The sequence below is a fragment of the Bacillus rossius genome, chromosome 12, assembly GCF_032445375.1.
Source record: "Bacillus rossius redtenbacheri isolate Brsri chromosome 12, Brsri_v3, whole genome shotgun sequence".
Taxonomy (NCBI): Eukaryota; Metazoa; Arthropoda; class Insecta; order Phasmatodea; family Bacillidae; genus Bacillus; species Bacillus rossius.
In genome coordinates, this window is record NC_086339.1 from 24,841,448 (window position 1) to 25,129,805 (window position 288,358).

At 39.8% G+C, this 288,358-nt stretch overlaps 4 protein-coding genes and 1 non-coding gene across 11 annotated transcripts; 3 read left to right on the plus strand and 2 right to left on the minus strand.

Annotated features, from left to right (window-relative positions):
- Positions 1–50,980: 50,980 nt before the first annotated feature.
- Positions 50,981–58,653, minus strand: LOC134537735 (uncharacterized). 4 transcript variants are annotated; one of them, XM_063378490.1, is made up of 6 exons: positions 58,018–58,634; positions 57,346–57,488; positions 54,919–55,173; positions 54,775–54,840; positions 54,569–54,699; positions 51,024–51,759 (listed from the first exon to the last, which is right to left on the minus strand). In XM_063378490.1, exons 1-6 carry the CDS (start codon positions 58,239–58,241, stop codon positions 51,646–51,648), a joined length of 933 nt encoding a protein of 310 aa, XP_063234560.1. In that variant the 5' UTR covers positions 58,242–58,634; the 3' UTR covers positions 51,024–51,645. The 4 variants fall into 4 exon arrangements, with proteins under 4 accessions (XP_063234558.1, XP_063234557.1, XP_063234556.1 ...); XM_063378488.1 differs by having other exon boundaries at positions 50,981–51,759; positions 54,569–54,840; positions 58,018–58,651; XM_063378487.1 differs by having other exon boundaries at positions 50,981–51,759; positions 54,775–55,173; positions 58,018–58,651.
- A 2,439-nt stretch (positions 58,654–61,092) lies between these two features.
- LOC134537189 (uncharacterized) lies at positions 61,093–75,012 on the plus strand. Its single transcript, XM_063377452.1, has 5 exons — positions 61,093–61,397; positions 62,395–62,497; positions 64,246–64,413; positions 72,868–72,958; positions 74,855–75,012. Exons 1-5 carry the CDS (start codon positions 61,356–61,358, stop codon positions 74,904–74,906), a joined length of 456 nt encoding a protein of 151 aa, XP_063233522.1. The 5' UTR covers positions 61,093–61,355; the 3' UTR covers positions 74,907–75,012.
- Trnad-guc (transfer RNA aspartic acid (anticodon GUC)) lies at positions 74,197–74,268 on the plus strand. Its single transcript has one exon. It is a non-coding gene; the product is annotated as a tRNA-Asp (tRNA).
- A 1,543-nt stretch (positions 75,013–76,555) lies between the features above and the next one.
- Positions 76,556–180,682, plus strand: LOC134537732 (meteorin-like protein). Its single transcript, XM_063378481.1, has 4 exons — positions 76,556–76,904; positions 167,871–168,253; positions 173,017–173,073; positions 175,460–180,682. Exons 1-4 carry the CDS (start codon positions 76,780–76,782, stop codon positions 175,828–175,830), a joined length of 936 nt encoding a protein of 311 aa, XP_063234551.1. The 5' UTR covers positions 76,556–76,779; the 3' UTR covers positions 175,831–180,682.
- A 91,327-nt stretch (positions 180,683–272,009) lies between these two features.
- On the minus strand, positions 272,010–278,877 carry LOC134537733 (uncharacterized). Of its 4 annotated transcripts, none has more exons than XM_063378482.1 (4): positions 276,335–276,876; positions 275,494–275,892; positions 274,357–274,671; positions 272,010–273,173 (listed from the first exon to the last, which is right to left on the minus strand). In XM_063378482.1, exons 1-4 carry the CDS (start codon positions 276,346–276,348, stop codon positions 273,002–273,004), a joined length of 900 nt encoding a protein of 299 aa, XP_063234552.1. In that variant the 5' UTR covers positions 276,349–276,876; the 3' UTR covers positions 272,010–273,001. The 4 variants fall into 4 exon arrangements, with proteins under 4 accessions (XP_063234552.1, XP_063234555.1, XP_063234554.1 ...); XM_063378485.1 differs by lacking the exon at positions 276,335–276,876 and adding an exon at positions 278,700–278,877 and having other exon boundaries at positions 272,012–273,173; XM_063378484.1 differs by lacking the exon at positions 276,335–276,876 and adding an exon at positions 277,089–277,836 and having other exon boundaries at positions 272,013–273,173.
- Between the last annotated feature and the right edge of the window lie 9,481 nt (positions 278,878–288,358).

Consider the following 288,358-nt stretch of genomic DNA (forward strand, 5'->3'; position numbering starts at 1 on the left):
GTTGCACTTTGTGGTGTCGCCTGTACTCAAAGTGTTATCATTTTTTTTTTGCAAACTGGAAATTATGTAGGCTCAATTTTATGAAAATAATTTCTTTATGTTCTGGTTAGAAGACCTTATTGTTATTAAGGTTGTCTAAATATATATCTAATTATATCTCAATGTAAATTTGTGAAGATTATTATTAACCTAAAGTTAAGTGCCTGAAGATATACAAAAAAATATAAAAATATATATGGACGATAAATATTTTGAAACTGATACTGAATTAACTTAAACTTATTAAAATTACTTTACCTGTATTATTTATCATTTTGGAACTGAACCTGTGTTTGTATAATTTATCCTACAAAGTTCGACATATTGTGTCAATATCTATGACCTTCAGAAAGGTCACCTTTGTCTCGCACTTCTTCTTTTGTGGTCAGCCATCATGTAAAAGTTACATCTATAGGTAATATTTTTTTTTTGATACACTTGATTACATGGTAAATTCGGTACTTCGTACCACCATTTAGGTAGATTTTCTTACTTGATTCTCCCGGAATCATTTTAAGTATTTTTTTTTGTCCGATGTCTTATATATTTTTTATTTTTTGCAATTTCTTTTAGCTGTCCTTGTGTGGCGTGAGACATCCGGGCCCATGCTTGATTAAGTCCACTAAGTACCGGGACGAGAGTGAGTCTTTCTCCTTCGCTTACAGCCTCAGGTTGCTGCCTGTAATTTCAGAAAAGTCACTACTATAATTTTCTTTCATCTTGAAGCATGTTTGCGCATAAACTTTCATTGTGGGACTTCCACATATCACTTTCACACATCGAAATTCTAACCTACCCAATGAAAGTACCTTTTTATATTATCAACCTAAAAAATAAATTTTTGTTATCATTTGTATAAAATTATGTAATTTATTGTAATTGCCACTATGGTACTACAAGTTCATGTTTTAAACTTTTTTAGTTTATGTCTTTGCGGGGCCTCCAAGCTTCTCTATATATGTTGTGTGTAAATGTTGGTAACTCAAAATACTCAATTATGATATCAAGTTAATGTGAAGAAAGTACTGTCAAGTATGTGCATAATATATTTAAAAATAAAGATGGCACTACACTGAAGTATGTATTCTTTCATATAAACTTAAAATCAGTTCCTTTCATTATTTAATTGATCCTTTTTTTTATTTTGTACATTGGTTGTAAGAGCCAAGTGATGAGCCAGTCGGCGCATATTCTCTACTTTGATTCTCTCTCTACACCTACACTACAAGCTCTTGCATGGACGCTTCTCTGTTGTATCCTTTACGGGGCTAACCTAGCCAAGTGAGATATATATGGTAGAATATTTTCTACTAAATTAGGACCACTTACACATTGCGAACAACCATGTAACAGACGCTATCAGTAAGACTGTGACGAAGTAAAATAAGTATTAAGATAATCACACGATGGTATGTAAATAATGTTAACGTCCTCTACCACACTACGCTGAAAGTACTAAGTGTGTGTGAGGGTGGGGGAAACTTACAAAGCTCATACTTGTAACACTCAGGTCCGAGGGCTAACTCGAAAGCTTGGTTGTAAGTGCGCTGAAATACACGCAACTTGTCGATGTCAGCATGCTGGGAGTGCGTCGTATTTTGCCAAAAATTGTTTTGCTTAGAAAATTGTTAGCCCAGGAAACAAAGGTTTCAACCTGTGAAAAATTTGTCCAAAACTGAAATTTTGCACAGTGGTAGAGTAAACTATGCTTAACAACATACCGAAAGTTTACCGCTGTAGACCTTGTGCGTATCACCGAAAACGTGCAGTTAAGTCATAAATGATAGTTTTTTGCAGCGATCTACAAAAATGCATTTCTAAAATGCAATTTCTATAGTAGACTATCAATATGGAAATAAAAAAAAATATTGAAACGTTATTCTAAAATACAAAAGCGAATAAATTATTAAAGTTTTAACATATGATCATTTATGGACAATGCAAATCGATGAAGTTATAAAATAAGATTTTTTTTTTTCAAATTTACGGAAATAAAAATACAAATTACATAAATATGAATGGCCCGACGTGAAAATCATTGAAACAAATGTTTAAAATGCTATATTTGTTAACATTCTATAGTAATCGATTGGTTCGCTAGCGATCGGAGGGTCGCAGTGTGTACTGCGCTGGGCGCCATGATACATTCGTTTGTGTTCGGTCGTTCAAATCTCAGCAAACAAAGATCCGACTAAATAGGTCAAAAATCACTAGTAAATTTTTTTTGATTATATATTGTAAGCAGATGGTAAAGCGTTTTTGATTTTTATCACATTACACCAGAATAAAAATATAGTTAGAAATAACATACATCCATGAGAACTATTTGTGTTTTGTTTTCAAATTGATCACGTAGCCTGGGTAAATCACAAATCGACTGCCTACGTTACGGAAGTGATAGTATGAGTCAGTAACTTTCAGAATTATACCTTTTTGTTGATTAGTATGTGTATTAATTTAAGTAGTTAGTTTTTAAATCATGATTTTAATCTTAAATATGGCAATATTTTCATCATAATTCACATACTGAAAACTTATTTTCATATGATATGTTCTCATATGAATGTTTCTGTTCCATTAACAAAAACAAATATGGTGTATGAAACGACTAAACCATTCATCCACCCCGTCGCTTACTGTGAAACTCGTTCCTTCTCCTGGTCTCCAGGGGGTTGTTCTGCCAGTCGACAACCCTCTCCCCAGTCACAAAAGTTTCGCTGGTCTATTTTTTTTTAATGACCCATTCCTTCAACCCTCCCAACCCTTCAACCCTCCCTTCACATCTTCCAAGAACTTGCCTTATGGGGAAATCATATGCTCCCTTAATTAACCCCTCTCGACAGCTTTTTTTTCCCCAGCGTTTAGATTTTTTTTTTTTTTTAACCCTTGCGGCGAGACGAAGGGGTGGTCCAGATATTTAAAGTGTGAGACTTTGTTTTTATTCTCTCTCCTTTACGTCTTTAACCCTCGCATAACTCACGGAGCCGGCGTCTTTGTTTTCTTATCTTTCAACACCGCGCTGTGATTATCCTCGTTCTGTGTGTCTGCTAGCGCGGTCGCTGTTCTACCTTCGCCCCTGGTTCCTCACGCACACTCGGGATTAATTCCGTTGGCTTGGCCAATCAGAGCTTTTAGTGTCGCAATTAAAGAAAATGATGCCTGCCACAGTTATAGTCATTACGCAGCCGGTTCAGCTTCATCGACGATTCCTTTTTCCCCACACGCCAGACACGACACCCCCCCCCCCCCCCCCCCCCACGTGAAAGAGCTTTTGTTCAAGTCTCACCGTCAAATAACGTATGAATACCGCATTTGCAATGTGTTCAGATAACATTGACTCTGGATAAATTCGCTCATTCTGCTGCGTTATTTTAGTAGCACGAAATTTGTTTGTGCTTTTATTTTGTGTAGCTGTACACCATAAAAGGGGAACCGAAAAAGAACAGGATAATGACGGTGCCAGGGTTGATCTCATCTCCTCTTGTCTCTCTCTATCTCCCCCACCCCCACCCCCGCGACGGTAGTGTATAAAAAGGGGCTCCGGCGCCAAGGTTACGTGTGTGGTGCCGTGGTGCCGTCCGCCAACTTGGATTGTGACGTCACGGCAGCCATTTTTGGTGTAAAACTTCCTCAAAATTCTTTTAAAAGACTCAAAATTCCTCAAATTGCATACACATTTCCCAATTTCGAGGGGAAAATTTCCGTTTTAGGGAATATTTCCCGTTTTATTCCCCAAACATTAAAAAATTCGAATTTCGATATGCCTCAAGCTATATGTATTTGCCTTAGTAAAAACACTAATTCCTAAAAGCTGCTTAAGACTCCTAAAAGCAGGTTGCCCTAAGCCGTCGAACAGTAAAATTGAAATTACTTAATTTTTGACCAAAAAATTCCCAAAAATATAAAAAACGTTCACTCCAAATGTTTAGTTACTCAATCCATCTCTACCCTAGGGTCGATTCCCGGCAAGAGTAATCATGTAACTTCTTATTTAAAATAACATATAATTCTTGATTACAAATTAAATAAAATTTTAATAAATCATCTTGCTTATGTCACACCCGCCATCTTAGAGTCTAGAACCTTCCATCATTTTAAATAGTGACGTCGCGTCCATAATTATAAAAATCCGTAATTTTTATGCTAGAAAATCGGGAAACATTTTACAATTCATACAAATAGCCTATATAAGAAATTTTAATAATAATGGATCCTTCCTCCACGGAAGCGATCGGCACCACGACACCACACCCTGAACCCTGCCTCCTGAGTTTTTATATACTACTTGCGACCCGACATCTTAAATGAGTTACTATTTTAACTAGATTAAAATCGTTTGATATTTTTAATGGCTTTTTTTTGACAATCATTGACACATAGAAATTTACAGCTATGCCTCACTCTGTATTTGAACCCGAAACCCTCGCATCGAAATAGCAGCGTGCGTACGACTCCGGCACGGAAGTCGGCAGTTTTGCTTATGCCGTTTACAGCGATACTTTGACCTGAACTGATACGGAAACTCGTCAAAAATATGCTTCCCCTCCTCCCCGCCCCGCAAAAGGAATGGTATGCGTTAATTCAGCCCGCCTTGAATGTTGAAAAATAATGTGTAGGTAAACATAATAGAATATTTACGTAAACATTCTACTGGTCTGAAGTCAAACCAAATGGCCGAGTTTCCATTTTGTTGGATTTTTTTTGGGTGGGGGGGGGGGGGGGGACGAAGGACGAGGCAATTCTTAGTTGTGACTCTGCCTGTTTCCTTATTATTATGCCATACAAGTGCATTCCACTTGTTCAATAAACACGAAAAAGAACATGTGTAACGTAAATGTTCTAGGAGGAAAAAAATTATTTGAGTGCAACAAATACCATGAAAGTGAAATAACATTCGATTCCTAAATAGTTTTTGAATCTCAAAGCCGTGCTCTGTACAGCTGACGTAAGTCCGAGCGGTTGTTTGCAACGTAATCGGCGCTGGGAACAATTTGGTACAATCATTAAGGATTTAGAACACGGATTCCCAAAGATCAATCTGCCTCCTGGGAACAGCTGCCTTGTTTTAAGTGGGCGCAACACGTAAAATATTTAGACAGTTTGGTGCTCAAAAAGTTTCGGAATCCCTACAAAGTTTAAATGTAGGCACGCCATATATTTAAGTGGGTGGTTCTTTTATAAAAAGTCGTGCGAAGTGCTAGCCATGTTAATTATGGCCGACCGTCAGTCATTAGCGGGGAGGCAGGATAGAGGTTGTCGGTTGTGCATCACACCCCTGCCGCCTAATGGCTTCCACACAGCAGCCCTGCCGCCTAATGGCTTCCACATAGCAGCCCTGCAGAGTGGCGCTGCAAGCGGACACCCCTGCACTGAGGCTCGCATGCGACAAGGACCTAACCCCGCATGAATGAGCCCAGAGTGTTCCCTGTGTTATGCAGGTTTCACCTTTGCCCTACTTAACTAGTTACAGTCTAGAGTTTAAGATATGGGGAGTTAGCAACGGCGTCAATTGCTACCACGGCTGGCCAATACCCGAACGAAGCATGATACTCTATCTGCACGCCTGAAACCCAGCATGATTGGGCGTTTATGTTTCGACCTGAAACACACTTGGAGTGTTCACTAACCAACAGCCCTCCCAAACAAATACACTTAGTTTTAGTTAGGTAAAAAAAAAAAATAACAAACATGACCTACAGAGTATCGACATATTACGGTATTTTGCTATTTTCTGCAGTTAATACAGCAAAATTGCTTTCAAACTGTAATTAATATTTCTACATTAGATTCAGAAACAGAACCAGATGAAGTAATATTATTTATTAGTTGTGGTTAGTGTTGGTGTTTGCGAAGTTAACCCGTATTAAAGCTAGTCCTATATACACACATCTTGAACTTTCGTAAGATAAATGATTGCTTATCATATGGCTTTCGCTTAAGGAATATTGTATTTAAAACCTCAAAAAGGAAAGAGAATTTTTTAATAACTTAAAAGTTTATTCTCGCGTGTTCGCACACATTGAGAAAAAGCTATTGTGAAGACTAAAACTTAAGTACGGTTTCTGCGGATTATATTTTCAAGTGAAAAGTATAGTTGGATAAAATACGATTTTTTTTAAGTAAATTAAAAAATATCTATGTTTTAAAACTACAAGAAATAAAATTTTAAGTCATAAAAAACACGTCGGATCCCAACTTTCGAGTTCTTTTTTCCATTGTAAACATGGTAAACATGCGTGTGATAAGAAAAGTGATGCTGTAAACTTAACAAGTTTTTGAATGTTTCGTTAGCAAACCAAGATGAGTCTTCTGAGTTCATGTTGGAAGTAAGAAATCTCAAAACCCATTATTTTTGAAAATGGCAATACATTTACGAATTCTCCTGAATAACCAGTAATTTAAGTTAAAATTAAAGTAAATATTATTATTAGTATATTATAGTTTTCACAGTGTATTTGAAATAAACCATTTGGTGTCACCACTTCCACGTCACTTACTGTTAAAGTATAGGTATTTTTAATTAATTTTACGTTCGTTTGCACGAAATTATGATAACGATATATATTACACAGAAATATAGTTTAATATTTCATCAGCTAATTTAATTAAATTTCAGTGTAAAGATAATATTCTGTGACTCTTGGGAAATCAGCACGAAAAGCGTAGTTTATTCATGCGATAGTAATTTAAAAAATTAACTTTGTGACGCGTACCATGGGGATTTGCGTCTAAGTCTTGTTGTCATATTATATGTGAGAAGGCGCCTATTCTTCCAGCAGAATACTAACAGCTATTTACACCATAGTTAAAATTATAGTGTTGCCTCCAGTGCAAGTCATTGTTTGTTCGCTGGAAGAGTCACCTCAGAGACATCGCGACTTGGGCCTGTCTTCTCCGGCTGCGCCGACAGTTTTGGTGGAAATAGGTAGACTGGTATGTCACGCCTCGGATGAAAACCAACCCACAAATCTCACTGCGTTCTTGACCCCAGCAGTTTGCAGCTGCGTGTAAGCTTTCCCCCCCTTTTTATAATTTATTTCTCTGACACTTTTATTTTTCACCCTTTTTGGCAGAGACTGCAATTTGTTTCCCTTCTTCATTCCCCTGGTCACGTGTCCACACCGGAAGGATTTTCGAACCATCGATCTTGCCACGCCAAAAAAAAAAAATGCTGTTTCCCTGCTATCCACTTCCTGTCGCTTTACAGCGAGGGGCGTATCTGCGTCAGTGAGGCGGGATGATAAGTGCGACGCTCGCTGGTGCTTCTGGCGCGGTGTCTCTTATGAGTTGTCGCGCAGTCTAGCGCGGTGTCTCTTCTGAGCTGTCACACAGTCTTCTCGTCGTACATAGCACAACTATATTTGAGCATTGGCCATAACATGATATGACGGAGAAATGAAGATAAACGTGTAATACAAGTCCTTTAAGAATTTCAAGAATCTGTACCGGATATTTCATGCCCTGTATTCATGCGTTTTAGCCAATTTCAAACTCCTTTTAAATACAGTTACAAATATAGGAAAATAGAACAAGTTATCCGCCGTTGAGGTATTGTAAAATGCGTGTTTTTTTTTTTATTTCTGAAGCTGTGCGCACCGTGTGTGCGCCCGGGCACGGGTGACGCAGAGTTGAAACAATGTTCCCGAGGTGCTGGGTTCGAGGCATGGTCCCGGTCATCCTTGTTTCTGTCTCGCGCGGGCCCGTCAAGATCGCCGCAGAACAAGTCCTGCTGCGTGTCGCGACATCCCAGGACGAGGGTTGCTTGTGCGTGACCGCGTCTGAGGACCTCGTTGACAGAGAGACGCTAAGCCTCTGTAATAAATTAAAGAGAGCGAGTCTTTCCGGTACTCGCCAGTGATGCGTAAACATACAACCTCGGTGACGAGAAAAATAATGTGTTCTCACGTTGAAAATAAAATTATAATACGAAGGGGAAAAAAAAATCAGACATGAAATTTAACGTATAATGCCGAGCGTGATAAATATATACGCAAATTAAGTTTTCAACTACATTAATTTCTTGATGTGAATCACTACATAGTTTCCGCATTCGCCGTTTGAATTCGCTGCTGGAGAAGCTGCGTTGAATGTCGAATCATTCCTTTTTCCAGACCGAAATTTTAAACTGTATAATGAAATGGCTCCGATAAAAGCGTAAAAAGACTTCAAAAAATTCTAAACCCCGGCTTTGAATCTGATTTTCAATAAGGAATTTTATTAAAATACTGCCTATCTTGGTGAAATTCGTTAAACAGTTAATACCATAACGCTTCCCTATTTGACTGTATGAACTTTGGTTTGCGCATTCCGCCATAGATAGCAGCACCGTCTGCTACACATTTCCGTTTTATTATTTCTGTCGCATTCACAAGATTACTTTAATCAAACACCGTATACCAAGGGCTAAGATGTTACAATTCAAAAATATTGTTAAAGACAGTCACGCTGAAGTGGGTTTTGAAAATTTCAACTTCCAGCATGCACTTGCCTTTTTTTCCCAACTTGAATACTGTTATAAATTGTGTGAGGGAGGGGAAGGGGGAGCGGCCGTTACTGGTTTTGCGCGACAGCCACCATTGGCTGTTAGAGAAATGATACACTGCGTGCAAATATAGATAAGTATATTATTTTTGAAATGCTTACTCATGTTAAGTTTAAGTTAATGTGCCTAAAATCTAACTCCATTAGTTAAAAAAATTAGTGTCTGAAAAAAGTAAGAGAGTGAGAGTTAAGTGTATAGAAAATAAATTATAAAAGTTAAGTTAACTCGATCCTCAGGAATATTGATGTTTAACCACGCCAAATTGGTTTATCAAACCGATATTTCACCATTCATTTCAACATGCAATTTCAGGGCAGAAAAATATTCACTGTTAAAGTTAAAAGCACAAAGGAAGAAGTGATCTTGTTCAGAAAGAACACCATTTGTAAAATTAAAATGTGAAACATAAAACTAAATACTTTACTTATGTTAACAATAAGATTATGTTCCTTCGAAAATCGTGTTAGTTTACCAGAGTCACGATTTTACAATCGCAAGCGAGTCACCTCAGTGAGGGGCTTTTTAATTCCATGTGTGTGTGTGTATGTGTGTGTGTGTGTGGGAGGGGGGGGGGGATCTGTCCCTCATGGGGTCCAAGCCTATGTTCCCTACCACATATTAAATGTACACTTCGCAATTCGCGAACATCTTATATACATACTTATATGTGTCTATGTATTTATAAGACAGCATGTTTAGCGCGTGAGCACCATGTTATCTTTGAAAGATTTGTGCAATGGGAGTGCATGACTTGATGTAGGCTTTTGGACATACGCCATTGCTTAGCAATGGGGTATGTTCAAAAGCCTACATCAAGTCGAGCACCATGTATCGGCATGCGCGAACGGTTTACTCAACGTAAGCCAAGAAAGCAGTCCATTTAGTCCTTTTTCTCCTCTTTTATGGCAGATATTGCTACATATTACTTGTTTCTAAGTTATGACCGTTCTAAGTTGCGTCTTTATTATTTATTAAAGTCTAAGCTATGCCAGTTTTATGTTACGATTTTATACGTTACTATGTTTCTAAGTTGCGTGGTTGTTCGGCGTTGTGTGTTTCTAAGTTATGTGTAGTTATCTAATTTAAGATCGTTCTAAATTATGACAGTTCTAAGTTAAGTGGATTTTTTCCCCCAGAAATCTAAGGTATGACTGCTCTACATTGTGTGTTTAAGTAAATGTGTGGGTCCCCTGTCTTCTTGCCGATGACCCTGGCAGAGCAATTTTCAGCTTACACGGTTGCTACCTCCTCCAGTGGTGGCTTGCTGACACCGGGGCAACAAAAACACTTGTAACGAACGCCGCCAACACCGTTACGCGCATCTGCTTAACTTGACAGGATGGGAGGATCTCCCTAGCGCGGGGACGATGATTCATCGTCTGACCGCACCAGAGCCGGAGTGTCTCGGGATGTCCAATTAGCAATTACAAATACGCCCTACCTATTGGTCTCGATACTGTTAGCAACATATAAGACTGGGTTCGAAATTTGAAATACAAGCGAGTACATAGTAGATCATTAGAAACACCTGTGAAAAATCGGTTCGCAATTGAAATCTTACTGTTAAATTTGGCCAATTAAATTCCGCCATGTATGCGTCATTTTAAGGGTAGTGTTAGTAAATATCTATAATAACTCCCAAATCATTATCCCGTGACATCTGACCAACAGTTTGTGAACACAGTTTTTAAACATTGAAATTAAATTCGGCTATGTAAAATTTCTAGTTAAGAATTCTAACCACCTACCTTTTTTTATGTGTAACATTTTAGCTATCGGTATTTAGTAGGAGTAATTTCGTAAATGCGACGGAAGCCAAGGAACGGAAATGTAAAACCACGGTGCTGCCATCTGTGGCGGATGATGAGAACCAAAGCTCACAAAGCCAAAGGGAAACTTTATAGTATTAACTGTTTAATGAATTTTAACAAGATTGGTAGTATATTAATAAAATGCCTTGTCGAAAATCAGTTACAAAACGGGGTTGAGTATTTTTTCAAGTATTCCCCCCCCCCCCCTTTTACTGTGGCCGTTTAATTATATAGTTTAAAATTTCGATATGCTAATCAAATGGTTCAAAAGTCGATGTAGCTACTCCGGCAACGAATTCTAGCAGCGGGTGCGGTAATTACGAGTTATTCGCGTAAAAAAAAATTATTTGAAACACAATTTGCGTGTATATTTATCATGCTCGGCATATTTTAAATAATTCTACGTTAAATTTTATGTCCGAGTTTCATATTATAAGTCTATTTGAAACGTCATGAAATACATGAACTTGGTCGTTACCAAGGTTAGATGTAACATATCTCTGGCCAGTACCGAGAGACTAGCTCACATTTATTTTTTTGTATTTACATGTATTGCCAGTGCCTTTTTATCATAGTCATTACATTGATTTATTTTTAAATCAGGCATTACCTGAGCATTGTCATATCTCGAATATTTCTTGCCGCAATATTATTGGTAAACATAAACAGTTCTCTAGCCTCGTAAATATCGATAGCACTGATCTCATTGGCTGTCGAGCCATGCGTCCGTAACAGAAATAAAATATACTGTAACTGCTATTTTTGTTTTGTTTTAACTGTGAAACCGACCTTAATTTTTGGTCGTTACATTCCCGAAGTATAACATGGCCTAGAGACTAGTATTCCGGATTTGATGTATGGAACTGTAATCGCCTGGTGAGTCAGTAATAGGTACTAATGGCGTAATTAAGGCGCCGCGTCTCACTCCGTTTCATCGGAACGATAAAATCGCGTGACAGGCGAGAAGAAAAGGGCACTTTCCAGCCTCAGCTTTTAATTTCATCCCTACATTTTATTTTTCTGCCCGCGTTCGATGTAGTTAGTTTGTAATCGTTCTCGCGGCAAGAATGTGCCAGAAGAGACGCGACGGGGGGGCGTACCTGAAAAATTTACGGTGAAGGATCGAAAGAGAGGGAAAAAAAAAAAACCTTTCCATGGAGTCCGTCGCAGCTGCTCGCCACAGACACATGCGTTGGCCAACGAGGGCTGCTGATCTGGGAATTACGCCCAGCGGCAGAGAAGAATCACCGGCCCCGAGTAGCCAGCCCACGTGTTTTTATTGGGAGCTGTGGCTTGCAGTAGGCAGTTTGAAAAGGTTGAAAAAGTGGTTGGGGGGGGGGGGGGGGGGGTGGGTGAGAGGGAGATAATTTCGCCGTGGTCCACCCGACAACTACCGCGCACCCGGGTATCTTGTTTTATTTGAAAGTGAAACTTCTTTGCCGCCGGTAGAGCGTGAGTTAAGACGATGACTCGTAGAGCGTAGCGAAAAAATGCTAAGTACGTGAGTGGGGCGCTTGATGGCGGAGAGAGGGAGAGTCGGACAACTATAAAAACCCTTTGCTGATTTTTCTTAGCTATGTTTGATACCTGTGTATACCTCCAGCGTGTACTTTATTTATTTATTTATTTTTGATGTGTGATTTAGTGAATGGGACGGAAGGTCGAATGAACGGGAAAGTGTAAACACGGTGCCGAAGTTGTCAAGATGGCTGACCCACGTGTAGCAATGTAAACCAGAGTATAGTCACTTTAGTAAATTTTAGGGGACATACCAAACGCAGTGGTGTGCCAAATGAAACTTTGTGATAGTGACACTACCCTGTAATATATTCGGTAAACTAAAATAGTCTTTATAAGAATAATCTAAATTATTAAAATACCTAAGAAAGATGGTATTACAATGACTGTGATACATATTCTTCTCCTTAAGTTCCTAATTGGCTTAATAACACAGCAACTTTTATATCATTTTAATAATATAATAATATAACACATTACTGGTTAATCAGCTCAATCAGATTAAAGTTTGTTTGTAGTAAGTATTTACAGACTGATTTCAGTCGTATAAGGAAAAACAACTTTACAAACCTATAGAGATACTTAGTGTTACCCTATTTATTTAAAATATTTTCTGGTTAATACTTTAGTAATGCCATAGAAGTATAACTTCTAACATGTGCGGAATCTTAAATATTGACTCTTTAATAGATTTTTAACAATATTTACAGTATTTTAATAATATTCCTTGTCTGAAATCAGATCCGAAGTTTTGAAGAAAAAAAATGCTTGAATGAAACCTCAATTAAATTTTAAAATTATGCTCCAATTTTCATTATCAATACTCAGTATTATCTCCTATAAAACGTATTTCATGAACTCAAAAATAACCATGTGTTGTACAAAGTTACAATATTATTTTCTTTTAATTGTGACAAAACTATTTCTTGGCATCTGGTTTCCAAAGGAATCTTTTATGAAAGTACGGGAATTTTTTTTTTTTTTTTTTTCCTGCGCGCTCTACGCCCTTGCCCCCTCTGCGGCGTGCAGCGCTATGTTCCTCTCGTGACGCGCGTTGGGCAAGCGCTGCTGCGCAGTTGTTAACCTCGGTCCTTGTTGTTGTTGTTGTTGTTGTTGTTGTTATTGTGCGCGAACCGGAGATCACGGCGTCTGGCGGTGGTCGTGGCCCGCGGTCCCATAAGGAAGCAAGTGGAAGACAGCAACTGTGTGCCCCCTCATGCCCACGCCTTCCGCCAACACAGCGAGCACGGGCGCTCGTTCATGCCTAAAGTGCGGGCAAGTACCAACACTTGCGTTGGCGAGGCGCCGCACAGTGGTGAGATTTGCCCGAAAACGTAGTCCAAAAATACAAAAAACCAATGTTATGGCATGCAAACTTCATTACAGGGGTTTTCGAGGTCGCTGATTACGAATTTAATGTTTAAATCAATAAGTTAATGGCCGTTCGTCTTATGGAGGCTAAAATAACAAAAAAAAAATACATACATACAATTTGTAGTCTATAATATGCGTATTAAATGTTTGCAATTTTATTGAAAATTGCTCATTTAGAAGTTACTTAATAAAAGATAACAGCCGTGAGAAGCGCGGCGCTCCGGGCTGGCGCGCAAGTATTCTCGTCTTCTATGTAGTTTCACACCAGGAGGGTTGTCGGCGCCGGGTACTCGGCCCTTGTGACCGCCATGGCGATGGTAACCAGGGCCGCAACTAGAGTCTCTGGCACCCGGGGCATGAATGGATTCATGCGCCCCCCCCCCCTCCCCCTCTTTTTTTGCGCATACCACACCAATAAAGCGGGGGGTCCGGGGGCCCTCCCACGGAAAAATGGTGCTATTTAAGCATTTTCCATACCTACATGTAACAGTTTCTGTGCTACTGTAACTTCCATGCATGAACCCACTATGTCCATAAAGTAGTCCGTATAATCACTAGACTTGTTCATTAGGTAAATATGTTGAGACGTTATATTGTAAATCAGATTAGACATTCCTGGCATGCAAGTTAAAAAACTTTTTACCAGTTACCAGTTGTAGTAGGAACTACAATGCAAGCGATTTCGGCGCCCCCACAGCTAAGCGCCCGGGGCGTATTCCCCGCTTGCTCCCCCCTAGTTGCGGCCCTGATGGTGACAGCCCTGTCAGTCGGCCAGAATGGGTTGCCGGGGTGGAGTGGGGGGTGTTGCTTCGTTAAGCAATTGATCTCAGCCTCTCGTCGTGCACAGGGAAACTTTGTGAGACTAAAGTGAAGATGTAATGCAAGTGCCTTGAGTGCTTTCAAGAATCTTCACCACCTGTGTATGCCTATAAATTATTAAAAAATAAAAACACGTGTTTCAGTTTTTTTCACTCTTCTAACAAAAAAATACAATTTAAAAACGGTTTCACGGAAACAGTAATTTAATTATTCAACCCCCTTCAACATATTCTTAAATACTTCTCGGATCTCTGGAGCAGATTTTAAATTTCGCTGTTATTTTTCTGAAGCTCTGCTACACCGTATGTGTGCCCTGGTAGGCACTTTTTTTTTGCAACTACCGATAGGCTACATGGGTGGGGTGTTATCAGTTAGTTAAAGTACTTTTTTTTTCGTTTTATAAAATGAAAGCTATATCTATGTTAGCAAATATTTCAAATTCAATCCACAGATATAATTTACACATGGAAATATTTTATGTTCCTCTCTGTATACTCCCTGGTAAATAATTTCAAAAACATATGCTGCTCTGGTGTCTTTGCCTGTCTTTTATCTTCCAAATAAACTAATTATATTGCGAATAAAGATTTTTTACCTTAAATAAATTATTTACAGTGACTAATTTACTGATATAAACTGAGAAAAGAAAATAATGGTTTGGTTTCGAATTTCGATACCCACAATACCAAAACCCATTTAATCCTATGGTTTAGAATGTTATGTATAAAGATTATTCTTATTCTGTTATTGTATAGCGTGTCTCATCCTTGGATTTCATCGTGCACTTAAATGGGCTTTTACACTCTCTTTCCAAACCAAGATATCTGCTATTTTCGCTATCCTTGTTTCGGTGTGATCAGTTATCAGTCATCACCATAGAGCACAAACGTTCTATACATAACTTTGTAATAATAATGTTAATAATATTTCTGTTGTCAAATTGTATTTTTTAAAGTAAAATTTTGAACGTAATTTTGGAAGTACATTTTCCTGTTGAGCACAATCTGATAAATATTTTTTATTATTATTTCTAAGGAGAAGTAATTGAAAGACACCATCTTGATTTCAGTTTTTTCGTCAAAAATTTTGTTCATATAATTTAAAAATTTAATTTTGGCTCTGTTTTACCATAGTAGACAATTATAGCAATGCGTTGTTATTAATACTGACCAACTGCTACAATTTTGAAATAATACTTGGAGTTTAGTTGAATTTTTTATCTTTAAATGTCTACAACTGGAATAATATTGACAACCGAGACTATTTTATGGGGTTAGAAATATTTAAAAAAATTAGTAAAATTAGAAAAATATCAATACTTTTTAAAATTGAAAATGTTGTACCAAATTAGATTTTTAATGTTAACAAGCGGGTAGCATCAACCTGGCAACAGTGGCCAACATTTATACTGCACTGCAATCTAAGCGTGAGACAAACCACAATGAAGTTTGTTAGCTGCAACCGTACAAACCTATTACATAAGTGTTATATTGTCAGTTCTCTGTGCACTTGCCTCAGTGCAACTGATTCTGGTTTAGCGTGTAGTGTTGTCAGCTCGATACACCACCCACCAGACCGAAGCAAATCGGTCTCAGAGTATACCATGAAAAAGTACCGTTCAAATCACCGCAGCCTAGCGTCAGTATGGACTCTCACGCAGTTGCTATGTCTCACGCCGAAAAAATAAAGTGCCTCCACTTACATCCATACAATACAAGCTAACGAATGGAATAAAGGTATTCTTAAAACTACAATGGATGCAACATCAGAAGGATATACTTAACTTTGAGTTCATTTCCTGTGCTCTCTTGTACGCTGGAAAGCACAATGCCGTAGAAAACAATTTCGGCAAAGGTCTCAATACGAAGTTAAGGCGTATTTAGCACAGAGTTGCGAAATCTAAACAATTGGTTTGTGCGAAGGTTTTGCGCATCTCACTGAGATCTTCAGTATGGTCGTTAACTAGACGAGGTACTTCATTACAGACAGAATTGTTACGTCTCACAAAATATAATGGAACAATTCTTCTGTATTTCTTACTCAGTATTTCACACTAAATACGTTCGTTTCACGGATGTCGTTCATAAAAGAAAACTATAGCTTCTCCCACGTTTTAGTTCTTGGTTTATTTAAATCCTTAAAAATTTCAAAGAAATCCCGTTTTACCGTAAGCAAGAGACGTGTTATTACGTTAACTTGTTGTTCTGGGGTCTTATGGATATGTCAGCTCATAGACAGGTTTTTTATGAAAAGTCAGAATTTTACGTAGATCGATTATTTCCTCCCAAAGCATATATTAAAGTATTAAATTGTTGTTTATTTATTTTGCTAAAGTCTGCCTTGGTATAAGATTTTACTGCATATTTGAACTTTTATTGCGGTCCAATTGTTTTTGTACACTAAATCAATTTCAACGTAATTGTTGACGTATAATTTCAGATCTGAAAGTAACCAGAAAGTAACTTAAAACATGTTTAGAATTTAACGCGAGAACTGTACTGATGGTACTTTCACCCGATCACATTCTGCCTCAAATCACGTATTTCTTTAATTCAATCCCTTGAACAGTACCTGACGTTAATGAAACGTCATAACCGCGGCCATATTGTCGTCCATTGGACTGAATGCTCTGAATCCTTCAAAGATTTTCGTTTCGGAAATATTCTAAATTTTCTTGAAATGTTATTTTAGTAACGCATTCCAAAAAAAAAAATATCTATGTTAATAAATGTATTAAAAGTTTTGCTGTCAGATTTAATAGATATTTTTAAATCGCAACGTAATTTTTTTTTCCTATAAAGACAAATATGCGTCCGTACAAAGAGATTTAAATAAGAGAAGCCGACGCCAACCTACGTCCAAGCAGAAGCCCGAGGTAAGTTATTGCCTCTCCCGCCCGGTTGTCGACCTCGGCACGTGATGAAATTAATAACGGCATGCGTCAAAGCTCCCCTGGAAAGGCAGGCGTCCCGAATCCAGACGCGCGGGACCAGCTACCGTCCGTTTTAATGAACGTGTAAAAACCTTCCGACCAATTAGCCCGAGATAGTTCCGCTTCATCACTCACTCGCACGCCCGTTAATGATTACTGTAGAGGGTAACAGCGAGTCCTATTCACGACTGAACATGTCGTGTTGGTAATTAAACCTAATGATGAGAGGTGTTCAAAGGGAGGTGCGATCATTTGAAACTCCGTTGCGAGTCTCCATATGAACATTTTTTAGCCCTGACTTGATGTAAGCTTTTGGACATACGCCATTGCTAAGCTCATGTATGTCTGTAGAAGAAAACTACAAAAAAAAACCAAAAGACAAAAACAAAAACACAAACACAAAAACACATTTCGCTATAGGCTAAAATACAAATAGTTATACCTCAATGCTGCCTCTGCTATTGGCTCACAACTCACCTGGATGACGCTGGGCCAATGAGAAACACCCAACCAAAGCTTTATCGAATCACAGGCTGCTACGTTGGGAAGTCTCACAAGACAGCAGCCAATGAGTGGGTGACATTTGACCAAGTGTACGCAGAACTATGGAGTTCATCCTGGAGGTCATTGAATCCGCGAATTTTTCCGGTCCCTAAGTATCATCAAATTCCAGTTGACAGGTCCCACAAGTCGGTGGTCAATGGGCAGGAGACATTTGGCTCGAGTATGCGGGTAGATTGTTGAAGTATATCCTAGAGGTCGATTAAACCGCGGATGTTTCTAGTCCCTACTCATGGACTAACACCTCCGTGTTTCTTCTACCTTTGGGAACATCGTCCACCACGAACAGCGACGGGGGAGTTGGAAAAGGGAAAAAAAGGTGTGGGGGGGGGGGGGGGGGGTTTGCAGCGAGTGTCCGGAGACTAGAACGCACAATGGGCCGGCCTCTGGAGGAGCCATAACAAACAAGGGTGAAGGGAGGGGGGAGGCCGACAGTGTGGCTGCGGGCAGCGCTCAAGCCTACCTGCTGGCAAGGCAGACGTGCGATGTACCTGCGGCGGGAAGCGTCCACAGCCAGCGCGGCAGGACACGGCAGGACACGGCAGGACACGGCAGGACCAGCTTCCTCGGCGGGCCGTTGTCCAGTTAAAAGCCCGTCTACAATCTACAATGTCCTACACTGTGTCCTACCTTTGAATATATATACTGTATAGAAGTCGCGAGTGGATAGGATTTACTCTACGTTTTTCAGAAGCGAATGATGAGCAGCTTGGGAACTTCACCGCTGCAGTGCGCTGCCGTAACGCCCTGTATAGTCTTAGTTGTTATTTACACGTTAGAGCGCAGCGCTGTCGCCTGCTGTCATACCCCGCACCCCTCATCCATCATTCACTGCAGCTCAACGTCGTTCAACGGGATGGGGAAGGGGTGTTTGAAGAGTTGGACACTTGTCCGCTAGGGACCACCACAAGTCGATGCCCTAGAAAAGGTGGCGATTGCGGCGGTGAATTAACCAACTACCTCAAAACCGTATTAGAAATTTTAACCTGGGCTGGCGACTTCTATACAGTATATATATATTCAAAGGTCCTACGGACGCTGATCACTGATTGACCCGCGGGACACTCTGGCTTCATGCGTCGTGTGGTCCCTGGTCGGAACACATTGGTCAACTTGAACTCTTTGTCACAATCTGTGTCCTTTGGTAGCACAGAAGATTTAACACTCGTGATATTTGCAGTTTCCGGTTCCCGTTTAAAAAAGGTAAACAGAAAATAACGGACATTTATTAGCATTTACTTTTGACTCACAGTATATAAATAAATATTATTGAACTCCCACAACTTTCACAAGACAGCTAAATATTCAAAATTTAGTTGCTTACACATTTACAAAGCATAAAAATAGTAAACTAATAATAGAAAAAAAATATTTTGGCATTCTATATTTACTGCGCTCTGGTGACTTCTTTAGAAATCAGTGTATTCGGACATCGGAAATTGTAATTGTAGACTGTGCAGTTTTCCGTGCGACAATGTGAGGTCATTCACATTAGGGTCAGGGCCGGCGCGTCCATATAGGCTTTGAATATATATATATACTGTATAGAAGTCGCGAGTGGATAGGATTTACTCTACGTTTTTCATAAGCATATAATGAGCAGCTTGGGAACTTCACCGCTGCAGTGCTCTGCCGTAACGCCCTGTATCGTCTTAGTTGTTATTTATACGTTAGAGCGCAGCACTGTCGCCCGCTGTCATTCCCCGCACCCCTCATCCATCATTCACTGCAGCTCAACGTCGTTCAACAGGAGGGGGAAGGGGTGCTTGAAGAGTACGACACTTGTCCGCTAGGGACCACCACAAGTCGATGCCCTAGAGATGGTGGCGATTGCGGCGGTGAATTAACCAACTACCTCAAAACCGTATTAGAATTTTTAACCTGGGCTGGCGACTTCTATACAGTATATATATTCAAAGATATAGGCGAACTAGGCAACCGTTTAACGATTATTTAAACTAGATGAAAATTGATTTTTTTAACAGTTTGGAATGTTTATATTGATATAAGTAATTATTTAAGTCCACGGTGACCTGTTTATGATTTGTAATAAGTAAAAAAGTAAAAAAAAAAACACAAGCCTGCTTACATTTGATTGTTGACAAAATCTTAGGCTTACGTGATGTATTTTGAGGCAAGGAAAAATTTTTTTGGGGTGTCCGGCTGGGGGGGGGGGGGGAGATTAAGGTTTTTCGCCTAGGGCGCCAATTTACCTTGCACCGGCCCTGATTAGGGTAAGGACACGGACCACCCACAGGTTCGGCTTATTATAGGCAGGCCTTAATGCACACATCTGTACCTCAGAGACATATCATACTAGCTCACAAAGCCCTAATTTTTCATGAGAGCAGTTTAAAGAATTTTAAATAGCACTTCACTTATTTACTCAACTATTTTTAACCCAACTATCTTAATTTTTGACATATCGTAGTTATTATTGTTGCATGCCACTACAAATAACGTCAATTTGATTATGATTAAAATTAAATTTTACTCAAATGTAAACATAGTGCATTATGCCTCCGAGGTACATATATTGATTTCTTTTTTGTTTACGGGGTTCTATCCTAAATTATTATGCGTCTGTAAATTCTTTTTTTTTTTCATGTTAAAATGAGTCTGAATTTGACCGAAAACTTCTGCAGCGGGTTCATCATGAGACAATAATTTGAGAATCTGATACGAATATGGTCTGAAGTGCTGTCCAGGGTTGGTATACGTCTTTAAATTTGCAGCTGAACAACATTTTTTATTGTAAATAATAGATAAAATATTTAAGATGGAGCACTGAGCGTCTGGGTTATGCTTAATTATATGGTGTTCTACAACCACCGCAAACTTTGTGGTAGTAGAAAAATTATTTCATTCGAATAATTGGGAATAGCACCTTTATTTTCTACATATTTTTTGTGGCTAGTTACTACCTTCAATTAAAAATACAAAATTATTGATGAAACAAGTGCCTTCTCGGCCGTAGAACCGAGATAACATATAGGCCCTCCTTCATAACTGGCTAAATTGAGAAATGCATGTTCTTATGTGTGCTAAACTTAAATAATTGTTTTGAATTTCATCACTGAAATATTTGTAAAAAAAAAAGATATTTTGCACACACATAGTTTGATTAATGGCGTTATCGGTGTACTTATATAGTTCAAGATCATTTTCGCTTATCGCCAAAGTAACAAACCAGAAGCCTAGACAGAGACTGCAGAGACCTGAAATATTAGGTTTTTTTTTCTGGTGTCATGTAAGAATCCACAAAAGTATGCGTAATCAAGCAGATATAATGTAATGCTTCGGTGACATTTCTACTTCGCTCCAGGTTTCACGTGGTTTGATCAGTTGAATATTAGGTTTTTTTTATTTGATATATGTATATTATATATAAGGTCCTTCATAACGTGTAAAACGACTCGTTATCCAATGACAAGGGACATTAAAGTGGACAGAAAATTTCAGTCTTTGCTGACACCAAACAATAATACCGCATAGGGGCATGTATTATTCGTGAAATAATCTGATCGCTCACTAGATTGCAACAAGGTATGCCCGCGCTAGCGATTGTTTCCTTGTGCTTGGTGGACGTCTGTAAGGGAAGTCATTGCCCTGTTTGGCTGTGGGCCAGTCAGGACGCGTTTGCTTTCTCAATTGACGGTTATAATTAGTGTGCTCCCAGTAGACATGTACAAAAAATAAACCCAGTAAACAACGAAACACAACAAAGCTACAAAAAGTCTTAACACACAGCGGGTATGAAAATCTTTTTTGCTAAAAATGCATGGCCTTTTAAATGACTTTGGCATGATCCTTCGTCGTTAAAGATAACGAGGCCTTGGGAAGGGCATTATAAATTAAGTCTGAAAAAATATAAATTATAATTTTGACGTGACAACGTCTAATAAATCGATGAACGCCGGCTGCACGCACGAAAAAGTGTCCCGTTACACACATTGTCCCGTTACGCTCATTGTATGCTTGCGCCACATCTATCTCTCTTCCACTCGATTGGAACTACCATCGATTTGACTTTTTCAAGGCACATTAAACTTGAAACACTCCCATTCGTTTCCTACATTTCCTATCATCGTTCTATCCTTAACAGAATAACACAGATTGGAAGAAGTTAAATAGCAAACATGTATAAAAGTTATACGTTGTTAAAATAATCTCTTCGTTAAACTAATAAACATATTTGAATTAATGAGTGCAAATAAAAATAAATTTATCAATTAAAAAGTAGATTTTATTTTACTCCTTCTTTGTATCCATACAAAATAGTGATAATTCAATAAAAATGATTAAATTGTATTCATAAAAGTAAGCAATCATTTCATCAATGTTTTGTTATGACGTTGTCACGTTAAAATATCGTCCGTAAACCCTTACAGACAACCAAAATTATTTTGTAAGAGATTTTCGATTGAAATGTTAGACTCTGATCTTCAAATTATTTTTTTTGTTGCTAATTTAAATGTTAAAATCATTTACTGGGGACAATGTAATGTGAACCATTACGCGGCTGAAATGTCCCATGTTCCATTGAAGTCATCAGGTAATCGCTAGCAGGCGGGCTGACGAGATGGCACCCACGTGTCAACACTTCCCCGCTGTGTGAAATGGAACACGCGTCACAATGACGACGGGATAGTCACGAGTGACGCAGGATTCCAACATGGAGAGCACAGGTAATTGAAGACGCTAATAATACGCGGTTTTATTCATGTGTGACGTTAAGATTTATTGATGGTGCTCGCGAGGGCGTATCTGTTGTTTACTGTACGATTGCCGGGCGCACTCTTTCTCCCCCTCCCTCAATATCACTATTTTCCCCCTCTCCCGTCAGCAAAACCAGAGGAATAACGAGCTCGGATTTGACAGCTGTGTGATTTACGACCGGCCGATAAGGTTAATCCCGTCTCTCGAATCATTTTTTAAACGACAGGACTCGAAACTTTTTGAAGTGATACTGCATTACAGGTTAGGGTAAATAGAGCGATGACGTCATCACGAAGTAAGAAAAGTGAGTAGGTAACAGAAGTTGGAGGTAAGGAAAAAGGTGAGGTAAAGGAAATTGCTCGATAGCGTAAGGGAAAAAGTAGAAACAGGAAGGGGGGGGGGGGGTGATGAATTAATGAAGAGTTAAGTAGAGTCTAAAAACTGCAAGACTCTTTTCAGACTTTTCGTCACAATATTTGTTACAATTGTGAACCTCTATTGTGGTTTTTTTTTTCAGGTTTATCGTTCAAGTTAATCTTTGAATACTGAAGTTAAACTTTTTTTTCCAGTAAGGTAAGTCGAGGCGATGACACCATCAAATGGTATCAAAAAGTGGTAACAGAAATTGCAGGTAACGAAATTTTTATTTTAAACTTAAATTCTAATAATCAGTTAGATCAGCAGTTCCCAAAAGGTGTTCCGCGGAACCCTGCCTAAAAGTAATCAGACATTTCAGTCCAGGCTAGGCTCAACTTGCCTAAATGTAATCAAACATTTCAGTCCAGACTAGACTCAACTTGCCTAAATGGAATCAAACATTGGTTGACAACAAGGTCACATACTTTGGTGGGTCATATGCTTGGGTAAGAACTTATTCGTAGGGGCAGGCATTTTTCGCGAAAACATCTGAACTCCCATTAGACTGCAAGATATTACGCCCGTGCCAGCTGTTTCTTCCTTGTGATTGGCGGTCGTCTGCAGGAGAAGCCATTGCCTTATTTGACCGGGCCATTAAGGGCGCGTTTGTTTCCGCGTTGAATTGTTGTGGTTGGCGTGCTGACAGTAGAAGTGGACCTAAAGAAAACTCAACCAGTCACGGACCATAGTCAATGCTACAGCGCTTAAACTCTCAGCTAATCTAGAAATCTTTTCGCGAAAAATACCTGCCCCTACTTATTCGCCTTGTTCATAACTGACTCAGCGTCGTCAAAAGGCGTATGTTAGCAGCTCTAGAGTCCAATCATCAACGCGAATAAGATACACGTGTGCTTCAAGACTACAGTTCCATCTAATGAATCCGCTAAATAATCGTTCTTCGAATCGCAAAAATTTGCATTTATCGACATAAAAACAGTAGTAATACATCATCCACACAATTTTTTTCTGTGTAGTAGGAAATGTTTTTTTGGCACTCACACATACCAGCGGTTGAAAAAAAAAATCCATTTTATTGTCTCAGCTGGTGAAATTCCGGGCCCAGCAGAATTTCCAAGGCTAATTTTTTTTTTTGGTGATATTCCTGCCCGTATGTTACCTAACTGAGAGACGAGCATATGATGTCATTATTCACAACCACCATTTGCTGTCAAGTAAGAAAAATGCAAAGTTTGCCTTTTGTAAGTGCGTGCACCTGCAAGGTTTGATGCCGCAAAAAAAAATATATATATATATATTCCGAAACAATTTATCAGCATTTAAAACACGCAGGCATGGGGTTGTCGTCCTGTAAGGATAAATAATTGTTATTTTAGGGGCTCTTCCTTCGGGCTCGGGAGGAGGGGTTGGAATTCCTTGTGCGCGGGCGTGCCGCGAGGGGTTGTTTTCGTCCGAGCGGGGAAGGCAGATGACCCCCGGAGGGGACCGCATGGACAACCCACCCCTCTGCGGGACGCGCATTCTCGGGGGATGAAAAGGGAAAAGGGCTGTGACCTACCCGAAATCCCTTCCCCCTTCCTTTCCCCTCACCAATTCGGGGGTCGCCCTTTCCAGCCCCCCCGCGGGGCGGTGAAATATTATTGTGATCGTGCAAGGAGCAAGGACACCTGCTGGCCAGCCCCTTTGAGACTTGTTCAAAAAGGTACTTGGCGGAAAAACACCAGCCGGGCGGAGGGTGTAGTGGTTGAAGGGGTTTTTATACGCAACCCACTCCCTCCCCCCCCCCCTCAAATCACCCTCACAAGGGAGGATTCCGAAACGATCGATCGTATATCATTTCCCTCCGCATTCGTCGGACGCCATCGGTTTACTATCACCATGCTATACTATACTATACTATAATAGTGACTTGCGAGCATCTTAGAGTGCGATGCGAATTTCGCGCTTTATTGTTCGGAGACAGGCTGGGCATTTTAATGACATCAATTAGGGACGTGAAATTTTATCGATAAATAGTTTTTCGGACCAGGTGTGCGTTGGCTGGGTTTATTTCAGTTAAACATCTGTATGGACATGAAAAATTAGCTGTTTTTCAATGACCGCAAAGGGATAAACTCCACAATCCTATACATACTTGGGAATCTGTCACGTGTCTATTGGTTGCTGATTTTTGTGGGACGTCTCAGCTTGGTAGTCTCTGACCTGACACTTCTTTGGTTGAGAGTTTCTCATTGGCCTGGATTCATTCCCACAAACTGTGCACCAATAGCGAAAATTCCACAGAGGTAAAATGGTTTCAATTATAGCCTACCATGAAATGAAACCGCGAATTTTTCCGGTCTCTACGTGGCTACTGTCAGCACGTCACTCACAGTCATCCAGTGGGGAAGCAAACGAGTCCTGACTGGCCCGGCCAAACAGGGCAATCAATGGCTTCTCCTACAGATGGCCGCCAGTTACAAGGGAACATTGGCTAGCACGGACATATCATATTGCAGTCTAATGAGCGATTGTAGAGACCTGTAAAATTCGCGGATTCATTTCGCGATAGGATAGAGTCCAAATACTTTTGACATTATTTTGCTTCAGTGATTGGGCCACAGTTTATCTGAAGGACTCTGGGCCAATGAAAAATCTTTAACAGAAGAATTAGCGAATCACTATCATTCCAGTCAACAGGTGTTACGAGTCGGTAACCAATCAGCAGATGTAATTTGTACGAGTGCATAGAGGATCATGGAGTCTATCCTTTAGGGATTAGAAATCGCGAATTTTTCCGGTATCTAGCGATTAGATTATATCGCGATAAATACATGCCCCTAGACACCATCATTGGACCATGCGTGGTTTCGTCACGTTCCGAAGGACAAAACATCGATAACGAAATCTTCCAAAATTTATTAAGACCCAACCATAATATGCAATCTGTATGGGAAGTAAAATGGGGCAGCAGATACTCAACCTGATATTTTACAAATATCAAGTTTGCGTGTAAGCAAATATCGGTCGAAACTTGCCACAAAACATAACATGCAATGCGTGTATGGTGACACATGCGTAGACAGTGCCTTACATCAAGAATAATTATATTAAAATGCAATACCTAAAACATAAATTTTTTAAAAACTAACGCTTATAATGTTGCACAGAATCATCTGCCAGATTTTCTGAAATTGGAGTAGTGACATCCATTTATTTTCGTCTATGATAAAGTATTAATTGTACTTTATTGTGATTAAAAAGTGATATTGAGCTAAAATGTATTCATATTTAAGGAGCCGCAACCTTAACAATCTAAGTCTTCAAATATACAATGTTTTTTCTTCATGTTAAAAATTTTACTTGTTTCAGAATACTTTGAGCAGTCGGTTAGTATTTAAGAGGTCAAAATTCTGTCAGGTAAAGTCGAAGACGAAACATGTTTCTTAAAAAAGATACTGCCAGTGAATTTTTAAAAGTTTGTCAAGTATTTACAGAACTTTGGTGCCCACATCGGTGGCAACATAAAAAAAAGTTAGTTTGTAGTGTGTGTTCAATCATATCCAAATAGTTTGCATTGCACCCTTGTACGCACTTAGAACGGGCACGAACTTTCAAATGTCTTAAACTTATGAAAACGCAGGAAAGTTTCAAAGACCATTTGATCTTGAAGGAAGGAAATTAAATAAATATTCAATTATACATGGTTAGAGACAGGAAAAATTCGCGGATTCATTTCACGATATGCTAGAATCCAAACAATTGTACCTTTATATTGCTTCTGTGATTGGCTTACAGTTTATCTGAAGGACTTTGAGCCAATGGAATACCTTCAACCAAAAAAGTATCGAATCGCAAGCGTCCCAGTCGACAGGTGTCACGAGTCAATAGCCAATGAGCAGGTGGCATTTGCCTGAGTATGAAGGGGGTTGTGGAGTCTATCCTAGAGGTCATCGAAAGCGCGAATTTTTCCGGTCTCTATACATGGTATAATTTTATCAGCTTCAATCCAGCTGGGATCTGAAGTCAAACAGAGAGAGAGAATACAGGATGTTTCACAAAGAGAGCAACTCATACGGTTTATTTCTTGCACCATTTACGGCAAAATTAGCAATTAAAATTCGGTTTCTGTCCCCAATATTTATAGAGAAATTTTAACATTTAAAAAAATGAAAATTGCAATAATATCTCATCCCCAGGCTGTATTTGAATTTATGAAGTCGCAAGTAGTTCCTCACGTGTTTGTGCAGTCCATTGGCGTACAATATCCTTCGCACATCCCCGTACACAATAAGTGGTCCATTCTAAAGCATTAAAAAATTTACAAATTACTACTTAAATATTGGGGATATCACGCATTCCGTTCCAAGTGATGTAAGTAATCAGACCTTTGAATGGCGGTAACTTCTTGCGAATCACTTTGTACTAAATCTAAACTGTCCAGGGCAGCAGCTGGAAAGCAGGGAACAGCTGCAAACAGGCTAGGTCAGAGACCCCGCGCACCCTTTCAGACGTAAGGGTTGGATTTTGGAGCAAAATAACACGAATCCTTCACACGGCGGAGGTACCCTATCCCCCCTTCTCCTGTATTCCGGTGCTATTATGTTACGCAGGTGGCAGCCACGATATAATACAAACACCCCCACCCCCCGGCCCGTTGGACGGACGTGTGGTCTGTTTTCGCCAATTTTTTTTACTTCCTGAACAAACTGCCACGGGGAGAAGGACTTCCAGCTGTGAACAACGCTCTCTCGGCACCAGATTCTGACTATTGCTGACTGCCGGCCTGAAGGGCGACGAGTACTGTCGTCCGCCACCAGGGGCGCATTCGTCACTGGCACCGATCACTCCAATGCGGACCGCAAGGTCCCAGCGTCCGAACCCAGAATGGTTGAAACTTTCTGCCCCGTCCAATTCTTCTTCCTGGACCATCCTCATTGTCCTGTATTGAACCTGCCTGCTTAACGCTTGAAATAATTTAACTCTGCATGAATGATCCCAGGTTTTTTTCCCTGTATCCATGCAACTTAACTTGTTATAGTCTAGATCTAAGATGAGGGGAGTTCGTCATGGCATCAAAGGCTGCCATGGCTGGCCAATCCCCGAACAAAGCACACGATGCATGCGACCCTTTCTGCAATGGCTGAAACCCAGCATGATTGGGCGTAAAGGCTTCGGCCTGACGCACCTGTAGTATTCCCTAACACAGTACCCCCCCCCCCCCCCCCCCCCACCACCCGCAAACAAATACACCTGGTTTCAGTTAGGTTAGGGGGACAAAAATTACCCCTATTAAGGTGGGGTGTCACACACCATGTTAATTTGTCCATTTTCTCGCTATTGCTGTAAATCCCAATATATAGGTATGTATACACCACGACGTGGGACTCACTTATTCGCTCACTCATCTACACAAATTCTAAACTACTTCCAGATGAGCTAGAAACTCGAAATATTTACCGTAGGTAGATATAATCCCGTAACCGACGCGAAAAAATATATATAGTGTGGCAATAGCCTACGAACAATAGCCAACCTACTAATTTGTGTGTACGAATGTGAGGAGTTTCAGTCTGTTACAAAAAAAAGTGGTGAGTTTCGCAAGGCTATATGTAATCGTTTTCAGGATTTTTTTCACTTTAAGATTCGTTGTTTTGGTAATGAATTGCAATCGGCTCCCTGGCGTGTTAGCAGACGAGTACGATAGTGATATTGACAGATGCGGTGCGGGTGAGCCAATGAGGATAGAGAGGGTTAGAGGAGGTAAGTTGGTTCAGAGGAATGTGAACTGGACTTAGTAACAGCTAGCTGTCAGTTTTTATCCTAACTTAGGACTTCAAAATCATGAATAATGAGCAGGGATGAAATAAACACAAACACACGTAACGTATTTCATCGGGCTCCCAACAGAACTGGCATGTTTATAATCGATTTGGAGCGAGAGGATAGGTGTTGTTTTCAGTGTATCAAGTGTTTCCGTTTTGATGAGACGGCTCGCACGATGCGGTGAGACGATTAAGTATTCATATGCTCCTTTTTATTTTATTTTTATTTTTGGTCATCCTGGAGTGGAGACCCGATGCTGTCGTATTACCGAAACGACGAAGCGGTTGATGCAGGGGGGGAGAAGAAGCGGGTTAGGTCCCCCCTCAGGAACGTGTTTACGGCGAGGTGAAGGAGGGGGACTGGTTTAATGTCCCCGGGAGTGATTCAGAACGAGGAGGAGGAGGGGGAAGGCGGGGATTTGTTCCGCGCAACAGCGGGCCAAGTGCCGCGGGTGGGGCAGACGTGCCCCGGGGCCAGGCGCCGGCCCCGGGAGCCGCCCCCGCAGCGGCGGCGGGCGAGTTGCGGCGCCGCGGGGGTTGGTCGCGCGGCGGCGGCGGGCCCGGGGGCGGCGCGGGGACAGGGCGGCGGCGGGAGCCTCGCAGGTGCGGCGCCTGGAGATGGGCGGTTGTCGCGCGGCGCCATGAGGCGAGCGCGTCGCCCCCTGCTGAAGGCGGAGTAGCCCCGGCCGGACCGCTCCAAGGCCGCCGGCGGGCTCAGGCGCGGGGCGACATTCCCCGACGTCAAACACTTGTAGCCGCTGCTTCTGCGGTTAGTACCTACCACACACACACTCACACGAAATATACTGTCCTAAACATCTGTGAGTTCCCCAGTTAGTTTTTTATTTAGACAAAATTCATTTTTTACTTACATATTTTAGCAAAAAGTTTTATTTATATATTTTTCAGTGTGACCACCATAAAAACGTTTTCCACAAAGAAATTTCGTAGGAAAGAATGTGCAAGAATATATAGTTTAAGCGTAACAAATTTATTTCGTATATTTTAAACACATTTTTGTGTTTTGGGTGTGCAGAGATTCGCGCCTTTCTTTCCGTAGTTCGGTTTTTAAACTGTATTTTCATAAGAGTGAAAACCAGCAAAAAAAAACGCGTTTTTTTTTTTCAGAATAATTTTTAGGCATGAACCAGCCGGTAAATATTCTTGAAAGCATCCAAGGGGTCTTGCATTACAACTTTATTTTCATTTCTCCATCATTTATAATGTCATGGTTACCGCTCACATCTCATAGTCGTCTACTGTGACACCGCGCTATGGAAGCACCAGCGAGCGCCTGCACTTATCATCCCGCCTCACCAACACACACACACACACCCACGACCTAAAAGTCGTTAATGGAGCAACGATGGAATAAACGGACGGAGGAAACGCGAACAACCAGATAAAATCCAACGGCCGCCACGCGTGTGGGTAGCGTGAAGTAGTTTGCGTCCTTTTTAACGTCGAATTAAGCATGAACTCAAGCGACATTCTTTTCTAATCAACAACAAACTCAGAAATTTCACGGTGTCGGGCTGAAATTCACTGTCTTACGCAATTTTTTACCCAATGTTCTTTTCTATTTGCAGTTTTTTTTATTACGTAAACTTTCATTCGTTTGAACCGGTGGGCGTGATTAAGTAAGTGTGCTGATAGCTAGTTGTTGATTGGTTCACAGCCAAACAAGGACGTGAAGAAATTTAACCGTGGTGCAATCATTAGATATAATGTTGATCTAGAAATTTTTTTTGTGCTAATATAGTCTGTTACCAGTTCTTACTCTTAAGATTGGAATACATGTTTATATAATTTACAGTTTACGGCGTATCGCGGGCCATCTATATTGCATTACATGTTTTCTCATTGGCTGATTTAGCCAAAACGAGACATTGAGAAAACGTTGGTTGCAGATATGTACAGAGTCCATCAAATTTCTACCGATCAGCAAAATATTACAAAATTATAAATAAATGATTAAAAACTACTTTGAGTAGGCTATACATGAATTTTCGGTGTTATCGCTGCGAGAGAAAATTATGATAAGAGATTTGGAAAAAAAATGGGGGGGGGGGGGGGAATTATCTAATTAGTGACCTTATAGGTTGTTGAAATATTTTCCGGCTACACCGTATTTTTTTTTTTGTAAATGGAACAGAAATGTTCATGTAAGATTACAGATATTTGTCAATTTGTACATTTACTTGAAACAACACTGTAACCGTTTCCTGAATAGTTTCCAGTATTACCTAAGCACATAATAAGCTTGATACAACAATATTAATTCAAATAGTTGAATATTCTATTATCATTTCCACGTTAAAAATATATGATTGAATGAAATATCAAAAAATAGATATAAAATCATACGCCAATTTTCGTAATAAATACTCAATATTATCTCGAAAAGCGTATTTCATTTATGAAAACTTAACCATAGCCATTTGTTGTACACAGTTACATCTTTTTGTAGTGTTACAAACTATTTATTGACAACTGTTTTCAGTCCATGCGAAAAATGTCCTAAGTTAATTTGGTATATGAGATTGTTTATGTATATATTATGGTAGGATCTGAATCAATTGAAATAAGTATATTCCTCGCGTTGAAAGTATATATCTAAAATTATTTTGGACACACCGTCACACTTTTTTTTTCAACATATGATGTCTACCTTTGTTTTAAATCATAAGTCTTTTTGTTTCAAAGAAAACCTTAATAAAAGTCTAAAATACAGGAAAAATTATCACAATTAAAACTGTTTTACACGTGTATAGAAAAGCGTAGGCCTACTCCTACGTGCTAATGTTAGAACTAGATTAAGGATGGGTTTATACACTACGCTAGACACACAACGTCACAGCGACGCAACACGCAACCAACACATGTACATTACCAACACTACAACTTGAAATTGTAAAACAGTAGATAGTTGATACTTCATATTCATCATGAAATATGAAATAGAGACAGGAAAAATCAAGGATTCATTTCTTGATAAGCTAACTTTCAAATAATTATACATTTGTGCTGCTTCTGTCACTAGTTCACTTTTTAACCTTCAGGACTGTGGGCCAATTAGATACCCTCAATCATGGAAGCATCGAATAGCAGGCTAACCAGTCGAGACGGATCACAAGACAGCAGCCAATGAACAGGTGGCATTTGCCCGCGAATGTTTCCGGACTCTAGAAATAGTCAATAAATGTGATTGAAATGTGTCTTTTTTTCTTTCACTGTGCGAAAGTTTAGCAAGTGAAAACGTGACGTATATCTATAACTAAAAAAAAAAAGTTGTAGCTTTATACGCACGTAACATGTTTCGGAGTCACTTCACTTCAAATACGGAAGGCGTAAATGCAAGAAGTTGCAATTTGACTGATGCTTGATTTGCGATTTTGCGTAATTTGCGTATTTTACAAAACAGGCATCTTTAAACGTCGTTATTGAAGGTTTTTTTTTTTTCATCTTGCGTTCTTGCGTTTTTTTTTTCGCGTGGTTCCCTAAGACCCGGCCTCATTGAATACTTCGCATCAGCTCCAGACGAACACTGGACCTGGTTTCAAAATGCGAGCTCGTTGCTCGGCGTACCGACAGTACTAATCGCGCGGTGTAGTTTCGACTCGCTCCGAAGGTCGGCGTGTGTCCGGCGCGTCTCGGCCCATAAATGGGTCGGTCGCCGGGAGAGCGGTCGGCCGGGTCGCGCTGCTCACGTGTCGCGGACATCATCCATCTGCCCGCTCCGCCGTCCGCTTCCACAACAGACCAGTCCGTCACGGAAACTGAATGTTCAACAGAATTACTCCCCCCGGCGGCTTCCAGATCAGTTGCTAATGCGTAGGGGCATGCAGATTTCGCGAAAAGATCTGAACGCTTATTAGACTGCAACAAGGTATACCCGAAAATGTGGTTTCTTCCTTGTGATTGGCGGCCGTCTGAGAGAGAAGTCTTTGCCTTATTTGACCGAGCCACTCAGGACGCGTTTACTTCCGCACTGAATCGCTGTGATTGGTGTTGTTACAATCGATATGTAGGTACCTGGAAGAAACTCACCCAATCACGAGACACAGACGATGCTAACCAGTGTTTTGACTTTCATCTAGTCCCAAAATCTTTTCGCGAAATCAGCATGCCCCTACGTCAGGGGTGCCCACAAGGGGGGGGGGGGGGTATCGACGCAGGGTGGTTAAAAGACGAGAAAAATGTATATTATTTACTTAATCATAGCTTCTAATGTGAAAATACGTTTCTGGTGCTTTGATAATTGAAAGGGATCTTGTAAATCAAATTGGCAACCCCGCACTTTCCTCAACAAAAGCAGTTTGGCATCTGTCGGTTCAGGATGGAAATATTACCTGATATGACCAAAATTATTATTAGAAAATCAGTTTTAATTAATGCAAAATGTGATAAAATATAATACTAAAACAGTATAATATTATAAAATAATTGAGTAAATCATTGAGAAAATGGCATAAAAAATTTCGGGGGGGGGGGGGGGCATCATTAGGTTAGGGGGGGTGAGTCATAGTGTTTGGGGGTGGGTGGGCACCTCTGCCTACGTAATGCGGACGGCACAGTCAGCGACCAGTGCGTCGCGGAACTGACACTGTCGTCAGTGCCGGTAGCGATCCGCCCGGTCCACACGCCTGTCTGTGCCTGTCTGTGCCTGTCTGTGGCATCGATCCAGGGGCTCGCAAAGAGTCCCAGGCCGCGTGTTGCCGCCCCTTACCTCTTGTTTTCTTGTCTGTGTGTACGTTTTTGATGTTATTCTGGAGTCTGTGGTAGGGGGTGGCTGTGGTGGAATGCTGGTGTGTGGTTGCGTGGATGAATGTGGTGGAGTCACGGGGTCCACCAGGGCCCCGCTGAGCGCTAGCCAGACAGAATTACTCTCCGGCGAAGACGAAACGCTGGGGACTGGAAAAAAAAACTAATCGCTAAGTTCAGCGACCTCTAGGATGGAATCCACAGTCCCTTGTATCCTCTCGGGCGAAAGTTGCGTGTTCATTGGCTGCTGAAACGCGAGACTTATAAACTGGGGAGGAGACGAGTGGATACTTCTTCGGCTGTGTCATCTGGATGAACTGTGAGCCGATAGCGGAAACTGGAAAAAAAAAAAAAAAAAAAAAAAAAAAAAGGAAGTACACTTATTTGAATTTTAACTTATTCAGAAATTGATCCGCGGAATTTTTCCCGGTCTCAACGAATCACGCGTAAGGAAAAGCATGTCCAGCAACCTGCTTATACTAAGTAGTTTAATTACGATGCTCCGACGCCAGGGTCGGCAGGAGGAGCCGATAGGAGCCAACCGCCATCATGGACGACGTCATCGTCGCCATATTGTATTACGTAATCGCTACCATCTTCGTTGACCTTGATCCTTGGCATTGACACGACTACCACCTTGGATTCTAGAACATTGTATCCTAGAAAATTCGGTAAATTTTTAATTCAAGAATATTCTGTACACTACCAACTGGGATAACATCATATTAGAACAAAATAAAAATAATAAAAATTTAACAAAAAATTAATAAAATTCTTAAGAAATATTTTAATAAAAAACGCGGTTAAGTCATCAAGTTCGAAGTCCTCGGTTAGAACCTGATAAGGACAACCAAAATGGTGGTTTCAACAGGGTTTTTTTTCACCATTCTTAAATGCCAGTGCCTTCTAAGGGGATAATATTCGTAGCATCTGGTAACTATTAACTTCAGATATTCCATTAAATGATATACAATTCTTTAGCGAAGTCAAATATTTAACAACAAACGAATGAAAATTATACTGACATAAAAACCAAGATGGCGTCATTGTGTTTCTATCTTTTCACTTTTATTGATGGGAGGATGTGTAGTAACATACAGTTATATTTTAAATATATAAATCTTACACTGTTCTCTGTAGTATAGAAACTCTTATGTTTGGGAGAATGTATTTTTTTACTTAAATAATAAACCATAAATGTAGGCAAAGGTAAAGTACGCCTATTTAAGTGTCTGAGTAAAAAATATTTCATATTAGTACTAGCTTCAGTACCCGGCGTTGCTCGGGCTGAACACAGGGTGAAGAGGAAATATTTCTAAATCAGATGTAGACAGTAATTGTCTTCTTAATTAGAATGTCAAGTGTGCAAAATAATTTTTACCACTGGCAGAACCCAGCAGACGATACTCTGCCAGTATATAGTTATTTACCATTATATACCTAAAAATGGATGGTCTGTGTGTAATCTAGACTTTAAAAAGCACTATAGAAAAAAAGTGGGAAAAATGAAAGATTACTGAAATTGAAAAGATTCCATTATCTAGCTAATGCTCGGCATGCGTTCCAATGTCTCATTCAATTTTGTTTTGTAATATGTTTCAAGTAAACACACATACACAAACCATTTCTCTACATATCTAAATAAATAAATATATATCTTTATCTCTATCTACATCTATATATCTCTATTTATCTCTATCTCTACATGTATACATCTATATCTCACTATCTCTATCTCTCTCCTCTATACACCGATCTCTATACATCTCTATATATGCCTCTGTATAGCTATATATATATATATATATCTTTATCTAACTCCACTTCATTCTCTTGTCTCGCTGTATCAGCCTCTATCTCTCTGTCTCTATCTCACTCTATATCTATCACTTTGTCTTTTATATTTAATTCAATTCAATTATGTCATGCGTGTGCACTCATACTACGAAAACAGACGAACTGCCGCTATACAATATTAAATTTACACACCACCTATTGTAAAATAGTTGTACTAACTGAGAAACCTTTGCGGGAATGCACATAACAACTTACCACCTCACCAAAATTTCATTGTAATCTGATGAATGGCATACGGGACAAACGAACGAAAAATTCAAGTCAACGCCATGCATTGGCTAAGTTCAAAACTTAAATGTTATTAGCGCCGTTAGTTCGCTAGCCGCCGCAAGCTCCACTAAGCGGACGGGTCTCACCAAGGAGACAAATAGGAAGTTGCCAGACCTTAGGATATGACCGTGTGGCGGATATATGATTTTCTGTTATAGGGTAAACCGACCATATACCTTATATCGTGACAAACAACGTTGCGGGCATCACAGTGTTGGGTAGGCTTCCTACACTGAGTTCACTAAGTTACCAATACAGAGTGGGCATGTCTAGTTTCGGCGCATGGCTTGGCGCGTCCTTTGTGTTTACCAGCACACTTTTCCTGCTAGTATTCGTTCAATACACGTATCATCTCACTCAAGTTGTGCAGTACGCGCTACAAAAATGTAAATAAATGTAATTTCTTACTAATATCGCATGTTTTATAGTTTCAACGTAAAGCGAGAGCATTAATCTGTTAATTTATGGTATTAGACAATATTCTCTACTCTTATTTACTTCGTAATAAGCTTACAAAAATGAACTATTTCCTTACAATTTTCCTTCTGTTTCAGTTACAATGATGCCATTCGACATCATGTTTGTAGGATAATTTGGGCCTAATTATTTTCAAAAGGGTCACGATGACAGATGGACTGAAGGAAGGTGCCCTTCCTAATTTCTCTGTAGGGTTGTCTCCAAGTGGTTGGATCAATTCCGAGTTGTTTATGTGGTGGTTCAAATTGTTCACTAAAGGAGGTACATCAGACAAACCAGTGATTTTAATAATGGACTCACATGCAAGCCCCTTCACGCCCAAAGTTACGGAAATAGCATCACAAAATGAAATATTTCTGTAGCTTTCCCATCCCACACCAGTCATATCCTCCAGCCCCTTGATATTTCTGTTTATCAACCTCTGAAAGTTGCTTGGAATGCAGCTCTCAAGAAGTTTCAAGAAGGTAATCAATTTCGCAGACCAGGACGTTTTGACTTCCATGCTATGTTCAAACCGCATTCTTGAAAGCCTTTTTTTTTGACAACATAATTTCTGGATTTACTAAGACTGGCATCTTCCCTTTAAATCGACAATCAGTGCAGGATGAAGGACTGACAACAGCGCCCACAGGGCTCGACAAATCTCAAGGAAGCACATTAGCAAATGTCAGTGGACCTAGGTCTAATGAAGAGGATAGGCTTAGTCCAAAGTCATCAGACAGTAAACTTGCACAAAATTCACTTAACGATCTTTTAAGACTGCCAGATTTATGCCTTACGTCACCACAAAGTAAAAAGCCTGAGATAGTGCCAAAGTTTACTTCAACCCTACACCTGAACTTCAGGAAGACGAAACTTCAGCCACCATGTGTAGCATTCAGCCTGCACCTGAGCCAAGTGGGAACCAGATATGGAAGAAAGTGACAAAGAAACAGCCGAAGGAGCTTAAGAGTAAGCCTAAGCTAGCAAAACAGAGTGAAAACGTATGTGCGACGTGTAACGAGGACTATGCGCTTGGCAAGAATAAAAGTCCTTGGATTCAGTGCTGTTTCTCCTTGAAATGGTTCTACGAAAACTGCCAATCCATTGATTCAGCAAAGCCACCAACAGTTTTCATGTGTAATCTGTGTGCGAGAAGTGATTAGGCAGACAGCAACAGTGACTAAAGTCGTGGCAATGTTTTACAAATGATCAAAATACATGTGTCACGAAATAAAGTATATGTTGTCACGGAATTAAGAAAGGGTATCACAAAATTAGGTATGTGTGTATGCCATTTGTTTATTTCATATAAGTTTTTATTTACTTAAGATAAATTAATTTTTCATGTAGAAAATAATAAGGCAATAAGTAACCAATGTATCACATATAATATAAGAATTACTATGTTTAACATATTGCTAATATTGAAGTTCGATACGTTAGTATCACGAAGTTGGGTAGGTTTACCCTATAAAGGGATTTACCCCTTTTTACTGCACTGAACAATTATCATTTTGGAATTCCGTGCGTGGACAGCTACTGTAATGTTCGTAGGATAGCGGAGCGGTCAGGAGAGTTCACTTGACCCTAGTCGATATCCCGTTCACTCTACCCGTGTAACCGCCCCACTTGAGTATATATATAAAGTTTGTTCGTGGACGGAATGACGGAGTTTCTGTAAACACATGCCCCAGCGCAAACACCTCGATCATCACCTCATCAACACCTCGGCGGCCGCGCCGCAGGTGTCAATTACTGCTTCTCGGCGGCGTTACGCCCGGTGATTGCAGGGCCGGCGAGCCCGGGCGGTTAATGACCTCGATTAATCAAGGTGCGCGGAGGTGAACGACCTTCTGGCGACGGTCGCGAGTCGACAGCCGCTGCTCCTTTCGATCGGACATCGACAGGACCGGTGATTTTAACGAGGCAAAGCGGTGTAGTTAAAACACTGCATCATCGTCCGAGCTGCGTGACTGGTTGGGTTTCTTTCAGGCGGCACTCTCATTGTTAGAGACCGGAAAAATTCGCGAATTCATTTCGCGAATTCATTTCGCGATATGCTAAAATACAAATAGTTATACCTCAGTGCTGCCTCTGCTATTGGCTCGCAACTCACCTGGATGACTCTGAGTCAATGAGAAACGCCCGACCAAAGCTTTATCGAATCACAGGCTGCTTGCTACGTTGGGACGTCTCACAAGACAGCAGCCAATGAGTGGGTGGCATTTGACCGAGTGTATGTAGAACTATGGAGTTCATCCTGCAGGTCATTGAACCCGCGAATTTTTCCTGTCCCTACTCATTGTCGACGCAACAAAAGACCAGAAAAAATTCGCGACTTCAAATCGTGTGCGGATTCTGCTATTGGCTCGCGGTTTAGCTGGAGAACTACGGGCCGATGGGAAACGCCAAAAAAAAAAAATTGTAGCCCTCTCAGCAAAGAAGTTTCACTAAAAAAAAAAAACACGGCTCAACTAGAGAGGGAAGTTGTACAGCAACTGGCCAAAGGTCTGTGACGAGGAAAATCCCAGCGTTAGACTCTAGAGATTTCGGGAAGAACTCGTGAAAAACATACGAGGCGTGTTTTTAAACTAAGTGCTTTTTGAAATAAAAAATCTAGCAGACTTTTATCAACTATTTTATTTTTACATGAAAGCCTGTACCTTAATCTACTTTACTGCACAATTTCCGCTAATATTGAGACCTTTATCGTATCGTAAAACCAGATTTTGAATCCTAGCCTCATACAAGTCTGCCGCCTAACTAAACATTCATTGAGACTTGAGGAAACTCATCAGATAACGATGAAATCTTTAAACGTCTGTTCTCTTTCAACTTTTCGTTTACTCTCTGCACAAAATCTTCAGTAATGACAGAAGGTCGCCCACTTAGTTCCTCATCATGAACATTTGTGCGGTCATTTTTAAAAGCTCTAACCCATTTCCGTACAATTCCTCCGACATAATGTTTTGAAGTGAAACTTCTAATGCGACTTCCAACAAGGTTGCGTTAAACGTTTAACGCTACCATGGAGGGGGTAGCCATTAAGTTTTGCTATTGTAAGGAACTAAGTAGAGAGTATGAAAAAAATAAAGATCCTGACAGTTTGTAGTGTCGCCATATTTGTTTCAATTTTCAATACCCTTTTTGCACATTACAATTTAAATTGCAGAAAAAAATCATGTTTCATAGACACATTAATAGTGAGTGTGTGTCATTTCTCTATGTCCACGAGGTCTCGCCGCGTCAATTTTCTCCTTGGGGCGAACCCGTCCGCTTGATTAAATAAACAGCTTTTATCGTTGAATGATTTCATGATTTATTTTTTTAGTTTGATTTGCTACAATATGATTTCACTAAAAATCAATTTCTACCCCTTCCTATTTTCATTTCCACATTACGAAGTTTCACTTCTTCCGCGCGGAGGGACTCCGCGCACTATTTTTTTTTCTCCATACACTTCACGATGAACTTCAGCCGCTGTCACATCTTTAGCACTAAGGAAAACGAATCATCGCGGTGTGTAATTCACATTCGGCGGGATTCTAAATCGGCGGAGGCCTCCTAAATGCTGACAAACAGACGTAAACACGGTTGACTGTTTCCGTAATGGCGTCTGTGACTTTCTAGCAGATGGGTACATAGGCCGCATGCGAGAACGCCGACCACAGCGCTGCAGCGGCAGAATTTCAAAACGGAACTTAAAAAAAAAACACCCCTCGTAAATCTGACTGGCTTTGTTGCGTTTCGAACCAGGGTCCTTCATAATACGAGTCCGAGATTTTACCACAGCATAAAAACTCTCGGTGTGATTTGTGAATGTAATTGAAAAATAAATTATGTGTTTTTTTTTTTTTGGACCACAGTACTATCAGAAAAGATCATCGTCATTGCACTTACGTACGGAAAGATAACAACAGATGCCGATGCATAGAAGCTTGAAAAATGCACACGACACAGTAGGCTTCGCTCAAAATATTAAAATATGTAATATTTACAGAGGTCTGAAAATTACTAAACTTAAAGCAAAAGTTTGATATTTCCTACTTTCCCTTACTCTACGTAGCTATGTATAGATTCTAGAATCAGCCATGAAATGTTAGGAAAGTAAAACTCAGTTCATTGAACACAAAATACTAATAAAATGTTTAATTGGCACGCAACTATTCTTAGATGATAAAATGTTTTTATTTTAGGAAAATTTAATTTTTAGTCTAATAATTTTCACACCTCTGTGTACATGTATCTTTAAACTGTGATGTATTTTTATTCAGTTTGAACTCATGTCATTTCACGCCAAAAATATAATTTATTTATCATAGTGAGGTATGCATTTAGGTTTTAATTCAGTAAATTGGATCCATTATGGAGAGTCATCGACCCTTGTAAATAAGGAAAAAAATAAACACGATTCGTAACGATGGGTGGTTGCGTAAATACTCGGCTATCAATCGTTTACCAATCTTCTTATTTTTATGTCGTTTCAAGGGCATGCACCTACACTATGCGTGTGTTTATTTTTCTCGAGGAAGCGGCAGAAATTACACGCTAACCATCGAGAGGAAAACGGGAGAAGTTAAGGCTCAGCTATAAACTGTTAAAAATGCTCGTATTAAATTTACGAAGAACGCTTGTAACCAACTGTCCAAAAATCTTTGTAAATTTAACGTTGTCTTCGATAATTTACGGGTAAAAATTCACTTACGTTGAACGTGAACCCACAAGAACAATCTTGGCATATAAGAAAACCATTCAAAAACTGGTTAGGACTCATGCAAAAAAAAAAACACATTTATTTATTTCATGTTTGCGTTTACCCTTGTTATAGAGAAGAAAAATAACAGAATTCTGAATTTGGAATACGGCTTGGAACCAGTTATCTAGAATCACGAAGAAATCTTCGTCTATTTGTAGCGAATTCTTCGTATAAAAGTTCGTGATGTTACTATAAATTTTAACAGTGCACACGACGTGTAATATTTTCAATATGTTTTTAATTATTTCCCGATCTTTATGAATAAATATTTCTAGAATGAGATTATACAAGAGATTTTGTACGTGTTGCTGAGATGTAGAAACCAAGGAAACTAACTGCGTATTAGCTACTGCTGTACCTTTAGTTCGGAAAAATATATTATGCATGAATATTTGCTTGAATTTTCACAAATAGCTGATTTAATTTATCATATACCTAGAAAAGTAGTTATAACAACATATTTCTTCAGAAAATTATCCTTTTCCCCCCTCATTACCAACATAGATTTACAATTTAAGATAGGTTTATGGATGTTATATAATAATATATTTTAGATATTGTATAAGCAACATGATTTTTTTGCTCCTATCAGTTGGTAGAGGGCAGTATGTATCCTACTCAACTCTCAAATGTTAAGTGAACCATTAGTTGACGAAGAAAGACAAAATGCACAATGTTTTTTTTTTTTTTTTGGTTCTGTTTGTACAACATTTTTGATAAAATTTATTTGTGAGTTTCATTGTGAAAATATAACTCGTTGGGAAATTTTTACGAGTTTGCAGAAAATGTTTTGTAGTTTACTGGAGAAATTTCCCAGAATCGCTTTTCTGGAAAACTATCTTTACAATAAACTAGGTGGCAAAAATTTTTCCTCAGAACACACGATTCAATGCTCATTTGGTGAGATAAAAAAAAAATAACAGCATAAATATGTAATAACTACTAATTAGAGGATTCATTTCGTAATATGCTAAAATTGCAATAACTTTACCTCTGTTGTGCTTCTTCTATTCGTTTACTGGTAATCTAGAGGACTCTGGGCCATTTAAAGACCCTCAAACATTGAAGTATCTAACCAGTAGAGACACTTCACAAGTCGGCAGCCAATGAACAGGCGATGTTTGCCCGAGAGTGTAGCTGATCGCGGAGTCCATTCCGAAGGTCATCGAACCTACGGGATTATTTCCAGTCCCCGGCAACTTTGCAGGTGGAGACACGAGCCTTAACTTCGCAGAACGGGTCTTCATCGGGCACGTTCCTCTCAAACATCGCCCGCGAGGGTGGAGGGCATGATTACGACACCTAATGGCCTGTCGTTATTGGCCTCTCTCCCCTCCCTCCTCCCCTGCTACCCGGCGCAACCGATTAACGAGCGGCGACGCCAGTTTTGCGAGCGCAGCGGTGCACGTGTACCTCAGGCTAATTAATCTTCAACAAAGAAAACAAATGATAGTTCATGTTAGTATCTGCTGCATACAGCTATAAAACTTTAAACATTTGAATAAATAACATTTGTAAATTCAAATTTGTCTTCTTTCACTTGTTCAAGAGTGGTTTTCGTTGTTCGAAAAGCTTTAGGTTTTACTGCGCCTACTGTAGGTACAGTTCAAACTAACAAGTATCAGCTCCCACACTAGTGATCTCTCCTCCCTGATAGACGTCTTAGGGCGGTGTTACTAGACGTTCGGGTAAGGCAGCGAATCAGCACTGCCTTGTTGAGATACGACCGTAATATAACTCACGGGCATGTATTCCAGAACGTTTCTAAACCGAATCCCATTCATGAAACAATTCGACGACCGTTTTAATGAACGGTGCCTTTGCGCGAGGCTAGAACTTGTTCCAGCGCATTCTAGCGGACGTTCCGCAACCATCGATACAACTGTTACAGGAAAAAATACTAGAGATAGCATCACCATCGCACAAAATTAGAACCACCTGTCTAATTTTCTCAAGTACCTTTTAAGTTGCGATTATTTCTTGTTAAGACCTTTAACGTGTACAAAATGTATTCCAGGATAGTTTCGATACCTATAATAATATTTCTCTTGGCACATGAACACGCTTCGTAAGTCCCCAGATGATCACAAAAAATGACTATATACGGGTTAATGGTATACCAGACGCGGGTCCGCCATCTGGACGAAATCAACGGGAAAAAGTTAGCTCTGCGCATGCGCGGAATTAGGGCAACAGATAGGCAACGGATAGGACACTTAAATCCGTTCCCTAAAAAAATTGGTTGTCTGTAAAGTCGGTTTACGGACGATAGTTTAACGTGACGTCATAACAAAACATTGATGAAATGATTGCATACTTTTATGAATAAAATTGAATCATTTTTTTATTGAATTATCACTATTCGACCATCAAAACACGAAGTGGCGTATCTGTAAAATGCCAACTTTTCAGGAGAGCAAAAATAAGAAAAGCACCTATGTTTGAAGTGCTATACCGCACAATCCCAAACTAGAAAACCCTTCATTTAATTTTTTATATATATTTAAGATGTCTGACTTGGGTTACCTATAATTACTTTATTTATTACAAATTTATATTTTAAGATTTATAATAAAATATAAAAAATGTTGTAGTTACGCCACTTCGTGTTTTGTTGTTTTCATTCATTGCAGAGTTACGCCGCGAAATAAAACATTTAAATAATGAAAAATGTTCAAGTTTTATTACCTATAACAATACAAATCGTTTGTTAGTACAAACACTAAAGGTTATTAGGAAAGTATATCATATTAGCAGTAAATAACTCAATTACTCAGCATTAATTATTGGGCCTTCTTCACACAGTGTATTATTAAAAAAAATTTTTAATCGAGTAGCTTCACATAATATGTTATGGTTTTAAAAAAGTAGAGGTTTGAAAACTGCTTACATAAAAATTTTTACTATAGTGAAACTAACATGTATACATTGAAAAATCTACACTCTTAAACAAAAATTTCTAAACAACAAAAACTAGGCAAAATAATTATTATCAGAACTACAATATCCACTTAGTGATACTCAACTTTGTTGGTTTCATAAAATAAAAAATTTGTTTTAAAAAAAAGTAAAATAAAATAACCTGATGTCAATTTCAATAAAAACAGTACTGTTTAGCTTTAAAAACCATACAAAATGATAAAAAAACTTATCTTAACTAAATAATATTGATTGATAAAATATCAATAACAAAGAAGAAACACTAATAACGATATTCAAGTTTCATCTCTTCTAGACAACAATCTTTGAAAAGTTAATTAGGTAAGGACCTGTAATAGTTCTGAAACTCTGCAGCCCTTACAACGGGAGTAGGTCCTTCGCAAAGTGATATCAGATCCTTGAACTTTTCTTTTGTTATAGCCTGCGGTAGAACGTTGAGACGATCTAGGGGCATCTTCAGGTTCTTGTCAGCATCACGTTTTAAAGTAAATGACCTGTACGTTTCATCAAGATGGCTGTTCTTGAAAAAAACTGTTGTAGGATGGTCTTTCTTAAAAGCATACTCTACCATGTTAGGCCAATTTATGGGTTGTCCTTTTTCGTTATCCTCTCGAATGGTGAGAATGCGCAGTTCTTTGGAGAGTCTTTTAAAGTCCAAAAAGTCCCTTGTTTCCATTTGATGGACTATGTAAGGATGCGCCCTTCTGGCGAGTTTAATTATTGGTACCAGCTGGGAAGGAACAAACAGATCGCCTGCTTGATTTATGGCATGGCCAATCGCACTGTGAGCAGCATCACCTTCATTTTGACCATGGTAAGGTTCAAAAAATCTCAAACTAATTTCAGAAATGTTAGAGCTATTGAACAAAAAGTAAAGGAACATTGCAGGCAGAATACTATTTTTGTTCTGGCCAGAACAGCCATCAGCAAACAAAGTCACTTTTTTGCCTACGTTGTTTTTATCATGCTCCTTAAGCATGAGGAATATGCAAGAAGCAATTTCAGATGAACCTCTTTTACTTATTGACTCATTCCAAGTAAAACAATGACAGTCCTTGGTTCCCAAGTCGTATATTGTAAAGTTGTACACTGATAAGCGTCTTTTATAAAATACGGCGCTCTCGTTGGTTTTCGGCAAGAAGATTACTTGCTGAAGGTCAAATACTAAACAAACATTAGTTTTGTTTTCAATTGCTGCTGCTTTACACCTTTCCTTTATTGCTCTAACTTTTGTTTTTTCCGCAATGTGTTGGTCATACCTCTGTTTAATTCTGTCCTTTGTGTCTCCATCGCCTGTCTTGTAAGTCATACAGAGAGTACACATATCTTTTTTACGATGATGAAAACTTAAATATAAACTTCTAAAAATAAGTCTGTATAACCCGATGCTGCCCTTGTTGGCGTTGGGATCTTCACTTTGGTAAAGGTTAAACATTTTTTTAATATTCAAATCATCATGTAGAAATTCTCTGGTTGTATTAGCCCTGCAGTAATGCGCTTCTACTCTTGGAAATCTGTTGATGTGATCGGTCATTCGCTTACGAATATCTGCATCTCTAGCTGCTAGGGTTTCCTGTCTTCCTCCACGCTTTTCTGGTTCTAAAACACCTGTCTCTGCTACTTTTCCAACAGCTGTTCTTGCTGTTCGTTCACTAATACTAAGAGTATTAAGAAAAAACTTTTTGCACACTGCTTCTTTTTCATTTTTTAATGTTAAAAAATACTGTTTTGACTGTGCTCTACGACTGTCGCCAACTGTAGTTTTGCGTTTTGTTGCCCCTGACACTATGTGTCTTGCAATGAACTCTCGTTGTAATTGAAGACTACCCATAGCATAGTACGACTTGAAAATATTTTGTCTGTCTTCATCTGTAAATTTACTACAAGACTTCTTGGTTTTCTCACAGAATCTACCAATGCAACGGTCTTTAATTTCTCTTGGAGCAACTAAATTGTAAGACTTTTCTTGTGTATAGCCGTGACCAGTGTTTCTCCTTTGTTTTCTTTCTTTCTGTCTATTTATTTTGTACCGTTTTTCTAAGGGAAATTCTCGTGCAGACCCTTCTGTAACAAAATCTTCTGGCTCTCTTGGCTCTTCGATGAGCGTTTCCAATTTTTCTAAATTATCTGTATGGTTTTTGCACTCATCACTTTCCTCAAAATGTCTAAAGCATAGTAACTCAAGACATCTCACACAAGCTGCAAAAATCTCTAAGTTACAACCGTTGGAAGTACATGTAGAATGCATGGGATCTGTATTATCAATATTATTCTTTTCTGCAAACTTAGGTTGGGGTTTCTTCTTTTTCTTCTTTGGAGATTTAGCAATGAATCTTTCATCGCTGCTATCAGTTAAAACAATATGGTCACATTCATTTTTTGACCAGTGGGATTTGCAAACAAGCAATCCACAACAACATGTTTGAACACCTACTAGTTTACATTTTTTTAATTCGCACAGTTCTGTAAAATCTGGATCCGCGTCGCTGTCATCGGGTTCACTACCAAAACAATTTAAGTCTACATTAGAGGCTATATCTGTATTTCCAAATGAAGTGTTGGGGTTGTGATCAGCTTCGGTATCTCTGTTATTGCTCTTAAGGCGGGAAAGAGGCACAAATTCGGCCAATGCCTGTTCGTCTTCATCAGACATGCTATCTGAATCACTGTTTTCTAACAATATTATTGTTCCAAAATAAAATGTTTTATTGTAAAGCATTTTAACTTTGGAGCCTTTTTTAAAAGCATTGCCCTTATCAACTGGAATTAAATCAGTTAATCTCACCACGTTCCGGGTGCCGTCAGTCCACTTCACTAAAGCGTCCATCTTCTTTTAGTCCACTTCTTACTTGCATGCAAACTCCAGCGTCGATCTGTAAGATACAATAAGTAATGTATTATAAATATACAAAATTAAACTTGCAATGTATGTTGTAACGTCCACTTCAAAATAGCCTAGAGTTAATTTTACCTGCAGTAATAATTCACTAATAAACAGTTTATCAAACAATGCATTTAAAGGTGAACATAAGTGTTCTTGATGTACAAATTATATGCAGACTAATTTATTAACCCTTAACCACAGACATGAGGTCCCCGGGACCACACAGCGTTCTGACGCCCTCTGCCATCAGTAACCAGTAACCTCGTGGACACATGATCTTCAGTACCTTCCTACCATTCAGTCTTCTCTCTGCCGCCGGAGCGATAAGTGGTTATCTGACACCTGACTTCACGTCTGTGTTAGTGTCAGCATTATTTGCAGCGTGGGACCTCACGCCTGTATATACGCACAAAAGTTTCACGTCTGTGGTTAAGGGTTAGTTATGGTTGTAGGCCTAATAAGTAATATTTTAACAAAATGCTTACCTGGGCTCTACATCTAAAGCATGTGTTGTGATGGACAGACGAGCAGATAGTGGTGCAGATCAGTATATAGATAGTGCGGTATTGCGGTATCAGTCTTCCTTCCGGTGTTTTCCCTCTATTCCCATCTTTGTGCAACAAAACAATTAGGTTGCATTTTCCGACCGCCCCACATGTAGTTACGCCACTTCGTGTAAAACGAGAAATAGTCAACAATTTTTTTTTTCGGAAAACACGAACAGGCGTAAGTTAACTTAAGTCAGTACGTGTTTTGCTGAATAGTCTCCAAAACACTTACGACGAAATGAAAAAGCATTATATCTTCAAAACCATTGGGAATTAAGTTACGCCACTTCGTGACATGATAGACCACGTAAAGATATGTCTGTAGCCAGTATATCTCAACATCGGCATTTTTGCAGTTACGCCACTTCGTGTTTTGATGGTCGTATTTTGTATGGATACAAAGAAGGAGTGAAATGAAATCTACAAATTTAATTGATAAATTTACTTTTATTTGTACTCATTAATTCAAATATGTTTATTACTTTAACTATAACTTTTATACATGTTTGCTATTTAACTTCTTCCAATCTGTGTTATTCTGTTAAGGATAAGACGATGATAGGAAAAATAGGAAACGAATGTGAGTGTTTCAAGTTAAATGTGCCTCGAAAAAAGTCAAATCTATGGTTGTTCCAATCGAGTGGAAGAGAGAGATAGATGCGGCGCAAGCGTACAATGAGCGTAACCGTACACAGCGTAACGGGACACTTTTTCGTGCGTGCAGCCGGCGTTCATGGATTTATTAGACGTTGTCACGTCAATAAAGGGAATGGGCCGTGTCCTATCGTGCACTAGGGATACGGTTAGGGTACAAGTGTGGCACATTCAATAGCTAAAAACCTAGTTTTTTGTGTCTTGTAATAACCTGTCCTTGCAGCCTCGTGGTGAAGGGGGGAGGGGGACGCCGGTGGACCAGGCCGGGCGTGCAAGTGGACCTGCTCGTCCCTCAGATCACCCTCCGCGTGCCGCCGCCGTGAATCAGTTGACTCGGTCAGGTCAGGAGTCGGACCGGGCCGCTGACATCAGCCGCCGCGTATAGGCGGGAGCGTGACGTCACCACGGGCAGCTGGTCGACCCCCCCCCCCCCTGACCCCCGCCGCTCGCCCCTAGAGAGATGCAGGGCGGCCCATCTGATTGGCGATCAACCATCATTCTCTTCAGCAGAGTTTCCCCCCACCTATGTTGGACCAGCTGCGCACTAAACATATTTTTTTTTCACGCCAAATTTACGTAGCGTTATTCAAATGCAAGGGCGTATTTTTCAGAGGGAAGGGAGGCAAGGAAGAGGAATTGACCCCCACTCCCTGTTTTTTTTCTAAAGTAAAAAAAAAATTAAACAAGGTGCAAGAAGCTGTAATTGGAAAAAAAAATGCTGTTTTAAATTATTTCATAAATTATGTTCTTCCCTTTTTTTATTGCATATTATTGTATGGCATTGTATGAAATCGCGAAAAATTTGTGTTTAGCGTATCTTAACGTAGTTTATAAACCCGGCCTTAGCGCTATGCACGACCAGTTCCGAGCCTTGCTTCCTAGAGGCGACAGCGCGCTAGAAGCACCAGCGAGCCTCACCAACACACGCACGCCCACGACACGACCGGGCGTAAGTGGGGCTCTGCGCAGACGCGCTGCGCAGCGTGATCCCGAGCGCCTCGTCTCTCGCCCCGCGCACGCGCAACAAGTGGGGCTCGCAGCCGGCCCGCCGGGTTCGCGAGGAGGCCTTGAGACGCAGCTTCTTGTTATTGACGTAATCACGGCCAATTTGATCCCAATTGAACTGAAGGCCTGCCTCGGCGGCGCGGCGGGCCCGCTCCGCTAGGGGCGCTGCCGACAAGAGTCTAGCGGCGGTAACGCGACCATAGAGTTAAGGATTGTCATGAGTAGAGACCTGCAAAATTCGCGGATTCATTCGGTGATAGGCTAGAATTCAAACACATATACCTCTTAGATAATTTTGCTATTGGCTTACTGTTCATCTGGACGAATCTCAACCAGTTATGAACCCCCAACCAAAGAAGGATCGAATCACAGACAAACCAGCTGAGACGACTTACAAGTCGGCAGCCGATGAACTTGCGTTATTTTCCCGAGTGTAGAGGGGTATGTGCAGTCTATCCTGAAGGCCATCGAAACCGCGAATTTTGCAGGTCTCTAGTCGTGAGACATAACCAGAGGGGGAGCGCTGCATTTGGGGGGGGGGGGGGGGAGTTGCGCTAAACTTGCAGAATTATTTTTACTATAGATATTCACTTAAATATCGTAGTGTTAGAAAAAATAAGTGTTGGAAGGCAGCTGAACTTAATAATTGTTCCTACAAGAAAGAGTCATACATGTATATCGTTAAATATTTAAAAACTGTTAAACTTGCTATGTATTTATTAACAATTAAATGAAAAACTATTTATTTACCATATAAGTAGAATACTAAATATTTGGAATAGTGGAATTAATTAATATGTGTTGTCGATATGAGTTGTTATCGGGAAAGGTTTGGTTTGGTTCGAACCATGAGTTCTGGTCCCGGGTGGACACTATTCTAGTTACGTCCCTGGTGCTGTGACGTATTTGAAGGTATTTTTTTTACCTAGTCATCGCCATATTGACACGCCCAAAACATTGCGGGAAATGTTGTTTGACCACGTCTGATGATGGTTAGTATGGTTATGCGAAATATAAAATCTCCGTCGTTAAACACAGCCACTTCCATTAAATACAGTCATACCAAATATGGCGGCCGTTTTTTTTTTTTACAAAATGTCAGCTGGATTTGTAATTTTCGTTAAAACGCTGAAGAATTATGCATAATTTATGGAATGCAACGAACGTTGTGTTTTTTTTAAAGACGAATTACGTCAGAAATGTTTACACAATTTAATTTTGATCTAAGTTTGAGGTTGGTTGTCATTAATGATGTCACACTTCACATTGGTCATTCAGGAACTTTATATAAGTTTTGATTGTGAGCACTAAATTTTAATTTTTATTTTTACATAAGTTATCAAACACTTGAATTAGGTTTAAAAATGTGTTAGGTACTGCTGTACCCGAGCAGTGGTGCCGTGATTAACTAACGCTGGACTTGTATTCAGGAATAGAGGGGATCCATCACGGTTTATAGTACTGATAGAAAAGTCTGTTGGTAAAAATGGGAGCTCACCTTATATCGGTTGCGCTTGGTTGTGAAAAAATGTGGTTTTATCGTGGTATCTCCGGCTCCCGTAATCGTAGCGAGATAAAATATACACAAAATTTAATTTTAATTATAAGCTTTTAAATACAATAAGTTTCATCAAACTCCGTCCAGTAGTTTTGCGTGATACTCAAAGAAAAGAAAAGACAACCAGCCAAATATTCAATAATATTATAGAAATTCAATAAAACATAATTGAATAATAAACTTTTTTAATTCAAACTATTTTGGAGATTAACTGCGTGTTTTTTTTGCTTAAAAAAAATCTAAATACATTTGAGTTCTTATTGTATGTATACCTATATATGATTATAAGGAGAGCAGAAAAAAAAATTATCCAAACACCCAACGCCTCCTCGAAAAGCGAAGGAGAAATAAATGAATTGGCAACACTGTTCGCTGCCTCGACTCTGGCTGCGAGCGGGCGTGTGCGCTGTCGAACGAAGGAAAAGTGAGTACTCGCGCACAACGGGCAATTCTATTGTATAGTCCATCCACGGTAACCTCCTACTTTTCTGAAGCCCTGCTTTTCACCGGATCTACTTTAATGTCACTATGTATCCTTCCGCCGTATGTAAACAAAAACATTGCCATGTGACAAATGTCAAATGGTTTGTTTACAATCACCAGCTGTCAAAACAATGTGTGTGTGTATGTATGTATATATATATATATAAAAGTAATTTGAATATGATCTAAGTATACATGCATATGTTCATAACATTATTTATGATACCCAATGGTAAAAATATTAAAAAATAAGTTTGTTAGCTAAAGAAATAACATATAATTTAAAGTAAATTTTTAGGAGAATATATAAAAAAAAGTATTGTAAATTATACATATGGCTGTCCATCTAAGCAATCTGGAAAAGACTAAGGATTGAAGGTTTAATAAAATTAACAAATTCAGATGAAAACATTTAAAAATGAATTTTCTTCTTTTATTTAATAAACCCCTACCATTTTGCCGGTTAAGGCCACAAATAAAAATATGGTTATATACATTTTCCTGAGTATACTTATTAGACAAAATCATAATTTTATGAACAGTAAAATTGTGGTGAAGAATTGACAGTAATTTCTATACCACTTATATGCATTATTTATTTGTGGCCCTGGATGGGGACTGGCTTTTTGTTTTCCAAGTAAGTTCACTGAAAAATGAAGACACACAACAAAATAAAATGTTTCACATACACCTATACGAATCCAGAAATGAAATTTAATATTCATTTCATAATACGTGTAATATAAAGTTAATACATAAAGTTCCAGTAATCAACATACTTCATGGGAATGCATAAAAGAAAAAAAAAATGTTTCAAACCCCAATACTTACAGTTGCCCAGGTGTTTATTACATACAGACCTCAATAAGAACACCCGGGTAAATCATCAAGAGGAACTGCCAGTACTTCACTGTCTCCATCTACTTGCTGTGTCGTAACCTCAAATTCTTCGCTGTCACTGTCTTCACTTGAACTATCCTCGCCGAGGTGGATGATGAGTGGAGGAATGGTGCCGCTGTCTATGTGGACTTCTCTCTCCCAGTCTGCTTGAATTAGCTTCTCCACGTGATCCACACACCTCGCCCATCTAAAAAAATTAATGTATACAGTAAAACCTCTATATAAATGACCTGTTTATAGCAAAAACCACTCTATAACAAAATATGTTTGTTTCTGTCAAAACGGCATAGTAAACAATGCATGGCATGCTCTTTATTACATACAATTTTGAACTCACTCCACAAGAAAGTATTTTTAAACACAACAAAACTCGTTTAATGTGTTTTCCTCAACTATCAAAGCTATTATTTAATACTTGAAGTAACATGTTTTGTTTTATGTTATCTGAAAAAAAAAAATTATAGTGGTTTATTCAAGATATAATAAAGCTGTAAATATTATATATGTTATCAATAAAGGCTTAGAATGCATATGATAAAATATTTATTTCATAAGTTTTGTGTTTGTTTTTGGTTAAAATTTGTCCCAGACAAAAACAGTGAGATATAGCGAAAATTTAATTTTTTGAATAGTTTTGATGATTTACTGTATATGTATTTCACTATAATAACATAACTTTTGAAAATACTAATGTGCAAGAACTACATGTGTAAATACCTATTCAAGTTCGCTAGATGAAAATATTCAAAATTCTCTACGTTGAAATTTTATCTGAATATTTAAATCTGCCTACAGCACTGAACCCACCATAACTTTAAAGTCATTGACACAAGATTAAGCATAACAGAAAGTAATATCACAATTACTAATAAATACAAAACTATTTATGGAAATGAAACAATTGCAAATGGACTGCAATTACAAAAAAAAAAAACCTTGCAAATAAGTCACCACTGTTAGATCTAGAAACTACACAGATATGTATGAATCACATGGGAATAAAATTACAAACACAAACACAAACACGAACACAAACACATACATGCAACACATTTTCAAAACGACAACTACACAAATTCAAACCACTTATTTTTACCAATTGTTTTAAAGCTGTATTACTGGTATATGAATATACACAAAATGATAATCACACTATACACACACTAGCACACAAAGTTATCAAAAGGAATGGTAGGACCAGGCTGCTAGGCAACAATACTTACGTATTATGTAAAAATGTATGGTAAGGGTTTTGCTGAAGCTTGAGGAATGTTCTACAGGAAAATAAAACAATTTCTACTTCAAAAGGAATACCCCATTGGTCATGCAACATGAAAATACCTCTCTGGTGTGGAAGCATCAAGAGCCTCTTTCCAGATGGCTGCAACTGCATCATTGTCAAATCTCTTGGCCCGCCCCACGTTACTATTGTAATGGTGTTTACATTGAGCCCAAACTAGTTCGATTGCATTATAGTGGCAGTGATAGGGTGGGAGTCGTAGAATTTCGTGGCCATAGTTACGAGCCAACTCGTCTACCTCATATCTGAAAAGTGTGTTAGAACAAGGTGTATACGTAATTTTTTGCAACTATCTCACTTTTAAAGAAATGCTGTAAAAAAAACGAAATAATATACCGTATTCGGGGCTTGTTTTGTTTAGCTATTCTCAGCAGCTCCACTTTCAACAAATTATTTTCATGTTTTATCCCATTCTTCTCCAGCCACGCGATCAGTGCAGCCTTGGTCCAGTTCGTTGTAGGTGTTTTCTCAACCTACGTTGTGCCAACATTTAACTAAATACTCAAGTAGCTGATAAGAATTCATGACAGTAGAACCCTGTTACAATTTTACTGCTTATAAAGTTTTCCTGCCTATAATGTATTATTTTTCAAGTACAATATTTTCCCTATAAGGACAATGTATTTAATTCCTGGATATAATGTTTCACAAATTATGCGTTTCGTGCTTGTAATGTTCACTTCATAAAATTTTAGAAGACGAAAAAAATTAAAAGCCTTTGTCTATACTGTCTATGTATATGTGTATGTTAGCAGTTAACTGCCTGTTGACACCCTTGGAAAACAAATAAATTCATAAATTTTAAGCCATTCTGTGTGTTTTCAAATGTATTCACTTAAATCACATGTTCAAGTGGCAAAAGAACTGGACTTAAGCATTTCCACTGTAAACACTGTCGTGAATTATGACAATTATACAGAAATATGACAATTTTACAGCAATGAGACAATGTGTAAGTAAAGACAAAGCAGATAGAAGCTGGAAGCACCATGATGTTAAAGAAAAATTGTTTTTAGCTTGCTACAAGCAAATTGGAGCATCAAATATATCTTTATGCAGCTTGTTGAGTCCATTGGCAATAAATCCACACTAAAAAGTACTAAATTGAATTTCCTGCTTATGTTTTTTTTTCTTGTAGCCCCTTAAAAACAAATTATAACAGGGTTCTACTGTACTTATGCAAAGCAAACATGTGTTTTGGCATATTGTCGTAATGAATTTCTAAATTTAACAAAGCATGTTAGTTTAGTGACTAGAAATTTTTTTGAAAATATTATTTTAATTTATTAAGTAGGGCAACAGAGCATTCATAAAGTGGGTCCTTTTACCAAACAAGTAATTATGTCATTTTCAAATGCTGTTTGCAATAAAAAAATTTTATTTGGTATTTCAAACCCTCTACTAAATTAGTTTGCACTACAATGTAATTCAATTACATTATATATATATATATATATATATATATATATATATATATATATATATATATCTGTGTGTGTGTGTGTGTGTAATCAATTTCAGCTCAAACATTATAGTTTATAAAAATGTAGTGTAGGCATACTATTAAGATAACAATTATTGCTGGCAAAATGTATTAGTCTCGAATATTCGTACTTATACACAATAATAAACACATGTAAATTTTTCACATTATAATTTGAGCAATAAAAAGACACTGCTTTACCATTGCACATACCTGGGTGCTGTGATATGAAGCATTGTCCATTATGATGACACTGGGTTCCTCAAGATGCACCAACATGTCTTCAAACCACATCAAGAAAGTTTCCCCATTCATCTCGCCATGGTAGTCTGCAGTCTTCTGACCTGAAACAAAAAGTAATCCTGCTCCTGGCACAAAGCCAGTGCGCCCTCCAGCATTAACAACAATAAACCTTTTACCATCTCCAACAGTACGTCTCTTCGCAGATTGTAGACTCTTGTCCTGCCATGACTTTGATACAGTTCCTGAAAAATATATGAAATGGAAATGAAATACTTTGTATTGGACCACAGAACAAATTTTCAAATAAATTAATGCCTTGCCTCTCTGGAAAATCCATGTTTCATCAACAAATATGAAATTGGCACCTCTTTCTTTTTCTTCTTTATACTTTCTCAAGAAATCTATTCGCTGCAATACTATGTTTTCATTCTCTATCAAAGCTTTTCGTCCATCAACAGTTTTCCATGAAAATCCCATCTTCTTTAACAATTTATGAAGACTTGATCTTCCACCATAATAATCTATTTGTCTTTCCCTGATTTCTTTCAAAATGGTGTCGACTGTAACATTCAAACCTGTAAATTTATTGCATACATTAACAATACATGAAATAACAGAGGTACACAAAACTAAGCGAAACCACAACCCCGTAGAAGATAATTTAAGTGCACAATTTACATTTATTAAATAGTTTTAATAAACTTACATTTCAAAAATACTTTTAAATTAATGGTAAATATTTACTTGGGCGGTATTTCCGAAAACAAAAGTTAAAAATCCGAAAATACCTTTATTTTATGCTCTTCAACTTCCTCTTTTCATTAAAATCGGCGGAGATTAGAAATTCCAAATACTTTAGGAGATATCGAATTTTTAAATTTCAGCACAAAACCAGCGCATTCCTGTGGCGTGCGTGCACCATTGTTTCTTGTTTACGTACGAGTATCTATTTTTTTTATTGGATAATGATGTCACGTTTTTGTTCGTGATAGGCCAGAATTCAAATGAACTAATACGTGATTATTTAGTTCAATTATTGTTTAAAACGGTGTTTAATTACCGCCTCCAACTTAGGTGAGTTTTTAACGTTTCTAATTTTAAAGTCTTATTTGTTATTTTGATATTGTTGCCCAAGTAATAAGTAACAAAAAAATTTACGTGAGTTGTTACTGTACATCCTTTGTTACGGGTTTGTTAGGTAAGGTCAGTTACATTATAAATAATTTAAAACTAAAGAATAATTAAAATTAATTCACATTATTTTTAATATCACCTTAGTTTGAAAGTATTTATAATGTAACTGACCTGACTTAATCGACCATTTTAGTTTTAAAATATTAAATTAAAAAATTTGATATCTCCTAAAGTATTTGGAATTTCTTATCTCCGCCGCTTTTAATGAAAAGAGGAAGTTTAAGAGCATATGATAAAGGTATTTTCGGATTTTTAACATTTATTTTCGCAAATACCGCTCAACTACATATGATGAAATTTAAAAATTCGATATCTTCTAAAGTATTTGGAATTTCTTATCTCCGCCACTTTTAATGAAAAGAGGAAGTTGAAGAGCATAAAATAAAGGTATTTTCGGATTTTTAACATTTTTTTTCGGAAATACCGCCCAAGTAAATATTTACCCATTAGTATTTCAGCATTCAATTTAGCAATCAATAAGTTACAAGCTCTACACTGTGTTGTAGGTAAATGTTTTGTATCGTGTATCCCATGTGATCCCTAGATCTTTATGCATGAACCTGTACATCCTATTGATCGTGTGGTGCATGTATTTTTTCATTTATTCAGATCAAAGATCCTGAACATAATCAAATATTGTGGTATAGCAAAAATAATTATCATAAGTTTAATAAGACATATATATTTTCATTATTATTCAACTTTAAATCATAACTCATTACTACATCACAGGTTTTTATTTTTGGTTTTGTACAGGATTTTTAAACGTAATAAATTAGAAAAGCAAGCATCATCAATCACAGGATCAATATTTGCAGGATCATGCGATCAGGATCAATGTATCGAATCGGATACGCGATACTAAACTTTTACTGTTTTATAACCTTCTGTTACTTCATACACTAACACACAGTTTGTCTGGCTAAGTTGTGTTTTCATATGATACTTCATTACAATGAAGTAGGACTATTGTTTATAAAATAACAATACCCCTATATTTTCTAAAGGGTTAGGCGGGGCATGACACTATTTTGCAATAGAATATATATTGTACTGGACCCTGCCACACAGTACAATTTAGCCAATTAAGTATCCCAATTTTTTTTTAATAACCATGCTTGCTTAGACCACAACTCACTAATTTGTAACCAATTACTGCTAAAGCGCACAACTGGATATTATTGATACTGGAAATAGTCATTATTTAACCTTCTGATACATCATAAAAGTTGAGGTTATTTAATATGTATACTGTGTATAACGATATAAACATTACTTGTAGTTTTAGAATGTAACAATTTTCTTTCTATCTTTAACCTAACCTTAAAAGGACGTGTACGTATTTAATATGTTGCACAATATTCTATATATCAATACCATATCAATAAAGAAACCTAACAAACCACCCAAAAATGTTAAGTATTTTTAAAGGACAGATGATATCGGGAAAAAAACTGAACCGGTCAATCTGCATATGGATATATGAAATGAATACAATTAAGTAGGGCCTACCCCAGTGATATCGAAACTACTCTTCAGTATCAAATTTTTACCTTCAGCGTACATCCTGTAAATTGCATTCCTGATTGCATTTACTGTGAAATCGTCGACTGTGTCAAGTGACTTTCCTTCCTGTGGCCTTTTTTTCCTCTTTTTTCCTGGTGTTGAAACTTCTTCAATGTCTTTCTTGTAGTACCTAACCAAAAAAAAAAACATTTGTCATATAACACTTTTCCGGGGACCCGTTCACAATACGCAGTTAGGCAGTGTTCCAAATATGGCATTTTGTCACAAATATTTGCTTTGTGGTCACTAAATGGAAACATTACAGACTTTGTCCACGAAATTAATGAAGTGTTTTTTATTTATTTTGTGATCTCCCAAACAGATGAAAAACTAATTAAATGCAAATTATAAAATCACTCCCTTATGTTATAGTTAAACCTATCATAAAGTTTATAAACATCGTTATAAACAAACGTGTATCACACCCATAAAAATACTTGAAAGTGCCTATATTGTTATTGTTAGGACCTGAGTAGGCCTAATATGATTTTAGGTTAAGTTTTCAACAGAGACGCCACATGGCGGTGTTGTCGCACACCAAAAAATATAAATTGGAAATAAAACACAAAAAACCTCGTGAGTTAAAACACAGGCCGACAATACTTAGGACACAGTCGATATTTTTTTTACGTGCATGAAAACGAAAAAAGCCTACTTACTTGAGAACAGTTGACTTTGCGATGTTGAGAAGAAACGCGGTCGTCTGCGTAACGTCACATTTCTTCAAGTCGCCTTTCCTAATTAAAAGATATAAGTTCTGAGCGACGTTAATGATGTCCATCTGACGCTGCGACGAAGTAGCTTTCCCCATCCCGGAACCAATTACCATTACAGCAATCACAAGAACCACACAAAATATCAAAACGATAACAAATTCCATCATTACAATAGTAGATAATAAATAATATAACAAAGTTAAAATACACAATATTAACACAAAATCCTGAAACACAAACTGTACGTTATTTCACGGTCAGTAATATATTAAAACACACTGCAAAATGGCGTACAGACTGCAGACTGCTTAAAGAGCTGCTGAAAGCGGCTGAAAGAGAAAACAAACAAGTGACTATTAACATTATTAATGCGCGACCACGGTTTCGGCACGTAATATTTTTTTACCGTTAACATAACGTTTTTATTTCACCAGAGATTTAAAAAAATGTTCAAACTTAACAAATACCCAAACAAATTCTTAAATACACGCGGAAAGTCAAAAAATATATATTTTGGCTATGGAACTATTTCGTTCTAATCATTGCCAACACACCACTTCTCTCACTGTTTCATTTACACACATGCGAGATCATTAATATTAATAATATTGTACATAGATAGTTACTTTTTTTGTAAAATTTTATTTAACATCATTATACGGTAATTTAGTGTTAATGCATGTTTAATATGCATATGATGGAAAGTATTTTTGCAAACGAACCAAACATGCTGCATCCTGGTGTGTTTTTTCAAAGGTTCGTTTAAAAAAGTAGGAGGTTACCGTGGATGGACTATAGGCAGAAACGTGTTATTCTCCCGGGCGTCTCCCTTGAAACGAAGACTTGAGCTCTGAACGAAAATGACCCCCGGGTTTGCTCGCGTGAAGTCTGTATTACAGCTGACTCACGCGCGGAACGATTCACCCTCTTTATGGCGCGCTTAGGCCGGGGTCACGCCGGGGCGGCTGTCATTTTATACTCGGTGATTTCTTCCAGATCAATTGTTTGCATTGTTCACTTAGTGCATTCTTGAGAGTCCTGCTTTGTGCCACTCTAAGACAAGCAGCTAAAAAGAACGTTTCAAACAGCATTACTAACCCAACCTGCAACTTAAATTTCGACGATGGTTTTGTTAATTTATTTTAGGATGTTTTGAAACTCCATCCCAATAAATTATCCTCAGGTCAGTTTCATAAATGCTTACGATCCAATTTCCGGTAGAATCGCGTCATTATATGTGGCAATAAATCTTTGAAATTTTTTTTTTAGTATGAAATCATCAATTTTAATTGTATTGACCAGTACATTAAGTAATGTACAAGTTAAAAATAATTATTTTAATTTTCCCATTAATGTATATATTTTTAACAAAACACTAGACAAACAAAAATAAATAAAATTTAAAAACACTGGTGCGGGGCCCTGGAGCCGCCCCTGCGTATTAGAGATCTGGCAACAGCGCGCGCCATTAGCCGTGTACTGCAATCTAACGTGAGACAGTCTATAGCTCTGGAAAATATTATATGGAAAATTGCGATAAAACCGAGAAAAAAAAAACACCGAAAAATATGTCGAAACACCTATAATAACGTAATGCAAGTTAATACACCATATAGCATCGAAATAGCAAATAACTCTTGATCATAAGTAAGAATTGAATATAATTTAATTTAATGTTTTAAATTCAGTGAATTTCATTTTAAGAAAAAAAATTGTTCCAAAGTGCATGGATCAGAAAAATTAATTAAATTTGTTTTAATGTGCATCTTTTGTTGAATCACTTATAAACCACGAATGCTCGCTATATTTTTTTCTCAGTGTATCCATTTTACACCAATTTATTAGATATTATTTTATGGTAAAAATGCAGCATGTAAATTTTACCACTATTATCCAGGAGTAAGTGTTACAAAATATTTTTTTTTTTTAATTGGAAACAATAATACCGAAATATTTTGTTTTAAAAACGAAATTGGACTAAAAAAAAAAATAAACCATAAAATCTTAATAAAGATCGCAGACCTTTGCGGCCACTGTCAAAGTTGCTTGGCTTCTGGGTTGTAGCCGCGTCCAAGGCGACTATATCACCGACATTTCGGTCGACGTTGCAGTCGCCATCATCAGGGTAGAGTTACCTACTGAGGTAACCTAACACTGCCTTTAATAAAATTTGGTTTTGCATTACGAATAATTATAATTATTTTCCCCCTGAACGAGACAATTGAATTACTTTTTTCTTAACCTTCGCGGTAAGTCATTCCGTATCTTCAAATATTGCAATAGTGACAGTGTGGGAAACTGTTTTGAAATACGCGAGGCAAGTGATGCCAGCGGACCTTTGCGGTGTGGAGTGTAACTACGTTACATATTGGCATCTAACGGCGTGGAGTGTAAAATAGCCAGAAAGCAATGCTCGAAATTGTCTCGCTCTTCGCCAATGCTTAATTGCCCAGAGTTTTAAAGATTGTCCTATTACGATATCTGGCATCTCAACATGCCACGAGGGTGGAAGAGAGCTTGAAAATAGACGGAATGGTTTCTTACAATAGGCCTTCGTCGATTCCTGCTCGATTTTCTGACTTGCTTGTGTATGGCTATCTCCAATAGTTTCGTAGTTGATTATACGAAAAAAGAAAAAAAATTAACAAATAATAATGTAAAAAATAATATCTAATGCAAAACTATGAAATCTCTAAACGACGTTTTAGTTGTCATAGAGCATACATAAACACAAAAAAAAAATCATTATTTGGGTAGCAATCTATAAAACTCTTTAGTCTATGGAAAAGTCATAGAAAAATGCTAGAAGTACTGGAAGTCAGTTATGTCTCACCTCCTTGGGAAAGTATACAAATAAATTCAGCAATATCGACAGTAAAATAACGAGGGTCAATTTTTCACCAGAATTTTCGCTCTTCAGTTATATTTCCTGAAAGCTTGTCAGATGCTTTGCTTCGTTGTTCGCTAACATTGCTCTTTTTTTTTGTCTTCAGCGTAAAAAAAACTTTTTGTATTGCCGAGGTAACTGCCGGAACCTAACCACCAATAAACCGACGCTTTTTTTAAAAGTTGTATAAATTTATTTGTCTTAAATTTCAAAATTCACGGTGGATCGCAGATGTTTACCACTAACCTAGACTCCAAAGTCAAATTACTTGTGACGTCAGCGGCGCCTTTATTAACGAGTTCGAGCTGAAATTTCAGATGAGCGAAAACATTACTATGGCCCAGAACCCTCAAAATAAAACACGATCGAAAATAATCCAATAAAACAAACCAAAATGGCAGATAACGTGCGAATTCCTTCCAAAAAAGGCCGTAAGGTAAAACGACGTCTTATATAATGTTGCTTGCAAAAATATAGAATTTTTCATAAAAAAACAAATTTAGCAGAGTACTTATAGAATGTATTATTTGTGAGTTATTTTTAAGTTAAAACAATTACTAGCAATCTGACGCAGGTACCTACATACACGTTTACAAGCTACACACCTAAATTTACTTTTTTTTTTTTTTAACTAGAAACTTCGTTTCAAAACCACCTACCAATGTAGTAACTTAAAACCTGAACACGTGCATGCAGACTTAGTATTGTTTTAAGTTCAGCATGTATTTTATTTCTATTTTATAATATGTAAATTTTATTTCTATGTCGATGAGTTTTTATCATTGTATGGTAAACATCCCACATGACAGGAGAGGGCTTCGAAGTGACAAGTGAAACTTAAAGAAATAAAGCAGTAATAAAAATATTGAAATACAGCATCGGTTGTCTTAAGATTAGAAGAGACTTTATAATTTCAAATTATTATGTTTTAATAACAGGGTTAATATTTTTTCCCACTTAGTATTAAGAACACATAACATGTTCAAGGTAAAAAACAAAACAACAATAATAAAATAAAACTTTACTGTTTGTTGCTCAAACAGACAGAACAGGCAGAAGCGAATGAAACAGTTGTAAGGAAAATTCTGCATTAAATTGAGCATGGGGGAAAAACTTATTCATATATTAGTTAACTGCATTAGCATTCACATTCTGCTTGACAAACAGTAGCTAAAAAATATGATCTCTTCGAATGAAATATTTTTTTGGTGGAATATCGCTTCCTAAAATCAGTTTTGACACATTACAACATGTAGTTTCCAGGCACAAAATTTAAACTTCAATACTGATCTTAAACATGCCTTGAGTTGGTTCCCACAAATAATTCAGTCGTGTCTGCCAGCAAGTTACTGCATTTCACAGTCAGCTTTGCTTTTGCAACGTGTGCGGTGGACCTGATGCGTCATGATACGCCCTGGAACCGCTGTCCGCAGAGCTGCTACAGGACACACAGGGGGTCCGATGACTACTTGCAGTCCAGACACATCCGGGAGTTGTTCGAGCTGTTGACCGCCACTCTGGTGGTCGCTGCACCAGGTGTGTGTGTGTGTGTGTGTGTGTCTGGAACTATATTCTTACAAGCCGTGTCAATAATCTACATTGTAATAAGACTGCGCAACCGTCGAGCCTATGCTTTAAAAATATCTGGCAAAACTGGTTGCGGGTGACGTAGGGAGTTAAAAAGACTACAATAAGATTTTCTTTAATCTTCGTCTGTCCGCTTGTCCGTCTGAACACGCTAAACTAGACGAATTTTCGTGGGGGGTTCCACAGGTAACTAGAGAGTAGCTTGGGGCAACATTTTATTAAATCGGCTCACGAAAAAAAAAAAAAAAAAAGATATATATTATTTTAAAGTTTTAGAAGTCTTCTCAGCTTAGTACAGTTCCGTATGAAGGATAAAAAAAATTGAGCTTCATTAGTTGATTTTTGAAAGGCTCTCACGGAAGTTTTCGAATGTTTACCTCGGTGACACGATCACCACGGCGTGGTAACCAAAGAACCAGTATATAGCGCTATTAGTTTTTTTTTTTTTACCTCAGTGACAGAAGTATTTTTGTATGTTTACGTCAGTGATCGAATTATCATTTCTCTATGTCCACCACACGGTCATATAGTAAGGTCCGGCAACTTCCTATCCTTCTGCTTGGCGAAACCCATCCGCTTAGTGAATCTCGCGGCTGCTAGCGAACGAAAGGCGCTAATAAAAGTATAGTTTAAAACTTCATCAATGGCTGGCGTTGCCTTGAATTTGCGACTCGCTATAATTTGGTGCGTCCGTCACGTCTTACCTGGGGGTTACCTTTGTACAAACAACTGTATCACTATAAAACAGTGTTCGCAGTAAAACTGGGTTCGGACTCTTATCCGAGAATTTATGCTTTGAAACATTAAGAAAAAATATAAAAATATAAAAATATAAAAAAATATGTGCCAGCATTCGTAAGAAACAGCTCAGTACTATCCCGAAAATCGTATTTTCATATATTCGAAAAAATACCTGTGGCCATGTGTTGTACCAAAGTTACAGTATCTTCCCTGTGTTACAAACTACTTGCTGGCAACTGTGCGGAAGCTGTGCGCCTGACGGTCTCGGCGCGCGCGTATCCGCAGACGCAGGGCCGGTGCAAGGTAAATTGGCGCCCTAGGCAAAAAAAAACCTTAATGCCTCCCCGCCGGACACCCCCAAAAAAAAATTTTTCCTTGCCTCAGAAAACATCACGTAAGCCTAAGATTTTGTCAACAATCAAATGTAAGCAGGCTTGTGTTTTTTTTTTTTTACTTTTTTTACTTATTACAAATCATAAATAAACAGGTCACCGTGGACTTTAAATAATTACTTATATCAATATGAACATTCCAAACCGTTACAAAAATCCATTTTCATCTAGTTTCAATAATCGTCAAACATATGGTATGAGCTGTTATGTGTCGTGCTAGGCCGCCCCCCAGCTACTTGGCGCCCTGGGCGGTTGCCTAGTTCGCCTATATGGACGCGCCGGCCCTGTTAATAAGCAAAATAAAACAAAATAAAGTCAAATTGTTTAATATTCAACGATAATTTTCTATGGTTAAAACATTTTTTTTTTAATGTAACATTAAGAAAAATATAAAAATTAATGTGCCAGCGTTCGTAAGAAATAGCTCAGTACTATCCCCGAAAATCGTATTTCATATATTCGAAAATACCTGTAGCCATGTGTTGTACCAAAGTTACAGTATCTTCCCTGTGTCACAAACTACCTGCTGACAACTGTGCGGAAGCTGTGCGCGCGTATCCGCAGAGGATCCGGTGCAGTTCCTGGTGGGGTTGCTGCGCGAGATGATCAGGTTCCGGAAGGGCAAGAGCGCGGACGCCCCTTTGCTGCTGGCCGACCACCACCTGGCCGCCGTGTTCTCGAGCTACGACCCGGCGGGCGCCGGCTACGTCACCGCGCCGCAGTTCCACGACGGTGTGTACTTTCCCTCCACCCTTGCGAACAATGCATGGCGTACTGTCGTGTCATCTCACGGGGATTTCATTTCAGTGTGGTGCTGCTGTCTCAGGGTTATGTCCACTCAGAGCGGTGTCTCATATAAGTAGAGACCGGAAAAATTCGCGGATCCATTTCACGATATGCTATAATCCAAACAACTCTACCTTTATAACAGAGGTGCCCACAAGGCGGGGTAACGACGCAGACTGCGTTATTAAAATTTCAGGGGGGTGGGGGGGTTGATTAAAAGACGAGAAAAATGTATATATTATTTACATAATTATAGCTTCTAATGTGAAAATACGTTTCTGGTGCTTTGATAATTGAAAGGGATCTTGTAAATCAAATTGGCAACCCCGCACTTTCCTCAACAAAAGCAGTTTGGCATCTGTCGGTTCAGGATGGAAATATTACCTGATATGACCAAAATTATTATTAGAAAATGCAAAATGTGATAAAATATAATACTAAAAAAGTATATTATTATAAAATAATTGAGTAAATCATTCAGAAAATGGTATAAAAAATTTCGCGGGGGGGGGGGGGGGGGTGCGCGCTTCATTAGGTTAGGGGGGGGGGGGAGTCATAGTGTTTGGGGGGGGGGGGGGCACCTCTGTTTATATTGCTTCTCTGATTGGCTCACAGTTTATCTGAAGGACTTTGAGCCGATGAAAAAACCTTCAACCGAAAAAAGAATCGAATCGCAAGCGTCCCAGTTGACAGGTGTCACGAGTCAATAGCCAATGAGCAGGTGGCGTTTGCCTGAGTGTGTAGGGGATTGTGGAGTCTATCCTAGAGGTCATCCAAAGCGCGAATTTTTTACAGTCTCTACATATAAGCATTGTCAGCTTAAGATGGTGTCCTGTCAGGATGGTGTCATTTTTCAGAATGTTTGCCGTCACTTGAGAGTAGTTTCCCTTTTTAAACTGGTGTCTTCCTCATGGTGGTGTCATTTCAGGTGGTGTCATCCCAAGGTAGGGAAATCTCAAGGGTTTTTTTTTTTGAGAGTTGTGCCATTTCAGGGTTGCATAAAATCAGGGTGGTGACATTTTTGGATATTGTCATCTGAAGATAGTTTCATTTCAGAATGTTGAGGCTATCTCAAGGTTACGTCACTTGAGTGAGGTTGGTTTCCTCATCAACATGGTGTCATCCCAGGATCATGTCTGTAATCTCAGGCTGGTTTCATCTCACGGTGTTGTAATCTCGGGGTAGTGAAATCTCCAAGGTTTTATTTTAGGGAGTTGCCATCTCAAGTAAAATCTCAACGTTTTATTTTAGGGTTGGTGCCATTTCAGGGTTATATCAACTCAGGTTGGTGTCATAGTTGTCAACTCAAGATGGTGTCCTGGCAAGATAGTGTCATTTCGAAGTGTTGTCATCTCAGGGATATGTCATCTCAGGCTGGTTTCCTCTTAAGCTGGTGTCTTCTCAGGATTGTGGCATCTCAGGGTGGTGTCATCTTTGGAAGTATCAAACAGGCTAGCTTCCATGTCCAATTTTGTCTGGACTCTAATCTCAGTAACTGTTTTAAGACGGTAGAGTAATAGAAACTGGAATGTGGGTAGCGAACCGTTGCTCACTGTCAAAATCAGTGGATTTCTCAATGTATTTTCTCTTTTTTAATGCAAACCCCCTCCTCCCTACGACAATATTTATTGATTCCGTTGTTCGAAAGGCAGATGGTAAAATGATCAGTTCTGCAGAGGCAACTTTAGTGTATTTTACTGCTGGGATCAGTTTCACACAGGGAAAAAAATATCCGTGAAGCTTGACCAACACAAGTGGAACATCGATAGGCTAACTGGTGATGTCACTGATATCCTGTGTATCTAATTGCAGAGAGCAACAATTTAAAACATTCCAAAATGGCGGGAAGGTGAGGGTGACGGGATATCCAAGATTGTAATACACTCCTAGCCACTCAAATTACCGTCTTGGTGCTCAAACATGGAAGTACTTCACGTGTGTCAGACTAGCGACGACAAGAATTTCAAGTTCAAATAAAAAAAATTAGTGCTCAATTTGAGCTAAGTTGTGCTGATGAAAACAGAAGGTATGAATTTCGATAAATGAAAAATAAAACATAACTACTCTACATGAACGTTTCTTACATCTAGTTATAATATATTCTGTATTTTTAACTTTTCTTTTTATATAAATATATTTTTTTTATGAGGTCTACATTCGATGAGTCTTTACTGACAACAATATTTTGGACGCCACCAAGTTTACTCGCGGGGGCTGGAGGATTTCGCAGTTTGCTGAAAACAGAGTTCGCAGTAATCAACGGCATTCGCCGATTGTAACGCGATACGTGATATGCTAAGATCTGCGGATAACGGGTTAGATGAACTGCTGGAGGAAACATCGCATACTCAGGAAACATTGCGGGATTACGAAACGACACGCAGTCCGTGAAAACTTATAGGCGTGAGATAAAGAGAGAATTCCGTAATCCAATCGTCTGATTCTCAAGAGTCAGGGAACTTAACAGAAACATTGTTTTTGTTCTCATTTTTCTTTTCTGTATTTAAATATGTCTCGGCTCCTTTTCCTCGTGATCGCCAAATACGGGGTAACGGCCGTTTTTCAAACATTATTACAGCATAGTGGGTACTACTGCAATATATATATATATATATATATATATATATATTCCGTTATATATATATATATATATATATATATATATATATATATATATATATATTCCGAAGCAATAGCTGCTCGTGCCCCATTCGTCAATCGTGGAATCAACTGAGACAGTTGGCGCCTTGCAGTGATGAAGTGAGTGGTATCCTTTGAATAGCGTTTAGTTTACTTGCATAGTTCCTTGTCATATGGTTGACACATTCAAGTTTCATTACATATCTACTATAATAAATTTCGCTAAATCCTCATGTATGAACTGGAATCAACATCGCTGATAATGTACAAATAACGTACCCTAATACATATTTCTTTTCTTTGAAACCTTTCACAGAAATTTTTGTTCCAGTCCACTAAACGTTCCTTGTTATTTTTTTTTTTTAGAATTTATGTTGCTTAGATTTACTTCCTGGTTTTTCTTGGTTGCATGCATACAATTACTCGTGTATTAAATGCATTGTAAACTATTTGTTTCGGCACCAATTATACTAACCTGAAATAAAATTAAATGTAGTTAAGAAATGTTATAAATGTATACATATATTGTCAATCAAAGCTATTTCTATCGAATCAACAAAAAGGGGCGAGATCCAAGAACTTTGACATCGTAAACAAACTCAAGAAGCCTACTTTTAATAAAGATCGCAGGTTTTCGCGGCCATTGTCTGAAGTAGCTTGGCTTATGGGTTACAGCGTTGCAGCCGCGTTCAAGGCGAATATATTCGCTTTGGAGCCAAACTACTTCTTGTGATATTGTTACTTTAAATTTCTTCAAAGCCTTTGGAACTAAGGAAAAACAGATTTTTATTATGTCAATGATATGAAGTTTCAATTGCAGATCAACGGCATTAAATGACAGGGAATTCCTTAAGATAAGGGCTAATATTGGTTTTACACAGATGGAATATCTGAGATTCACTGGGTGCCGACTCGTTCCGCTGTAACCTTTTGAGCCAAATTGCTGGTCTTGAGGCCGTGTCTCAGTTCAAGATTGCACACACTGTCGCTTTCGCACACGCTGGCTCACTCGCTAACGAATTGCGACCTCCACTGACAGATCTCTGCCTTCGACACTATTGAAACGCATTATAATTGGGGGTGGGGGGGGGGGAATCAAGCTTGAAAAATGAGTAAATTTACTATGCCTTTCCTGCAGAATAAATATTAAGCTTCTGATAAAAAAAATTGTGTCTTTGAGTATCTTTTCAGTTTCATTGAAATTCATTTGTTAAATATCTTCTAAAATAGACCAGCAATGAGCCATGGAATTTTTCAAATTTTAACTGCAATTTCAACATCTAAAAAAAATATATTTTTTAAATCTTATTCTTGGTTCGACTGTTTATTTGCACAATCATTACACGAACTAAACTTAAGATTAAAATTCTTTAAGTTATCTCTTTTTACTGTAGGTTTGGTAAGAAAATAAATACATTTACAAGGAAATAAATTAGTAAACAAAATATTTAAAAAAAGCAATAATTGTATAGTACTTCTCACTTAAAAAGAAGAATCAAAAATAAATGTAGTAAAAAAATATTTACCAAATAACAACTACATATTTTTTCTCTTCAAATGAAGAAAAATAACTAATCACGTACTGTTAAATTACTTACATCGTAATATTTTCCATGCACCAATCGTCGTAATAGGAAGGTGGCTTCTCATGTCATGTAACAACATCAAATTTTTATATTCCTGCATTTCACAAGGATACATTGATTCTTTTTCTTTTTATCGCCGAGAACATTTTTTTTTCTTTCCTCTTTGGCGGCGAGTGTGCTCATTTATCACTGGGATGACTTTCAGCTATTAGGGCGCGTATCGACGTCCTGCTACAGGCTATTGGTACTTAAATGAGTCTTCTCAACTTCAGACTTGAAACAACCTTCTTAAGGTTTCTTCTTATTGTTATTCTTCTTCTTGCAGGTGCTACAATGTGAAATGAGATGCACACTCCTTTGTACGTCTGAAATTGCAATGCATATTTACATTCATGACCACAAGATTGGAAAAACTAATCGAGTGAAAAATCGTCAAGTACACTACAGTTCGAGCACATGTTTTTCTGCACTTCGTTTTGAGTTATCGTTTCTATTTTACTGATGGACGTATCTGTTTTGACAGTAATTTATATTTAGTATTTGAAAAGAGAAATATACTTGCTTAAGTTTAGCATGCAAACAATTTTAGCTACAAACGTGATAAAACACTGAAGACTGGATGGTAAATGGTTTTAAACACACACCCAACTGATACGAATAATTACTTAAACTGCTTTAAAGTTTTCAAATACAAAAAGTATTCACAATTTCAAAATACAGTATTTTTTGCACAGTAATAACTACAGCACTAAAAAAAAGTATGTCCTGGTACAAAAATGATGTGCAAATAAAAAACTGTGTTATGGATTATATGATAAATTAAAAAACCTTCCAAATGGTCAACAATTTCCTATGGGGCCTATCTGTATTAATTTTTCTAAGAGAGAATTAAAGCTTTTTCTAATAGGTAATTTCGAAAACTATGCAGCCGATTAAAACGATCTGTCACTGTTATGTATAATTACATTATTTAAAATGGACTTGGGCTATGTGTTATTTTTAAATATATGTTATATTTCTTAAAATGTAGCATTATTCCTTTGAAACCGGGTGAAAACTGTTTCTTGTCTTACGCTCACCTGTTTTAACAATTACAGATAGCCTATAGCTGGTTTGCAAAGTTAGTTCATTATTAACTGCATGATTGGAGCATTACTAATTAAGTTATTTATTAGTGATTGTAATATGTTCTATACTTCTTGCTGTGGTGGGTGCATGAGTAAGGAGGGGGGCGGGAGGAAGGATTGAAAGGGTAAATCCCCCCCCCCCCCTTCAATTTAAGAAAAAAAAATCATATTTCTGTGAAGGTGGTATGTTATGTATGGTGATGCCGGGTGAGCTGTCACAACGCTAAACAGGAAGAGACTCAAGATGAGATTGATAATGTAACAGTCCAAATCCCTAGTTGACGTAAGATTGTTTTTTTAAATATGCAGATTTTAAATTTTTTTGTATTCTATTTCAAATTCAATTTATTTTATTAGTTACTGACTTCTTGCTTTCTTTTTCTAACACATTATCTATTGCAGGTAAATGCAAAAATAAAAAAAAAATAAAAAAGATAAGAAATGGGCAATTTAAGTCTCAATGAGGAATTTTCATTTCTGTGAATTTTTTCAGAAATTTTTGGTCAAGAATTAAAGATTTCGTGTTTACGGTCAACGTGAAGGTCGTAACTTCGGCGGCTTAAGGAGGCTTGTCGATGGGGAATTTTGTTTTTAAAAAAATGGAAATTTCCACTCAATACGGGAATTTTTCCCACGAAGTAGGAAAATTTCTAGTACTTTTGAGTCATTATTGAGGAATATTTAAGGTCATCAATGTCATCCAATATGGCCGCCGTGACGTCACATCTCAACCTGGACTGGAACCTGTGCCCGGACCGTACAATGCATACTACTGAGTTGCTTGTTTTCTGGGTTGTAGCCGCGACGAAGGCGAATAAATATATCACCGACGTAAATTTTTTCCCTGATGATGGCGACTGCAGTGTTGACCGAAACGCCGGTGATATCTCGCCTTCGACGCGGCTACAACCCAGGAGCCAAGCAACACCAATGAGATCGCGAAAGCACTGCGGTCTTTGTCGATGTACACGATTTGTTGTCAACAGTCTAAATGAATACTTTTTGATGTACGTACCGTTGAAACTGGGACATTCATTATGTCGTGGGCAACCTGTTCAACTCGGGAAGCCTTCATTTCACAGACGAGAGAGCCACACCCGAAGTTCATGCTCGCTTTTTTTTCCGTTCTATCTCATTGTATAAACCGGTGTGGCATTATATTTTGCGGTCGATTAGGATAGGTCAGCTACATTATAAATACTTTAAAACATTGTGGATGGTTGGTTGTATTAGGTAAGTATAGCTACATTAAAAATACTGTAAAATCATTTTATGGCTGCTTAGCAAAAAAATTTTAATATGTAGCTATCCAGGGCTAGGAAACCGTTTACATGATTTCACAGTATCTTTAATGCAGCTATCCTAACCAAATCAACCGCCCACGATGTTTTAAAGTATTTATAATGTACAGCTAACCTAACCTTTTACAACGAACCAAAAAAAAAAACCGAAGATGCACGATCGGTAGGGCCATGCAAATTTCGCGAAAAGATCCCGAGAGTAGCTGGCAGTTAAAACACTGTAGCATCGTCTGTGTTTCGTGATTGGGTGAGTTACTTTGAAGTGCATGTCGATTGTTGCAACAACCAATCACACTAATTCAGTGTGGAAGCAAACACGTCCTATAGTTAGAGACAGGAAAAATTCGCGGATTCATTTCACGATATGCTAGAATCCAAACAACTGTACCTTTATATTGCTTCTGTGATTGGCTTACAGTTTATCTGAAGGACTTTGAGCCAATGGAAAACCTTCAACCAAAAAAGTATCGAATCGCAAGCGTCCCAGTCGACAGGTGTCACGAGTCAATAGCCAATGAGCAGGTGGCATTTGCCTGAGTATGAAGGGGGTTGCAGAGTCTATCCTAGAGGTCATCGAAAGCGCGAATTTTTCCGGTCTCTACCTATAGTGGCTCATGCAAACAAGGCAACGACTTCTCTCGCAGACGGCCGCCAATCGCAAGGAAGAAACCGCTGGTTGTGGGTATACCTTGTTGCAGTCTAGTAGGCGTTCAGATATTTTTTTTCGCGATAAATTTCCCGCCCCTAACGATCGGAGGTCTGGCTCTCTCGTCTGTGGAGAGAAGGCTTCCCGCACAACTCGCTGGTATGTATTACCTCGTTTAGGGTAAAATTTCAATCCGGATTGAACCTGGAGTGGAGTGAGGAATCTAGATTGAAATTTTACTTAAAACCCTTTGTTCTGGACTGAAGTTGGAGTGAAGTGAGATAATCCACTCCACTTGTTGAGGTGGACTGGACTGAAGAATCCGGATTGAGATTTTACTTTAAACACGGACTGGAGTGAAAAGAAAACACGCACGAGCAAGCAGCCGTCATATTGCATTGTTTGTTATTGGTCTCGTTGCATTTTAGGCATAATTTGTGAAAATGGCAACAAAAAAAAAAGAGCAGAGGAATGTGTGGACAGAGATGGAAGTAGAGTTATTGTTGGACGTAATGATTGAAAAACATATTTTAAGATTGTTGTTCTCTTCTTTGCTTTGTCATCGATTAGATCGCATACAACATTTTCAGTCCATGTTGACTCCAACTTCGATCTTGTTTACATTTCAATCTGGATTGTGATATCTTCTTCTTCTATATATATATAATGAAAATGGTCTTCGTTTGAGGCTCAATCACGCCTAAACCACTGATCGTATCGACATGAAACTACCACCATTCGATGCGAAATTTTTCCTAGATGGTTTATGGCTATTTATTTTTTGAATTCTAACTTTCCTTCATTTTTTTATTGCTGTTTTACTTTTATGAACATTTATCCCGCTAATAAAAACAAAAGACAAGCGTTTTCTCTTGATTCTTTTGTTTTCATGGATTTCAACGGAGTTTACTAAACGGATTATGTTCTTTTACATTCAGCTAAGAAGCCACAGCGAAGCGTGGCAGGGTACAGCTAGTTTACCATAAACACATTTCGTCAGTCTATGTTCGTTACACATTCACTCCGAGTTCACTCCACTCCAGGTTCAATCCGGAATGATATTTTACCCTGAATGAGGCATATGTCCCGCGTGGTCGCAGCCATGAAGACGCTGGGCGTGGCGGGCCAGGGCAGCGCGCCGGTCGCCGAGGAAGACGGTCGCGTGCAGAAGGACGAATTCATCAGGACGGCGTGAGTTCATTGGAGACGATTGCGAATCAGGACACAGACCACTCAAGTGCACCACGCAAGTTGCAGTAGAGCTGCCCCCGACGCGACGGGGGGGACGCGAAACAGCACCAGTTCGCTTGCACGACGCATTCGCTAGAGACCTGCGAAATTCGCGGATTCATTGACCTCTAGGATAGACCCCACAGTCCTTTAAATACTCGCGGAAATGACACCTGTTCATTGGCTTCTGACGCGTGAGACGTCTCAACTAGGCTGTCCGTAATTCGGCACTTTCTTGGTTTAGTGTTTCCCATTGGCTCACAGTTCCCCGGATAAAATGTGGGCCAATCGCAGAAGCGGTACGAAGGTATAGTTGTTTTGATGCTAGCCAATCGCGAAATGAATCCGCGAATTTTGCATGTCTCTACGCATTCCGTGCCCAAACAATTTTTAATGTTTTTAATTTTATGTGTAACATTTTAATCTCTCGGTAACATTCGCAAAGCGGTCAGCACCAGCAGTTGGCTGATGAATCATATTCTTTGATGGATATCCCGTGATGTTAACAAATCATTTAAATCGAAATTTCACATAGATTTTCTATTGCGGGAAAACTGCAGTGAGGAACGTAACTGAAATAAATACATTTCATTGATTTAAAATTTTGGTGGTGGAAAATGTAGCTTGACATTTAGGCCCGTTCTACAATACCACGGAAGCGGAGACGAATCTCACGGCACGGAGTATCTACAATGACACGCATGTGGACTCTGACCCGTACGAATTACCTCTTCAATGGCCAGCTCTCGTTAAGTTTTTGAAAACGTGAAAAATTGTTTCAAGTACAAGAATATCTAGTGTTCTATCGTGACTTTGTGATTCATTAATTTTATTATTATTGTAAACCCTAACTGTGGTTTGTTCTCGGATCTCGATATTTGTTTCGACGAAATTAATCTCATTGGTGGCAGTTTGTTACGTTTTCCGTGCATTGTAGAAGCAACACACGGTTAGTGAAGCGGGTCTTACGGGCCTGGATCCGTATCCGGTTTTTTTCGTTTCTGTTTACAGAAAAAAATGTTGAGGGATACTACTTACGGTAATGTATTTTAAGTGAAAAAACACGGCGGCAAGGTAACTCTAAATATTTGACTTAATGTGATTATTGACGTGCCAAAAGACTAATTTCCAATTAAACTCCATACATATTAAGAAATAATCATATTAATTCTAACTTTAAGAGACAAGTTCAATATGAGTCCTCGGTAGTATAGTGGTCAGTATCCCCGCCTGTCACGCGGGAGACCGGGGTTCGATTCCCCGCCGGGGAGAACTTTTTTTATTAATTTTAAATAAAATTATAAGTAAATTAAATGAATTAATATTTATACCATATAATTTTAACACGACTGGTTTCCTTGAAATGTGACAATACAACTTAAAGTCGACATTGTGCATTTTTTTGTCAGATATCCAGTAATCTCGTTGGCCCTTTAAAAATAGTACAAAATAAAAACAGATTCATACAAATTGCATTACTGGTGGCTCTGTTTTGACGCAATGATTTGTTAGTTATAGTGACACTACGTCTGTTTGAAAAATCGGTCAACTAGCTATAGTTTGTTTTGGTGTTCAAACGACCTATTATCACACATTTCTTAGCTTCTCTTCATACGTAAAAATTAGTCACGCGTCTGCTGTAATTGATTTGATGTTACAATAAAGTGTCTAAAATAATGTACTGGCCAAATGGGTTGAATGTGTAACATGCATGTGTGACAGCATAGGAAACAGAGAAAAGGAAATACATTTTCCTTCTCCCCCTTTGTCTTTTAACATTACTATATTAAAAATGGTGGCACACGTCACTGACTGTACGTTCCCTAATGTTGTAATTATGCTATTTCTTTTTTGCAGCAAGGATCGCTTGTTGCAGAAGTTACTGCAGTGTCTGATGCCAACTGAGTGACCGCCTTTGAATATCAACAAAGCTGCTACTTAAATTTTGCTGTTCGTGAAAAGAATGTACTTAGCATTTCAACAAATATTTAAAAATAGTATTTAACGTAAATATACGTAACAGTGTTTTTTTTGTAATATTATCTTGTAACGAAAAAAAATCAAAGGAAAGGACTGAAATGTGTGGAAATAGTATCTACTTGAACATATTAACTTGAAATAAACGAAATAATCTAAAACGATACAAATGGAAATGAAACAAATCCACATATATATCGACACACTAAAGGAACTGTGCTACGTGGAAAATCTTGCCGTCAACTACCCGTAAAAATCATATTAATGTACGGCATGGTACGACGCGCACCTTTAGGGTCAGTCGCCAGTTAGAGCTACGTTGGTCTTTACTACTTCAAAAAATAAGAACAAACAATTTTCAAATCCATTGTGAGTTTGACATTTTAACTCAACTAGAACTCGTTACGCATGCTGAACGCCGAAGGGAACATCTTCAAACGCAGACAATGGCAAATTCTAGTTCCTGTTTAATATAGACTCTGTAACATAACATGAAGTACCTAACGACTGATGTGTTATGTGTCTGTCTCAGAATTTTTCTTAATAATAATAATAATAATAGAAATTCAAAAATTTTCCCCTTCCCGTGGCATTTTATGCTTAATTTGTTTCTGGAGTATCTCTAACAATGTCTAGAGGCATGTATTTTTCGCGGAAAGATTTCGAGACTAGCCGGGAGTTAAAACATTGTAGAATCGTCTGTGTTTCGTAATTGGTAGAGACCTGAAAATTTCGCGGATTCACTTCGCGATAGGCTAGAATTCAAATATGTTTGCCTTTTTGTTGCGTGGGTGATTGGGCCACAGTTTGTCTGAATGACTCTGGGCCAATGAGAAACCTTCAACAAAAGAAGTACCCAATCACAAGCACCCCGGTGAACAGGTGTCACGAGTCAGTAGCCAATGAGCATGTATAATTTGCCCGAGAGCGTAGAGGATCGTGAAGTCTAGCCTCTAGGTCATTGAAATCGCGAGTTTTTCCGGTCTCTAGTAATTGGTCAAGTTTATTTCAGGTAAATGTCTAGTTTCATCAAACAAGTGAAAGAAATTTAGTGCGGAAGAAAAAACGACCTTACTGTCTCAATCAAATAAGGTTTTTCTTGTAGACGGGCGCCAATTACAAGAAACAAGTTCTGGCGCGGCCGTACCATAGTGCAGTCTAACGGGCGTTCAGGTTTTTTTTTTTATTCGCAAGAAATGCCTGTCCCCAACAATCACTCTGCCGGGATACGAAGTGAGAAGATTTGCCAGAGTCTCGCGTCTCGGTGCCTAGTCCCAAGTCTTTCCGTCGGAGCGAGCGTCGCGTCGGTCGGTCGGTGGTTGTTGTTGTTTGCCAAACACTTCCCCCGTTAGCCCCGCAAAGCTACGCGCGTTCGCGGTCCAGTCCGGTGGTCCCCGCTCTCTTCCGTCACGGGAAAGAGGGGAGAAAGTTAGTTGTCTGGCTCGCTCGCGCGAGAAGTGCGCCGGGTCGCCGCCCGAGCGCAGCACCGGCGCGGATCAACAGGTCTCCGAGGAGGGGGAAGCGGCGGGGTGGAAGTGGGGGGCCCGGGGTTGGCGCGTCTTTCAGTCGCTTTCGCGTGTCGCCGGGAAGCGAGGAAGGAACTCGGTCATCTGCGGGTGTAAGAGTCGTTTGTGTTTTCGGGTCCGGAGTGCTCGCGGGAGTTGGTGGGAGAGATACACGTGAGGGAGGGAGGGAGTGACGTCCCGGCAGCGGGGATGCGATGCGGTGCCGTCGGCCGCGGTCCGGCGAGGACATGACCAGCCGCCGCGAGCCGCTGCTGCCTGGAGCCAGGGACCGCTCCGAGCATGGCCGCGGGGCGGTGTGACAGCGCCCCCACGTCTACGGCCGTGCTACTGCCGCTGCTTCTCGCGCTGGCGTCGGGCGCCGCGGCGGCCAGCGTCATGGGCGACGAGTGCGACTGGTCCGGCAGGTGAGTACCGGCGGCGCCTGCTCCGACCCTTCGGCGATCGCGTCGCCTCGAGCCAGGGGCGCGACAACTAAATTTCCAAAAAAAAAAGGGGGGGCAATATACCTTTTTTTTAAATAAAGAACCATCGATCCCCCCTATTGAAGCGGGTGGTCCGGGAGGTCCTCCCCCCGGGAAAAATATTGTATTTCAAGATGGGAAAATGGCGCAATTTAAGCAGTTTTATTATCTAAAAAATGGATTACACAGCACTTTCTTTGCCCCCGTTTGCCACCCACTTCAAGATTTCAGAAGGGAGGGGGGGGGGGGGGGGTTGGCAAAATACCCTTGCCCCCCCCCCCCCTGTTGCGCCCCTGCCTCAAGCCAATCCCGTCCGTCAATAACTCCTCAAGCTTTTCAACTTTGAAGAACGTAATGAAATTATAACCTCCGAAATATGTCCTAGCTGTTGCCGGTAAACCTTTACTGTCTTAAAAATGTTTTGAAGTTTGCTTATTTGTTTACCTGATTTTATTGCGTGTTTTAACTTACGTTTGGACTCATTTGATACCATAAGTTTACTGATGCTTAAAACGTAAAAACTAAAAAAATATGTAAATAAATATCTTAAGCGGAAATAAAATTGGTTTTAATGGATCATGGATGCTAATAGTCTAATATAACTATAGAAGATAAATTTCAACCCCCGATGTAAGTATTTTTCTAGTGTTGATGAGAGTATAAAGTGGAAAAGTATTCTGACGGATGTTGATGAGTGTGGTGAATCGCTCCACGTAATGGGTGACGGGCGGATTCGTAAGGATCATCGGGAGTACCTCATTCCTTACAACGAACATCTGGAATACATCTCATGTTCGAAGTTGCTGTGATTAGCTGAAATTCACCTTACCGGCGTGTTTTCACAATTTTTTAGCTGAGAATTTTCGGGTGGTTTCCCTAAAGACAGTTTTAATGCGGTACAGCGTTTTATTTCAGTCAGGCCCACCGATGTGAACCGCATTGCTTACATTCGAGTTTTATTATTAAATACGATAAGGATTTGTCAGTATCAATTATTTTCTTTTAACGGTACTCACGTACTTACGAAAACGTAAACCACCTGCGGTCTGACGTGACGTTTGGGTGACTCGATGCAGGTCGCATGTATCGAAGCTAATAATTCTTATGACAACGCCACACAGAGCAACATTTTAGACCTTAGAGTAAACAAACTTTTAGCTGCTAGATGAACACATTGGTGATCACACATCCCAACCTCCCCTACACCTACACATTTCCTTCTAAAGGTTTCTTGGAAGAAATAAAAACTAAGATCTAAATGCTTAAATTGGTGTCCTTGTGTTTTAATCGTTTAAGCTTTTATATTTTCAGGGGTTGTATTATGTTTTTACAATTTAGGTTATTCAGCCCTTGTTTAAGTCATAATGTTTTGTATACCGTGTGCATAGATACCACCGTAACATTGTTTTTATTGTACTTAACTCCTTCCTCGTGTAAAGAAAGTATCAGATGCTATCTTCCTCGTTTCCGTTTTTACGACGGGTTGGCGGGAGTAATTAAGAAATAAAATGTTTTCTTCTGTAGTACTTAACGTTCTTTCCTTCACTTGTTCTTCCAGCGCAACGTAACAGTGATAAAATTTGCAAATAAATATTTGTTTATGTCAGAAACTTGTTTGACGCGATGGAGTCAGCTTTATAAAACAATATACCAGATACACCCCGTAGCATTTAAAATGAAAATAAAAATAAATTCTAACAGTTCGATTAAAATACGGCATGCAGTGCTGCCAACTTATAAAAAGACATTAAAACCTGAGTTAATTGTTATTTAATGCGTATCCAGTCGCATTTTGAAATAAAATATAAAATAAAGAAAGGAATAGGTTGTGTTTGTGATGTAAAGCTCTATAATTACCATAATATATTTGACTCAATATAATGCTATGTAATAAGCTTATACCTAAGTATTTCTGTTTTCAAAAAATATACGAACGTCGTAATGTAAAAAATGTGTAACTAAGACTGCATTGACGATTCTACAAGGATCCCAGCAACTGTTTTGGAATGTCAACAAATATGGCTGACATTCTTTAAGATGCACTTTCAAGATGCACTTTCAAGTATCCTACATAGTTAACAGGATGTCTACAGGTCACGAAATTCCCCGAAAGTCACGAAAAAAGATAATGAAACTGAAGTAATGGTTACGAAAGTTACGAAGAAGTCCCTAAATAAGCAAAAACGGTGCTGGAATCCACGAAACTTATTTCCAGCAGCAGTTTTTTGTTGACTCGTTTTGAATTTTGACACCCCACTTCAGTTTACTGTCATACGTTAAATATAAATAGTCGGAGATTGTCCACTTAAATCATGTGAAAACAACGGTTAAAGCTTTCTTACTATAAAATCTACGAATTTTAGAAAATTACGTATTTAATTTCATGTTTATTTTTAGCTATACATATTTATTTAAATTAATTTTGGATAGATTAAAATTATTAAAGGTTCTTAAAACGTCCTGAAATTGGTTAACCCTGGTTAAGTAGTATCCTTAAAGGAGGTATTGTGAAACAACCTACATGTCTGACGTTTCTAAGAGCATTCAACGATCTAATCTTGTTACACTACGCGTTAAAAAAAAGATTTCATCGTATCGTTACACGCAAGATACTATATTCGCCTCACGCCTGCGGACGCCGTGCATAGTCGGCGGCGGGACGTCGCCTTGGTCACGGGGTTAATGCAGTAGCTGCAGCTGCAGCTGTAGCTGTGATGAGCGTGTCACGGACACACTCGGGGGTCTACTGGTCGAAGTGGTACTGCCGTCTCCCCCGCCGGCGTCGAGTTTAGGGATCACAGCGCCGACCTTGGAAGTGCTGTCCGAGGAGCAAGGCGACCTGAACGGGTCGTTACACTACAACGCCGAAATACCATAACGCCAAAAGTCAAAATTGACCACGACGCCGACAGCTAGAAAACTGCTGTGTACCACAACGCCGAAATAACAAGAGAATGAATTTGTATGTGTTTCTTAAATGTACCTTAACGCCGAAATACTCCAATCAAACCTAACCTAACCTAGCGTAATATAACATAACCTAGCCTATCCTAGCCTAACCTAACCTAGTCTAACTTAACCTAGTATAACCTAACCTAGTCTAACCTAAACTTTGTGGCAGTCCTGCAATGACATTTTTCGGCGTTAGTGTGTTTCGGCGTTGTGGTCAATTTGGCATTTCGGCGTTGTGGTGCGTCCCCGACCTGAACGCTTCTTGCGGAAGTCTTATCCCGTGAACGAGCGCACTTCGTATTAAAGTGGATCCACATAGTGGCTGGGTGTTTTTATTTTTGTCAGTGAGGCGGGATGATAAGTCTTGACGGTGTTATCAGAATAATTTTTTAGGCATGAGAAACGTAGTACAGATTCTTGAAAGCAGCCAAGGGACTTAATTACACGTTTATCTCCAATTCTGCGTCATATAATGTTATGGTCACCGCTCTAATGTAGACGAGAAAGACTGCGCATCGGTCCATAGCCGTGCGTTCAAAGGTGAAACCGTGCCAGAGCTTATATTAAATTTTGTTCACGGCTTATTAGACTGACGTGCGCAAGCTTAGAAACCTTTTTGATTTCCCTGTTCCTGAAACCCTGGTCTTTTTTTAAATTGTAATTTCCGGATGCTTACATACAAGTTCGATACCTTACATTAGATAGCTTTAGGTGAATCTATAGTAATTGTATTAATACACGTGTATCAATCTAAAATGCCGTTAATTTTGCTACGGTTATACATTCGAAAGCACATACGCCCCCAACCAACCCCAAAAGCAAAATTCAAATGAGTCGCGGGTATAATTTGGTCTGGAAGATCAGATCTGGAAAAGCTGCAAACGTCAGAAAATTTTTGAAATTTCCAATCCTGTAGCCACCTTGACTCGGTTTTGCATACTTATTTTTAATCGCAGTTTCACGCAACGTGACGTATGTTTTCTGGCGGTTGGGGGGGGGGGGGAGGGGGGAAAAACTAGGTCCAAATAATGTTAACGTGTCCAATTTTTCCACGAGTCACGTTGCTACCGACGCCGGCAGTTGTTTTCCAACACCCTCGCTCTTCGGGAACGTTCGGGCGAGTCGCAAGGCGGCCCGACGGAGCGCAGCGGACGGAAACGTGCACACGTGCGCGCGATCTGCCCCGGGCCGCGGCGCCCCGGCGCGACGCGGCAGTTTCCCACGCCGCTGCGGCGCAGGCGGACCTTTCAGGCGGGTCCCTGTCATTACGACAAACCAGTTCCTGGATCGCGCGGTGCGTCGCCCGCCCCGATCAGTCCCCCTCGCAGGGCCACCAACCTGGTCGCTTTCGCGCCGTCCTCCACCGGACCACGGGTTCCCTGCGTGATAGGCGCCAGCAGTGCTCATACATAAGGTCTAAAGGGGGGGACGCACCACAACGCCACACAGAGAAACATTTTAGAGCCTTCGGTCGTAACATAACATTTAGCAATATGAGCTCAAGTAACTCAAGAGGGTTGTTTTGGACTTTATAGAGTAAACAAACTTTTAGCTGCTAGATGAACACATTGGTGATCACACATCCCAACCTCCCCTACACCTACACATTTCCTTCTATAGGTTTCTTGGAAGAAATAAAACTAATAACGCCGAAAACCATAACGCCGAATGCTAAATTGACTACAACGCCGACAGCTAGAAAACTGCTGTGTATCACAACGCCGAAATAACATTAACACCGAAAAATGTCATTGCAGGACTGCCACAAAGGTTAGGTTAGGCTAGGTTAAGTTAGGTTAGGTTATATTACGCTGGGTTAGGTTAGGTTTGATTGTGGTATTTCGGCGTTAAGGTACATTTAAGAAACACACACAAATTCATTCAGTTGTTATGTCGGCGTTGTGGTACACAACAGTTTTCTAGCTGTCGGCTTTGTGGTCAATTTTGACATTCGGCGTTATGGTATTTCGGCGTTGTACACAGCAGTTTTCTAGCTGTTGGCGTTGCGATCAATTTGGCATTCGGCGTTATTGTACGTCCGGCGTTGTGGTAACGACCCGTCTAAAGGCTAGGGACACAGCCAACTGAACTGTCTGGTTAGCTGAGTGAAGCAGGGGTAGCCCCAGCCTCTGGTCATAGCCGATGATCTTAACACCTTTCCCGATTGCGTATACGGCGTATTCCGTTTACTCGCCCATGGGCCCCCAGGCCGGTAGGGCTAATGCTAAGAAGGCTGGGTAAACAAACCAAAAGGGGAAGCAATCCCTTAGAAGTCTATGTCTTTAACCGGGGCGATTTCGAAAGCGCTCAGCGAGGGAAAATAGTTTATTTGAAGCACGTGATGAAATAATTTCGGACGGCGAAAAAACTGGCGACCTGCTATGAAACTGTTTAAAACTATTACGAGTCCGTGTGGTTTCTTTGGACAACTGTCGAATCTGTTCAATTTTGAATATTTTAATGATGTAGACTTTCAGTGAAATTCTACTGATTGTATACTTTTTTCTAGCTTGCTTGTTAGGTTTCTCAAATATTAAATTATGTAAATGCAGTTTGTCCACATTCTGGAAAGTCAAGGAGTTTGTAATTGGTCAGGGAAATTACGCAAAATCCTTGAAAAATCATGGAAACAACTCATGGCCAGTCCGCCATCATCCAGACAGCGGGGAATTTGTTTTTTTTACAGATGCAGTGTTAGTCCATAGTCATACACGCCATGAAAACTACATATGCTAAGTTATGTTGTTAATTTTAAATGTTGCTGTATAACTCTAGGCCAGTTTTGGGACTGGTGGAAGCTGTATTTTCGTTATTATCTCTAAATAAATTTAAAAAAATAATAAAAGTAGCCAGGAAATAAGGTAATTTTTGGCCGGATAGAAATCAGGACACCCTTTTAACTAGGACGTTTTAAAAAAAAAAATTTTTTTTACAATCTACAGCACGATATTTGTTTAAGAGAAGTTTCAGGCGTATTTCGCAAGTAGATTGGGAGTATTTTCATTCCAGCGCTTGCCAGCACTGCGGTCCCCCTCCCCCCCTTCCTGTGGCGGCGTGGCCTGGGAAGCGGCACGGGCCATCAGAGGCGCACTGTTTGCGTGCCGGACGCCAGTCTGTCGCCGTGCCGTGATCTGCGGCGCGTCTTCGGGGTCGTGATTCCCCCGCGCACTTGGGGGGGGGGGGGGGGTTGAGGGGAACCGCGATGGGCAAATGTTCCCACGAGGCAGGCCCTCGCGGAAACTCCCGACGTCCCACGGCCATTGGCGGATATCCTTAGGGAAGGTGTCGTCACCGCCTGATCGAGCACAGATATGCCTCTCTGACGGAACCTTCAGGGACACGTTACATTTTCCAGCGCGGTTGGTTGGTGACAAGCTGAATAAACGCGTACATTGGCCAGGGTTCCCGCAGAGACTCAGGGAAGTGAAAAAAGTGTAGGGAAATTGTGACAATATCCAAGTAAAAATTAGTATCTGTAATTTTTCCTCCTTCCTGGTATTTTTATTTCTCACAATTGAACACAATAAAATTGCAGGCCTATTAATTTTAAGCCCAGTAAAATATTTTAAAAGTGTTTCGCCTGATCAGAGTTCGATCAAACAAATATATAAGTTTTCTCTTTAGACTGGCAGTGGTAATTAATTATGTGCTGTATTGATGAAAATTATAAGAGTGCAAAATGCATACTGGCCATTTTAATGTCAACTTTTGCATTTTATAATTTTTTTAAAACTTTGTATTGTAGTTCATCACTGTTATCGTACCAGATAAGACCAATGAGACAGGGATGGGTTAGAAAAACGGAAAATTGGCTGAAGAGAGTGAAATATAGTAAATACCGTTTAGTAGGCACGAAAAAAAAAAATCAACACTTAATAATTATTGACTATAATTTTTTTTAAAGTCACAATATATGTGTTACGGTAGAAACAAATTTTTATTACCACACCCATATGTTATAATATTACCATTTTTTTAATATTATTTTGCATTGGGTTTTTTTTCTTGAAAAATATTAGTTTATTCCCAAATGCCATTCCAATGATCGAGTCCATGCCCACATCGCATGTAGTTGTAAGAAAGAAACATTGTCATAGCATTAAAACATTCACCATCGCTAATTTTATATTTAAAAACTGGCGCTGTTTTCTTGTTCGAGACAGGTAAGGAAGGGATAATGTATTTACTGCGCTGGAGTTATGTAGTCGTTTTGATGTTATCTTATTTTCTTTCGCCTTCGTGTCGAATGAAAAATAATTTAGATTAAATTATTCAACGTGCTTGTCAGGAAAGTAAGAAAATACATTTTGTGTATTACGTTCACTAAACAATTATCTCAAAGAAAGTCGAGCTTCCAAGCATGGAAATACACAGGACTGGAGCTTTTACGCTCAACATTACCAAACCATTTAGGTCCTGATTGGCGAATTCGAGCATAGCCACAGTTTTGACGTAATTGAGGTTTGAGCATCCCCTCAATTTAATCGTGCCTTATGCGGGAATATTGCCATGTGAGGAACCTTGTCCTATCAAGTAATTCCCAAGTGCTCAGAAGCGACAAGTATGTTGCTAGCCAAGTGATACTGCATTCGGTGCTAAGTTGTCATTTAAGCCCACCCCACAAGATGCCCATTTTCTGCTATAACTTCTGTTACACCCATGGGTATAAAAATGTGCATAAAAGTTTGTATAGCAGAAGAGAAGAAAGAATTCTAGACTTCATGCACACGATACCTAGAATGTTAACAGAAAACCAGCCAACATAATTGCCGACCAAAGCAAGCATATCGGGGAAGGATAAACATGTTGCTGTCAATTTAACCAAACACTGAAATAAAAATTATAATTTCAGCTATTTATTTTATAAATTATGTAACACGGTGCATGATTCTTTTGAATTCTATCTTCTACAATTTCACTTCCAAAAAATATAACAAAGTTGGTATAGTATTTAAAAACAGCACACAGCAATTTTGAAATTAAAGAGGTATTTTCAATTGATAGGTTGGTTTCAAAATAGTAATATAAAATTTCATGGATACAAGGTATATTGGGTTTGCTTTAATGTAGTTTATTTGTGATAAATTTATATTACATTATACAGTTCATCTAGGTTATTTTATTGTAATAGCAAAAAAAAAAAAGCTCCTGATTCACATGCTTTATAGGTGTATATTACCTGATTACTGACTTATTTTACTAGATACACAAAGAAATTGTAACTAACATTTTTTTTGTAATCCAGACAAAGAAACACGCATTGATCGCTTAATAAACTTACATCTAAAGTGAAGGGAAACAATCCCGCATTTTCATTTAGGCTAACAATTGTGGGTTTCTCTAAGTGTTAGTTTATTCATTACTAATTTATGGGCATTACGTTAGTGCCAAAATTTGGCCTTAGTGCTCTCAGATTGATACTTCTCAATCAGAATTATTTAACCAGGCTTGTTAACACCGCCAGTTTTGTGCCAGAAAACTAACCGCCTTTAAAGATGCATACTGCTCACTTTTGAAGAATTTGTAATAAAATGAAGTCTTTAATTCCGTACAATAGTAAAAACAAAGCACTAAACATTCCGGTAGGTACTTAGTAAACACTACTATTATACTTTATCTTGCATTTAAATTAATTGCTCGTTTTAACTTTTATGTTTTTAATAAACTTGTGTAACGTTTCTTTAGTTATTTTTATTTATTATTTTTCCATTATAATTTTTAAAATATTGGTATTAGTCAGAATACCTCATGTAGATCAATGTGACTAGATTCACTCGCATACGAACTTGCTTTTGGGAGTTCTAGATTTTTCCTGTTTAGTTCCGTGTAAAAAAAAAGAGGAAACAATATGTATTATTATATTTTATGATCCATTACACTGTTTTTCCTGTTTAGTTCCGTGTAAAAAAAAAGAGGAAACAATATTTATTATTATATTTTATGATCCATTACACTGTCACCACTGTCTCAAAAGTACGGATTTAGGTCATTGACCGTCTTATTGCGAGTAGAGCTTTAAAAACGCGTGTGTGCAATGGCGGACGGCAATCTGTGCGCTGTGAGGTTATGGAAGTATCGCGTCAGTTTTGTTTGCACGTCCTGATATTTCAACGATCCAAACTAATCGTCGGTAAACGTGTTTACATCAGCTGATCTTGAGAGATTCGCAGAGCCAACAATGATGGCCTCGTGCGCGGGGAACAGGAATCGGCCGTAGCGTCGTAGCGTTGCGCGCATGCGCACTCGGGGCGTGTCAAGGGCGACCCGCGCGAACCGGTCCCGCCCGGGGGATAAGTCACAGGGGCAGGGGCCGCCGATCTGAGCTCCAGCCTCTTACCCACGCTCGCCTTGTTCCTTCGCCATGAGAGACATACCCACCCTCTCATTGTGTTCGTTTGACACACACCCTTCTGTATTCTTTTACTGGGTGTCCACGTTCTGGAAAAGTCAGGGACGGTCAGGGAATTTACTTCAAAACCTGTCAGGGTCATGGAAATTCCTCAGTGATAGTAATTTCAAAGTGGAAATGCCATGCTCTGGATATGCCATCACCGAGACTTTGAACACGTTTTTTTTAGTGCATTTTCATAAACCCTGAAAAGGGCGTATGCTAGGTTCTGTTTGAACTAGTACAGCTATAGGGATGGCGGAGGGTAGATTTTGTCTTTATTTCTGTCAGAAATTTGCAAAATATGAAAATTATTTTGATAAGGGATTTTTGTAATTTTGGTAATGGGAACTCATGATAAAGTCAGGGAAATTTTGCTACATATTAGCGTGGACACAAAATAATTCGAATAACTATTATTCGCGTGGTCATGAGGTCACGTAAAAGTATGGAAACTGTAGGACTGGTCTTAAAAGAGTCACCAAAAGTTAATGAAGCTGAAGGACTGGTCTCGAAAGTCACGAAAAAGTCGTTAAATACGCAGCGATGGTTTTGAAAGTCAAGTCACGAAATTTTAATATTTAGCAGCCTTTTCTAACTTACATTCAGTTTTTAGTCGCATGTGGTAATAGCTCTGAAAATGTTTTAGTTTTATAAACTAAGATTGGTACGATCCTGCAAATTCGTGTGCACGCATGCATGTATTGTATGTAATATGTATGTGTGTAAAAATTTAATGGCCTCCAGGAAATGAAATCTAGTCCTCTTAGTACTCGAGCAAATATTTTCTGTTAATTGGCTGCTGACTTATGAGTAGAGACAGGAAAAATTCGCGGATTCATTTCGTGATAGGCTGAAATTCAAACATGTGTACAATTCTGCTGGTTCTGCTATTGGCTAGCAGTTTAACTGGAGCTCTCTGGGCCAATGAGAGACTATCGACCAAAGAAGCGTCGAATCACAAGCTACTCAGTGGAGACGCCTTACAATTTAGTACCCAATGAACACGCGTGTTCACTTGAGAAATGCAGAGGATAATGGAGGCTATCCTAGAGGTCATTGAATCCGCGAATTTTTCTGGTCCCTTTATGAGACGTCTCAATTGGCCCCCACCGTAACTTTGTACAAACAGCACTCGTGCCAAGGCCGAGAACGTTTTTTTTTAAATAACGTAAGTGAAGCTTTAGGCACACCCAATATTTTCTTTCAAGAAATCAAAACCTAATTTTTTTTCCCCAATTTGAACTCCGGGAGTTGGGGGCGACATTCCGTCACTTGTTGCTCCAGGCGGGCTCCAAGGTTCGATGTCTCGGCCTGGCATTCCTCATTCGTCAAAAAATCCTCCATAAAAAAAACTGTGAGCCCATGGAAGAAGCAGATAAATTTTATTCGTACTTGAATTCAACCCTATCAAGATGGAAACCGCGAATTTTTTTTCGTGTCTCAAGTTATTTGTGAGAAGTCGGAAAAAGTTTTTATAATTAAAATTTCTGCCCGAATAATTTCGTCGTGCTTACTCACTCGAACTTAAATTTTTTTTGTGTTAACCACAGTTGGAGTACACACGAAGTTAAACTACTGGGTAACTTCTGAAGGCTATTATTTTCTAAATATTTCTTCATAAAATGGTAGGCCAACCTATCATAAGTTCATAGTCTACACACAGCGTTCGTTTCTCAAACTGTGCTCTTCAGCTCTGAATATTACAAATGAAAAGAATCATAAAAAATATTTTGTAACTTAATTATTATTCTAGATGTATTCACTTTCTGATTGAATAATTCAAACACCCTAATTTTTTTTGAGCGCTGGAAGCGATTAAAATCTGAATGCGAAGTGAGTACGATGCGCAGTCCACAGTTACCTATTACTAGAGACCTGCAAAATTCGCGGTTTCGATGGCCTTCAGGATAGACTACACATACTCCTGTACACTCGGGCAAATAACGCAAGTTCATTGGCTGCCGACTTGTAAGTCGTCTCAGCTGGTTTGTCTGTGATTCGATCCTTCTTTGGTTGAGGGTTTATAACTGGTTGAGATTCGTCCAGATGAACAGTAAGCCAATAGCAAAATTATTTAAGAGGTATATGTGTTTGAATTCTAGCCTATCACCGAATGAATCCGTGAATTTTGCAGGTATCTACCTATTACTAGAGACCTGAAAAATTCGCGGATTCATTTCTTGATATGCTACAATTCAAATAATTATACCTTAGCGCTGCTTCTGCAATTGGTTTACTGTTAATCTGTAGTAATGAGGGCCAATTAGAGACCCTCGCTCAAAGAAGTGTCGAATCACAGACACTCGGTCGAGACGACTCACAAGTCAGCAGCCAATGAACAGGTGGCATTTGCCCGAGTGTAGTAGAGTATCCTGGAGGTCATTGAATCCGCGAATTTTGCAGGTCTCTACCTATTACACTTTGGGTTGTGGAGGGTGGGTAAGGCCAACGTTAGCTTCGATGCTAAGCTTCTGTGAAGCTGGTCGACGGATGAGAGTCCGGCCCGGTCCCAGGGCGGGATGACCAAACTTGGGCACGGCCGCAGGTAACGGTCAGCGGACCTCGCGTGCAACCCTTTCCCTCCTCACACCCCCTCCCTCCCGCCTGATGCAGCCCCGCCAGGAATCCCGTCCTCCCCCTTGTGGAGGCGGGGTGGGGTTCCGTGGGCGGAACACCTGGCCGTCGGAAACTCGGAAACCAAGCTGCCCGCGGCCCAAGGGCGTGCCAGGTATTCGCCTGGAGCGTGTGCTTGAACCTACTGGTCCCCCACGAGGCTTCGTCACAAACTGGGAAGTGAAGTATGCCAAGTAGCTACATGGAACTTTGTACTCGTGAACTTCGAGATGAAGAAACGTCATGAAAAAAAAAATATATAGTGTGCGTAGAGTCCACAGAAACGTCGTCATTATTGAGAGAGAAAAAAATGTGTGCTTAGAGCCAATGCGCGACAAAAGTAAAACTTCTTGCTTATAATATATTTACGTATAGAAAACATAATTCCTTTTTGGAGGAGGTCACAGATCCAAATTATATATATATATATATATATATATATATGCACGTATGCGGACGCTAAATTATGCTATTGCGTAAGTATGAAAGTATGCAAGAATACAAGTGTAAATTATGCAAGTGTGCGATTATGCTGCGTCATTTCTACCTCTCCCCTGCAGTCTCCGATCCTGGTTTCCCCCCTCCCGCACCTCGTACCAGGGCTAGGATACCGTTTACATGATTTCACAGTATCTTTAATGCAGCTATCCTAACCAAATCAACCGTCCAACAATGTTTTAAAGTATTTATAATGTAGCTAACCTAACCTAATTGACCATTAGTTATCGTGAGTTACAATGAACAAAGAAAAAAAAAAAACCGAAGATGCACGATCGGGTGTTTGGCTCTCTCGTCTGTGAAAAGAAGGCTTCCGCGTTCCACGAGGGGGAAGGAAAAGCCAATACGCGCTATTGCGCGGATCACTCGGGCTACCGACCGTGCGTCTGGCGAACACGTGGAAGGAGGGCTACGGCTACCCACTCAGCATGCCTGCAGGGGTCACCTAGCCGCCTCCCGGGATGTCGCTGACCACGCGACACGCGTTCCGCGCGTGCTCGGCCGGATGCCGGCGCCTTGCGTTCGATCGCGTCGGCGCGCGACTTGCTGACTGTCGCAACACTTCCTCGCCTGAGGGAATGTTCGCGTTTATGAAGAAGAAGAAAATTACCTACAATGCGCGCGCAGAATGCAAACAACAAAAAAAAAAAGAGGCTACGTACAAATAAAAATTACATAACTTTAGTTTGGTATTAAATACCAGTCCATATAATTAAAAAAAAAATTGTTTATTATGAATATTAGTGAAAATTATAGATTGAATATAGTAAAACAGGTGGTCCAGACCGCGCTATAAAAAAATCACAAAAATTTCTCATACAAATTTATTTGTGTGTTGTAAACACATGTCAACGGCATGTCATCTCAACACATCGACCTAGTTTTTTACGAAGCACTCTTCGTTTATTCAAAAGTGCATTATTAGTTGAGAAGTCTGTTAATGTACTGTAAATTTCGGAACAGTGGACCACTGTCACCTCCCGATCCGCCCCTCCCCTTCCCAGGTTCGAGCTTTTGGATCTGTCCACTTCGTACAGCGCCAGCGTGGGTCGAGACAACTAACTGCCGCAGTGGATGCGTGAGTTTCAATATTTTCCCACGCCCGATCCTCTTCCAGTAGCGTCAACCGTCACCACTGCGTCGCCAGTTCGTGTCGCGGACGGCTCCTGCATTCTCACGTGGCGGAGGTCCGCAGAGGAATAGCGTCGTAGGCGGCGAGGAATGTCGCGCTTCCCCCCCCCCCCCCCAATTAGGAAAGTGAAGCGTAATCATCACCGACCCCCGATCAGTACTACCTCACGGTCCGAATTAACATCAAAATGTTAAAGAGTTTTAAAAATAAACTGCTTCTGTCATAACACAGCCAAATTTTCAGTTCATTTACGATCACCTACCCTTTCGTGCCCAGGAAGGGGGGGGGGGGGGGGGAGAGAGAGAATTAGAACGAATTTTTGCGAAAAATTTATTTTATGAACATACCTACAACTTAGCTTACATACATCTCATTTTACGAGGAGGGGAAAAATAGGGGGAGGGGAGGGCATTTGAAAGGTGCACAATCCCGTTTTATTTCGGGTGTCCCGACTCGGGGTTAGTGGATCTTTAGTTTCTCCTCACGACTGGTAGCCGTGGCGTGGGCTACATAGTCTTCTTTTATTGGTTTGGTGTGATTTTATAGGGCGGGGAGGGGGGTTATCGTAAGGGGGGCAGATGAACTGAATTATTTGAATTGAAAGATACATACGTGTATATCGTCAAGTATTTAAAAACTGGTAAGTTTCGCATAATATACAAATTGTGATGTATTTAAAATATAATGACTACAAATAAACCTATTTATTTACCATCGAAGTTGAATCAAAAATAATTAAATAGTATAATAAAAATTATGTGGTGACGATGTGAGGTGTTGTCGGAAAAGGTTTCGTTTAGTTGGGTTTAGAAAGGAAAAACAAGGGGGGGGGGGACGCTAATATGAGTAAATGCCCCTGGTGCAAACTAGTCTAGTAAGTCTATTTTCCAGGTCTTTATAGAGTGTTTTTAAATGCCACCGACAATAACATCACGAAATTTTAATCATACTTAAGATCACCTAAAAAACTATTTTTGTGTGTGGATTTTGCAGATTTAGACAACCGACGGTAACTTTTTTTGTGAACAAAAAAAAAAGAAACGGAGATGCACGAACGCGGATTATCCGAATGTCAGACTCTGGTTCAGTGAATGTTTAATTTACCTCCAGGGTCATGGTCTTGGAGAGCGAACGTGGGTGTATCACGTACCGCCCTTTTCTCCATGCCCCTTTCCGCTTCTTTCCAGTTAAGGGGCCCGCCTACCCGGGCACACACACGGTGTGCAGAGCTTCAGGAAAAAACAACTCGATTTAAAAACTACTCAAGATATCCGAGTGGGGTCTGGTTACAAAAAGCATTTAAGCTGGAGGACCGAATGGTACTTTTGATTTTGGATGAAGTTTTTAAACTGTTCGCATTTCTTCAGAAACTAGGTTTTAAAGTTTGTTTGTAGTTTAGTTATTAAATTTTAAAATTTGTTTATGTTTACGAATAAAAATATTTAATCCTATTATTCCCAATTTTAGAAAACAATCCTATTAGTAAGACATGATTTTTCGTTTCGGTCCGGAAGATTTTTATAAATATGTGACTTTACATAAAAAACATTCATCATTTAAATATAATTTCGAAAGTAAAAATGTTGGAGGTTTTTTGTGATTTAATTAATAAACTTTATTAAGTAGCCTTCGACGTTTTGAAACCACGGGTTATTTCGTTAATTATTGGTGACAATTTTTTTTTGTAATGAATGTAAATCTCTTAAATTGTGTAGCATGTGAATTTAAAAAAAAATTATACACGAATTAAAGTTGTTTGCAATTCATGGATATAGTCTGGAGCAAGTTAATAAACACTGTTGAAAAGCAAGCAAGGCTATGCGAGAATTTGATCCTGCTGATGTATGTAGCGGTAGGGGCAGTACCCGACTTACCGTGACCTTGCACGCAGATAACGCAGCGACTGGACTACAGCAGATACAATGGCAATAGAGCCTTCGCCTCCAACTTGCTCCTTCCCCTTCTCTACAACAAGCTAAGATATTTCGCTCCGTCCATCCACTAGCTGCAGCACGTGGCCACTAGCCACAAGTCAATTCAGTTAGTTGCGTTGGGCTAAGGTTTTTAGAAGGTCGCCAAATAAACAAATAATTTTCTTGTAACTCTGATAGAAAATAAAGTAACTCGGTGACACAAAAGGCGGTTTTCCGCCCTTCATTTTAAGCTGCTGTTTTAGTTACGAAGAAGGGTATTTTTCTAATTTGGTTTGTTAATAAAGTGTTCGGAAGTTAAGAATTCCAGTGCGAATGCGTAATTTAGCAATGGAATCACCTCAGATTAAAAGGTGTTACGTTTCTTGCGCTTTATTTAGGATATCCTAATGTGAAGTATTTAAAAAAATTTAATTTTTTTTTTCCACCGATATCCACTTGCGACTTCAATTGGCCGATGTTCCCTTTTAGAGAGTAATTGTAAATTGTAACGCAAGTTTGTTTTGACGCTTTTTAAAATATCTTGGTACTTTTGCGCTTTTCTCTGTAGCGAGTTTTTATTATGTTGAAAGAATTATGTGTTTTTTTATTTATGTTATTAATTTATTGTGACAATTAGTTATTGGCTATAAAAATTACAGTCTTTAATAAAATTTGAATTTTTCATATTTTTTGTTAAATAATTGTCATCGATGGTTATTACTGCATTTAGCATTTCTTATGCGGCAGATTAGGTACTGGTTTACTTAAACATCTCTCTCTTTGCTGGAACAAGCTTTCCGCAGCTTCTCGGATGCTTCAAGTCTTGCGCAGTCGAGCGTCAAGGGGAGGGGGATTTTTTTATTTGAAACAGAACCGGGTGCTAATAGAAGTCGTACACATTACGAAATGTTTTCTGTTTGGTCACCTGACGTGGCTGTGCGCCAAATGAAAAAATAAAAAATTTCGGCGGCTGTTTTATTTGTCCAGGATCCGGGTAGACGGTTGTTACGAGGCGAGTTAATGTTCGTGCTTTCTGCGCAGGAGCTGACGTGGCAGAACAAAACAGTTGCCTGTTCACTGATGCTTGCGAACGTTTAAGGTGTTGGCAAAAACTTGCAAGCAGTAAAAACTCGGAATACATTACCAGGGTGCACCTAAAGGTCACGAAAGTCAAGAAAAAAAAAACTGTTAACAAACCAGTAATGGTGGTGGAAGTCACGGAGCTTTAATTTTTCAGCATCCTTTTGCTAACTTGCGCGCCTCTTCAGTTTATAGTCGTGCATTAAATATAAATTATTGGAAACTGGCCACAAAATCACGTGTAAGAAAATTATATATGTAAACTTTTTGTTTAGTTTTATAACTGCACGTTCTCGCGAATTGTAAATCTATTTAGGATGTGTTCAATTGTGCTAATTATATATTAAAATTTTCTTGTGATAAAAGAAAAATGTCAGAAAATTTTACCAAAAGATCCTGGATGGAAAAAGTGCTGAAATTGGTTTACGCGGTTTTTGTTGACACCCTTATCTTTCAATGTAAGTTATTATGTACTTGTAAGTTACATGGATTATTTTGATGTGTAACTCTTTTCTCTCGGAAGCATAGCATTTAGTAGGAATAATTTCGTGAATGAAACAGAAATTTGTAACCACGGTGCTGCTATCTGACGGAAGGCGTGAACCAAACTTCACAAATCCAAAGGGAAACTATAGTAGTACCTGTTTAGTGGACTTTAACAAGAGGGCAGTATTTTAATAAAATCCCTTGTCGAAAATTAGTCCAAAGCCGGGGTTTAATATTTTTTTCCGTCTTTTTTGCTTTTATCGGAGCCGTTTCATCATACAGTTTAAAATGATTCATTATTCGACGTAGCTGATCCGGCAGCGGATTTTAGCGGTAAGTGCGGAAACAAGTAATTCGTGTCAAGAAATGTAGTTGAAAACACAATTTGCGTATATTTATCACGATCGGTATTATTATAAAGAAATATACGTTTAATTTCGTGTCGTAGTATAAATGGGTTTGCAACCTGAAAACATGAATTCGCTCATTCCTGTGGTTAGATGTATCACTAGCGAAGTACTCAAAGACTAAGTACCTCACTTGTTTTTTGTACCACTGAGTTAGGTGGCGTAGTGGCAAAACGCTGGACTTGTACTTTGGTTGGCCAATCGCTTTTCAATTTTCTTGGATTGTATGTACCCGCCTACAATGTCCAAGCTGTCGACCAGAGTAAACACGTAAGAAAATCATCTTTAAATTTAATTTTATTCATTATAACTTTATTCAACATAGCATCTTTATCAGAAAAAATCTAGTGCCAGCTATTAGCGGAGTTAATGCAAACATTTTTAGGGCAGAGGTATATCTTATGATATTATAGCGTTCATTAATAATTTCCTTTTTAAGGCCCCATACACGGACATATGTCCGTCAGTTTTTCATCAGTTGTGTGAGTTCTCCGCGAAAGATGATAATTTTCCCTATCCCCTCCCCCCCTTTTTTGCTACCACCACAGAACAGCGTAGTTACTTCAGTTAATCGTTGAGACATGACGTCACACATCACAGATAAACTTGAGTGTGAATTGGATCCTGTAGTTTATCATAACTCCATCATATTCCTGAAAAGTATTGTGTGGAGACTTGGGGGATTATTTTCGTAGCACCGTCACGTGCGAAGACGTAATCGGTAAAGTATCGAGTGTCGTGCGAGGCGAACGCGACGCCGTGGGTTCTGGGTTCGTTACGGAGGGGAGACCAAGGAAGTGTAAGGTGTTCGGGCGGGGAACTCAAGGGGCGAACGGAAACGCGTTCCCGCCATCTGTGATCCGCTTGTAAATACCGCAGGCGTTCATCTTTCACGCAACTGGCAGGTATTAACGACTTGGCGGGAAAAAATTTGTGACAGTTGATATTTCATGGGAACCACCTTGAAAATTCCTTTCCACGAGTACGTATTGCGTGTTTATCTTAACTTCATCGGCTAGGTTTTCCACACTGTTGTGACACGTCTTTATTTTTGTTTCGGCTTCGGAAGCCTTCTCACTAAACTACGTGACAACCTGTCATTGGTCGCGCGTGAGAATTTTTCTTACATTCGCTTATTTCATTATGAAAACACGTTTGAGTAAATAATAGAATACCTAGTGACTACTGGTTATTAATACTCTATAAATACAAAATTTAAATATAAGAATTAAGTTTCTTTTTTAACTTTTCAGAGATAATTCTCCGTAAAAAAATAGACTATACTAAGTATTTCAAGTATAATTATATAAGTCAAGTTTTTTAACCACACATTCTCAGGCGAGGCATGTGTAAGTAGGAACTTCTGGGGATGGGTACAATGCATGTTGCGGCCACTTTTGTTGCAATTTTCCTGTTTTTTTTGTTTCCCTGCGAGTTAAAATGAGCAGATCTAATTTTTAAAAAAAAACCTGTTTCAACACGATTGTAATAGGAAAACTTTGTAAACGAGTTGTGATTCTTTGTTAAGACCCACGACCCGCAGAAGAACGAAAAAGAACAAATCTTTTGAACGAATCATTACTTGGAACTGATTCAAATGAACTGATTCGGTAAAAAGAATCGCTCTGCCCATCACTAGTCGGCTCGGTGTCTTCGTCTCTTAGTCTCAGCCGTCGACTGTTAGGTATCTCGTTTCACTGACGTTTCGACTCCTACCGACGCTTCGTCTGGCCATTGCGTGTTTCTAGCAAACCCTGCCTCCATCTTGGTTTCCCTCCGTAGGATAGGGTTGCCTAACTGCCTACATGACTTGGATACTGGATGGCCACATCGTGGTAAGTCAGCGAAGTTGAGAATTTATGCACTTTAAAACATGGGCTAGTCATGGAAATCCGTGAGAGTAATGTGAGAGGGAAATGTCTTGCTCCCGTTTGTCATCCACCCAGACTTTGAACGAATTTTTTTTTCCCAGATGGTGTTTTAGTGCATGTCATGCACACTGTAAAATGGCGCATGCAAGGATCTGTTTGAACTAGTACGGCTAATAGGGACGGTGAAGATAGGATTTTCTTTTATTTCTTTCAGAAAATTGCAAAGTTGGTGGAATTATTTTTAAAGAAATTCGCCAGGGAAATTTGTAATTTTTAGTCATGGAAAGTTGTGAAGACAGGGAAATTTTTTCTCCAATTTTGTGCGGACACCCTGCTGAATCACAGCAGCGCTACTGTACGACGCGATGCGACGAGAAAATACAGCGGTTTTGCGAACACGGGGTTCTGACTCGCTTGTAGGAACAAAATTAGACTTAAGAGGCCGTGTCAGTAAATGTTTATTTCCAATATTCTGCCCTAGAAGTTCTCTCTTTTAACAGTGAGATTTAGTGGCTTATTCAACCGAAGGAACTGTAGCCGCAGCGCGTGATAAAACTACTATACCCTTATCACAGGATTAGTGGGAAGGTTGACAGCTCCACTTACTCGACGAAAAATGTATCTGGTTCCTCGACAATCTGAGAGGATGACAATCTGACCGGCGGCTCACTAGGAAATTGCGGATGCAGGGATTCAGAATCAAGAAACCTCACATTTACAACTGTAGTATGAGTCGTATCTAAAAATTTTAATACTTTAAATGTATCGGAATACAATTAATCTTCAAACATGTGGTAATTATTCTTTATCTGGATGTAATATTCCGTGAAAAATAATGGTAGTTGACATTAAAAAGTATACGAAATTCATAGTGTAACGTTTTAAAAGGATAATAACATAAATTCTTATGCTTAGATATTGCATATGCATTACACACAATCTAAATACAATCTCACTTAAGTCAGACTACCTAATTTTTTTACAATGCACCATCATACAGTTTAACAGAGGTAGGAGAGAGAACCTCTTATCGATGTTGTTTCAAAGAATCTAAATTTACAAATGTTACTATTTATCTTATTATGATATGTATCTTTATGAATAAGAATTTACAAAAAAAAATGAATTGATTACATTACACTTTAACATTACAAAAGACTAAAACACTAACAAAACTTAGTTTTATATATTGTTGTAGCATATTAGAAGACGAAATAACTCACTAGACTAACATTAAGAGGGCTGTATCACAAATTTACTTTACAGAGGAGAAAATATCTTTTAAAGATATTTCATTACCTCATTGATTACATAATACTGCCGTTGATGTGATCGTAGATATAAATTATTGAAAAAATATATTCCATTATGTTTATTTAGAAAACGTTATTGCTTATAGATGCTCATTATTTAAATAATAAAGATTCTTTTACTTTTATGTACTGAACAAACAAACTACTTATAAGTTAGTAAGAATAAGCTTAGTTGAGTAACATCTTCCATTTGTATTGAATTCAATGTACATATCGAAAATCATGTACAATGAATGCAACTGATTGAATTCAATAAATATTTGATATTGTGAAACGGCCATAATGGTGATGTAGATAATTATAGATGCTCACATGCATCGTGAGAGTCCGTATAAAGCCTATTACAATTCTATAAGTATACATTAAAATACTTTTAAAATATACATGTGTAATATAATTAAAACTTGTTTAAGTAAGATCATCACAAAAAATGAAAATCATTCAACAGTAAGTTATGTTTTATAAGATTTTAACAAAACACACATACCATAATAGAATATTAATCATGCCACATAATTCAACACAAAATACTCATTCCAGTAGGTGCTACGTAAAAATTACTTCTATTTTTATGCTAATAACTTTGCATTGTTTTATATACCTATATCATTATTTCTAACTTTTAATATTCTCTACACATTAACTGAAATTAATTATTTACAGAGTCTTAGCAAATGTTGGTCTGTACCACATACAGTTCGTACGATATCTCTACGTGAAACACATACAGTTCATTATTAGTAATTTCAATTATATTTCCATCAAAATAATGAAATTAGTATAGGGCCTAGGTTGTTCACTGTTAATTGAGTACTTCTGAAGTATTTTCATTGTGAGTTAACATACATACCAAATGCCATTATTCCAGTAAAGTTACAAAGAAGACAACAAGATAATATAAGTATGTAGGTATGTAGTACCATATTTTAAACCCCTATTAAATGAATAATAACTCAATCTCTATTCTGGACTATTAAGTAATAATTTTTATTACTGTTATTTGTAACTTAAATAAAATCGCAACTAACAAATTAGTAAAATATATAATTACGTGCGATATGGTGTGACGTTTGTACTTGGACGGCAAACGAATATAATAAAATGTCTATGACAATGTTAACTTTACTCATTATTATGGAAGAAACAAAATGGGCAGATAAGCATATTCTACGCTGACATTTAAAAATGCTCAATTCAAAATGAACATTCCCTAGCAAGAAAATTTATTTTATATCACCACAAAAAATCAAACTGTGGCGTAGCCTAATTCATAACATCCTTCGTACAGATTTCTTGGTCTGCTTTTCTGCGCAAGAAGTTTTCCTTTTCTCCTCTTTTTCTTTAATAGCTTGAAGGATGTAAATTGGGTTCCTAATGGGCATCGAGCGGGTATGCCTGGGGTCTACTAATTCTGGAAGCATACAATCCATATAAAAAGACATAAGTTTTTCTTTCATCTGAAAATTCCAGAAATTATCGTCTCGATAAATTTTTTCTATTTTTGAGCCCAATGGAGTCCACAGACAAAAAATACAGTACAATTTCCTGGTAACATGAAGCTGACCCTGAACTTGATAGTAATAAGCATGCTTCTTGTTGATAACATCAACATGTGTTTTATCCTTTACATTCCAGAATGTGAATTTTCTAGATAGTATAGCATCGTCAGGAGAAATTTCTTTTGCTGACGATGGACACTTAACTTCAACAAGGCCATCAGAGTCAACAGTTCCATCCGGGGTTGCACCTAAAAATGAATGTTCTGGGTCTACAAATAGTCCACATGGTTTGATTTTGACTGAAAGTATTTTCTCAACTTCTTGAATGGCGTTCATTTCATTTTCTCTTCCCCACAACATGGCATCGGTGTCGAAATTTCCATACAACATACTGACAACAAGTTTGTCGCATGGTGTATAAGGAAGTCGTCTGCAAACTGATCCAAAATTAGAAGCTGTAAGCAATTTCCGACGCACTTCTTTCCATCGCCCACTGTCTCTTTGTAGTAGAGTACCTCTTTCCAACTCTTCACGTTGCTCTGCAGTTGCAGGTAGATTCTTTAGAAACATTGACTTTGCCTCTTCGTAGTCGTCAACTGTCAAGTCAGGCTTCTGCGCACATGGTCCGTAATGCTTATCTTGTGAAGAAATAACTTTTAAGCTAATTGTCTTTCTTTTCTTTGCATTATTTCGGGGTATTTCCAATACGGCTTTCCTTTTGTTTTCAAGTCTTTTCACGTACTTTCCAGGGCTTCTTTCATACATTGTTTTGTGAAGTTTGTAGATAGGAGTATTTGTGTTGTAAGATACGACTGCAGCGTAATTTCTTGCAGAGTAAGCTCTCTTCAGGCAAAAATTCACACGTTTGCCGCCGATGAATTTTGCAACAATCGAGTTAAATTGTTCAACAGAATTGCTGTCCACATCTTTCAAGAGACTTCGTGCATTTCGCAGTATACAGTGACTTACAACATCTTCTATGGTATGCAAAATTCCGCTTTCTTCTAAAAGTGGAACAAAATTGATTTCATTATTCTTGGCTCCATTACAAAAATATTCTGAGCACTCGGAATGTTCACCAAATACATGCTTGGGTCCGTTTTTGAGGTCTTTTCGCAGGCCTACTATTTTTTCGTATTCACTGACATTTTCATTCTGCCAATGAGGTACAGCTCCTTTCACGGCACCTCTCATTCTTAAAATATTTGACCCCAGTGCTTTTCTCAGAGATATGTTTTTCAAAGAACTGTTTGTTGTGATGTCTTTTAGTTTGTTACAGTAATTTCTTAAAATATGGTTGCGACACTCTATTTTGTTAACAGTCAAATTTCCATAAGGTCTTGCAGTCACAATGCTATTATAAACACTGCAGTCACCATCTGCAATAAGCGTCCCATATTTCACTCCATACATTTCCACACTTGCTTTAAAACCCTCCAATATAATATCTGCTTCCATACTGCTGGAGCTTCCTGACCAATTTTTGTAACAAATGTGTTCTTTAACTTCTACGCCCATAGCTGCTGCTCGAGCGCACATTGTACAATATTTGTTTCGCACACTGATAAACAAAACTTTTCGTGTGTAAAATCCGATGATGGCAGCAACTCCTGAGAGCGAACTATAATTGCTGTTTTTGTATGACCTTTTAGACCACTGACCATCGGCAATGACTGTCAAAACTGGGAATCCATCTTCGTCGACATCGCCTCGTTCCACAGCTAACTGTGCTTCTCGTTGAACTGCAATTCCCATTTCTTTTATTGCAGTTTTTTCCCAGCCATCACTCACTTTGTCATGATATTTAGCATACGTGTTTGCGGACATTGTTGGTATATCCATGGCAGCAGTGAGTTCTTCCAACTGCCTGTGTCCAATGCCAATACAGACTGATCCCGTTACAGCAGCTGTATTTATGTCCATAGAATCACTTTTTGGGTTTTCTGTGTGTAGAGTATCTTGAAAGTTGCACATGTTACATTTCACACTGAAAATTGAATTGAGACCTCTTCTTGCTTCATTTGTGATAACTAAGTTTTGTATGCCACATCCTAGTGGTCCATGATTACACAAAACTTTTAGTCTGTTAAAAAAATAATCAATGTCAGTTATCCTTCTTCCAGATATTACAAACGACGCTTCAGTATCCACATTGCTACCATCTGGGGTAACTTGTTGCTGTTCCGACTGACACTTATTTGTGGAACACGATGCTGCTAGAACTTTCTGTTGTTCAGGTGTTTTTTCAGAAAAATTAGTTGACTGCTGATACTTTTCTGGTGACTTTCGTAAAATACCAGAGAAGCAAGTCTCGGTGCTGTCCCTTTCTTGGAGTCTGAAAAACAAACAGACATGACTCTTCAAAAGAAAAAAAAAAATAATAATAAAGGAACAATGTATTTAGACATAACATTTCTGCTGCACATAAATCTGTAAATTAGGCATCGATATACTTTAAAGCCTGTAATATAAAAAACAATTAAAATTACTGCTAGCACAAGAAGTTATTGCTAGTGAAATATAAAATATCCTAAGCCCGATTTTTCAAACTAATTAATTTTCGCATTTATGCTGGCAGGTTGTTGCAATAGTTTACTTCTGAACTAAACCTGAACCTATGTCATAGAAACAATGTGTCTAAGGGTAATTTTTAACTGTCCCAGATAGTCACACACGTCAGATGGCATATCAATGTAAAAAAACTGTTTTATACATGCAATAATGCTGTCGCAAAACCATTAGCCAAGTTTCTATATAAAAATTATTTTTACTTTTCTTTTTGTAGAGTGATATAAGTAGACCGTCTCTTCAGTATCATGCACATCAGTTTATGTATTTTTCATTTTTAAAATTGAATTTGACATTTCTTATAAATTATGCTTGACGTAACATAATTTTTTTTTTAGTATTTAAGTACCTGCTGTTAACATAATTCTTGTAAAAAATATATCCAATTTATTCTTTGATATTTTAGATATTTGGGATGCAGATTGTTTCAATAGAATTTTGCAATTTACACTGTAAATATATATATTTTTAATATAGTTATTTTGTCAAACATCCTTTTACCTATATGTGTTATTCAGGATTCCCACTACATTTCATAAAGAAAGACAGTGATTAATTATGAAAACACTGACTACTCGATAATATAAACTCAGTATTTACAAACGTTATATTTTATTTTCGTAATTGACTGTTGTGCTGAATGTGACTAATTCATTCGCCATGCCACTGCAATATTATTGAAAACACACGATTTGCCTTCAAACAAAATAGTCTTCACGAATGCTTCTGCAGACGTAGCATGACAATCAGCATTTTGGAAGCTGTCGGATGTAATTTAGCAATATACCAGTCATAATCTTACAATAAATAAATTTTGTATCTTATATTTCATCATATCGTTTAGTTGAGATACGATGTGGCGTTACAAAATCATTGAAACTGTTACAGGACTAGCACTTTTTGCTGTCAATGATTCAGTTTCCTCAGTTTTAGGATTTTGTTAATATAATTAGGAAAATGTATGACACACATCATATCTATTCATTTCGATGTACAACAAAACTTTTGTGATATATATGTTGAAAGTAAAAGACAAAATGAGTGGGGAACAAGGTGGCACATTCGCATTTTGGATGTGATAGTGATCTCAACATAGAAATTTTGAAGCTATTCACCACGTAGTGTTTTATTGTTTCAATGTAATGAACTATAATAAATGAGATGTCGGAATTCATCCATTAAAATAATTACACCATGTCATCATTTGGCCAAATAAAATTTTCAATTTGATCATTCAGTATGGTGGTGCTATGCATGTTCAACAAAATAAATGCTAAATTAACGAAATAACAAAATTAACGCTCACTTCAAACACTCACACACTAGGATGGAACTCCGAATTGTGTCAGTGACCATAAAATAAGAGGCAGTATACATATTATATTTTATTTGTTGCCTGTCGTTCCTAACCTTGTTTCTTAGCCATTTCATTATCTTCAAATATAACATGATAAAACTGCAATTATAACACCAACAGAGCCTAAACTAATTGAACGTTGGATTATTGTGGTCAAGGGAAGATGTAAAGCAATTTCTCATGATAATAAACCTAGAGGGTAAAACTGTTCTCAGCACTGGCATTCTGCACACGACGTTACTTTATGGATATAGCTTTTAATTTAATTTGTACAAGTTTTGTGCGATCTCTTGATTATCTTTAATGTTCTTAGCTGATGTTGACAATTTACTATCTATTAATGTTAATATGGTAAAAAAACTTACTTAAATTTTTCCTTGCTTCTCCATTTCTGCAAACTTTCCCCTTTGTTTTTCTTTCTTCTAGTTGAAATAAACACCCCACTCTTGCTTGATAAACGACGGTTTTTCCCTGTATAAAAAAACACCATGATTTTATTTCTTCCCGATGACAAACAAAAATGTTGTATGGTCGCGAATAATACATTCGTATGGCGTCACATCAGCGGAATATTCTCTTGACATAAATGTGTGAAGACTGTGGCACTTGTGGAGAAGTAAACCTTCGCTCTAACACAAAAACAAATGAACGAACAGCTTTTTTTTTTTATGGGATGTGCAATCGGAGACCCCTGGGGTGGTTGAAGAGTGTCAGGTTGGTCGCCAGACCAGATAGTAAAAGCTCAGGGGCTGAGGATGAAAAAGGCCTATCTCCAAATTATAAAGTATAAATGTTGTCATGTAATAGTTAAAGACTTGATTACACCCAGGTTTTTAAACCCATCATGATCATGAAGACACTGATCGGAAGGTAATGTGCAATACATTTGAATGGTCTTTTCAGTTTTTGCTAAATAATTATAAATATAAGCAAAATTTTATTGTATCTGGACAAATCAAAATATGGATAATATTATTTTCATCACAGAAATAATATATGATATGATAACTAAATTTTAAAAAAGCGGTTATGTTAAATGTATTGTATACTTTCAGTAGGCAAAATTTCCGGCCCCTACCTCTTATAGAATTTGAGAAAAACTGACTTTTAAAATAACATTGATATAGATAGGAGCGCAAATTTGTGACACGGCCTCTTAAACAAAACATATCCCTTGCCATTACATACGCAACAAACATACGATAGCCATTGATAATTGACATGTTTGAGAGTAACACGTTGAATTAAAGTAACATTCAGTTGGAAAGTTCACCGTGCGTCAACACATTTAAGAGCTTTCATTAATAAATTTACCAAACGGAACGCACGCCATCCAGATACAGACATTAAGCTTAATAAATAAATGCTTTGATTGTTCAGTCGGTCTTTTACAATGACGTGCGTCAAAATATTCAGTCACGTCTTAACTTACCCTTGTTGCAAGAATCGTTCAAAGCTCAATGATTTTTTTTCTTTCTTTTTTTTAAAGCCATATTTGTCAAATCACTTGATTCCCACACAGTTAAAAATTTTCAACCTCAATTTTCGAAGAACGCTGGTTTCATGATTATCCAGTAATTTTCGAATAATTTACTGCTCTCTTCTTTAATGTACGGACACTTTTGAGTTCACTTAACTTTGGACATTAATAAAAAAAATATTCTGGGTGTATTAACAAACAAAAAAAAAGTTCAGCGTGAAACATACAACTCGGAAGTAGAAATACGGCGTAGTTTTAACGAAGAACAGGTAATTTGGAATTACAAAGAACTCTTCGTTTATTTGCGTTAAATTCTTCGTTAAAATTTCGTGAATTTACTTTAATTTTTAACCGTGCACCAAGGGACGGATTCGGTTCGGTTCTCGGCGAAGTCGTAAATCGTGACTTTGCCGTGATCCAGTTTTTTTTATGTGATTAAGGGGGGGGGGGGGCGCTTGCTGACTCACCCCTATCATTCCCCCGCCCGTGCTTTCCCCCCTCGACAATATCTTTACCTCGCAGAGCAGCGTAAACTAGCGTAGCGGTACTCCCCCTCCCCCTCCCCCTCTCCCTCCCCCTCCCCCTCCCCCTCCCTCTCCCTGCTTGTTTCTGGCATCGCCGGTCTCTATGGCCGAAGGCGCTCGGAGGATATATTGCGGGCGGCCCCGTGTTGGTTACACAACCCGCCTTCTCCTCTCCCCCAACAGTCTACTCTGCACTCGAAGACCCTACCTCGTAGTAGCCGCGAGAGCGCCAGTTTGCGAACCCGCGGCGAGAAGGAAGGGAAAAAAAAAACATTCGGCACGCTTCCGGTGGAGAAAGGCTTACAGAACTCCTTGCCCTCCTTTTTTTTTTTTTTTTGAACCCTTCTCTTCTGCGAATGTCACCACGGGTGAGTGGTTCTAGTCAGCCGCGTAGTTGAATGCCGCTTTTTATTTTTTTTTGTTTATTTACCCCGCCATCGCCATATTGTCAATACCCAGTGCATTGCGGGAATAGTGCTTGACCACTACGTCTGAGGATGATTTAGTGAATGTAAACTTCGTTAAACAGTCACTTGCATAAAATAGTCATCAATCAATAACTTTGGGGGCAGAACATCTGAGCGCCCATTAGACTGCAACGTGGTATGCCCTTGCGACTGGCAGCCGCCTGCAGGAGAAGTCATTGCCTTATCCGAGCGGGCCACTCCGGACGCGTTTGCCTCTGTCAGCAAGTCTTGAAACCTCTTCGCGAAAAATACGTGCCCCCAGTGGCTGATCCAGGATTTTGGTTTGGGAGGGGCTTGACCCAGCTGAGGCTAGGCTTTATCAAGGCAAACACTAAAACAATAGTGGACTCAGATGCTTTTGGAGGGGGCTTGAGCCCCCTAGCCCCCCCCCCCCCCTCTGGATCCGCTACTGCGGTGCCCCTATTGATAACTGTTTACAGAATGCAAACACTGCGTTTTAGCCAATGCCTTGTGCGTATAAACCAGCGGTTCCCAATTTCTTTTCGACCAGGAAACCTTTATGATTGACTTTTATTTTGGCGGAACCCCAAATCCGTCAAAGGAAGTTATTTTGCACAAGTACACACACACACCTTTTGTTTTGTTTAGTGTAAGTGTGTTTAACGATGTAAATTATAATTCGTACTCATTTAAGCATCTTGTTCAAGCGCAATTTCCGCTATGAGATGTTTGTTAACCATAACATATGATGCTGAAATGTCTAACGCTAATCACTTAAATGCGTTTAAGAATCTGTACCGGATGTTTCATGCCTAAAAAAAGCACTCTGAAAACCAGCGTTTAAGCCATTTTCGTTCTTATTGAAATACATTTTAAAAATTAAATCCGGAAACTGCTCATCCGCCTTCAGTATATTATTAAATTATGGTAAACAGACCCCACTCTGATATCTTCAGCAGTTTTCGAATCGCGTGGTTTCGTCTGAAGCTTTGCGCATTGCATGTATTCCCCGGTAGTCGGGGCCCTTAATGCATTTCTAGTTGTTCACTTCAATCTCCGATGTTGGCCATTATGTGAAATTGGCTCTTTTTTTCTTAAAGCTCGCAGTGCAGAATTTAAATGAGATCCTCGAGAGGGCTTTGTATACTATTTGTTGAAATTGTTTACTGTCAGAAGTACGTTTTCTGCAGGCTTCCTCAAAAATAAACATATTCCTGCTTTTATGAATAAATTAGTGTATTAATTATAGATCTAAACTATTATTGGAGTGTGAAAAACTCAACGACCACGCGATCCCATGACTTTTATTATGTGAACTTCGTACTTTGTATAAAAACAGTTTTATATAAAAAGCTCTGCGTATACGTTCTGACATTTACGTTTCTTTCTTTAAAATTTTGCGTCTTTAAGAATTTGTTTTGTAAAGTTGGCACGAGTTACTAGTAGTTTGTGTAGTTTTTTAAGTAAAAATTATCTCACATTAAGAGACAATTTAGTATTATTTGTCGTAGTTGAACAGTAAGTTATATTTTGTCACAAAAAAATCACGAAGAGGAAAAAAATATATTTGTTCCCATTGAAAACGTTAAAACTTTAAGAGGATTAAAAAAAAGTTAGCTCGACACACTACTTTAGAAGGAAGATAGCCATTGTCTGGAGGGATAGTTAGGGCCGCAAAGCCGGCATTCTTGACAGGGTAAACGCGTCTCGGAGATAGCAGAGGTGGTAAGTTTTCGCCGTCTGCGCCCTCTCCTCTACGTCATCCCAGCCTCCCCCCTCCATCCCCGCCAGACAGTTGACAGTTCAGATAACGCCCGCGACACTCCATATTGCCCGCCTACATCCACCCTTTCAAAACCTCCCTTCCTGCCATCCCTTCAGAGACACGTAAAGCTACTCTTGATAAAAAAAAAAACGCCCCCACCCTTCCAGACTACGCTGCCTCCGTGGCTTGTCACATCAGCGTCTACTCCGCGTGACCGCCTCGCTAGGAACTTTTTTTTTTTTTTTTTTAACGATTCTGTCCTGGAAGTCATTAAACTATAATTTCCAGCTACCCTTTGTTAACATGCCATTTAAAATTTTGACTTTACACTCCAGTTTATAGTCGCGCATTAGGTACAAATAGTTGAAGTAGATAGTCAATTTTAATTAATGCGAAATAAAGCGTTGCAAAGATAACCATAAAAGTCGCGTATCTTCTTGAGAATCGATCATTTATATACATTGTTATGTTTGGGGAAAACGGGTTCGTTAAGTATAACCCAATTAATTTCATACATTTTTATTTACTAATATTTTCATTATAAATTAATCATCACATTTAATGTATGTTCACAAATCACAAAGTATCTGTCCAGTCCGCAGTTCACACTCCTCACTGGAGCTAGGCTAACAGTGGTTCGCCCCTTACCTCGCGCCTGTCCGCACACACAGTCTCGCGCCACTCGGTTGTAAAGGGATTTTATTTTTCCGAAATCGGATGAAGACAGTAATAGTCTTCTTAATTTGAACGTACAAAATGTACAAAATTTAATCAAGAGTGGCCTGAATTCTGATTTAAAAGAGGTAGAAAAGGGTGATGTAGGGAGGGGGAGGGGAGCAGTGTTTCAAAATTTCATATATTATTTGTTAAAATCATCTGTAGATAGTAGGGTTCTTCTATTTTTAACGTTTCATCTAGGACGGCCAAAATAATGCTTTAAGGGGTAGGATTACCATTTACACTCACGACTAAGTCAAGAGAGAATGGTTACATCACTATTTCCGCCTTTCTGCCTTCGGAAGTCGTCGCTCTCGGTAGGCGCCGCACTAACCCGATAAGGGGCGTGTATTTGGAGGGGAGGGTTCGAGCCCACCTGAAAGGGAGCAAATACTTGAAAACATCCCGCCTGATAATGCCAAGCAATGGGAGACTCTCTTAAGCAGGCTCGCCCTTTTAAGACGCACAAAAAATGAAGGTATCTGGGACTATGAGAAAAAAAAATGTTTTTTTTTTTGTGCGTGTGAAGGCGAAAGGGTTTTGGGAGGTCCTTCTCCCCTCTCCACCCCCCTTTTTTATTTCCATACAATGGAAGGCGTCTCGGTTCTTTACGAGCTTGTGATGTCGGGCGCTGGGGGTTGTTTTATACGGGAATGAAGGTCTGGTTTTAAGAAGGGCGCTTGTGTTGCCTAACACCCACACATAACTAGCGATTATGCGAGGCGTCGTTGGATGCCAGGTGCGATAAAGAGGGATATAAAGTTCTTTATTCGGAATCTCGACGCCACCGGGCGTGGATCAAGTGGCGTGTGTCTTTTCTTAAAGCTGATTAGTGGCTGGTGCGTCGTTTTGAGCTGGTCGTTCCTGGTCGCTCGTGGGTGACGTAAAAAAATTAAGTCCCAAAGCCTCTCACCAAACGTTACACCACCATATCCCCCCACCCCACCTACTTAGTTGAATACTGAAAGTTTTGAACTAATGACAAATTCTAGCAGCTACGGATAGATCCAAAAATGTTCATTTTAAAGAAGTTCCGCCAAAATATGTATTGAATTCTTATAATATTTATGACATGCTGGTGAGCTTGAATGGGGACTAATTATTGTTCGTAGGTGGAAGATCGTAAACAGTAAGACGTGTTTTTACAGTTATTATGGTAAGCAGTTTTTTTATCCTTTGTGATATTGATAATTTTGGCCTCATTAAAGCACAGTTCTTCATTTAATATAGTGGTTTAAGTTTATAGTGACCAGTTGCTATAAATAGCATCGTGTATATAGTTTATACGTTTAATATTGAATTTATTTTTGAGAATGTTCGCAGGTGTGAAAACTAATGAAAATTTTTAGTTTTAAAGGATAAAAATTAATAGACTAAAAACAGTTCTAACCAATATTGAGTCTGTTTCTATATATCCCACTTAAAAACCTCCAGCGCTTAAGTGAGAATCAATCTCACGACCCTAAGGTTACAGCTAAACAGCGCACGAGTAAATAATTGAAGATTTTGTCTGTTAGAGATTTCCAGGGTGCAATGCAATGTTATTATTCTGTACCATTTATCTTTCAAGCCACCACTCAGCCTGCTTGCTTGTAACCGAAGGAGTAAAAGCGGAATAACAATAGTCTGTCGGCTCCATCCGTTCGAATATTTTCCCAATTAAGTGCTGCCAATAGTCCCATGTTTTTCTCTCGGAGATCTGTATAGATGTTGTTTGCAATATATTTTGTGTTTTTGTACGTATTTTAAATTGACTGCCGTGGCCAAAACTACTTAAATAATCCGTCCGTCCGTCCGTCCGTCCGTCCGTCCGTCCGTCCGTCCGTCCGTCCGTCCGTCCGTCCGTCCGTCCGTCAAAAGTTAGAGCTTGCCAAGCTTTCGACGGACGGGTAGAATTTTTCGGGCTATCCAAATGGCTGCAAGTCACGTGACCAACGAAGGCGACGGGCTATTTAAATTACGCCTTCAGTTTGATAAGTAGTATTGGTATTTGTAGTATTGGTGGAGAATTTGGGGGGCTAGAAAGCTAAGAATGCAGAAGGATTAGGGTTACGTGAGGTTGATGCTTAAAGGACGCAGGGCGCTAGCTAGTTCAAAGCCAACTTCCATTCTCCGCCCGTTACGACTAGGAAGTGCAATGCAGTAAAGTATTCTGGTTTTATTATTTTAACTTCATTCACATTTCAAACGCGTCTTTATATATATATATATATTTGTGGTTAGCGTGAAGGGCGATCGCTATTTTGTATGTGACGAAGTCGTTTGTAAGGTTTTTAAAACTACGAGCTGTATCTGTGGTAAACGTTTGAACTTGCTGGACCAAAGTGTCTAGCATGGAGTGAACATAAACCGCGAGAGATATCAAAGGGTGTAGTTACAGGTTACAGTGCATACCAGCTGTGCAGAACTTTTTAAATCCTTGTTAAGTGTTGTTTATCAGCCAAGAAAACATTTAAAAAAAACTATGTCTTCGTATTTTGTTAGTTGTAACACTTGCAATACAATTAATGTTGAAGAGCGCCGCCTACATTGTCACACATACGTGTCAGTGGCTTCTGGTTATGAAAATCATTTAAGAACACTGTCCGGGGCGGATGAGTTGTTATGTTTCCGGATTTTGTTTTTTTAACTGTATTTTTAGTATAGTGTAAATGGCTAAAAACACGCCTTTGGTGAAGAAGCCTTTGTACAAAAACATCAGGGACCCGCAAAGTCTTGAGGCCACCTCCGCCTATTGTCGACGCCATGACGTGTCGGGTGCTCTGGTTTTCGCGCGCGGACAAGACCCGCCGGTCCCGACGGAGCTCTTGCCCGGACGCGACTGTACCTCGGGAGTCGCACCCACTCAGGGGAGGGCTCTAGCCCGGTGGGTGGGGGGGCTTACCGGCCCGCTCGGGTCGGGGGAGGAATGCAAGCGGCACCCCGAGGGGACCGAACCACGGTCATTTCCAGCTCAGAGTGGGCAACCTTGCTCTCCGGTGCGGGTCGCGCGGCGCGACAAGCGCCCAACCGCCCCCGTGTCCCAGTTCCGGCACGGCCGTCGAGGAACGCTTAACGAACCAGGGGGGGGGGGGCAAACAGTTTGGTCGGGCCTTCGTTCACGACTTGTGAAGATGACATCTCAATCCAACGCCACTATAGACATTTATACATAGGTTATGCAAGTGCACAAGTATGCGTATCTGTTTCCGGCAAGTAACTAGATAGCTAAAGATAAATTCGTATTGAATTAAGTACATAAAGAATGTTCACATTTGTAACAAGCTAAAAAAAAAAACCCTACAATTAATGTGACTAATTTGTTTGTTACGCTTTGATCTCATCCTACCCTACCGGCTGTAAAGAACCTTTTTCCTTCAAATAATTTGTTAATGAGCTTGTGCAATTTAGTACGCAATGATTTTTTTTTCTTCTGAAGCATAGTTTCTAACTGAGGTGAGGAAAGTTGCATTCCGTATTACGATTCGTCCTACTTACAGCAGACAGGGTGTGTCACGTACTGTGCACTCGTCAGTACAGGCGCTGTCGCCGTGGTCCGGGCATCGAGTCGCGGAAAGCAAGCGCGGCTGGGTGATGCGTGGTTACGTGATAGGCAGGCCGAAGCTTCGTTTTCTTATCCCCATTGTCTTCGCCGTGTTAGCTAGACGTCCAGAAACATTGGCTGACATGTGCAGTGTTCGCATTGTGGAAACATAAAATGTCTGTATTTTTATGACTGTTTTCACGACAGGATATTCCAATTCACACTTTCTAACCGACATCACATGTGATCAAGCATCATCTTCAGAAATGGTTTTATGCGTTACAATGTGGCAATGGCGGGGGTTACTCGCCAGGGATGTGTAACATCTAACATCGGTGCCGAGCAAATTCAAGTGTTATCATGTTGCAAATACACTTATGGGTACGGAAACCCGACAAGTAATTAAACGTAGAATTTTTTTTTAAATGCCGAACGTAGATCTGGACGCAACCTCTCACGCAGTTTCCGCACCCGCCGCTAGAATTCGCTGCCACAGTAGGTAAATCAACTACGTCGACTTGTCGAATCATTCTATTACCAGACCGAAATGTTAAAACTACATAATGAAACGGCTCTTATAAAAGCGAAAAAAAAAGTCTTGAAACAATACTAAACCTCGGCTTGTTAGAACTGATTTTCGACAAGGAATTTTTTTATTAAAATACTGCTGCCCATCTTAAAAATTCATCAAACCGTTGTTACTATAAAGTTTACCTATAGGCTTTCTGAACTTTGGTTTACACCATCCGGCCACAGATGGCAGCACCGTGGTTACACATTGTAGTTCCATGCGACTTCCGTTCCATTCACGAAATTACTCCTGCCCGAATGCCGTATATCGAGAGCGGAGATGTTACACGTCAAAAATGGTTTCAACTACGTCACAGCCAATTTCTCAACTTCGGGGTTCGCACTGGCCCTCTTGTGAGTTGTGCTGTTGTTGCACCGACCTTGCGGCGAGAGCTGGGACTCATTTCCTCCCTCCCCCTAACCTTTTTTTTATTCCCCCGCAGGCCCTGAAAAGGGAGAGGAGTAGTGGAGCAGAGAAGGCAGGACTGTGGTGGTTTGTGCGCTATCGAAAGAGGGGGGGGGGGGGGAAAGGTAGATTGTGGGACGTAGCCCCCGGCACGGAGCCGGCAGAGAGCATGTAATGTATTCCTCGTCTCGATTCGTGTAACACTGCTGGGAAACGTAAGGCTGGGTTCACAAATTAAAAAAAAAAAGTGTGCGTAGAAGACCATGTACACGACCTGGGCGAAACCGGTTCACAATTATTGTTGATTTTAGCCAATGAAATTTTGCGATGACAATAACCTTTGTTGGTAGTGCCAGTAAAAAAATTATATATATTTCTAAGCTTGATATTTCCGTGACCGCTGACCAGCTGCTTGTAAACACTATTTTTTTTTTGAACAGATTATGATAGACCAAGCAAAAATTTAACTTAAATGCACTTTTCAGTACCTAAATCACTCATCTAATCTAATTAACGCTGGTTAATATTTAAATTACCTTTTTGCCTGAGCAAATGTATATGTCGATAATTTCCTATCACCGTGTGATAAGTATAAACATGTCCCAATTCCCGTCAAAATGGCATCCTACCCTACTTCCATATGCTGTTGAGCCTTGCTTTCGTAAGTGTGTGTATGTATATGTGTGTGTTTGTACATACACGCATATATATGTATATGTGTGTGTTTGTACACACGCGCATATATATATAATCCCCTCCCATGCACAAGATCATTATATGCGCTGTAGTGAATCAGTAGGTTCGAAAACATGGTGGTTAAATCTTGTAAATACGACCTCCTGTTACTGGTGTTATTGAGGTGACAACGTCTAATAAATCGATGAACGCCGGCTGCACGCACGAAAAAGTGTCCCGTTACGCTGTGTCCCGTTACGCTCATTGTACGCTTGCGCCGCATCTATCTCTCTTCCACTCGATTGGAGCAACCATCGATTTGACTTTTTCGAGGCACATTAAACTTGAAACACTCCCATTCGTTTCATACTTTTCCTATCATCGTCCTATCCTTAACAGAATAACACAGATTGGAAGAAGTTAAATAGCAAACATGTATAAAAGTTATAGTTAAAATAATCTCTTCGTTAAAGTAATAAACATATTTGAATTAATGTAAATTTATCAATTAAATTGTAGATTTAATTTAACTCCTTTGTATCCATACAAAATAGTGATAATTCATTAAAAATTATTCAATTTTATTCATAAAAGTATGCAATAATTTCATCAATGTTTTGTTATTACGTTGTCACGTTAAACTATCGTCCGTAAACTGACTTTACAGACAACCAATTTTTTTTTTAATTTGAATCCAGCCTAAGGCCGTCGGCCACCTAGAGGCCTCTGTGGCAGCGCCCTTGTTTCTGCTGCGTTCCGCGCGACACAAGACGGCGGGAGACGTGTAGCGATTGAGGGTTTGTGAACAGCACTGTAGTGGGACGAAAGGGAGGAATAAATAAGAGGTAAATGACTAGTCTCTGACGTCGATCCTTTTTATAGTTCAAAATACCTTACTCTTAATTCTTTTCCTCTGAACCTCTTCTGTCGTTTCGTAGAATAATCTTTTTTTCTTCAAATTTAGGTTTAGCGGATGCTTCACCTTAAAAAAAAAAAAAAATGCCGTCGAATTTGTAAAATTGTAGTTAAGGCAACTTTTGTGTTTTTTTGTGGACCTATGTTAGTTATATTTAGTGTTATAAACAGCGAAACAAAAATAAAATGAAACTAAAACAACCATTAAATTAATGTATAAGGTAAAAAAAAAATGCACGTATTTCATAGACACAGCTATACATTAAGGATTAGGCTATAATCATAAGGAAGTAAAATACCATAGTATCCATTGTTTATTTGCTGTAAATGCTTAATGAAATTTACTTTTACAAGACAAAGTTATTCAATTGATATAATGCTAGTTCCGTTTCTATACCGAAACTTATGACAGCAACGAAATATCGTAGTTTTCAGCTAACCGATGTTTTTCGTATAATAAAATTTTTATCTCTTCTCCGTGACTTCTCTTTTCCCCCCTGCACCGCACGAAACTCCGTAGATGTAGGAGTGACAAAACACATTCAAATTCCAGACGACATTCTTATGCTAAATACCAGATTTGGTGAGTGCATTCCTCTCCCTCGCCCGTAGTCCGACGAGTCCCGGTGATTTGCGAGGCGATAAACGCTACACGTTGACGTTGCCAAATAACGGGAACACTCATCAAAATAGATTAATAATAGGCCAGTATTCCAAGACACAAAAAATGTATTTAATACGCTACACCTGTACCCTAACCGTATTTCTAGTGCACTATGAGTCACGGACAGTTCCTTATATATTTAGGAAACGTATTTTGGTGTCCTGTCGGTGAACTATCTGTTGCCCCGAACTTCCGCGCATGCGCAGAGCTCACTATTTCATTTCGTCCAGTGGCGTACCCGCGTCTGGAGCCATTAACTCGTATATATTCAATTTCGTGAACATTGGACATACCAAGCGTGTTGGTGTGCCGAATGAAACTTTACGATAGCGAAATTATCCTAGAATACATTTTTTTAACGCTTTAATGGTCATAACAATAACTAATCGCAACTTTAAAAGTAACTGAAAATTATAAAGTAGGTTGTAATTTTGTGCTATTGTGCTGCTGTCTCTTAAGATTTTTGCCGTAAAAATTGCATCGATGGATGCGAAACGTCCGCTCAGAATGCTTTAGAACAGTTTCTAGCCTCGCGCAGGGCACTGTTTATTAAAACGCCGTTGCCGTTCTTTTTGGCACACCAACACGCTAGGTACGGCCCTCGAAAATCACTGAAATGACTATATGAGTTCATGGCGCCAGACGCGGGTCCGCCATCTGGACGAAATCAATAAAAAGTGAGCTCCGCGCATGCGCGGAAGTTGGGGCAAGAGATAGATCACGGACTGGACACCGAAATACGTTCCGCAAAAATAGGGACTGGCCGTGTCCCACCGCGCACTAGGAATACGGTTAGGGTACAAGTGTAGCATATCCAACACCTAAACCCTAATTTATGTGTCCTTAAATACCAGGTTCTTAGATCCTAGATGTTAATTTAAGTCCGCAGTTATTGAAGGCACAACGTTGTTCTTGGCGCCGGGAGATGGATTATGTAGGCGGCTGCGTTCGTTCAAAAGCAACAGTAGACAATGGACGGTAACTGGGCCGTAATCTAAAGACGGAAAGGAGGGGAGGGGGTAGAGAGAAAGAGAGAGGTTAACCGTATAATGTCGAGGGCACACAATACCCGGCTACCAGTTGGCCCCACTGAGCCTGCACACTCGACTTTCTACAGCGGCGCACGTGTTGGCTTAGAACCAGTTTCCTGGATCCTTGCTCGTAGCCTTGTCGCGTTCAAGCCGTCTGCATTTTAGTGTCGGTTTCGACCTTCGCTCGGTCCCCAACAAACCTGACTGATTTCCGGTCCATCGACGAGGCCGTGCCTCGAAGATCTTTCTATTTCTGGTTGCTCCAGAACACCCCTCGAGGCTGTATTCTTGCTTTGGGAGTTGTCAGGAGACGGCATGCCGTGACGTGGTTTGAAGTCAAATTTTTTAACCTCGCCATCGCAATGCTGTTCCGCCCAAAACATCGCGGAAATCGTGTTCGATAACGTCTGTTGAGGATTAGTAAGTTTGAATTAGAATCCCTCACGTAAAAAAAAAGTCACTTGTTAACAAAGTCATTCAAAACAGTTTCTACACTTCATCCAATATTTTGGGCGTCTAACAAACATGGTGGAACTATTCAGTGGAGGAAAAAAAAATTGCTTAACACTTAACGAAGTAATCATGCCGACGTGCCCAAACCCCCTCCCCCATCCCAGACGCAAACATGCGTTGGAATCTGATGCCCAGGGGTTTTGAACGTGAAAGTAACCGACAAGTCTAGGCTTACTTTGCATGCATGTGAGCTTTCAGGATGTTCTACAAGTCACGAGTAGTCACGAAGAAGTAAGGAAACTGAAAGACTTGTCTTGATTAGTCACGAAAAAGACCCTAAATAATTAGCAGTGGTGTCGGAAATTCCTGGAACTTTAATTTATAGCAGCGTTTTGCTAACTTGCATTTTTTTAATGTCCCACTTCAGTTTTCAGTGACACATCAAATAGTCTGTAAATAGTTGGAGACTTAATTCATGTGGAATTTATCTCGGAAAAGGTTATTTATTTTTTTGTTTTCAAACAAAATTGGTCAAATTTATGTGAAAATTAGATTAATTCGTATTGTGTTAAAATTTGGGCTTTTTTTTACGTATAAAAAACTTATGGTTTAAAATGTATTTGTAAGCAAATTTAGAGAGAGAAAAAATTAAATTGGTTCGTCGGATATCTGTAGACATCCTGGCTTATCGCAATATATAATTTTCAGTTCATTTATGTCGCTAATATATTTACTTCAAAGATAGTATTTCGTAGTTACACAAGGTTTAAAGAATTGGACGGTCTCCGGGTAAAAGGTAACAAGTCACATTTGGGTGATTTTTAGTCAACAAGTCACTTAAACTCTTAAGTATACTTAGAATATGTAATGCATTTTTAATCATTGGCAACTATGTTGGTAAATAAAAGAAGAATGCAAGAAAAAATTAAGTATTTAAATTCAATTTTTATCTAAGAGTTTTTTATTTCTCCTGCAAAAAGTGAATTCTTGACTTGTTACCTTTTACCCGGAGACCGTCCAAATTAAAACCGCAGTTACTTACATCCCGACTTTTGTGGTATTCACGTAGTTAAGAGGGAAGAGGGGGGTGGAGGTTGTGGTGTGGTTATATATTTTACCACTCGTGTTTGACAGGTCAGGCCCCTACATTACATCGCGAAATCTTTCGAAAGCGCATTAGGAACCCGAAGGTGGGCGGTTCGGTTCGTTGAGAGCTTCGAAAGAGAACAGAGATAGAGAGAGAGGGAGAGGGAGAGGGAGAGGGAGAGAGAGAGAGGTAAAAGTGGCTTGTCGCACGCTCGCGGACGGCCTCTCTCGGGCGTCCATTAGCGACTCCGGACAGACCTCGCACCTCGAGCCTTCACAGCCGCGATGCTATCGGGGCGCCACTCTCACTGTGTCCAGGGGGCTGGGGGGAGGGGAGGTGCCCCCGCGAGCAACAGCGACGCATCGCGTGGCTGGTCGCTCCGTCCTTTGAATATATATATATACTGTATAGAAGTCGCCAGCCCAGGTTAAAATTTCTAATACGGTTTTGAGGTAGTTGGTTAATTCACCCGCCGCAATCGCCACCATCTCCAGGGCATCGACTTGTGGTGGTCCCTGGCGGACAAGTGTCGGAACTCTTCAAACACCCCTTCCCCCTCTCCCGTTGAACGACCTCGAGCTGCAGTGAATGATGGGTGGGGGGTGCGGGGGAATGACAGCGGCCGACAGTGCTGCGCTCTAACGTGTAAATAACAACCTAAGACGATACAGGGCGTTACGGCAGCGCACTGCAGCGGTGAAGTTCCCAAGCTGCTCATCATATGCTTCTGAAAAATGTAGAGTAAATCCTATCCACTCGCGACTTCTATGCAGTATATATATTCAAAGATACGTCCGAGCGAGGCCAGGTTCACGAAAACAATTAACTCTATTTAAACTTCCATCGAACCCACGACCAACTGGTCTCGTCGTGAGGAGGAAGTATTCCAGGAAGACGTTCTTGTTGGGATAAAACCAAAACCGTACCCTTAACTCGCGGGCGGTATCATAAGACCGTGTCCAAATCGAATCCGTTTTAAATGGTGCCCCGCGCGAGGCTAGAAACTGGTTTCAACTCATTCCAGAAGCCATTTCGCAACTGTCGATACAATTCTTACTGTAAAAATCCTAGAGAACAGCCCTTCTAATTGTATTAAGTAATTTAAATATTGCGATTTTTTCTTTTTGTGACCATTAAAGTATTCAAAATGTATACTAGGATAGTTTCGCTGTGTCCTTAAATTAAAGTTTGTAATTTTTTTAAAGTTAGAAATATGTAAATTGGTGTTTAGGCCCCTGTTTATAAATAAAATTTAGTTGTAACAGCGTTTTTTTTATTCATCCTCTAAAAGTAGGGGGGGGGGGGGTAAAATAAGGGATGAAATCTTTGTCATTTTGGTTGTTAGAAACGTGGAATTGGGTCTTCTGAAAAACTTCGAAAGTAAGGACATGTCATGGGCAGAGCAGGTTACCCAAAAACTCTTTGAACATTTGAGAAAAGTCGAATTAATTTCTGAGATGTTGCAAATGGGAAACCCCACCGAACCTACGGCTAGTATGCTTATATAGTTTCAACTTTTCTTGCAGACGGCTGCCAATCACAAGTGCGTGTATATCTTGTTGCATTCTAATAGGCATTCATAATTTTTTTTCTTAAAAAAAACCTGCCCCTAACCATTGTTTATATTTGGTTGTCGCGCGGTTGAAAACTGTGTTCACAATAATGTGATATTTTCCCTGTCGCATCGCGCCATCGCGCTGTTGTGATTCCAGCGCAAGTTGTTAGTCATCTCTTCTCTCTCTCCCCCTTCCCCCTCCATGGCTTCCACGCTTCGACATCCTTCCTCTCTTACACTGTCGCAAGCAGTGGACAGGTGCGCGGCAAGGCAACAGGTGCTGCCGTGCTTTTTCTTTCTTCGTTGTGGACTTCCGGTGGGTCGGTCCTCGCTCTTCCCCTGTTTCGTCGGCGAAGGGGGGGAAGCGAGGCAGGGCGAGAAGGAATTGATTAGTACCTCGTCGACCAGCAGGTGGAACGAACGTGGATTCGCTTATTGTTAGTTTCCACCACCTCCCCTCCCCGATCCAGCCTCTTTTTTTCATTCAAGGATCTCTTGTATCCGTCGCCCGCGGGGCACGTATAATGCTCGGTCAGTGTTTTGAAGGAAGGGGGAGAGGAAGGGGGTTTATTCGCGGTCGTCTCGCGCCTGTTGCCTTCTCCGCTTTGATTGGTCCGTGCGCTGGTGTGTCCAGAGAAGTGGTTACAACGCTTGCCTGGTCTCCGGGCCCGCCTTGTGTATCCGTGTTAGTGACTTGAAAATTATTTCGAAAACACGCGTTTTTTGTCATATTCACTCTCGTTTAAAAAAAAAACGAAATATGGAAACAGAATAACTATCCATCCGCCCTCGACGCATTAAGTGCTTTTCGTATGAACAACTTCGTATATCTTGAGCAGTTTTCTTCAAAACGCTTTCTTATGATGCTGTGCGGGGACCTTAAACAGCTTGTAAGAGTATCGTGGAGAAATTTGTTAACTGTGCGTATCTGCCCTGAACCAGTAGTGATTGTACTGATACGTTTCACTGGCTCCCCCCTTCCTTCTCACCAAAACACAAACCGACGAGAAGACCGCGCGCCAGTTCTATGCGTGGCGCGTTAGATGCTGTGAGGCGTGTGGTTGCGCGAGCCATTGTCGCCCTTAGCGGTCCCCGTGATCGACCAGGGGGCCACCTTAAGCTTTTAAGTGTCGACCATTCTGCACGGTTGCTGGTTCTTCTGCCACGGCCGCAGCTCGGTCATGGTTCTTCCACCGAGGGGTCGGGCTGCAGAATGCCGCGCGCAAGTTGACATTGCAAAGCCCCGAAGTGTGAGCCATGCAAATCACGGAGGGCGTCCGACAATGGCCACCGGTATTTGAATACAAGACGAAGAAACCAGCATACCATCGACACAATGGCAGCTATTAGACGTCGCGTCAGCATATGGGGGGGAGAGACTGAGATAAAAATAAACCACACAAAAAAAAAGTGTGACAAATTTATGTGCGGAGTATGCCAGGGCGTAACAATAGACTTCCCTCCCTCGCCGGGGTCTTATTAAAAATTCTTGTCGGCGGCGGTATTATGTTTTTTTTTTATGGCTAGATGAAATATCGTCGTGAAGGGTGTCCCGACATGGAAAAAGGTTTTGGGTTTCCACCATTGTGGGTCTGTCGTGTTGTTTTCGGGGTTTATACTTCTTCTGCGCCGCAGGGGACAAAGAAGAAAGGAATTGCTCATAAAAATGTTCGTAAAATCCGAAACAGACTGGACAAGAAAGAATCTAATGTAGGTTACATTAATTTTACAACATTTGTGTGCTAGTAGGTTTTTTTCTTCATTTGTAACACTAAACGAATGTTTTCTGAAATAACAACCATTATAAATTTGTTGTAACACGAATAAAAATTTACAAAAAATACTGTGGAACTGTCAAATGTCATAAAAAGTAGGACTATTTGGATTTATTATCTAGTGAATTTTTTCACCCAATATCAGAAACATTTTAATTTTGGTTTACCTTTAAATTATTTCTAGTTTTTTTAAAAACAAAATTATTTTGAAGGAATTATCTTCACTTAAGTACCAGTCGGCTTTGAAGTAGAGGACTGATTACAAACTTCAAAAGCGCCAATTCGTGAGGTAAGAACTCAAAACCATTACCACCACAACTAGAATTGACCATTACATGACCGAGGCCTAGGAAAAGTTATGCCTAGGAAAAGTCTTCGAAACACTGTTTGCAGTGTGGTTGCCTTAAAATGGAAACATTTCAGATTTATACAAGATGATATAAATTTCCGGCGTTCAGACAAACGTTTCCTCTGTGACTTCAATAGTAACATAACCTCTTTGGAAATTAGTACAGCGTGTCTGAATCAGAATGGAATTCGCTAAGCCATTAGAAAAATTTTGTGCGCTTTTAAAGTTAGTAGGACTGCCCGACACGAGATGGCATTGTATTCGCTTAGTCAAGCTGGTGGCGCCGTTGTGCTGTCAGCAGGGAATGTTAATTCATTGAAATTCCGCGATTTTTTTTTTGTCTTAGAGATAAAGTTCGCGGGTTTCATGAATGGCCCTGAGAAAACAGACCACGGAACCAAGCTTGCTGATTTTTTAATCCAAAATTGATTTAAAAGAGCCAAACTATAAGTTGGGCAGTAAAAAACTTCAAAGCTTGAAGACCTTTACATATTTCATTACATAAAAAAAAATTGTTTGTCTGTAAAGTCGGTTTACGGACGATAGTTTAACGTGACAACGTCATAACAAAACATTGATGAAATGATTGCATACTTTATGAATAAAATTGAATCATATTTATTTTAATAATAAAAGAATAAATACTTGAAATTATTCGAGTAATTAGATTTTAAAATGCAAGAATAATTAACCTTTATTGCAGAAATTGTAACTTTTAATTTCACTTTATAAACAGTCGAGTGGAAGAGATATAGATGCGGCGCAAGCGTACAATGAGCGTAACGGGACAATGTGCGTAACGGGACACTTTCGTGCGTGCAGCCGGCGTCCATCGATTTATTAGACGTTGTCACGTCAAAAACTTCTAATTTCAATCAAACTAAATATTAGATTAAAATTGCCTACTTTATGTAGATCAATCCTCATTTTCTTCACTGTAATGTATTACAATTTTTTTTCAAACCCAAACGATTATTGATTGCCAGATCTTCAAATTTATAAATCGTGATAAGAAAATAATAACGCCCAAACTTCATTGGCCATGAAAGACTGCTTTAAAATTGTATTAAAATGCGTTATTTTATTCCTGATGGAACTGGGAGTTTGTGAAGTAAACCATGATTTATCCCCTTTCCTCTCTCTGACTTTGCATTTTCCAAGAATGAATCAAAGAGTTTATAATAGCTATTAAACATAAGCCTACTGAATATTTTTGTACAAATTTTCATAATTATAATCCAATTTAAATATTTTTTTAAATACATGTTTGTCGTTTCTAGTGTGACGAAAAATAGCAATGTAGCGTCGCTTCACCAACGCTTGCCCGAGAGTGGGGAGTGGGGCGCTGAATATTTCCCGTTCACCTCATCTTCATTGAATGACCCAATATCAATCCCTCTTCCCTTCAACACCATGGAATTTCCCATTCCTGAACATTGCACTTTCTGTGACATTCTGATGAGTCATTGCCTTCACTTACCCAACCAGCCATCTCTTTTCTGTATATCAGTACCGTCTCGCCTACTCACCTCCTGTAAACCAAAGAGCAAGGAAATTTAAAAGATGAAATACTGTTCCATTTAATGCATTCTACACACTTTATTTCAACTTGCTTCTTGCTTAGACTGAGAGGAAAAAAGAGAGAGATTGTAGTAATTTCTCTGCTCACTACAGAACAAGCAGTAAAGAAGTGTCGTGTCCCACGATATTTTGTTTTTAACTTATTTTCTTTAGATCCCACCACACCAATTTAAATCAGTCTTAAAACTATTTTATGTAGTTCAATTTGTAGTATTTAGGATACGTTTTTACGTAACATGGCTTTCAAAATTTTCCATTGAATAAGTTTTGACAAGATAACCTCAGATATGTTTGAAAAACTGTTATATATCTTTGATTTTAGTTTGTACAATTTTTTTAATTTACACATGCACCATAACGCATTAGGTATATATTAATATGGGAAGTTTTTTAAGCATTTATTTATATTATGTTAGTGTACTGGTGGCAGTGTTTGCTAACACGTTTGGCTCACGTGACAGGGTCGTGATTCGATCCCAACACCTCGGCATGTCTCAAACATATGAGCATTGAGTCTGTACCCAAGTGTTTTGGAGCACACTCAATGAGTGACGTAAATATCTAGATTTAACTTAGATTCAAGTCTTAAGGTTTTCAAAAATGTCTTCAAGTTCTGCAACAAAAAATAACTTTGTTAATTATTATTTTTTCCAATACTTTGTAAGTAATTAATATTGGAATGCAGTCTATTTTATGATGGTGTTGTATTTTGCGGGAATGTTAACGTTATAGGAATTACATTTATATTTTATTCAACTGCAGGTTCATAAAAACAAAGTTGAAAACATACGTACTACTGTCTGAAGTTCTTAAAAAAGGCTCACATGAAACGTGGTTATTGAAGTTGTTTTAACTTTACTTGGTGGTCGTGTTTGCCGAGGTAAAGCAAGGGGCGATGGTTCGACCACCGGCGTGACCCTGGTAAATAAAGCACAGGTTCGAGGTGTTAGCGAGGCGGGATGAATAAGGGCGACACTCGCTGCTGACGGTTCTGAGCTGGCGCGCAGTCTTCTCGTCGTGCATAAGAATGATTTAAAATTTTACCGGTAGCCATAACATTAGATGGCGGAGAAATGAAGATAAAGGTGTAGTGCTAGGCCCTTGGGTGCTTTCAAGATTCTTTACCGGGCGTTTCATGTTAAAAATTATTCTGGAAACACTTGTTTAGCCCTTTTCACTCTAATATCTTGAGCAGTTGGCAAATAGTGTGTGGTTTCTTCTGAAGCTCTGCATACTGTATATGTGCCCAAACCAAGGAAGGCTCTTAAAAAGTCTTTAATTTCCAGTGTAATTACTAAGGATCCTTACGTCCTTATTTTTTTACTTAGGCCTTTTAAAAATTTTCATTAAAGGTTTTGAAGTTAAGGGGAAAAATTGTCTAGCAGCTGATGTACTTGAAACAAAAGAAAAACTTTTTTTAAATATGTACATTGATGCATCTGTAGAGTCTTCCACAAAAATCAGAAATCACTTGTCAATTGAAGTGTTGTTTAAAAGATTATTGTCTATAGTAAACAGCAGTTATGTAGTCATAAATTAAGATAATAATAAGCTGTTACACAAGAACAAATAGAAATTCAAATATTTTCAGTTTTCATTATGGTTATCAATTTTATGGTACGCAAAAATTTTTTTTTACGAAAGTGCCAAGTGCATAAACAACTGTGACTTTTGGTAGCAAATAAAAGTCTTTAGAAGTCATTAAATTTTGTGTTTACAAAGCAGCATATTAACGTATATCCCGCCGTCTTATATTCCACAGGAAACTTACTTTTACAATTAGTTTCCTTGACTTATGAGGCAAGGGGATGATGTAGCGGCTGTTATGTCGGCGACTATGGGAAGGATATCTCTGAGAATAATACTAGCTTCATAAAATAGCGTATTTGACGTCCAGGAAGTTGCGTTGGAAGAGCAGCCGAGCCCCGATGCTTGGGTCTACTCGCCCGTCTAGAGCTGGGGAACAGTAAAGTAGACGACGCGAGGTTACAGCGATTGGGGCTCGCCCTTCGTCGGCGGATTGTTACAAGCAGTTTTTACGACGAAGGCGAAGCACCGACGAAGATCCGGCGGCGGTAAGGTCTTGTTATGAGTTCCAGCAGCTGCAGAAGGAACAACGCTCACTAAACCTGGTTCAAATTAACGGTCCCCGTTTCGACAGTCACAAAAGAAATTTTTTTTCGTTCTGTGCTTGAGCAACTTAAAAAAAATGATTTACCTAATTTTCAGTGCAATGTTTAGGATATCCAAATTCTTAAAAGTTAGGGAAATTGGAATTGGTCAGGGAATTCACTTGAAATTCTGGTAAAGTCATGTAGATTTCCCAGTGATAGTAATTTGAAGGGGGAAATCACCCAGACTGTGAAAAAATTATTTACTTTAGATAGCGTTTTACTACATACACAGTTTAAAATGGCTTATGCAAGGTTCTGTTTGAACTGTGCCCGGTGTGGAGTTGTAGGAGGCTTGATTTTATTTTACATCTTTCAGTGAATTGCAAAATATAAATTATTTTTGAAAAAAAAAGTCGGAATTTTTTATTACATCTTGTAATTCGTGGACACGTTAATATAACACGTGTGACTGAAGCATCTAATTATGCACATTTTTTTTTTCATTTATATAAATACACAGTGTGAGTATATTGCATGTATACTATCTAAGGGGGCGAGGAATCACTGTCTGCCCATAGACAGTTTTTATTTTAAAATATCTCCTCACTTCAGACCTTCATAAAGTTTACGAATTTCTTTTACCACCACGAAAAAAAAATATATAGTTCGTACAAGTGTATATTGTCTCGCATTTACCATTAGTCCATCTCTTGTCCAGACAGCACGTCACCCTTTTGTTAGCTTTCAAAGTACAAAGTAAGTCTGAAATTGGTGAAATTATAACAACTGTAAATTCTTTTGAAAAATTGTTGTGGACTGGTAGGTTACGTAAGTAGATTTCACTTAGAATCCCTTGCTTAAATATAGTGGCATACACAGAGAGAAAAAAATCAGGATATAAAATGACTTTAATCGCGGAAATAGACCGCAGAATATAGCATAATTTGGAGCGCTTTTCATACCGATTATAAACATTTCTCACTTTACTTGGAGCATGTGTTAATACGTGAAGCAGTTACCACCAATTCTGTGTTAATACTTGGATAAGTTAAATACTTGGAACAGTTTTCACTAGTTCTGTGTTAGTACTTGACTAATTTTGTGTTAAAACTGTAACCACGTAACTATCATGTTGCATTCTCGGTATTTGAATACAGGATATCGTACCGTCTAGGTCACGGAGGTCGCCCCAGTAACTGGGTGAACAAAGTTCGTGCATTCCCGCTATATATAGGCAAGTATATGCGTTCAGATGCGAAACATACCTGTCCGGTATTAATTGCCGAGACTGAGACCTAGTTTCGGACCCACTTGCCAAGATGGTGGCTTTCATAATATATTACGAACATAGCTACATTGATTGTGAGAAGTATTGCGTCATGAGATATCAGGCGAACAAGCGAGTGAAAATTAATTCACTATATTTTGGTAGCCATATATTTCGCGGTGTGGCATACCAGAAATACTGCATCTCCTACTCATTTATATAGAACATGATTTTTTTTTTCATAGTTTAAATTTCTTCTACTAATCAATTTGTCTTTTAAGTAGTTAAAACTATCATTTTAAAGCCAACATTGGATTGGAACTATCGTCCGAGTTATATTGTTGCTAGTAGTTATGATCCCACTCAACAGATGGCGTCACATGTCGTGCGAAACATGGTTAAAGTTTTTTCCGCTGTAAGAGTCGCACGTCTACACATCCCTCTTTTTCTATGGACTGGGGCACTCGGGGAAACTGCGGCCGGGAACCGGCAAGATGTTCCCAGAGGGCCAGGGTCACGTCTTTTGGCATGTGTTCGTGAGGAGTAGGTGGCGGTTGTGTTTCGCCAAGAGGCCTGCCGCAAAAGAGGGTGGTGAGGGAGGGTGGGGGGCGCCACTCACAAAATAAACAAGGCCTCGCCCTGGGTAATGGGATCAAGGATCTCATCAACAAACAAAACGGTCCGGAGCGGTGCTTTTAGCAGCACAAACACTGGAAGATGAGCGTTCGAGAGTACAAACAGCTTCAAACAGCAGTCTACGTATCTGGTCAATTTTTCAGCTGATTCAGCCTTTGGTAAGACTATAAAAAAAAGCCTGTTCATTGCTAATATCGAGTCTTACTTTACAGAACTGCTCAATTTTTATTTTTGTTTTTCGGACGTTTTTCTGTTTAGAGACGAAATGCCAAAAATATGCATATGCTGAAACCTATATGAAAGGTTAAAACGCATGCTACGATAATAAGTAATTGAATTAAATACGGATGTTTTGAAACGATGTTACATGTTATTAAATAATAAAAAAAAGTTTTAAAATATTTTATGTAGAATCTTTAGTATGTGCGTTAATATTATGCAAATTTTATTTTTGTATGGAATAATTGTCAGCTTTTGTGTGCTGAAATCTAGTCAAAACGTTGGGGAAAAAAATATGTAATGTAACGAAATGCGTCACAAGTAGTGGCTGGAAAATTTCGCCGTTTCGATAAACTTCAGGATAAACTACACAGTCCTCTGGTACTGGGGAAAATAACACCCATTCATTGGCTGCTTATTGTGAGTCGTGTCAACTGGTTTGCCTGTGATTCGACATTTCTTTGGTTGAGGGGTTCCTCTTTGGCCCAGAGTCGTCCAGATGATCAGTGAGCCAATAGCGAAAGCAACTTAAAGTTACATGTGTTTAAAAATTTTGCCTATCGCGAAATTAATGCGCGAGTTTTTCCGGTAATTAGTTATAAGTAGAGACCAAAATTCGCGGATTCATTCGGTGATAGGCTAGAATTCAAACACATTAAAAATACCTGTTAGATAATTTTGCTATTGGCTTACTGTTCATCTGGACGAATCGCAACCAGTTATAAACCCTCAACCAAAGAAGGATCGAATCACAGACAAACCAGCTGAGACGACTTACAAGTCGGCAGCCAATGAACTTGCGTTATTTACCCGAGTGTACAGGGGTATGTGCATTCTATCCTGAAGGCCATCGAAACCGCGAATTTTTGCAGGTATCTAGTTATAAGGGTTAACTAGATCAGTAAACATGTCTGTACGACGAAACATCTCATTATTTTCGGAAGGGACTTGACATCCGTCCCGTCTGTCGTGTTTTATGATCCTCGGCAGTCGAGGGGTCAGTGGAGTGCCTTAATTTTTGTTTTTGGTCCAGGAGGGGGTGTTTATGGGTTCGAGGCCTATCTCGGGGGTATGTCGGAATCTTTTTTTTTTATAAATGGTCTTTCACAAAGCTTTAAGGCGCAAAGTCGAAGACTGTTAATTTATAAAAATCAATGTTGGTATGTACGAGATTGATAAACTCCCGACACATTTTCACCGATTACCATGAAAGTTGCCACATCGAAGTGGTTTTTTTTATGTAAAAGGTTCTTATTATATCTTTTTTTTTGTAACATTTCACTAGATGGCTCTGTGGAGCACCAACTTTTATACCGTTCAACCGATCGCCATGGGCAAATTCATTTTTATAACAGAACATCATTGGTCATAGGCATACAAACAGTGAGTGTGTGTCATTTCTATATGTCCGCCACACGGTCATATAGTAATGTCTGGCAACTTCGTATCTTTATCCTTGATAAGACCCGTCCGCTTAGTGGAGCTCGCGGCGGCTAGCGAACGAACGGCGTTAATAACTGTTCAGTTTTGAACTTAGCCAATAAATTGACCGGGAAACGCCGGGTACTGCAGTTAGAATCTTATAAACCTATACATGTTTTTAAAAAGGAAAGATGCCATAAAATACTTTTTCCCAGGCATGTCCCTGAGAATAATTAATGCTTGGTTTTCCGACCTTACTTCTGTCCGCGAAGGCGGCGGTGGTTGCCGGAGCAAGACGTGGCCAGGGGTTTGTTAGCGATGCGAGAAGGCGAGGTGCATAAAAACGGAAATCCGAGCCGAGGGGCGGGACCTAATGGAGCCTTGGGCGAGGGGGAGAGATGGGGATGGATGGTTTCCTACCCACAACAAGCGGTCCCTCCCCCCAACTCCTGCTCTGTTCCTCGGTGGGCGTCTAGTTGGGTTGACTGCTTCGCGGTTGTCATCGCCGGTGGTTTGGGAGAGGGTTCGTGCGTGTTTGTGTGCGAGGCTTGGAGTTCGAATATGGGGGGAGGGGGAAGCCAGGAAGTTTGGTCGAGGGCTCCCTCCTCCCCCCCCCCCCCCGTCGGGTGATACATCGCAGGCTGTGTCGTTTCGACCCCTCAGACACCTTGTGAGGAACACGTGGGGGTCCGCCACTTCGGCGTCAGGTTGGCGCGCCCCCGCCGTTGAAAAAATAAACCGCGAGTGAGTTGTCCAGCGTAGCCGCCTTAGTCTTTTTTTTATTATTTATGTGTAAATATCTTAGTTTTCGGTTTATGGCATTTGGCAAGAGTAATTTCGTGAATGGAACGGAAATCTGTAACAACCACGGTGCTGCCGTCTGTTTGCGGTTGGCGTGAACCAAAGTTCGCAGAAACAAAGGTTGAAAAATTTCGCCCTGCTAATGAAATGATTCAATAGTCGACGTAGCTGCTGTGGTAACGAATTTTATAGCGGCGGGTGCTGAAACTATGTGATTCACGTCCAGATGTGTAGTTGAAAACATTAAATTTGTGTGTATTTACCACGCTCGGCATTATTTTAAGACGATACTACAGTAAATCCTTGTCCGAGTTTCGTATTGTAAGTGTATTTGCAATATGAGAACACGCATATTTGCTCGTTACCGAGGTTACATGTTACACATCTCTGGCCAGTACCGACTGAAAGACGCGCACACGTGTTCATATATGAGAAATTTCAGGGTTTTTGTTAGCAGTATTTCCTCGTTTGACTGGCTTGAAATATTATTGTTAGTACTAAACACGTTTGCACCTCTTTCATTTCCCTGTGCGTCTCCTCCATCGCACATGTTAGATAAGCATGAGTAAAACAATCAAAGAATCACCAACCTTGTGTTGTTATTATATCTCGTACATACATTCGACGTCCTACAGCTGTAATGGATGGTATAAACGTCTGTGACTTGTGTATTGAAAACAGAAAGGAGTGTTTCTTTGTTCATTTCAGCGTAAAAGCCCAATGGGACCCAATATTTACTTTGCTCCAGGTTGTAAACGTGAAATCCCTACTAACATTATAAATGGGAAATTCTGTTTGTCTTTTTGTCTTTCTTTCACGCAGAAACGGAGCAACATATCGACATGATTTTTTCCCCCAAATACATAGTTTATGGGCCGGAAAGTGACATAGGCTACATTATGAAATTAAACCCCTACAGGAGTGTAAAATGGTTAAATTTGGTTTTATAATAGAAAATCGTAGTAGGTCATAACACACAGAGCATTGGCCCAGACTTCTTCAGCTAAACCGCAAGTCAATAACAGAAGCATGCACAATGGTATAGGTATTTGAATTTTAGCCTGCTACTATTTTAATACGCGAATATTTCCCCGTGTTTCTTTAACAATGTTGTACCCCGCTTCTGATCGGTGGTAGATCGGGGTAAGCGCCAGCAGTGCCAAGGATACAGCCAACTGCCTGGTTACCTTAATAATTGAGCTAGGGTGCCGAGGTGGTGGCGATTCTGGGATGGGAAGCCTCAGCTCTGGTCACAGCCGAAGCTCTCAACACCTTTCCCGATTGCTAGAGACCTGCAAAATTCGTGGTTTCGATGGCCTTCATGATAGACTGCACATACCCGTGTACACTCGGGCAAATAACGCAAGTTCATTGGCTGCCGACTTGTAAATCGTCTCAGCTGGTGTGTCTGTGATTCAATCCTTCTTTGGTTGAGGGTTTATAACTGGTTGAGATTCGTCCAGATGAACAGTAAGCCAATAGCATAATTATCTAAGTGGTATATGTGTTTGGATTCTAGCCTATCACCGAATGAATCCGCGAATTTTGCAGGTGTCTACCGATTGCGTATACGGCGTATTCCGTTTAGTCGTCCATGGGGCCCCCAGGCCGGTAAGGGCTAATGCTAAGAAGGCTGGGTTGAAAAAGAAAAAAACAGGGAGCAATTCCTTATGGAAGTTAGTTGACTGTACCTCGCTTCTGACCGGCGACGGTGGGCCGCGCAGGAGGCAGAAGGCAGGCGCAGGCGCGCGCAGATGCCGGCGACCCTAGGGGCGCAATCGGCGACCCGGGAGCCCGCGGCCTATCAGGCGCAGTTGACCCCCGCGACCCCGGCGTGCGTCGCCACGCGCGCCGTGCCCAATGTCTGCTCGGTGATTCCTTCTACGCTAACAGGGGCGTGAGTGTAGATTCCTGAGGGGCCAGCCCCCCCCCCCCCCATGGAATGAAGAAGGGCCCCCCCCCCCCATCACCAAGGGGTTGGTCCGCTTGCGCTTGCAAAAAATCGAGACCGTGAAATGTAAACGCCAAAACTTATGTTTTATGGAAAACTTTTATGTTTATATTTAAAGTTTTTTTTTCTTCTGCTTATTGCACGCATGTAGGCCGACACGTGGACAGTATACAACACGCGAGCACCCCATCCAGTGATGACTTGTGTCAGTTACCCCCCCCCCCCCCCCCCCGCGCATAACTCTCGGGCAATGTGCCTCCCCTTCCCCTTGCTAATTTCCGCGGGCCCCCTTCCACAGAATCGGTACAGATTGCGCGCCTCTGGATACGGGCATGCAGTTTTTGCAACAAAAAAAAACTGATTGCTCATTAGACTGCAATAAGGTATGCCCGTGCTTGTGATTGGCGGCCGTCTGTGAGAGAAGCCGTTGCCCTTTGTTTGGCCGGGCCATTGGGAACACGTTGGCTTCCGCACTGGATAGGCTGTGATTAGTGTGCTGTCATTGGACGTGTGCCTGAAAGAAACTCAAACCAATCTGTCGCGAAACACAGACAATGCTACAACGTATCAAACCCTCAGCTGGTCTGGAGATCTGTTCGGGAAAAGGTACTTGGTCCTGCACATCAGTTGTTTACATGTTTGAATTCCTTAAATTCGCCTGCATTGCGCACGCCAAGAAAATAGTCCGGAAGAATACTCAACCAATTAAACGTTTGTGGAAGGTTGGCTGCAGCGACAGAAACGCCGGCCTAACGGCTCGATCTCACGCGCTGTTATTTAATTTCCTAATATTTTCTTTCAACTAACTAAGGGATATCCCTGGGAATTTATTCGCATAGCTCTTCCTGCAACGGTTTTTGGTTCACGAATTTTCTCAACAGACATTTACTAAACGTTATTTTCAAATGGTAAGACGCCCCCGCAAGGTTTCATAATAAACACATGAATTTTTATGGTTGTTATATAACACTTGGTATGAATATATAGTGACAGCATTTTAAACGAAACATACAATTCATGAGAGCTGACGAGTATAAATTACTGAAGTCCTCGAAAATAATTAGAATAATGTCAATAAAATTAAATAAACAACAGGTCCTGTGAGCACGCAGCCAACATTAGCGTTTACGAGCTACCAATAAAACAATATTTTTTTTTAGATTATCTGGCCCCGTTTTTTTCTTGTTTACTAGTGGTACCCCCGGGAGACACGCATTACTTCGTCATAAATCTTTCCGTTGTAAATTACAAAATAAACTGCGGAAAAAAAAAATTGGCCAACCAGTTTGGTGCCTAACCGTGAGTCCTTGCAGACCCAAGCAGAGATAACCTCCCCCCCCCCCTTTTTTTTTAAAGCCAAACAGACAGTCACTCATCCGTGACGAATTTTAGTTGCTCAAGCATCCTGCCTGCTGTCCAGCCTTCCAACCTCTTTCTTCCCCCCTGGAAGGCAACAGCGCACACTTGCATTGTTACAAACAGAACCTGAACTGCCCTCCTTCGCTCTTTCAGAAAGGACATCCATTCTCTGGGTCTGGAGTTTTTTTCCTTCCCTTTTTTCCTTCTCTTCTGTCCTTGTCCCTCTCTACGCTATCTATCCCCACCCACTCCCTACAATTTCAAAGACTCCTTTCAGCCTGTCTAGCGCCGATTCGACGCGTGTCCTTCAAGGAACCCGAGGCTGGAAAGGGGGGGGGGGAGAGATTCTTCCGCCCAAAGCTTTCTCTTTTTCGATACGGACGCCGCGCCGAGTTTAACGATCTCCTTGTGGATTGAGCTGACGGAGGAGGTCTCCTACGTTCGACGGACCTGTTTCCCTTAGAAAGGGAGAAATTAGGAAAACCGGGAGATCTCAGTGAATTTAAAAACATTCAAAAAGAAACACAGGGAAATTTAAAAAAAAAAGTGTTGTTTACCAGACTGGATTTTTAATTGTCAGGGTTCGTACGCCTTTTTAAATTCCATCAAAAAATTCCTTAATTTGTCTTTAATTGAATAAGGATCCTTAAATTTCACTCAGAATCCTTAAAAACTCCTTAATGAAGACTTGACAGTGTGCAAGAATTTAACAAATGCAAGCATGTTACAACGTTCTTTTGTTTCCTACTTGGCAGAAAACAATGCTTTCCGCATATAGAGTTCCTACAATTGGCGAATTTTGGACCACGCGATTAGATTTTATTAATTAAAACATTTTAAGTTTTTTTGTGTGTTCCGTATCTCACCTTTAAACCCAAAACGCGTGTTTTACTGTCTTTTTTGAATAAAGTGAATGTAAATGTGATCAAATTAAATGTTAGAGCTTCAAATTTCGAATTGATACTATGCTTGTGTTAGATATCTGTTCCAGAGATGATTATGGACAAAAGGGGTGTATCTCTAAGAATTGAACTAACCAAGGGAGTTATTTTTTCCTCCATGAAATATTTAACAGTGTTATTTTCTTGTGGGGTTTTGTAATATTACTACTTGATAGGGGGTGAAGGCGATGAAGTAAAGGGGTCTTTAAAAAGTCCTTAATTTTTGATTGCACGAGAGTGTACGAATCGTGATTTTCAACACTATTGTGATCCTTTAATGTCTTTAAAACCAATCTGTAAATAATCACATATTCAAGTGTACGAGGGACCCAAAAATAACAGAAATTGTAATGTTGTGTATCATTTACTTGTAGTACCAGTTTTTGTCGCTAGGAAGATGTTGTAGGACCTCTCCTTAGTACGTCTGACAAGTGGCGTCACCCGAAAACGACGAGTGTGGTTTCCCTGGCAGTTCTGTGTGTGTCTTTCTTTTGTGCACTCGACACGAAAAAGATGGTTGATTACCACAAACAACGTGCGGTTGTGAAGTTTCCGTTGCGGTCTTGCCCAGTAAAAAAAATATAGAATATCTTAATAAATTTTAAAGAAAGGTTCTAATTCCGCTCTAATAATGTTTTAATGTTTCTTGCGATTTACGGGAACAAATAATTTTATACTATCAAGATCTTAAATTTAAATTATCTGAATAAGTTGTAAATTATAACCGGCTAAATACTCCTATAAAATTAAATTAATTATTAAACTCCTTTGTTGGTTCAAACATATTCTCTGCAAGGCTGGTGTCACACGCATTTTTCCGCTGCGGATAAAAGTTCAGAAGCGTGTTTTCCCGCTATTCTTAGTCACATTGCAGGTATATCAAGAATTACGTAAGTAAATATATCACAATGCAACATGTAAACAAGTAATGTAGAAGAAATCACCATGTATAAAATGGCAACCGCTTCGGTTCAAGCGCATAGTGTGGCATCGGTCTAAGCCAACAGAAACTCCTAGTGTGATAACAGTTATGCTAATAGCCTATCAAGGTTTCTTTTTCCTTGATGTATTTGTCGTGATCATATTGAGGGAACAGCGAGCGACGTGTTATTCCAGTTTTTTTGTTTTTGTCGCGGGATTTTATTCTCCTTTTACAGTCAGCTTTTTTTCTCAATCCGTGTGCCCGGGTTACGTCGTTTAACTATCAGGTTGGATTCCACAGACTTTGAACCAGAAAGTGTCAAATATTTGTCGTCGGCACACACGCCTATGGAACACAAATGTGACGTGTCTGAAGTCGGGCACGTGTGTTTGCTTGGGACAATTGGTATGCGTGTGTGTAAACTATCCCCTCTTCTTAATTTTATCTCTCGCTTCTATTCCTGACGATAAATAAAAAAAAAGAACGCGCCCATTACAAACAATCTAAGTCACAGGAATTACGTCGTCTGAAACGTAAGAGGTTGGGAGAACCGTTTGTGCCCCGCTTTCACCTCCTGACAATCTGGTGTTTGTGTTCCGGGAATGGACTTAATCGGAAAACATTCTTCTTCGTCTTCCTGCTTCTCCTTCCGCTGCTATTGCTTGTTTGACTATCCGGGCCTCATTCCTATCCTCCTAGCCACTGTCTTCTTTGCATGTCGAATTTTCTAACCATCCGAAATCGTTATAATAATAAAAATGTTTTTTAAGGTGGGGGTCATACTAGCCATGTTGATTTTTTTTTCATTTTATCGGCATTACTGAAAATTTAACTCTGTGACGCTCTTTAATTTGTTGTCCTGTAATATATATTTTAAACAGATATATACTTATCGTTTTATAGAATGGGCGTAAAAAGTCGCGCAGGTGTTTGTAATTGTTATCACTTGCGAGAATTTTTAGAGCAATTAAATCACTCTCAGTAAATATCCATTAAAAATATTTGTGGCGTAACAAATTCAATGGGGGTATTGTGTTAAGTTTACAGAAATAGCCCTTAAACAATAGTAAAGACATAAAAAACGAATAAATCAACATGGCGTGTAAGACAATTTCAAAAATCAAATTTTGCTTCAAATTACATAAACATTTTATTAGGTTCAATACCTTGAACGATTTTTGACATTACATTGTTATCTAGAATAATTTGGGTACTCAAAATGTACATTTTTTTTTAACAATACGATAAAAATATGGACAAACACAATACTTTTTAAAGTAATTAACGAATTATTTTACAGCGCAGGTCATACTTCTGTGCTAGTGCACCCTAAATTACAGTGATAATTTGTGAAGACATATTAAAAAAAAGTAGAGTGCTGTAGTGATTCTACAGCCTTGGCGATGACTATGCAAACAAAAATGCCTACATACGTTCCCCCTCATGTTTAACCTTGCTGTGATAAGCGGGCAGTGTATGTAATGTTTAACGACCGAGGTGGAAGGTCGTAAAATTTTCCGGCGGAGTCAGAAGCTTGTCTCCAACTCCCTCCAGAATATCCGTGCCGACCTTAAGACCAGTTGTAAAAAGCCTTGTTTTATGAAGGATCACTGTGTCTTAAGGGCTCCGCCTACCCGGGCACACACTCGGTGCACAGAGCTTCAGAAGAAACCACACGTTTTAGAAAACTTCTCAAGATATTTTATATGTCAGGTGTCTTGTTCACAAAAAGTATTTAAGAATACCCTGAAGATGGATGAGTAGTTGTTTTCGTTTTTAAACTGTATTTTTAGGAAAGTGAAAATGGCTAAAACAAGAGTGAATTCAGAGTAAGAATTTTAATGCATAAACACCCGGTAGAGATTCTTGGAAAGAACTCAGAGGAATGTTTATTACACCTTTATCTTCATTTCTCCGCCATCTAATGTTGTGATTATCGCTCGAATGTCATTATTTGCCTTGCGCGTGGAGGAGATACCGCACTAGAAGCACCCACCTAGCCTACACAGATACACCCCTGACTAGACGGGCCCCTGAACAACTATCCTCTTTATCTCCGCAGAACAGCTCTCAGTCTACCTGACCGCGCGTTCCAAAAGAATCTGCTCGTTCACGAAACACAACTCCAGGCTCCTTTCTTGAATGCGAAGAGTTTCTCCACTTCGCTGAGTCGTAAAATAGGAAGAAAAAAGAAGAGAGAGGGGGAAATTGTTTACCTCCATTACGAGAGGCTAGTGTCGAACCCGTGGTCTTACAAATGACCAAGCACGCTTTTTGCTTTTTTAAATGGTGTTTGGTGCATATTTTTGTACTTCAGCGGATCTCTTGTGTATATTTTTAAAAATTTTTGTGGTTCTTGATAGTTTGGAGCTGTTTCAGACCTGTTATAACGACGCGAGCTAGTAACGTGGAGGGTGAAGGGGGGACGCGATCAAAAGAAAAGACGTTTTGCGTTTTTCTAAAGAATTCTCGGAAACTTGTTAAAAATTTTCTAATACCACTCTGTATGGTATGCTGTAACCCTATTTTTATTTTCCATAAACATGCATCATATGGTACTAGTTTACAACAAAATTTTTTTATAATAATTCAAAGTTTTTTTTTCTAGTGTAACCCATATTCTAAAGCGAATTTTGCTATTTCTATTTTTACGTCTCACGGTTATGCAAAATGTTATTTTGGGTGGTGCAATGTGATCTGTTATAACTCTCTCTCTCTCCCCCCCCCCCCTCCCTGGAGAACCAAAACTTATATAGGTGAAGCATGTTGAGAGAGATAGTAAAAAAGTATATTCCCCCCCCCCCCCGAAACAAATTACTGTATTCGCCACTGGTTGTCAGGGGTAAAAATTAGTACAATCATTCCTTACCCAAGACATAACTCATCACCGATAGCCTCGTATAATGGGGCAGAGCGAAGCAAGTATTTACACGATGTTTCTCACGTAACTAATTAACGACGTGAACTGTGGATCCAGCCAGACGCAATCAAAGTACACCGCGACTAACCGAGTAAACCAGACTCGCAGCGTCTAGAACCACCCCGGCCGCACGTAACGAGACCTAACGGTGCGTAAGATCGTGCCCGTCGTTATTATCGGAGAGAGAGCACACGACAGTGAGTCCCCTGTGTTTTTATTGCTGGAGGGATTGGGGGGGGGGGGGGAAACACCTATTAGACGGGTGGAGATGCTCGCCTCGGTAACACGTACCTAAGGGGGTCCCCCCCCCCCCAACATCAAATTGGGGACCTTGGTGATTACAGTGCGACTGACTGGTCCTCCTGGTATCTCCTGCGGCTGGTCTTGACACGAAGCTAGGGGTGGCCAAAGGCGAGCCCATGCTCCCCAAACACACACACACACTTTGCCCCCGCAACACCCGTTATACAACGGCACGCGAAACGGAGACATGATCTCCCGGGAACATTTCACCTTCGCTTATGCCGCGCGGAAACGTAGCAGTCACTAGATATTCGTGTCCTTTTTTTAACATTAATTTTTTTATTATGTATATTCAATATATATTGATACGAGAAGCCTAAGATGTACATCAGGCTCTGTCTTTGCCCGAACACGCCCGAATATTCACCTTCGGCCAACCTCGGGATTTGTTTTATTTTTGCGCAGGAAAAATGAATTCAAATATTAAAAGTGGTCGGTTAGGTTAGCTACATTAAAACACTTTAACACTATGGACGGTTAGTTAGGTTAGTATAGCTACATTAAAATAAACAGAGAAATAAAAATATATATAAATAACCCGAGGTTGGCCGAAGGTGAATATTCGGGCGTGTTCGGGCAGGGACAGAGCTTGATGTACATCTTAGGCTTCCCTATTGATACTATGCTTGCGTTAGATATCTGTTCCAGAAATAATTTATGGACAACAGGGGGCGTATCTCTAAGAATTGGACCAACCAAGGGATTCATTTTTCTTTCCATTTAATATTTAACATTGTTGTTTCCTTGAGGAATTCTGTGATACTACCTCTTGATAATGGTGAAGGCGATGAAGTAAACGGGACCTTAAAAAAGTCCTTAATATTTGATTGCACGATAGCGTACGGAACAGTGATCCTGCCGAGAGGACAGAGCTAAGCTTGATATGATTGTGATGCATATTTTTGCTTGTGGGGGGGGGGGGGGGGGAGGTCCAAGAATAATCAAGTCCCGTCTCAGGACACGGCCAGGCATCACAAATTTGACAACCTGGTTTACCTAGTTTTGATGCACTCAGGGGTGAAAACGTGAACGTAAATATTTTTTACTTCCACGGAATTCTCTGTACTTTCTGGGCATTTAACATCAAGCTGATTTTGGCATGTTCTACGGGTAGGGGCATGCATATTACGCGAAAAGTTTCTATAGACTAGCTGAAAGTTAAAACACTGGAATCGTCTTGTGTTTCGTGGGTTGGGCTGAGTTCTTTCCAGGTACGTTTCGAGTGTTAAAACACCAATCACAGTAATCATACAGTGCGGTAAACGCATTCTTGAGTGACTTGGTCAAATAAGGCAACGAATTTTCTAGCGGACGGCCGTCAGTCAAAAGGGTGGAAACAGCTGGCGAGGATGTACCTGGTTGCAGTCTAATAGGCGCTCAGATTTTGTTCGCGAAAAATGCCTGCCCCTATCTATGGTTTTTTTTTGTGTTAATTCTTAAGGGTTATTTCTATGGCATCTACTATGAAACAGCAATGGGGAATGTCAATTAAATTGTTTTAAATTGACAGAGTGAGTTTCGACAGCTTAAATATCTCTGTATTTATTACCTGTACAACCCTTCCACACTGGTTGGTACAATCCCAAAACAAAACAAAAAAAAAATCTACGCGGCAGAAGAGTTATCCCCCCTCCCCCCCCTCCCTTGTTCTGGTTACCAGCTCCTCCATCGGATCATGGCCCCGTGTTATTACGCCCAATTGCGCGCCACTTGAGCCCTATTTATATGCGGTGGAAGGGAGGGGTGAGGAGGAGGGGACTGGGCACGCCGAGGGAACAAATACGTGGCTGTTGCCGGACACGTCTGTCTTCTGGGGTCCGGGGCCCTTAACACGACCTCCCCCGCCCCCTCCTGTCCCGCGTGCATCACCGAGGGACATCCCGTGAGCCAAACTCAGTCCGTGGAAACTTCAGTTAGGAGGGCAAGATAGTAGAACAGAGATACGCCATTGGTAGAGACCGGAAAAATTCGCGGATTCAATGACCTCTAGGATAGCCTCCATTATCCTCTGCATTTCTCAAGTAAACACGCGTGTTCATTGGGTACTAAATTGTGAGGCGTCTCCACTGGGTAGCTGTGATTCGACGCTTCTTTGGTCGATAGTCTCTCATTGGCCCAGAGAGCTCCAGTTAAACTGCGAGCCAATAGCAGAACCAGCAGAATTGTACACATGTTTGAATTTCAGCCTATCACGAAATGAATCTGCGAATTTTTCCGGTCTCTAGCCCATTGGTAGAGAGACATGCAAAATTCGCGGTTTCGATGGCCTTCAGGATAGACTGCACATACCCCTGTACACTCGGGCAAATAACGCAAGTTGATTGGCTGCCGACTTGTTAGTCGTCTCAGCTGGTTTGTCTTGTCATTAGAGACCTGAAAAATTCGCAGATTCATTTCGTGTTATGCTAAAATTCAAATAATTATACCTTTGTGCGGCTTCTGCCATTGGTTCACTGTTAATCTGGAGGACTGAGGGCCAATTAGAGACCCTCACTCATAGAAGTGTCGAATCACAGGTTACCCAGTATAGACGACTCACAAGTCAGCAGCCAATGTACAGTTGGCATTTGCCCGAGTGTGTAGAGGATATTGGAGTCTATCCTGAAGTTCAATGAACCCGCGAATTTTTCCGGTCTCTACTTGTCATTCGATCCTTCTTTGGTTGAGGGTTTATAACTGGTTGAGATTCGTCCAGATGAACAGTAAGCCAATAGCAAAATTATCTAAAAGGTATATGTGTTTGAATTCTAGCCTATCACCGAATGAATCCGCGAATTTTGCAGGTCTCTAGCCATTGGTTTGTTACAAGTTTTTATGCCATGTCAATATATTTTATCCTTCTTTAACAAAGGCATCGATAGAACACATAAAAGATTTTCATAGAGCAAATTATAGTTTCCTTTGATAGTTTGATAACAGTTGGTTAGAACTGAACTTTGATGTTATTTGGTAACTGATTAATCAAACGTCAGTAATTCGTTTTAATTTGTAATTTTTTACTGTGTATGTGAATTCATTATTGATTGCTAGATATTACTTATACGTTGTTTATGTCTGTGGTTCAATGTAATAGACGGCGTATCTGCTTTACATGCGCCAAAGTAAAATAAATGAAAATGACCTTACAGGGAAAACTTTGTAGCAGCTCGTCACGTTTAACGTTAGGCCTTTAATTAAATTTCTTATTTTGCTTTAAAAGAGCCAAATTTTGAAAATATTTCATTAGGAAATTGTTATGGTGTATAAAAAAATTGCAACTTTCAGTTTGGCTGAACTGTTAAAGATCAGTGCAGCGTTGGTATTCCCCTGATTGCTGTCGCTTCTTATAAATTCTATGCACCCAACATAGTCCTTTCATTTTTCTTCTGTGCGATTTGCAGTCCGAGCTCACACTCAGTAACAATATCAAAACGAAAACTCAACTTGAACACCCTGGATCCTAGAAGATAGCGACCAGGCTGGACCGCTTGCACAGTTGCCGCGCCCTGTGTGACGTCCCCATGTCACAGACACCGCCGGATCGCAGATCGCTGCATGCAACAGACAGTTTTCTGTGTGGCTGAGCCTGAAGCACGTGCTTGCAGTTCGCTGCGAATTCCGGCGGGTGTTTCTGAGGAACCACTAAAGTGCTTATTTTTATGAGAAGTTAAGATTTTGCTGATCAAAGCATCGCAGAGGATTCCGTGTTATCTCCCTGTGGCGGGACCTAGAGGTGACAGCCCCCCCCCCCTTTTTTTTTTATTTATCACGGGTCTGGAAAGGAATAAAAAACAGAACAGGGAAGAGCTAGTAAATCCGAAAACAACCACGCGCGCTGCCAACACGTCACGTGGCCTTCTTCCCCTCCCTTTTTTTTTTTTTTTTCAACCCCCCCTGTGTGTCTTCTTGCCCGCGCTTCTCCTGCTTCAAATATTTGTCAGGCTTTACGAGAAGGGTCCCCCTACGACACGGCGGCTTGGAAGGAGAGCTAGTAAAGGTTCAAGGACGGCGATGAAGCCCGCCGTGGTGTGGGAGTGACAGTTTTTTTTTTTGGGGGGGTGGTGGTGGAGGGGAGGAGATTAAAGTGTGCTGATGGTAAACACAACTGCGAAGGGTACGGTACAGGGGCGAGGGGGTGTAATTGCCTCCAAAACACGCACATTATCTCGGGGTGATGGTTTTGTTTGACGTGGGATTACGTTTCCAGTTTGCGGAGGACCTGCGGGAGAATTTCGAAGCTAAGAGACGCTTGGCGGTTTTTTTTTTTTTAAAAAAAAAGCGGGAAATGTCCGTGAATGCTATCCGTGCCTTACCTATAGTCTGTCTCACGCTTATTTTGCACTACAGAGTAAATTGCGCACACACTGTTGCCAGATATACATTACCCTGCTTGTTAACATTATAAATCTTATTTTGTGTACTATCGTCAAATACATTGATTGATTTTTCTAAGTCCATGAAGCATTACAGAGCTGAAATCGCGTATTTTAGGGAAATCTCGTTAGAAGTATAAATTTAGTATTATCACTAACGATAGTTAACTCACGCCTAGTCCGGAAATAATTTCGCGGAAAGTACATGGCTCTAGTAGTGCAGAATGAAACACTGCCAGTCACGAAACACTGGCTATGATACAGTGTCTCAAGGGACCCGCCTGGTTAAGTGTGTATGTGTGTGTGTTAGTGAGGCGTGAAAAGTGCGCTGGTGCTTCTAGCGCGGTGTCGCATCTGAACTGGCGAGATGTGTTCTAGTCGTACATGGGACAACTGTTGAGATTTGGGCGGTAACCATAACATATGGTAAAAAAAAAAAAAAATAAGATAAAGGTGTAATGCAAGTCCTTTGAGTGCTTTCGGGAATCTATACCGGGTGTTTCATGCCTAAAAATTTAATACTCTGCAGAAGAAAAAAAAACGCGTTTGAGCCATTTTTCTATATCTTTAAAAAAACAGTTTAAAATTTAAATACGGAAACAGAACTACTCATCCGCCCTCGGTGCAAGCGTAAATGCTTTTCTTAAACAGACTACGCTCTGATATCTTCGAGCAGTTATTGAAATCGCGTGTTAGTTTTTTTTCTTCTGAAGCTCTCGACACCGTGTGTGTGTGTCCGGGTAGGCGGGGCTCTTACTCGCGACTACGGTGCTCATTTCCGCCCCACGCCCCTCGTCTCGGCGCACACACGTCGCTCGGTATCTAATCTGCAGACCCGCGCAAATAGAGGTGGAGCGAGTCCTATCAGGAGGACGGGCGGGCGACGGGTGCGGGGTGCTCGTTCGTCGACGGATCCAGCGCGGTTACTCCTATTCCTCCTCCTCCTCCTCCTCTTCCTCCTCCTCCTCCTCCTCCTCCTCCTCCTCCTCCTCCTCCTCCTCTCCCTCCTCATTCCCCCCTCTAAGGGGTCGTCCATTAATCACGTGATGTTTTTTTTAGCAAATTTTTAGCCCCCCCTCCCCCCTAGTGATTTGTGGTGAGGTTTCAGACAAACCCCCCTCAAATAAATAACGTGTATTTTTTGGTGAAAAATATTTTTAAAAATTTCGGAATATTATCTTTAAATATAGGTATAATCTAATTAAATCCTGGAAAATTAAGCACGATGATAAAAATGTCCAGACACACATTTAGGTTGCAGGTTTATTCTCACTGGCATAAAAATAATAAAGGAAAGGCTTATATGTGATTTACGCATGTATTCGGCGCCAAAATCACAGTTACTAGCGACTGGCAAGCCGAGCCGGGTGGTTCATGTTGCGGCGGGCGGGGATATTGTTGCCTGGCTACGGCGAGTCAAGGTCACGCATCGCTTTTCGGTTTAGTAGAAATCGCGCGAAAAAAAATACACGTGATATCTCTACACCCCCTCCCCCCTTGTGATATTTCGTGATTTTTCCCGACCCCCTCCCCCCCCTTTCGAGCCTCACGTGATTAATGGACGATCCCTAATACAAGTTCGGGTGTTTGCTTGACTTTAAAGGTGGAATTACTATAGTCCGTCGAATCCGTCCGTCGATCACGTGATCTGATCATACGAAGGACGGATTATATCTATGATTTTAGCTGCGACAGTCAATTGTTTCTAGAATACAGGCTTGTGGTGTTTTTTTATTAGGTCGTTCAGATATTTTGTATTACAAAATCGCGGTTCTTAAAAAAAAACTCATGTTCAATCACGACTCTGAATTTGTTTCCGAGTTTATGCTCGTACAGTAACGATCGAAAGCATGACAAATGGTAAACAACATCGAAATAAGTCTCCGAGAGAAAAAAAAACCCTGGTTGTTGGTAACGCTTACCTGGGAAAATATTTTGACTGACGGATGGAAAAAGTGACGGACGCACGGAGGCGACGGCCTGTTGTAATTCCGCCTTTAAACTTATTTGTATCCACTTCTAACCGTAAACGTGAACACTGACGTTCTTTCTAGTGGCATACAACAAAGATCTACGAGATGTGAAAAATTATCATATTTCTGTGCATGTACTAATGCACTACTTCGGACTGAAATCTGTAACAGCACGAGACTGCTACATATGTATTATTGGCTACTATGTGCAAAGATTTATCACTGTCGTTATTACTGTAAACAAACACTTTGAAAATAAAATACTTAATTTCGGTAATTTTATATGACAGAAAACGTGAATGGGAATATAAATAGATATTTATTATTAAATAAAATAAAGTAATATTTATATAGCCAATAATCCACTCCAAACAATCCCAAAAATAAATAGAATGGTGTGTGTGTGTGTATATATATATATATATATATATATATATATATATATATATATATATATAGTTGACAGATATGTTTGACACAACCTATACAAAAGTCAACAAAGTTTTCCGTAATAATGTCAAAGCTTACTAAATTCTTAAATTGTTATTTATCAGGGTACTTTAAAATTATAATTCAGTAACTCAGAGCGATAAAGCAATAACATTCCGTCACTAACGACTTCTGACCTTTATTGTCTCAGTTTGACTGTTCGTTTTTTTGTTATTTAAAAACAGACCGCGGAAAATAAAGGAAATGTTTGTAATTAAACAGGTCCGTGTCTAAGCCACACATCAAACAATTTTTTTTTTACACAAACCCGACTGTGAAAATGGCCTGAAAAATGCAAGACGTCAGTAAAATGTGTTTGTAACGACCGTTACAATATGGCTTACCTGGATGCAGGATAGTTGGACCATATACACTGACACACGCAATGTGTTTAGATGCGCGGTTCACGCGGAACTTTTCCGTGCAGAATGTCAGATACACTGTCCGCACCGCCACAGACATTAATTACGCCCGCACACGCAAAATTCACAATTTTTTTTAATGCTTCCATCAGACGTTCCTGACGGGAAGCTTTATTTCACGAGCCGGACAAAAACGTTCCATTTCCCATCATCCCTAGCGCCGCCAAAGCCTCGGCCAATCACAGGGCGCCGTCCAGGAAATCAAAGAAAACGAGATTTATTAACAAAATTATAAATAAATAATTACTTAACCAAACTGTCCCTTTGCAACGTCTTTAAATATGCATTAAATAATGTTCAAAACACAAAAACAGTTTAGTAAATAGTTTATTCTTACCTGTAAGCAACACAGTCATTTTAGGTATCGTAGCAACGGCAATCAAAACGTAAACAAAATTTTAAACGTATGGTTTCAGCGCTGTGTACTGCTGTTATAATACATTGGGTAGAAAATAGTTTAGTAAATAAATAAGATACTTTCAAATTCTTTAAATTGATCTAATGAAAAATAAGATTTGTTACATTGTGTCATATGCCTCCGAGGTCAGATTTATTTATTTTTAAACTTCGCACAACCAACCGAAAATTATTTTATTTATCATTCTAGATTCAGTTGGATCAAAGATAAAAATATTACACACGTGTTGCCAGTCTTGGGGGGGGGGGAGAAAAAAACTTATCAAAACCAATAAAACACATGCAGTAGGTAAGCCGCGAAGAGACTATGCCGTGTAGGTGTTACCCGTAAATATTATATTTTTAACGCTGAAATTACGGTGATGGGATTTAATTGCAATATAGTACATTGGGTAGAAAATAGTTTAGTAAATAAATAAGACACTTTCAAATTCTTTAAATTGATCTAATGAAAAATAAGATTTGTTACATAGTGTCTTATGCCTCCGAGGTCAGATTTATTTATTTTTAAACTTCGCACAACCAACCGAAAATTATTTTATTTATCATTCTAGATTCAGTTGGATCAAAGATAAAAATATTACACACGTGTTGCCAGTCATGGGGGGGGGGGGGGAGAAAAAAACTTATCAAAACCAATAAAACACATGCAGTAGGTAAGCCGCGAAGAGAATATGCCGCGTAGGTGTTACCCGTAAATATTATATTTTTAACGCTGAAATTACGGTGATGGGATTTAATTGCAATATAAAATTTTACGAAAGATATTTCAGCATGGTGACATTTCTCGTGGTAATATGTCTTCTTTTGCCATGTGCTCTGTGGAATTTTAAACGGAATATTGTCGAAGCGCTGCGTAATGTGTGATAAGGTTATTTCATAAAAACTGCGATAACTGATTGTTCTTATCACATTAACGAGTGCATAGTCGTCGAAACTTAATAGTTCCTACTGAATATATGTTGGGTCAGCATTGTCTTTAATCGCACACAACTCAGGAATTGACGATTTCTGTAAACTGACTATATTTGCATCCGTCGAAATAGTAATCATCTCTTTGAATTCACCCGACACGTGATTTAAAATACATGCATAAACAAAATAACTGTCGATTTCTAACTGGTTAACGGCTGTACGCACACTTTGTGAAACAAAAAATATCGCAGTTTATTCATCAGCATTGATGCGTGTTACAAGACGCGCACACGAAGGTACTACTGGGCCCTGGAATCTTGCGAGCTGTCAGTGCGGGTGTGAAGGGGAAAGAGTAGATGAAGGGTGACAGGAGGAGTAGGGGTTGAAGGGGAAGGGAGTGTAAAGGTGTGAGGGATTTCCGTCTTTGTTAATGCGTTACTAACCGTTTGAAATATATTGGCGGAATATAAAGCGTAGGAAAAGTAATAGTCATTCACAGCAAAGAGAGAGAAATAATTAGTAAAGTAATATCAATTTGTGTTCAAGAAGTTCGTGAAAAATGCCTTTCGATTCCTATTCACAAAGCAACAGAAGTCAGGTACAATAGTCGGAGATTGTCTCGGGGAAATGAATGCTACTAATTTTGAAAAATGGCTGACCGAAAGTGTTCTACCAAACATACCGCCATATTGTGCTTTAATAATGGAAAACGTGCCATATCACTTCAAACAAGACGATAAGCCTCCTTCGAAATACAGTACAAAAAACGAAATGATTACATGGCTGAAACGCAGAAGTGTAGAGTCTGATGAAAAAATGCTGAAATGCATGTCGATGGAACTAGTAGAAAAATACAAACCAAAGGTGAAAATATTTCCCGGTTGACCAACTTTTAAAAAATTCAGGACATCATGTCATTCGACTCCCGCCATACATGTGTGAGTTCAACGCTATTGAATTAGCGTCGGCAAAGATAAAGAGGTGCATTTGGGAATGTAAATACCCCAGGGGAGTTTTCCGCACAAGCGCTTCAGACGCGCACCCTGGATGCTGTTAACTCCGTAACAAAGAATGACTGGGTAGGCCTCTGCAACAAATGTTGAAAAATTATAAGATAAATACTGGAAGAGGGAGTGCATAATAGGCATGGCAATGTATCAGTTCTAATTAAATTTACGTGACGATGACGAATTCCTTTAATGAACAAGTAACAGTATAACGGACAACAGTGATTAAAATAGTGATACTGACAGTGCTACATCGTGTTTCACCCAGTCTTTGTAAGAGCTGGTATTTATTCTTTGACTTATCGAGATCAGGTAATATTTTAATGTTTCCTTATCGCCTCGTTTCGTACGACTGAGAGATGCCGTTTATCCACTCTTGGTTTACATGAACTGTGAATCAAAATCATCAACACTGCCTTCACCGTGGTGAGTTTTCAAAACTTAAGTCAAATTTATTTTACAGTCACTTCGTATTAGAATTATTAGTGTCTATTTACGCGTGTTCAATGTAACAACATGCCATCATTCCTCTTTTTACGTTTTCACAGATACACAATTAAATGTTGCGTTTTCATTACTGCGGTGCATATTTTTAGAACGCCTAATATACAGCCGGGCCGTGCCGAGTATCGTGCGAGTTTCCCCACCCCCGCTTCTTTCTGCCGATCCGTGCCGAGCAATGTTTGCTGTCAACTATGGGACGCAGCTGGCTGCTTCTCCCGCGTTTTCTTACGCACGCCCTAGACTGGTGACACACTATGCTGAAATTTCCTGTGTTTTTTTTTGGCTGACGTTGAGTATTCTTTCGACAGATTTTATTTACGTGCATAGTGCAATTGTCTCAATAATGCACTAATTATAAGTATGCCAAAATGGAACATGCGTAAGCAATTGATGTAGAAGCGATCGCCGGGTAGAAACTGGCACCCACAGTAGTGTGACACCGGCCTCAGGCAACGGACCGTCGCGAGGCAAATCATGCAACCGGGTGGAGTTAACTTTGCGGGAGAGCCAAAGAGATGGCTGTTGCGGGGAGTTTGTGTAGGAAGGGGAGGGGGGAAGTCGCTTCGTTCAGGTCTGAACAGGCGCGCAGGTGTTCTGGAAGGAAGTCCGTGGTCTGGATGGCCTCCGGGCAGAGTCGGCAACTGCTCTTTTCCTCCCTTGTCAAAATGGAATTACGTCAGTTCAGCTTTCTCTTCTTCTTTTCTTTTTTTACATTTTCATATCCACCTCGTGAATGCTTGTCCTCCAGCGCGTATGTGACCGTGGATATTGATTATACATAATGTGTATTACACCTGCATTCGTTTTTTTTCTCCATCACTGGGAACGGGTGATGTAATTTACCCTCGATTTAAAACCTATACTTGATTCTGCGAAATATACGATTTTTTTTTAATTTTATTAAACTCTTGCATTTGAACATTACCCAGCGCTTGAGGTTTTTTCCCCAGCATATTATTTCTTGTGAGCTTTTTCTTTTGTAATTTTAAATTGTTTACTTTGAATAGCTAATGCAATGGTAATTCTAAATGACTATAATTCTGTAGTATTTGGAAATGGTAGTTAATTGACAAATGTTAAGTGTAAGGGAGGGTACCGCCTTAACTTAAATTACAGGGACTTAAGGCGAATAGTATCTTCAATTATTTTGCTTCCATTATTTCGTGTTTTTGCCATTGTTTTAATTAAATTCATGAAATAACCACCGTTAATTCCTTACATATTGTTTTATGGATTTAATTTTTTTTGTTTAACTGTTTTCCTAAACATAAAGGTCAACTTTTATTTCAACCCCAGCATGAACTCAAATATTGTATTCTTTTGTTAACAGTTTTAAATTAATCGTTTGTGTGTAGCCGAATTATAATTTCTTTCGGTCACTTACATAAAACACAGATCTTTAAAACTGTTTCCACGCTACAAAAACTACACTTCAAAAAATGTTCCGGGTGTTCTGAAGGTAGACCACCAGCTGGAAAAAAAATTTTAAAAAGTGGCTTCACGCAGTGCCACCCCTGGGTTGTATTGAGACCTAACTGAACGTAGTTGTGTTACCAGGGGCCTGCCTAGTCAAAGGTGTATTCATGTCAGTGAGGCGGGACGGTAAGTGCGACGCTCGCTGGTGCTGCTAGCGCTGTGTCGCCTCTAAGCGCAAGGCTCGAACTGATAGCGCAGTCTTCTCGTCGTGCATCTGACATTATAGCGGTAACCATAACATTATTATGACGTAGAAACTCATCCGACCTCAGTAGCATGTCTTAGCAGTTTTTAAAAATCGCGTTTTTTTCCCCCTCTTCTGAATCTTTGCACACGTGTGTGTGTGTGTGTGTCCGGGTGAGCGGGGAGTTTAAAAATTAATAAGAATATCGCGCTAAAATAGTTTCTGACCCTGTGGATTTTCATTTGACTACAGACGCTATCGATGTTGCGGGTTAGACCGTGTTCTTTAAGACACTGCTGTCCTGAGGCTTCCCTTGCGGTGTCGGCCGGGCCTTGAAGGGTCTCCGAGGGTGGCCTTCAGCGCCGGCGGTATACCCCGGGCCCAGTGTTGCCAAGCTTTGTCTTGGGAAGCGCATTCTGTGTTCGTCTGTGCTGTCGCCGTTGCGTCGTCCTGAATAAATGATTAGTATACATCTATGGGTTTGTCTCTCAGTTTCCCCAGTGTTGTTCAAGATCGGTTTTTTTCCTTCTTCCTTTTTTCCTGTTAATTGTTTTTTCCTTTTGTCTCGTCTTGCAAGCTCACTGTGTTCGTCTGTGCTGTGATATTCTTTCTTACTATTTCCTTCCACGGAATTCTCCGTGTACTGTGTATGTGTTTTTTGCGTATTCATATTTTTTTTGTCCGTTATTGATACTTATCTATAAAAATAAGTGCAACCAACAATGGGGTTAGGTCAAACAAATTTAAAAAAAAACCTGGTACTATCAGGCACCGTAAGTCCTGGATTTTTCTTTCATTTCTGGCACGTCACCAAAAAAAGGAAGTTTTAATGCAATTTTATTTAAAAAAAGGGTTGTGCATTTTATTGCTGTAGAGTTTTTGTTTTTTTGTTATGGATATTTTTTTAAGTATATGATTACTGGAAAAATTATCAGTAACGGAAAAGGAGCATAGTTAGTGGCAGGTATTATTCGCGCAAAAATAAAAATTGAACCTTCATTAGACTGCAATAAGGTAAGCCCGCGCCAGCGGTTTATTCTCTGTAATTGGCGACCGTATGCAAGTGAAGCCATTGCCTTATTTGGACGGGCAATTCTGGAAGCGTTCGCTTCCGAAAAAAAAATTGTCTGTAATTGGCGTGCCGACGGTAAGCAGAACGGAATGAGTAATCTGGAATGAAACTGCCAGTCACGAAACACTGACGATGCTATAGTGTCTCAACACGCAGCCAGTATCAAAATCATTTTCCGCGTAAATTGCATGGCCCTAAGCATATTGTTTGAGCCTTAATAATAGCAAACAATATTTTTCATGTAATTACTTACATTCTCGCGCGTTGATGCCAAAGCAAATATGATGAGTTCAAAAATAACGGCAGCCATATTAGTGATAACTTACGCTATTTCAAAAGATTTACACTTCTGCGAGGGACAATATTGTGGTGTTTCAGCGAACCATTACTGCGATGTAGTTCAAATAAGTAATTTTTTTTTACCTCGCTGTCGCCATATTGTTTCATCAAAAACGTTGTGAAAATGGTGTTTGACAACGTCTTCTGACGTTTAGTGAGTATGAATTAAAATCTCTTTTTCAGGGGCGCAAATCTGTAGGATCCGCGCAGCCCGAGAGTTTTGGGCGTGGGTTTTGGACCGACACAAGCCGTCTCTGGATAGGGGGTGCTTTTTGTGTTGTACACTTCCCATGTGTTGTTGACCCGTGTGCATGCAATAAGCAGAAAACTTTTAAATGTACAGAAAGTTTTCCTCAAAACGTGTTTTTTTTTTTCAATGTACGTTTACGTTTATCAATTCCGTTTCTTACGCGAGCGGGAAACACCCCCTCCCCCCGCAGGGGCTTCTTAATTCTATTAGGGCCCCGGGTCTACGCCCCATGACTTCCGTCATTAAAAACCACTTCCATAAAAAAAAGTTTATCTACAGTGTAACCATTTACACTTCAATGTAATTGAGCGTCAACCCAATGTGGTACAGACCATCAGCTGAAGAATAAAACTGCTTCGCCCTGTTACCATGCAATCATGAAGACGTGGCCACCCCCCTGAGAGAAACAATGGCAGGAATTTCTTCTTTTTTTTTTCCTGGTCCCGATTATTTCAATACCAAATATCTGATGCGCGCTTGGCAACACTGGTCGGGGTTTTTTTCTTTGGAGGGGGGAGAGGGAGGGTCGCACACGATGGAGAGGGGGGGGGGAGGATCGGCGAGCCGGAAGCGCCGGCCAATCAGGTTTCGCACTGGCGAGCTACGCCTCGCACCTGGTGTGCCGTTCGCCGGCCATCGTAGGAACAACACGCGACGTCGAGAACGCCTCTCAGCGGCGACCCTGATTTACGACCTATTTTCGGTTTTTCAATTTTTTTTGTTACTGCTGTTACTAACGGAATAAAGTCTGTAAAGTCGGTTTACGGTCGATAGTTTAACGTGACAACGTCATAACAAAACATTGATGAAATGTTTGCATACTTTTATGAATAAAATTGAATCATTTTTTATTGAATTATCACTACTTTGTATGGATACAAAGAAGGAGTGAAATGAAATCTACTATTTAATTGATAAATTTACTTTTATTTGCACTCATTTATTCAAATATGTTTATTACTTTAACGAACAGATTATTTTAACTATAACTTTTATACATGTTTGCTATTTAACTTCTTCCAATCTGTGTTATTCTGTTAAGGATAGGACGATGATAGGAAAAGTAGGAAACTAATGGGAGTGTTTCAAGGATGATGTGAAGGAAAATGGCTTACCCAACACCAAGATGCAGTCAAAAATAATATATTTGCGCCACGGACTCTTCAGCAATGCTAGGAGGATCGGGTTAGCAAAGAGCAATGAAAATGTTACATTGAAATGCATGAAAACAAATTACGCCACGGACTCGGTCGCAATTCTAGGAGGTCCAGGTTAGCAAAGAGCAATATAAAATGAGCGTAACGGGACAATGTACGTAACGGGACACTTTTTCGTGCGTGTAGCCGGCGTTCATCGATTTAGTATACGTCACATCAAAAAAAGATCATTAATATTTCGGAGACTTTCGCAGCCCTTGTGTGAACTGGCTAGCTAAGGTCGACAAAAACGACAGGTACTGATTCTTTCATCTTTGACGCAGAAAAAAAAAACCACAGAATACAAATCTTGGTCAAATCCTTCACTTTATTAAACTACAACTACGTCCCGTTCCAGGTCATTTTATATTTACATTAAACACTGTTTTGAGTAACCTTTCCAAAAAAAAATGAAAATTTATAGATCAGATCTAAGTATTGCATGTGATTTCCCCCACCTACTTCACCGTTTCTCTTTGTTGGAATATTATTCATTGTATATTATATGGTTCTATTTTTCAGTCGTGTATTAAATTTTATATCATAAAAAGTTCTCGTTTGACGCGACCGTGATCGGAAACGGGAAAGGGGGTGGGTGAGAGAGGGGTGGAGGGGAGGGGAGGGAGAATAAAGAGCGATAAAGCTTTCAGTTTTAAGTATATGGTAGCTCCTCGGCGACAAACATTTTAGTAGGACGCAACTCTTGCTTTTTTTTTTTTGTGTATGTATATATTTTATTTTACAGCCCAGATCACTTATCCCGTGACACAAAAAGACACTCCCGGTTGACACACGATCGGAGAACAACAGAGGAGTTACTGGGGCGTGGAGCCAGGGGGCGAAACACGGGAATGCTTCTTGCGGAGAGCGGTGGCGACCCAGCGCGACCCGAGAACAAGAGCGCGCGCTGCTTTCCACTTTTCATTTTTTTTTTTTTAATGTTCACCCGCGAGGCTCGCGAACTTTTTTTTTTTTTAGAATGATTTGAAGCCATTTTCGCAGCTTTATTGCCGGCCAGTGGCTTCTTCGCGTACAGTTTTGGAAGTGTCCGTCAAGGGACTGCGGTATTTATTTTGCCGGGAATGCAGATATCAGATCTCTTCAGGGGAAAAAAAAAAGTGGTTGTCTGTAAAGTCGGTTTACGGACGATAGTTTAACGTGACGTCATAACAAAACATTGATGAAATGATTGCATACTTTTATGAATAAAATTAAATAATTTTTATTGAATTATCACTATTTTGTATGGATACAAAGAAGGAGTGAAACGAAATCTACAATTTAATTGATAATTTTACTTTTATTTGCACTCATTAATTCAAATATGTTTATTACTTTAACGAAGAGATTATTTTAACTAACGGGACAGTGTGCGTGACGGGACAATGAGTCATCCTTTTTCGTGCGTGCAGCCGGCGTTCATCGATTTATTAGACGTCACGTCAAAAACATCGCTTTACAGGGCCCCAACCCAGCCCCGCCTCCATCCCATTCCATCCAGCACTTTCCTCGACCCAATTTCAACCCCCTGTTCCGCAGTTAGAATTATCAAGTTATCAAACAACCAAAACCACTAAAGTATACACGTGCGTAACACTATAAACAACTGCCACAAAAAAAAAGCAAAATAAATGGGTAACCGTGACCACCCTTTCGAATAGTTGTGTCTAAATGAGGGTGTTAATTTAGATACACTGAAAAAAAAAAAAAAAAAAAAAAGAAGCTGTATAATCAATAGTACTTAAAGATACAAAAGAGCGATTTTTAGGCTATCGCATAACAATAATTATTTTTGCTCGAATACAAAGCATACCTTTAAATTATACTGTTTGGTGCATTATTTCGAGGTTGGTAATAACATAGTGACTTACTTTAAATAAGATTTTCGTAGGCTCTGTCAAGTTTCAGCACCATGCTAGTGGTGAAGCGACGCGGCTTCCTGGCTGGCGATTCGGTCTCTGAAGGATGATGAATATCACGTGTATTTAAATGCATATTTTCTACAGAATACCTTTGGTAAAATACATCGAGCATACGTGTAGGAAAAACGACATCGACCTAAGGATATGTGCCTGCATAATTGGCGTTAGTATTTACCGACATTCTATATTCTAAAAGTGTGCACACAGTTGTGTGACTTCTTGTTATTGGTTCACGTGTTCTTAAACACGCCCCGAGAGACTTAACAAACCAGTAACAAAAACCTGTAACCTGAAAGTACGTGACGCGAAATTTTCTTATTCTCATTCCCACGTATGGATAATAGAGATATGAATAGTCAGATACTCATCGGGACAAAATGGAATGGTCTGTACTTCTACAGTAAACATAGTAAAATAGCAAATTATAATTACAAATACCTAATGACGCAACAAGAGCATAGTCGAAAACCTAAACGGGCAAACAAAACACAGCAAACGTGATACAAAGCAAATCTAAACACACAAAAAAAATAATGATACCTATGACTGCGACAATTTGTTTCTGATGTCGGGTTGAAACGTTGATTACAAAAGTGTTTTGCTTGATATCGAAGAAACTATACGCAGATTTCAGTGTGGAATGCCCCCCCCCCCCTCCCCATAACAAACTCGTTCAAGCGCCCAACTACCCGTTCGCACACATACGGTGTGCAGCAGAGCTTCGACAGAAACAACGTGATTCATTATAAAAACTGCTCAAAATGATGTCTGTCCAGGAAAATCATTTTAAAATACGCTGGGGGGACGGATGAATAGTTCTGTTTTTTTTTTTATTTAATTATCAAACTTTTATTTTTTAGAAGAGTGAAAATGGTTAGCGCGTGTTTTCAGAGTACTTTTCAGGTATTGAACAACCAGTGGCGGATACAAGGGGGGGGGGGGGGCACAAGGGGCAAGTTCTACACCCCCCCCCCCCCCCCCCAGAAACCAGTTGTCGCTACATTAATATTCCGACAAAAATGATTGTTTCTGAAACCAATAAAATATTTTAATATAATTAATGAATTTCTTGTAGAATAATAAAATCTGGTGGTTGGATGTTATGTGTAGTGTGAGTAGATTAAATACAAATTTAGTAATTTTAAGACATTTATTTTCTCTGGCTATTCTGAAATCCTAGAGTGCCCCCTCCGAGGTGAACCTCTGGATCCACCACTGTGAACAACGTAGTACAGGTTCTTGAAAGCGCTCAAGGGACTTGCATCACGCCTCCATCCTTCTTTCGGATTCGGGTTGCCAGGCAGGCAACGCCATGCGACGCGGTCCTAGCGTTACGCCCTCGATACGCGGGAGACAGGCGCGACGGTGCCAGTAAATGGTCCCCTATGCTCGGCTGTCCGCCCACACCATCCCCCACAGTGGTTGTGGGGGGGGGGGGGGTGATGCCAAACCTTCCTCCATGCTGGTCCGGGGCTCGTCTTACGATCCCTCTCGCCCGCCTTTGTCCGCCGCAGTAGGTCAGGACATCCCCCCCCCAACCCTCTTTTGTATTTGTCCTGCTGCTGTCGGGGCACCTGCCCTTAGCGGCAAGGTGTGCGCCCTCTAACTCGAGTATAAAAGCTTATTACACCCTCAGGTACCCCCTCCCCTCCAGCCTGGTACCCACTCTGCTTGTCATCTGATTTTCCAAACTAAAAAGGTTTTTTTTTTTTGCGAATTAACTGTATAAATATGGACGGTGTTATGTAAAAATGGTTCAACCCACAAACATTTTCAATAACCGGTATTGTGACAGTGCGTTGAATGTTTGGACGCCAAGATGGCATAGTAGCAAGGAATGTCGGTTAAAAACATTTAGCTCAATTAAAAGTGTCATTTTACCTACACATTCCCCCCCCTCCCCTCCCCTCCCCCATTTGTTGGTTAACTCATTTGTGCATAACACCATCCAATTAATCCTGTCCTTTAAATAAAACTTTTGTGTGTTCGAGTAGGTTTAATAGTTTATGGTTACAATCGTGGGCGTATACCGTTTTCGAGAGGGCGGGGGTGGGTGGTGGTTGATCTTTTAAAAAATCCCCTTACGAAACTTGGTATGACATACAAGCAACTTGTCCACAAGATAACTTTGTGTACGTTACTAACCCCCTCGCGAGATACCCTTGAGTCGCATATTCTGGGGACTCCCGCAAATCCCGCAGATTTCGTGTAAACAGCGTCATATTTTTAACATACTTCTAATGTGTACTATTAACTCTTTAAGTGCTCCTGCTACTAGTCTAGAAAAAAAAGTGCGCGAAAATGAACTTATCCTTGCTCGTGAATTAAAATTCAGTTGCACATTATTTTTAAAAAAAAATTTGCTTCTGGAATAATTTTTCATCACAACTAAGCCACGTTGGTTTTTAATTTAAACACGTTATGTTATTTTCTTAAGTCTTTTGAACGCCCTTTTATTTCAAAAGCATACTTCAATTGATTTTTAAAATTCTAAATTTTAGTGAAAGTAAAATTGTGCATTCGTAAATTACTTTCACATCTGTGGACATAGATGTTTTTTTACTACACGACGGCTTTGACTAAGTCTTCCTAAATGTTTACTGAACTCGAAAAATTTGCTGCTTCATTTTGTAATTTGTTGAAATTCGAACTAATTTGCCTTTGGCCTGCTTTTACAGTTGCCCCGCACATGGTTTGAAGGACTTGAGCCAGTGAAAAACCTTTAACAAACCAGTAATAGTCCGATAATGTAGAGGACCGTGAAGTCTATCCTACAAGTCAATGATAAAACCCATGAGTGGTGAGTAATAAAAGCTGTATAGTTTGCTGCATTGCAAGTATACCTACGCATGATTTTATCTCCACGTAATGCAAAAGATCAGGAACTTTTTTTGTTTTTTTTTTTCTTACCAGGCTCGCTTTTGGGGAATGCTACAGTTTGTTCACAGGGATGAGAGCCACACCCGAACAGTTCCGAAGTTCTCCGAGGTTTGCTGATTACTCGAGGGAAAAAAAAATCATATTGCAAGGATTTATAGATTTTATGGTAATGGAATACTTTATATAACGTTAATCTATCCTAACCAACCTTTCATTTTAGTTGCGATCATCTTACCTCCCGGAAACAAATAACTATTATAATGATCCCAACCTAACCTTGTCTTGTTCCGCGTTAAACCTCGGAACTGTTCGGTTCGCGTTGTAGCTTTAATCCCTGTGAACTAGAGGGCTCTCCACGCATTCGCGGTCTTTCTCGTTAATTGGCCCATCGACATGTATCGCAAACATCATCCGGAAGCCAATAATTAAACGAGGCGAAACGGGCGGCCGTTATCTGGTGGAAGTGGTTTCGGCTTTGCAGCTACGCGCCAGCCCCCTAATCGCTCGTGGATGCGGTCAGGGTCGTATCGCACAGGATACACGCCCGATATCAACCCCAGCGACGCTATCTTTGCGGTTGGGGCCCGTGCGACAAGCTGCGCTGCCCCCCTTTGCCCTTCGAGCCTCGCCACATTGTTAGGACTGTCGCACATCCGGAACTCGATTTAGACCGTCGAATGTCTTTCACATGTCGATAAAGCTCGACATATCGCACTAGAGGTCAAGAGAGTAGTCAGGGAGGGACCATCCCTATTAAGCTTTCTTATTAAAATGACTGATATAGTTCATTTTATGACCAATCAATACGCAAAATAAGAGAGTAGCCTCACTCAGATAAAGTGTTTTTAAAAAAAATTCTGTTGTTTTTTTATATATATTTCCGGAGGACTCATCGCTTATCTGGTGGATATTCCTAACCAACCCCTTCTACACCCTACCTCCAACCCCCCGAGAACAGGCTTATTAAAAATACATTCTTATAGCTCACCTCTTCAACAACCCGTACTTGAGATGTCTCGGATGTTGATTTCTCGATACGGCCGCGAGAATTTCCAATTCGGCACTTCATATTTTGTATCTTAGTATGTTCAATCAATTTGTTATAGAATTAGCATTAGAATGTACATATATATTAAAAACACTAAACTAAACTATCGGTTTCGATATATTGGGGTGTTCTCGGCGACCGTGATTGCAAACCGTCCACGCTCTTAACTCGACACTACCCCTCCGGTGTGACTCAAAGTTATGAGAACCTAGTGGGTCTTCAAGTGGTTTGGAGTCCACTATAATCTTGGAGGTCCCGTCGCCTTAATAATCTTCGTAACCATGCGATCTACAAATCCTATCAACAAAAAATATCGACCTGTCACTACAGCGCTGCTGGTTAAATGAGATTGTAGTCGAGAGTTTTTACTTCGTGAACGTTTTTCGTTCCACATTATTCTGGGACATTATAGCTTCTTATTTATCATCTAGTTAAAGCGATCGCACTTAACCTGTCCAATCGAAGTGCGGACATGGCTTAATCTCGCTGACCGAAGTCGTTATAAAAATGAACAGGAAAAACAACAGTCTCTATTGTGTTCAAGGCTTCGGGACTTTTTTTTATTGTGTATGCTTTTCCTGTTTCCTCAGTGGAAATGTCCAGCGTAGTGCAATGCTGAAATTTCGACTATATAATAATACTCGTTTGTTTCATTGTTATCAAGGTGGACAAACAACAGTTGCAAGCCATAAGGAAAGTTTGATGAAAGTTTTTTTCCCCCTCTACCGTAAGTGTTTTGAATAATTAAAGAAAAATACCGCTTTCTCTTACTCAGTGTTTTTACCGCACAGAATCAAGGCCTTCAATCTACTTTCCCTTCCGCAATTTACCTGGAGCGAGTTTAATTGCATTGACGCGCGAATGTTTCTCCTTGGTCTCGCGTTTGCCGCTAGATGTCACCCAAACATATAATTTACAGTGATATTAGTATATGCACGTAAATATGAATTCAATTAAATTTGTCACAGCTACATTAGAGCCAAAAGTATATTTTTTTAAAAGATTTTTTTTTTCTCTCACACAGAAAAAAAAATGGTATGCGGCCTCTGTTAATCCAGTCTGATTTCTTTGGTGGGCGTGATGCATCAGCCGGGCGAGAGATGGCAGCATGCTCTCCATCACAGTAGTGATGGGCAGAACGGATCTTTTGACCGAATCGGTTCTTTTGGATCAGTTCCGTGAGATGATTCGTTCAGAACGATTCGTTCATCTCGGTCAATTCGTTCTTTTCTGTGTATGGGATCTGGCTCTTTTATCAGGTGTCGTAACTCGTTCATCCTTTAGAGTATTACGTACGTGTTTTTGTATTTGAATTTGAACATTGCTTTCCGTAGCCAGTGAATCACAGTTGCGTATATGAAACAAGATTATTTATATTTTATTAGTTTTTAAGTTACAAATATTAATATATAGGCTATTTACACTCTAGTGACAGTAAAGTGTTTACATGTAGACCAACACATTTAGAGAAAAAAGACAAAAATTTAATACTACTGCAATTCAGTATGAAGAGAAACAAATTAAGTACATTAATTAACCCAAAAATGGTAAGTGTGAACATTTGTAGTTACTTTCCCTGTTATTTTTTAATTCATACGTTTTTTTTTGTTTTTTTTTAGTTTTTTATTTCCAAATTTGTGTATGTGAATGTGAAAAAGCAATTTTAAACCACTACTTAACAGTTGACATTTTCAGGTATAGATACTTTTCATGTTACCCTATTTTATTTGATCAGTTACCGTTTGCTCTTGTGAACATGCGCACGCTGTGATTACTAATTCTTCAGACTCCTGACGTCATGAATCATTTTACGAACGAATCAGACCGGGCGCGTGACCGGTTCTCTCATCTCGTTCTCTCGTTCTCTCCGCGTTTTCGTTCTTCCGAATCTTTCAAGGTACCGGCTCTCAAAGAGCCGGTTCTTTACATCGCGAACGAATCGCAAGATTTCGTTCTCTCAAAGATTCGTTCTTTTTGAACGAATCGTTAACGAATGACCCATCACTACATCACAGGCGAGAGAGAGCGAGCCAGAGGAATGACGGCCGTTGGCGCCTCGGGGCCGGCACAGAGCAAGCACTCCGAGTGGAGATAGCGGCGTCGCGTCACGTCTGCCCTTCTGCCCTTCTGGCTCCCAAACAAGGCTGCCAACCTCTGTGGGGCCCTCGTCACTTCCCATCGCCCTCTAAAACATGTGTCATAAATCAGTGACCAAATAAAAAAAAAAACACGTTGTACATATTCCAAAAGTACAATTTAGTCAATATGAAAAGTATTTGTTCATCACAAATAACCAAATTAAAGATAACATTGAAAGAAATTAAATTTACACTGATAAAATATACTTAAGTTAATTCTTCTGTCGAGAGAAGATATATTAGTCAAATCTGCATACTATTTCTAAGCATTCAGATAATACGAACATTAGTAGAACTGTTTTAAATCACAATCTATTAGACGTGTCTGCGCTAGAATTAATGAATAAAATATATCATGATCTATTTAAAGTTTTTTCTACGAACTTAGGAACGTGTGATTCTAATTTTTGTGAAAATCCCATAATGTGTGCAATGGTACACAGCCTCTTAAAAAGTTCGAAGATTTAAAAGTTTGAAACGGTAACGAATACAACTTTTTGTTTTTACTCGACAACCATCTTGGGCACCAAACGTTGTCGTGCGATACGACTGTCCTCCACTTACAGGCAAACAACTTCGCTCCGTCGTATTGGCCGGCCAGTTGTTCGGCCATGTTGGTGGTAGCGTGCGGCCTGCGGTCCAAGTGAAATATCGTTTATTGCTGGCCGGAGGTGCCGAGAGTAAACTAAATCTCTCTCGTGTATGGGGCCCTGTCTCGCGCGCATATGCAATGCGGGGCTTGCCCGCGTCGGCTGCCTTTGAAAGACACGCGCGCGGAGGTAAATGGCCCGTGATACGCCCACGTATTCGCTCTCCTCCTTGCCCTCTTCCTTCCTCTTTGGTCTCCCCTCTCCCTTCACCAGGCGCGCTCTGCTCCGGGCGGGCTGCAGCCACGTCGCGTGGGACGCGGGGCGCGAGTTGTCAGCTCTTTTAACGAGGACATTAATATCGCGCGGCTGAAAGGGACATATTTATTTCACCCTTCCTCCTCTTCTTGGTCCTTGGCGCTCAACGAAACCATTGAATATATATAATGTATAGAAGTCGCGAGCCCAGGTTAAATTTTCTGTCCGGTTTCTCAGAAGAATTGTTGTAGTTCCAAGCTCCGCCGCTGCGATCGCTTTCATCGCTGGGTATCGGCCGTATACGCCCCTGGTGGTATTTGGCAGAACTAGGTTAACCAGCCCAGTCGTGACATGATCCTTCACCCCCCCCCCCCCCCCAACCACCTTCGAAAATCCAAGACCAACGATTCAAATTAACCGGCAGGTCTTATCAGCATCGTTAGGCGACCTTGAAGAGGAGCTTCCTTTACCGTCGTTTGAGAATGATGAAATCCCAAAAGAAGCTAGCCACGGAAATCACTGAATGATGGGATTCTGTACCCGAGTGAAGTGAAAATTAGCTATTAAAACTTTGTATTGGGCCAATAGTCAGTGTTCCGTTCAAAATATGGTTTTATTTTAAAAGTAAAATACTTATTTAAACTATATTTCGCGTTTGTACAAATTTACTTTTAGATATTGGCAAGGAAAATCAACATACCTTAAATAACCTTCTCTTATTCAACGTTATCTGTTAAGTAGTAAAAGGGGTAGATATTATTTTTAAAAATAAAAAAAAATGGAACCCACTAAATCAGTATTGGCAAGATATATATAAATTCAATAATAAAATACGCATATTAAAATTTTTTTTTATTTAACTTTTTTCGGTAATAAAAATTCAGGATGATTTTGGTTTAATTGGTTTACGTATATTGCTATATTTTCTAAATCACATAGAAAAGGGAAAAGAGTACATAAGTGAAAATTCAAAAATTTAGTTTAAGTAATACTAGCCATACCAAAAAATCAATATGCGAGATAAGAAATTTGGTAACTGCTCTACATTTCAAATAAAAATGCATTGGTTTCATGAATACTGAAATGTATGCGTAATAAGGCATATTATGTTATTATCCTAAGCATGACTATAACTAAAAATTTTACAGTAATTTAAAACGATGACAGTCTTAACATACAATAAGTGCGCGATTCTTAGTTTATATTTTAATTGGCTTCTTCGTCAGATGGAAAAGAGTTAAGATTTCATCAAGGAAAAATATATTCTCAAAGTCACTAAACCGTGAGATAGAAAATAAGGTAGGTACTTAATTTTAAATAAAAGTTAAAATAGGCTTATGCTAAACCAATTAAAAATAAGTCGTAAAAATATTTTTATTTATTAACTATGTTCTATACTTGACAGTTCTTTGTGTATAATTCTTCAAAAATCTTTGGAATTTAATACATACTTTTCTTAAAATGGTAGAATATCAGCAATACCCGGAAATTACGTGAGCAAAGCCACGGGTTATTAGATATACTTTTACTATAAAATAAAAACAACTATACATTCATTTGCCAGTCTGAAATTTCATCGTACCACTTGTCAGAAATGTCACCATAAATGAGAGATAGATTTTTTTTGACGAATTTCAATTACGAGGAAACCTTCCGCAAGATTTTTTTCTTCGCAGTAGTCACTGGGACACCATTAATTTAAATCCACTAAGATAATAAAATTGTATGTATAATGATTTGTTTTTGTATATTTATATAACTTCCCAACCAATTTTTAATGATTTTCATGTGAATAAAAACTTGTAAAGCAATTTAATTAACTGTGTCATAATTCTTCTGATTAGATGGAAATACAAACTTTTCATCCGTAATATACGATGATAAAATATATTTATTATTGCAAAATAATATTCACTGTTCAAATGTAAATTTAAATAGATTATTCATACATGTTTCCTGCTAATTAATGGTTTAACATAATAATTTTTAGTATAAAATCCTTTTTCTCTTGTGTTAAAATGGGTTGCTAAAATGAGGAATTATAAATATATCACCTACTAAGTCAGTGTACAGATTTACACAAAACAGCAATATAGATAATCTTTTTTGGTAGTTTCTAATTTTCTGCCCTGAATAACATGAATTTGGTTGAATTCATACCAAAGTGAATTTTTTGAACAACTTAAATTGATGTCATAAATAAATATTTATTTTATATTAAAAATCCACAAACTGTTTTTAAAATATAATATTTATCACGCCAGATGGAATAATAAACAAAAAATAGCTCTTATATGTTGTCTGTGTTTAAATAATTGTATTATATTTCATGGAAATAATATTTACCTTTCGGTTATTAAAAGAAAATATATTTGTATTCAAAATACTTGCGCATCGTTTTTACGAGTATAACTTGTGTATCTAACCTCAAAGCAAGGAATATAAAGAATGGCAACTCAATGCTATAACAAAAACTCTTATTTTCTTTGGAGATCCGGGAAATGTGCGTTATTTATAAGCAACTTAACATAGTAAATCGTTAACTTTTCAGATCTATGTTGGCAAAATTGATTTTTTTAGTGGTCATTCGTTACTGGGAATATTCACCATATAACGTTTAAGATTATTTATTTTGAATTACGAAACAACCAAAACATTCTGTAAAAATGCTTCATCTTATGTTAAAAAAATTATAAACTGCATAGCCACAAAGTATGACATCATACCATTAGTTTCAGTTACTAATAACATTACGTGCACGCGTTTGAACAGTCATTGCAGCCATAGTTGTTTCATAGCTACCAAAATCATTCAACGTTTTCAAGAATTATTCCAAATTATGTTTTGCCATTTTACTCAATGCACCACTCCGTTAACACAACATTTTATAAATTCTGAACTACGAATGTCAGTATTTTTTTTTTTACGTTATTACGTTTAAGAAATTTATGTACTTTTCTTATAATTAAAACATTTTGATGTTGGCATCTTTTAACCGCACTTTTTTTTTTCGGTGGCCGTACTCCTCCAATTCAGTTGCGCCCGCCCGTATCTAAGCGCTCGGATTTCAACAAAAGGCACCGCCTCTCGATAGAGTGAGACAGAGAATTACGCGCATGACCTTGAAAAAAGCGACGCTACAGCGCTCTGGTGTGGAAGCTGGTAACTACGAGTACCCTCTTGTGGAAAGAAGAGCTGTCTAGCGGCGGAGCTAACAACTACCACAGTTTTGGATCCGAAAATTGGAATAATAAATCCTATCCCCTCGCGACTTCTATAAGTTATATATATTCAATGACGAAACCCACCCGACGCGCTCGGGACACGCCTTCTCCTCTACTCCATCATCCTTGGATCTTCCCGCGAGCAGCCTCCTTTTCACAGACGAGAGAGCCAAAACCCGAAGTTTATGTTTTTTTTTCTTCCGTATCTTTAATGTGGCTATCCTAATCAAATCAACCGTCCACAATGTTTTAAAGTATTTGTAATGTAGCTAACCTAACCTAATTGACCATTAGTATCATTTTATCAACACCGCCATATTTATTTACAATGAACTAAAAAAAAAAACCGAAGATGCACTATCGGGAGTTTGGCTCACTCTTCTGTGAAAAGAAGGCTGCCCATCTTCCCGCTCTACATAGCAGTGTTGCCAACTCGTACTGTAATTGTGGGGACATACGGTAGAATAGGTGTGTGGTAATAATGTTTGCGCGGTAATACGGCTAGATAAATCTCTTTGCACAACACATATTTCTCTTTCATCTTTCTTTAAATGTAATAAGTTTAAAAAAAATTAGTTTGTTACTATCCTAAACTTAAAAAAAAGTTTTATTTGGAGTTTATGTTACATTGCAGTGATTTCCAGGCTGGCAATGCGCAAATAGAAAAAAAAATATGATCGTCCATTCATGAGTTGATATAAAAATAGAATAACAGATCTTAATCGTAATACATTCTGGAAAATCAGGAAATTCACTTTAAATACTGGAAAAGTCATGGGAATTTCCCAATGATAGTATTTTGAAGGGACTATGCCATCCTACAGTCTGCCATCATTCAAACCGTGGAAGAATTTTTGTTGGAACTATGCCAGCTATGATGATTTTGGACGCTGTATTTTTTTTATAATTTCTTTCAGAAAATTGTAAAACAGTTGAAATATTTTTAAAAATGTCATTTTTAAATTTTTGTCAAGGAAGGTTTGGAAATGTTTAGTAAATCGTATTTCAAGATTTTTTTTTTTTTTAGGATATCCTGGGCCGTATTCTAGGTACACCGCCGTAATTTTTTTTTCTCGTCAATAAAACTTTGAGTATCATGGTCGCGATTCTTGCTCCGACTGACTTCCCAGTGTATAAAAGCCAGCCGACAAGTCAGCGAAACTGTAACGGTGACCTTGGTGGGCGCGACAAGGTTGGTAAGCCTGCTCGCGCGCGGCGGATCGCAGCGCTGTGAATGCAGAGAGTGTGCCCGTCATACGACACGATGCCATTACGACACGCTCGACCGCCGCGCGCCGTCGTTTAAAAAAATACGCTCCGCCGCGAATGAAAAGTCTAATCTGACATATTGTACCTTGACAACGCGGTTATACACAACGAACGCGTGAATGATATAAAGCTGGTTTCGCGACAGTTTGGTTATATGCATGGCATAGACCGCACGTCCTACAGCGCAGTAAAAAATAAAAATGTATGACTCCCAACATTGAATAGTAAACATTTTTATAGCACTAGCGTTTTTTTTTTTTTTTTTTTTTTAATTTTTTGAATGCGATATTGGGCATTTGTTACTTGATCTTAGCCGTTTTTACGTAAATTGAGACATTTATATTTTATTTCTTAGTTGTTTTTTTTTTCTGTTTTGAAAACGCGAACTAATGTTGTCTCCCTTCCATCGCCGCTGCCGTGGGCTGCAGCGACGGCAGACAGAATGCGCGCGGTCTGAGCGGACCGGGAACCAGATCACGAAGTGGTGAAGGAGTGGAAGAGGACCGTGGAGAGGGGAGAGGCTGAAGGAGGGAGAGAGAAAGAAGAAGAAAATAAAAAGACTAGTCATGTTCCTGCATGCATGGGTTATTGTCTCTCTCGCCGGCTTGCTTTATCGCGGCGGGACCCTCCGAGCCCAGCCGTCCGTGGGACTACGCCCTCTCTGTTCCAGGCCCTCGGGGTAGGCACGGAACAAATCCAATTATACCTCGTCGGCCCAGCCCCCTACCATCCCTCCCCTCTCTCTTGACTCTGCCCCCTTACGAAACGGAAACAGAGAATAAAAAATGATCTCATTGGGATCTGTGGCGTTCGGGTTGGGCAACCACGAGTGCTGATCGACTGGCAACGAAATTGTTCCGACGAACAAAAAAAAAAATAAAGGTATTTCCAACCGCGGCGTGTGCTGTATTACATGTTGCTGCCTGGTGTTACAGATTCCGATCGCTTACGATTTACTGTCCGTACCGAAGGGGAAAGGCACACTAGGTAATTCGTATATATATAGAAAAAAATAACGTTCTTGTAATAGATACACAAGTGTCTACACAGGGGAAAAAATATATATGTTCTTTACAAAAGATTTATTTGGAAATCAGTTGCCAAGAAATAGTTTTGTAATACCACAAGAAATATATTGTAAATTTGTACAACACAAGACCAGTAGTTATTTTTGCATATTCGAAACACGTTTTTCGAGATAATACTGTATTTCTGACGAGAATTGGGGCTTAATTTTATATTTTTAATTTACGTTTCATTCAAGCATTATTTTTTTAAAACAATGATAAAGATAATAGAATATTCGATAATTGGACTTTATTTTGTACTTATTAATGTGCGCAGTTAATACTGGAAAACTATTGAGGGAATGGTTTACAAATAACTTTAAACTATTGCAGGAACTTGTACAATGTATAAATGCCCGGGTAATAATCCGAACCCAGTATTACTGCGAACGCTATTTTGTAGTGATACAGTTGGTTTCGTGTAAATTTATAAGTATCTGTAATTTCACATGGATAGTATTTCTGTTCCATTTACAGTGTATGTTTTCTGAAAGTTGAAATTTGCGTCTTGATTGCACTAAGAAAGATGACACTTTTACAATAAATCAGGTTGTTGACACTACACAGAGGACCTGCGACATTATAGTGACCTCCAAACCACTTGCTTCCGACTGTATGCGCAAAAGTGAGCCATGCAAGGGTGTTACGGTTCCATTTAAAATCTTCTAACAAGCATCTGGTCGCTGGAATAAGGCTTGTTTACAACAGAACGTGTCCTTATCGTGACGTGAATGACGTCACATTGTCGCACGGGAAACTGCCCTGCCTACAATTGCAATCTCCGATGTACGAATCTGCTGATTTATAAAGTAGTCACCAGAGTGCCGAAATAATTGTTGTTCAATTAATTTTTTTTGTTTATTGTTTTTCATGCATTGTAAATGAGTACGCAGCTAAGATTTGAATATTCACCAACTTGCGAATGTTGTAGGAGTTCGATAATATTTAGTTATTCGGTAAAAATCAAAAGTACGTGCTTGTAAGTGTTAACCAGCACTGCCGCCTGTCTCAAACGGGCAGCTCTAATCAATATTCCGTCTTCACGCCTTCCTACCGCACCGCTCCATTCTTACTCTTTGCCTTTTTTTTTTTTTTTTAATCAGGGGATTCAGGAACAGAAATAGGTGTGGTTTTCGTTTTTTGTTCGTATGTGTGTCCAGGATTTGTTGTCTTGACTGGCATTTATTGCAATTGTAGAAACTTGTCGTTATACCACTGTGTCCATCTTGTGTTGTTGATAATAGGTACACGTGGTTTGTTATCGGCGGGCTTGTGTTTTTGTTTATTTATTATTTCGCACTGTGACAGATTTCTCTAATAAATAATAAAGGCATATTTCTATTGCTTCGTTCCTATATGTAATCCCTGTTAGGGTATGATAGGAGATTAATCAATCTAGTAATAGTTTTATCTTCAAATCATATAATCTTCATATTTCGCACTGTGACAGACAGAGGGAAACAGGAGTGTGTGGTCGGGTGTTGCAGCGGACTGTCTGCGCCGGAGCGCGCCGTGACGCCCGTGTACCTGCGCTGCGCCCAGGGCCGCCTACATTGGGCCTACCCGCGCGGCGCCCTGCGCGTGGTGCTGCGCCTGGGCGCGTCGGGCCGCGAGTTCCGCGGCTGCGTGCGGGCGAGCGGGGCCCCGCGCGGGACTGCGCGCGTGCTGGTGGAGGCGCCGCGCGCGCGCCTCACTGCGCTGCTCAGCGAGCCGCAGGCGGCCCCCCGGTGCTTCCACAGCCGCGGCGGGCAGGCGGCGCTCTACGTGGAGGCCCTGCGCAGCGCTCCGCCCCAAGGCCGCGAGGTGCTGGCGCTAGACTACCACCTGGAGCCGCTGCCGCGCGGCCGGGCCGCCTACGACCCCGCCGAAGGTACTAACACTCCATTCCACCCCATACACATATCACATGTGTGGCAGAAGAAGGTAGGCCCTTCACTCCATTCCATCCACGTTTAATTACATATCATACGTGCGGCAGAAGACTTCACTCCATTCCATCCACGTGCTGCAATTACGTATCATACGTGTGGCTGAAGGTACTAAACTCCATTCCATCCACGTGCTAAAATTACATATCACGTGTGGCAGAAGGTATTTCACTCCATTCCATCCACGTTTAATTACATATCATACGTGTGGCAGAAAATGGTACATCACTGGTACTTCACTCCATTCCGTCCACGTTTAATTACATATCATACGTGTGGCAGAAGAAGGTTCTTCACTCCGTTCCATCCACGTTTAAATACATATACTTAGGGCCGTGAAAATTTCGCGAAATGATCCCGAGAGTAGCTGGAAGTTAAAAACACTGTAGCATCGTCTGTGTTTCGTGATTGGGTGAGTTACTTTGAGGTGCATGTCGATTGTTACAACAACCAATCACACTAATTCAGTGTGGAAGCAAACTCGTCCTTAAGTGGCTCGTGCAGACAAGGCAACGACTTCTCTCGCAGACGGCCGACAATCACAAGGAAAAAACCAGCTGGTGTGGGTATACCTTGTTGCAGTCTAGTAGGCGTTCAGATTTTTTTCGCGAAAATGTCCTGCCCCTACATATATCTACGTGTGGCAGAAGAAGGTACTTCACTCCGTTACATCCACCTGCTGCATCCACGTAGAAAAATTCGCGGGTTCAATGACCTACAGGATGAACTCCATAGTTCTACGTACACTCGGTCAAATGCCACCCACTCATTGGCTGCTGTCTTGTGAGACGTTCCAGCGTAACAGCCTGTGCCTGAAAAATTCGCGGATTCATTTCGTGATAGTCCAGAATCCAAAAAAACGTTCGTTTTTTTACCGCATCAGTGATTGGGTCGCTGTTTATCTGAATGATACTCGGCCAATGAAAAAACCTTAAACAAAAGAAGTATCGAATCACTAGCGTCCCTGTTAACATGTGTCACGAGTCAGAAGCCAATGAGCATATGTAATTTTCACCGAGTGCATAGAGGATCATGGAGTATATCCTACAGGTCATTGATATCGCGAATTTTTCCGGTCTCTAACAATTAAATTAATTACTAGGGGCAGGCATTTTCGCGAGAAGATCTGAATGCGTATTAGACTTCAAAATGGTATACCCGCACGTGCGGTTTCTTCCTCGTGATTGGCGGCCGTCTGAGAGATCCCGTTGTCTTATTTGACCGGGTCACCCAGGACTCGTTTGCTTCCTGCGTTGTTACAATCGACATATGTACATGGGATAAACTCACCCAATCACGAAACACAGACGATGCTACAGTGTTTTAATTATCATCTAGTCTCGATATCTTTTCGCGAAATCTGCCAGCCCCTATTAATTACATATCATATGTGAGGCAGAATTTTAATTTATTTGTAAAATCCAGTTTTGTTTGATCCAGAGATTATGGAAGATGGTGCATAAGGTCCGATTTTAGTCGTGGAGGGGGAAGGGTTGTTTGAAGCAAAAACGGGCGGTTGTTTGTTTACAAATGTATCAGCTGTACCTGTAATGGAGTTTATTTTGGAGGAAAATGGTCAACTCACGTCGTTACGTTTATATACTTCAGCCAGTGGTTTGGGTGTGTATAATAGGGTGACCAAATCATAAACTTGAAAAAACGGGACACATCCAAGGAGGGTTTGGGGGCGATACCCTCCAGCTAAAGGGGGTCCGATGGGCCTCCATCGAGACGTAATCATTGAAACATGGTATTTTTGTGCTAATTTGAGACCTATAAATCATTCTCAATTTACCTATGAATATGTAATTTAATTTAAATTGTGAGGTGTACAATAAATAAAAACAACAATTTTGCAGTGAATAATTATTTATTATAAGTATTATGACATACTTCAAAACATAATTAAACAATATAACTAAAATTGTTAGTCAAAGTTATGTTAAAAATCTTTAGGATTTCAATTGGGGATATTTTTCTTTCGTTCCAGCCAATTTTAAAATCTCTTTCTTTTCCAATATAAAGTTGTAAAAACTAGAACAGTCCATTTTTAAATTGTAGAGTACCTGCAAGATTGCAGAAAGGGTATCCACTTCCATCTTGTTCCTTTCATCCGTCCATTGAATGTTCATAAGCGAAAAGATTCTTTCAGTATTACCATTATGGGCAGGGATCGCAAAATCATATCTTCAAAAATTCAGAGTGTTGTTCTGGCCTGGTATGCGTTTTAAAAAAACAAACCCATTTTTCGTGACACTAATGTGGTTTTTTTATCTTCATCAGTCCATTCTTTAATTTTTTCACTTATAAATCCACTAATGGTGCCAGTTGATCAAATAGCAAAGTATCATTTATGTCATTGAAGTAACAAATAGTTTCTTCAATTTGTTCCCAACTGGGGATCTCTTTCAAAAGCATACATTTAAACTTTGAGAAAGTAGAGAATGGTACACTCCATTTTTCAAGATACTGTATGCAGAGTTAAACTGTTGAGGAGAGTGGAAGACAGCCCGAGGAGAGGCGCGACAAAAGTTTATCATCAACCCAACGTAAATACGGGACATTTAGGCGTCCCGGGAAACTTTTTCGGGACCCCGTGTACGATCGTTAAAAAACGGTACAATCCCGTTTTTACGGGACGTTTGGTCACCCTAGTGTATAACCAATGCAGAGTTCAATTGCTAAGGTTAAAAATAATAATAACTTTCGCCCAGTTACTGTGCAAAAATATATTGTTAGAATGTACGTATAGCTTGCTGTTTATCTACATTAAATAGGGAATTTTTTTTGGTTCCGTGGAGACTATCCTGCGTGATGCATATATTTTGAGCGTTTTCTGTGTTATTTTCCATAGACGTAACCTTCTCGAAGTAAGAAAATATATTGTATTTAAATTGCTGTGGTGCCCCTCGAGAATCGCGAAGGGGGGGAAACGGAAAAAAAATGTAGAATATGTTGATGGTTAATCTGCATGCCTGCCAGCGCTGCATAATGCATGGCAGCGCCCGGCATTGTGACGCTCGAATTGCGCGGCATTGTTCCGATATCGCGACGCGACACCGCCGACAGTGTCTTGTCGCGTGCCGGCGGTGGGAGCGGCCCGGTATTGTCTCGGGTGCGGCGGTGCAGTGTCGTGGCGCACACGTGGGCTGCTGATGTCATGGTAATGTCGGGCTGTGGCGAGAGATGTCAAGACACCACCACCTTCCCCCGTCCCGTTTCCATTAGAAATGCGACGACGTTTGAACTTGACTTCAATTGTTCTCCACACCCCTCGATGTATAACCATTCCTAGAGGTTTTGTTTCATACGTATTTTCTTGCCTTGGTACATGTCTGGCATAATAATATCAGTCGAGCAGATCTATCGGCGCATGCTGTAAATAAAAATAAATTGCATAATTTAACTAAATTGCATAATTTCTGCGACTGGATTCTGTCTGCACGTTAATTCGGCATCGATTTAATAAATTATTTTAAATCGTAACTACATTAAGGCTCTTTTTTTTTTCCCTCGTCGTTTGCTGTAAGTTTTCCTGTGAATTGATCACGATAGCGCGCTTACATATTACCTTTGTTTTGTGTCTACTAAGTTTTTCCGAAAGATATTTCCTAAGTGTCATCTAATTATGATTCCTTGTATGATATTTTACAGCTCGAAAATAATGCTTGGAAAATATGCTGAGAAAAAGAGTGACCCATATAAATGACAAGAAAATAAAATAAACCAACTACTATTTTTTTTATCTCTTTCGTTAGATAAATAATTTGTTTAAATCGTGTCAATTTGTTTACTTACATTTTCTTCAGCAGACCGTGAAGGAAAAACAGTTGTCTCAATAAATATTATATTAAAATACTGTCATATTTGCACTTACATATTGCATTAGCTTAACTATTTTGTTATATTTAGTACAAAAAATTGATTTTTATTTTGCTGGGTAATGTGATGTGTAATTGAAGTTTGCGTTAAATGATTTGTTTTACCGCAACTTTGTGTTGTTGTTTAGTTTTGGTGGTAAATTTATTTTCCGCACGTTTGTTTTCTTTTAGTCACACGCTGCATCAACCACTAGCACGACCAGGGACGTCGGAACGTTTTCATGAGTTGGGGGGAGGGGGGGTGGCGAAAAGATGTATCACACTTAACTCAGTCCTAGAGCAGGGGGTCGGAGGGCCCTCCCCCGGAAAATTTTGTAATTTTAGATACAAAATTGTGCTATTTAATGAGTTTCCGAACCATAATATTAAATATACCATTCCAAGAATTTGATGACGTAGTATGTATTAAATACTACTCTGACAGTAGGTGTAGTACAATTTAAATAAAATACCATCTAGGAATTTGCAATCATTTTACAGTATATTGACAATCATAAATTTGATTTTCTAATCAATGTGATCACCAATGCAACGTTTGTAACTACTGGTTGAGAACAATACTACTAGGACCAAACATTTATTCTGGGAAAAGGAGGGGGGTGAAATGCTACTCTCGCCCCCCCCCCCCCCCCAATCCATAACAGCACGGGGGCGACTCGCCCCTGCTGCCCCCCCCCCCCTCCCCTGTTCTGACGTCCCTGAGCACGACCAAGAGTCGAATGTCGTTGGTTCGATCCCAACTCCGTGGAACGTCTCAGCTTGCGCTCACAGGTGCCACTGCAACCGCCGAAGCTAATCCCACTTTTGTTTTTTCCTTCTTCCAGAGTGCCGGCCATGCACCACGGAGGAAATGGGCCACGCATACTGCACGAGTGATCTAGGTGAGAACATCATCGCTAAAGAGGGTTGATCCATGCTAAGCTAGAGTCCGTGTAGAGAAGAGCAGCAGTGCACCGCATGTCGGCAGGGGCGGTCCCAAGGCCCCGTGACTAGACCCCGCGGTGACCATTTTATTTGGTCATGGTTCTTTTTTCTAATGAGGGAATTAATTGAAAAGGAAATATTTAAATCTTATTAGCATCTAATCCATGATTTGATATGATAAAAAAAAAAACCTTCAAAATTGTATTGCCTCACAATGACGCAATTTTGCAGAAATTTGAATCGTAGGCGTTAATTAAACTACCCCGAGTGTAATTTTTCTATAAAGATAAACAATTTCTTAAGGTTTAAAAAATTGGTTGAATATAAAGTTCCAGGCTGGCCCAAAAACATATTTTTATAAGAGTTAATGTTTTACAGAATTAGGGACTATTTTGTGCTATTTTTATGCAGGAATAAGCTGTGATATGAAATATGTTATATAATATACTAAAAGGTCCTTAAATTGGTTCACCAGGTATTCATAGACACCCTTGTGTTACTCTGCTACAGTAGCATACGCAGAATTTCATTTCGGGAGAGGGGAAAGAATAGAACCATTTTACTCGCTGTTTGCTTTCAAATTCTTTCCTTGTGTTGGTGAGACTAGATTTTTTCGGGATTTGGGACGTAATATATACCCTCTCCCGTGTACGCTCCTCGGCGAAAATACATTGTAATTATTTATTTGAGGATCCAGATTCAAGTCCCGGCCTTTCCATTTTTTTTTTTTTTGTCACGCTAGGCCGTTGCCATTTCCTTGCGACCAGCTGGTTCTGTCGTCGAAGAGCATGTGGCCGGTAAACCTAGAGTCATGTCTTGTATTCCCGGCCGTGTGGATAAATTTAATTTTCCTCCGCGTATTAGAATTGACTTTTTGTGCTGCTGTCACTCCACTTTCATGGTGCGAAAGGCATCGGCGAATCCACGCAGAATTACCTAGCCGGAGTCTGCCGTGGTAATATAAGCCAGCCATGATTATCATCATCATCATCATCATCATCATCATCATCATCATCATCATCATCATCATCATCATCATCATCATCATCATCATCATCATCATCATCATCATCATCATCATCATCATCATCATCATCAAGCCCAATCCCCAGGGACCACGGTGTCTTCCGTGGTGAAATTCCTCGCCTTCCGCCTTGGCGCATCGTGTTCGAATCCCGGTGGGGTCTAACAGGAATTTTTCTTTACTTGGAAAAGTGACGGACTTTGCCTTGACCCGCTGGGTTTTACCTCTATTGCTATTCCATTTAAACTCCCCCACCCCTCACCTCTTTTTAGTATTCTACCCATACAATTCTTTTTGTCATTGCTCCATCCGTCTCATCATCATTACTCATCGTCCCCGATGTCTACGATAACGCTAAGATCTAATTCTTTATCTCAGTGTCGAACGTGCATACTTCCAAATTTAACGAATTCAGTTTCATTGCTGATCATATGTTAAAAGTTTCATTTTCTGTCTGACCGAAAACTTTCTTAAATAATTTAACGAGACCTGAGGCTAAGTCTCCGAAGCTTCAGTTGAGCCAGATAAACACATCAGCCTGTTACAATGTTACATTATTATCGTCATCCCCTTTCACCGCCTCCATCTCCCAATGTGGCATCATCCTTCGCCTCATCTCCATCCTCTACCTTATCCTCCTACACGTCCGTATCATCCCGCTGCATCCTACTTCGCCTCATCCTCCTCCTCCTCCTCCTACATCTCCCTCTGTCTCCTTCGCCGCATCATACTTCACCTCCTCCACCTCGTTCTCCTTGCACCCTCGTATCTTACGCTGCATCTACTTATCCTCATCCTACACCTCCTTATCCTCCTACACCTCATGCTGCAACTCATTCTCCTCATCCTATACCTCATACTACACCTCATCCTACTCATACTCATACTACACCTAATCCTACACCTCCTCCACCTCGTTCTCCTGCACCCTCGTATCTTACACTGCATCTACTTATCCTCCTACACCTCATCCATCCTACACCTCATCCATCCTACACCTCATCCTCATACTGCAACTCATCCTCCTCATCCTATACCTCATACTACACCTCATCCTACTCATACTACACTTCATCCTACTCCTCATACTCATACTACACCTCCTCCACCTCGTTCTCCTCCTGCACCCTCGTATTTTACACTGCATTTACTTATCCTCATCCTATACCTCATACTACACCTCATCCTACATCTCCTCATCCTACACCTCATCCTACATCTCCTCATCCTCCCTCCTCCACCTCCACCTCCACCTCCGCTCCCCCACCTGGAACCCCACGCCGTGTGCTGGCACTGACGGGACGACTGTGTTCGGGCAGTGGCGCGCGGCATCATCCAGGCGGTGGAGAACGACGAGGCGCTGGAGGTGAGCCGCATGACGGTGAAGCTGACCAAGCTGCTGCGCCACTCGACGCCCGACAACGACCCCGAGGGCGGCCTGGCGCTGCTGGACGAGGAGCGGCGCGGCAACTCGGTGGAGGCGGCGGCGGCGGCGGGGCGCGACCGGCGGGTGCGCATGCACGTGGCGTCGCACTGCGGCGCGCGCCACGGGCCGGGCGAGTTCGTGCTGATGGCGCGCCGCAAGCTGGGCGACCTGGTGCTCACGTGCGCGCCCCGGCTCGAGGACTGGGCGGAGGTGGTGAGCCGCACCAACCGCGACGGCAGCGCGCACTGCGTGCTGGAGAGCTAGTGGCCTCCCCCTAACTGGGTGCAGACTGGAACAACTCCGGACATTCACATTAGTCTTCAGACTGCGTGCTGGAGAGCTAGTGGCCTTCCCCTTCCTCACTGGGTGCAGACTGGAACAACTCCGGACATTTACATGATCCTTCAGATTAACTGTTTCTTTTAACTTGGGAGCGGGTGGCTAAGGTTGTACCCATTTTTTCAAAAGTTAGGTGAGCCATTAGGAGGTTAATAAAAACTGTGGATAAAATTTAATTGTGTATTTCTGTGGAAGTATTAGAGAAAATATTTCGGTTTTGCAAGAAAATTTTCAAGTAAATTACAGTAAAAGTTTGTCAAATTTCACGAATATGGCCGCACCAAGGCATGCAGAAACTCGGTTATTCAGACAAGGACCGCAACCCTTAAAACCAAGAAGTAGTAAGTGGCTGTGCCTGCAAAAGCTTGCACCTACTCGTATTTATCTTCTTTTTTTTTTCTTATGGAGCATTCCATAATGGTTTACTTTGGAACTTTCAGGTAGAAACTAAAATCACTAGGGTGTGTTGACATCTGAAAGGGCCTATTGTTTTTAAATTAATATATTTTAAGTCTGCAAAGTTGTAAAGTTCTCGTGTGGATATTACAGTTTACAGGTAAAACTTTAATTGAAGCTTCAACTCAAAATCCATGCCTATATTTATGTGTTCTTGGCTTTGATGCTGGGAAGTATCACCTTTTTTTGTTGGCCACCGATTTGCTAGATGCTTTAACCGAGTTGCCTATGATTCAATTTCTTTTTTAACTGAAGGTTTCTCATTGGTCCAGGGCCTCCTGTTAAAAATGTGGGCCAGCAGCAGAACAAGCACGGAGGTATGAATTTTTTAATTTTTCCCGTCTCTACCCATGGGGCTTGCGCATGGCATCTGTAGTGCTTCACAGAGTTGAAGGGGATGCTAGCGAAAGTGTGTGACTGTGCAAATCATGCTGTTGCGTAGTTGAGCTGTCAAGACAAGCTGGTCGCTCCCTAGTAGGGTGGCATGACGGATTGTGTGAAACTATATCATTTGATTCAATACGCATGCAGAACTTTCAGCACATTGTGTGTGGTAGCAAACATTAATACATTGTGAAAATGCACCACTTACTGTCGTTTAAAAGTGCAATAACTTGCCTAGTTTTAGTCGCAGATGAACTGTTGTCGTATGTGAGGGGCGACCGTCCAGACATGAAAGTGAGAAATATTTTTCTTATGACCGTATTGCTGTACATTTTTTATTTAAAAAAAATAAAGCTTTTTAGTAGTTACAAAAATTTGTTAGTGGATTAAAAAAAAAAAAAAAAAACATTCTGATTTTCTTGGTTGCATTATGTGGGTGAACCTTGTGGAAAAGCTTTCTTTTTTTTTTGCCATGTTTTCTAGCAGTGCTTTCTGTTGTCTTCCATAACGTGTTATGAAGTACTTTACAGTTAAAAACTGTTTTGTGTTTTTTTCAAATGACTTCCAGGAGTTTTTGCTTTCTAGTTCTAATTTCTAAGCTAATAGTCCATTCCGTTTTTTACAATACCTACTATATTTTCTATCTTTGCTCAAATATTTTTGAAGAAAATTTACCTATATTATTTTTATGTAAAACCCATGTATGAAGTGTACTATATTAAATTCTCCATATTGGAGGCAAAATGTAAAATAATTACTTGTTGGGTCACATTGAAAAAAGTATAGAGAGGGTTTTTATGGGCCAAACATAACTTAGGTATTTTTCGACTTATTTTTCTGTTTTGTTAAGAATACTGTACATAACATAAACTAAATAATAATTCACCCTCATTTCTGTACAGTTTTGTGCTTTTTTTATAAGTTGAAACACATAATGTTTATAACTCAAAAATATTTTGTGCACTGGGTGAGCAATAATCCACAATGTTATGTTGTGGTATATGCAGGATTATAAATTTTTGCAAAATTTTTTCAACATCAATCACCAGTACATGTTTATATATTTTTTTTAAAGTTGTACAAATTTTGTATAGGTTTGATATTATTTTTGGGGTGAGTTATTGAGTTGCAGACAAAAGTAAGATTTTAAGATCACCTATTTGTGAGGGTTATACAGATTTAACATACATATACCTCTATTTAAAATTAAATATTTCACTTGGTTTCATGTTACTTTTTTAACTACTATCCACTATTAGTGATCTGTGCTTAGTAAAGTTGACAGCAAATCAGTGAAGTTCTTCTACAAATTGAGTTTTAACATCTCATTTAGAGGCCAGTGTTCAAGTTGGTTTACAACTTAAATTGGTTTAATTTCATTTATGTGCATTAGAGCCAGATTTTAACGTAGTACTAGCATCAATGTTTTAGTAATTTTTTCAGTTTGTTAAAATCAGTAATTTGTTTGGCCCATTTCTGTGTTGAATAGATAATTATTTCTTTAAAATGAATACAACTTTAAACTGATTTATGTGACTCCACACACATTTCTTTAAAACAGAATTATATATAACTATTAAAACAAAATTAATTAGTGATAATTAGTATGGGAGCTGAAACAGTTGGTATTCATGTATCTTAACAAAGCCTGTGAACTTTGCAACTGTCATTATTTCATACACATTTATAAATAAGGCAAATTGGACTAATAGATAGTTTAAAGAAATGAGTACTAAACTGTGATGAAAGCTGTGTGTTTTTAGCATTTAAAAGTATTCCTTCTAAAGAAGGGGGTGGGGAAAGGTAGTGTTTGATTATTAGCTTAAATTATTTGTAAGCTTTGCTCCTGTGCCTTTAATTTTTATTTCGAATATTAAGAGTAAATTTTTCTCAACAACTTCACGAAGCTCAGAATTTCCTGCTATGTAAAGAGGTTGTTTCACAATAGAAGTTTCAATTATACGTCAGTCATTTGAATGAAAGATAGGTTATTATTTTGTGAAATTTTTTATAGGTGTCCTACAAGATTGAAATTTTAGCCAATCAAACTATCATTAAGTACAAAAACATTTGATCTGTTTAAAATGTAACATCTTTCGACAAAAATAAATGGAAATATGTTTTTTTTTTCTCCATCCATTTAATCTCTTAACATGGTTATATATAAGCCCTGGCTGTAGCTTTGGAGCCTGTGCAAAATTTAATCATGGCTTAAGGACTTGAGCATAAAAACTTCAGAAATTTGGAGTATATGTAAGATTAATTATTTTTTTTCTAAATATGTAAATATATTTTTAAGTAAAATTAACACATAGAGCACCAGCTAAATCACTGCTACTTTAAATTTCTTCTAGTATATAATATATGTATTTTCAATAATATATCTTATATTAATTCAATAACTTTTCTTTTTTTTTATTACTTATACTGAATTTTCATTAATTTTAGTGTCTTCTTTGTGGATTCATTGTGCCAAACAATCTTACAACAAAGTGTTTTTTTTTTGTTTTTACTTATCCAGTGCTTATTTTATAAAGAGGTTTTTTTTTCCTTATGTGTCAAGATCATTTCTTAATCACCTTTCTTTGTAGTTCTTGTTTTCATCTCTTTACCATCTTAGTTAATTCCAAATTAATAATTGTTTACTAATGCTAAAAGATGAAATTTTGTGCAAAATGAAAACCAAAATTTGATACATTGTGTGTTTAACTTCATATTAAATTTAAGTAATTCTCCTCTTGCATCTTCCCTTTTTAAATATGTTGTAAATCAACACATTTCTGTATTATAATTTCAATAATTGATTGAATAGTGTGCTAGACTTGTTCAAAGTTGTATAGCCTAGATATTTTTTTTATTTTGTATAAATGTATAATAAAAAAATTAGCTTTGACAGAGCAAACAGTGTATCAACCCTGTAAAAGTAGCTATAACAGTGAAAAGTGTATGAAGTATGTAAAGGTTTTTAAGTTGTACAGAGATTTTTTTTATATATTATATATATATGTAAAATAAAAGTTTGATTTTAATTAAGCTAACAGTGTGAAGAAGCTGTTAACATTTTTTTTTATTATATAAATAAGGTATAATATAGAATGAATTATCAGTTGTATTTGCCACGAAAAATTTTGTTCTGTTTGTTGCATTTTGTCTATGTGACAACTTCATGAACACCATATTTCAAATATATAACAATTGTATTGTTTTAAGAGTATTTATTGTGACTAAGTTCATAATACAGTACTAGGCTGGAAAGTCTTAAGAATACCGTAAATATGTTTAATGATCTCAGTAAAATCGCCTAAATTCTTTTCATACAAGATCTGTAATATTGTTCTTAGCAACCTAAAAATTATGTTTTTTTTTTTTTTTTAACCTAGATATGTCATTAGGTAGTATTTTCTTTGATTCTCCTTTGAATTTTTTTTTATTCTTACCACTTAATTGGTTGCATAATACATTTCTTGTTAGTGGGACTGAAAATAGTGGATTATATTGTTACGACATATCACTGTTGTGTTTTATACTGTTTATTTTAAATAACTCATGTGTGTGTTTACAGTTTAAGTTAACTAAAGCACTGGCTAACAACAATGTTATTGAAAAAATTGAACATTGATTTCAGAGCTATAGTTTTTTCTTCAAAGTTATGGAGACTGAAGGAATATATTAATTTTTTTTATAGATGCATCAAAGGTGTGAAATAGCTTTTATTACAAGTAACAAAAACTTGATTTAAATTTCTTCCATTTCAGATTGCTCTCGGATAGCTTTTAGTAATAACTATAGAACTGAACTTGCAATATGTGATAATGATAAACGTGTGTGTGTGTGTGTATATATATGTATATATATATATATATATATATATATATATATACACACATAGTTGGTTTACATGCTTGTAAAATTACTTGAATAAAAGAGAGTTTAAAAAGGGAAAGATATTTTTTTTGTTTTTTTCTTTATTTATGCCTTAACTATTTTTACCTTATGCTATTATACCCAGCAATCAAACTATTCACACTGTGGGGACCAGATGTGTTAGTTGTTAAAGCTAAAAAGAGGGGGTAAGAAGGTCTAAGTGAAAATGCACATTAATAGATGCATAGAGATTGTTCTGAAAATATCAACATGCTTGCATGCATACATATACAACATACTCAGTTTATGTGACATTACACCTGCCCTTTGAAGTAACGAGGACAATAAATTAGGGCATGATCTAAAATAGCACTTTTTTCTTTTACGTGGACTTTTATTTCAGTGCGTGAGGCATTAAATAAAATGCAACAATTTAGGCGGGGGGGAGGTCATTCAATTCAGGGTCCTTTGTTCGATTCTCGATGGTTGTATTAAAAGCAAAATGATGGCAAAACATCCTTTCTTCACAGCATTCACCAGCAGACACTACTTCCCCTCTCCCCCAATATTCCCCAATATTCCCCAACCAAACATTACCACCAAAACCACCTGCTGCTCACCTACCATGTAGCAACCTATGAAATCCATATTTCTTCCTCATGTCATTTGCTAGAGTGTTACTAGATTGCCATTTTGCTTCAGTTGTTTTCTAGGATGCAGTAGTGTCAGTTATTGTACTGCCCTCTTTTCAGCAGCCTTTTTGTCAGCCATACTTAAATTCTTGTCAAATCTAGCTAAAACTGAATTCTTTAAAAATTCAGGTAAATATAAAATTGATTTTCTGTTAGTTACTTATCAGCAGATTTCATTTTAACAATATTATGTTGTTTGGTTGGATCTCTGGTAAATATCTTTTCATGAAGTCTTACATCATCTTATTAACTTAGATATTGACTAATTTCATGGAAACTGACATTTACAAATGCCAAGATCTGGGATTCAACTCCAGGTGAGATCACTTAAGATTAAAAATTCTTAGTGCATCATTCCACTGTTCCACTACAACATTGTAGAGCACACCTCACTTCAAGCAAGGACTACATGAGGCACAACCCAACAATGTGTGTGTTGCTCACCGCCATTGTGCATACCAAAGGCCATATTTAGTATGCATTATGACCACCATGAAGCCATATTCGATGTGTTTTACATCTTCTACAGGTCCATAGTGCGGTTGATGTACACCATTCACTCATAAATATGCTCCCCTGTAGAACATTAACACTGTTGTCAGTAAAGAAAATGAGATACAAGTAAAGAGATTTGAAAATTGTGTTCATAAATATATAGCCAAGATTTAGACAATCTAAAGTTTCTCTGAATGATTATGTATAGGATGTTGTATAACTCAATATCAAGCTTAAAACTTACTAAACACTCTAGAGGGATCTGTTATTGTTTTAGATAATGTGTTATACCATAACAGGATGTGTGAACCGATTCATGTCCAACTTTGGCGTGTGGGGGATATAACAGTGGCTCCCATAGAAAAGCATTTATTATGATGTCATTATTAAATAGCAATTGATACACATAGGACAGGAAAGGTATAAGTACAATAAATAAAACCTTTTAAGAAATAGCCAAAAGCATAGGTTAAACTGTACTTCTTCCCCCATATCATTGCAAGCTCAAACCTATTAAAATGGTATGGGGCCAAGTGAAATCGTTCATAAGACTGCATAACACAACTTTCAAGGTGCATGATAGGGAGTCCTTAATAACTCTAGGTTATGACCACGTATCAAAAGAAAACTGAAAAAATTATGTAGAAAAGGTGAAAAACATGGAAGGAGAGCTGACGAACTTCAAGATGACTAGGAAATATCTCCTGAAATTCGTAATGTGTTGAGAGATTTGGCAAGAGCGCGGGCCGTTAGCCGTGTACTACAATGTAAAAAAATAGGGGCGCCACTTGTTTTCTGGAAACCTTGGCACAAAAGGATAAGAGTAGGGGTAAATACCCCCAACTTCCTTTCTGATGTGGGAAAATGGTGTTCTTTCTTTTGTTATTGTGTATTTTAAAAAAAAATGGGTTAAAAACACTATTAAGATACAATTTTTTTTTAAATAAATTTTATTATTTTGTTGTTAAATACTGTCTGGCACTATGGACCCGCCTCCCCAATGGAAGAGTTTAAAATTCCGAAACATGCCCCTACCTCCCGCCCCTTTTTTTTTTCCGTTTTGATTTGGATTCGCCCTTGCTTGATTGCATCTAACCTGCTTTGGGTGGCATCGCCTGGCAACAATGGCTGCTCCGAGCTCCGTACAAGAGGAGCACGCGCGCCGGCTCGAGATTACGACCCGATCTCCTAGCTTTTTTTTTTTTTTTAATCTGCGTTCGGAAACCAGACCGCCCGCCCTTTCTAGTCGAACTGGTTTCTCTATATGTATGTGCCAGCGGGTTGCCATATGCTTCCAGGGCCAGTCATGGTCACGACGTACTGCGCTTCTGATAAAAGGAAGGCAGAGAAGGGGGGGAAGGGTTCAGAGCGTACCCTAATAATCAGCTGTAATGGTCATATTTACAGAAGAATTATTAAAATCCGCAGTCTTCTGTTGGTTGTCTGATCCGGGATTTGGTGGTAGGGGGAGATAGATATATCCTCCAAGCCCTTAGAAAGCTATCGTTTACAGTTCTCATCAACAAAAGGAAAGAATTTGAAAGTAAAGAGCGGGCAAAGTGGTTCAACCCCCTTTTTTTCTCTCTCCTTTTTCGAAATGAAATATATGTACGCTCATGGTAATTCAGTACTTGTTTATTAACAATGTAAATTATCGGGTTAGAGAAGTCTACATGTTTCACGAGTTGACTTAATGATAAAACACGTTGGTAACTATTGCAGTGGATTTCGAAGATTGCAATCGTCACCGTGGTGCGACTTCCTAAACATTGCTACTTTTTTTTTGTTATTTATTGTTTGCTTTAATCTTGCACAAACTACGTCCAGACTGATAAATAAAATATACAAATGGGAATCTGGGGCAAGCTACTGGGTACAATCGGACCAGGTGGGTGGAAATGGCGAGAGAGTATTGAAAAATTAAAAAAAAAAAGCAATATAACTCCTAATATGAGAAATATTGCATCTTTTTACAGTAATTATACCTACTAAGAGTAGTACCAAAGAACTTATGCCTGAAACAATTTTTGATACGACCAACCGTTACTGCAAGGGGTAGAACAAATATTAGATTTTAAGGACAAAAATTAATAACTCTAGAATGAACAGTATTATGGGTGTATGTCCCGTTCCAGGTTATTGTTTAATTTTTACGTTTAACATGGTTAAACTTGTAGACATTTTGAGTGACCACCGCATTAAAAAAAATTATATATATAGTGCATTCTCTTTGCATAATTAGCTGACAAATTTGAATAGTTAAAGAATAAATAACTGAACATTGTTGTGTTTAAATGCAATGCTAATGGCTACTGCGTGGTCTAGTTTAAAACTCCATAAATTTTATTTAGCTATTTAAAAACTTTTAAAAAAGGACTGATTAATTTATAAGGTCAGGTAAAATTAAACATTTTTTTCTGAAAGAAATTAAACCATATCACATGGCGCCAGTAAAAATGACTTTAAACGTAAAAAGTTCAAGTTTTATATTCAATGTCATTTTCATCCATACTGCACAAAAACGCTAAAATGCAACTTTGCAAGTATGGAATATATATACTTTTTTTTCTCATTTGTGAAAGTTCAGACACTCAAAAAGTCGGAAAGTTTAACCGTGCGGAACGTAAATATAAAATAATGACCTGGAACGGGACATACACCCTTAGTTATAATTTAATATATACAGATGTATCTAATACATACAGAAACGATTAGTCTTCGCCTTGATAATTGACCCTCTAATGACGGACAACTTTCACTGGCCTTGAAAAGTTTAGATGTTTGATACGTTAATGGTTTTATGCACGAAAAAAAAAACTTAATCTTTTTTTCTTCGTTTTAAACCAGAACCAAGGAGTAAGATGGCGTATTACCGAGTCCTGTCCCAAACTTTCAAGATCTGTGTCGCGTGTTACCGTCCCTAGTGACCTTTCTGTGTTAGGCTTACTTAAAGTTAAGTCAATAAATTTCGACATTTCTATTTGATGCATTTTCGCAGTTGGCCACTGAATTTATCGCGAGTTCTCTGATCGAGAGGTTATGTAATAATAAATTTCTGTCAAATTTTACTAATTTGAATAAATGTTTTATTTTTATAGTCCGGACTACCAACGGGCGGTGTTTTTATTTCTTCATAAAATCTTAAATAATAATAATAATATATGGAGAGAGAGAAAAAAGGATATGAACATAACCATGGCGATTCTAATTTTAAAAAACGTTTGCCTGACGTGAAGCAAAAACATGTAGAATATATTGAGCTACGGTAAAAAAAAAAAAAATACAGCCAAACACAGCATGCGATGTTCATGACATTCATAGGAATTGCCCTGAAAAGCAAAAAAAAAAAAATGGAGGGGGACACGAAAATGCAGGGACGGGTGTGTACGAGCCTTAAGATAAATATAAAAAAAAGAGTGAAAGAGGAGGTCGGGTTGGTTAGCCGCAGGGCAGCGTCGCTAATATATTCAGGCCCTGCCTTTGTTACAGTTGGTCTCCCCGAGTACGCCGCCAAGGTCGCGCGTACATCATCGCGCATGCCCCCGGGGAGGGGGGCGGGGCTTCCCCTGGTCACCCCCTCCACTGCCACCGTGTAATTAATAGTCTAGAGTGGGGAAGGGGAGACTTCCTCCGGGGACTGACTGCCCGCCGACCATGTCGCTCTGGGGGGCGAGTATTGTTTGTTCGATAAGGGTGAATTACACGCCGCCGCTTTTCTCTCTCTCTCTCTCTCTCTCTCTCTCTCTCTCTCTCTCTCTCTCTCTTGATTCGCTAGCGAATCTTCTTGTGTTCGCTGGCGTCTGAAAGAGCTAAGCAAGGAATTTTTTTTTTTTTTCCGTCGTCGTGTGCCGTGGAGCTTCCTCAGTTGTGTCGCCAGATTTTAGTAAACACAAAACTGTGTAGCACGTACAAAAACGAGTGCCATTTGAAAGTTAATTTATAAATACTTGTGCATACGTGGTAGAATATGAGGATCGGGTTTGTTTACCAAGGCTAAGAAAAACACAGCATGCAAATACGATAATAAGTTTATAAGTGTTTATTTTATGTATTTCATGTTTGTATTTTAATAATGAAAATTCTGAAGTTTAACCTCAAAATTATTCGTTATAAATATTATACTACTAAAGTGGCGTAAAAATAATTGTTTTTAGTCGTCGTTTTCAGCAACTTGGAGAAATGTTTATAAGGGGGCAACCTCCGGGGACTGTCAGCCGACCTTTTCATTCTGGGGGTGAATATTGATTGTTCGATAAGGGTGAATTACATGACTACGCTTTTTGTACTCTTTAGGCAGGCTTCTTGATTCGCCAGCTAGTCTTCTTTTGTTCTCTGGCATGTGAAAGAGCGGAGTCTCGCTGCGGTTGAACGGTAGAGATCAACGCGTCCAACCTTTTTTTTTTTTTTTGCCGCCCGAGTCAAGCGATCAGTTTGGCTGATATCGTCAGCAGCTTCACCGAGAAGTGCTGTATCAGAACTGCAGCTGATGACGCAAGAGTGTGACCGTCAGACAACTAGGACGTGTGCGTATTTTCGAGGCGTCTATAGCCAAATGTCTTGTTCCCCGTCTCTGAATTCGGATTTTGATGTGTAACCTCTTAGCTCTCGGTACACGGCATTAGGTGGGAGTAGCTTCGTGAACGGAAATGTGTAATCATGGCGCTGCCATCTGTAGTGGTTGGCGCAAACCAAAGATCGCAAAGCCAAAGGTAAATTAAGTAATATTCTGTTTAGTGAATTTTAACAAGACGGGCAGTATTTCATTCAAATTCCTTGTGGAAAATCATGTTAAAAGTATTTTTTTAAGTCTTTTTCGCTTTTGTCGGAGTCGTTTTATTATATAATTCGACCTTTCGCTCTGCAACTCGAATGGTTAGATAGTCGACGTAGCTGCTCTGGCAGCGAATTCTAGCGGTGGGTACGGAAACTGCGTGATATTACCTCACTTTTGGGTTTCGTTCCTCAGGGTTTCCTCGCTGAACAATAGTCCAAGCACAGGTAGCTGTCAAACACACCTGACCACTTGTCAATCTGCATGTCATCATTCACCGCTAACCATTGGACGCCTCTAACCCTGCTTTGTCCGAACGCAGTCCGTTCCAGGGTTGCCAAGTTTTGTTTGCCTTGGTAGCTTTATTTTTATTGTTCACTTCCACGTTGGTAAAATCACTCAATCAGTGGTTAATGGATTTACTGATAGTTTTCGGCAGCAGAGTCAGAGAGATTTTGTCGAAATTTTGGTTTATTATTTGGATTCTTCATCTGTGTGCTTCTGTACTGTGAGATTCCTGGCAACGAAGCCGTCTTGTCCGAGTTTTCCATGGTTAAAAGACAGGAATGTTACCAATTCACAACGCACTGCATGTTGGTTATTTTATTTTCGTGTCATCTCTTTTATTTAAGAGCTTTTCCTATAAATATACCACTAAAGCTCTTTTTCATGTGTTGTTTGGTTGCAGATATTGTCACTAGATATTTACTGAACATTTTTTGAGAGCTGTAAAATAACCCAGAAGTAATCACAATTATAAACAATGGCGTTGCGTTTTATCGCTTTTGTAGTACTTAGTCAATATATAACACAAAATTCAAGAAAGATGTGTAAATTTACGGAAGTAGCCCTTACACAATATTGATGCCATAAAAACGTAATAAACAACACACCATGTAAAATCAAGCGTTAATTAGTACAGGAAATAAACACGTCTTTGATCTAATTTTTAGGAAAAACGCCTTTTTTTAGAGAGTACTTTTTAATTCAAATTGCTTATTATTATATCAATGATCTCCACTCTAGCACTAACAGCTGGTTGTACATTAGTAGGTATATATAAATGTACTATGCGAAACAAAATTAATCTAGCTAAACATTAACCGGGCTGCTTACTTTAAAAAATTACAAAAAATATATACAATGGTTTTGTTAAAAAAATTACAGGATCGAGGAAATTATTGCTTAGCATAAATTAGCTGCTGTAAATATCTAATTTGATGAATAGAGTTTTTTAAGCGGAGGATTAGAAAAAAATTATTTACCTGCACTATGAGAAAAAAAATTATATTATATTTACTAGAACAAAAATTAAGCATTAGTTGTGGCCACTCTCTGAACAGCAGTTGGTATTTTATTGCCAGAAATAAAATGACTTCCTGGATGAATGGAATAAAAACAATTCTTAGAAGAATGAAATCGTATAACAAAGACCGCAAAATAACGGACTGACCGTTAAAAAACTTTCCGAGACATAAACCAATGTAACAAAAAAAAACACTGGGTCGTTACAGTCAGTCTTAACGATGGACGTACGGGATGTGACAGCATGAGCGACGAGTCATTCGTGGTGTAATGATACTCCGCTGGGTTTGTTGAAGTTTTATATCCCCATTTGTTTGCCAGGTGTCTCGTGGTGTAGTGTGATCCGTAACATTCACCACGCTACGCTCACGAAGTGTTCAAGTCAGTGCATTAAGTCAGTGAAGTGTCTGCTTTATTTGGAAGACTTTCTATCGAACCTGACAGCAAGCAATATCACTGACTCATTTCATAATAGCAAAACATTAATATCTAATTTGGGTCTTAAGTGTCGTGTGTCGGATAAAGTTGTATGTGTGTGTGTGTGTGTGTGTGTTTATATATATATATATATATATATATATATATATATATATATATATGCGAGTAATTTTTCAAATTTCGTGGTACATGCGGGAGTTTGGTCGCACGATAAAATGGAAACCTTTGTACTCTTCCGCTCTGCTCGTGATTGGACCGCAGTTATTTGGACACGCCCTTCTGCGATCTTGAGCCTACGATGTCCAGCCAGGGTAGAAGCAAGCGAATCAGGTAGTGCCGATTAACAAGAACAAAAAAAAAAAAGGTTATCACTGAGAAATCCGTCTGTGGGAAATAAAACGTCGGTAGAGAAAACATAAAACTATAAATTTGAGCTCGACGCCAAACGAATTCGCGTGATTTCCGGGTCTCTGGGTATGAGGTGATAAAACACGCCTTTCAGACACACGTTACTATACGACATAAGCTGAGAACTCAACCGGGTGAAGCACTTGAACCTCTCACACCGAAAGCCGGCTGCGCTGCGGAAGATTGATTAGAGTGCAGTTTAAAAACTCCTTGGTTCTTCTAGGTCGAGTTCTGGTACGAATCTATGGTTTTTGCCCCTTCTTAATTCATGCGTCCGCAGTGGCCGCTTCCCCGCACCCTGCAATGCGAGACCCCGGACGCAGGCTGGGGTGCGGCTCAATGACAGGACCCCGGGGCCGCCATCTTTCATTCGGCCATCTTGGATTACCTGGATCTCTGATCCCGAAACTCGATACTTCGATTGAACCTCGATGCATCAGGAGACATTAGAAAAATATAGGATATATAATTTAAATGAAAATTATATATTTAAAACATTTTTTTAAAATAAAAAAAATACGCATTTATATCTCGAGCTGTCCGAGTCTCCGGTAAGAACCCGATTTTAGCAATTTAGCAAAAATATTTAATAAAAAAGTATTTATTTTAAATATATAAATATAATTAATAAGAAATTTTAATTTTCGTTATGTCACAGACTAAAAAGGTTCCGTGTCCGATTCCTGTAGGACGTACGTACCGATAAATGCAGGGGCGTAGCCAGGGGGGGGGGGGGGGGGGGGGTTCGGAGTTCAACCCCCCCCCCCCCCCCTTCCCTTAGCACCAAATCTTTAATTAATTTCTTATTCATCACTCAAACAAATTTCATATTAAAATTAATAACATTTTTACTATTACAATATTTAAATTTAAGTACCGAAAACTGCTAAAATAGCACTATTTTACACCTTAAAATCCAAATTTTTCCGGGGGAGGACCCCCGGACCCCACGCTTTAATATGGGGGGGGGGGGGCATGCTTCTTAACACCCCCCATACACAAATCCTGGCTACGCCACTGGATAAATGACAACGCACTTGTCCACCGACAGACTAGTACCGCCAAGGCATCTCTGGACGCGACACGCCGGCCCTGCGTGGCTCTCTACTTCGAGGCACCCGGTACTCGGCACGTCGTCTGGACCAGAGGTCGTAAAAGACGGCGCTAATGACGGGAAGCGCGCGCGGCGGGACAATGAAGGGACGACGTGGAATGAAGCCACCTCGAGGCGATAGCCACCGGCGGTAAACGAGAACTGCGTTCCCCCATTCGGTTTTTATTCCTCGTTCTCTTTCTTTCTTTCCTTCTACTAAAGCTCGTGGCACGAGCAGAAGGAGGACATTCTTGTACTATGATTGCTGTACGTGTGCGCAGCTATCATGGCCTCATCGCGCCAAGCTGGTAGCCACAAATGACAAGATGGTATGGTCACTGGATGACTTAGAGAGGAAGCCTTCTCTCACTTCATGATCTGATACCCATCTTTTTTTCTTTTTTTTGATTGTCAGTTAGGAATTGTTAGGAGACGATTGCTGCGACGTAACTGAAGTCACTTTTTTTTTTTACTTCACCATCGCCACATCGTTACGCCAAAAACATTCCGAAATTGTGCCTACGTCGTCTGATGATGGTTATATAAAGTATTAATTATAATCCCCACCGTTAAACACAGTCACTTCCGTAATATTCTGTCATTTGAAACTGTTTCCACAAAGCAAACACTAAACTTCAGCCAACGTTTTAGGAATCTAGCCAATATGACGCAACAATAATTAGCACACTTAACCTCATGCCGACGTTGCCAACCCCTGAGTCACTGGTACCTCCAATCGCACAATGTCACAATGTTAACAAATACACTAGAGACTAATACCCGTCAGCTCTATTGTGACAACACAGGGGAAGAGTGTGAAAAATAACCTCGTGACAAGGCGTGACACTACAGTAATAGTTAAATAATGTTTTTTATTATCTGGCGATAAAAAATTTTCAATTCTGTTAGGAAATTTTCAACTATAGAAGGTTTATTTTTACATTACGTTTGTATCTATAACGTCAAGAATATTGTTTTCTGAGAGAGAAGTAGTTATTTTTCTCGTAGCAAAGTTGATATCGAAGTTTCTACACAAAAACAATGGTATTAATGCACATACGTGCTACCATACTGGTGTGACAATAATGCAGATTTTTCCCACAAAAATCATGAAACTGTCGGGTATGATTGCCTAGTGTACTTGATGTTATCTAGGACGAGTCATGTGTCTAAACGAAACTGCTATTACTGGTATTTGATCACAGGTGACCGGCGTGACTGTACACAGGTATGCGTCTAGGGACATTTATCAAAATAACGTGGAATGCTAGATTTCATTTTTCCGAGAGATATTTGGTCTCTTATGGCCAGTTGCACCATTCTGCTCTTCAATCAGCGATCCAGTGATATTAGCCCAAGAATTATCTGAGGATCCTTCCTCTAAACGTTGCACCAACACATGCTGGAACTAAAAGTTCTTCGTACGCGTGGAACTATAGTTCATACATTACCAATCCGCGAGAAACAGGCGACAGCAGTGTCGAAGAAATGTTTGGTCCATTCCTATTGTTGGGCTGGAACGGTATTAAGTCACTACAATCGACTGTGACTCGGCAAGCAGATGTTTGATGCGATTGCCACAAGACAGCAGCACATAAAGTAGCTGCCTCATCTTTTGAATGTTAATAACTACTGGAAATATATGCCGGTATTTAAAAGTTAATACTAAACGAACCAGTCTGAAACATGAATAGGTTTTGACTTTAAAACGCTTCTATTTAATATGGAAAGTAATCACGATCATATATTATATTAAAGCATTAAAATAAAATAACAAATATTTAAAACATTAAAAATAACAGTACGTCTCGTGAAAAGAAGTTGTAACTCTAATAAATAAAGTTTTGATACGTGTATTACATATGATATTAATTTTTGTAAATAATATATCCATCTAATATTTACGTCTGATTAAATCAACCTGCATAGAGTCCGCGAAAATACCGGCCATGTCGGCTTGCACAGAGACGAGCCCAGATCATTGTCCATGAACAGACCCGAGAGTCTGTTCCCATCGAAGTTCCCAATGGTCTTCGCTCATCCCTCGCAACTCAATGCTGCAACAGGAAAAGTGGTCGAATGATGGTCAGACCATCAGCTTATGACTCGAGATCACGGCTGAAGTCCAATGGTGCAACTGACCATTAAAAACGTATCTGAGTTTTTAGTCTGCGATCACGTTACGGTTAACCGAATTCCATTGTCAACAATGATGCACCCATTTGCCTTAAAAATTTAAGAATTGCAGGTGATAATACTGTACGACCTACATTAAATACTACTCCGATTCAAAGTAGCTTTTCTAACATTTTTTTATATCATGGACATCATAAAACAGTGACAAATGCTTACTTAAGAGTGGCGAATATAAGTGTAAGTACAGTAATTAGTGCTAATCTACAAAAGCGCTTTCAGTAAACGCACTTACTTATAAACGTTTTCATGCCGTCTCGAGATGGTTAATTGGAAGAATGTTCACAAGCTATGAAAGGCGTTGTAAACACCAAAGGTTTGTTCAAACAGGGTCGTCGGAAATAAGGCAGGCATTGTGTCCGCGGGGTGTGGAGAGCAGCAGATAAACTTTCACCCGGGCCATTTACCCGGACCTGTGGGAGCAGACAATGGCGGTTAACACCGCGCCGTGGCTGGGTCCCCCGTCGCCCCGCACAGCGCGACAACAAAGCCGCCAGGGGTGTGGGCCAAATGAGCCCGTCCGCCACACCTGCGGGACAACCCGGCTCTTCCTCAGCCTCTTACCTGCAGCCCCGCCCCGCCCCGCCCGCGACAATGCCTCTGCTGCCGCCCGTGGTGGTCACCCTCAGCCCTTCTGTCGCCCACACGGTCCACTGGTAGTCATCCCTCTACCCTCCTGTCCACCGGGAGTTCCCGCCTCTACCCTTCCGTCCGATAGTCATGCCTGTACCCTGTCGTCCAAATCAGTGGCGTAGCCAGGATTTGTATATGGGGGGTTGTTAAGAAGCATGCCCCCCCCCCCCCCCCCCGTATTAAAGCGGTGGTCCGGGAAAATTTGGATTTTTAAGGTGTAAAATAGTGCTATTTTAGCAGTTTTCGGAACTTAAATTTAAATATTGTAATGGTAAAAATTTTATTAATTTTAATATGAATTTTGTTTGAGTGATGAATAAGAAATTAATTAAGGATTTGGGCTAAGGGGGGGGGGGTTGAACCCCTAACCCCCCCCCCCCCCCCTGGCTGCGCCCCTGGTCCAAATGGTCCGCTGATATCCATCCCTCTACCCCACGGGCGCAAACCCACACGATTCGAAAGGAGAGGAGGCCGCGGAAATTCGCAAGGAAGGTGGGGCCGGCCAGAGAATTTTGCGCATGAGTTTCAACCGATACATTTCATCTCTCGATAGGGTGATTGTACGTTTGTGCTGCCCTCATGTTAGCCCATATGCGTACGATAAGCGTAACACTTAAAAAATATACAGAAAATTTTATTTTTGAGGTTTATATTTATCAGCCCCGTTTCACAGTGACGATTTCGCAAGCACAAGTGGGCCCCCTCAGTGAGGGTCTTCGTAATTCCAGGGGGGGGCAGTCCCCCAGACCCCTCCTCGCCCACTGGGATATACGCCCATGCTATACCCTAACGTCCACACAGTCCAATGGTAGTCATCCCTTTACCCTATCGTCCACACGTCCCACTGGTAGTCATCCATCTACCCTGACGTCCAAACGGAATCTTCATCTCTTTACCCTACCGTCCACATGGTCCGCTTATTGTCATCGCTCTCCCCTACTAAGCACTCTACACTATCATATAGATGGTCCGCTGATATCCATCACTCTTCCCTTCCTCTCTTACTGTTCGTTGATATGTTTTATCCAATGAAAGAGAGACCTTTTATTGTTTTACAGTTTCACGTGAAGCATTAAACGCCACTGCATTCTAATTACAACATTAAATATAATAAACTACACTCATTTTCCAAGTTACCTGGATAGCCTGTCTTTCATAAGTATATTTACTACAAATTATGTAATAATATTCAACTGTCAAGCCAAAATGGTTGCAAAAATTACCTGGTATTAAAGTGCTCTGTTCACGCATTCGAAATCCGGTGAAATACAACTACGCCTGAGAGGTCGACACCCAACTAAATAAGCTGTTATCTGAAGGACCTACTGTACAGAAATCTCGATTACATAACTTCGTTCACGCGAATGCGGCGGTCAAGGAGGTTGTGTGCCATGGCGGTAAGAGGTGTGTGCAATCTTTGCCATGTTAATGATTGAAGACAAAATGAGAACGATTTTCTTTCTCTCTCCCCCCCCCCTTTTTTTTTTTTTTGCTATGTGGATTGAAAAAAAAATCTGTTTGACTATAACGAAGTTGAACGCTAATATCTTGCAGATGTGCTAGTTTAACAATATTCACTACACGATGTTTTTTTTACTATTATTCCTAGTGAGTTCTTCTCAATCTAATCAAACAAAATTCTAGCGTATTAGCTGTTTCCAAATACTCTTTGTAGTAGGTTAATACAGGAAAGTCGTCGAAAATCCGCTGGGCAAGTGATGTTCAGCGCCCCTGGCGCTGGCGGCATGAACTAATCCTAGCATTGTAAACAATGTCATTAAGTATGGGATTTCAAAGTTTTTATTTCTCGTTAAGAGCTATTTAATGCGTGAATGGATTCTAAATAAATGCAATATAGTGTGTGGAATAATCCAATAATTTACATTCTTAAAAACTTCGCTAAGAAGATTTTTATATTCCTGAAAGACATAACTAGGTAAGTAACTGGCACAAAAGTTCAATTTTAGCATCATTAAAAGATTTATTAATTTTATTATTTTTATTAATTGTATTAAACTTTTTAATCGTTACTTAATTTTGACATATTTGTAGCACGTATTCATACAACATTTATGGAAATATTTATTGTCTTCTAGAATATTTGCCGTTATACATGTACGATTTGTTAAGTCATCTAATTGCAGGCACCCGCTCCACAGACTACTATCTCCATGTTGTGCACAGCTCCTTACTCCTTGGAGGCGGCACGCGTCGCACGTCTCGCGCATGCGCAGGCGGCCTCATCGAGTTTGCACGTCACGGCTCGTACATTACCGGTCTTCGCCGCGGGGAGCGCTGACTATGGCGAAGGACGGGCGGCTGATAAAAACGGCGACATTTGTTCAGAATCAATTGAGCGCCCTAGACATCGGTCTTTTTTTAAAAAAAAATAGCTAGGGGAATTTGCACACGTTGCAATTAAACTTATGTTGTTTACCATCTTTCCGAAGTAAAGGAAATCCTTTTCGTAATATCACCACGTCTGGGAAATTTGTTTGCGCACGTTTGTTTGCACTCTTGCATATTTCCCCCCATTGAAATATGGGCAGGATTACAAGAAATTACATGTAATATTGGAAACATTAACGTGTTTACTAAATAAATTTAAAAAAAGGAGTTTTGATAAACCCCAAAGAGCATCCTTGTAGAATTTCTGAAAAAATATAGTAAAAATCACAAACTGCTGATTGCTACTGAACAATTTTTCTGAAACTGTATAGTAGTGTCTCGCTAATCCGTTCCCCGATATATTTTTTTTACTGTACAATCAATAAATTTTTAATTTAAATCACAAAATGTGTTTTATTTTGTTAATCCTACATCAGTTCCTGGGTTATGTATACAGTAGTATTAAAACTAAAATTAAATTATAGAAAAATATGTTTTTATGTGAAAAAATAAATCTATTTTTATATTTTAACCCATCTAAAACTTGTATTTTGTGCATTTTAAGGCAAATCACGTTTAATCCGGATTTTCGGTGATCCGGACAGAGTCCGGTCGCATCCAGTCCGGATTAGCAGGACTCTATATTTATTTATTATCTTCATTTGTGGTGAAGTTAACGAGATACACCTTTTCTTAATCTTAATAACATTTTCTGCTTTTTCATCATGCATTGAAATTTTTACAAAAATAAGCGAAACATAAACTTAATAGACGATAAAATAGGTAATAGGTAATAAGATATAAAGCAGAATTCTACGATAAGCGGTAAAACAAAAATATAATTTACGGGAAACTAAAAAATTAAGCATGGGCATGTACTTGCTGGAAAGTAATTGCCGAAACAAGATGATAAGGTAGTATTACATCACACACAGATTCAAACAATAGGTAAGCTACGGAGTGATCACTGTAAGTAGGGGGTTTCGAAGATATTTTTCCTCCAGCCTGTGTTTGAAATTGCTGAGTTGTTTTTTTTTTACTGCCTTGTCGCGTGGTCCAGTTCGTTTGAAGGTGCAGAAGTTAGTTTTGACCGTGTAGATGGGCCGCGGGAGGGGGCGTGGTCTCCGCCGACCCTGCGGAAGTAGTTTCGGGTTGGGCGGTGGACGACCTCTCGTTCCGGGGGTCTCTCGTGTGTCGGACCCGCGCTATGGCGCCGCTGATTGGCCCGCGGGTCCCCCGGGTCCTAATTAACACCCAACAGGAGGGCCGCAGAGGTTGAGACCCTTTCCTCCCTCCCCCCTCCCCCATCACGGTCACGCGCGCGCGCCGCGGAGAGAGTCCGCCCGAGAATGCCGCCGGCTTGTGACACAAGATGCGCCATCTGTTACACGTTAGTTTCAACCTTTTATTTATTTATTTTTTTACTTGGTCGCTACGTCTCATCGGCATCGAGGTCATTAGAGTCGTGCACGTGCAGCCGACACCAATCAGGGATGCTGTGTGAAGGGAATCACTCACATTTTGCCTGAAGAGATTTAGTTTCAAAGAACTTTTGCTGTGGGATTGCAAGGAGTTTATACCAATAGCCAGGGGACCGGAAAAAATTCGCGGGTTCAATGACCTGTAGGATGAACTCCATAGTTCTACGTACACTCGGTCGAATGCCACCCACTCATCGGCTGCTGTCTTGTGAGACGTTCCAGCGTAGCAGCCTGTGATTCGATCGATAAAGCTTTGGTCGGGTGTTTCTCATTGGCCCAGAGTCATCCAGGTGAGTTGTGAACCAATTGTAGAGGCAGCACTGTGGTATAAAGATTTGTATTTTAGCCTATCGCGAAATGAATTCGCGAATTTTTCCGGTCTCTACCAATAGCCGTGTAAACGCAGGCTTCCGCGTTTGCGAACTTGTTCACGGCGCGTCGTTGAAACCGCGCCGTGAGACTCCAGCGCCGCGGACGAAGTCGCCTGTCGGCGGGCGCGCTCTCTCACCTCTCTAGGGAAGCGCCGTCGTCAGTCAGCTATCCCGGGCGGCGACGGGCAAGTACACACATCCGACGGGCCTTCAAATGTTTGCCGAAGGAAGGGGCGGGCGCGCGGCCGACAAAGGCGCGAATAGGCCCCGTCGCCCCGACGACGCGATAAGCGGGACAGCCACACAGGGCGCGGCCCGATAAGGACTCCGGGGAGGAGTTAGTTCTCCTCCGCCTCTGCCTGCGCCGATATTCAGGTTGAGCCTAGCCAGCGTCTTCATGATGTACAGGAAGTCACAAGTCTCAAGTCAACGTAGAATATCATTTCCGAGGGGGTTCGCTTTCAAATTCTTTCCTTTCGTTGGTGGGTTCACCAGTTGTAATGGTCAAACTTATAGGAAACACATGGACGGTTCGAAAGCAAAAAAATAAATTAATTAATTTCTTTTTTTTTTTCCTGTCAAAAAATCAGAGATATTTCACATTATGTGTTTTTCCAACCTTACCGTTTAGAAATGTTAGTTCTTACAGCAGCGGCTCTCTGAGCCTATAGCAAATCCGATTGCCATTCGCGTTAGATTTTTTGTCAGTCATTTTTTCTATCTTCAGAGTGAGTTTTAAAATTTGATGATGTAAGTTCAATTAGCTGAACGCCTATATATATATATATATATATATATATATATATATATATATATATATATATATATATATATATATATATATACACACACACACACACACACACATACATACACACATTATAATTTGAATCTTGCCGATTTTATGAAATAAAAGAAGATCTTGTTTAGTTTACAATCTAGTTTTTATTCCTTCCCCCTTCCCCCGCTAAAAAATTTCAATTCGAACCATGGTTTACTAAAATCCAATTATAATTTTCTAACTATACTACGTTGTAATTTTCATATCAATTCCATTAGATATATATTTATATATTAAATATAGTTATTGTACAAAATTTTCCACAATTTCAATTTTGAAATTTTCAAATGTTTGAACTGATATTAGATATACATTGTTTTTTTTTAAAACTGACTCTGAGTATTGAAAACAAGATCGACATGAAATCCAACAAAACGCTAGATTATAGTGGGGCTCCGAACCACTGGTGTACACCGATTATAGGCATTTGACGAGGGAGGGGGGGGAAGTAGACCTTGGGGAAATATCCTTACGAGGACGTAGTACTGTAATTTAGCGAACCCCACAATATTTTTTTGAACGGGGCTACATTGGCACGTTTGTTCCTGGTCACGGGCTAGAGAATTAAGAGGAGAAAAAAAAACACCCCTACCTGGAAGGACTAGTATTTCTCCCCCTCCTGAAATTTGATAGATTAGAGGGGCGGCGCCTCGCCTTGTGGTCGTAACTGCGGTCTGCCCGCGCGGGGACAGCGCGATTAGTCTGGCACTCGGTGATTTACCCCGCGCTGCTCTGAGGGAGGGAGACGATGGGCCAGTCTACAAAAAACTGCGACATAACGCGCTTCGACTCTTGAGGCGAACTAGGGGAAGGGAGGGGACAGTGTGGCGGAAGGGATGACGTCGGAGGGAGGTGTCCGTCTGACCTTGGGTAGTTCACATTTTTCCCGGGACCACAGTTGGCTTGGGCGTGTAGTAGGTAGCCCCCGTCACACGACGGAAGTTTCTTTTGGGAGGTCTTCCATGCCAGGCAGGGCCGCTGAGAGAATTTGTGGGCCCCTGGGCAGCTGGGGTAGTAGGCCCCTTCCTTTTTTTTGCATACCACTACTACGTACTACTTATACCATAAATATATATGGTATCATAAAATTGCATCCTTCATTTGAACATACATAACGATTTCCTAGTTACGCAAAAAAAAAGAGAGCATTTGCATGTATTATCTCAGTGCACTTTTACATTGTTAATCCCATCAATATACAAATAATATTTAATTTTGATGTATATATTGCTAAAAAAACAAAAAATCTTAACTGGTAATCAGAATTTGCATTATTATATGAGTGTTTAAAATACATAAGTATAATAATTTATTCTGAATGTAAATATTATTAAAATAATGTAAAGTAATAATCAATTTTATTACTTCGAAAACATCAAACACACTGAACCATGTTCATTACAATGAAAAATTTGTAATACATATTAATTATTTATAACGTTCCAGGGACGTCGGAACGTTTTCATTAGTGGGGGGGGGGGGGGGCGAAAAGATGTATCACACTTACCTCAGTCCTAGAGCGGGGTGCCCGGGGGCCCTCCCCCGGAAAAATTTGGAATTTTAGATGCAAAATTGTGCTATTTAATGAGTTACCGAACCAAAATTTAAATATACCATTCCAAGAAATTAATGACGTAGTATGTATTAAATACTACTCTGACAGTAGGTGTAGTACAATTTAAATAAAATACCATCTAGGTATTTGCAATCATTTTACAGTATATTGACAATCATAAATTTTATTTTCTAATCAATGTGATCACCAATGCAACGTTTGTAACTACTGGTTGAGAAAAATACTACTAGGACCAAACATTTATTCTGGGAAAAGGAGGGGGGCGATATGCTACTCTCGCCCTCCCCCCCATGCATAACAGCACGGGGGCGACTCGCCCCTGCTGCCCTCCCCCCCCCCCTGTTCCATAGTTTTTAAAAATTATTACGCTTAATAATAAAACATATTGGAGTTACTATAATATGATTATATTAAAGAAAAATGTACTAGATCTGAGCGTAAATGTACTAGACCACTAAAAAAGTACTAGATCTAGTACGAAAGTACTAACTGTGGACACCCTGAGTCCGAGCGACTCTTGTTATAGGGGGAGAGCGAGGAAAGCCGTCAAACAAGGCCTCCCTCTGTGCGTGCCGTGACTCAGCCCTTCCCCCTCCTCCGGCATTCCCCCCCACCCCGCTCGTTCCCTCCTCACCCCCACCTTCAGGTCGCTGCAGCCACGTGTTGCGACATGTGCCCTGCGGGGTGATTATGGACACACACATTTGCGATACGAGAAACGGCAGGTAACGAAGGTCGTGTGGATTTACCGCAGGAAGAAGCTGGGTGATTACGAACACATCATTTTTTTTTCCCCCTTAAACTCCCCGACTATTGATGACGTTGTGACGGTATGTACCGTAATCTTTGGGCACGAACACACATTTCGGACGGTATTTATCGCACAGCTGCTACGTTAAATAACACGTGTGTTATCAGTTTATGGTGCGAAACGTAAAAAAGAGGTTAGCGATGAAATTTAACTATAATAAGTATTAAATACTGTGAAATTTTAATGGCACGATTTTCTTTTTTTAACATAGCTGGGTGTGTTATGAGCTGGACCTCTTTAGAATTAAATTTATCGTAAACAATATTTGGGGTTAGGAACTGTTAGTTAACTGCAGTGCTTATATTTATAGTTTTATGTTTGCTACGGCAAACCACATGTATTACAACATTGACGACAAAGGTTTATTTTACTCCGTGTTTAAATGGAATAACTATAGAACAAATTACGGATAGTTTTAAATACTTGGAACAAAAATTCAATCTAGAGATAAATACTTTTTTATCACTGTAACAAAAAAAATTGGTCCTCTGTAAAGTTGGTTAACGGACGATAGTTTAACGTGACGTCATAAAACGTTCATGAAATGATTGCATACTTTTATGAATAAAATTGAATAATTTTTATATTAATAATGAAAGAATAAATACTTGAAATTATACTAGTAATCAGATTTTTAAAATTCAAGAATAATTAACCTTTATTGCCGAAATTGTTGTAATAAGCAATGAAAACCACAATAACTACAATTTACTAAAAAAAATTATGATTCATATAACTGATGATAGATATTTGATTACAATTTATTTATATGAAAACTTGTTCATAACTATATTTAAACTTTATAGCTAAATGCCAGTTTTTAAAATTAATTACAAGTCATCTACACGTGAACTGTTTCGTCGACTGTTTTGTAAAGTGAAGTGAAAAGTTGATGTGGTTTTCATTGCTTATCACAACAACCATTTCGGCAATAAAGGTTAATTATTCTTGCATTTTAAAAATTTGATTACTAATATAATTTCAAGTATTTATTCTTTTATTATTAAAATAAAAATGATTCAATTTTATTCATAAAAGTATGCAATCATTTCATCAATGTTTTGTTATGACGTTGTCACGTTAAACTATCGTCCGTAAACCGACTTTACAGACAACCAATTTTTATCTGTTAAGTTTCTTCGTTGAGTTATTCTGTTTGCCGTTGTGTACCGTAAATTTTCTTTGTAAATGGATCAGAAATATTCATGTAAACTTACATATTTGTTAATTTGTACATTTACACGAAAATAACTGTATCACTACCCCCAGTACCTCCAATATTTAGTTATTTGCAAGCTGTTGTTTGAATAGATTTCCAGTATTAGCTGCGCAAGTTAAGCACGGTAAAACAAAATAAAGCCAAGAGTAATATAAAAAAGTTAATTTTTCTGTGGCTTTAAAACCAATATATAAATTGTTATATAATAACTTCATGCTTGTAAACAAACACATATAAGCTATTTACATATTTTTGTACTATATAATTATTGTACAGCCAGACTGTAAGATTGTTTGCGGAAAATCAACTAAAAAATTGCCAGACTAGTTAAACAAATTATATTTCACTCTTATGAAATTACATAATTCATGCTGGACGAACAACATAAGAACACATAAATTTGTTCGTTACCGAGGTTAGATGTTACTACTGCACGTGTTAATGACACACGAAACTACAGTAAACTCGTGGAATAACATCATGTCAGTGTTAAGAAGACTGCAAGTATCCGCTCTACCACTCTGGTTCTGGGGTAGAGCGCCTGCCTTGTGACTTGTAGAACCCGGGTTCGCGCCCCGGCTCCTCCAAGGCGGATTGCACAGACAAAATGGTGGCATTTTCTCTGGTATGAATACAATCCCTTGTAACAAGTCAGGCTACCAAACATTCCGGGGGTTTCTCCGGGGGAACGCAGTTTTGAAAAAAAAAATTAGTTTTGTAGTGTTTTAGTTTTTATTAACTGTAGCATTATTATACCACCATGTTAAAAATAAAGCTCATACAAAAATTTAAAACATTATTTTTTTTTTTTTTTTTTGCTTTTTTACATAAAATATTTTAATTAAGTGTGTAGCAATCAGTGAGTGGTTGTATACCGATTATGTGTGTTCAACCATTTATCGGTATATATTTTCTTGAAGTATTATGGACTGTTGAATTTTAGTCAGAAACATTTGTTTGTTTTTTTACGAAAAAATAATTATAGGCACATGAATTTTATTCCTAAAAATTTATTTCTGTAAAACCACATAGTTTTCAATCAGGAATATCGTCTTTAACACACGCTTTTTTTATATATGTGTGCACCAGTATAAATCCAGATAATTTCCAACATAATCTTATGATTAAAAAATTATCAATTTTAGGCCTCGTCAAGAAATGCGTGCTATATATGTTTTAATTATCTTACAAATAAACGCTTTTCAGTCAAATTTGGAAATGCAATTTCCGCAAAGTAGTAGTTTATCTCAACTACTCTTTAATATTTAATAAATGATATTCCCACGGTAATCAGAATTGACCAAGAAAAGATGCTGATGAAAGAAATTGGTTGTCTGTAAAGTTGGTTTACGGACGATAGTTTAACGTGACAACTTCATAACAAAACATTGATGAAATGATTGGATACTTTTATGAATAAAATTGAATCATTTTTATTTTAGTAATAAAATAATAAATACTTGAAATTATACTAGTAATCAGATTTTTAAAATGCAAGAATAATGAACCTTTATTGCCGAAATGGTTGTTGTAATAAGCAACTAAAACCACATTAACTTTTCACTTCACTTTATAAACAGTCGACGAAACAGTTCACGTGTAGATGTAAGTTGTGTTATGCCGCAGTCTTTCTTCTCCTCGGACGCATATACCAATTTAGTGGAAGAGAGATGCGGCGCAAGCGTACAATGAGCGTAACGGGACACAGCGTAACGGAACAATGTGCGTAACGGGACACTTTCCGTGCGTGCAGACGGCGTTCATCGATATATTAGACGTTGTCACGTCAAAAAGTTTATTTAACGCAGACATTAAACATTCATTAGTTGCTTGCCTTTGACGTCACTTAATTCAAGTCCCGCGGATCATAAGGAAACACACACACACACCGCAATGTTTGCTTGAAAAGTTGAATGACTTGAGTTTCTATCAAATATGTTACATATAGGACGGGTTCTAAAATATGCTGGATGTTGGATGCCATCATTCAATCAAACTCGTGGCTAGTCTGTTTCCGTGACAAAGAATATTTAAAATTGTGAAGAACAACACATGGGCGATTAAAGAGGTTATAATGGTGAAATAATTAAAATATTATTTGTGTGAATGTCATGTGTTAAATAGTTTTATGTGTAAGTAGGAAACTGTAGTTCAATAACTTAATAAAAATATCGAACATATATTTGATAATGTCACAGATATTAACTGTGGGTTCAATCTATAGATGTTCAAACAAAATTAATGCTCTAAAATAATAACAAGTTAAAAAAACGCCATCAAGCACTGTGATACCTTATTTAATTTTAAAAAACTGAAAAGTTTGAGATAGCTCGAAACCAAAAATTAATTTTTGATGGTGTGGCATGTTTTAAAATATATTTGAGGTGATCAGCCCAAATTAATGTGATGGAGAAAATTGGAAGCCGTTTCCCGTCCAACGCTACCCCTCCAGCTCTAATTGTGAAATACTTCGGAAGCAAACACTAGACGGTGTGACGAGGTCAGCCCTGCGCCGTCACCCGGGGGTCGCGCGCTCCGAGTCCACAAACGAGAACTCGCCGTCGCCGCAAGAGGCCCGCCTCGTCAGGGGTGCATGTGTGTTAGTGAGGCGGGATGATAGGCGCGACGCTCGCTGGTATATCCATCGCGGTATCGCCTCTAAGCGCAAGGCTCTGAACCGGCGCGCAGTCTTCTCGTCGTCACAGGACAACTGTGAAATCTGAGCGGTGACCGTAACATTTGTATTGCGTAGAAATGAAGATAAAGGTGTATGCAAGTCCCTTAAGTGCTTTCAAGAATCTTAACTGGTTGTTTTACGCCTAAAAAACTACTCTGAAAACACACTTTTGAGCCATTTTAACTATTCTAAAAAAATACATGTTTGCAGGCTTGCACGGCCATTGTCCGAAGTAGCTTGGCTTCTGGTTTGTAGCCATGTCCTTGGCGAATAATTCACCGACGTTTCAGTCGACATTGCAGTCGCCATCATCGCCTACAATCCAGAACCCTAAAAATACAGTTTAAAAACTTAATCCGAAATAAAAAATTACTTTTCGGGCCTCAGCGAACTCTTAAATGCTTTTCGTAAACAGACCCCCACTCGGATATCTTGAGTATTTTTGAGATCGCGTTGTTTTTCCTGAAGCTCTGCGCGCCGTGAGTGTGTGCCCGGGTGGGCGGGGGCCTTAAAGCAAGGCGACCTTGACCCGTGACCCCGCAGTCGGCAGCCTGGCGGCAGCTGCTGTTTTCATGCTCAGCTTCTCCGTTGGTGAATTGATTTCCTCGCTCACGGCGTTTATTAAGGTTTTCCCGACATTCGCGCCTTCGCGCCGGCGGGCTTGATAGAGGGTCGCGTGCCGCCTAGCTCACTGACCTTCACTCAACCAGCTCCAAAGAAGGTTATGCAAACATTCCTCTCTCGCTGTGAGTGGTGGCCCCAGCGGCTGGTCATTGCCGATGCTCTAATACCCTCCCTAATAACGTAGGGGCAGGCATATTTCGCGAAAAGATCTGAACACTTATTAGACTGCAACAAGCTATACCCGAACCTGTGGTTTATTCCTTGTGATTGGCGGCCGTCTGCGAGAGAAGTCTTCGCCTTGTTTTACCGAGCCACTCAGGACGCGTTTACTTCCGCACTGAATCGCTGTGATTGGTGTTGTTACAATCGATATGTACCTGGGAGAAACTCATCCAATCACGAAACACAGACGATGCTACAGTGCTTTAACTTTAATCCGGTCTCGAAATCTTTTCGCGAAAACTGCATGCCCCTAATAATAAGCTCTGAAATTAATCTAAAACGAACTGGAATGTTACTCCCACCCTAACCCTAATAGGGCGCATACGCGGGAGGGGAACTTGAGAATGCCGGCCGTAAGTCGGAATAATCTGTCTCTCGCTGTGAATTGAGCACTGTTGCAAAGTGATTGTGTCTCCTTGGGACGGTTCAGCCACAACATACTCGGTACGAAGCAGGGGCAAATAAATCTCTATGAAGTTTGACTACTAAAACTTGGTTTAGTATACGTTTGGGGAAATATAGGGAACGGGGGGGGGGGGGGGGGGGGGGGGAACTAGTTATTTTCGGTAACACAAATATGGAAATGTGAGATAACTTCATGTGAAGAAACAAAACGTCGTCGTTTGGAATTGATAACTGTACTACGTAACTGGCCCGGGATGTGCCGAACTATTCGTTTTGAGATCTTGTTTTCGACATACATACGTCATTGCTGGTTTCGCTGTATGTCATAGGAAACTTTAAAAAAAATGACAAAAAAAATATTAATATATAAACATACAGAAAACAAACCAAAATCAGCCAAAATCAAAAATTAAAGGGAAAAAAACAGCACAGATAATTCTGTGTAAGTAATCGGTCAAAACCTTTTACAGCATAGATGGACATAGTGGATTAACAAAGACGACACTGTTGCAACAAGAACAGTAAATAATGACAACACAGTGACAAACAGACGAACCCAGCGATGACACTAAACAGATAATCTGGACAACACGACAGCACAGACGAACAGTAGGCTTCCTAACACAACTAACTGCCTGCTGTGTTCGTAAGTGCTGTAATAATCTTTTACTAATCCCTTTCACGCAAAATTCAATGCCTTCTATGTTTTTAATATTTCGACATCAGCTGAGCTTGGCTTGTTTTCTGTGTGAATGCACATCCATATTTGTTGCCCGTCATTGAGGTTTCTTATGGCATACAGCGTAACCAGCAATGGCGCAAGTCCAAAACAAAACAAGACACAAGTCAGTGGTAAAAAAACATGTTGGTTGACCTATTTCACGTTGTCTGGTGCACGTTTCTGAAAGCTGTCGCGCAGGTAAAATGGCTTCTTGTTTCGGGATATTTGTAGCGACTTGAATCTGTTAGGTATTCAAATTACCAAATAGAGATAAGAGAAAATAACTATTTTTCTACCTTGTACTACGTCGGATACAGTATCACCTTTTATTTTTCTCTCCCGTATACCCTTCGAGGGACAATACGGGTGGGAAAAAAAAAACTTTACAGGGGCCGTTGATCATTCCTTAACGCTGCGCGTAAGAAGCTAAGAGTAGGTTTTTTATTTTATTTACGGCGGTGGTTTTTTTTATTATTCAATTTCCCCCCCCCCCCCCCCCGGATCCCCTGGTGGGGCGAGGCGGTCGGATACACGTGTCGGGAAGGACGAGAGTGCATTTCTGGGATGCCTGGATGTCGCTCGCCCGTGCGTCGCGCCGCGGGCCGCCGTTATTTATCGACGCGCCGCCGCCATATTGTTCCTCCGACCGTCGCCACCGCGCTACGCCTGCGTGGACGTCCGGATTCCCCTTCCCCCCCTTTGACACTTTCCCCTTTTCCACCTTTACCCCCCACCGCACCGCAGCGGAGGCGAAGAATTCCCCGTTGACGACGCTGAAACTGCCTCCACAAGAATTCGAACCCCACGTTCCCCAACCACCGTCCGTTTAATTTCTTTTTTTTTTTTTTCCCTCCAGCCCGTCAACGACAGTTTACAGTTGCGACAAGCGTAGCAAAGGTGTGGTTAGAGCTTCGCTACGTCAAACTGGACACGATAATGACACGCCGTAAACTCCCTGTTCTGTACATCAATTTTGTTTTACAGAGTGTAGTTTGACGGCATTTCGCGGGCCCCTGGTTCGATGCCCGTATCGGGCAGTCAGTCGGACAACGATGCACGCAGGTGCTATGATTACAATCACCAAGGGCTTGCACAAATAGTGGTTGGCAAGGGGGGGAGGAGGGGGAGAACTATACAAATATATAATTCCCACGAACGAAAGGAAAGAATTTGAAAACAAACAGCAGGCTAGGCTGTTCTAGCTCCACACCTGCTCACTCTCCCCCCCCCCCCCCCCCCCCCAATCCGGAACGAAAATCTGTGTTCGCTCCTGCGTCGTACCCTGTCTCGGCAATGTTTTTTTTTTTTTTTTAAATTCGCAACTGGCGCGAGCTTACGTTATTGCCGACAATAAGCGTCCAAATATTTTTTACATGTAATTACCTGGCCAAAAACATACTGAGTGTAAAAAAAAATGCACATGACTCGGCCTCATAGACGACATTTTTAATACAAAAAATAAATAAATTTAATCAATCCGTGGTCTAAGGGTGCTCCGGTATTTTGGGCACACCTGCTGCGATTGATTAATTGCGCAAGCGATGACGTTGCAGATATTAATATAGTGTGAAACGAGGAGTTCCCAATCATCTTTCCTCTTCATTGTGTTGGCCCTTTTTCTTTTGTTCATTTTAAAACCTTCTTTTCAGTTGCATTTTTTCCCCCCTAGGGAACGAGGGGCGTTGTGAGCTGGCCGTACAGTAAATAAAATGCAAAAAAAACTAATTAAAAATGTCTCATTTGCCTTCAAATACTTTTTAAAATGTTTTAGGTCGACCTCGCATCCATCTTCGCCGGTACAAAGTCAGGCTGGTCTCCCGTTATCTAAGTCGCATTGAAAACGGAAATATGTAACCACGGTAGTAGTATAGTTTGGTTCCTCCTGGGACACAGGTTCTGGGTGAGGTGCGCGGTGTTGACCGAGCTATGACGTCACGGCGGCCATCTTGGATGACCTTGAAAATTGACCTTGACCTTTGACCTTCAAATTTGCCAAAATTTGCCCAAAATTCCTCAAAATTTGCCAAACTTTCTCAAAATTGGCCTAATATTGCCAAATTTCAAATTTTTTTTGGAAAAAATCCCGCCAAAAATTCTCAAAAAATTTCACAATTCAAAAATTAGGATTTCGAAAAACCTCAAAATACTTTTTGCCTTAGAAAGAACACAGTGTCCTAAAAACGGCTTAAGCATCCATGTCTAAAGCCTCCGATAAGCCATTTATAGGAATTAGGATACCATGTCCGCCATCTTGGATTATTACGTCACAGTTGCAATTTCCGTTACGGTCGTCATCTTGAAAATCCGTAATTTTTATGTTAGAAAATCGGGAATAATTTAAAAATTTACTAAAAAAAAATAAATAATCGAATTTAATAATAAAAATTTAATAAAAATTATAAAAAAATTAAATGTACAATTACGCCATGGAACTTTGAGTCCACGGTTCAAACCTGGTGAGGTCAAAAATAAAAACAAATGATGACAGATCGGTCAGCACCTCGCACCTCACCCAGAACCCGTGTCCCAGGAGGAACCAAACTATACTACTCACGGTGCTGCCATCTGTGGCGGTTGGGGCGAACCAAAGTTCATAGAGACAAAGTTAAACGTTATAGTATTAACTGTTTAGTGACTCTTAACAAGGTGGGCAGTGTTCTAATAAAATTCCTTGTCAAAAATCAGGGCCAAGGATGGGGTTTAGTAATTTTTTAAGTCTTTTTAGACTTAAAAATCGAATGATTCGATAATCGACGTAGCTGCTCCGACAGCGAATTCTAGCGACGGGTGAGGAAACTACGTATCATTCGCGTCCATAAATGAAAGAAAAAAAAAACAATTTGCGTTTATGTATATTATATAATTACGCTCGGCAATATTTAAATAAAAATAATTCTACGTGATAGAATTTCGTATTTTAAGCGTATTTGCCACATGAGAACACGCAAACTCGCTCGTTACCGAGGTTAGATGTTACACACAACTGACGAGTGCTGAAAGACCAGCTAACAGCGTGTGGGTTCTGAACGCGAGCAGAGCTCGTGGGCAGCAGTCGGGCTCGGTCCTCGTGAGTGGCGACCCCCCCCCCCCCCCCCCTCATTCCCAGGCCTGAAGGTTTTGGAGGACAGACCAGACGAAACCACGCCCCCGGACCCCTTCGTGTGTGGCCTGCGGTGTCTAACCCCGGGGGCGCCGGGCGGGGACGGAAACAGCGTCCGTTTTTATTCACCTACTTTTTTTTTTGTTGCGTTGGACGAGGTCATTAGAGACGGCACCGCTCTGCTACACCTTTGAATATATATACTGTATAGAAGTCGCGAGTGGATAGGATTTACTCTACGTTTTTCAGAAGCTTATGATGAGCAGCTTGGGAACTTCACCGCTGCAGTGCGCTGCCGTAACGCCCTGTATCGTCTTAGTTGTTATTTACACGTTAGAGCGCAGCGCTGTCGCCCGCTGTCATTCCCCGCTCCCCTCTTCCATCATTCACTGCAGCTCAACGTCGTTCAACAGGAGGGGGAAGGGGTGTTTGAAGAGTTCGAGACTTGTCCGCTAGGGACCACCACAAGTCGATGCCCTAGAGATGGTGGCGATTGCGGCGGTGAATTAACCAACTACCTCAAAACCGTATTAGAAGTTTTAACCTGGGCTGGCGACTTCTATACAGTATATATATTCAAAGGCTACACGGACCGAAGATGCCGGAAACTATCGACCGTGGTCTTGCACGCCCAAACTTTCCACACCCACCGCTGGCTCCCGTAAAGCTTCAGATTGTTTTCCGGGCGGCGCCCCCAATACCGAAACCAATATTGGAGGGCTTCGCCCCGAAAAAAACCGTTTAAACGAAGATGAATGCACAAGCACGCAGAAAAGCAAGTCACAATCAGCCGATCTCAAATGTTAAATGAATAGACAGCACAGAGAACTGCGTGGAAGGAATTAGTCTTTCTTGTCCAAGTTTTGTGAATTCTCTGTGGAATGCAGTGAAACTCAGAAGTAGCGTATGTCCATAATATTTTTTTTTTTAAATACATAAGTGTGGTTAACCTAGACATCATCTTCTAAAGCAGTAGATACTCCGAAAGAAATTTTTTGTTGAACGTTATATATATTTTTGGTAAGTCATTCCATAGTTTCCTGGCTGAGCTCATAAAGGATTGTTTGGATCTAAACTTACGTCTAAGCGCTGGGAGTGCCTGGTAAAGATGAGCGTGACAAGGTGTCAGTTGAAACAACAGAGTGCAGTGCAGGATCGAAGCCATGGGGGGGGATTAAGAGTTCAACCCTCCCCCCCCCCCCTTAGCACCAAATCTTTAATTAATTTCTTATTCATCACTCAAACAAATTTCATATCAAAATTAATAAAAATTTTACCATTACAATATTTAAATTTAAGTACCGAAAACTGCTAAAATAGCATTATTTTACACCTTAAAATCCAAATTTTCCCGGGTGAGGACCCCCGGACCCCCCCTTTAATACGGGGGGGGGGGGCCCATGCTTCTTAACACCCCCCATACACAAATCCTGGCTACGCCACTGGGCAGTGTAAGTTTCAGTGGAGAGCATTCCCGCCGACTGGAAGCCGGCAGTCACGTCTGGCGCGCGGCAGGCCCGCCCAGTGTAATCGCTCCTCGGCGGCCGGGTGTAATTGGAGGAGGCGCGGCCGCGGGGATAACTGCATCACGCCATCTCCGGAGCAGAGATGCAATCAGACTGACTTACTGCACTCTCGAGGGGAGAAACAACCACACAGCCTTCAGGCGACGTTACTCCACACGGCGTCTAAAATTACAATTTATTCATGCACTCGGTTGTGAAGGGTCGGGGGGGGGGGGGGGGGGGTTTCAGGCAGGGAGGAGGGGTGGTTTAAAAAGGGGGGAGATGGTTTTGAAGGGAGGTAGGGGGAAATATTTTTAAACGTTCTTTAAAAGATTCCTGCAATAGGGAATTTTGATTTAGGCATTATTTTGGACATAAGCCATTGCATTTTCTAAAATATAGTATATAAAAAAAATATGAAGATAAAAAATTCACAGAAAATTAGACTGGCTCAGTTGATGTCGAACAAACGGAACCAACGATGAAACTAATCAAGTATTATGTACAACACAACGACGACAGCACGGACAAAAAAATGTTGCAACCTCTAAATATCAGACAGCGCAAGAATTTCCATTCATAAGTTCCTTCAATGGAATTCTTCTTTCATTTTAATAATGACCCTGACAACTGATAACAAGCACCTCACAATTTTTTTTTTCATATAAATTAAATGTTTTGTTTATTACTTGATTCTTATTTTTAGCTTATTAAAAAAAATTATGTTATTCAGAGTTGTAGTTAATTCTGCAGCTGTTGAACAAATTACTTAAATTTAAAGATTACTTAAAATTAAGGCGTGTATTTTTAGTTTAAAATATTTTTTTTATATTTTTTTTTTACTTCATATTGAACTAAATGTTTTATAAATTCCTCTAAATGCTCTACAAACTCAATTTTCAAAGTCCCAAAATTTTCGGAGGCAATTGACCGCCATCCCTCAAGTAAGTCCGATGATGTCCAAAGGCCCCGGAAGCACGTCAAAATTAACGTACTTAAAATTTCCTGACTTAAAAAAAATCGGGGGCAAATCACCTCTCCCCAGTGGAGCGGTGAAAAGGGGGAGAGGAGTTAAGGACCCCGAATTGCTCGGAAACACGCCAAATCGAAAAAAAAGAAGAAAAAAAAAATCGATTTTTGAAAATGTATATTTTTTTTTTGGTTTTGACGGAGGGCCCCTCCCCTTGAGGGGGATGGGAGGGGGCAGTCCACTTCGAGCATATTTCTAACCTTGCCCCTGATTCATCGATATACGAAAATCATGTTTATTGTTCATACCACCAAAATAGTGATTTTTTGCCCCTATGCCCCTCCCCCTTTCTCTCTTCGGGTAATAATAATAATAATAATTAAATTATTGTATTATCGTCGGAATTACATATACTTGAGAAGTTTCAAATCGATACGACAATTAGAAGTAGGTTAAAATCGACTTAACAAGTTTTGATTACAAGTAGGCTACAAGTGAAGCTAATAAAAGCGTGTTAATAAAGATGATTAAGAAGAAGGTTGCAAACCAACAGTTGATCCAAAACGGTATGTCACATGATTCCATGCTTTCAGTACATGCTAGGTTTGACATGAAAATGTTTCTTTGAGTTCATAAACAAATATTAAATGTGAACCTGTTAAGTAGGAGGGAAAATGAGGGCAAGTCTTTCAGTTCTCGCCTGAGAAACATCTAAGGGATCGTCCATTAATCACGTGAGGCTCTAAAAAGGGGGGGGGGGGGTTGGGAAAAATCACGAAATATAACAAGGGGGGAGGAGGGGTGTAGAGAGATATCACGTGCATTTATTTTTTCGCGCGATTTCTACTAAACCGAAAAGCGACGCGTAGCCAGAGAGCAATATCCCCGCCCGGCTCGGCTTGCCAGTCGCCAGTAAGACTGTGATTTTGGCGCCGAATACATGCTGTGCTTAATTTTCCAGAATTAAATTAGATTATACCTATATTTAAAGATAATATTCTGAAATTTTAAAAATATTTTGTACCAAAAAAATACACGTGATTTATTGGGGGGGGGGGGGGGTTAGTCTGAAACCTCACCACAAATCACTAGGGGGGAGGGGGGGTTAAAAATTTGCTAAAAAAACATCACGTGATTAATGGACGACCCCTAACCTCGGTTACAAGCGAATTCATGTGTTCTCATGTTGCAAATTCACTTATAATACGAAACTCGGACACGAAATGTAACGTAGAATTATTTAAAATTATACCGAGCGTGATAATTATACGAAATATATCTTGACGCGAATCACACGTAGTTTCCACACCCGTCGCTAGAATTCGCTGCAGGAGCAGCTACGTCGATATTTGAATAGCAGACCGAAATGTTGAACTACATAATGAAACGGCTCCGATAAAAGCGGGGAAAAAAAAAGACTTGCTTTGTACCTGATTTACAACAAAAGGAATTTGATTAAAATTACTGCCCATATTGTTAAAATTCATGAAACAGTTAAAACTATAAAGTTTCCCTTTGGCTTTGTGAATGTTATTTCGCGCCAGCTGCCACAGTGGTTATACATTTACATCCCTTGCGACTTCCGTTGCATTTACGAAACTATTCCCACCAAATGCCGCATCCCGATAGCTAAGATGTTACGCATTAAAAAAAAAATTGGTTGTCTGTAAAGTCGGTTTACGGACGATAGTTTAACGTGACGTCATAACAAAACATTGATGAAATTATTGCATACTGTTATGAAAAAAATTGAATCATTTTTATTTTAAAAATAACAGAATAAATACTTGAAATTATACTCGTAATCAGATTCATTTTCTCACGTACATTTGACGTAGAAACACATTCATAAACAAAGTTTTACATTTTTCACTTCTGTCGGTGCGGCGCAAGCGTACAATGAGCGCAACGGGACACAGCGGAACGGAACAATGAGCGCAACGGGACACAGCTTAACGGAACAATGTGCGTAACGGGACACTTTTTTCGTGCGTGCAGCAGGCGTGTTCATCGATTTATTAGACGTTGTCACGTCAAAAAAAAACATGTTCATAAACATTTTGATACGGTAAATTTTGTGAACTGGTTTAAAATCTGGTGTAAAAAACAACACGATGCATTGAAAGCGAAGTGAGGTTAGGACGCCGCCCGCCCGACGCGAGCTCGTCGACCCCTGCCGGAGCCCCGGAGCCCCGGAGCCCCGGAGTCCCGGAGCCCCGGAGCCCCGGACGGGCGGACTGTGTCCGTGAGAACCCGCCCGGGTCCGTGCTCCTCCGGTCCGACCGGTCCGCGAAGTGCTGACTGGCGGCGGAGTGAGTGGTCAGTGCAACCACTCACCACCAGGGGCGCTTGCGTCCCTGGTCACTAAATCCAGTCCTGGATAAAAAGCAAAGCGGACTACGAGTCCAAGTTCCCAACCCCCGCATGGTAGACTCTTTTCTACTCTGTCCAACACTACATCCAGACCATCCTCTGTCTCCTGTAAACTCCTACACGTAATGCATGCCAATTTGCATCCCGCATGAATGTGCCCAGGGTTTTCCCTGTGTCTATGCAGGTTTTACCTGGGCCCAACCTATCTCTAGTTATAGTCTAGATTTAAGAGTGAGGGGAGTTAGTCATGGCGCCAATCGCTGCCATGGCTGGCCAATCCCCTCCTAGCACATGATGCATGCGACCCTCTCCTTGCATGGCTAATCCCAGCATGACTAGGCGTATAGGCTTCGGCCTGAGACGCACCTAGGTCCCTCCCTAACCCGGACCCCTCCAAAATACACTTAGTTTTAGTTAGGTTAGGAAAAAAAAAAAAAAAAAAAAAAATCGGTCCGCGAATGCCGGAACAACGCACCGCTCGGCGAGGAGAAGCAGGGAGGGGGTTGGGGGAGGGGAGACAAATACGCGCGGCCGGGCGATCGTTTCGCACGTGCTGGCCGCGAGGAACTGGTCCGCGCGTATCACGAGGGAAAATTTTTCCGGTCGACGGCGCAGATCGCAACAAGCGGCTTCGTGACTACCGGCTGATTTTTTCCCCCCCTTCTTCTTTTTTTAATCCTCGTTAAATACCTACGTTATTTATTGCATGGTTTCTGCCGGACCGTATGTGCACGGGGGAAATATTATGGAAAAACATCACATCCGTTTTGAACGTTTTTTTTTTAACTCGCAGGAGTAATGCCAATATATTTTGTCTGAATAAGTTTTTTTTGTTACGAGCAGCCATAACTGCAAGGGGTTGAAAAAAACAAGGGTTGGAGGAAAAACAGGCAAAAACATCGAAATCGTACAAATTGTGTATTAATCTAATCATTTTTTATCTAAAACTATTGTCTGAAGTATTTTTTTGATTAGCCGAACCATTGCTGTACGTGCAAGGGGTTGAAAAAATAAGGGGTGGAATTAAAAAAAATCATAACTCCCTTAGTAGGTACACTTGATACGTCTAAATTCTATATTATATTTATCTTCTTAAAAGTTTACGAATGTATTTCAGTACTTTCCTACACTGACATCTGTTGGTATACGATACAACTATAACTCCGGTTTAGAGGGTGCAAGCGTTCTGAAATAATGAGGTGAAGGATCTCCGACACACCTATATAATAACAACCAAATAAGTAAATTTGTAGGGGTAAAAAATATAGGCAAAAAAATTTTTTTAAGAGAAAACGGGAGAGTACTAGTTCTCTCACCTTCACACTGCGAAAGTGAATGAGAAACCACCGCAGATTCATCCTGCCAAGGACTGCCTTGAACAAACCGCGGCCATCACGCCCGGTCTGACGACGGGCTTATCTTCCATCGCCCACCATAGATCAAGCTCTATCACGGGAGCGTGGAGTTTTTAGACCAATCAAACCTCTGCAAAGGCTTACAGGGTGAATTAGTCAGAACACGTGCAAGAAAGAGGATCAATACATTTTATTGCACGACATTGCCCGAGGGGTCTATTTTGAATTAAACTTTACGGCTCTTTCTTCTCGATTATTTCATTACCCCCCATGCAACTCCCCAACATACATGCCTATATATGTAACACGCTACCAGATACTATTCTGTTTTATGGCACTTGCATGTTCAGCTATGCTTCAACTTAATTAATCAGAGGGTCCTTTACCTTGAGTGAATTACAAGCGAAACCAGCACCATATATATATATATATATATATATATATATATATATATATATTTTAGAGGCGGTTCGTAGGCCTAATTCAAAGTATGTTTTCCCAATTATTACTTTACGGCGCCTTCGTGAACCTAATTAAAATGAATTATTTCAGTTGCAAGGGCTTAATGCGCTCTCGACACGTGAGTTTTAATTAACTGCCGTTGTGCTGCACTCGCCTCGGGGCAGCCGTTCCTGCCTGGATCATTCCTTCTACACTGTTAAAAATATCCATCCTAAACTTACGAAGAACGCTACTTAAAAATAATCCAGGGATCTTCATAAATAAATCATTATCTTCGTAAATTTACGAGTGAAAATTTCACTTACCTTGAATATGAACCCACAAGAATAATCTTGGTACATTAGAAAAAACATTCAAAAATTGGTTAAGACTCATGCAAAAACCCACTTCTTTCTTCCACGTGTGCAACTACCCTGTTAATACCGAATAACATAATTCCAAAGTTGAAATACGGTGTAGTTTATACGAATATCCAACTGTCAGAAAATAAAAATAACTGTTCGTTTACTTGAGGTGAAATATTCGTTGAAAAGTCCGTACATTGACTGTGCTTTTTAACAGTGTACACCGGGATGCTGTATTTATTCTTTTTCATGTTGGCTTTCTGGAAGAGGAGGTTGTTAATGTGTACGTATGTGTAACCTATACATCACTTCGTATCCATAGCTTCACCGCGTGTACATCCAGATGAATTTTAGCACAGGCATCATAAATCAAGTTGAAAAATACAGAACAGCACTTAAACCGTGTACAGCGAACCAACTCGTTTATACAAATAACTAACTAGCGATGAACAAAGATTATTACAAAAGAAAAAAAAAGCACAGAAGGTACTCCAGTGTTAATTCTAATAATATAATAATATACGAAACGTAGAATTTTACTATTAAATTCAACAACTAAATCTCTGTTGACACATGACCTGCTTAAATTTAAGTACAAAAAAAACTTGGGGTACGTAAATCAATTATTAATTCATAAAGTAGGCCATGTGCTTGGATTTTGGTGATACGTAATTTTTGTCAATCTTATCCACGTTCAGAACTTAACTAAATACTGGCAATATCGCTCTGTCGCGTACTTTATATTAGGATCACTGTCGTAACAGTGGCTAGTCTACTTACAGAAAAAAGATGTAAACAGGTTATTAAACACTGTTAAATTTTTCCAGCTGTCAGGAGGATATTTTGAGGAAGAAAAACAGCATTGAGCTCAGCGTTGGGTGCAATTATTGTTAGATTAAAAAAAAAAAAAAGGTCAACTTCATAAGCACCAAGAACTATCTATGCGATACTTCGTTTGTTCTGTCTTTGAGAACTGTTCGTCGTAACTTATTACGTTATTACCCATGTAGCTCCTTTAAATACCTGTAAAATTAAAAATCTGCAAATAGTGTCGTTAACTTGATTATTTGCACAAAAGCCAACTTGTTTTACCTGCTCATTCAACCAAGCAACCGTAAACATGTTTCAATTTTTTTATGTTGAGATAAAACCCAAGAAACCAGTTTTTCTAGACGGCGTAATTGATAACCATTAACTTTCAATAACTGCCTGAACAGGCTCATAAATTTCAGAATGATTTTCAGTGCAATTGACGTGCGGGGAAAAAAAACTTCAATCTTTATAAAATTTATTACAATATGGCGGCGGATAGCGAGAAAGCTCGACACATAATTAACTAGCTCTTTAAAATAACACCGACGCACACTTAATCACTTTTGTGTGAATATAGGTTTCAATATTTTTGTATAACACGGTTAACTTTTTTGTCTTCTGTGTTCGTCTGTGCCGTCGTCTTTGTGTTGTCCAGAATATCTGTTCAGTTTCATCGCTGGGTTCATGTGTGCGTCGATGTGTTTGTCGCTGAGTTGTCTATATTATATGTTTTGTATCATGGTTGGGTCCGTCTGTTTTCGTCGCATTTATCCAATTTTTTTGTTTGTCTGTATTTTCTTCTTGGCATAATTGTATCGTTCTTGTCAGTCCACTGTGTTATGGTGTGTAGCTTCTCCTCGAGCTACTCCTTGTTTAGAGACGTAACTTTGAACAACAGCGTGGAGATGCGCCTGGTTCACGGCGCATCCCTGTAGTGTGTGACCCATGCGCTCGTAGTTTCAATCAAATGACACGTGGCCTGAACTTCCTGCCAGCGAACATTCGGGCAGCGCCTTCCAGATGGTTCGAGTCACCGTCAACCGCCATCGCTGGCCAGTATTTAAAAAAAAAAAAAAAAAAAAACAGGTTTTCGAATGATACATTTTCAAGCAAATTATTCGTGTGTTTGGAAAAACGAGTGCGAGATAATTAAAATAAATATTTTTTCCATTTCTGTCGTACGTGTGTAACAGGCTTGGAAGACACACACCGCGCAGCTATAGTGTGGCTTAGAAGTCACCTGCTAGCACACGCAAAAAAAAAAAAAGACTTTCATTGCTAGGGGGCGTTCACGTAATTGTTTTATGATTATCCGAGAAGCTGTGTTCGCAAATAAAATGTTCTAAGCATTCAGCTCTCTCGCAAAACTCATGTACACGTTGTTGTTAGGGACATAGCCCACATTCCTATCACACAACAAACTGTTCTCTTTGTGTCATGATATTTTTTTCTGGCTAATTTCTTCCACGTAATTCACACATTTGACATCGGCTGATTTTTTTGTGCGTGTTTGTGTATTCATTTTTTTTGTCCATTGTGGTTTTTCTGACAGACAGTGAAAATCAGCAACTGCGTATTTCCGTATTTTTTTTTTTTTAAATAAATCTTTCCAATTTAAATAATCTGTAAAATAAAGTTCGGTAATATGTGACTTAAAATCATTTTAAACGAATTTAGAGGTTTCGCTATTTTTCTTTGACGGCCAAGTGCTTCGTTACCTGTGGTGTGGCATGGGCTCTTGTTACATGCACGTTGTAATTATAAATTTCACACAGGTATTGTAAAGGAAGGGTCATTACCACAACGCCGAACGTACAATAACGCCGAATACCATAACGCCGAATGCCAAATTGACCGCAACGCCGACATCTAGAAAACTGCTGTGTACCACAACGCCGAAATACAGTAACACCGAAAAATGTACCACAACCTAACCTAACTTAGGCTAGCCTAACCTAGCCTAGCCTAACCTAACCTAACCTTTCCTTACCTAACCTAACCTTTGTGGCAGTCCTGCAATGACATTTTTCGGCGTTAATCTATTTCGGCGTTGTGGTTCACAGCAGTTTTCTAGCTGTCGGCGTTGTAGTCAATTTGGCATTCGGCGTTATGGTTTTCGGCGTTATTGTACGTTCGGCGTTGTGGTGCGTCCCCGTAAAGGAATCGCTGAGGTCATTACCATGCTTTTTGATAGAAAAATGATATTGGTGCATATGCTGTTGTTCTTGGGAGAGATAAGTGTGCTTCAATTAAATTATTTTTTTGCACAGAACTGCGTGATCTTTTTGCATTGGTAGTTTTTAACGGTATTAGAAAGAGCTAGTTCGCGTCCGTAGCAGAATACTACAAGTGCCACCTGGGAAACGCTAGACGAAGTAACATCGGTAGTTGACCTGACAATCACATGATCTACTACAGGTCGCATGCATCACAACAAATCAACAAAATGATAAAACCATTTTATTCTGTAAAGGTATGAAAATTTTATATAGGAATAGATCTTGCAATTAAAAAGAGCTTCAAAGAATCATTGATCTTTTTCAGGCGTTCGTTTGAAATTCATGTCCTCAAAACTGGCTTCGCAAAACACGAGTTAAAAAATTTCAAGTGGTTTGGAGCCTACTTCTGTCCGAAGCAACAGTAGCTCTAAACTTTTTTGTGCCCAACCATTTTTTTTTCCTTTTCCCGTCCCACATTTGCGTTTGCTTTATGTCCCTTTGCTTGGTTTCAATTTCCAATTAAAAAAATTCCGAATGTTTTTTATGTCTTAAATTATAAAGTAGGTACTCTAATCTAGATTATACAGGATATGCGTACAATTTTTTTTTTAGATCTGAGGTTTGAATTACTTTAAAATACTAGTCATTTATCGTGTAGATATTATAATACAGCACAATCTGAATGTTTGCATACATCATTTAAAAGTTAGAATTTACATTCTGATTATATAAGAAAGTCTCATTTGTTTATTTTTTTCAGACTTGGTTATTTTTAATGGTTCAAATGTATGTGGTTTTAAGAGCCCGTCTACAATAGTCAGAATCTGTGCGTGGTCCGTGTCCTTATCCGAATGTGAGTGACGTCACATGGTCTCACCGAAAACTGCCCTGTCCACAATTGCGATGTCCGATGTCTGCATTAACTAATTTCTAAAGTTGTCACCAGAGCGCAGTAAATGTGCCAAACCAAATGTTTTTGTTTATTGTTTTGATGCTTTGTAGTTTGAGATTGAACTTATGAAAGTTGTGGGAGTTCAATATTATATATTTATTCAGTAAGGCAATGTGGCAAATGTAAATGCTAAAAAATGAACTCATATCACTTTTCAAACGGGAATCGGAAATTCAAATATCGTGAGTGTTCTGTTCTTTTTCTGTGTCCGAAGTACACAGGTTGGGACAAAAAGTTCAAATTGACGAATGTCTTCGGACCAGGTAGGTTCGGACCTTCGCCCACTTGACGCATGACGTCAGAGGGTCACGTTGACCAATCAGCGACGAGTGTCCTTCGGACACAGTTTAGGACATTGCTATTGTAGACGGGCCTTAAAAAAGACAAATTAAAAAGAATTTTAAGAAGTTTCGTGTTTCGATTTTTTATTTGTATTAATTTATTGGTTTCATAACGGTCCCTGGCTGCACCGCGTCTGTGGCTCGCGGGTAATCAGTTACCCGCCTCTTTTCTCCCCTCCCCGCGTCGAGGGGTGTGAACCGGCGCCCCGAAGCGGCGCGATACGGGGATTTATACCGCTCGGCCGAGTTCGGCGCTGCTCGGGCAGAGAGATGACGTCCTGTGATATTCACCCTCCCCTCCTCCCTTTACCCCTTCCCCTCCTCTAGCTGCAGCCCCGCACCCCCTGCGCCGCGAGTGTGTTGTGTGTGTTCTCGGAGGTGTTAAGTCCGTGCAGCCGCGTTTATTTTCCAGGCGAGACGAGGTTCCGTCTGTGTAGCGCCATTGTGGAGGCGCAACTTCCAAAGATTCGTTGACCTCCCATGAAACGTATCCGAAGTTCACCGCTGGATCGTTAAATTTTCGCGGTCGTAACAACACGTTGCGAGGATTTAGTACGTTTTTCATTTTAGGGCGGTAGTCCAAGATGTTCGGATAAGGCAGCGAATAAGCACTGTCTTTTTGGGATGCAACCGTAACCTAATTCGCCGGCCGTAGTCAGTATCCAAACCGAATCCCAGTCGGGGAACAAAAACGGCAACCGTTTTAATAAACGGTGCTCTGCGCGTGGCTAGAAACTGGTTCCAACGCATTCTAGCGAACGCTTCGCACCCATAGAAACCATTTTTTTTTTTCGGCAAAAATCCTAGAGGTAGCAGCACCATCGCATAAAAATGGAACACATTTATAATTTTATCAAGTGCTTTTGAAGTTACGATGTACATTAAAGAGTAAAGAATGGTTTCCTGGATAGTTTCGCCATCATTAAGTTTAATTTGGCACATAAATACGTTTGGTACGTCCCCCGATGTTCACGAAATTAACAATGTACGTACGAGTCAATGGCGCCATACGCGGGTCTGCCATCTGGATGAAATAGGCGTAAAAGTGAGCTCTACGCATTTGGACAACAGATAAGCAACGGATAGGAAACCAAAATCCGTTCACTAAAAATAAGGGACTGACCGCGTTCTTTCATGTACTAGGGATACGGCCAGGGTACAGGTGTAGCATATTGAGCACCTAAACCCTTGTTTTTTTTTGTCTTAGCGTACATGCCTTCAGAGTAGTGTAATTTTCACCGAACAAATCTTTAATTTTATTTACCAATCATCTAGACGAGTAAAAAAAAATATTTTTGGGACTATTTTTTTATGTAACACACCTAAGCTAACCTATCTACGACGTATGCAGTTGATATCCAAGTCGCTGGGACAAATGTTTTCTTAGAGGTCCTGTCATCTAGAGCCTAAACATTAGGCGCGAAACCACACTTTCTTAGCGAAAGTGACTGAAATAGTGTTAAACTTCACCGGGTGATAATTACATATATATGTAAAATTGCGTGTTGAAATGTACCCGATTATTGGTTATTGAAGCATACATCATGGGAAATTTGTAACTATTTCCCTTCGTGTCCAAATAACTATGTTCATACACAGAATAATTTAAATTATGCTTCCCCCTGTTTCACTTCATTAGAGATTCCTACATTATTTTAAGATATTTGAAACATTTTTTGAATGTAGAATACAGATATTACGTATTAGTAGATGAGTATTTTTACTTACTATTAACGAAACAAACAGACAGCATTGTCACCACTCTCGACAAGAATGTTTATGCGAAAATTTGTAACTACAGGTTTAGTAAATACAGCGATTTCCGTTAACCAATTAAAACCAAATTAATTCCGATTTACTATTTAAGGTGTAAAAATACAATTTGTATAATAAACTTAAAATAACATTAAAAAACTTACATTTATATTAATTTAAACTAATTAAATTTACGTCACAAAATCGGAGCAAGATTTCGATATTTATGTTTTTTTTTTCCTTGCGCTGCTCCTGAGTGGAAACTGCAGATACGTGAAGGAGAGGAAATCATTACCTGCGGGTGGTGACACCATGTAATTTCCGTCGAGATGTCTTATCTCGAGGACGCGAACCCTAGACCCGGACGTCGTAATAACCCTTGTTTATCGCAGGGGCTGATCTAGCGAGGGTAGGGGTAAGGACTCATCTGCAATTCAATGAGCGCGACCCCCTCTTACCTAGGCTTACCTAGGGTGGGGGGGGGGGGTAGGGGCGATGCCAACCCCCTCGCAAGGTCACTAAGCTCCAACCTACTTTGCCCGCCCATTCAGGGGTGTATCTGTGTGTTCGGTGGTGTGATAAGTGTAACACTCGCTGGTGCTTCTAGCGGGGTTTCTCCTCTGAACTGAGGCACAGTCTTCTCGGCGTGAATAGGGAAACTCTTGAGATTTGAGCGGTAATCATGACATTACATGACTGAGGAATGGAGGTAAGATTTAATGCAAGTCATTTAAAATCTTTCAAGAATATTTTCTGAAAACACACTTTTTATCCCTTTTCACTCTCCTCAAAATACAGTTAAAAAACGTAATACATAAACATAACTACTTAATCCTCTACTCAGCGCATTCTAAATCCTTTTCGTAAACAGGCAAAACTCTGGTATCTTGGATAGTTATCAAATCGCGTGGTTTTTCCTGAGGCTATGCACACCGCGTGTGTGCCCGAGTAGGCGTTGGTTTTAATTGATTGGTCTCACACGGACAACTGATCATTCCATTATTTTATGGCACTTATTTGCTCTAGGGCTATGTATGTACATTTTAACACGATATATCTCTGGAATCTTTTGTTCCGTCAAAATTCATGTCAACAAATATTCACTAGTTGTAATACAATGGTCGCGCAAGTGCTCGTAATCCTTATCAATTGAGAGATTTTTCCAACACATAATGCACTTGGTGAACACCTGTTTTTAAGTATTTACGACAGAACAACAAATGCAAGGGATGTATCGTGTAAAATTTTCCGAAAATAGCCCTTAGGCCTAACTAATAGTAATAACGAAAAAAAAAATAAAAACAAATGTCAACATGGCGTGTGAGTCCAAGTTTATAAACTACGCAAGAACGCAAGACGCAACATGTTCAGCAACCACACTTCAGAGTACCAGTTTTGAAACTACGCAAGGAGCTCAATAACGCAACGCAAGTATTGTTCAACATCCAATATTATTGAGTTTTTTGATTGCATTTTCGACGGCCATATTGGAAGTAAAGTGTTCCAAAAACCTTTTCAAGATACAAACGTTATGTGCACAAAGATTGTGTTTACTGTAAACATTTTCGCATTTAAAATTTTGAAAATGTCATATACATTTTCATGATAAACGTGAGTGATGTCCAGGGAAGAAGTTTCGTTTGAAAGTGTTTTACGATAATCTGGAGTTTGTCGGGTTGGTTACATCTTGCGACTCGCGTGCTTGCAAACGACCGTGATTGTTATCTTTCACTGACTGCGTGTTGCGTTTTCGCGTCCTTGTGTCTGTTGCGTGGTTCAGAGCCCGTCTACAATAGTCCGAACCTGTGCGTGGTCCGTGTCCTTATCCGAATGTGAGTGACGTCACATTGTCTCACCGAAAACTGCCCTGTCCACAATTGCGATGTCCGATGTCTGCATTAACTGATTTCTAAAGTTGTCACCAGAGCGCAGAAAATGTGCCAAACCAAATGTTGTTTTTATTATTGTTTTGATGCTTTGTAGTTTGAGATTGAATTTATGAAAGTTGTGGGAGTTCAATATTATAAATATTTATTCAGTAAGGCAAAGTGGCAAATGTAAATGCTAAAAAAATGAACTCATATCACATTTTCAAACGGAAAACCGGAAATTCAAATATCGTGAGTGTTCTGTTCTTTTTTTTTTTTTTTTTGTGTGTCCGAAGTACACAGGTTGGGACACAAAGTTCAAATTGACGAATGTCTTCGGACCAGGTAGGTTCGGACCTTCGCCCACTTGACGCATGACGTCAGAGGGTCACGTGGACCAATCAGCGACGAGTGTCCTTCGGACACAGTTTAGGGCACTGCTATTGTAGACGGACGTGCCTTCGCAAGCCCGGCCCTAGCACCCGGGCGGAGCGGTCCGTGCCTGCACTCCGGCTCCGCTCCCCGGGCGAGGACTGCCCTCGGTCTGTCCCGGGCCCACGATCCCCTGGGGCACATCCCCGTGGGGATGGGCCACTTCATCGCAACTCGGAGGTGAGGAGCTACGGCGACACTGCGCTAGCGCCTGCTCGCGACACGTCAGACTGCACCTCCATCCTTTCCCTGGTGTGTCCCGATGCACCAGCTCGGGGATGTACATTTTTGACGTCACAACGTCTAATAAATCGATGAACGCCGGCTGCACGCACGAAAAAAAAGGCCCGTTACGCACATTGTCCCGTTACGCTGTGTCCCGTTACGCTCATTGTACGCTTGCGCCGCATAAATCTCTCTTCCACTCGATTGGAACAACCATCGATTTGACTTTTTCGAGGCACGTTAAACTTGAAACACTCCCATTCGTTTCCTACTTTTCCTATCATCGCCCTGTCCTTAACAGAATAACACAGATTGGAAGAAGTTAAATAGCAAACATCTATAAAAGTTATAGTTAAAATAATCGCTTCGTTAAAGTAATAAACATATTTGAATTAATGAGTGCAAATAAAAGTAAATTTATAAATTAAATTGTAGATTTCATTTCACTCCTTTGTATCCATACAAAATAGTGATAATTCAATAAAAATGATTCAATTTTATTCATAAAAGTATGCAATCATTTCATCAATGTTTTGTTATGATGTTGTCACGTTAAACTATCGTCCGTAAACCGACTTTACAGACAACCAATTTTTTTTATTTAGTTAATGCTCCATAAAAAATTGCATCTTTTTTTAATTAATTAAATCGCAGCTGCTGAACCGTATATGCTAGGGCTAGGTTTTCGCAATGACAGACTGGAAAATTTCACTAACTTCCGACAGCCTTTTGCTGGCGACAGGTGACCTGACGCTCTGTCGCTTTCCGTCGTGAGATACGATGCGCCGGCTCGTGATTAACTGGCGTAACTTAAATTCATGATTTTTTTTCTCGCACGGGCTCAACACCATTTGGTTTTCTGCTCATGATTTTTAAAGCGCAAGAGCTGACTGGCAGCTTGAAGGGCTGAGTACTGTCGCTCGCCGCCAGAGGCGCACGAAGACCAATGCGGGCCTCAATGTCCAAGCTCCTGACCCCGGCATGGTCGAAACTTTTCTGCCCCTGACCAACTCTTCTTCCTGGACCATCCTTCTTGTCCTGTACTCTGTACTCAACCTGCCTGCTTGAAGCTTGCACTATATAAACCCCGCATGAATGAGCCCAGGGTTTTACCCGTGTCTATGCAACTTAATTTGTTATAGTCTGCATCTGTGATAGGGGAGTTCGTCATGGCATCAATGGCTGCCAATGGCTGGCCAATCCCCGAACAAAGCACATGATGCATGCTATACCCCTTCTCCATGGCTGAAACCCAGCATGATCGGGCGTAAAGGCTTCGGCCTGACGCACCTAGAGTCTTCCCTAACCCATACCCCTCCAAAACAAATACACCTAGTTTTAGTTACGTTAGGGAAAAATAATTGCATCACTGCCACCCACTCGGCTAACCTCAGGGCCGGTGCAAGGTAAATTGGCGCCCTAGGCGAAAAACCTTAATGCCCCTCCCCCCCCCCCCCCCCCCGGGCCTGCCGGACACCCCAAAAAAAATTGTCCTTGCCTCAAAATACATCACGTAAGCCTAAGATTTTGTCAACAATCAAATGTAAGCAGGCTTGTGTTTTTTTTTTCTTTTTCTTTTTTACTTATTACAAATCATAAGCAGGTCACCGTGGACTTTAAATAATTACTTATATCGATATAAACATTCCAAACTGTTACAAAAATCCATTTTCATCTAGTTTTAATAATCGTTAAACATATTATATGAGCTGTTATGTGTCGTGCTGCGCCGCTCCCAGCTACTTGGCGCCCTAGGCGGTTGCCTAGTTCACCTATATGGACGCGCCGGCCCTGAACCTGTTGTTGACTCAGAGGAAACCTCTTCCTAAGAGTACCACGTGGCGCTTAACCACGTCTACCACATCTCTGGGACTGCTCAGACAACCCAGAGAGCCTGTGTCGATCTCCAGGCAGTGGTGCCAACCTCAGGACAGTGGAGGCGAGCAGTCAGCGTGTCGCCTCCCCGGGCCGCCACACGGCGTGTAGAGATCCAGGTGTCATCGCGCCGTTTACGAACCGCTACACACTTTTCCTTCCGTGGTTTAGTCTGTGATGTGAATTTTTTGACAGTGTTTTCACGCACATTTTTAGGTATGAAATATTAAACACGCAATATTGTAAGATTTAAAGGGCTAATAAATTGAAATATGGCGAAGCCTAATTCCCATTAATAAACTTCTAACATTGATCTCCATACAGCTACGGTTTTGTTTTGTTAACCAATTGCTAACTAGAGTGACTTTAACTTTAGAACCAACATTCGCACTTAAAATAGCGAGAGCCAATTACAAACAATTAGTACCAATCTTGTATGATTTTTTTAAGTACCAACAGTAAAATTTATGGAATTTTCGTTTTAGTAGAAATAGATTTGAGCTAGACGTGTCATCCACATCGAGATCATTTTGAGGCGGTTGAAGGCGATAGGATGTTAAGGGAACTTAGACGGAATGAGTGGGTGGAAAAATCAGGAGTACCCCGAGAAAACTCACAAGCTCATGGCAACGTCCACCACGTTTACCACTTACGGAAAATCAGGTTTCTACCCGGCTGGGAATCGAATCCACGTTGCCTTGGTGGGAGGCGAGTATCAGAGCCGTACGCAGGGGGGGGGGGGGGTGGTGATATACCCCCTCCCCTTGAAATCCTAAAATATATATAATTCCTACCAACAAATGGAAAGAATTTGAAAGCAAAAAGCGGGCAAAGAGGTTTTACCCCCTCCCCCTCTAACACGAAATGATATTATGCGTAGGCTACGTTCCTTTAATAGTTGTAGCTCTCTGTGCTAGTTTCAGAAGAACGCAAAAAATCAAGTGACTTACAAGGAAACGTGTTTTGGTCTCGTCTGACTGCGATTCGTATACCAAATGTTACCACTGGTTTTGGTCATGTTCACCTAGTAGATATACATAGAAAATGACAAATATCATATATAAAATACATATTTGTATTTATAACAGTAGTAGGTATACCTACTTAACCAAATCAAAAACCCATTATCTGAATAGGTATAAATATAACAAAACAATTTATTATTAGGTTGAATGTAACTCCAAAATTTAGTTTAGTTAATACACTGTCATTCAAAAGTCTTTTTGGTTTCCTCTCTACAAACATTGTTAGTTTTTATCACAAAAAATTCGTGATAAAACCAAAGCATTAAAATCAGCGTTTAAAGTGACAGAAAAATGGGGTCGGTGAAAGTATACATAACGATAATCGTTAACAGTTGTATTCTTTTTTTAAAACGTTTATGCGTCATTAATTTGTAAAGTAGATGATTGGCATTGATATTCGGCAGATGTTCCAAATTGAAGAAGTGAAAAACAATTATTATAATTATTGAGATTTGTTTTTCGATTTCCCGCAAACCAATAAATTTTATAAAATACTCTCTAAAAAAATGACAACTTGTCCTTCCCCTTCTTTTATGAGTTTCAAATACACAAGAGTAAGTTCACATTTTTAAATTATCCACTTTGGCATTTCAGTTTCGTAATAATCTCGATATTTGGATTTGAATAGCTGGTTATTACGCACGATTTATTTTTATATTCAACTTTATAATTTTATTTTTATTGCAACCTGCAACCACGCTGAAGACATTCGAGGGTCAGATAATCGCCGTAAATTGTCAGTTCGTGGTTCGACCAACAGTCTTCTTCGTTTTCGCCGCGCGTACTGAAGATCTGACCTCGTTTTAGCCATCTGTTCTTGGCGCCGCAGCAATTTCAAGTCCCGAGCTGCCATTTACACAAGGTATAATTACTTAAAACACAATCGTATATTTTACTTATAAATAACAGAAGACCCGGAGTAGGCAGTTTTTTCTTAGGGAAAAAAAAAGTAAAAGTAAAAGTTCGCGGCGGGGAGAACTAAGACGCAAGGTCGCGCATTGTTTCAGTTAAACACTGTGTTTATTCCCGCCAGAAAGTTTTAGGAACGATTTCAGGAAATGGTAAGGGGGAGGGGCTCCGCGTCCCTCCGAAGCTACGCCTCACCAGTCATTACACTGCTGGCATAATGGCCGTCGTGTCTGCTGGACTCGGACCTGGATGGGCTCCCATTAGCCCCTGAAAGTCAGCGGCAATCGTCTTCCTTCCAGCTAGACAGTCACAGAATGGAAAAAAAATCATTCGCATTTCCCCTTATGGAGAAATATCGTGTATTGAAACACTGGAAGTCCACAGGCAGAACACTCTCGCACTGCTCATTATACATCATTACACACGCCCCTCTTCGTGGTTACGCCACTGACGTATCTCAAACGAAAAAAAAAGGATTAGTATTATTTTAAAATCAAACATAAAAAAAATCATTAGAACTGAGATAAACAAGAAAAAAATTACAAACCAAATACGCCATCTTGGACTCAAAAGTTTTTTAAGGTCCCTTCAAATCATCGTTTATTTAACCAACAGCACCGTGTCAGTACGATGGGAAAGGATGATTCCAAAAATACTGTTTTAAGATCCTAACGCGAATGTGGCATCAACAATGCAGTAGCCGTTGCCATGGACATCAGTGGAAAACGTGGTTGAAAGTCGCTAAAAAAATTTTTTTTTTCGATCAAAAGAGAAACAAGACGAATTTATAACAAAAATCTCTTCTAGGCGCAAACGGAGAATCCACGTACCAAATATCTCATGGCTCTAAGCCTCATCTACTCCGCGCTACACGAACTACAGACAGACGAACAGTCGGACAGCCGGAGAGGCAGGCCAACTCCCTTCTTTGTTAACATTAAACATTAGAAATAAGACTTGTCAGTGGTGAAAAGCTGAAACACGAATAACTGTTTTAGCTAATCCAAAAAAAGCTTATAATTAGTGGCTTTTTTTACTGGGGGTTGGATTCCATGAGTGTGCTGCGGGCAGTGGTTTTGAATCCCTGCGCGTGCGTCTTGAGACTAATGCCAGAGCCGGGCATCGAACCACGGACCGCGAAGAGTTCCAGGCCGTCTACCTGTATTGACGAAAGCGTCAATCATAACCACTATGTCACCATAATCCCAGACAGGCGCCAGATGGTAACTTGCTGAGGGGCATGCCGGTGAGGACGCTGCTGGTTCGCTGGTGTTGTTACTGGGATGGGTTCCTCAGCCTCTCGACATAGTCTTCGACGCCTCTGGACCGCGATGAAATGGCGTACCCGTTTTGCCCTCGCCATATGGGGACCGCGCCTTGTTCCGTCGGATCAGCCCTGTCAGGGAGTATAGTACATGCCGGCCCAAGAGGGCTGAGGAACACGCGCGTTATTAATTACGTGGAGCGAAAACTTTGATTAGATGTCTTCGTAATCATCATCATCAGCATCATCATCATCATCAAAAACTGCTCCCAGCCTGTGGCCGGGTCAGCACCACCTCCACCATTCCTCATCCTTCACTCTGTTTGTTCCATTGTTTCCCTCTCTCCAGCACTCCTTTGAATATCTTCTCTTCCCACTTCTTCCTTGGTGTTACTTGGAGCCTTTAACCTGTGAACTTCAACTCCGTCATTTTCCTAGGCATCCTCTTTTTTTTCCAATCTCTGGACACGGCTATGCCATCTCATTCTCATGATCTCATGCAAGTTCTGTACTCCTACTGTTGCTTGCAGTCTCGTCCCTGATCCTGACTTGCCTCGTAACTGCCTACATAAAGTAAATTTAATATGCTAAGTGACTTTGAAGTGTGTTTGAGTTGAATAAACAGGCGGGGTTGCGGCGTGGTCGTGGAAGGAAATAAATGAAAGATATTCGCGAACACGGGTTTCGAATCCGAGGGGAAGCAGGACACAGCTGTGCAAGTCTGCCCAGCGCTCTGCATGCCAGGTTCGTGGGTTAAGTGGTCGACTCGAGTTCGTATTCGTTGCGTGTATTAATTATCTATTATGTTGAACGCATACGAGTAGAAGAGAAAATTCTGTGAGGGTGAAAATGGATGGTGATGGTGATGAATATGGAACTTGGTGCGTAGGGGCTGGTGTGTCCTGGCCACAATTTTATTTTAATTTATTGAAATTATCCTTGGCTTCTCACGGGCTCGAACTATGGCCAAGTTCACGTTACACTTTCAATAATGCTTCTAAGATAACCAGTATGTACTAAATAAAACTCAAACACTAACTGATTGTCAGACAACGCACAGCGCAAACTGGTGAACCTAGAGATTGGAAATTTGGAAGAAAGACTCTAGGAGTGCACTACCGAGGGATTTTTTTAATTCAATCCCTTAAGGAGTGAAAAGGGGTGGTAGAGTTTTTATGAAGTGAAATACCACTCAGTTACTCACTTATCACCAATTCTCAGTAACCATAAGACCTACAGTCTTGGAAATTGGCACGTGTATTCCTTTTGTTACGCAGACATCCGCTAAGGAAGGATTCTACGAAAATCCCAAGGATTTGGAGGGTTGCGGGGCGTTAAAAATCAAAATTTCCCTATTTTCAATACTATTCCTTCGTTGGTGCTTTCTTCGCCTCCATGGCATCAGCTATTGCATTGTTGATGCCTCCTGCGTCTCCTGGTGAAGTATTTTACATTTTAATTATTTATTCATTTTAAGATCTTAAATCAGCTATCAAGGCGGGTCACAGGGACGCTAAGAATTAAAATTTTCCCGTCTTTCAAGTACATGTCCTACAGACTTGACATGATGTGTACCTAACGCCCGGGCAGCGCCGGGTAATTCAGATAGTCTTTTAATAAAAACATTTCAACACCTAAACAACTTATTTCAAAACTGGAGGTTTTGGGCGTAGGTATGGCAACGATATATGGATAAATAGGAAATATTGATATTGCATGTTCAGAATATCGATATTTTATCGATATTTTAGTGCCGATATTTTTCTGATATCGTTATTTTGTTACGATTATATCGAATTTTATAAAACTAATATTTTTCAAGTAAAAAAATAACATTATTTTCTGTAAATATGCTAAAGTTACAATTTTATTATTTTTGGGACGTACAAATAAGAATTTAATGTGTTAAAAAACTGAAACGTTTTATGTTTAGTAATAATTCTACTGGCAACTTCACGAAATGGTTTACATTACTATTTCAAAAAACCTATTTTATTTTGCTGAGCTATGAAATCTTACAAATTTAAGAATTTTGAAAAGCCAGGGTAAAATTAAATATTTTCAGAAAGAAATTTCCGACCATTTCTGTTCTGTTGTATGCCCCAAATACGTTAAATTTTTAACTTTAACTTTACATCCAATTATACAAAAAAAAATGCGATGTATATATTTTTAATTTCGTGAAATTAAAACCATTGAAAAAAGTCTACATGTCTACCAGTTTTTAACTTAAATATAAATTAACAACGTTAAATGTTCATAACCTCTTTAACGCGACATTTACAGATCCGATATAGTTTTATTGGAACAGTCTGCTCACGGATAGCATTTAAGAGGAGGCATTGCACTTGTCGATACAAGTTTCGTTCCATGTTTTAGTTTATGGCGTGTACTTTTAGGACAGTGGGGAAAAAAAAAAGAGCTAAAACGGGTGTTTTCACAGACGTTTTAAACAGGGGCGCAACAACAGGGGGGGGAAGGTATTCCCCCCCCTCTCTGAAAACTTGAAGTGTGGGCAAACGGGGACAACGAAAGTGCTGTGTAATCAATTTTTAGATAATAAAACTGCTTAAATAGCACCATTTTCCACCTTGAAATACAAATTTTCCCGGGGGAGGACCCCCGGACCCCCCGCTCCAATGTAGGGGGGGATCGATGATTCTTTATAAAAAGGTATATTGCCCTTGGTAATTTAGTTGTTGCGCCCCTGGTTTTATAGGTATGAAAAATCCTACACACACTATTGTGAATGGTATAGGGAAGAATAAGGAGACTTCATCTTTAATGTATAGTTAAAAGGTCGCCGCTGAAGGCGCAGTTACCGACGAGAGGCGCGTCGAGGCTGTGACGGCGTGCGTCGCGCGAGTCCAGGGGGCGCTGGAATGGGACCAGCGGGGCGGGCCGCCAGGTACAGGGGCTCCGCGACCCTGCAACCCCCGGGGTTCCCGGGCGGACTGGCCTCGTGCCGCCCCGAGCGCTGGGGGGACACCGGCGGCGGTTAGACCGCAAGCCGAGTCGGACCCGGGGCTGGCGGGGGAAAAAAAATTATATATATATAACCTCCGCCCCCGGCGCCCGCCAGGTATATGGTCCCCCCTGCTAGCAAGTCATGGCTCCCTGGTATGCCTACATCTTGTATCCGGCGTGGAACAGGCTGGGAACACCACATAACTTAGAAAGTCACAACTTAGAACTGTCATAACTTAGAAACAAGTAACTTAGAAACACACAACGCAGAATCACACAACTTAGAAACGTCATAACGTAGAAAGTCATAACTTAGAACAGTCATAACTTAGAAAATTCTAAGTTATGTGTTTCTAAGTTGTGTGTTTCTAAGTTATGACATCACCCCGACCAGGCTCACACGCTGATGTAGTGCCCTGCGAGTAACTCGGTACACGTGGTACAAGTGAAACTTCTTTGGGCAATCCAAACCTCGACTCGCAAGTATATCTTTAAGGCTCCTTTTCACACTATCCGTTTTTTTTTTTGCCGTCCGGAAAGGGCAGCGACATTCGTTGAGGGGCCGGTCCGAGCCCTGGAGTCGAGTGTGGAGGTGGAGACACTTTCTGCCATCTTGGATTCTGACGTCACGGCGGCCATATTCGATGACCTTAACCCTCGATCTTGAAAACTCGCCAAAAATTTGCCAAAATAAGCCAAAATTTCCAGTTTTTAAGAAGAAATAAATCCGCCATAAATTTTATACAATCGGAAAAATAAAAAAGTTCCTGTTTTGAGGGAAAATTTCCCGTTTTATTCCTCAAAAATGTCAACTTTTTGAAAATTCTCCAAAGCAGCTTAAATTCCCCATGAGCAAGCTGCACTAAGCCGCCGAGGACATGACCTCGACCATTTGGATGTGGCATGGCCACCATTTTGAATTATGTATTCACCATTGCACTTATATTTTCGGCCGCCATCTTGAAAATCCGTATATTTTATGCTATAAAATCGGAGGAAAATTTAAAATTACTAAAAAATTTAATTAATTAAATTTTAATGAAAAAATTCCGCCATTTTGAAATTATGTCACGTCCGCCATCTTGAACATACGTAATTATTAAGCTAGAAATATATTAAAAAATAATTTTTAAATTAATTATTTACAATAAAATTTCAATAAATTTTTAATTAAAAAACCCACCTACATCATGGAGTCCTCGATTCGAACTCAGAGAGAGCAAAAAAATGGCGACTGAAGCAGAAGCCACCGGCAGACTGACCTCCCACCATAAATACCAAGGTAGATATATCGCCAGATAGTATGTCACGCCCGACATCTTGTTTTCGTCTGCTGGAGGCCGCCATCTGGAATCTGACATATTGTTTTCGTCTGCTAGAATGTACTGCCGCTATGTTGGTTTCATTTTTACCCGCTAGAGTGCAGAAATCATTTATTACTTTGGCGCCCGCCATCTTGAAAATTCGTAATTTTTTAGCTATAAAAACGGGAAAAATTCCAAAATTCATTTTAAAAAAATCTGCAATTAATATACTGATTGAGTCGATCGATTCCTGTCCTTGGTTCGATACTTGATCGATGCGAAAAATTTAATTTTATATAAAAAAAAATATTAATTTCAATAAATATGGTGGAAAGTCCTAAAGGAAGCTTATGTTCCTAGTCTACCAGCCTGCAGTAAGCCATTCATGACATATTGGCCGTCATTTTGTAAATTCGTAATAATAAACCTAGAAATTAGGGAAAAATTCTAACAATCATCAAAAAAATATTTTCTATTAATGTAAGATTGACTGAATAGATTTCCTTCCTTGGTTTTATTCTCGGCCAGTGATAAGAGTAACGAAAGCTGACAATAAATATTAAATTTTGTTTCCCATCACCTTCAGCAGACGCGATAGAGAAATGTTGCGGGAGATCCGTCTCCGTTTCCATGTCGATGTAGGACGGGCCTAAGGCTACGGCCAGACGAGCGTTATTTGCAGCGGCTCGTGCGCTGCAAAATGTAGCCAGAAAATGCGTCGCATGGCAGCAAGCGTGGCTGAGCAGACGCGCCGCAAATGACGCGCCGCAGCAAGTGAAGCGAGCTGCGACACGCGCGTCACACAGAACGAATAGGACCGGACCCATTTCTGGGCGCGACAGATGCGGCAGTATACCGGCCAGACGTGCGACATTTGCAGCAGTCGGAGGAACGAAGAGCCACGCACGGTGATCTACGTTGCGCGCAATGGATTTTGGTAATTGAAAAAAAAAAAGATGATTTGGAAATAGTTTATGCAATTTAAGTGTTCTTTAAAATACAGACATATTAATGTGTGTGTGTTTTAATACGTGCTGAAGTAGCACATGAGCTCGCTTTTAGTGTACAATACTGATTGTAGTTAACTTGGTTGTGGTTATATGTGTAAAACCGTAACACACGCAGTTAAAACATGTAATATAAAAACAACGTAGTTAAAAATGTTTTTAAAGATAACAATCCAGGGTCACTATTTATGTCTAATCTAAATATAAATATTTCTCTTGCTCAAATATGGCACAATAATATAAAACAATTTACAGCAAACTACTCTGTTAAAAACTTCGTGTAACACCTGGGAAAAACGTGCAAGTTGATGTCTTTTGTTGTGATATGATATGTGTTAGTCGATTAGTGCACTACAGTTAATATACATTTCAAATTCGTGGTGGTGTGTGTGCAATACCAATGCACCAATAGATGGTGCGTATTATAAGCACAAGTGATTTTAATACAATACAGAAAGACGTGGAAGTTTTTCCCAACACCGTATAATCTATATTACAGGACCTCTGGAAATATGGATGTAGAAGAGTCACATCCTTCACCTGACATGGATGGATCAGGGCATAGGACGGAGGACGAGCAAGGGGATGTTCAAGTGATCGGGCCTACAGTCAGCAGGCCGACAAATTCTCACCAACGCAAAAGAGATGCCAACTCTTTTGAGCGGGAACTCATAGATGTTCTTCGGAGTAACATATCACGAAATATTAGTGAAGAACTTGAATGCGACCCAGATAGAATGTTTCTATTGTCTTTGCTACATAGCATGCAAGCTGTCAAACCTGAGTATAAATAGGACATGCAGATTAGGATGCTGGAGGTAATGAAATCATTCTCCAGTGCACCGACTCTGGGTTTCTATCCACAAGCTCCATCATCTTACGGTGCCCAACCATCCTTCGTCCAGTGTACCCAAGATACATAATTACAGTCGCCTACGTCTGTGGCATCACATGAGTCAGACGAGTCTATCATGTCACTGTTTAAGTTGCCTTGAAGCACAACGGTTGGGTGCTTTCTAATTTTAATTTTATATCTTGTAACACTGTATTATCACTACATTAATTTACCTTAGTGTAACTGCTAGTTTTTCTTCCAATCCTATACAGTCCCGCATAACGGTGTTCTGTTTTGCTAACATACCACTCAGAGTGTAAGGTGATAGCAGGTAAATAAATGAATTCACCGACATACGGTAATACTCATGAAATTTGTTGGGTACTGCTTCAGTTTTTCATGCAGTAGTATATACTTCCCCTTTCTTGGACGTTCACTAATTAAAGGGTGTACCCACAATTTCCTTCGACGTTTTCGTCGTCGATGTACAAGTGCTGCTACTACTGCAGCTTCCTCCACGATATCCCTAGTGGGAACACTACAATCAACTGGCTGCAGCGAGTGCTATTTGTTGCACGTGTGGCCGTGTATCGTTTCACTTGCGACATTTCACGCCGTTTTTCACGCGACATTTGACGCTCGTGTCTGGCCATGCGCTGCGATTTTTAACGCTTGCTTTATTTGTCGCGCTCAACATTGCTGCAAATAACGCTCGTCTGGCCGTAGCCTAACAGCTTCAACCCCTGATACAACTCTTCCAGGGAAAGAAGTAAGGCGTCGCCAGTGGTGTGTGTTGTGTTGCCTAGCGGGGAAGATCCGTGCCGGCAGCGCCACACGCTGAAAAGGAGGCGCGGACGTCTGTTATGGCGTGTTGAACGCAGCACAAAAGACCGCGCGACTTTGCCCGAACACAACGCGGGCTGATCCACGCGTTCCAGCGTTCCAGCGCCGAGGGCAGAACAACGTCCCGCCAAGAGGCCACTGCGCCAGATGGATATCGGCTTAGCCTTCGGCCCGTCTCTTGCCGACGCGACGCGCGGGGCGAGTAGGTAAATCCCCTGGTTTGTATTCCCGACGCGTCCTTTGCAGTTCTGCCAACCTCTGAATGGTCGGGGCTCAAATATTTACCCCGGGTACTGTGCTTCACCTGAGGGGCGGCATCCCTTTGAGCTCGCCGCGCGGGTGTGGAAGGGCCCGAGGAGCAGATTAGGGGCGATTCCAGCGTCCGGCGGCTTGTTGCATGACGTCACAAGCGTGACTCGTGCGTTCAGTGGCGGATGCAGGAATTTTTTTGGGGGGGAGAAGAGGGATTTGGGGAGAATTAAAAAAAAATTAAATTTAACTCGTGTATTCAAAAAACTTACATTACTATTGACACGAACGTACGGACATGTGGCCTAAAGAAGTAGCCGTGATAAAAAAAAATAACCCTACCATTGATAATAATTCAAAATAAAATTAAACGTGCTTTAATTTTATGGGATAAAATATTTGGCAAACCTATGTGGCAAAAAAATAAATTAATCGGATAAATTTGACTAGTCATCTTTTTTTTAAATAATTCTAGCTTAGCGAGTAATTTGAAATGATGGTTTGATGAAGCAAATAACTTGTAACGGGTACCTGTGAACCCGGAAGTACTTGTGCTCTCTGCCCCTTATGTGCGCGGTGATACCGCCCGCAACACGCCGGACGGCGCGTGCTAGTGGTTCGGCAGCCTTCGGAGGTCGTCGGCCGTCGTCGGGTTCCTGCTGAACCAAGGCTTTTTTCCATAGTTTCTTAGTTTTTTAGGTGCTGACTGGTGGCGGAGTGAGTGGCCAGTGTAACCACTCACCACCAGGGGCGCTTGCGTCCCTGGTCACTAAATCCAGTCCTGGATAAAAAGCAAAGCGGACCACGAGTCCAAGTGCCCAACCCTCGCATGGTAGATTCTTTTCTACTCTGACCAACACTTCATCCAGACCATCCTCTGTCTCCTGCAAATTCCTACACGTAATGCATGCCAAATTGCATCCCGCATGAATGTGGCCAGGGTTTTCCCTGTGTCTATGCAGGTTTTACCTGAGCCCAACCTATCTCTAGTTATAGTCTAGATTTAAGAGTGAGGGGAGTTAGTCATGGCGCCAATCGTTGCCATGGCTGGCCACTCCCCTCCTAGCACATGATGCATGGCTAATCCCAGCATGACTAGGCGTATAGGCTTCGGCCTGAGACGCACCTAGGTCCCTCCCTAACCCGGACCCCTCCAAAATACACTTAGTTTTAGTTAGGTTAGGAAAAAAAAAACCAAATTCGGGTTTTTTCCACCACCAGCTGGAATGGACTGGAGAGTTCTCCACGGGTGTTGGCCGTCGGCGAATCGAGTATAATTAGCCCTCTTCGATCCAAGACCTGGAGGAGACCAGAAGCAGACCGCCGAGCGACACAACACCCGGGGCCTACACTGTCAAGATGCCGCTTGGATGTCGGTGAGCCACGCTTTTCGTATACAAACAGACTTAACTTGCCACCGATGCCAAGTATTTGCTGTGGCGACAAGATACAACAATACTGGAGGCATCTGAGTGCAGTAGGCTGTAGTATTTCGAATAAGTTGTTTTCACGAGCGGGCAGCGGCGACGGTGTGCGTAGTAGTTAAGAGTACTTACGGTGCTGTTAAACTGACATCAGTGTTCCGCTGCGGTGCGATCGTCACGCACTGCTAACATCGGCGGAGACAACTTTTGTTTGCGAAGTGCCGACGCGTGAGGAAAGAATTTCTCACTTGTAACCAGAGGGAGAAGCAGCTTGGTTCCAACCTTTTGGTCGCGGCATCCACCACCAGTCCTCCCGCATGTGCGCGCCCTTTTATGGGTAGAATGGGAGCGACTTACAGATCCTTTTTATTCATTCCGGAGCAAGTAAAATTACGACCGAGCAGTCAAGGGTTTGATCATGAAGGTGTTGGAGCCTCAGCTTGACCGGTGTCGTCATCACTCAGCTAACCAGACAGTTTAGCTGTGTCCTGAGTCCTGTATCAACACTGGGAAAACAGTAGGTGCCGCTTCGTCCAGGTGGTAGTTGTGCGTGGACTCGTGACGGCCGACGAGTTTCCAGCGCCTGTGGCCCGCGCCGGGGTCCTACTGGGGCGCCACCGGGGGCTGAACGAGGTCCCACAGAGAGCAGTGCGCCTGCGCGCCGAGGGACGAGGGACTACGCCGCGAGGTTCCCGACCCGAGCGAGTGGACGGGGCGAGGAGTGGCGAGTTGCGGACTGGCGCTGAAGGCGAGTAACGGCGGCACTGCGTTCCGCTTCATTCATCACAACTGTCATTACGTAACTGTCTAAAAGTTATATGCTATAACGGCGATTCCTGTTGGGGAAAATACATAAGCAAGTAAGGAATCTTTTGCGAGACGTTAGTATTTAGTCCGCATCTGGCAGTTGGTTGTGACATCCGGATGATAACTGATAAACTCACTGTATAAAAATGTTTTTGGATCTTTTTTGACGTGACAACGTCTAATAAATCGATGAACGCCGGCTGCACGCACGAAAAAGTGTCCTGTTACGCACATTGTCCCGTTACGCTCATTGTACGCTTGCGCCGCATCTATCTCTCTTCCACTCGATTGGAACAACCATAGATTTGACTTTTTCGAGGCACATTAAACTTGAAACACTACCATTCGTTTCCTACTTTTCCTATCATCGTCCTGTCCTTAACAGAATAACACAGATTGGAAGAAGTTAAATAGCAAACAAGTTTAAAAGTTATAGATAAAGTAATCTCTTCGTTAAAGTAATAAACATATTTGAATTAATGAGTGCAAATAAAAGTAAATTTATCAATTAAATTGTAGATTTAATTTCACTCCTTCTTTGTATCCATACAAAATAGCGATAACTCAATAAAAATGATTCAATTTTATTCATAAACGTATGCAATCATTTCATCAATGTTTTGTTATGACGTTGTCACGTTAAACTATCGTCCTTCAACTGACTTTACAGACTTTTAATAAAAGAATCGTGTCTGAAAACTTTGTACGTCACTCTTGCTAACGTTTTAATTTTCTTGTGAAACATTCATATCACTGAGAAGCGCTGGGGCTACAAACTTGCTAAGTTAGCAACGGAATTTTTTACAGTGTGAATAGTCAATTTACCCGATTAAAAATTGTTGCTGCATGAGTCGTACAAATAATTTTTTTTCAACAAAAGTATAGCCATTTTAAAATTTTATAGTCTACGGTATATAATAATTTGGTGCTGGGTGAGGTCTTTAATTTTTTGAAAAAATTCTTCAACTCGAAAAAAAATTAACTTTTTATTTTGGTATGGAACATTCTGTACATAATGACCTAGTTGTCGACGATGTATGAGGCCCTACTTAGGAGGGAAAAAAAAAAAATTTTTGCCCAACATGGTGATGGGTTTGGTTTTTTTTTTTTTTTGCGACCTACTTACACACACCAGGTTACATTATCTCGCGTCGCGGACGAACAACGTGCTGATGGATCACTCCTCCCAACTGGCAGCCAATCACGTGGGCTCTTCCTTCGGGCGGCTAATGAACGAGGGCCCCCCCGCGCGCCCCCAAGGTCGCGAGCTCGGGAGAAGAATAAAGGAAAGCACCTGCCGGCCAGTTTCCTATTTACAATCCTTCCCCCTCCCCTCGCCGGCTGCTGATGTTCACCCCCCCCCCTTCCACCCTCAATGAGCACACGCAACGAGGCCCGACTGTCGGCTACCTGTGGACCTCCCCCGCGGGGGTTGTTGTCTGGACGGACGGCCGACGGGCCGGGGGGGAGGGGGGGGAACTCGTGTTTATAGAGTGACATTCGAGACGTTCGGAGAGCTATTACCTGAACGCAACTGGGCGTGCCGCGAGCTGGGACGAAACGAAACGAACACCGGCTGCCTTGGCTCCCCAGTCTGCCCGTCGGCGAGTTGACAATCCGCGTTGCCCCAAATTAATTATTGAGTCGTGGAACACTTGAGTTCTTCAGGGTTTTCAGTAATTCTATTTTTTTTATTATTGATTTATGAATGATATACTGAAAAATAAAACGTGGTTTTTGAAGACGAAGGCCACATACGAAGGTTGTAACGTGTGTACCGTCGTACACACTCAGAATCGACAGTGGCCCTAACAGTCTGTGGATGCCGTCCGACGCGCAACACAAGAGCGGCGGGGGGGCTTTGAACGCTGCGGCTGGTGGTCGGACTTCTTCGGAAGTGGTCGGGCGTCATCGGTTGCGCGCCGATCCGCCGGAAACGGAAGTCGGCCATCGTTCCCCCAAACGTACGAGACTATTCTGTTTCAGCCTGGGAAGGAGACCAGCGAGTATAAGAGGGCATGCTTCGAGTCAACAGAGGCTTCTTCGCACCAGGCAGTGGTGCAGAGAGGACAGCCTCTCTAAGGCATAGCTTCACTGTTCATATCAGTGTTTGACAGACAGCCACCACTGCTTTTAGGTTGTAGGCGACCGGCGGGTCGGATAGCCCGCGAACCGCGACAAGGGAAGGACAAATGGCGAACACAACACCGAGCGACCAGGCTATGGAGACAACACAGGCCAGCGCCAAACGCGAACGTGCCGAAGACGACAACTATTTTCAATTGGTTGGGGGGAAAAAAAGCCTCGCGATCAAACCGCACACATGACCGTAGCCACTCACTCGGCAGGAGGCGGGAAACTGTTCTCGCGAACAGTGAAGATGCGCAACCAGTCAGGCGCGACTCAGCTCAACAGCCAACAGCAGGGACTTCCGCGATCCCACTTCAAAACAGCTACGGCGTACTGGCAAACCTGCCCGCCGACAAACAACCACCGTCTCAGACACAACCACAAACCACCACCGCGGCCGGTAACAGGTACAGGGGTGTACCGATCATGGTCAGGGAAGTGGCGAGGCTCTAGGAGATCGCAACTTTCCTGAACGCGCATCGCATCGCGTTCAAGAATACAATCACGCGCAGGAGAGAGCTGCGACTCGCATTCGAGGACAGAGAGGGCTACTCTCAAGCCCTCTCATACCTGAAAACAAACGGGATCTACCACCACACGTTTGCGCATCCCGACGAGCGCAACACGAAAATTGTAATTAAGGGATTGTACCCGGAGGTCGTCGAGGCCGACATCGCCGCGGAACTGACGGAGAAGGGCTTCGTGGTACATGACGTCCGTGATTTCGAAGTCACCCGGACGGACGCCACAGGGCAGCCACAACGTTTTCGGTCAGGGACATTCTGACATCAACGTTCTCACCGTACGTACACTCCACTACACTTCGGTGAATATCCAGAAATATCAAGCCCGCCCACAAGACATCGCCCAGTGTAAGCGCTGCGGCGAAATTCGACCATACGCACACTCGCTGCAGCAAGCCACCGCGATGCGTTAGGTGCGGCGAAAACCACGCCCGCAAAGACTGCCAGAAGTCCAATGACGCAGATAAATTCTGGTTTAACTGTAAAGTGCGGGGACACACTGCAGACTGGAAGCAGTGCCCAATTTTCCTCAAAATGGTGGCGAGTAGGTCGCAAAGACAACAACAAGCGCTTACTTGAAGAAAATAGTTTCAGATGTTATATATATACATATTTATAAAAATTTTGTTCACGGTAGGGGAATAATATTATTTCGTTTTTATAACACGATTTTATAACAAATACCTACGCATCCCAAATACACCAAACGTATTTATAATGTGTTACAATATTTTTTAAAACATTGTGCAAAAGATCCCGGGTGTAATTTGAATTATTATGTGTAACTGTAAAACACCATTGTTGGTTCAAAACGTATTTGAATATTCAACATTACTTATAAATAACCGTACCGATTGTGCTGAAAATTGGTGGACGATCGTTAAATTACATAGGTAATATTAATAATTCAAACGACGAAAATATGATTGAAAAGTCAAATCGATGGTTGTTTCAATCGAGTGGAAGAGAGATGCCGCGCATGCGTACAATGAGCATACCAGGACACATCTGTAGTGGGACATCCGTAGTGGGACATCCGTAGTGGGACACTTTTTCGTGCGTGCAGCCGGCGTTCATCGATTTATTAGACGTTGTCACGTCAATAATAAAGTATTTAAGTTGAAACACTGAACGTCTGCATTATGTTTAACTGAATGAAGTTCTACAATCACAGCAAATTTTGTCTCTGTAGCAAAATAATTTCATTGAAATATTTGGTGGTAATACCTTTATTTTTCTCGTACGTTTGTGACGTGTTACTACATACTCCAAATTATTTTAAAGAAATAATTTTAAAATAGCGACTAAATTTTTAAGTGGTGTAGAACTTCAACCAATCAGATATAAATCCAACGCTCAGTGCTCAATTTTAAATACCGTGTCCGAGTTTCATTATTATAAGTGTATTTGCAGCATGAGAACACGTGAATTTGCTCGTTACCGAGGTTATATGTTACACATCTCTGGAGAGTACCTACTGAAAGACTCGCTCATGTTCTCTCTCTCTCTCCCCCCCCCCCCTTTTTATGGTCCATAAACGATCGTCTATTCAAATGTTTATACACACCTTATTTTCTATTCTCACGATTTTTGCAGTTCCCAATGTTGCACAAAATAGTTTCAGGTGATGCATTAAAAAAAAAAAAAAAAAAAGAGATGGAAAATATCGGTTGAGATCGTTTAAGGGGAAAAATAGGACTGAAAAAAAATCTTTAATGCTCACTTAACGTGAAAAATAAATGAATTAGCTTGGCTTCTGGGTTGTAGCCGCGGCCTTGGCGAATGTTTCACAGACGTTTCGGTCGAAATTGCAGTCGCCATCATCAGGGAGCAGTTACCTACCTAGGTCGCGGTAAACCGCCAAAGACGCGGCTGCAACAAAGAAGCCAAGCTTATTTTCAGACAATGGCCGTGAAAGCCTGCGAACATTTTGAAAAATAAACGTTGCGTATTTTTTTTTAAATTTCTTCCCCCTCCTCTTTTTTTTTTTTTTTTACTAAGAGCACTGATGGTACAGATGTGCCCACTGTGTTCGTGACTGGTGAGGAACCAGCTCGCCGCGCAACGACGCCATCTTGTTCCTGAGATACGCATCAGCTCGGCTGTCACCGGAGCGCGCCGCGCGTCTACGTCGCTTTCACTGCTCCCGAGCCGTCAGCGTTAACAACTCTCTTCTCCCCTCTCCAACCAAGCTTCACGGCGAGACAAGGTCCCACTTCGGCCCGCGCTGTCACCAAGGAGCATGTATATTAATTAGCTCCATGGCTGTCACTGGTGCCATCCCTGGCCGCCTATTCCTCGCTGCCCGAGCTTACCGGGGGGGGGGGGGGGGGGGGGGGGGAGGGGGAGACCAGGTCTCTGCGTCACCACGGAGCGAAGCGCGCAGCTTTCTCGGAGGTAGAAAACCATTGTAGGGACCTCACTGACCAAGGAAAGGTACTTGCAATCTGGTTGATAAAATAAATTAAGGGGCCGCCATAGTCTGGGGTGTAGAACTTAAAATCCTTACAGTCATAAATGGAAACTTTTTAAATGGAAGATTTTTTTCTGTTCCACCCACCGTTTCTTTGGTAGCCTGACTTGTTACAAGGGATTGTATTTCTACCAGAGAAAATGCCACCATTTTGTCTGGGCAATCCGCCTTGGAGGAGCCGGGGCGCGAACCCGGGTTCTACAAGTCACAAGGCAGGCGCTCTACCCCAGAACCAGAGTGGTAGAGCGAATACGTGCAGTCTTCATAACACTGGCATGATGTTATTCCACGAGTTTACTGTAGTTTCGTGTGTCATTAACACGTGCAGTAATATATAACCTCGGTAACGAACAAATTTAGGTGTTCTAATGTTTTTAGTTCAGCATGAATCATGTAATTGTATTACAGTGAAATATAATTTGTTTAACTAGTCTGACAGTTTTTTAGTTGATTTCCTGCAAACAAACTTACAGTCCCGCTGTACAATAATTACATAGAAATAGGTATAGACTAGTAAAAAAAAATATGCAAGATGTTAGATATTAAAAGAGTGTGTTTGGTTAAAATATGTGTGTGCTTACAAGCATGATGTTATTGTATAAACATTTTATTTATTTGGTTTTAAAGCCACAGAAATGTTAACTTTTTTATATCACGTTTGGCTTTCTTTTGTTTTACCGTGCTTAATATGCGCATCTAAAACTGGAAAGCTATTCAAACAACTGTTTGAAAATAACTAAATATGGGAGATATTGGGGCAACACAAAGCATAAATGGTAACACTATTTTGTAGTGATACAGTTATTATCATGTAAATGTACAAATGAACAAATATGTAAGTTTACATGAATATTTCTGTTCCATTTACAAAGGAAATTTACGAGCGATGTGAATAAACAGTGACGACAGCACAGACGAACACCGCAAGCGGGAGAGAGATCTATTCCCTTCTTAAGGCACAAACAGACTGAGGTTTGTCATGACATACAGTTTAATGAGCAATGGCGTATGTCCGAAACTACATCTTGAATTAATTTACCTATAATTTGAAATTTTGTTTGTCAGGTGAAATTTTTTTTAATGAACTACACTGAATTTGTTGAAATTCACATAGATACTGACTTTCTTAAAACAGATTTGTGTTTTTTTTTTTATGTGTATATTTGTTTACACTTCTGTTAACAAGGCACAGGTATTAGTGCAGAGAAGCCTACTCAAAAGAGGAACCTGTTTTTGTAACAATAAGTGTCAAGAGCGTAGTAAAAATTTGCCAAATTTGTTTAGACAAAGAATTTTAGTTTACAAAAATTACAATGGCAGGAATTTCAAAAAAGCACTTAAGGGATCATCAACTAGTCTAAAAATGTATTTTCAAGCATTATCTTTGTAAAAGAGTTTCCGGAGGAGGGATTGTCTTTGCCCCCCCCCCCCCTCCCCTTACACAAATACTGGCTACAACCATAGTAAATGTGTAAACAAAATCACATGTAGTTACACTAGTACACGATATACTCAAAACACGTATTAAAATTCTGGTGGCTGTAATTGTTTTTTTAAAAAAATAGTAGTTGCATTTATGATATTAGATGTAAATAATTTTTCTACTAGTGCGCGATCTGTTGAGTTGATTTATGACGAACTACAGAAAATCACCGCCAGAAGTGCTATCTGTAGCCTTTTAAGTTAACCTAAGAAACAGCTAGGGGGTTAACAGCGCTACTTAGCGACGTATTCTATACGCTAGTTCGAGAGCAAAGCAGTTATACTCATTCCATGGAGTGTATAAATAAATATGTCAGTATTCCGTCTCGTTACGGCAGTTTTCCTTAATGGTACTTTTCCGCCTTTTTTGAAGAGGCCAGGCGGAAGGTTACCATTATGGTAGTTTTCCATTATGGCAGTCTTCCGTCGCCCCTGATAGACACTACGTTATGGTTCTTGAACATCTCTTAACGGGTGATCCCTACCTTAACGAAGGCAAACTTGCAATATTTAAACTATAAACAATTGTTATGGCATGTAAATTGTTGAAACCCATATGGCGTCTTTCTGTTTCTATCTCCCCTCATCTCCCCCCCTTTAACAGCCTATCCTGACGAGGACCATCCCCCCCACCCCACCCCCCTCCCTCGCACACACGACGTCAACGTATTTATGTCGGGCCCGAGGCGCAGGTCCTCTCGCGCGCATTCTGGCGGCCGGGCCCATAAACAATCGCGCCCGCCCCGCGCCCGCCGTTGGTCCATTAGCGCTAATTGCAGGTGCTCTGCCCGGGTCCTGGAGGCTGTGTTCAGCCGACATCCTCGGTCGGATCACGTCCTCCGGTTGGCAGCCCTGCGCCCGGCCAAGGAGCATGGAAGTAAACAGACATTTCACTACCATCTTAAACATAATTCATTTTTGTATTCTTCTTTGAGATCCGCCAACATTTTAAAACCAAAGAAATTTAGCTTAGTCCCGAATAATATCAGGATCTAGGACTCGTGTTGAGAACCTACATAAATGCGTTTTAATAAAAATATCGTCTAATTGGCATTTCCGTATCTTGGTATGCATTACAGAAAAAAAATTAAGGATTTTCATAATATTTTATTAGTGACTAAATTAATGTTGTGTTCTTTGATAGTCTTGAAGAATGTTAGGCGAACCTCGTAGTTCCACAATTCATAACCACGTTTGGCTCCTAAAATCGTTATATTAATTTACATAGATGCCCATCTAATGCAATACGCACAAATTGGATTTGCTTAGAAGTGGTAGCTATAATACCGCAAATACGAAAATAGGAATGTACAATTAGTGCCTTCAAACACACATGGACGCATAAATATTAACATAAATGTTGGTATTTAAACATAAACGTTTATCGATGTCTCCCGATTCATTTACATTTGAGGCGCTACACATTATTTAATAGTTTTACATCCTATTTATCATTTTAAATACATCAGACAGGCATGTACAAAACACAAAGATCTTTTGACGAGCGCGATTTAAAAAAATGCCTCAAATCTGACGTGTAACCTTTGTTGATTCGCACCTTTATTAAAACGAAAATTGTAAAATTGTTTTCTCAACACAGAAATGTTGTACTAGTTAAAATAATCATATTAAAAGAAAAAATTACAGTTTGTTCACAAATCAAATTATTAAAAAAAAATAGTTGTCTGTAAAGTCGGTTTACGGACGATAGTTTAACGTGACAACGTCATAACAAAACATTGATACAATGATTGCATATTTTTATTAAATAAAATTGAATCTTTTTTATTGAATTATTACTATTTTGTATGGATACAAAGGAGTGAAATGAAATCTACAATTTAATTGATAAATTTACTTTTATTTGCATTCATTAATGCAAATATGTTTATTACTTTAACGAAGAGATTATAACTTTTATACGTGTTTGCTATTTAACTTCTTCCAATCTGTGTTATTCTGTTAAGGATAGGACGATGATAGGAAAAGTAGGAAACGAATTGGAATGTTTCAAGTTTAATGTGCCTCGAAAAAGTCAAATCGATGGTTGTTCCAATCGAGTGGAAGAGAGATAGATGCGGCGCAAGCGTACAATGAGCGTAACGGGACACAGTGCAACGGGACAATGTGCGTTACGGGACATTTTTTCGTGCTGCAGTCGGCGTTCATAGATTTATTAGACGTTGTCACGTCAAAATATTGATAGTTTATCTCTGAATGTGAATGACATTCTGATGTTGGTAGAGACGAATCGCTAGTGAGCAATAAGCGCATCGTAGACCCTGTCTAGTGACAGCCCCCTGTTCCCGCCTACCCAGACACGCGCACCGTCCGCAGAGCTTCACAAGAAACCACTCAACTGCTCAACATAGCAGAGTGGTGTCTGTTCACGAAAATCATTTAAGAATACGCTGAGGACGGACGAGTTGTTTTGTTTCCGTATTTCGTTTTTAGGAGAGTTAAAAGGGGTTAAAAAAAAAACGCGTGTTTTTCAAAATACAGATCCTTGAAAGCACTCAAGGGCCATACATTACACATTTAACTTCATTTCTCCGCCATATAATGTTATAGTTACCGCTCAAATTTCATAGCTGAGATCACTGTGCGCCAGTTCAAAGCCTAGAAGCACCAGCGAACGTCGAAATCTTCCCCTGACTTAAGATTCATTGGCATGGGGTCAGACGTCCGATTAATCTACGTTCGCGAATCTTCAGATTTTATATGCTGTTTTAAAAGTATAAGGTAGATTAGGTTTGTTGCATAAATAAAATCCACGCAAAAATTCATTCGTTTTTATTTTTTGGAGTAAGTTTTCGCACGTCTATGTGATCGTTACAAAAATTAAAGGTTGATTTGGTTAGGTCGCTACTTGAAAATCTTGAAAATGTATAAAATGTTGCAAATTTATTTGTTTTCTTTATCCTGACCGCGAAGTTGCATGAGCATAAAATTAGCTACTTCGGATATGATGGGGACTGGTTGGGAATCAATGAAGCACAGGATTCCCGTTCTATTCACTCAACCTCTTTGGTCTGATCACGTCCTCTGTTTGTCTGCTTCCGGCCATCAGATACGTCAACGCACTTTTACACCCGTGATCTTGAAACTTAGTGAATATCTGTTGAAAATATTTGTGGCAGGACAACAATAATGCAAGGGAGGTATCAAGTTAAAATTTTATAAATAGACTTTAAATGAAAGTAATGACGAAAAAAAAAAATCAACATGGATTGTAGATCGAACCTTAAAATTTTTATTTGTGCAGCAAAAAAGGTTCAGCTGGCAGGTTTTATGTTGAAACCACGTCTTTTAATTGTATAATCTTTATAAAAAAAATATATTTTTTAAATTTTTCTTTTAAACTGTTTTCCATACTTTAACGAAGTTTGTAAACACACATCCAGATAGAGCATGAAGCGAGAAAAGTCTTCAACTTCACGAGACGGGCCAGAGCGTTGAAACTGAGCTGGTTTGGTAGCAGCGAGTTGTGATCACAGGCTGTAGCGAGTACTCCTACCCGGTATAATCCACACTGAAGTTCTTACACTCCCTTCTCTTTTCGTCCTTGTACGTAATCACCGGCTTAATTATCAGTGTAGAAAGGAGAAAAAGGGATGTGGGAGAGGCCGACACGCATTAACAGTGACGTCACGGGATGTAGATTGCTGTGTAACAAAAAAAAAAGCGATGCACGTCAGTGCATGGTTGGTGCGCCATCTGGTGTTCCAGTGACTCCAGCACACCCTGGCGAGCAGACGCAGCGATCGCGCGTCTTGCAGGCAGCGCAGTTGGGCACGAAGCGTATTGCATTATTTGTGAAAATGTCGTGACTTGCAGTGGCGTAGCCGGGGGGGGGGGGGGAGGGGGGTTTAGGGGTTCAACCCCCCCCCCCCTTTTAGCCCCTATTTTTTTTTCTTATCTGAAAGCAGGTTAGCTAAAAGCCTGGGTGTCTTACTGCTATCACCGGCCACTGCACTGGAGGGGAAGAGTAAGCGAGCCCTACCGATTCTCCTTCCCTTCCCCTACCCCTGTCGCGAGCAGAAGCTATAAGGTTGTGACGCCGTGACGGGTCCCAAGCTTTCAAATATCTTACACCTACTGTACTTAACCAGCGCGGTAATTATAAGCAGGTGGTGACTGGGTAACTCTTCAAGCTAAAGCTAATTGTTTCCAGGAATAGGCCAGTTCTGCCGAAACCCAACCATTTTTATTCCTTTTTTTTTATTATTGTATTGTCGAGCTTCGAGCATGATTTATGATTCTGAGTGGACGGGGACAAGGCACTTGTATTGATTAAAATATCTTTAATTAATTTCTTACTTCATCACTCAAACAATTTTTTTATTAAAAAATTAATAATGTTTTTACCATTACAATATTTAAAGTTAAGTACCGAAAACTGCTCAAATAGCACTATTTTACACCTTAAAATCCAAAATTTCCGGGGCCGGATCCCCGGACCCCCCGCTTTAATTGCGGGGGACCATGCTTCTAAACCCCCCCCCCCCCATACACAAATCCTGGCTACACTACTGGTGACTTGGAATACTGTAAAAACCCTATACACTATGTTGGTTGCAAAATCATCAGGGATTTACTCAGCGTGGTTGCGCTCAGAAACGTTTGCGAGACGGGATCTCCGGAATGCTGGTGTTCTGTAGCAGTTACGTCCAACTTCGGTCTTTCCGAGGGCCAGCTGTCGTTCGTCTCATTCGTCAAACTAATCGGAGGGCCAGACAAACGTGAATAAATACTGCATTTCTAACAACGACTTTTCAAATTTATTATCCTGTAGAGTAACCAATAAATACAATACGTGGCACGTCATGAAACGAAAAATTATTGCTTTAAACAATTTATTAATTTAAAAAATTGGAGTGAGTCTTTCAGTACTCGCCAGCCAGTGGTGTGTAAAAATCAAACCTCGGTAACAAGAAAATTCGTGTGTTCTCACGTTGTTCATGTTTCAAATAAACTTAAAATACTAAACTTGGACACAAAATTTAACGTAGAATTCTTAAAAATAATGCCGAGCTTGATAAACAAAATATTCAGTATTATTCAAATACCAAAATTTGTGGATGCGAATCATACTCATACTTACTGCGCCCGCCGCTAGAATTCGCTGCTTGAATCGTAAACATGGCTGGCCACCATTAAACGCAGACAGTAGCTAGGGATGAGCGAAATGGTTGATTTCCAATACCAGAAGTAGCACTTGTGGTTACGATTGAATAACTGGTTATTTAAATGATTAACATTAGCAGTTATCAGGCATGAACAACAACGAGACAGTTTTCAAGAACATTAAATGCAGACAGACAAAAACTTTGGACAAGGCAGAAAACATATGGTGGGGAGGAGGGGGGGGGGGAATAAGCTCATGTCATTCGAAGCTCATCGTCTGAAATTTCGCACCGAGCAACGAGCGAGCGATAACGTCACCGAGCAGCCCAATTGGTAAGCAAACGTAAACAAAGTCTAATCGCAGTGGTTGGTTCGTGACTGGTCAGTTTCAATTTTCGAATCGTGGTGATTGGTCTGTGGACTAGTCAATACAACTCAACTTCCATTACGTTTAGTAACACTACGACTTGATGTAAAAAAACAAAACCTCTATATAACTGTTAAAACATGACAAAAAAAAACATGTTTTGAATTTTATATAAAGACAGGTTCAATCATTTAAATATTGCACGTATAACATGAAGGGAAAAAAAAGTTGGATTATCGCGACATGCGTAATTTTAAATGACGGTTTCAAACTGTGGAAAACTGAAACTTGAGTTACTTGAGTTTCCCGCCTCTGATGAAACGGATCACACTGGGTGGGACGCGGCGTGAAGTTGTGTTTGAGCCAGTAGCTCAGTGGCCTCAGCTCAATATGTTCTGTAGATCAGTCATCGCTAAGTCGTTAAGTGGAGCGCACACATTTTTTTAACTTCTACGAGCGACAGGTTAAAAATGTTGGCCCTGTGAGCGTAAGTACATATTTGAGCATACATATTTAACATAACATTACATATTTATATGATAGTAGAGTCCAGTGCCTATCTTTGGCTCACCTCCGCTAAAAAATATTTCTAAATCGTGGCGCATGAAAGAGAGGTTAGGTTCAAAACTTATTTTTTTTTTAAATTCTGTTCTACTGCGCTTCTACTGTTAGTTATTAACACCCTTACAATCAAAATGTATCAATTGTATTATTTTGCCAACATCCAGTGGCGTAGCTAGGATTTGTGTATGGGGGGTGTTAAGAAGCATGGCCCCCCCCCCCCCCCCCCGTATTAAAGCGGGGGGTCCGGGGGCCCTCCCCCGGGAAAATTGGGATTTTTAGGTGTAAAATAGTGCTATTTTAGCAGTTTTCGGTTCTTAAATTTAAATATTGTAATGGTAAAAATTTTATTAATTTTATTATGAAATTTGTTTGAGTGATGAATAAGAAATTAATTAAAGATTTTGTGCTAAGGGGGGGGGGGGGGGTTTGAACCCCTAACCCCCCCCCCCCCTGGCTTCGCCCCTGCCAACATCAACTTATAAAAGATAAGTTTGTAATGTGCCTACTTAGGTCAATAGGTTAATTAATTAATTATTTCTGCAACAGTAGTAATAGTGTTTCACTTCTTTTATGTATTTTTTTTATTTTATTAGAATCGTGTAGGTATTTAAATATTGTAATGTAAACATACATAGATGAATTGAAAGAAAAATTCCGTACAAACTACAAAACCAATTTTGAAAAATGAAACTCGCTGCTATTTTATTTATTTACTTAGGCCTATGAAATAAATAAATAAATTGGAATAAAATCAAAGGTTGAAGACATTTTTTCTACTAAGTTAAGTTTTATTCCAGGTTATTATTATCATTTTTTAATTCAGCTAGGTCAGCCAATGACTGCTTTCCATATGTAAACTAACCTAACTAAAATATCACACGTTTCCTCAAGTTCCTAGTTAACGGAATTTTTAAATTATAGGTTTGGTAGTTTTATATTTTTAAGTAATAAGTAATGCTATTTGTTGTTTTTATATGTCACATTGTAGAATAAAATTTGGGAGAAAGGAAAAGTTACCTATGAAAATTCTTTTTATAAATTAAAGTAAAAAATTGGTTGTCTGTAAATTCGGTTTACGGACGATAGTTTAACGTGACAATGTCATAACAAAACATTGATGAAATGATTGCATAATTTTATGAATAAAATTGAATCATTTTTATTGAATTATCACTATTTTGTATGGATACAAAGAAGGAGTGAAATGATATCTACAATTTAATTGATAAATTTACTTTTATTTGCACTCATTTATTCAAATATGTTTATTACTTTAACGAACAGATTATTTTAACTATAACTTTTTGAATGAAAGTGATTGTTTAGTTGGAATGTTCAATTGGCTCCATAAAATAATATATTCCCTTGCACGTCGGTTAGGCGGTTCAACTTGATATTAAAATTTCTATATATTTTTTAAATTATCCTTTATGTTTCTTTTTGTTTGTTTCTCTTTTTAATTTGTAAAAATGGAAAGATAACCAAAAAAATTAATTAATAAAAAAATAGTTTAGTTAAAGTACTAAATTTAAAAGCTACTTTTGTAAAGCCCGCCTTAACCTATTTATTACAATAGTAGATTCATAGGTCAATCGAGTGGAATATATATGCGGCGCAAGCGTACAATGAGCGTAACGGGACACAGCGTAACGGGACAATGTGCGTAACGGGACACTTTTTCGTGCGTGCAGCCGGCGTTCATCGATTTATTAGACGTTGTCACGTCAAAATTATTTTTTACCGTCTATGGAGTTTTTCTTAAAAATCTGGACCGACAACCTCCCGAAAAAAAAACTTCCCGGGCACGCCTGCGTCGGGCCGTGGACGCTGCGCGGTGATGGCGGCCTCGCGTGAGAGAGCTAACCTCCGCGGGCGGGAGGGCGAGTTACTGCGGGTTCCTCCTCCGAACGGTACCTCATCTCGCGTCTCGCCCCGCGCTGCACGACGCGCACGAATACAAGCCCGCCCGTGGGGGGGAGAAATATACACGAAACAGCGCGTTGTTTTCAACACATCCGCGCGTGTTTACCTCGCGATTTGATTTCTTTCTTAGCGAGATTTCCAACACGTATCAATCAGCCACATTTCATCATTTCACAACACAGCTATTGTTCTTGATTTTTAATAGAACTGTTAAATTAAATTATAATATTATTAACAATAAAAAAAAGAAATAGTATGATATGAAAGGGATTTTTCATTCTTCTTTCAGTTATAGATATAAACGCCATTTTCCACGAATGCCTTCTGCATCCTGATTGTCGTAAATACACAGCCTTATACACTTTTGGGGACATATAAATCCCGATGGCGATGGGCGTTGGTTTCTGTAGTTAAGCCCTCAGTAGAGTTCTTGACCACATTCTGGGGGACATCAAGTTTAAATTTATATATTTTTTAAAATTTTGTCGATGTCATTATTGTTTCCACGAAAATTTGTCTCATTCGCGTGAAGTTTTTTTTTTTTTTTTTCCACCTGCTCAAGTCTGTAGATTGACAGTAAAACCTAACAGAAATTCTTTAGGAAAAAGTGAGGTCAGATTTTTAGGTTTTGTCTTTTCTCGGGGCACGCTGACAAAATAGCGCCTCGCCCTAACAATCTTACAGGCGTTCAAGTTTTTTTTTTTTTTGGATTGTTGGGCTATTATGCCATATATCTGCCTAATTATGCCGCAGTTTGTGCTCCTCTGAAAAGCTCTCGCAAGAAGGGAGCAGCATTTGTCTCGACGGAGGAACAAGAGAAAGCCTTTTGTTGCCTTTAAAGAGACTGTTTGATTCCCCTCTGGTGTTGATCCTCCCGGATTTTGACAATAAATCTTCCTTCCAGGTGAACACCTCGTCTCAATCTCCAGGAGCCATTTCGGGTAACGTTGAACAGTGCGTCATGAGACACGTTGCTTTTGCCAGCATCTCGTTTACCATAGCTGAGCGTCGGCAAGGGACTCATGAAACAGAGGCGATGGCCTGCCTTTTCGGCGGTAGAAGAGTTCGAGTCAATTTACACACTGAATTCAGCCGCGGTATACTAAAATTAACTAAAATTACGAAGATAATAAACATTATTATTATTTTTCACACTAATTTTCGATTCTGAATTAAGAGCAACAGACATAATTAGTTTTAACTGTATGAACTTTTGTTGTGTTTTATCATGCGAGCAACATACCTCCAGTTATTTAAGAAAACATAATAGTATACCACTGGTCCAACCATTAATTAACCAGACCCTAAGTTGGCTTTTCAACCACCCTCATCAAGTAGGGACGAGCTGACACATCTGTTGGTGCTGGTTGCGGCGTGCTGTTGCTGTGGTCGTCCGTCTCCTGTCTGCACGCACGAGCGGTTCGTGTGCCAGTCCATGAAGATCTTTCCGCGAACTGAAACTTTGCGATTGTTCTACAATTGAGTTACGTAATCAAAGGTATTACAACGATCAGTTAAACATCCAACAAGCAAGAATCTTAATTTCTTAAAATATAGTGGTAAAATAAAATAAGGAAAACTTTTCTCCAAATACGGGTTAAAAACATGGAAACCTTTAATCCGAAACCACGCACGTAACCACTACGCTGAACATACACAATTTTTCAATGGTGGAGATTTTCAGTTAGTTAATTGTTTGATCCCAGGATTATAACTTATTTAAAAATACGCGATACATTTTTTTTGTGACTATTAAAATTTTATAAAAGGTATTCCGAAATAGTTTTGCTATCACCTAGATGTATTTGGCACACCGATACGCTTGGTGCGTCCCCCGACGGTCACGTAAGCTAATAAGTAAAGGCAAGGGCGCAATTCTGTAGTATTCGCAGGGGGAGAGGGGGAGATAGTTTTGCGCGTAGGTTTTAACCGACACAAATATGTTTGTAGTATACTGCCCATATTGTGGTTTATTTGCATGCAATAAGCACAAAACTTTATAATATAAACTTTTCCATAAAAAATAGTTCTGACGTTTACGTTTATCAACCTCTGTTTCACGGTCATGATTTTACAAGCGCAAGCGGACCCCCCTTAGTAAGGGACTTCTTAGTTCCAAGGGAGCCCGGGATACAACCCCCGTGGTTCAAGTTATTTGTAAACCGTTCCCCGAATAACTTTCCAATATTAACTGCCCAAATTAATAAACACAGTAACACAAAATAAAGTCAAATTGGTGAATATTCGATTATTTTTCTTGATGTTTACAAAAATTATGCTGGAACTAAACATCAATTAAAATATTAGATAATGCACCTATTTTCGTAAGAAACACTCAGCATTATCTCTAAAAACGTATTTCATGTATGCAAAAATAACCATAGCCATGTGTTGTACAAAGTTACAGTATATTTCTTGTAGTATTACAAACTATTTCTTGGCAACTGGTTTCCAAAGGAATATTTTGTGAAAGTAAAGAACATTTCCTTTCCTGCGTGGTGCGGAATACGACGGCAGGGTTATCAGGGGGAAGAAAGAGACTCGTGAAAGGACAGTCCACGTGTTTTGGTCAGGGAGCGGCCCAAATGTTTACACATTTCTCCATTTCAGCGGCGAGGCGTGCTGGGCAGGTAAGGGTTACGAGGGGAGAGAGAGCCCTTTGTCGAAAACACCGCGCGGTACATTCCCTTCGCCACGAAACTGGACTTCCAAGACTTCACGACTACAATCCGTGCGCAGAGGATGCATAGACACCGACCTAAACCTTGTGATCTGACTGCACTCGAAGTCCGATCAGGGCCGGCGCGTCCATACAGGCGAACTAGGCAACCGCCTAGGGCGCCAAGTAGCTGGGGGCGGCGCAGCACGACACATAACAGCTGATGTAATATGTTTAACGATTATTGAAACTAGATGAAAATGGATTTTTGTAGGTAACAGTTTGGAATGTTTATATTGATATAAGTAATTATTTAAAGTCCACGGTGACCTGTTTATGATTTGTAATAAGCAAAAAGTAAAAAATAACACAAGTCTAGTTACATTTGATTGTTAACAAAATCTTAGGCTTACGTGATGTATTTTGAGGCAAGGAAATTTTTTTTGGTGTGTCCGTTGGGAGGGGGATGGGGGGCTTTAAGGTTTTTCGCCTAGGGCGCCAATTTACCTTGCACCGGCCCTGAGTCCGATCGTACTACCCAAGTTCAAATGTTTTCGTTTGTTATTTTTTTTAAGTGAAACTTGTTTACGGCATGTAGGGTAAGTCGAGGGTACGACTTATCAGAGAGTAACAAAAAGTGCAACGCTCCAAAGTAGAGCGCTCTATAGAGAGAAGGATAAGGGGAATAACATAAAGATTAGAGAGTCAGAAAACTATATTTTGCAGGTTTATCGTCACGTTGTTTGCTACAATTGTGATTCTCCAGTGTGAACCTCCTTTGCGTACTTCATCTATTTTTATTGTTTAAGTAATTTATTGATTTTTTTGTTTGTTTTATAGTTGAAGTGTTTTACTTCTAACATGCGTGGCGCTCAAGCACCCATCAGGTTCTGGCCACCAGTATGGAGGGTAGGTACGCCTTAAAACAGTTCCAGTAGCATACATACGGTGAGGGGATGGAAAACTACTCTGAGGGAAAACGCTTAATCACCCATGGGAGCTGATTTCCGGAAAACCTCGTTTTCAGTTGATGGCTAAGTAATATAAGGAACATTGCTGCATAGTTTCAAGTCTGTATGAAATATACTTGAAAAAAAAAATATCTTAAACGCCCCCGCAAACCTCCTTGGGAGCTGATTTTCGTCCAATCATTTCTTAGCGGATGTTTACGTAGCAAAAGGAATACACAAATTTCAAGTCTGTATGTCTTATAGTTCCTAAGAATTCGTGATGAGTGAATCATTGAGTGTTATTTAGCTTCATACAAACTTTACCACCCATTTTCACCCTTAAGGGCTCTAATTTAAAAAAAAAAATCCCTCCTTTGTGCACTTCTAGGATACTCAAGGAATATTTCCTCCAAATTAATAATCTCTAGGTCCTACGGTTTAGGATGTACGTTGTCTGTCAGTAAGTCAGTGTTACAGATTTATTAAGTCGATAGTACAACTACATTTTTGCTTCTGAGTTGAGGCCCCGTTCGTTGAAATGATGGCGTGTCAAACGTTTCGGCAAGCCTTGTTGCAACCATATTCAAGGGTGACGTACAACTGAAAGAAATCAACACCAAGGCGTGCCAAAACATCGGCCATATCATATATTCCAGGGACCCAAAAGTCAAGTAGTAGCTAGTGGCTCTGGCCACTTTGGCTACTGTATAAATAAGTATGATACACTTTAGAATGTATGTAGTTTGTTAGCGAAACATTCGTTTCCAAACATTATTTTAAGCCTTCCTGGTAAAACTGCCAGGTTTTAAAGACAAGGGACTCTGTACACAATATTGGTCTAATCTAAAATATGATATTTAATATTCACTTGAAAATAAAATATAATTTATATTGCAGTATAACATTTTGGCATGAATTTTATAGACGACATATTTTGTAGAGAGCACAATTTTTTGATGTGTAAACATTTTAGCTTTCGGTATACGGCATTTTGTAGGAGTAATTTCGCGAAAATGGAACGGAAGTCGATGAACGGAAGTGTGACACAAAGATGGCGGACCCACGTGTAGAAACATTATATAGTCACTTTCGTAAACTTTAGGATACATAACAAACGTATTGGTATGCCGAATGAAACATTATGATAGTGAAACTACCTCGGAATATATTTTATAAATTTAAATAGTCATAGTAAAAGTAATCTCAAGTTTTAAAACACATAAGAAAGCCTGCATTACACTCAGTATAATTCGTATTCTCCTTGCAATATGTAAACGGGCTCAATAGCACAGCGGTACAGCGCGTACTTTTTAACTTCGATAGACATGGTTCGAATCTCGTCACGATTTTTTTTTTAAAAATAACATTATAATATAATAATGTTGAATCAGCTCATAAGGTTAAGCTTTGTTCATTTATAGTAATTATTTATGGACTGATTTCAGTCGTTTAAGCAAAAACAAATATTAAAAAAAATAAACTTACTGTTATAATATATTTTAAAATGTTTCAGGTTAGTATTTTAGTAATTCTATAGAAGTATAACTTTTTATTTTTTATTTTTATTTTGTATTTTTGTTCCGTTGATCCCACATGGAGTCAAGGCTCCGGGATATAGAATATGTCACGTTATACATGTAGTTCCCTTTACATACAAATATGTATGTGCAGACATTAATATTTACATGATGCAAGTTTAAAAAAAAGTACAGAACATGTTACACAATTTAACTGTATAGTGATACTTGATACTTTATGCGAAACACGAAGCAGCTGTTATCACAAGTCCATTCAACAAATTAACAGTTCAATTTCTCTATTATCAATCATATTAAAGAATTCCTTCAGAGAGTAGGTAGGATATTCTATAAGTATTTGTTTTACTTCTACCGTGTGCGGATAACTTCAAAGTATTAAATGTTTAGTGAACTTTAACAAGATGGAAAGTTTTTTAAAAATAAAATTCAATGTCCAAGAGTTGATTTACACCATGAGAACACATGAGTCTGTTTGTTACGAGGTTGGATGTTCACACATCATTGGCGAGTACTGAAAGACTAGCTATCATTTTTTTCCTCTTTCAGATCACCCATTGCTTTACAATTTTTTTTTATTTCCATACGTAGCGCTTTCTTTAACGCGATTGATATTCCTTGCACGACACTCAATTTGGACGGGAAGACAAAAAAAAAATATTAAAAAATCGCTTTATAATCGCTCAGGGGTATTATATTTCTAAGCACCGCTCGTGACAGAGAGACACGCCTACAGCATTGTTTCGCACTGTCTTGAGGGCGTGACCTATATTCTCTTGAGCCATGCGTGGTACTCTGACCCGACCTTGAAAATAAAAACAACCTTAATCCTTGTATCAGCGGGGTCGAAGGTGCCAAATAACAATCAGACGCGTGATGTCTCCAGTGAAACACACGTGATTCCACTCGGTCACTCGCACTTGTGCTAGTTCTTTGATTTTCCTTTGTCGTCCATATCGGTTCAGGGATATATTTTTTTTCCTGGAAAAGTGTTCCAACAGCTTTCTGAAGCTTTGTCGTCGTTGGATCAGAAATTTTCGCACAAGTTATTTATTGAGTCACTTAGAGGTGGCTCCAGGATTTATTTGTTAGTTAGGCCCGAACTGCGCCGCAGGGGCGTATGTACAGTTTTGGGAGCCCGGGCTCTACCGAGGGTCAGAGGGCGATCCGTGGAATTTTTAAAATTCAGTTGCAAAATGGCAAGTTAATGGTCTGAGGGTAATTTTATTCCTCCCTGAAGTACAATATGTATAATGTATTAATCATAAGAATTATTATAAATATATAATTGCATGTCAACAAAATACACTTTATAATACATACCTATAAAGGTAACAAAATTAATTGTTTGGATGAAACTTGTGTTAATATGAGGTGAGTATTAGATCACAACTCGTAAGTTAATGTAAAAAATGTTTCAAATCTGCAGGCGAATGTATAGTTTCAATTCGTCGGAAACTGACCTTCTCAGACGATAATAGTTAGTAATGAAAATAAGGTTTTACTTTTCTAAATAAACCTAAAGTTTAATATGAATTGTGTAATGTTTGTAAAAGGTCTTATTTACAATATTTTAAGTTTTGAAAATGTCGACTGGGCTAGAGCTTACCCGATGGAGCCGCCACTGGAGTCACGATTATTTCGCGGAACCACTTCACTCCAGACAAGACTCAACTTGTCTGTGAGTTGGTCAGACACCAGTGTTGTCTGTTGAAGTTACGGCTATGATCCATTGTTTTGCATTTCGCAAGCACTAGGGAATAGCATTGACGTTTATATATATATATATATATATATATATATATATATATATATATAAAATCCACATCATTGCAAAAAAAATATTTTTTTGTAAATATTGTAAAAAAAAATCTTAAATGAAGCAAAGCAATTTAAAACAATCTGGATCAAGTATTTATAAGAATTCTAAACTGATTTTATTTTTTACGCAACACTTATAAAGTATCCTGAACAATCCTGCGGATGCAAATGTTTACGTAATGTACGTGATTTTTAAAATAATTAGAATTTCCAACTTATGATTTAACCGACTCGCGTAGCACATGAACAAATGCTGCTCGAGTCTACTGTTACAACACCGCGTCCTGAGAGGCTCGATCAAAGAAGGCAATGGCTTATCTTGCAGACGGCCGCCAATTGCAAGGAAAATAACCTCTGGCGTTCAGAATTTTTCGTGAAAAATGAATGCTCTTAAAAATAAAAATATATATATATTTACAATGTTTTTAATAACCACATTTTTAAAACCGGTTAAAAAGTATAAAATAATTTCTATAGATCTAAAACCCCATAAAGATTGTCCTGAAAATGTTTGATTGTAAATTATTAATACCTATGAAAATACTTGTAAAATTTAAAACGAAAAAACGTAAAACGTGTGACGCATGCAATAGATAACTGATGCATGAACAGTTGACCTAGGTCACTAACAATTTTATTGCAATGCAAATGAAACGAATTGTTGTAGTTTTGTGTGAGTTTTCTCAACGACAGCTACTCTCTACGCTCATTACCATTATTTACCGCCAGGGCCGCCGAGAGGGGGGGGGGGGGGGGGGGGGGCAAAAGGGGCAAATGCCCAGGGGCCCGGTAGCTTTAGGGGCCCGGGCGCCCGGCTGGGAAGTGGAAAAAAAATGGCTGGAAAAACATTTTCCCCCTGCTATTATAACATCTTGTACAATATATATATATATATATATATATATATATATATATAATTGTTTTGTGTGTTCCTAAAACTACAGTCGATAACCAATAACCTAACCGAGCAGTAGGTACTTGTAACATTCAGTTCACACCAAAATACTTGCTTAGTAGCAGAAATGGGAACGTTACAGGGACGTCGGAACAGGGGGGGCAGCAGGGGCGAGTCGCCCCCGTGCTGTTATGCATGGGGGGGGGGGGGGGGGCGAGAGTAGCATTTCGCTCCCCTCCTTTTCCCAGAATAAATGTTTGGTCCTAGTAGTATTTTTCTCAACCTGTAGTTACAAATGTTGCATTGGTGATCACATTGATTAGAAAATCAAATTTATGATTGTCAATATACTGTAAAATGATTGCAAATTCCTAGATGGTATTTTATTTAAATTGTACTACATCTACTGTCAGAGTAGTATTTAATACATACTACGTCATCAAATTCTTGGAATGGTATATTTAATATTTTGGTTCGGAAACTCATTAAATAGCACAATTTTGCATCTAAAATTCCAAAATTTACCCTCGGACCCCCCGCTCTATGACTGAGGTAAGTGTGTTACATCTGTTCGGACCCCCACTAATGAAAACGTTCCGACGTTCCTGGAACGTTATAAATAATTAATATGTATTACAAATTTTTCAATGTAATGAACGTGGTTCAGTGTGTTTGATGTTTTCGAAGTAATAAAATTGATTATTACTTTACATCATTTTAATAATATTTACTTTCAGAATAAATTATTATACTTATGTATTTTAAACACTCATAATAATGCAAATTCTGATTACCATTTAAGATTTTTTTTTTTAGCAACATATACATCAAAATTAATTATTATTTGTATTTTAATGGGATTAACAATGTAAAAGTGCACTGAGATAATACATGCAAATGCTCTCTTTTTTTTTTTTTTTGCGTAACTAGGAAATCGTTACGTATGTTCAAATGAAGTATGCAATTTTACGATACCATATATATTTATGGTATAGGCCTACGTAGTAGTGGTATGCAAAAAAAAAAAGGAAGGGGGCCTACTACCCCAGCTGCCCAGGGGCCCACAAATTCTCTCAGCGGCCCTGTTTACCGCATGCGCTCTGCGTTTTTCGTTTTAAATCTGCATTTTCATTGGTACTTAGTAAAAATTCACAATCACAAATTTTTCAGGACAATCCGTATGGGGCTAGGAGAAATTATTTTATACTTTTTAGTCCGTTTTAAACACGTGGTATATATATATAAAAAATATATTTAAATAATTATTTTCTGATTTTTAGTTTTATGTGTGCATTGCCATCCAGTTCTGAGCTATGTTTCAAGTTTCAAGTCTCTAGCTCATTGAGAAGTTTGCTATAAATTGATTGCAAGAATTGTAGCTAAAAAAAACAGACAGACAAGAAAGCGAGTTAATAAAAACGTGGTAAAATACGCAATCCGGACAGAAGGTAACAAGGGATGGCAGACGGTAAACAAAAGAAACCTACTTATTAATGGCAAGTGTGCAGTATAAAATAACGCTAGTTTTGCAGGCCTCTAGGTAAAAAAGTGTCCGACATTGAAAAAAACAATTTCTGTTCGCGAAATAAAGTAAAGTGTTGTCCGAAGGAAGAGCCTGCCTGTACCGGCCGCCCATTGTCCTTCGCGTCGTGCGGGTTCGTCATGCGAGCAGCGACAGGCATTGGGAACCAGGGACCGTGAGCAGATCTCGACGGGCCCGCCCCTGGCGGCGGTCAGCGCGGCTCAGTGCACGTGGCGCCGCCCGAACACTGCGGCCGGACCAGCAACTACGTCGGCAGGTCTCGCCCGCACGCGGCGCTAACTGCCGTGAGATGTGCCCGAACAAAAGCCTCGGACCCACTCGGCCACGTCTGCTTCACAGAACAACACGCGCAACACGATACATTTGCCAGACTCGCTGGTCATTTCTTACAGACATTTTTTTCTTCTTCACAGAACCATACAGTATGATTGATTGGCTGCCGAAGCCCTAACTCAGTTATTTGCAATTTTTGTTCTTGTTTTTTTTTTTTTTTGTTCTTGTTTTTTTTTTTTTTTTTTTTTTTTTTTTTAGGTTTCTTAGTACCACAGAGGGACGTTTGATGTTTGAAACACCGTAATTTGATTATTGCTGGGTTGGGTTTCATGAAAAATTATTTTCTCCAACTCGGTAAAATAAAATATAGATTTTTTTCATTTTTTATTACTTTCAAGATTATCTAAACTGAAAGTGAATCAAATTTCTCAGCATTAGAACTTAAGTTTAGTGAAAGTAAAATAATGAAATATATTTGATTCATATTTTATAGTTTTTTTTTTATATATAGAGTACTATATATATATATAGAGTACTTTCCTTTTCAGATATTAAAATGAATGATTTCGAATGAATTGATTCAATCAGAGAAAGCCGAGGATTCTGAAAGATCCGTAACTTAGACACAGTTAAGAGAGAATAACAAATTTCAAATTCTTGCACAAGACGACAAAATGAATATTGATTAGAGAGGCTGAAAAAAAAAGATTACTGTGAGCAAAGCAGCAGAATTTTTTTTTTGAAAAAAGATAAGGATAAGATAAGGATGAAAGGAAGTAATAATGGTTCGGAGGACAGCAAGACACCTGTGCATGCAAGAAAAGTTAGTGTAAAAGTAAACAGGAAGATTTCAAGGAGGGGAGCAAACATAAAAGAGCGAGGAACCTAAAGACGTAAGAAGGAAATTCATGATGAAAATGATGCAGATGATAGAACTGGAATGGGCTCGGTGAGTGAGGGGGAGGGAGAGAGAGAGAGAGAGAGAGAGAGAGAGAGAGAAACGAGAGCTGACATGCTTTAGAGAGGAATGAACAATGATTTTATGTAATCAATTAAAAGTAATGTTGAAAAACAAAAGCATCATAAACATCAAAAATATATAATTCTATAAAGGGAGACTAGTGAAATATATATTTGTATCTACAGTAAGGCAGTACTAAAAATGCCAAATCTCATTAGACTTCTTAACAATGATATTGTTGGGTTTACTGGTGCTCCGTTTGACCGAAGAAGCATACACCTAGGGGTAGATCTAAACCTAAGATGCCCTGATTTTTCAATACTCTGCTATTATTATATTTTTCACCATAAGAATACAATTAGGTTTTAGATGTTTATTCTTAAATAGTTTCTAACTAGATAGGAAAAAAAAATTAATGGTTTACATCCACGGGGGTGGTAAAAAGCAGGAGTATATTCGAGGAGAGATGAGGGAGAAAGAAGAGAAATTAAACCCAAGAGAGAAGGATTGCGCCATATTAAAAAAAAAACACGTTTTGTCCTCATGAAAGAATAAAGCGGATATTATGACCGCTTATTGGTAAGAAAAACTGGTCGTTGCCTGGTTTGTTCGACCAGAGTCCACTTGGACTCTTCCAATAACAACTGTCGATCAGAAATACTATTCGGAGGTGGCAAACACTTCACACACAACTTTGTCTTTTCTTAACATGGCGTTTCCGGAGGTGGTCTCGGAGCCGCGGGTTTTGGTATTCAGGGTGGACGCGGGCAATGATGTTTATTTAACGTCGCTGTTCCGTGGATGGCGCGCGTCGCGTCTCATTCGTATTCTTGCGAGCCGCGCGCGCCACCGAAGCCTCCGCGGCACGTCGGAGAGGCCTGCGATTCACTCGGCCCGGATCATTCATTACCCGAGCTTGTCCGAAGTTGACCGCTCGCTCGTGTGACCCCGGTAACGAACACATTCACGTGTTCTCTCGTTTCAAATACACTTACAATACGAAACTAGCACACCATATTTTACATAGAATTCTTTAAAATAATTACGAGCTTGAAGAATATATACGCAAATTGTGTTTTCAACTACATATCAGGACGCGAATCACATGTAGTTTACGCACTATTGAAAGGTTTGACAAGCAGACCGAGATTTAAAATACATAATGAAACGGCAACGATAAAAGAAGAAAAAAAAAAACTAAACCCCGGCTTTGGAGCTAATTTTCGACAAGGAAAACTGCCCAGCTAGTTAAAATTCACTAAACAGTTAATACTATGAAATTTACCCTTTAGGTTTGTGAACATTGATTCGCGCCATCCGCCACAGATGGCAGCACCGTGGTTACATATTTCCGTGTTTCATACATTTTTCAAGATTTTAGAGTATTTAAAATGTAAAAAAATCTAACATAAGCAAGATTCAAAACATTTCCATGGACATACGCCATTACTGGCTGATAAGGGCCGTGCCACTGCCATACTAGAACAAACAGAAAATGACGATAAAATCACTAACCTCATCCATTTCCTCAGACAAATACATACTTTTGTGAACCAGCAGTGGCGTATGTCCGTGAAAATGTTTTAAATTAGTCTTACCCATTGCAAGAATCATTAAAAGAACCTAACATAAGCAACCCTTCATTTAAGTTGCAATCACTTGTAAGGACGTATCAATCTCAAAAATTCGATAGAAAAAAGGGTAAGGTGAGGGGCATTGTTTTCGGGACTCAACCTTTTTCATGGGGAAGTAGGGTTCATGGTACCATACAATAATAAACAATAACCAAAGGAAGAACCATCACTCACAAAAAAATATTTTTTGAACATTCGTTTTTGAGGAATAGTTTCAAATTTTCTTCCTTGATCCTTGTTTTAATTTTGTTCTCTAGTTTAAAAAGGAGGTGAACTGCTACCCCCCTTCTCCCCTGGATACCTCACATGCTACAAGAGAAAACCTTCCCTCACGGAAAAAAAAAACGAAGGTTTTAAAGGATTTAAACACTTTCGCAACGATTGTACGTGTTATTTATATAACATACCTAGAGGCGCGGTGATCGATTGGTCAGCATACCGCCTCGCACCAAGACGATCCGGATTCGATTCTCGGATTTTTCACTTTTTTTTTCAATTTTTTTTATTATAGTGCCGTGGGATTTCCTCGGAGTATTCCCGTTCCCCCCACCAATTCATTCCGTCGCTACTCCACGCCCCGTCTCATCACGCCTCATGCATTCTTCAGGCTGGCCGGAACTACAGGTCTGTCCCTCGGGCAGGACAGCCGGCTCCTATGAGCGTCAGCCCCGTTCCATCCATGTAGAACCTGCCTCAGACGGGAAACTACATGTCGATTTTAATTTTCAATTAACTTATACTATACTTTCACAAATGAAAAAAATATGAAGCGTGTACTTAGCTACGCACGTTATAAGTTATTAAGTTATCCTTATGTGGCATTACTAAAATATTAACCTAAAACATTTTAAAACACATATTATAACACTAAGTATATGTGTGTATGTTTGTTTTTACTTAAACAACTGAAATCAGTCTGTAAATACTTCCTAATTCAAACCTTAACCTTAGTGAGCTGATTCAACATTCAATGTTAAAACAGTAAAAATTCCATCACGAAATTCTTCTATTTTCCATGGCGTCAAATATATGTAGGCTAACAATTTTTTGTGTCTCTACAGAATGATGAACAATGCGCAATATCTACATTTCAATGGTAACTAAGCGTTGTCAAAATTGTAATGCCAGGCATCTAACATATTTTTTTAAGTTTTAATTGTTTATTTTTATGATAATTAATTATAACATAAAGTATTAAAGGATAGCTGTACTATTAAAAAGTTTTATTTTTCATTCCTCTGCGCAGGTGTAAATTCTGCGATGTTCACGAAAGCAATATACACGGGTGAATTACGCGGGACCACAATCTTTTCGAGATCCACAGATTGCCTCACCGTGTTTACACATTTCCGTTTCAATCGACTTCCGTTCCATTCACCAAATTAATCCTACCAAATGCCGTAGGTATACCGAGAGCTAAGATGTTAGGTATACATAAAAAAAAATGCAAAGATGCACGAGCATGGATTATATGAGCGCCTGACTCGGGGTTGGTGAACAGTAGTTTTCCCAGGCACGTTTCCCGCGATGAGGGAGAATGGGCGACCGAGCGCCTGCCCGCACCAAGATGGCGGCTCGGCGACGAGCGACACACTGCCGCGGAACCTATTGTTGCCGCCGGCACGTGACTTTCCGGCCATTATTCCCCGGGGCTCCGCCGCACGAATAAACAAGCGTGCGCTGCAGACTGCTTGGGAATTCTTTTCTCGCTCTTGTGTTAATTGGGCAGGCGCTTTGCGAGATGGATGCACCGGTGGGAAAGATTGGATGATTTCTCTAACCGACCTACTGCTTTCAAATGGCGAAGGGCGACATGCAGCTCTATCCTTTCTAGAGTATGCAGCTCACGAATAACTGACTACGGTTATGACCTAAGGGCATGCGTTTTTCGCGAAAAGATTTCGAAATATAACATAGCTGTGTGTTAAAACACTGTAGCATCGTCTGTGAGTCGTGATTGATTGGTTTTCTTTCAGGAACATGATCGGCACACGAATCACCAAGTCATCAGGTGCGAAAGAAAACGCGCCCAGAATTCCCTGGCCAAATAAGGCAATATCTTCTCTTGCAGTCGGTTGCCAATTACATGGATGAAACCGTTGGCAATCTAAAGGATGTTCACTTTTTTTTCCCCCGCTAAAAAATCGGTTCTTACCTAACTAGTCATTTAAGATGAAGCTTATTTAAATTTAGCACCACATAGCCTATGTTGCTCTTTTAGGAGCTATCATCCGGCTGGGCGACGACAGCAGCGACGAGCGCATGCGCTCATGGTTATCAAATCCAGAATGGTCCAACAATTGAATGCGGACAGCTGCTTCCTTAAGGCCCGCTCTTCAGTGACACGGAAACGGAGACGGAACCCGTAATCGAGGATGGATTTCACGGACCCGTACGGGTTAGCTCAGCAATGCTGAGCTCTTTCGTTTAGGTTGCTCCTTGCAACCAATAGATGCCGAGTATTTATCTGCGGTGGTAGCCATGTTTGTTTGTTATAAATACGTTATAAATTATTCAAGATCAAGAATGTCTAGTGTTCTGTTATTACTTCCTTGTTTACTTTTTTATGTAAATTCTGCCCGTGCTAGACTATTATCTCAAAGCATTAAGTTTTTTTTTTAATTAAATTAATAATCCATAACATTGAAAAGCAATCTCAATGGTTATTTGTTCCACGTACGTGCATTGTGGTAGCAGCAGACGCGATAGTGAAATGTTCCAGGATATCAGTCTCCATGCCATTATAGAAAGGGCCTAACTCTTGTCACATTAAACCCTACACGTTTGTGCCCAAGGGTTTTCCCAGTGTCTTTGCATGTTTTACCTCGGCCCAACTTATCTAGTTTTAGTCAAAGAGTTAAAATAAGGGAATTAGTCATGACATCTAGCTGCTATGACTGGCCAATCCCCAATTAAATCACACGATACACGCTACGGTTCCTGCATGGTTGAATCCTCTCATGACTAGGTGTATAGGCTACGGCCTCACACACTCGTATCTTGCCGAATTCGGACCCTTCCGAACCCAATATAGGCTTCTTAGTTTAGGTAAGGCTTGAAAAAAATTCAGTGGGAAGTGTAGTGATAGGGAGAGGAAATAGAGATTTATCCCACCGCAAAATGATATTCTTCAGCCCTGTACCATTTTATTTATAAGCTTGATTTTTGTGAAACTAGATATCTAAACTTTCATAAGTAAATTTTGGAAATGGTTAGTACTGCTTTGTGCAACTTTGTTTAAATACAGGACAATAAAAACTATATTCAAAGCTTTTCTTTAATCTTGAAATCAGCCCTATTTAAAAAGAGTGTTGCAAGTCATACTGGGAAAAAAATTAGCAGTAAGGATTTTCTAGTATATTTGCAAAGCAAATATTTGCTTGGCCAACAGCATCTGCGCCTCACTTTGCTTGGCCAACAGCACTTCCACCTCGCTTTGCTTGGCCAACAGCACTTCCACTTCACTTTGCTTTGCCAACAGCTCGTTCGTCTTGCATTTTCTTTTTTCCATCAGCTCCTCCGCCTCGCTTTCCTGGCCAACTATCCACCTTGTATTGACTAGCATTGCTTGGTAAATAGCTCATTCCACCTCATGTTGTTTGGCCAACAGCTTATCCACCTAGCATTGCTTGTCCAACAGCTGAACCCCAATGCTTATTTTGCTTTTACTTCATATGTAACATTTTTAGTTTTATAAATGACATTAAGTGTTCTGTTTTTGTTAATAATATTACTGTAAAAATGTTAAAGTTCTTCCTTTTGCAGACATTTTTGTCACTTCTGTATATTGTGTGTATATTTTTTAACTTAAGTACTATGATAAATTAAATGAAACCATAGTTTTGATGACTTTCAAGGTGCAAGAAAAACTTTTTATAACTTTTTCAAGGGGATAACATTTTAATGTTTTTTTGATTCAGCATGTCTGGGAGCTTTTCAGTACAGCTCAAAAACCCTTTATCTCCCCCCCACCGCCAAAACTCAACTATATGACGCTGCAAGCACCACTGCTTATATCTTTGCTAAAAAGTGCCAAATGTAATGGAAAAAAAGCTGTTATATTTTTAAATATTCTATTAATATTCTTTTAGCTGTTATACAGAATGTTTGCAAATTGAGGGCCATAAATGCATTGGGTTCTAGGATATACCCAAAACAAGCAATTTTTGTTCAGGAACATATGTCCGGAAATAAAATCTTGCAAAGTTACAGGCGTTAACAGTATCACACAAATTTTAATTTGGTCGTCTTCAGGGGACTACTTTACTGGCTGAGAGGATGTGCAATTGCAGCACAGTGGTGTTAAAATGCTCCACGCGAAGCAGGTGACAAGCCGGACACAGAAGTTTAGTGTTAGCCATACACATTTTGGTGTACACCACCCATCATGGTATGAACATCCCAGTTCAATTTTAGGCAGTCGTTGGTTAAGCCATTAAGTCTTCCTATTTGGTACATGTCTGTTGTGAAAGTGTCCTTTGTGAATGAGCGCTGCTCCTGCTGCTATTTAATTTTGCTTGTCCGTACACCATTAACATATTAGCTAACTCTGTGAATGTAAAGTCAAATCTCCAATCATGCTCACTAACAATGCACTCTCTCACAAACATACATTCACATAGAATTTTTTTTATGAGAAGTATTTACTCACGAATAAAGGTGCAACCACATTTTTTGTTTTGACATGTTTGATGACATGTATGGTTACTCCACATTTATTTAAATGTACTTAAAATGTATTTAGACATATTAGTACTGTAAAATGATTTCAATGGGAGTCATCTTGATTAAAATGTTGTCAGCAAGCACACTTACCTCACTGGAAAATAAATTAGTTTGATAAACATACTCTCTTAAGGAAAAAATTTACTGGTTTTATTACATAATCATTGCACATTTTATACTAAAATGATTCTTGAAAATTTCGGGGTCAGTTGATGCCAACCAGCACAGGCTACATTTTTATACACGGTACAAAGCAGCGACGAAGACTAGATAAAGGTTTTAACATTTGAAAACATCTTTAAAAGAAAGTTACAAATCAGACTTCTATTTCTGTTAATTAATTAGTAAGTGGTAATATCTGAATGAATAACAGATTTCAACTTCTTATTGAGAAAATGGCAGGACAGAATCATTTGATCGTATTTTGCGGGTACATCTTAAGCGAGTTTTACTGTAACTGTAATTACTGTATTTTCCCATTATAACTACCAAACTTCCTGACAGCAACTTGAAAACCGATTGCTGTTGCACGGTGCTTTATCCCGTCTGTTTACTACCTACACAAAGCGCTCACAGAATTATAACAGTGGGACCAAAAATATAATACAATTTTTATGTGATATAACATAACACAATATTAGATAAGCACTTTGTTTTCCTGAAACGAATTAGGGTGTTACTTCGAGGGGCGGGTGTTTAGCAACTGGATTAACTGGCTTACAGTACCCTAGTGCATCTCCCCCTTTCCCCTGCTTTGGGATTTTGATGGAGGCAAGACGGGAGGGGAAAGGACATTCCAATTATACATCAGGACCACAAGACGATGGAGCTGATGAAACCTAGGTCAACATGGAATAGCGCCACAGGTGAAGTCATCTTTTATTTCCTTATTAGATAAAATAAGTTAAATCTATGAGGCACTGAACAAAATGTCTAATTCTTATTTAGTACCATGATTAAAATACAGAAGTACTGAGTTCACTTTACAGAATTCGAGTACTATACCACAAAAAATCAAGTTCATGTTAAGACGTTCAATAAGTTCAAAGTTGTTCTGTATTACATTGAAAAATAAATTTGGTAGTTAATTCACTTGTTTGAGAGCTGGATAGGGAAGAAAAATTTTTAATGTTTTCATTAGATAAAGTCTGAATAATGTAAATGAAGGAGATAAAAGTTAACAGTCAATGTAAATAGAATGTTAGTTGTGTAATAAATACTTGTCATCCATTACTTGTTATTTCAAAGTTATACATAGTTATAGTTTTAGTTAAAGTACTTTGTTAATGGAAGACAACTATCAGATTCCTGTAAAAGACCCATTTACAATCTCTAGTTTTGCTTTGCGTGTTTGATTCTGTGTTGGAAGTTTTTTGTCTGTTAACATCTGGTTGGTGTCGAATAATTGCAGTTTCTCTCAAATGCATATGAGTGTCAATTGTTGCTTTTCGAATGTCTTCTCCAACACAGAAAGTTCATGGTCTTGGCCGCTGACCAATCGACCAAATTACACTGGAGTGGTTCAAAACAATGACTGATGTTTAACGTTTAACGAGATGCAATTGGAAACTTTTAAAATTTTGTTTGTAATTTCAAAATGGTAGTATAAGCAGGCTATTTTTGCTTTCTGAAAATCATGCAGGGCAAATTTAGGATGTTTCCCTGTAACAAGACACGGCCGATTTCTGAATACAGAAACATTACTTACGTACAAGTATAAGTCTGCTACTAGGCCAGAGGTTATCTGGGTCATACTATGCTTCAAAAAGGATATCAAGAAACAAAAGTTGGTAATATGTTACATCGAAAAAGTGTTTTGATTAGGCTGAACCATCAATAACAATATGTACAATAACTACATATATTTGTATTCAGATTGTAATTTAGAAAGTCCGTACAATATAAACTTAATATTACAATTCACATTTCACTTTGGACTGGTACAGTCAGGTACAAAACATCTGAACAAGACAATTAACAACACTATTACTAACAATTTATGTAAAAAAAATTTAACAAATATTTATTTAGACACTTAATAAATAAAAGGGACTCTTCCAATATAAACTGGACTAATTTTTAAAACTTCACAAGTTTAAGCACTTAATAATGCTTACCACCACATAGTTAAAACTTTATAAGATCACTATTTCAGTAGTGACTTAAAGCTGTTTGGTAATAGAAGTTCGTAAGCAGTTCTAGTCTGCAGTTTGTTACTGTCACTCTGATTGGTAGCTGCTGAAAGGCTTCCTCAGATTGTGAGCTTGCTGCCCGGAGAGGCGAGACTTCAGCGCGAAACCCCGCCCCACACTCTTCTCTGCGCCTTCACCAATCAACCCTCGCACTTCCAAGGTCTGTTGGTATGTGCTTTTCCCAGGCTTGCCATCCAACCTGAGAACACAACACACGCTTAAAACTAACATAACCACTTATATCATGTATAATTGTGTCAGAATAAAATATAAGCTTGTAAATTTATTACTAAATCAATTAAATGAGACAATTATAATGATTTTGTAGTAAAACATCCTTACAAAAATTCAATTAAAAAGTTATTAAGATTTAACAAGTCAGGACACAAGATTAAATTAAACTGTTATATAATCAAGATGTGCAATATAATGCAATGTTCTCATCCTATTTTGTGCAGCAATTATTACTATAAATAAATTAACAAATTTATATATACCCACACAGCTTGTATCACACTATATGACAAGTTATATGTAATGTTGTGTAAAAGAAAATGTATTGTTTTATTGTTTACTTAGAAAAGATGTTGGTACAGTAGACTCCCGATTATCCGGATGCAGGTTATCCGGTTTGCGGGTTAACAGTGGCATATTTCACTTCCATTCACCATAAACAATTTTTGACTTTTTAATTTATTTCCATGCACACAATGGCAATGACACTCGTGTAACATCACATACAATGCAATTAATTAGTAATGCATACTTAATAATGTGATGTATCAACAAAAAATTTTTTTCATTTTTCCTTAATAGCAATTCGCTTTTTTCATTGCATATTAAATTCAGACAACGCCTTAGCCAACATTATATTCCGCATTCCGCCATCCATTATGTCAGCACTCAGCAGCAGCTCTGGAGAAAAAAGCTATAACCTTTCACAGCTAGTTTACCTCGCGCCTACTAAGATGTGGTAGTAGCATTACTGAGGACATGAAAGGTGATGAGATAGAACATTGACGGAATGAGCGAGTGGGAGAAACAAGAATACCCCAAGAAAACTCAACGGCCTGTGGCAATGTCCGCCACCTTTTCCACTTTTTAAAATTCAATATTGACCGCACCAAGAACCTGTATCATCTTGATGGGGACAAATGATCCCAAAAACTCAACCATTTTGGCTTCTCTGAAATTTTGATTTTCATAAAAAAAGTTAGGAAACTTTGACACCTATTCATTATAATTTATGAACATGCAATCAAAAGTTATGAACATGCAATAAGAACTCACAAGTTATACAGAAACGTTAAATTTACAGGGATTCTAAATTGTATCTACCAACGATACTGTAATTCAAAACGCAACTACAGCTGCACTCTTACCACGGAAGTTTGAGGCCACGTCCGATGCTGATGCCTCGCAAGTAATGTTTCTCGACTATAGAGCATGCTTTCCTTGGAACGGGCACCTGTACTTCACCCGTCCGCGAGCTGCCCGGGGAGTCGGCTCTCTCCTCCAGCGAGTAAGGCTTTATCTGGTCCAGGATCGACACTTCCCCGTCAATGTGCAAGCTGTCGAGCTTACAGACCGTGTCGCCAACGCCACTCTCCTCGGACTCCCGGCTGTCGTCGTAGACATCTCGTCTCCTCCCACCAACTTCAGCGTTTGGTGGTGCGCTAGCTGGTGCACTGTCGCTGCTAACAGAAACAACACACACACAAAAGTTAAACCAACCCTCATTTTAATAACACGAAAACAGTAAAATAAAAATCAACAGCAACAAATCACAAAGCTCTTATGATAGCTTTATAATGAACTGATCTTCAAAAAAGACAATTACAGACTACTAAGCACCTTAAAAATCAAGTGGGAAATGTGACAGACATTGCTGTGACTGTTGGGTTACCTCAGGGTATTGCTGTCACCCCAATAAATTTCACCAATGCTCCATTATATATATACGTATATACATATATATGTGTGTGTGTGTGTGTATCTGTGCACACAAATAAAATTGAACTAAAAAAAGTGAGTTGACAACAGTAAACTATAGTTGTTTTTTTTTTAATTTCCTAAATGGCACCTTAAGAGGTTATACTATAACTTCATAGTGGAACTACATTATTTAAAGTACTCTGTAGCTCTTAAGTCCCTAAATGATTACCCAACTGCATACATATTTTTACCTTAACCAATATAGATTAACATAATTTGAGAGGCTGATATACAATAATTTATTTTATGCAGATTGGTAGTTACTGTTTAAACAACAATTTTTGGTTTCTATCAGTTGGTAGAGGGTAGCATGAATTGAAACCAACTCTCAAATGTTAAATGAACCAATAAGTGAAAAAAAAAATTGTATGTTTTATTTGGTTATGTTTGCATGTACAAAAATGTTCATAAAATTTATTTGCGTGTTTCTATGAAAAAGTATATACCCGAAAATTTTCTTTTCTGGTAATCACCCAGAAACTTTCCCAAAAATACTTTTCCAGAAAACTATCCGTAACCCTCACCCAGAGCTGTCGGCATACTCCTGCGACCAGTCCTCATCGGCGCCGACCTGCTTCTCGGGATCGCAGCTGATCTTGCACATGTCGCCCGTCTCGTGGTACTTCATGGCCATCAGCAAGAGCACGTTGGAGCTGATGCGCGCGTCCGGGCAGTTGGGGACGTGGGCCAGGAAGTCCTCGTGGTGTGCGAACCTGTGGCTGGCATTGTGCGGGCACCACTCCATCTGCAGCCCCGGGTAGTTGCGCTCGCACTTCACGATGTGCTGCTGAATGCGCGAGCGTCGGATCATGTGCGAGCGGTTGTAAGGGCACTGCACCTCGTAGTCCTCACATGTGGCCATGGCTGTCCGCTCTCCGCTGGAGATGACGCTGCTGCCGATTACAACCTTCCTTGCGTGAACACTGTGAAAGAGGGTTTCAATAAATATCTGGCACACAAATTCAAGTAATTTTTCATGATCTTTAAAGAAAAAAAGTTTTCTTACAACTGCTTTACATCATATGGTGTATTTCTATATATCATTAGAAAGATTAAAATTAATACAAAATAGATCCACTCTTAGCAGGAACATGAAGATTTTATGTTATACAGTTAAAACATTTCCAAAGATAATTTTCTCGTGATTTACTTAGAGAGACTCAAACTATTTACATCTATGTGATACTATAAAATAAGTGAGGCATTAAAAAACAAAATTCAAGTTAGCAAAAGGCTGCTAGAAATTAAATTTTGACTTCCAGCACTGTTACTGATTATTTAGTGACTTTCATGACTTGTCCTTCAATTTTGTTACTATTTCCTGACTCATGTTGAAACGGATTTCTTCCATTTTGAATGCCGCACCGGATTCGTGACATCAGGCGGTGCGCACTGTGGCCTGTGGCTACAGCGCATGCGCTCTCTGGCAGACGCTGGGCTCAATATGCAGTGGCGAGGGCGGCTAGAAGGCTGGCAGGAGGTCTTCGAGACAGACATCGTCGGGCGACCGTAGAGATGCCTGGTGTGACGGGGTGGACCAGTGGTAGTTAAGGGAGTTGACACGGAGGGAATGGTCTTTGGTATAGTTGAGACATAGTTTGTGCTGACGGGAAGCTAACACTGAACTGTCCAGGCCCGACAACTAAGGAAATATTGGGGTTTCTGTGAGGCGGCAAGTGAAGTCCCCGGGAGAACCAGACTGTGTCCTGATCTACATGTCCTTGTTTCCTACCAACAATAGGAACTAAGCCCGGGGTCGCGAAGGAATGTGTGCAGCGCCAGAGAGCTGAATGGGTCGCCCCGCTGAGAGTTCTTCTACAGGGGACGAGAGAGGAGTCATATCAGTACAGCGCAAATGGTAGCATCATGCACCATTACCAAAGGGTAAATGTATTCAGGATCATGCCATTAAGTTCAAGGAACAAACTTGGATACACAGTACAAAATTTTTACCCAAATTTATTATTTTTACCTACAACAAAATAACACTAAATTAAACTAAAAACTATTAATATTATGACAAGCACCTCATGAAAAATAAATCATAACAATATTTTGTCATGACAAAAATTCACTATGGCATCAATACTTTAACTGAGTCACTAGTATTAAAAATTACCTTTGCAGGTCATTTGTTCTGTGGTTCCCAATCACTTAAGAATGTCACAATATTTTTCACTACATATTCTTAAATCATAGCACTTCAGTCTTGATTTAAACTCTTGTAGTAATGGATGGTGTATCATTCCTTGTCTTTTCCAATGTATGGCTAAGTTTAATTGCATTATGTACATGAAAATATTTTGGTAAGGCATCAAAGAACTGCTTCAAGGGTACGTAAGGTTAATAATAACTTACGTGAAAGGTAAGTTATTATTACATACCCAAAATAAAATTAAGTAGCAACAAATGCAACTATAAACATGAACACACAACATAAATGGACTGTAATCAAAGAACTGAGAAAAAATAATGCAGACAGCAAATAATCTTAAATTCTTATACTAATTCTCTCTGAAAGTCTTGTTATTAGAAACAGGCTCAGTGTAAGGTTTCATATGGCTAAAATATTTTTAACTAGGCAAATATTGTACGTTGAAATAAATATAATAGGTTTGCCACATGTCATCTGGTTCAGCTACATTTATTAGATATTACTTATATCTGTAGGTATCATTAATGTAGCTGACCTAACATAACAAACCTTACATTTAAATTTATTATTAACCTTACTTTCTAAATGTCGCTCTTCTGCAAAATTATCCTAATAACTTGCTTGTTAAGCCTTACTTAACTATATATAGAATAAAGTATAATTAAAACTGATATATTTATTAATAACACCATCAATTAAGTAAATGATTTACTTAATTTGACCTTTTTAACTCTTGATTACATTATTGATGTATCTGTTGGTTCTGCCACTAATGCTGGGCACTGACTCGTATTCTGAAGGGAAAGAATTCCACAAAAATTCAAAATGTTCTTGAAAAGAGTCAACAAATTTTTTTGTGTCAGTAATTACGACATGGTCCAAGTTTCCATGAACCGCAGTAGCAGTCCAATTAAAAGAGCCAAACATCAGATAACGTTTGTCGAAAATGACAAACTTATGGTGCATCATGTGTTTTGAATGTTTCACTCGTACACCAATGCCATTTTTCCAAAGTGTATGCAGGGTATTACCACTTTCAAATTCGACATAATTCATAACTACACGAACTACAATGCCACGCTTGTTAGCTTCCAAAACACTATTTAGCAATCTAGAGTATGTTAAGGTGTACAAGCAAATGTCAAGCGACTTTTTACAATTCAAAACCAACTCTTCAATGAAGGAAACATTAGCTTCAGGACATCCATTGCTACAACTTCTTAAGTGTTTTGGTATAATTTCTTTGCATTTGCCATTAAACTTTAACACACTTCCAATTCCAGGATAATCAAGTTTCTTCTTAACACTAATAAATCTTCTATACGTAAAATACAAGTACGCTAACGAGAGTATAAAACTACATGGTCGTAAAATGCGCGAAAAGTATATGAAAACCATTTCAAACGTTTTCTTAAACACAAAATAAACTACAATCGTGTCTACATACCCAAAATAAAATTAATTAAGTAGCATACATGCAAGAATGCAAACTATAAACAGGAACACACAACAATACAACATAAATAGACTGAGATCAAAGAACTAGGAAAAAAATTATGAATTCAATTTTTGTACTTATTCTTATTCTCTCTGAAAGTCTAATTATTGGAAACCGGCTCAGTGTAAGGTTTCATATTATTAGTTTCAAATTTTTGGTTGAACTGGAAAATGAAATCTGGCATAGAAGTATGGTTGAAGATAATTTTAACAATAAGGACATATTCCTAACTGGTAAATGATCTTAAATATTATAATAAAATAGGCTAACTATAAAATCCAAAACTGACTGAATCACTGACTATATATGTAAATATAAAAAGGTTAGATGGCTAACATGATTACAACGGGAAGCCTAAATACACAGGGCTGAGAGCCATTTCCGAACAATTCCGAAGATATCTGGGGTTTACTGATCGCTCGTAAAAACCATCATACTGGAAGCACACAGTCGAGCCCTCGATGCGGACGTGAGCGGACATATTTCTAAATAGCTCCTGCACAATTTCGAATGGAAGCAAGAAAAACCAAGCCAAGAAATTTCTCGCTGAAGCCCACGACTAGCCTGCTTCGAGTTAGATCCTGCATTTAGCTTCAAGGATGTGCCAAGCCCTAGTCCGTAGCCAATCAAGATACTTGGCGCAAGACTCATGTGGAGGTAGGAGCCATTCGCGTTGGAGGACGCAGAGCAATTCATTTTCTGCACTGAAGTGATGTGACACGGCTCCTTTTCGCAAGAAAATCTGCGCCAGAATCTCGAAACAGCAAATACGATTTAGGTAGACCCGTGATAGTACCTGCCCTCTGCACGACCAATGGAGTCCACACATTGTTATACACATGGGACAGGATTTGGATGCAGAATCTATAAAAACTAACCACAGACGACCCCAGCCTATCGCTCCAAGACTAAGCTGTCCGACTGTCGACAGCCCCAGTCCGATATATCTCGTGGACAGGGCCGGCGCGTCCATACAGGTGAACTAGGCGACCGCCTAGGGCGCCAAGTAGCTGGGGGCGGCGCAGCACGACACATAGCTGATATAATATGTTTTGACGTCGTCCGGCCGACGACCCCCCCAGAGCCCGACCTGCACCCGCCAGTATACGCTCCCGCTAACGGAACACACCCCTGGCCATGACCCACCCGAGTCAGGCGAGCCGAACAGCGATTAAAGGCAAACCCGCGAAAACCTGAGTAGACAAGAGAAGAACCGTACCCATTCCTCCTGGAACATTAAATTAGGATTTTAGCGACAATAAAGTCTCTTCCAGACACACCCATTTAGAGTCTAGCGTAATGAGGTCAAACCTGGCGCAAGAGAGGCCGAGCCTCCCTCGGACGCCATGCCAGTTCGGCAGTTCAGCACAGCTCACGGACCGGGGCGGACCTACGTCCCACGGAGGGGCAACAGCCTTTGTCTTCATCGAAAGTAACGTCCGGTAAATATAGTCACTAATTAACAGAACCCCTTTTTTTTTTACTTAACCTCTCCGTAAGTACCCGGTCCCCCTTTTCGGTCCAGGACCTAGTCCGACCGCATCAGTTTAAAGACACCCCGCACCACACTTGGTCAGCGGGGTTGATCTTCAGTATACGGCACGGGCCGCCTCCCGCAACTCACAGAACTTTACTTAAGGTCACGCGCACGGCGCTGACCACAAACCCGCAAGGGAGCTTGGACAAACTTAATTGCGGTGCGTGTTTCACCACAGTGGGCACAACACCCGCGCAGAGACATTCGTATACGGGATTGACCGTCTCCAACCGTCCACCCCTTAATTCAGTGTATTTTGTTTCCCGTATTTCGTATTACTAACTTACGTTACCCGAGTAACGAGTGCCACGTAACTTGTGCGCACCCCCTTAATTCAGTGTACTTTTGTGTCCCGCCTTTGTGTTACGAAATTACGTTACCCGCGCACCCAGTGAGACGTATGAGACGTAACAGCGTCCGAGGCCCACGTAACGCGGAACACAAACAATACGGCACCACGGAATAACGAGTAAACCCCCCCCCCCCCCTCCGGGGACCTCTGTAGAGTGTTGTATTGTGTACGACTCGCTCCTATGAATAAAAGGTACGACACCGCCACCTCAACTCCACGTCTCTTATTTAAACATCATCTCACGCAACACCGCCGCCGGCCCTAGTGGGCCACGCAGGGGCACATACATCCACGACCCCAAATTCACGACTAGAGCCGAGCTAGTCTGGCGCCCACCCGGACAATACGTATCAAGAGCCGCCTTTCCCCACTAGGAGCCACACCGGGACTCGAGCCCGAGACCCCGGACGACGGCAGTTTAACGATTATTAAAACTAGATGAAAATGGATTTTTGTAACCGTTTGGAATGTTTATATTGATATAAGTAATTATTTAAAGTCCACGGTGACCTTGTTTATGATTTGTAATAAGTAAAAAAGTAACAAAAAAAAACACGAGCCTGCTTACATTTTATTGTTGACAAAATCTTAGGCTTACGTGATGTATTTTGAGGCAAGGAAATTTTTTTTTGGGGTGTCCGGCCAGGGTGAAGGGGGGGGGGGCATTAAGGTTTTTCACCTAGGGCACCAATTTACCTTGCACCGGCCCTGCTCGTGGAGCTTATACTATGCAGTTATCGAGTGCGAAGAAACCCTCGAGCGCAAGTCGTCTGCTTCACCCAATTCACTGTTCCAGACTCTGAGACAGCCCCCGAGTCGCAAGATGCCAGTACTCAAGCCAACATCCGTGTTGCGAGCAGCGTGGTGGGCAACCAAACTGCTGTTTTAACAGCAACAAAAGTTGTACAGCAGCCATTCTCGTGTCCCAGCCTATTCGCCACTGCTGCCACAAGCGGTGACCCGTTTAGCGACACAGACAGTCTTTACTACAAGAAGGGATATGGTCTCAGCTGCGTTAGCGCCGACGCACGAACCTGCTGAGGCCCAGCGCAGGCAGCAGACGCGGCCGAAGAGAGTATTTTTCTGCGCCGGTTCCAGATCTGCAATCCGCTTTTTCCTATCACGTACAGTTTTTTTTGCAAACTGAAGAAATTGTTTTTTTTTATTAATGTAAATTTTACAAAGGGAATTTTCATTCTCAAGGAAATGTTATTTTGGTAGGAGGGAACAGTTGGCTACACTTGTAACACCCAGCTGGCTTTAAGCGGTAAAATCCGTTGTTTACATGCTGTAGTGTGAGGCAGTGTTGCCAGGTCTACTGTTTTTGCAGTAGATCTCCTTCTTTTTAAAAAATCTACTGTTCTACTGCTAAAAAGCGAAAAGTCAAGCAAATCTACTGCTTTTTCCTGCCTCAACAATTTTTTTTATTAAAATTAACAAAAACGGCTTGAATTTTAACTAAAAAGTGTATATTTTTATGTTCTTGAGTTTTCTAGCCTGCAACAGTTCAAATTTTAGTGTCACACTGCGATATATCGATTTACTGCGAGATACATTTAAATCGAATCTCTGATAGTTACCTAAGGGACTTTCCCCTCGTTAGTGGTGTGTGGCTGTGGCATGAGCGTATCTTTTTCCGGGAGTTCCCCACCCCAGGCGCCCTTATAGGTTGAGATAGAGCTGTCGTCACTCGTGACTCGTCTCGTCCGTCTGTCGAGTGTCGTCATCGTGTCGTGTCGCTGTCGCCTGTCGGTATCTGTTTATCAGTCATCAGATTTGTGTGCTTTGAAGTGAAACAGTTTATGTTACTGTTATTGTCTCGCGGTCGCCTGTAATAATTTCGGACGATGTGGTGTCACGGACAAAGTGTGCCGTTGTTTATTACGAATGGATTTTGATAACGCTGAATTTATTATTAATTATTTGCTATGAGTAAAAAGGTGAAGTATTCTCAGAAGTACAAACGTGAGTGGGAAAACGAAGAGTTGTTTAAGGGTTGGTTACAGTCTAGCAAGAAAGGATGCGGTTTTGCATATTGTAAGTCATGTAACTGTGATATTAGCATTGCTTCTGGAGGTAAAGGTACATTAATTAGACATGTAGAGTCTGATAAACATGTGCAATGTGGAAAGGAACTTATTGGTCAAAAAACATTAACTTCATTTGCATCTCAAGCAACCAATTTAAGTAATAACGTCAAAGAAGCTGAAATTCGTCTTTCTGCATTTGTAGCAGAACACAACATTTCATTTAATATAATTAGTCACTTGACACCCCTTATTAGATCAGTTTGCCCTGATTCTGAAATTGCAAAAAAAATCAAGTGTGGCCGAACCAAAGCAACTGCCATTGTTAAACATGTTTTAGGGCAGGAAAGTAAGGAATTACTTTGCAATATATTGAGGGAAAATAAATTCTCGGTGATTGTTGATGAATCAACTGACACAAGTTCTACCAAACATTTATGTGTAGTCGTACGAGTGCTTTCTGGAGAAGGGGTTGTAGTTGACGCATTTTACGATCTCATTCCTGTGAGTGAAGCAAATGCTGTTAACTTGCATAACAGCTTGGTACAGTCATTTGAGAAGGAAAATATTCCTTACAAAGAAAACCTAATCGGTTTCGCTGCTGATAACGCTAGTGTAATGATGGGTAAAAGACATTCATTATCTATTCTTTTGAAAAACGACATGCCCGACCTTTTTATAATGAGGTGTATTTGCCACTCATTCCATTTGTGTTCATCATATGCTTGTGCGAAGCTTCCAAGGGAACCGGAAGATTTGGTCCGTGATATTTTTAATTATTTTCATTCAAGTTCTAAACGTATTGAATCCTTCAAAGAATTTCAAAGTTTTGTGAATGTAAAGCCACATAAGCTGTTGCATCCAAGTCAGACAAGATGGTTATCCCTTGAGTTGGTTGTATCTCGGGTTTTGGAGCAGTATGATGCCCTCATACTTTTTTTCACCCAGGCTGCCTTTGAAGATAAGTTATTAGCATCAGATGCCATTCTTCAAAAATTAAAATCACCCTTCAACAAATTGTATCTTGAGTTTCTTCAGTTTGTTTTGCCTATGTTCAATATCCTGAACAAGCAAATGCAGAGTGAGCAACCACAAATTCAAAATTTGAGGCCGAGTGTAGTTTCTGTATTAAAAACTCTCCTCGAGTGCTATGTTAAACCAGAAATTGTAAGATCCATAGATGTAGATAAAGTTGATTATAAAGATCCTAGAGTTTTTCTGCCGTTGGAAAATGTCTATTTTGGGGCAAAATTTAATATTTCTTTGTCAAAAAAAAAACTTTCTGAGCAGCATGTGAAACTTCTCAAATTGCGTTGCCTAGATTTCTACATTGAATCTGTGAAACAGATTACAGATCGTTTTCCTTTCAATGATCCTATTTTCACTATGCTTGAAGTGCTAGATCCTACTAAAATATCACCTTATCAATCTATTGCACCACTGGCTTCCCTGTTTCCAAGATTAATAAAAGAAAATGAGATCCAACAACTCGATACAGAATGGCGATTGCTACGTAATACGGAAATTGGTGGTAGTAGTGGCAGTAAAGACACAGTACAAGATTTCTGGGATAGTGTCCGTAAAAAATCATACGCAGACTCCAACCAGGTATTTCCTTTACTAGCCAAATTTATTTGGAGTCTTTTGAGTCTACCCCATTCGAGTGCTACAGCGGAACGAGTGTTTTCAGCAGTGAATTTGATGAAAACGAAAACCAGGAACAGGCTATCATCAAAGACAGTATGCGGTTTGTTACACACCAAGAGACTAGTTTCTAAATCCGAATGCTTTTCTTTTGATGTAACTAGTACAATAATTAAGAGAGTTCAAAACAAAATGTATGACAGTGATGATGATGATGATGATGATGATAATAATGATGACTGACGTTTTGGTAATTGAAGAAGGAGCAGGCTACAAGCAACTTTTTGTTTTCATCAGTTTTTTATAAGGTCAGTGAAAATAAAAAAAAAATCTTGTGGTTTGTGTATCTTAATATGTAATGTGTGTGAAACAAGTTTTTGTTACTAATTTAAAAGTAAATGTGTGTAAAAATAGGTTTACTAAATTAATTGTAAAGGAAAGCTATATGTTTAGGATATCTACTTCTTTCTACTGTTTTTTCACGGTTCAATCTCCTGTTTTGGTGAGTGGTAGACCTGGCAACACTGGTGTGAGGTTATATTTGTGGTAGTTATGTAACGACTAAACAAAGACAAGACATCAGTCGTTTGGTTAGCAATGTATTATACTTACTTCGGCATAAAGCTTTGTGACCAAGACAAAAACTGGGCACCGCACCAGGTATGTCGTACATGTGTCGATGGACTGTCACTGTGGAAAAATTGTGCAAAAAAATCAATTCCCTTTGCAATTCCAATTGTTTCGAGCGAGCCACAAAATCACATTAACGACTGTTATTTCAGTATGGTTAATGTTCAAGGTCATAACACAGAAACTAAGGACATACAATATCCGAACATTCCTTCGGCCATACGACCAGTTATACATTGTGAATCTCTTCCTATCCCGGTTACACCTTGACGCCGTCCCCGCTACCTCTGAGTATTTAGACGTGATTTTGTTCAGTTCGTGATCTCAGGGAAGGTTCGGCCTTGTGGCTAGAGGTAGGAGTCAACGCAGTAGGGCCCCCCGAGCTGTTGAGGCCACTCGGGACGCCTGAATAATAACACAAAACTTCTTCAGATAGTTCGTGAATTTAATACAGCACAGCCCAATACATGGTGCTGCCCGTTCTGGCCGTAACGGTTTGCCCGACGCGACTAGTCACACGCGCAGCTCACTTCCTCAGTGGCGGCTCACGATTCTTATGCGCGTGAGGGGCAGACTCGTTTACGTGATGCGAAAGTTACAAAAGACACTCTGACATGGCACACGATATTTTGAAGCACAATACACTACACTAATACCTAGCTCTGGATTAAGTTTGGTGGCGCACTGCCGTACGACGGTGATACATAAGCCCTGACATGACGAATTACACTTAGGCGAACAACTATTCCACTAATACATTACACTTGATAAACTGGGCTAGCAGCACGTAGGCCCGTGTCTCCGGCGACTCTACGTGGTGTCTAGGTGTGTCCCAGGGACTGAATCGTTATTAAGTCTGATAGCACGTGTCGCCTGCTGGCTGCCCCGTGCGGGCCAAAACTAAATAGCCGGTAGGCTAGGTTGGGCGTGAAGCGCCGACGTGAAACCACATAATCTCCCCACAGTACTTACGTATGACGTGGAACACTCAGATTGAGCACTGATTGAATTAAGTTAAGTACCTCATGGTAAATTTAGGCCGACCGCGGAACTGTACAAAAGGTTGAAAAGAAATTACACTATGGAAAACTACATGTCGGTGAATGCAAAGTTTGAAGGTTCCGCGTTGCGCGCAGGCTGCCGGCCTGGTTGAGCTCTCGAAGGACACTGCAGGTGTCGCCGCGCACGACCCCCCTCCCCCGCCAGCCCTCCCGCGGAAACGTGTGAATTTCGCGGGAAACTGAACCGGCCAGGTTCGGGACAAATCGCACATTGAAACATGATTTTGCAAAGACTTAATTATTAATTAATAAAAAATAATGTTTAATAAAATCCTGTGGAAAAACATAATTATAACAATTTGTTGTAGTGCGGCGGAAGGATATGCCACACCCGGCCGGATCCTTGCGCCGGTGTAGCACTCGTTGTATGGCGTTCGCCTCGTCGCACGAACTGCACTTTGCTGCGCGCACGGGCGCGTTCGGTGCACACGCTTTTGCGAGACGTTGATGAGGCATAGCGGTCTATGCGACAGAGGAGCATTGGCGGTCGGCGTCAACCTCCTGTTCTCGAAAATGTGCTACATGAGTGCAGTTCAAATGAATGTGATAATGCTGTTGAATACAAGTCCGAAGAAAATTCTACACCAAAATTATTCACTCAAAATGAACTTAACGATTTAACACGTGACTTAAATCTGACAAAGGATGCTACTCAATTGCCTGGATCAGAATTGAAAATCTTGGTATAGGACTTGAGAGGGAATTAATAAAATTCTTTAAAGAAGACTCTCAGGTTTACTGTTGTGATATTGAGGGTTTATTGAATTTCTTTAACGTCAGTTATAATCCAAGTGAGTGGAGGTTATTTATACTCATCCAAAAGTAGTCTAAAAGGTCTAATTTTTCATAATGGAAATTTCTTTGGTTCATTACCCATTGCACATCATGTGCATCTCAAGGAAACACATTAAAATCCCAAAAGTTCTGCTAAAATGTGTGAACTATTAAAAACATTCTTGGACACTTTGCAGTGATTTAAAAGTTGTTGGTATGTTACCTACTTGGTCTACAATCAGGCTACACAAAAATGCTTTGTTTTTTGTGAATGGGAAAGCAGAGCCAAAGACAAACACTGGAAGCAGACAGACTGGACCAAAATTAAATCCCTACAACCCAGTTCACAGAACATAATAAATGTACCACTTGTTCAACAAAGCAAGGTACTATTACCTCTTCTTCACATTAAACTCTGATTAATGAAGCAGTTCACTAAATCACTTCCAAAAGGTGACTGCTTCCAGTATTTGGTAACAAAATTTCCGAAAAAATCTTATGTGAAATTGAAAGAAGGGGGTCTTTGTGGGACAGCAGATCAGAAAACTAATGAAAAACATTATTTTCGAAAATGCAACGAATCTTGTAGAAAAAAAGACCTGGGTTTCTTTTATTGAAGTTGTGGCCAATGTTTTAGGTAACATAAAAATCCAGAGTACAAAAGAATGATTAAAGAAATGTTGGAGGATTTAATGAAATTAGGATGTAACATGAGTGTGAAACTTCACTTCATACATTCACATATTTTTCCCCTGAGAATCTTGGTGTCGGTGAAGAACAAGGAGAACATTTTCACCGGAACATAAAGGGCATGGAAAAGAGATACCAGGGAAGGTGGGATGTAAAGATGATGGTGGACTACTGCTTCATGCTTAAGAGATGGCACAGTTGAAGGAAGACAGTCAAGGAAGAGAATTTTCAACCCTTGTCAGACATCTTGAAGTAAAATCAGTGAAGACAAATTACAGTATTTACTCGCATTTGGTCGCCATCGCATATAGGTCGCACCCATAATTTGAGGTCTTGAATTTGGTATTTAAGATTCCCCCCATATAGGTCGCACCGGTAATTAAATAACGCGAACGGCCGGCGTGCCGTGCACGAAAGAGTTAACGGGTACTGTAAAACTCCGCTACTACGAGAGCTGATAATGGTGTGATAAATTGTTGTAACAAGTACTTGTAATAACCGAATATAGAAAATTGAAGTCAAGTTAGATTCCTGACTTCTTAAAATGTCTTAATTGTAGATTATAACTTGAAAAGTGCTTTGTATTGAAAAAATGCACAGAATAAAAGTTGTAGTAAATTTAATTACGAATCAAAAAGGCCTGTTATGATTTTTTGTATCTACAGAGGTTTTCGTTATGGGTTCCGATAAATACTCACGCTAAATGAATTCACGTCACGCGAGTTCGGCTATGCTAGCCGGCTGGTTGTTATTTTCTTTCAAAACGTGGCGAAGGAACTTGTGTGTATCAGGTAGAAACATTCGGCTATAAACGAAAGATATAAGAACAATGCTATCCTGAAATGCTGTGACATGTTTTTGGAGAAAATATTTACAGCGACAGACCGACAGGATGCGCTCCCGCCCTTGCTGTCAGCGATTTTTATTTTGACAGCTCAAGCAATTATCTTTTCCACGACCCTTCACAGCGTAAAAAAAAAAGAAGAAAAAAAACACGTTTGAATTCAGATGGAAAAGTAAC

Coding starts and splice junctions, on each gene's coding strand:
- LOC134537735 (XM_063378486.1), bottom strand. CDS start 58,241: ATGATGGAATTTGTTATCGTTTTGATATTTTGTGTGGTTCTTGTGATT. Junction 55,174..57,345: donor TTACAGGATGTACGCTGAAG/GTAAAAATTTGA, acceptor ATAAATTTACAG/GTTTGAATGTTACAGTCGAC. Junction 51,760..54,568: donor CTTCATATCACAGCACCCAG/GTATGTGCAATG, acceptor TAATTTTTTTAG/ATGGGCGAGGTGTGTGGATC.
- LOC134537189 (XM_063377452.1), top strand. CDS start 61,356: ATGGCAGATAACGTGCGAATTCCTTCCAAAAAAGGCCGTAAG. Junction 61,398..62,394: donor CTTCCAAAAAAGGCCGTAAG/GTAAAACGACGT, acceptor CGCTGTCCGCAG/AGCTGCTACAGGACACACAG. Junction 62,498..64,245: donor TCTGGTGGTCGCTGCACCAG/GTGTGTGTGTGT, acceptor GCGTATCCGCAG/AGGATCCGGTGCAGTTCCTG.
- LOC134537733 (XM_063378482.1), bottom strand. Junction 274,672..275,493: donor GAGTATGCCGACAGCTCTGG/GTGAGGGTTACG, acceptor TGTTTCTGTTAG/CAGCGACAGTGCACCAGCTA. Junction 273,174..274,356: donor CGTGGCCTCAAACTTCCGTG/GTAAGAGTGCAG, acceptor TTGTGTTCTCAG/GTTGGATGGCAAGCCTGGGA.
- LOC134537732 (XM_063378481.1), top strand. CDS start 76,780: ATGGCCGCGGGGCGGTGTGACAGCGCCCCCACGTCTACGGCCGTGCTA. Junction 76,905..167,870: donor GAGTGCGACTGGTCCGGCAG/GTGAGTACCGGC, acceptor CGGGTGTTGCAG/CGGACTGTCTGCGCCGGAGC. Junction 173,074..175,459: donor ATACTGCACGAGTGATCTAG/GTGAGAACATCA, acceptor GTGTTCGGGCAG/TGGCGCGCGGCATCATCCAG.